Here is a 288,358-nt window from a genome sequence, read left to right on the forward strand (position 1 = left end):
ATTAGGTACTGCTTTTTAAAAAACTTTTTTATGTCACCAATTTATAATAAAACAAGTAACAATACAATATATTGCCTATCTTAAAAACAAGTCCTAACACTTCAGCACAGTTTCAATAACTCATATTGCACAACTATTCACTAAGCAACAACATACAACAAAAAACAACTAATTATTAATCACACAGACAAAACCTAATGCGTTTACCAGTGCTTGTTCATAGCCCCCTTTTTAATTAATATATTATAAGATTCATTTAGACATTAATAGCTTTTATTTGATTTTTCTGTGAGTAGAGGACCACCATTCCTTGATTCATCAAGATTGCTAGGCATCCTGCAGCAAAACACCTACAAGAAGTTCAAAGGCATCAAACATAGATTCACTTAATGGAGGAGGAGGGTGGTCAGAACAGTGTAAAGACAAATTGGTTCCCAATTTTAGGTTGATGAAAGCATTTTTAAATGTATGTTTGTGTATGGGACGAGACTGTCATGTTTTCTGTCTCTGCAAAAAAATCTCATATTTAACCTCTAGCCTACTGACTTAGAAAAGTGTAAATGTAAAGTGCATGCAGAAATGTAAAAGGTGTTTCTGTGTGTATGAGGGTAGACAAAGGTAAGGACCTGTAGTATTTTATTAGGATGAACCTGTGCTGGACTTGGAGGTACATAGCATGATCCTTCAATATTAAATAGTATGCTTCTCTCTACTTTCCAGCCGTTCGAAAGTATGCAGATTCAGCCTTTTGGAACTGAAATGTTCGATGCAGAATGAAGGGAGGCATGGGGTTTTGCCTATAAAGCCACCAACCACAGTCTATTTTATTGAGCCGATGGTACTTGAAAAGGCCCATATAGTAATTAAGTTAATGCACACTTTAATAATGGCAACATTTCGAAAAGAAGGGTATGCTGGTGATTTTTGTGTGTGCGTGTGCGCAGTTGTGTGTGAGTGTTTTTGTGTGTGTGTCTCTCTCTCTCTTCACATGGACATCTAAAAGAGAGATTTTAGCTGTATAGAGTCATCAATGTTTGCCCTCACCACAAACATCAATACAATTTCTAACCGACTTACGAATGTCTTCACTGGGGCATCATTAAAGTTTGAAGATGTTTCAAAATGTGTGTGTGGTGTGTGTATTTGTGAAAGTGCATATTATGCACACGTGTAGGGGACACATTTGTATGGAGACATCAAGTTCATGTCCTTTAACAACTGTTTAATTGATATCCTTTCTAACCTACTTAATAGTACCTAGAGTAAAGGATGTGACTCCTAACAGGTGACAAAGGAAACCCTAATGCTCTCAAAACTCCAGTGGGCTTGAGGCATTTAGGGATCCTGCATTTATTTATCTTTTTCTTGGCCTATTCTCCTTTACTGTGAATCTGTGATTCTTTGACTCTCACTTAACAAGTACAAAATATCTCGAAGACTGCAGCTACACATCACTATCCAAAGGTTCTAGGACTGCACAATTGGGATTCAGCAATGCAGACAGAAATGGTAGGAAAGTGCAGCAACACACCCTGACGGTAGATTTCTCACATGTTCAAACGTCCCCACCAAAAAGTGTAGTGACAATTTTCCTAATAAAACTTTCTAGGGAGATTCCCCTACAAAAATTTACTTCACAGGAGAAAACATCTTGTAATAGTGAATTTTTCAGAGATTTTCTTTCACCAAAATCTACCTTATGTCAATTTTTCACTTGCATGTTTTAAACGTCAAGAAGTTCAACAAGTTGGTGAAATTAAAAAAAATACCTCACTGAACAGGCATAGGCAAACTTGCAAACCTTTCAAAGCCACTAGTGACTGGCTTGCCAAAGTGAATGCCGAGAACCCTTGAGTGGCTTCTGTTCATCTCACTAGTCCGTGACATGGATGTGGACTGGGAGAGACAATGCAGGTGGTTTCTTGAGAAAGCTTCCTGGGTTAAAGGGGAATGCTGGGGTACTGTAAGAGACTGAAGTAGAATGTGTTTGTCAGCTGGAGATATTTGAGCCCCTCACTACAATGAACAGTTGACTTAGATGCCATCGAGTTGGGAGTATGTTATGGATCCACATGTTGTTTTTCAGTTGAATGAATTCAAAATTTACATTGGCTTGAGCTTGGAACCCATCCTTTGCACAACATGAGTGACCCTGGCCTTACAGAAATGGATTTTGGGCATTGCAATAGTATCATGTGTATTTTACAGGGACTAATATGGTCCCACTGTGGGCCTGTTTTGTGGGCGCGATTGAGTCTTATTTGTAATTACCAATCATACAAAAGGAGGTGTGTTGTAGGAATTTAGATGGCCCTTTAGTACTTGAGACTATTTATCTTTGGTGCTTCTATGCAAAGTCAAATATTGCTGATCTGTTTATCAACTCGGTCTTATTTACCAAAAGGTTAAAGGGGTTTATGGTATGGAAGACATTCTTTCCTATACCTTTTATATTCTTTGTTGTTTCTTTAGGCAATGCATTCAAACATTTAACAAAAGCACACACTTTTTGAAGAGCATAAAGACTTTTAAGACCAAAGGCCTGATTTGTATTCTGGCAGACGGCCCATTGTTCTGCCAGGACAACAGACTAAATTAATCTGTTGCCCTGGTGAAGGGCCCACCCGCCAGATTTATATATGACTGCCAAGCTCGCAGTTTCTATAAAGCATTGCCAGGAACCACCATCACAGTGTTTCCTGTCAATGCATTTCTCTGTTTGGTGCAGGGTTCCGTCTCCCATGTAGAAGGGAGCATTTAGTAGTTTTCACTTTCCCTTACCACCAGGTTTTTCCTGGCGGTGATTGGAAGTTTAAACTGACCTCTAATTCCACCCATCTAAATGGTTGAAATTACAGGCCTGCCTCCAATGGCCCTTACTGTACAGGGCCGCCGGAGGGGTTTAATCAGAACTGAGACTGAGTAATCTCCAACGTGTATAAACCTATGGTCCATCTGCATCTAAATCAGGTGGGCGGACCATTATCTTGGCGGTAAGCATACTCATTCACCTTTGCGACAGAGTATGCCAACTACCGAGATATAAATCAGGCCCAAAATTATATAAACACACTTTGCAAATTTTAACACGTACTCATAGCTTCACATTTGAATGACAATAAATGACAAGACAGCCATCCAACGCCAGTACCATAAAAAAATGATATGAACATTATAGTTTAAAAAAACAGGACACATATAAAAGTTTCTTGCATTAAACATTATCATTGTAAAAAACACATTTTATTTTAGTTTGTTGATGGTATATTTTCTGAGGTATTTTCTTAGTTATGGAGTTCTTTCGGAAGGATGACTCCAATGTGAGGGTGGGGTGCACCTATTTTGCTGATGAGTGCATGGAACACTGTTGGCAAATGCATTTGCGAAGCTCTCCCTGCTTCTGCCTGATGGCTGTTGAGATAGATCGGTTCTAAGGACAGCCATAGGGACCCCTAAAGGACATAATTTTGGCAGTGAGCGGCCCATAATAGGAGGCTCTGAAATCACCCGTTGCTATTTGGTTTCAACTTTCATTGTTGAAAATGATGCTCTCCATTTGCCATCCCTCCCTGTTTTTGTTTTACTGTGGTCAGGACTCTTGGAGAAGACGGCATGGTCACCTGCTATGTTTCAGCACAGAAAATGGTACTTTATGTGGAACATGCACTTCTCAGCATCGAAGCAAGCGGCACGCATGCGCACACACTCACACTCACACACACACACAAGTAGATCCTACCGATGCCTTGGTCAGCAGCAAAAAGAGGTAATAAAATGGTTAACTAGACCTACTGTAAGTCAGGTGACTGAAGAGCGCTTCCACTGGAAATATACAGCTAGATGCATCAAACAAAAATCCGCTCTCAAAGGGGCAGATTCTCAGAATCTGCCCCTTTGCAACCGGTATTTTTGCATTTGGGATGCATCATCCCAAATGCAAAAATCGCTAATTGAGAAATCGCTAAATTGCGATTATTTTCATTTAAGGAATCTCAAATTGAGATTCCTTAAATGCAATGCATGAAAGTTTTAAAAATAGCAAATTCGCTAATAGGGCACGCAAATTACCATAAAGTACAACTTCATGGTAATTTGCAAAAACTTTGAAAAATTCACTAAAGTACATTTTTCAAAGTTTCATGTTTGCTATTTCCTTAATTTGCGAGTCGCAATTAAGGAATTCTAAGAAATTGCTATTTTTTTAGTGATTTCTTGATGCATTCCATTTTGCTTTTCCGTAATAGTGAATCGGTATTTTTCGCTATTAAGGAATCGCTAAATGGGTTGTTGATGCATCTGGGGGATAGTTCAGAAAGAAGCTTTTTCAAATGTTTAGCTGGAAGGAAGAAACAAAATTACCACATTGTTCATGTGCACTAATATTAATCAGATGTGGTGTAGGAAGTACAACTCAATGAACAACAGAGGGTGCCTGAGCTCTGAGATGCCGGGAGAGGAAGGCAGAGAACAAACTGTCAGAGGAGAGTGCAGTATCCTAAAGTCATGACTGTTTTTGTCTTTACAGGAGTTATGTCTTTTGTGATTTCGTTTCCATTGAACCTCATTCAATGTGCGGGTGGAGTCTTTAAACATCTTCCTGTTAAGCCGATAACACGCCTGCTGGTCGTTTGCACAGGCTGCGTTTCGGAAGCCGGCATTGGCTGTCATTCCATCCACTTGAGTTGTAGAACACAGTAAAGAATTCCACACAGTTCTCCATTCCACCATTATTGTTAGGCTCACCATACTGCCAAAAACTGCAAAAAAAGACAAAGGTAGTTGTAGACAACAATCCACGGGAGCATCCGCTCGTCTCACTATACTGGCAATAGCTTGGCATCAGGAACAGCTTTTGGCATGTCTTGCTGGGTCCAGACCAAGGTGGGCAATCTCCAGAGGAGCGCACAGAGCTCTCTGCATTTATATAATGCAAACAGCAGCGCCCCTCTCACTTAGGTTCCAGTAATTCAGTGAAAGGGCTTTGAATTATTATCATGCTGCAGACATTTCTAACACCCCATCTACTCGATTCCTTGCTCTCCCATTGCCTTCTCACCCCCTGCCACCAAACACCAACAACTCATCAACAATAATTTGGCCCCAGTGTGACAGTGGCTGGATGAGTGAATCAGATGAGTTGGGGAAGGTGTGGAGAGGTTCCTGTTCAGAGGCCAGTCACTGCTCTAATGCAATCAACCAGGGACTCACCTGAGAACATAAAAGTCTCCCCCCAGATCCCCCGCGCTGCTTCATAGAAATGTAGGAGCCACTATAATCTCAAGTCAGATGCCTGGCTCTGGCTCAGCTTGAGGTCCTCATGGACCCTTGAGTCCAAAACAAGCTTGGCGTTCATGTGGCTTATGCTTGCCACCACACACTAGCCTCATGCACCTAGAACTGAAGACAATGCACTAACATTTGATGTAAAACAGGAAACAGAAAATGATGCCCATATGGTGGCTGATTGTACAATGTGAAAAAAACACTTTTGATCAATCTTAGCTGACATGCACACAAATTGTGTGATCCTATGCAAATATCCTATTTCAGAGTCACCTTTTTTGTTATTATTACTAATGAGAGCAGCTTCAGACATTCGTGTTCAGGACGTCTGCTGAACAAAAACACTTTGGTTTGATTTCATAGACTGCTCCATTTAAATATGAATCTAGGTCACATTTAGGGTATATGGCCACCAACTTGTCTCTTTCACTAAGGCATTCTCATCAGAGTGGTGGAGGCAAAAATATTCAAAGGTCACGTCTAACAAAGTATGACTTTTAAACAACACTGCCAATTGAGGGGATATAATCAGATGTACTATGGTGAAATGATTCTGTGTGTTAAATAAAAATAATAATAATAAAAAAGACTTTATTACATTATAACATGTTTACCTGATGTTTGTTGCTTGATTTACATGAAAATATTTTCTAGACAGAACTCATGCACAAGCTCTTGGAGTTAAAACAGTCCATTGGCTGGGGCAGCTCTGGCTCAGCTTTCATTGTTAATTCTTTGGCTCGCCCATGTCTACTGTCTCATTTCGAGCTTGAGTTTTTTATTCACTATAATAAATCACTGTCTTATAGTATGGCCTGTTATGTTATGTTAGTACATCTTGTATAGCGCGCAGCTGCCCCAGCAAAGGGGCGTCCCGGCGCTGTGGCTAAGGAGTGTGAAGAAACGCACAGAAATCACAGATCATAAAAGCTGTGATCTGTCTAATTAGGCTGGAGGAAAAAGGAAAGTTTTAACAGCTTTCCTGAAAGCAAGTAAACAGTCCATACCCTGGATCTGTTCCGGCAGAGAGTTCCATAGCCTCGCAGCCAAGAAGCCAAAGGAGCGACCTCCCGCGCGACTGCGCTTAACCCACGGGACAGTGACCAGCTGCTGCCCTGCCGACCGCAGCCTGCGCATAGGAAAATATACAGTAAGCAAGTTGCACAACAGGTTGGGATTAGCAAAATTTAAGATCTTAAAAGATAGGCACATGGCCTTGAACTGAATCCGTTTTTCAATGGGAAGCCAATGCAGCATCCGAATGGTGTTAGCAGATGAGAAAAATCGCGGCAGGCCTACCAAGACTCGGGCAGCAGCATTTTGAACACGCTGCAGCCAACAGATCTCAGCCTTGTTAGCCACAAGTAAAAGAGAACTAGCATAGTCAAGGCGAGAGAGGATGGTGGCCGGTATGACTAGCTGACGTGTAGTAGGATCGAAGAATTTCAGGAGGGGTTTAAGTCCCCGCAGCAGGCCAAAACACGTACCTGCAATTTTCCTAGTGTGGTCTCGGAAACTAAGGAATGAGTCTATCCACACCCCAAGATTTTTAACCAACGTCTTGGATGTAGGGGGTGCACCCAGAACAGTGGGCCACTCCATAGGTTGGTGTTCTTCCCAACCAACAAAACCTCGGTTTTCTTGGCATTAAGTTGTAAACGATTGGAAGCCATCCATTGAGCAACAGCCGCCATCCCATCTCTAATCCTAGAGGCATTAGGGGAGGATCCTTCGGCCAAAGTAACAACCAGCTGCATGTCGTCGGCATATGAGACCATCACCAGATCCCATTGCCTGGCGACCGTTGCCAATGGTATAGATTTAATAATTCCGGGCTTAAAGCTGAGCCCTGGGGTACCCCCTGATCAATAGAATGGGCCTGAGAGAGAAACGGAGGTGCGGATACTCTTAATGATCTTTCGGTCAGAAAGGATCTGAATAATTTCAGAGCAGACCCCATCACCCCTGCTTTCTCCAGCCGTTGTAGCAAGATATCATGCAAAACCGTGTCAAAGGCGGCACTAAGATCTAACAAAATAAGTGCCGCACTTTGACCGGCATCAAGAATGTACCGCAGGTGGTCAGTAGTGGCCAGAAGAGCGGTCTCCGTACTATGTCCTGAGCGAAACCCATTTTGGGAACTATCCAAGATATCATTGGAAACTAGAAATTGGGTGAGCACGTTGGTAACGTGTGCCTCTGCTACCTTAGCCACCCCAGGGAGCAGGGAAATAGGCCTGAAGTTTTCCAGTTTGGCCGGGTCCAGTGTGGGTTTCATGAGAATGGGAGACACCCAAGCCTGTTTCCAAAGTGCAGGTAAAGTGCCGGTAAAAAAGGAAGTGTTAATAATGTGACAAAGGGGGGTCCTGAAATATGGAGAAAGATTCTCTGAACTGTGAAGGCCTCAAGGGGTCAGCAGGGGAGCCTGATTTATTTGCCCCATTCAAACGAGTGAGCTCCTCCAGAGACACAAGAGGAATAGCTGACAGCACTTGCTGAGGTCTGAGGTCTGGGGGCACAGAAGTGGGATGAGAAGGGACAGGAAGAAAAGATAGATAGATGGCACAGACTTTTTCTACAAAGTAAGAAGTCAAATCATCGCACTGTTGTGCCGAAGATATGACAGATTCAGTGGCCTTATGAGACCTAAGGTCTCTAAAAATCTTAAAAATAAATTTTGCTGGATTTGAGTTAAGCTTGATTTTGCTAGCATAATATGCAGCACGAGCTTGACAGATGGCTTTATGATACTGCTTGATGGTGGCCAGATAGCAAAGTTTTCATCGGGGTCTGCCTGAGCACACTCCCCAACGAGCCACAGACCTGATGGAACACCTTCACTTCAAGATACTGGCCAGCCCCACCTCCACCCTCCAAGGAACCCTCATCTACCGACCCCACGGATTTTTCGTCAACTCCATTACGGACATCATCTCCTCGTATGCTATCGAGTCCACCAACTACACCCTACTGGGAGACCTCAACTTCCACCTTGACAACCAACTGGACCCCAGCGCACATCCTTCCTGGACAACCTCCACAACATTGGACTCTGCCAGATCGTGACTAAGCCCACGCATTCAGCAGGACACACCCTCGACCCTCTCTTAACAACAGGAAACTCCATCACCTTCAGCCACACCACCGAACTCCCATGTCTGACCATCGATGCGTCCACTTCACCTTCAGAACACCCACCATCCACAGACACCAGCACCTGATCCCACAAAGAAACTGGACAAGAATCACAGACGACCAGCTAACCTCATCACTCAGCAACTCCACCCCAAGCATCATGGAAAACGACGACCCCAACACCGTAGCCCAAACCCTGCATAGATGGATCTCTGACAGCGCCAACACCATAGACCCCTCAAGAAAAACAACATCACCCACGCCAAGAAAGCTAGATAGTTTACCAACAAACTCCGAGAGACCAGACACACTTGCTGCCGTTTGGAAAAGGCCTGGAGGAACACCAAATCCACAGAAGCCCACAATAACTTCAGAGCTGCCACCTCCCGCACAAGACCTCTGCGACAAACTCTGCACCTTTTTCCACCCCAAAATCAAGAGCATCTACGACAACTTCAACAAAGACAACCAACACACTGAACCCTCACCAAACACCCCGACACCCTGAAGCCAGTGATCTACAACTGGGCAGCCCTCACCACTGAAGACACACTGAAGACGATGAAGTCAATCCACTCCGGGGCACCAACGGACCCCTGCCCCCACCACATTTTCAACAGAGCCGCCGACACCATCGTACCCATGCTCTGCCGCACCATCAACCACTCCCTGGCAACCGCCTCATTTCCTGATGACTGGAAACACGCCCAGATCAACCCCCTCCTGAAGAAACCCTCGGCGGACCCAACTGACATAAAAAACTACAGACCCATCTGCCTGCTCGCGTTCTCAGTGAAAGTCATTGAGAAAGCCATCAACAGCCAACTTGCCACATTCATCAAAGAGCACAACAGCCTCTACACCTCTCAATCCGGCTTCATAAAAAATACACAGTACGGAAACCGCCTTCCCCGCCGCAACAGACGACATCCGCACCCTACTGGACAAAGGAGAAACAGCAGCCCTTATCGACCTCGACCTCTCAGCACCCTAATACGCAGTCTCTATGATGCTGGGATCCAAGACGAGGCCCTCGACTAGCTCCGCTCTTACCTCTCTGGCAGAAGGCAGCGGGCAGACTCCCTCCTTTCCTCTCAGACTCCACATCAACCACCTGCGGAGTTCCCAAGGGATCCTCCCTCAGCCCTACGCTCTTCAACGTCTACATGGCTCTGCTCGCTCCCATCATCAGTACCTATGGACTCAACATTGTGTCATACACAGACAACACACAACTCATCCTCTCCCTATCCAACGAACCCAACACCGCCAGACAGAACTTTTGAAAAGGCATGGATGCTGTCGCCAAATGGATGAAAAACAGCTGCCTACAACTAAACACCAACAAAAAGGAAGTACTCCTCATGGGCCCAAACCCTAATGCTTGGAATGACACCTGAAGCCCCCCACCCTCGGAAGCCCGCCCACCCCCATGGACCACGCACGCAACCTGGGAATCATCCTGGACTCAGAGCTCAAAATGGACCACCAGATCAAATCCGTCTCGTCCTCCTGCTTCCACACCCTCCACCTCCTACGTAAGACCTTCAAATGGGTCCCCCTTGAACACAGAAAGACTGTCACTCATGCCCGGGTCACCAGCAGACTCGACTACGGCAACGCACTCTATGCCGGAATAAATGAAGACATCACCGGCAAGCTACAGTACATCCAGAACACCACCGCAAGACTGGTCCTAAACCTGCCAAGACACTGCCACATCTCCCAGCACCTGCGCACACTCCACTGGCTCCCCATCGAAGGTAGAGGCACCTTCAAGATGCTCACCCACGCTGACAAGGCCCTCCACGACACTGGACCAGCATACCTGAACAGCCTACTCCAATTCCATGCACCCCAAAGGACCCTACGATCAGCCCAGCTCTCCTACGCCGTGGTTCCCCGCACCAGAAAGACCAGATAGGGAGGCTGCTCCTTCTACTTCCTCGCGGCCAGAGCCTGGAACGACATACCACTCCACCTTATTTGGTACCAGTGCACAGACATCTGCCACTCCAAGCAAGGTACCAATTTGGCACCCCTTTGCCCTGCCTCCCTAAACCAATAAAGCGGGCCCGTGCATTCCTTCCAAACAAAAGGGAAATGAGAAAAAAGAAAAGTTCGAGCCCATTATGTCTAGTTCTTAGAAAATTTCACGAAGGGACTCTTTAAACACAAAAAACAGGAAAATTTAGGGAGTGGGGCACCAATGCCTTTTATATTGTAAGGGGTGTGTCTTAAGTTGTGAATAGAAACGAAAGAGGGGTGATTTTGGAGAGCAGCACCTCCTTGCTAGGAATAGGATGAAGAATGCTGAATGAGGAGGTAATGAAAAAATATTTGCCGCTTCTCAAAGCAGTCTGGTTTCCCAGTCTGCTGGTGCCCTTGGAAACTGCTTTGAAATATTTTAGTATACAAAGTTCTCCATGTGTCACTTAAGTTTAGTTTTATTTGTGTTTTATGCCTTTATTTTGCATTCGGTATGCAATTTTGTTTTGATAATTATAAAATATTGTTACCATATAGCATAATAATGCGTTTTGAAATATAATATGCACGTTCCTTTTTCAAAAGGAGACAGACTGTTCTCAAGGGTATTGCTACTTTATTTACCAATCTGCTGATTAATCTCCATATGGGACTGCAATCAGCTCTAATTTTTAATAATTCCTCATATATTTCTAGAACACCCGTCTATCTGTCGTTCAGTTCCTTTATTTATTCCGTGCCTCTAGTGATGGGTCTTTTGAATATACATATTTTGGGTTAGGCACGATTAGATCCCGACTCCACGTTGCCCCAACAGCACTCTGGGTACCGCATTCTACCATGACCATTGTGCTTTGGGCAAAGGGCATGGCTTTGGTCCCAGCCCTGTGCCAACCACCTCTGACACCCAAGCCTTCAATTTATGGCCTGGGGCGAAATCCAGTGTACTCGAAGCACATTGGGTTCTTTAACAGTGCTTCTTTTGCGAAAAAAAAAGATATGTGCTGTGGCCCAAAGTTTTGCTCAGAAGCCCGTGGCATGTCAGCCACTAATAATGGTCATAGTATCAAATACAAAGACTGAATAGTCTTGATTCCACCACATCTCTCCCTCATTCACATCCAGCAACTCCCTGCTCCTTTTTCTCGCACCTGCAGGTTCCTGAGTTCCACCTTTGCTACTGTTTTTTTTCTTATTTCTCTTCCTGCCTCTTTCCCCCTTTTGTGTTTTTCTCTCTCTTGTTCTGGGTCAAAGTCTGACGAGGAAAGCTAAGTGCCAATTCCAACAATGAGTGTTGGTGGCCCCGCCGCAACCACCGGCTCAAATTAAGTACTGTTCTTTATCTACCTCTGTTCCCACATCATCAAAGCTTCTAGGAAACAAGTGGCTCCCGGGGCAGGGGATACCTCCTGGCCACCTCCTGCCTCCACTTTGCAGACTGAAGGCCACAAACATCAGCAACTAGGCACAGTGGGCTCTTGATGCATGGTGTGGTCCTCACCCAGTCCACTGTTCCCCGAAGCACACTGGCCATTCCAATGGCTGTTTAGCGTAACCCTCAAGCCACTCCTATTCCCAACAGCTTGTTGGGCGTAGTCTTCATCTAGCTCACTCCTTACATACCTGTCACCTAACAAGGTCCCATCCTCCCAGATCCACGAACCATTCTGTGCCTTGGACAGACCGATCCAAGTTGGCCCCTGGCCTGTGAGGTCTATAAATGTCTGAAAATGAAACAGGAAATTATCAGTTTAAATCATCACATGTTTATAAACATCAGTTGAAAAAATGCTTGTTTGGAAAACAGTAGCTTCCCCTAAGAGACAGCTTATCCCTAACAGAACATCACTTACAACCGGTCTTTGAAGAACTTACAATCAAAAGTGAATCTGGTGCTGGTCGCACCCCCTGACTAATGTCATAGCTCACGAGGAGATCTCATTTACTAGACAGAATCCCGGTCTGGCAGCTACATTTGCTACCCAGCTTGTACTACAAACACTAGGGTACAAACTGAACGGTTACACTCAGATTCTCTAGGTACACACACTGTGAGACACCTGCGTTTTTTGGGGGAATAATTAGAAAAAAATGCTGAAGATAAAAGCATTTGTTTTTTCCCCTGCAAATGGTATCAACAAAGGGATTGTGGTGCTGAAATCACAATCTTCCCAGATTTCAGGGACAGACTGACTTTTGTAAGAAAAACTAACTTTTTTACACTGTTTTGGCATTTTACTGGGACATAGCCTATTTTTGATATTTTTTGTGCTTTGACCTTTCTTCCAGTTAATGGTAGAAAGGGGTATTAGAGCAATAATGGATCCTGGAATGTTATACATTAACGAAATTTCTGAACTCAGCAAGGGGTCATTTGTGCAGATCCTTCAATTATTTTTTATAGAAACTAACAGTTGAATATAGGGAAAAATGAAAATGAGTTAAAAAAAAAGCCATTTGTGCCAACATTTTCACCTGTAACAACTTCTAAGTATTACAGATGTTTAAAGAAAGATACTGTTACATCCACTGGACCCTTCTGGTTATGATGATATATCAAAGTCAAAGTCAAAGTCAAAGATGCTTTATTCGAGTTTTTCTCATAAAAGCACATACAATTACAAATATAAAAAAAGCACCAATACCTTCAGAAAACATTAATACATATATAAAATTTTCATGAAATATACAGATAAAATCAGATACAGACGATCCCTGAGAACAATAAAAATAATCAGCTGCCTAAAACCCTCTGTCTGGTAGTCCATGCCCATCCAAGATATTTAGCTGTAGCTATAACTAAAGGCAAAAAAGTGCTAGTGCAAATAATTCTTAAGGCTACATCACTTCTAATGGTACCTAGGTTTTTGCACACTGGTGTTAACCAAATGCGCCTGGGTTCAGCATAGGATTTACAAGCAAATAGGAAGTGACCAATTGTTTCCTTGTGTGCTCCACAGGCTGGGCAGTTACTATTGGATGAACCCCCCACCTGTCTGTGAAAGAAGAGCTTCCTGTCCCTGGGCGAGGTTATAGTATCCCAATAAAGTTCTAGGCTTGGGTACAATTTAGCTTCTAAAAAACCCTCTGTCATAGAACCAGCCTTGGTGACTCTCCAATTCTGGGTAGCCACATATTCCCAATAAATTTCCTTTAGGGCTTTTTTACTTGGGAATGGGACACCTGCCGGGTCATCCCAGAGTGGTTGGAGACCAAGATCACCCAGCATGGTTCTAAGGACATTTATGGTTAAATCAAAAAGAGACTAGATCAAATTACTTTTAGGGGAGGGGGAAGACTCTGGTATGTTTTGTCACGGAGTGTGAACACCCGGCAGGTGTGTTCATAAAGCCCTCACCCACCAACCTAGTTGGTGGCATGCTTCATCATCGGGCCCACCCAGTGGCACCTAGCGTGCCCCGGGTGTGCTTCAACGCCTGACTACAGCGGAGCTGGTATATTGCTGAGTGTGCGGTGAAGATAGTTAAGGAAGTGATGTTAAAACGGCTGAACGGTGGTCCCAGTACCCGAGGGTAAAATTAGACTTTAATACCTGGGCCTCCGTCAGCGGTTAAAAATAAGGCAAGGGGATGTAAGGGGCGAGTTACGACCTCTCACATCCAATGGGTCAACATGTTTCAGCCAGTGCCTTATGACTAAGCTGGCTTTCTTCAGGACCTAAATAAAAGTAAACTAGTGGGGGTGTAGGAGAGACTATGTGTCTACACGCCCTAAAGTGTATCTATGTGTGAGAGGGGGGGATTCCCTTCTCAAGACCACGCTAGTTTTTGCTCAGTCTGACCTCAAGGTTGGGAGGTGGCAAAGGCTTGACCAGCATTTCTGGGTAGAGCCTGCTCTGGACCTGTAGTGCCTCCTTCGCATACCTTTATACACTTTAGGGCGTGTAGACACATAGTCTCTCCTACACCCCCACTAGTTTACTTTTATTTAGGTCCTGAAGAAAGCCAGCTTAGTCATAAGGCACTGGCTGAAACATGTTGACCCATTGGATGTGAGAGGTCGTAACTCGCCCCTTACATCCCCTTGCCTTATTTTTAACCGCTGACGGAGGCCCAGGTATTAAAGTCTAATTTTACCCTCGGGTACTGGGACCACCGTTCAGCCGTTTTAACATCACTTCCTTAACTATCTTCACCGCACACTCAGCAATATACCAGCTCCGCTGTAGTCAGGCGTTGAAGCACACCCGGGGCACGCTAGGTGCCACTGGGTGGGCCCGATGATGAAGCATGCCACCAACTAGGTTGGTGGGTGAGGGCTTTATGAACACACCTGCCGGGTGTTCACACTCCGTGACAAAACATACCAGAGTCTTCCCCCTCCCCTAAAAGTAATTTGAGCTAGTCTCTTTTTGATTTAACCATATATTAACCGGGGACATGGACTAGCTTTCTGGTCCTACCTCTCTCTCTTGATTACGCATCTAAGGACATTTAGCCAGCCTATTTTATGGAACACATCCGCTTTAATTATAGCTTGAAATCCCTCGGCATAATGGTGGAGCTCGGGAGTGGTCCAGAGCCTCGTCCAGTATAGAATTGGACGAAGCCTCGCAAGATCGACTACTGCCTTTCTCCCCAGATCGTACCTAAGTGGGAGTAAAGGAGTACTTTTGGGGAGACCTGTGATTGCCCTGAGAAACTTTTTTTCTGATATTTGTAACGGCTCAAGCTTCTCGAAGCCCCACAACTCGGCACCATATAGTGCAGAGCCGAGGACCTTGGCCTCGTAGAACTCCAGAGCTGGCTTAATTGGTTTAGTCCTAGATTTTCTGTGCTCCGAGCCAAGAGCACCGGCCAATTGTCTATGCCTTAGGGCTGCAATGTTTATGTGCTGGGACCATCTAAAATCATCTGTTATATAAATACCTAGATACATAAAAGCTTTGACTATCTCTAGAGGGCGATCATTCATACTCAGCTTTGATCTAAATCTTTGGTGGGGATTGAAGGCCATTAGCTTAGTTTTCGCCACATTGACTTCTAAGCCATGCTCCTCACAAAAGTTATCAAAGATAAGTAATGCATGCTGCAGGCCACTCGGAGTCTTAGATAAAATCAGGGTATCATCTGCAAACATTAAAATCGGTATCTTAGTACCAGCCAAAGAGGGGGCATCCACGTTAGCAGATAACATGTGAGTCACTACACCGTTAATAAACAGGGAGAAATGTGTGGGGGCCATTGAGCATCCTTGCCGGACTCCCCGCTCTACCGGGAAGTCTGTGGTGACTACTCCTTGCCCCCCCACTGGATCTTGGCAAAATTAGCTTCAGGCAGTCGTATTATCATTGTCAATAGATCTTTTGGTAGACCCAGGTTCCTCAGTACCGACCACAGCTTAGTTCTTGGCACCAGGTCAAAGGCAGCCCGCAAGTCGACAAAAGCCGCGTACAGGCTGCCCTCGCCCATCAACACAGTCCGCCACTGCAGTAAGGTAAATCGGAATACCTGGTCCATCGTACTAGTGTACTTCCGAAACCCGGCTTGGAACAGAGACAGGGCATTGTTCTCCTCCACCCAAGTCAAAAGATTGTTGACAACCATCCTCTACACCACCTTTTGGATGGTGTCAATTAAGCTTATGGGTCTATAATTCCCGGGTTTGGATCGATCTCCCTTCTTGAATACAGGTATTATGATTGCACCTTGCCAGGATGTCGGTACAGGAGCACCCTGCGCCACTGCAATAACAAGAAGAAAAATATATTTACACCACAGCTCTTTATCATTGGTGAAGAGATCCGCCGGGACCCAGTACAAGCCTGGGGCTCTGCCACTAGTCACTGAGCTGAGGGCCAACATTACTTCGTTATTACTAAAGGAGATATCTTTAAAGTAAACTGGCCTAAACCCAGCCATCTCCCTACCGACTTACGTTTCAGCGTACTGGGGCTTAAAGTAGTTGACCCAGTCCTCCTCCGAAACATTTTTATCGGGAGGTTCAGGAACTCCCCCCTGCCCCATTTTACAATGTTCCAAAAAAGTCTGGAGTCTTTCTTCTCACTCGCATCCTTTAGCTCACTCCATTGGAGCTCGTCCCACGTTTTCTTGGCTGTAAATATGCTATCCTTATAAGCCTTTCTAGCAATGCGAATAGCCATCAAATCTCTCCTCTTAATTGCGGAGCCTAAAGCCAGCTACACTGGGAATTATACCACTTTGCTGGCTTAATAGGTACCCTACTGGTCCCCTTAGCTGATTTCAGAAAGTGGTTCCTAATTTCGGAAAAACAATTTTCATGGATTTCCGTTACTGTATTTAAACATGGAATGCTTGGATTGACCTGCTCCATGGCCGTTATCGCTTTAGCCGCCTCAGCCTTGATGATATCCATAGACCGTTGGTTGGTAACAACATTAGGCCATTTTAGTCTACGCATATCATTTGAAGGGACAACCGAGGGGGCGCTATCCCTCCCTGGAGTCAAGGTTTCATTGTCGGATGTCCACCATTTGTGCTCAACGCACAGCGGGTTATGGTCGCTTTCAATCCTCCATTTGACTTCCATGTCGCACACCAGTTTCCAGAGTCTCAGGCTACACAGGATGTAGTCTATTCTACTCCTGTGTCGCCCATTGTCAAAGGTGCATGCCCCCGCTCTGTCACTCTTGGTCCTCCCGTTTAGTGCCTAAGCCCCTTTCGAGGCGAATGGCATTTAAACAGACGATGTCTACAGACCATCGGGTGACAGGGTTCAGTTCTAATTTGGGGACCCCCCATTGCCTATCCTCTTCCTCCCCTGCAAAGTCCTCGCAAATGGCCAAAGGTTCAAAAGTGCGGTTCAGGTCACCAGCTATGATAATGTTATTGTCCGGCGAATGGGTTTCAAGGAAGAGGGCCAAGGCCGCTAAAACCTCTGACCTCCTCCCCTTGTTGCCCCTGGCATAGACATTATAAATGTCAAGCCGTCCTAAAAAGCCCAAATCCACTTTAATGTGTTGGATATCTTTACTTCCAACTTCGACCACCTTGATAGTTAGCCACATGCTTTGCCTGACCCAGATAGTCATACCACCCATAGGGCGACCCTTAGGGCCTTTCGTTGCTGGGACAGAGTAATTCAGATACCCCAGGGCGAAGGAGGGTTCACACAGCCACGTCTCCTGGAAAATACACACGTCAAAGGTGTTAATGAATTTTAACCAATCCTGCGATTCCTGAATAAGGCGCATGCCAGCTTTGTTCCACAAAACTAGTTTTCCCACACCATCCCTCTCACCATAGGAAAGTCCTGATGGGATACCTACTGGGGGCGTAGGGAAAGCAGTATTGTTACCAGTGACTGCAACAGGATAGCTGTTTTCATTTATCGTATCAGCCCGATGTGAAGAGTGAGCAGGAAGAGGATTGAAGTCTTCCTGCGAGTGACAGCTGGCTTGGTTATTACACAGTCAGTCGCAGTCATTGAGGCCTGAGAGGATGTTAAATCTATTTGTAACCTCAACCTCTGAGATATATCCTGGGTCTCCACTATGCCAAGCTCTATTTATTTTCATGGGTATTGTATTCCACTCTCCTGTTCCCAAAGGAAAGCGAAAATTATTTGCAGACATCTTATTCATGGGGTTCCAGTGATTACATTTACCCGGATTTCCGGGTCTGTAAAAAAAACCCAAAGGCAAGATTTCTATCCCCTGTCCATTTGTACTTCGCTCTGGCTCCCTAAAGATCCTAGCTACTAGTTTTGGGCTATTGAAATTTATAACTATGCAGTCACCCTCTCGGTTTTTCCTGGAGCTTCCCAGCCATGCAACTCGGCAGGCCATAATTATATTTTGGCCGATCATATGCCCGCCTCCATATTTTGTGAGAACCAGTGGGTAACCTTATTCTTTAGTTGAAAATAGTCCTCTATTTCCCCTTGGCGGAGGGGGGGGGGACTTTAGCCAAAACCACCACTAAAGGAGTGCTTTGGGGAGGTAGATCTAAAATAGGTAGGTTGCCTATAGCATTAGCCGACTTATTAGAGTAAATACGGCCCGAGGTTGGTTTAGTTGGCTGAGCACCGACTACCTGTTGGGACTGGAGACCCCCTGTGAGGCACTGGCCTGCCTCAATGCCCAGATCTCTACCCCTCTGGTCAGTTACTCTGTTTACACTTTTTATCGTAGGGCCCATTTGCTATATGGGATGCAGTTTCGCAAAGAGATGTTAGTTGGGAATCGTTGTGAACTTCCTGTTCGACTGCTTGTAGAGAGTCAGCTCCCACCTTCTTATTAGCAGATAAAGAGTGTAACATATTTGAATTGTTTATGGTAACTTGTTCCAACTTGCCCAAACTAGCAGTGATTATTTTCAATCTCTCTATTAAGGGGAGTATCAGGGATCTAATTGTGTGTTCTAACTGCCCCAACAAAGCCCCGTCCCCTTGTACAGCAACTATTGGCTTAAACATTAGGTGAGGTTGCACCGAAGTAACAGGCTAAATATGAGTCGGGGAGCCCTGAGATTTAGCCCCTTTACCCAATAACGTTGGGATTTTTGCTCTTTTACCTTACTGTCCACCCCCCGCTTTTTTTGCCTGTAGATAGGTTGCATGGAAGTGGAGAATCAACTATGTGGCAAACAGGAATAATCGGGGGAGGAGTTGCAGTGGAGACAGTTAACACCTGAATAGCGCTACCTGTCTGTGAGTTTTGAGAGCTATTTCCCAAGGAAATATTACTGAGCGAATCTAACTCTATACTAGTCTGTGGAAGTCCCAGGTCACTTAAACGTTGGCTTATTCGATTCTCTGGGGTAGTGCAGTGCTGGATTAGACCCAAAGATGACCTTTTAGAAAAGATTTCGGTCAACAGTCTTTTTTCAGCATCAACTATTTCTTGATCCAGAACAGCTGCTACCCGAGTAATATAATTATTTAAAGTTGCCATTAGACTTCCACTGGTTGATTTCAGCCGAGTCTTACCCCCTTTATCCAACTGAGCAGCCATGTTGGTATAACAAGACTCAGGTGAATGGATTGACGTATAGGCAAATTATACACACAACAATAGATTAGCCCGTAATAGTTGTCGAAACGGCTACTACACCTGTATATGAAACAATGTATTGGGCAAAGTCTTAGGGGGGTGGCCCAGCCCGGCCTCGTCCGGCCCCGGACGGCCACAGACGGCCCGCCCTTTGCCCGGGCTTTGCCCGGTGCCTGCCCGCGCGCGTCACGTGATGCGGGAGGGTAGGACTGAAGTTAAACCTCCCAGGCGGTGGGCGTGGCCACTGAGGAAAGGGGCTGCAGGTGTGGCTCGCTAGGTCTGCTGGACCGCGCAGTCCCTCAGTGGTTTGTCCGTGTCCTTAGCAGCGGCGCCCGTGCAGCGGGGGCCGTAGAAAGCAGCAGAGTCCATGATTTAAAGCCCAGCAAGAGTCCTTTCGGTCAGGTTCTGGTCCGGAGAAAAGTTCAACCGTGAGTGGCACCCGCATAGCGGGTGCCACGAAAAGTTATTCGGCAACCAGGCGGGGGCGTCGCCACTGAGAGAAGAGGATGCAGGTGTGGCTAGCTAGGCCTGCTGGACCTCGCAGTCCCTCAGTGGTTTGTCCGTGTCCTTAGCAGCGGCGCCCATGCAGCGGGGGCCGTAGAAAGCAGCAGAGTCAGTGATTTAAAGCCCAGCAAGAGTCCTTTCGGTCAGGTTCTGGTCCGGGGAAAAGTTTAACCGTGAGTGGCCACGTTGAAACTTCCGTGTTTCCTGCTTCATGTACCCGGGTTTTCTCCTTCAAAGATCCCTGCTCGAAAGCAATTGGGAAAAGAAAAAAAAAAAGAAACTGAAAGAGTACTTCCTCATTCCATCTCGTAGGTGGGAACGAGGTCATATGAGGATATATAGGACTTGTAGGTTCACCAATAACCCGTCTAAGCCAGACCCAATAACTGAGCAACAAATTGCAATGTTTCTTTTATTGTGTACCGGGTATATAGCAATTCATTTGAAAAAATATGAACAGTGAAAAATTGGTATGAAAAACGCCTATGTATTTCTGAAATGGGAACAAAACAGTTGCTCTACAATTATGTGATCCTCTAAGTCTCCCGATAAAAATGGTTGCTCACTTTTGTCTGTAGTCCTAGTGCACACACCACATTTTTACAATGAAAACTGACACTTTTTTTGCAGAGAGCCTGGCTGTGGATTTTGAACCCTAGCTCTGCCGGCACTTAGGAAAACCTAGCAAACCTTTACATTTTGAAAATTAGATACTTCAAACTTTGTAAAAAAAAAATTATACCTCATTTGTGTCAGTAAGCCTAGTGCCGGCAGCAGAAAATGGCGCAGAACGCAATAGGGACGTACCAGATTTTTCTAGTAAAAACTGACCCTTTTTTTGCAAAGTGGCTAGGTGTAGATTTTGAACCCTAGCTCTGCCGGCACCTAGGGAAACCTAGCAAGCCTATACATTTGTGAAAACTAGACACCCAGGGTAATCCAGGATGGGGTTTTGCTGGTGTTGCTCTCACCAGATTCTCGTACCCAGAATCGCTTGCAAAACTCAAAGTTTGTAAAAAAAAAACATTTTCTTCACATTTCTGTGATGGAAAGTTCTGGAATCTGCGAGGATCCACAAAATTCCACACACCCTGCATTACCTAAAGTCTTCCTGATAAAAATGATACCTCATTGGAGCTTCCTCCCGTGGTGGCAGATGTGGGGCTATTGCCCCAGATGTCTCCTGGGGGGGGCGGAAAGACTGTAGCATTTCTGGGGGGGCACTGACATGCCCATTCTGGGCAGTCCCCACCCCTACCTATATAAAAAAAATCCCTGGCGTCTAGGGGGCTTTCTGCCCCCCCACCGGGGGGGGCCAAAAGAATGGAATTTTGTGGGGGGAGGGCTGGGGGCATTGGCATGCCCATCTTGGGCAGCCCTCTACCCTAAATTAATAGTGAAAAAAAACTGCCGCCTAGGGGGCTTTCTGCTCCCCCGTGAGGGAGGGGGGGGGGGGCAGATTGTGGGCTGTTGCCTCCCAAGGTGGGCAGAAAGACTGAAAGGTTTCTGGGGTGGGGGCATTGGCATGCCCATATTGGGCAACCCCACCCCTAATTTACACAATAAAATAAATCCCTGGTTTCTAGTGGGCTTTCTGCCCCGTGCGCTTCCCTTGTCTCTCGTAACACTAACCACTAACACACATTCAAGGTCTGGTCCACTATAAAGGAACTGAAGCATCATCTGCAAACATTATTTCAGGAAGTTCTGGAGCTAGGAAGGCCATTCTCATAAATGAACAAGTGTGACCTGTACCATTTATTCAAGAAATGCCAACACATTCCCAGTCAGCTCTTCCTGATTAGAGTGCGGGACCCTTGGTGGCATGGTGCTTAGGTTTCCGTTAGGAAGGCTGTCAAGAGATGTGATATTATATATTCTCTTACGCAAACGGGTTAAAATGTTGCGAAATGGATTTAGCTAAATTATACACCACATTAGTACACTTTATTTGAATTAAGCACGCAATATGCCGTATCTCAAATTTCACAAAACTAGAATGTGAACCGCAAACTTGATCACAGATTTGTAAGTTTCTATCCAAATTATATTTAGTATATGATTTTGGTAATGACTGCATATACCAAACCCAGAACCAGGAAGCAGGCAATGAGTCCCCTCCACATCTTGATCAGACTCCATCGGAGGTTTGTAAGTAAAAAACATTAGTCTATCCCTACACTACCTGTAAAGTCACATCCCTACTTCCCAAGGCAAGTTCAGGAAAAGGTGTCAGCGCATGAACACTTCCTAAGAAGTGCCCTCATGTTGTATGGGTCAAGTAGCATTAAGCTACAGAGCTCATGCTAGGATGCTCCTTCTCATTCAGGTCTTGACTCATTCCACTGGACATCTTCTCCTAGGTGAATTTCCCTTTAGTTTCGATACTCCCAGCTCCTGGCTCGATGACCTTGATTCCCAGGCCTTCTTCATTGAGAAAGAACACCGTCTCAGGTTATCTGCTTTTCTCCCACTCATTGTATCCTCTCTTCCCTAAAGCCTTACTCCTAAAACAAAAGTGTTATTCTAACTAACAATGATGAATTCTCCACCGGCAACAGAACGTGAGAAAGAAGAAAATCCAACATGCACATGAAATTCGAACTAATACATTTAAGCCCCCTAAGGGAGCTCCCAGGGAGTAAAGCTTTTCAGGCCTACAGAAATCGGCCAACATAAGTCAATGGCATACAAACGTCATGAAATTACATATAAATGAACACTTTACTGAGCATCTTTCAATCAAAATGGTACATGAGCACATCAAATACAACAATACTTGTAAGTGGGATACACAGATTCTGCACAATAATGTTTTCAGCTAGACACAAATTGCTCTGCAACATTCATTTCTTCACGCTTCTGTAAATGCAACTCTAACACATAATTTTCATGTTATTACAGTAAACGTTCTAACACTCCCATGTTAATACGACAAACAAATAAATGCAGGTCCGAACTACCCATGATTATGATACAACCATACAAATGAAAAGAGCACAATTGCGCTCTAACGCCCTTGAGCAGAGCCCTCTGGGAAGACTGAAGGTTTATCTTTAGTTAACGTACAGCCAGTGTAAAACTGTAGTAGTGCTTCCTCTCACTCTGCCTTTTGCTTGTAGTTGGACGGAAAGCAGCATTTTTATAGCCTAGCTTCACAGCATAGCTGTCACCAGACAATTATATGAGCATCACTAGAGAGGAGCATTGGCTCCGCCCCCATGTTGCGAGCCAGGAGTACATTTTGATTGAGCAGAAGTTGTGAGCTTCCACAAAAAGTGCTTACCCGCCACACAAATATGCTCATTTTGTGTATTTATCCAGCTGCCTAAGCTTGAACTTACAGGGGCACACAACATTGGAATGCTATTTAAATATCTTAAATAACTAGATAATTGATGTTGTTTTTCTCTGACACCAGCACAGATGTGTGGAGAGCGGTCATTAACCTACATGGATTTGTAGGTCTGGCAAAGTACCCAGTATGAAAGCCTACCAAGGGAATCTGTCTTAGATGCAAATGGTGCAGCCTAGCACAATCAGACTGGGCACACAAAGAAACTGACAACCATCCCAAACTGAACTGCATTTACTTCAATGCCAGATCTGTACCTAAGCACTTCCTAGAGATCTGGGACACAATAAAGGAGTATGTTTCAAAAGGAGGGGGGATGGATCTATTCAAGATCCTCGGGCTCGAATTACCATTCAGGAGGAACCTCAGAATGGAAGGTCCAGCCGCAGTTAGAGCCCAAAAGGACAAGAGTTTATGCAAAAGCAAACCAGGCTGTTCCTATAAAAAGATAAGAAAAGTTAAGCGTAGGACGGTGGTCACAAGGAGGGGTAAGGTAGTGCTCAATGGAGTGCTACCCTGGGTATCCAATATGTTGGTAATAATGGCCTCACACACCCTTGCGAGTGTCATGCTTCATCATTGGCGGTTGCTCCTCGTCGGGCAGGCGGTGCAATGCCCAATGGGCTCACCTCGTAGAGGGGCTCTTTAGCGGAGATCTTTTTACCAACTGCCTATGGGTGAAGTGCGAGTGAGGGGCCAAAGGAAAGCGGATAGTGTAAATAAGTGGGTTAAAACGTGACACAAGGTACCGGAGAGCAATTTATTCTGGTGGTCCCTTGTCACAAGTAAAAACAGTGGGTAGCCTATGATCGCCTGGAAAAATTTAGGATTCCACGTGATGATTAGGAACTACAGTATATATTGTGTGGTCAACATGTTTCTCGCCAATGCACATTGGCGGCGATTCTTCAGGACCTAGTGTTTACATCTATCTAATATAAGACATGACCTAATTAAGTATCAGTTCAAAAAAGGTTGTACTACCTGTATGGGACAGTTCTTGCCTATAGGTCAAGGTGTCAGGGTGTGAACAGTGCCCGGTAGGAATTACGTCAAGGGAAAGAACCATAGGGGTTTAAGGTTCTTAAAGCCTTGGTGAGCGCATGGTCTGCCTACCCATCTCTACCGGGCTCCGGATAGTGACACTCGCAAGGGTGTGTGAGGCCATTAATACCAACATATTGGATACCCAGGGTAGCACTCCATTGAGCACTACCTTACCCCTCCTTGTGACCAGCGTCCTACGCTTAACTTTTCTTATCTTTTTATAGGAACAGCCTGGTTTGCTTTTGCATAAACACAATAAAGGAGACAAACCCAGACTTAGTTTTCATTACTGAAACCTGGCTGGACAACAACAATTCTCCTGATATCGCTAATGCTTTACCTACAGAATATAAACTATTAAAATAAGAGAGGCAGGATTGGAAGGGAGGGGGACTTGCCATTCTGTTCAAGGACTGCTTCTTCTGTCTCCTTGTTACAGTAGCCTAACTAGGAGAACATGAAATATCATCATTCCAGGTATCTAGGGGTGGCCATATAACAGTTGGCGGAGCAGTAATGTACAATCCACCAGGATATCAATCAGACTTCAGTGCTCAATTATGTAATGTTATGTTATTTGGGATTTTTAAAGCGTGCGGCTACTCCGGAGAGTGTCCCGCGCTAGCAATGGGAGGCAGGGCTAGGTGTCGTGACAGAGGGCTCACAGAAGTCAACTATTGTGGAAAAAGAAAAGTTTTCAGTGATTTCCTAAAGGGAAGGAGGTCCTGTGTCTGTCTCAGCTCCAAAAGGAGACTGTTCCATATCTTTGCTGCCTGGAATTGAAATGACCGACCACCAATTCGGGCAAAGGAAAAATTAGGGACACAGGCTAAGTGCAACATTGCAGATCTCAAGGTGCGACGTGGGTGATAAAATTGGACTCTCCTCCTGAGATACGGGCCCCCAGCCTGTGAAGAGACTGAAGGGTCAGGAATATAGACTTAAATATAATCCTCTTTCAGATTGGGAGCCAATGCAAAGATTTCAAATGACTAGACATCTGCGTTCTAGGACAGAGCATGAAGATAGCCCTAGCCGCAGAGTTCTGCACAACCTGCAGGCGCGTCAGTAGATAGTCCGGGATTCGCAGGTAAAGTCTATTGTCATAGTCCAACCAGGAAAGAACCAATGCCTGGACTACAGTTTTCCTGTGCATTACAGTAAGGAGGGGCAGAAATTGCCTAAGCATTTTCAGCACTCCAAAGCAGGAGCCAGCAACTTATTGTACTTGGGAGTTCATGGAAAGATTGTCATCCATTCTTACTCCCAGAGTCTTAACTGACTTCACCGAGGCTGGGGGGAGACATAACCTGGGGCCACCAATTATTCCATATAGTGTCTGGGGGAAGACTAAAAAGGACAATTTCAGACTTGTTGGGGTTACACTTTAGTTGGTGAAGTTGAAACCAAGAAAATACTTGTGAAAGACAAGCCTTTATCGTTTCACCATTTAGATCTGACTTTAACGTAATTTAATGTAAAGAGCAATTGAGTATCATCCGCGTACTAAACGATTTTGGCTCCATAAGCTTCAGCCAGATCTGCTAGTGGAGACATATAAAGGGTAAACAATGTGGGACTGAGAATCGATCCCTGCCGAACCCCCACCTTAAGTGATGGAATAGATGCAAAAAAGGAGGTGGACCAAACTCATTCCCTCCTATTTTCTAGAAACAAAGCAAACCACTGAAGTACCATAATCCGATACCCGCACTCCATCAGTTTGCTTTGGAGCTGTTCATGGGGTATTGTATCGAAGGCCGCAGAAAGATCTGACAATATCAATGTGGCCTTCCCTCCCTGATCTAGTGTCTCCTTGATGACTTTAGAGACCTATAGCACTGTGGTCTCGGTACTAAAGTTGGAACTAAACCCTGATTGTCTTTGATGGAAGATGAAATTGTATTCCACGTAGGTGGTAATCACTTCATTCACGTATTTTCCCAAAACCTTGAAAAAAAAGGAAGCAGGGATATTGGGCTATAGTTGGAGGCTTGCTCAGGGTCTGTTCTAGGTTTTTTTAATAGGGGCAATATTTTTGCCTTCTTCCAACTGTCAGGAACCTTACCGGTCTTTAGCGATAAATTCAAAACCTGATTGAGCGCAGGGTTGTTAATCTGCGTAAAAGCCACCATTATCTTGGCCGGCCACGGATCAGATGGAGATCCTTATTTTAGGGTCATCATTATTTCCAGGGACTTATCCAGGGATATAGGAGGGAAATGCATAAGTCGTGGACCCTTTGGCTGAAAGAGAGAGATGAAAGACGCTTGACTTTCACCTTCTGGCCTAGGCGTCTCTAAAAAGTTTCCTGTATCAGTTTTATTTTCTCAAGAAAGAAAGAGGCTAGATGATTAGTCCAGACTTCCACGTGGGTAAATATACTAGCTGTTACACAGGGGGCTAAAAACTCTTTAACTGTTTTAAAAATGTCCTTACTCTGGTTAGCAGACTGAGCTATTTTAAAGGAGAGGAAGAGTTTTTTCCCTTCAATTATTTCCTTATAATATTATTTTAATGCTAATTCCTATATGATTTTAGCCATGGGATCAAAGTATTTTCCGCCAAACCTGCTCCAAACGTTTACACTCCCTCTTACTATTTCTTAATGCGGCAGTAAACCAAGGTGCTGAAGCCCGTAAAGCTTTGCCAGGACGCTCCGTGAGAGGGGCAAGCTCGTCAGCTCGTAGTTGGAGCCAGTTTTCAAGTTCATCTGCATCCTCCTACACATTTTTTGGAAGGGGATAGGGTGCGTAGTAAAAATCATGGAGCGAGCGTCAACAATTATATGGCTAAATGGCCTATCTTCCCTAAGTTTTACTGGGGTTAGATACTGTTAGACCTGGCAGCATTGGCGTGGGTCTCCCTTCCATTTTTGCTGTTGCCTCATGTGTTTTTCTGGTGTTAGATGCTTTGGGAACTGTGTCACTGCTATTCAGTGCCACAGTGCAAGTGCTCCCTACTGTAAATTGATGTATTGATTAGTGGTTCCATGATTGGATATTTGGTTTACTTATCAGACCCTAGTACAGTGCACTGAGTGGTATTTGCTTGGCTAACCATTTGAGCCCGCCTCTGCTAGGTTGTGTATTCCTTGTCTGGGTTTGTGTGTGACAGGACTGGGGAATTCCAGGAGACAAGCTGGGGCAGCCCGGTGACGAATAGGGAGATCTGCATCTAAGATGGGAGGGAGGAGTTGCACTTGGGACCGGAATAGGGCTGGCCTTCCCTCCACAATGCCGTCTCCACCCCCTGTGGTGTGTCTGATGTCTCTGCCCTGCACACTGAAAGAAGAGAAGGAAGACTGTCAACTAAGTGCTCCTAGACTGTACTTGCCTTCTACAATGCTGGCTCCACCTCCTGTCGGGCGTCTGATGTGCCTGCCCTGTGCTGTGAAAGGAAAGGAGAAGTCTGGTAAACAGAGTCTTCAGACTGGCTTGAACTGGGCACAGAACCCTCTCCCCTCAGAGAACAAATGTTTTTTTTCTGAGCCCACGAAATTAGATCACTCCTGGAACTGACTAGAAGAAAACCTCTGCTGAAGAGAAGGAACCTGAAGAAACTGAGGAGAGACTATTCCCAAGCCGAAGTGCTGCTTGGGGATTGGCCTGCAGTGGTTGCCTGGCTGCCTAGAGAGGAAAAAGGACTTTGTGCATTTTACCTTTGCTTTTCAACTTGTGCTAAAAAGATCTCCAAGGGCTTGGAAGAGACCTTTTCCCCTGACTGAAGTCCCTGGACCAGTGGACTTCACCAGCCTTTGTGAATTGCTACTAATCCAGTGGCTACAAAGGCAGGGAGCTGTGACCGACTCTCAGGACCGGCCTGGGGTCCTGTTTGCATGGCACTGAGCAACTTCCGCCTCGAACAACGCAAGTTCTGTGCTCACCGACTCCGTCTCGTCGCCGTCAACGAGTAGTAGCCTGCACCGTGACTGGAAGGACACCGCAATGTGCAACGCCTCGCTACATCGACTCAAACTGATCTGACCAACGCGCCACTGCTGCTGACTTCGAGTCCTGTGACGCACCGGAGTTAGGCACCGCCTCACACACTTCACGACGCACCACCCGACTCGCACCGCTGCCCGGACTGACCGACGCCATCTCCCGAACTCCGGCTCGAACGCCGCACCGTAAAGCTGGAAGCACCGCAATGAGCAACGTCCGCCATGAACAACGCAAGCTCTGAGCTCACCGACGCCGTAAATGAGCTGTAGCCTGCACCGCAACAGAAGGGACACCGTGACCTGCAACGCTTTCTTTTCCTCTGTCGACATTTGCGTGGGTCTGGACTGCCGCGATCCGCTGGATTTGTTAGACTCTGTTTTCTTTGAGCACGCTGTAGCCGGACAAGGCTACCGACTCGCACATAACTTTGATTTACACCTTTTTAACCAGAACTCTTGAAATTTGATAGTACTGTGGATTCTTTTTGTCGTTTATTGGCCTTGTGGTAACTCAATATAATGTATAACTTATTTTTGATACAAAACCTTGTGTGGTGTCCATTTGTATTGTTGTCACTGGGTTACTGTATGTAGTCACAAATGCTTAACTTACATCGCCTCTGAACTAGCCTTGATTGCTCGCGCCACGCCGCCGAGAGGGTGAGCAGGGGTTATTTTAAGAGGGTAATTCCCTTGCCCTGACTAGAGGAGAGGGTCCCTGCTTGGCACAAGTACCTACCTGCGCCAACCAGAGACCCCCAATTCTAACAGATACCTTCCTAAACATAAACTCCAACCATGCATGATTGGTCCATACTAGCGGGACGGGGGCTAAAAATAAAATGTTATCAGTGGAAAAGACCTGTTCCAGAGTATGGCCTTTCTAGTGAGTTTTTGGAAAAATTACTCACTCAGTTATTACCCTCATGCTTAAAATACAAACAATATGTAGTAATAGGGGGTTTCAATGTTCATTTTGATGAAGAAAACAATTCTAAGGCAAAACAACTGGAAAAAGACATGCAGATTCTGCAATTAAGACCGTGAGTCAAGGGGCCCACACATATCACGGGTCACACACTGGATTTACTGTTTTCTAATATAGAATCCACCCTTGTCCAAGAGGTCAGACCTCTCATCTGGACAGACCATTAATTAATTTCATTCTCGTTCAGCCTAATGGCATCCCTAGTAAACACTCACACACCCTTGTCAGTGGCTAATTGAACCTGGTGGTTGGTCACTCCTGACTCATTTCAACTCCACTCCTCCCTTAATGATCCTAAGACAGTAGGTGCACTCCCCGTCAACATGGGAGTGGTAAGCTTTTAAACTGAGATCTTACACATACTGGACTAGTGCGCACCTAGGGTAAAACACAAACCTAATAGGAGAACACCATCTGAGAAATGGTATTTGCCTGAACTCAGGACACTGAAAAGAAGTTGTTAAATGCTGGAACACAAATGGAGATTGTCTAAACAGGATTTGGACTGGCTGGTATATAAGGTAGAGTTGGAAAGCTACAACAATGCCATTACGAATGCTAAGAAAATCTACTTCGCAAAGCAAATAAATGAGAACAGCAACTCGCCCAAAGAATTGTATAAAATAGTAAAAGAACTATGCATACCAGTAGGTCCCAAAACTTGCCTCCTTCAGAAGACTGTTGTGAGAAGATTAGCAATTTCGAGCGATATATGTGTTTCATTCAGTATTAAACCCTAAACAGAAACAATAGATTGGGATTACATGGTTCCCCACCCTGATGCTCTAGTTCGACTGGAACGGTTTTCCCCTTTTACAGAGGAACAGGTTGCAAAGGCAATGGGGGAAGTCAAATAAGGGTCCTCACTCGATCCATGCCCGCATTTTATTTTTTCTAGGATTATACTGGCATTATGCCCATATGAGCAATAGAATGCATATTCTGCACGTTTTCCTCAAGCCCAAAACCTATCGCTAGTGTGTCCCGCAGGGAGCCTCCCTGAGCCCCACACTCTTTAATGCCTGTGTATCATCTTTGGCTAAAATCAGTGAGAAATGGGGATTCAGCATCTGCTCCTATGTGGATGACACACAACTGGTCATTGCCCTTGAAGAAAGGCATGAGGACACCAGGATCAAGTTGAACAGCTGCCTCTCAGAGATGGCGACCTGGATGTCTGCTCACTGCCTGAAGTTGAACGCCAACAAATCAGAGATCCTGCTCTTTGGAGGAGCCCACCTAATCTGGAATGCATGTTGGTGGCCCCAGTCATTGGGAGCCGCTCCTGCACCCAAGCAGGTTGCAAAAAACCTGGGTATCCTTATTGATAACACTCTGACCTTGCAGGACCATGTCCGGGCTTTGTGCGGAAGAAGCTTCACCGCTCAATAGCTCCTAAAAATACTTTTCCCTTGGATTCCTATGGAATGCAGAAGAACAATCACACAAGCCCTACTTATTAGCAAGCTGGATTATGGTAAAGCACTGTTCGTGGGCATGGCTGATTATCTCTTAACACACCTGCAGGTGATACAGAATGCAACCAATTAGTGTGCAATAAAAATAGATATAGTTCAGCATCTGAATGCATGAGGCAGCTCCATTGGCTGCCCGTACATCAAAGAGCCAGATTCAAGCATCTGCGCCATGCACATAAGGCCCTACACCAATACGGTCTCAGAATTCTCCAAAACAAAGTACAATTCTATGCCCCTACAAGGTGTCTAGGTCATGTTATCTGGCACTGGCCAAGACAAAACGTATCAAGAAAGCAAGAGCTGGAGGCCAAACTTTTTCCCACCTGGTTGCAACATAATGGAATGAGCTACAGCTTGATCTATATCTCACTGATGACTAAATGGCATTCAGAAAGAAGTTGAAAACCCATTTGTTCCCTAAAGCCTAAATGCTGGATATAGTGGCAGTAACCATCATCCCACCTCTTCCCTACCTTAGGATCTTACCTCGCTAGCACTGTGATATTCTTTTTGGATGAATGTTGCGCTCTATAAATAAATAAACAAATAAATAAGTAGCTGGTAGTGCTTGTTCCAGGCTGTGAAGTAATGCCTTTCTTGTTTAGCACCCTTGAGTTTGCCCAACTTTTAGAGTCATGAACTGTGCATCCACAGACATTCCCACTGTGCCTTAACACTTTCATGCACAACCACAAGCAGGGTAAATTTGAGGGCAATCATGATTGTTCCTATCAGGCCGCTGTTTAATACAGATCTGCTGGGATGGCCAGTTGTGTAATAATGAAAATGTCTATATACTATAGGACTTCACTGTAATAACAGATGTTAGCATTTAACAATTTAATATATATGGAATGATGGAAGGCTGGGGCACATTTGTTTTAGTTAGTCCAAGTGGGGTTTGAGAGGCACTGTGGTGCCCGTGTTTTCACTGCTGATCCCAGCTGCCCTGCAAAAGCACAGACAGCTGCACAAAGGGGGCACTTTTCGTTGTTGGAGAGTCACAGAGAGGGGCTCAGGTGGCACAGTGGTGTCAGTGCTGATTTATTTTCACAGCTGCACCGCAATTAGGGGCAGCTGCAATGTTTAGGCCAAAGCCTTTGTTAGGAGTTGTTAGGATTAGGTCCCCAGTCCTCTTTTGTTGACCATGTCCAATGCCATCACATGACACGCCAGTAGCATAAAAAGGAGTCCTACCCTTATGTCCATGCTTGTTATTGCTATCTGTGGGTTCCTGTTTCCTGGCTCCAAGCTTCCTGTTGATTGCAGCAGTCTCTGCACGGGCTCGTGCAGAGACGTGGTTATTCCCCCTTTTTCTTATACCTTTTTTTTCATCCCCGTCCTTGGTTAGTTCCTGTTTCTGAAGCCTTGGTTCATGTAAATACCTCGTTCCTGCCCGCCCCGTTTATTCTTGCATTACCCCTTCAGTTAGGGTCCTTTTGAAGACTTCCAGCCCTTCCCGCTCCCCCCTTCACTTCCCCTTCTTGTTATTGATTTACTTCCCTCGTCCGTTTTGGGCGATCTTAGCCGGCATTCAGGGGCTCCTGTTTGTTAGAACCGCTCTCCTGTCACGGAGACGCGGTGAAAGTATCGGAGATTCGTGCGCATTGTGCTTTGGAGCGCGATCTGTCCGCATCGTTGTATGCGGAAGTGACGTTATCGTCCATTCCGCGAGGAAACCCGGCTGGGTTTTTCCTCTGTTTCAGACGTTAAGGAGCGGAATTGCTAAAGCGTCTGTGGAGCATTTTACCCCCCCTTTTCCCGTGGTCACACAATACAGGGGTTTTTCATGCCTGACGCATAGGTGTGTTTTTTACCCTGTAAGTGCCTATTTTTTGTCCCAAACCAAACACCCTTCCAAGACGGACAGTCTTGCACATCAGTCACCTGAGAGAGGTTATCTTGGGTAAGACTTTGACTGACTACTCCTTGAGGCGAAGCCTGCTCACACTATCGGTAAGTGTATGTGAAATGGTAATAATTGGATTATGGTCATATGCTCAGAGGTAGGAGTGGGGACTGAGAAACTATCATAGGACCTGTTTTGTGTTTCCCTTTGTATGCAGGTGCAGAAGAAGGAGGTGGGTGTACCTTGTACAGTACGTTCCCAGGGTGGAAGGTTTGGTTACCTTTTGATTTCCACCCTCTTTTCTGGGTCAGCAGCTTCCTCATTGTAACATTCAGTGAGTGGCTGGTGAGTCGGGGAAGTGGACTGGATTGATCCTCGTTCTGCAGTGTGTGGGTTGGGCAGGAGCCCAACAGGAGTCCCAGTCGGGACCCAGGAGGCACAGGGGTGCCAGCACATTGGTACCCTTGGTTTCTGCTGCAGTGGCAGCCTGCCCTGACATTTGGAACATAGGACATTTTGAGCCCTCTGAGAAGGCCAGTTGGCCAGAGGGTCAGTTGGGTTGGTAGAGTGCCAGGCCCTAATGTGATTTATGTGATGCCTAGGATAAATGTGAGTTATGAACCATGATTTATGCCTCTGATGTTTATGTGTAGGAGTTTATTGCAGAATGTGGTTTATGCTTGTGAGGTCAGTGCCTAATGTGGTTATGCCTAATGTCATGCTATGATATTTTAGGATAATGTGATAATGCTTAGGTCATTATGGTACCAGTAGTTACTGGTTGTGTGTTATGTTTACTACCTGCATTCTGATGGTTCTGACCATGGCCCGATTGGCCATATCATGTGTATATATACCCTGTGAATATTGCCTAGTGCCATTTGGCACAGTGGAAATGTGTGATTATGTTTCTAATGTGTTAATCATAATACAAAGGCTATTTTCAAATAACTTTGTGTAGAGTTTCTTTTGTAGTGTGCCTAGCGTGTTGCTGCTGTGTGTGTGTGTCGTGCAAATGCTTTAAACATTGCCTCTGGGATAAGCCTGACTGCTCGTGCCAAGCTACAAAGGGAGTGAGCAGGGGTTATCTTCAGCGTGTAACTCCCTTGCCCTGACTAGAGTGGTGGTTTCTGCCTAGCTTAGGCACAAGCCCTAGCCAACCAGAAAGCCCATGTCTAGTAGGCCTCTTTTTTCACAATTTTGGTAAAATGTTCGGAGGAGATAGCAGCATCGAAGATGCCATTGCAATATAATAAAACTATTACGAAAAACAAGTTAAATGGTATAGTAATCGTAATATTGACACAAACTAAACAGGCATATCAACAAAGATGAACGGCATTTTTATAAACAAAATAATTAAGATATGGATGTATGACGTTACAACGCATACTTTTACATCGCATGCCTTTACAACGCGGTTTTTACATCGCATACCATTACAACGCATAGTGCTTTTAGGCGCTGGATAGTGATTTATTTAATTTACTATTCCAACTCCAGTCCCCGTGGATAGTAGGGAAGGTGTTGGATAGTATATTAAATACATTCCCTATCCTAGAGCGCCCCCCAGCGCTATGCGTTGTAATGGTTTGCGTTGTAAAAGTTGCGTCGTAATGGTAGTGCGTTGTAAAAGTTTCGTTGTAAAGGATGTTTCCCTTAAGATATACATGATAAAGACAATCTGGCTATTAATACAAATTAAGCTAAAAACGAAATAACATATAAAAAAGAATAGGATGAAAGTGATAAGCAGAAAAGAAAAGCAGAAGAAAAAATAGGATCTGATATAAAACATCTTAATTATGACGTTTATTTAATTGATATAATCAAAAGATTGATCATATACTTCTGAGGTGATTTACTGAAGTAATTGAACTAAAGAAATCTACTATTTTCTCATTGTCAGTACTTTTCATATAGTCCGAAAAGTTTAAAAGAACCCATAAATCTTTTAAGGAAGGTGAGGGAGATTTACATTTAAGACTACAATTCACTTTATACCATAAGCCTAATTTCAATCCATATAAATTGTGAGTGTATTTTTAAATTTGTAGGTATAATGGTTTTTCCCGGTGACTATACATGACATCAGCAAATCGTGGGTGAGTTGACTAGCCTTGTGAGAAGATTCCACCACCTGTAGATCACTAACATAAAATATAATCTTTTGGAATTACCTCTGAACTGTCATTAGCATCTATGATGTTCAAGATATTACAGGTGAAACAGATTCTGCTTCAAGCACATTCCCACAAATCTGTTCAAATATATTGGGTTAATCTGTGTGGTCTCAGCCTCATCTCTTCTGAAACTGGAATTGCAGTAAATAAGCAGAGAAGAGGTCCCATCTTTGAATGCCACATCTTTAAATGATATTTGTAGTTATTTCAGCACAGCGTAAATTAACATAGCAGTTAACGGCGTACGTTTCATGGTTATGCAAATTTGGTGTTCCTGCATTACAATTTCATTGCTAAATCTTTTGCTGCACTGTGACCCATGCAGGTAAGAGCGGTGGGGCCGGGGGTGTGGGATTTCGATAAATGACCACGGGGGGAAAATAATTATTTATTTAATTTTTGCCTCTTGGACTTCTGTCGGAACCCCAAACCGCCCCACCGTTCTTACCTACACTGTCCGCAGCTGGACACGACAAGTATGGCCCTTGCCTACAAAATAAGATGAAGATGTTCAACAAGTCTCCATACACTGTGCATTGACTTTAATATACATGCTACATTTGATCTTCAATTTAAGAGTTTCTTTACCTCTTCATCTCTGTTTTTAATTACTGCAAGCTGAGAATCCATACGTCTGCAGTTATCTCTGCTGGCTGTCCAGTCGAGTGAGTCAATGGAAAAGAAATAACAATTTCCAGAGTGGTAGATCCAGTTACTGGGACAGTAAGTGCAGGATGGTGCTGTCAATGCAGAAAATAATAACATGTTAACGGGCATAGTATATTAATTGAACTCATTTTAAAAATCAAAAGCACTATTCATTTATTTCTGCAGAACACATATGCATTTTAATTTCAATTATTCACAGTTTCATAGATCTCAGAAGGATGATATATTTGCCATTGTTTCTGAGCCATCTAATCCTGACAGAGTAACAGTAAAAAATACCTGCAACTCAATCTTCTTGTGATGTGCTTAATTCTTTCTTTATTGACAAAAGTATTGCTATTAAAGCTGCCATTTCTCCAAGTCCCTCTCCTGGTAACCAACCAGGCACGGCCAGAACTTTTACTCTTTGACCGAATACCTATTATCAGCAAGGAACTCTTCTTTAACCTGATGACTAAAATAAAATCTCGCTCTCCCTCTGATAGTTGTCCCCCTCAAGTCCTAAAGGAAGCATTTCTTGCACTCTCTGACCCTGCTCTATCTTTACATAATGACTCCCTAACACACCGCCTCATATCAATAGCCTTTAAAGAAGCAATTGTATTCCCACTTCTTAAGAAAACCGGTGCAGACCCATTTGTTCTGACATATTATTGTCACATCTGCTTCCTTTTTGGCCAAAGTGCTGGAAGCCCATGTCGCCAACTGCCTCTGTTTTTTCATCGACCAATCTCATTTTCTCGATCCACACCAGGCTGGCTTCTGCCCTTCGTGCTCTACTGAGACAGTAATTCTGACCATGCTGGATGAAATATGGGAAGAGGCTGACAAAGGCACCACACAGGCACTAATTTATCTTGATCTATCCGCTGCCTTTGACACTGTCAACCATGAACTTCTTGTGGATCGTGTTGAGGCCCTGGGTGTTCAGGTAACTTGAATAGTTAGCGGACTTTTGGGATTCATGCTTCCAATTGTTCTGTATCTCCCAATACAGATCTCCTAAAGTCAAACTGACCTGCGGTGGGCCTCAGGGATCATCCCGGTACCACCACCTGTTTAACCTGTATTTTCTTCCACTGATACAGTCTTTGAGGAAAATAAATGTGGGCACCTTTAACTATGCTGATGATATGCAACTTATTTTTGTAATCAACAAAACTCCGGATTCAACTTCGAATCTCCCAAAAATCATGTTGTTCATCCGTAACTGGAAGAATAGCAATCATTTAAAATTAAATCCAGACAAGACAGAACTTATTCTGGTTGGAGGTTCTCAAAACCCATGGAACTCAAACTTTTGGCCTGCTGAGCTAGGCACCCCTGTCGTATAGTTCCCAGGAATCCCCAGGACCTGCGCATTTGGACGACCTACACTGGGGGCTTGGTGTCCGAACCGACTCCAGACACCCCCACAGAATACATCAGCCATTAGACCAGCTAGCTCTATAGTGCCACTACCACTCCCCTGTAACCTACAGTGCCATAGGTAGTTTCTGAGAACCACTGAACATGCCAACCCTGATTCCTCAGGGTTCTTGGAAAACAGTAAAGTACCTTTCGATCAGTCACTCGTGCTTACTTGTTCTCAAGAAATTCCCAGTCTGACAATTGGGACATATTCAATAAGTATTGATTGGTCAAGCATCAGTCTCGTGTGAAACATATTTGCTGCGACAATCAAAAGACGAAGCATACGAAAGTGATTGCAAATACCAATATGGAAAACAGTAGATACATTTCTACCATAGCGCTAAAAAGATGAACATGGGTAGCTCATATAAAACAGTAGCAGTTGCATACTCCTTCAATGCGCACCTTACCTAAATTAGTTTAATGTACCTAACCTAGATATGTAGGTGTAGCAAATATATGTGCATATATGTGTGCTAAGATGTAGCCAAGAATCCCCATTGGAAGTACCAACCCCTCCATATTATACTAGGCTAAGGTAGAAGAGCCCTTCACCTGAGCCGGAAGGGTAGGGAGGTATTCCCAGGTGTGGATATGACCTCCCGAATCCAATACTAATCATCAAAGGTATCCCATCCAATGTAATGAAAGCTCCGCACTAAACACTTGTGGCGTCAACTGCTCAAGCAGGTGGAAGGAAGCAATTCCTTTTTGTTAAATAACCCTCACAGTTTCTATTAGTGTTATGTTTCATCATTGGGTTCACCCTGACTCCTAAAGTTCAGGGTGAGCTCTACCATATTTCAGGGAGCACTTGAGAGAGATAGGCCATGGGGTCCAAAGATTAAAACTCCTCCTCCGTCTCCAGGTATCCCTTTAATAATGGAGTTGCAGAGTATATTAAAACGAAGTCAAAAGGGGGTCATTAGGAGGTAATGGTCCAATGACCCTAATGCCGTGCCAACATGTTTCAGCCCTAATAGATGGCCCATATGGGTCCTGGGCTTTTCTTCTTGGGTATTCAGTGGGGGTGTTTGCCTATCTTGTTCTCAATTGAGGGGGCAAAAAGCTGCACTCTTGTGAAAATGTGGAAGGGATATTTATCTCCCAACCATTTCTGTAGTGTTTTTTGTCTGCTTGTAAGAGAGAAATATAGTGAGAATAATCATATTGTACGTTTTGCCCTGCACACAGTACACCCAAGTAGTTCCAGCATACTGGGTGCTGCAATGTGCTCTCATTCCCTTAAATGTTTGTGATCTGTGATCAAACAAGCTTTCTTGGGATCGTGTTGTCCCATAGAGTGGCAATTAGCGGCATGCGACATTTAGTCGCATCTATATATGCAAGTCAATGACACTATACTGTTAAAAACTCCTTGGTAATACTTTCACTGTAGCATCACAAAACATCCCGCAACTTCAATTTCACATGTACACTTCAGGGCATGAAATTAATCTCCTTTTCACTCGTGATTATTCTTACATGCAGAACATCTTACCTATTCAGGAGGATTTAATGTGTCTCAAGGGACTGCGGTTAGTGTGGGTAGCCTTGTAGTCAAACTCTGGGTAATTGCAAGTTTGAAGTAGAACCGGAGAAAAAGACAAGAAGAGACTTGCTCTGTTAAGATCATGTGGCCCCTTCGCAATCAGAAGAAGCCTCATATCCCCAATTACTTCCTCAAAGGTCCTACCCCTCCGCCACACCTACTTGGTCCTCGGTTCTCCCGGCATTTGCAGTTCCACCTGCTGGGGACGCTGCTTATAAAAGCTTCTTGTCTGCACATCTCCTCCCTGTACGGGATGCGGAGCCCTGCCCCCGGCGGGTCTGTATGACATCATTTCCATGTGTCCCAGTTGGGACTACAGAAAATAGGGTGCCTCATGGGGGATGAAGCCCCTAGCACTGGGTAACCATGGTTATAGGCAGACACCTGAATGTTCAGTTTGTGTAGACACATTTATTTCACTTCTCAACAGAATGGGCAGTAGGTTTGGTGGCTATGATTGCGCGTCTGACTGTGCTCTTATGCTCACTTATTTGTTCCTTCACCTTCCTAGTCATGCCAATGTATTTGGCCTGGCAGGGGCACGTGATCATATATACTGTGTTCTCTGTATTACAATTTGTATGGTCCCTTTGTTCCCATAGACGAGCCAGACCCAACTCTACCCTAGTGGTGTGAGAGGGGATGTATGTATGTCATTACATCGCATACTAATACCACGCATGCCATTACAACGCGGGTATTACTACGCAATGTCAATGACATCGCATTCCAATACATCGCATACTTTTACCACGAGTATGCCATTACAACACAAAGGCATGCGTGGTAAAGCTATACTCGTGGCAAAAGTATGCAAGGTAAGTGACAACCCAACCCCTACACCTACACAACACACTACTTAGTTGCTCCTGAGGCTCAGCCGGGAGCTAGGACGCAGTAGTGTTGGTTTTAAACTTTTGTACTGTTTTACTCTGTTTCATTGCACTCGTGTCATTTTAAAATACTAATGTAGCTGCTCCTGAGGCGGAAAGCCTAGAGCCAGGTCTCACACGCTGCTACAAGTTTTTAATTGCTCTCTGTTTTGTTGGCCGCTCATCGACCGAGAGGTAGTGTGCTGAACAAAAAACTCCTACCAGACGTTGGGAAGCTTTTGCCTGTTCCACCGATTAGGTGCGGAATTGACATCTCCCGCGCAGAGTGGCCGCCGGTAACCTCTATGCCCACCTCGGAGGTGGGATGCGGCGGGCGCGGCCTAGATTGGTGACACGACCTGCAGCTGCTTAAAATAATATGGGCTTGCTACCGCGCAGTGGTCGCGAGCAGCGGGCGCGCCATGTGCGCACCGGAGATGTGCCAGAGGTAAGCCCGTCTGTGCCCGTCCGGGCCAGTCTGAGCCCTGAGGCCAAAACTCCTGGTCCGTCTCCTGATAATTCTTCCCCTAGGATAGTCTTCTCAGATCGGTTGAACATTCGAAAGACAACGAGGGAACCGGGAGGTGGCATGTTAAACTGTTCTCATCACTACCCTCCCCAACTAGAAGGCCCTGTGGCATGTAAACACGGCGCGTTTCAAGGGGCTATGCAGATTAACCTGATGGGTCTTACCGGCCAGGAATCCGTCTCTCCTCCGCGAGAGCGCACCTTCATTTTGTGCAATGTACGCTCCTTGGCTGGACACTCCTTTGAGATATGGGACATGATCAGTTCATATTTGCCAGAAATCTGTTTTCTGACGGAAACGTGGGTGAACACTTACAATTTCCCTTTGATTAATATAGCCATTCTTGAGAACTATAAAATTATCCATCTGGACAGGACGAGGAAATCAGGGGGAGGGATAGCGATTGTTTGTAAAAGCCATATAAATATTGCTTGGGTCAATATGCTAATGGACGACAGTATGGAAGTAGGGATTTTTAAAGCTAATTTTTCGCCGTCAGAGAGCTGGACGGGGGCCCTAGTTTATCGGCCCCCGGGTCCTAAGGCCGACTTTGTAAACAATCTTGTGGATCTGATTGCCACACATGTCCTTGCTGTAAATCAATTCCTACTCTTGGGTGATTTTAACTTTCACGGTGAGCTACTCTCCTCTCCGGAATTGAGTAAGCTCTTTTCAGACTTGGAACAGCTGGGGCTCTCACAGAGAGTCCAGGGAGCTACACACAATGGTGGTCACACATTGGACTTAGTCTTTACTAACATCGACTCTCTTAGCTGTGATCCCCGGCTCCCCTCACGTGGACAGACCACGCGATGATCAAGTTCACGCTGGCCCTTAGTGGGCCGAGCCCCTTAGGTCACCCTTTGGAGAGGGGGAAACACCTCCCGCGTCAGTGGAATAAGCTATCGCTACAGAGTTTTGAAGCCGAATTCCTGGCGTTGCCCCCGCCGAAGGATCAAGATGCATCAAGGGCCCTGAAGGGCTTTAGGGAGAGCCTGGAACATGTTTTAGATACCATTTTACCTGTAAATAGGCAGACCAGAGACCCAGTCGAAGCCGTCGCTCAGCCAAATGGTACTCGCCCGAACTCAAGCAGGAAAAAGCTGCCTGTAAGAAGCTGGAAAGAATATGGCGACGAAACAAGTATTTACAGTCAAAGGTGTCATTTAAAGCTGCACTGGTGATTAACATCATAATCTCAAGGCAGCTAGATGTCAGTTTATTGTAAGTCAGATCGAAAGGGCAGATAATTCATCGAAAGCCCTCTTTGACATCGTAAAGGGTTTCACTACCCCGGATGCTTGTAAATCGTCATCCATCGAATCCCAAGAGTTATGTGACTCTTTGGCTGACTTTTTTCAACAAAAAATTGATAAAATCTATGCCAATTTCCCTACTTAAGCTCAGGGCTCCCCACTACTGGATCGCAGGCCAGGACACCGCCTTGGGCAACGAGACTGCTCACTGGAATCTTTTTCCCCGATCTCCCTCCTAGAGACACAAAGAGCCTTGGAGGTGGAGAAATCAGGCTCACCTGCAGATCTCTGCCCCCCTAAGGTCATGTCATTGCTCTCTACCATTGTGGCCCCCACCATTCAAAGGATCTTTAATCTTTCAATCCTGGAAGGTGTGGACCCACTATCCTGGAAGGAAGCCTTTGTCCGCCCCATACTCTAAAAGCCCACGGCAAACCCTCAGGATTTAGGTAACTATCGCCCTATCTCCCTGTTACCATTATTGGGGAAAATATTGGAGAGCTTCATAAACCAGCAATTAAATAGGTATCTAGAGTCAAACACAATCTTGCACCATTCTCAATCTGGGTTTCGGCGGGGTTTTAGCACCGAAACAGCCTTACTGATGGTAACAGACTCCCTAAGGATGACCATAGACGTTGGGGGCTCGGCAATCCTGGTCCTGCTTGACCTCTCCCATGTTAAGCTCGCGGAGAGGTTGAGAGCGGCAGGCATACAGGGCTTAGCCCTCAAGTGGCTGTAGAGTTTTTTGCAGGACAGATACCAAACGGTCACCATGGGCCCGTATAAATCCAAAAAAAACTCAGCTGGACAAGGGTGTCCCCAGGGCTTCTGCCTTAGCCCCACCCTTTTTAATATTTATCTGGCTCCACTGGCGAGTGTGGTGGAAGCCCTGGGGTTTGAGACGGTGTCTTACGCCGATGACACCCAGCTGGTGTGCAGCTGCGGGCCAGACGTGGCAGCCGATAGACTCCGTTTTCGCACTGGTATGATGGAGATCGCAAATTGGATGGCCAATAACTGCCTCCAATTGAACCCGAGCAAGACAGAAATCATGCTGTTGGTTAAAGCCGAGGAATCCTGGTCCCCGGATTGGTGGCCAGCACAACTAGGCTCGCCCCCTTCGCCATCTCAGAGTGTGAATAATCTGGGCATCAAATTAAACCACACCCTTACAATGCAAGATCACATTTCCTCGGTAGCTGGGGCGTGTTTCTATAGATTAAAATTATTACGGAAGATCCTTCCTTTTATCCCCATGACACATCGCAGAACGCTGACTCAGGCAACAATTATTAGCCGGCTGGATTACGGAAACGCGCTGCTTGCTGAAGTAGGTGCAACACACATAAGGAAACTGCAGGTCATTCAGAATACGGCTGCTAGGCTGGTTCTGAACCAACCGGCGGGCACTCTTTCTTTGCCTCTACTGAGAATCCTACATTGGCTTCCAGTGAAGCAAAGATCCTTTTTTAAAGTTTGCTGCCTGATCTTCACGGCTCTCCAGGGCCGCGGACCACGGTATCTCCAACTAAAGCTGAAAAAATACACACCCAACCGCCCACTGATGTCTAGTTCGCGGCATCTTCTGCATGTCCCTCGCATCAAACGAAGTAGGACTGGGGGTAGGGCCTTCTCTTACCTGGCCCCTAAGTATTGGAATAGTCTCCCTGTGACCCTTCGAGACATCCCCTCCTACCAATCTTTCAGGAAATATCTTAAAGCCCACTTGTACCAGTTCTAGTTGTCCTGCTATGCCTCTTGTGACTGCGACCGAGAAAAAAGCGCCGAGATGCCCCTCGGTGATTCACGCGCTATACAAGCAAGAATAACATAACATAACATAACATAACTACTCCCACCCCTACACTACCCTAAACCCTAAAACACTACTACGCTACCCACACTACTCCCACCCCTACACTATCCCAACCCCAAAACACTACCAAACTACTACACTACCCACACTACTCCCACCCCTACACTACCTTAAATCCTAAAACACTACTACGCTACCCACACTACTCCCACCCCTACACTACCCTAAACCCTAAAACACTACTACGCTACCTACACTACTCCCACCCCTACACTACCCTAACCCAAAAACACTACCACACTACTACACTACCCACACTACTCCCACACCTACACTACCCTAAACCCTAAACCCTAAAACACTACTACGCTACCCACACCACACCCACCCCTACACTACCCTAAACCCTAAAACACAACTACGCTACCTACACTACTCCCACCCCTACACTACCCTAACCCAAAAACACTACCACACTACTACACTACCCACACTACTCCCACCCCTACACTACCCTAAACCACTACTACCCTACCCACACTACTCCCACCCCTACACTACCCTAAACCCTAAAACACTACTACACTACCCACACTACTTCCACCCCTACACTATGCTAAACCCTAAAACACTACTACGCTACCCACACTACTCCCACCCCTACACTAACCCAACCCAAAAACACTACCACACTACTACACTACCCACACTACTCCCACCCCCTACACTACCTTAAACCCTAAGACACTACTACGCTACCCACACTACTCACACCCCTACACTACCCTGAACCCTAAAACACTACTACGCTACCCACACTACTACCACCCCTACACTACCCTTAACCCTAAAACACTACTACGCTACCCACACTACTCCCACCCCTACACCACCCGAGCCCCAAAACACTACCACACTACTACACTACCCACACTACTCCCACCCCTACGGATGTATGACGTTACAACACATGCTTTTACCACGCATGCTGTTACAACGCAGTTTTTACAACGCATACCATTACAACGCATAGCGCTTTGGGGTGCTGGATAGTGAATAGTTTAATTTACTATTCAAACTCCAGTCCCCGTGGACACTAGGGAAAGTGTTGGATAGTAAATTAAATCTACTCCCTATCCTAGAGCGCCCCCCCCAGCGCAATGCGTTGTAATGGTTTTCGTTGTAAAACCTGCGTTGTAAAGGCACTGCGTGGTAAAAGTTGCGTTGTAAAGGATGTTTCTCACCCCGACACTACCCTAAACCCTAAAACACTACTACGCTACCCACACTACTCCCACCCCTACACTACCCTAAACCCTAAAACACTACTACGCTATCCACACTACTCCCACCTCTACACTACCCCAACCCAAGAACACTACCACACTACTACACTACCCACACTACTCCCACCTCCTACACTACCCTAAACCCTAAAACACTACTATGCTATCCACACTACTCCCACCCCTACACTACCCCAACCCAAAAACCCTAAACCACTACCACGCTACCCACACTACTCCCACCCCTACGCCTACCCTAAACCCTAAAACACTACTACACTACCCACACTACTCCCACCCCTACACTACCCTAAACCCTACAACACTACTACGCTACCCACACTACTCCCACCCATACACTACCCTAAACCCTACAACACTACTGCGCTACCCACACTACTCCCACCCCTACACTACCCTAAACCCTAAAACACTACTATGCTACCCACACTACTCCCACCCCTACACTACCCCAACTCAAAAACACTACCACACTACTACACTACCCACACTACTCCCACCCCCGACACTACCTTAAACCCTAAAACACTACTACACTACCCACACTACTCCCACCCCAACACTACCCTAAACCCTAAAACACTACTACGCTACCCACACTACTCCCACCCCTACACTACCCTAAACCCTAAAACACTACTACACTACCCACACTACTGCCACCCCTACACTACCCTGAACCCTAAAACACGACTACACTACCCACACTACTCCCACCCCTACACTACCCTAAACCTTAAAACACTACTACGCTACCCACACTACTCCCACCCCTACACTACCATAAAACACTACTACGCTACCAACACTACTCCCACCCCTACACTACCCTAATACACTACAATAAACAAACACTACACTACCCTAAAACCTAAATCACTACACTACATAAACATTACATTACCCTCCCTAATACACTACACTAAACAAACACAACACCACAACACACACTAAAACGTTTTAAAAAAACACTACATTTAAACTACCCTAAACCCTACGAAAGTAACCCCCACCCCATGCACAACCCCCCTTACCTCTCTCCTCTCCAGCGTCGCCGTCGGATCCTGCTTCCTCCTTCCTGCTTGCTTCACGTCGTTGTGAAGAAACAGCCTAAGTTTCCCCACAACGACGTGGGTAGCCGCCCCTGCCGCCGCCATTACACATTAAATCGCATGCGTTGTAAAAGGACATGCGATGTAATGGTATGCGTGGTTTTACCACGCGTTGTAACTTCGCATGCGTTGTAATGCATGCGATGTAAAAGCAACGTGTGGTAAAACCCGCGTTGTAATGGTTGTTCCCCGTGAGAGGTGAACCAGCAAACCACACACGAGCCACAGGGGTAATGGACCTTCACCTATGGTTGGTTCCACAGCATAAGTTGGGTATTTTGTTTCTGTTACTAACTGTCAGTGTGAATCAGAGTGTTCCTAAGGCTTTTGTTACATCTAAATGAGAACATGGGTTTTTCAAATGTCAGTTTGTTTGAAGTGAGTATATGCCATTTGTTGTTAAATATTTTCTTTATGGCATTGGATGCCGAATTGGAAGTGGTGACACATATTAGTACTTCATTTTCTCTCTTTGTATTTGTTTCTAACAGGTCTGCACGTGGTGTGTTGCGAGAGCTTTTTCGTGCCTGCTCAATCACCTTATTATGGTATGATTTCTCCTGTAGTTTCACAGTGAGTCTATCAGCCTTCTTGCTGTAATTTGCTAGGTCCGAGCAGCTCCTGCGTATTCTTAGGTACTGTCCGAATGGGAGGTTTTCCCTCAGTGAACATGGGTGAGCACTGTTAAAGTGTAGTAGGCTATTGCGATCTGTTGGTTTTGTATATAGCTTATTCTTCAATTTCCCAGTCCAGAAATGACACCCTCATGTTGTTAGTTGACATTGTGAAGCGCAAAGAAGGATTGAGGCTATTTATCCAATCACAGAAGGATGCTGTACTGTCTTGATCTCCATGCCGTATGATTACTAAATCTTCTATTTATCATAACAGGCTGCGGATTCCACCTTCATATGGGTTATTTGACCAAATGTGTTCCTCCTCCAGCTGGCTCATGTAAGACATACTAGGGGCAAAAGTGCTGCCCATTGAAGTCCCATGTACTTGTTGGTAGGGTTGGTCAAACCTAAAGAAGTTCTCCATAAGGGCCATAGGCATGTGTTCCATGATCCACTCTACAGGGGCCTCTCAGGGCCAATCTTGTGCATGCAGTATATTCTCAATAACACGTAAGCTTTCCTCTAGTGGAATACTGGTTGTTAGAATCCTCAAGATCCCTCATTGGCTGAGGTAGGTACAACAGGCCAAGCAGGGACCCGTGAGCCCCAACTTTAGAGAAAAGATAGGTTGCCTCCAGAGATAGTTCTGCTCCAACCCCTTGGTACCTTGGCATGAGCAGCCAGGCTTATCTTCTAGGCTTAATGTGTAAAGTATTTGCAATTAAGCTAACAGCATTCCAAAAATGACACCACAAATAGACTTCACACGAGTTTCACAGAAAACAAGTATATATTTATAAAACGATATACGATGCTACCACACAATACTAAACTAACTGGCCTATTATTATTGAGCTAATCTAAACAATCTTACATAATCCTTATGTCGTAATATGCAGTTTGGTATGCAACAGTCAGCTACTTCACAACATAAGAATAATGCATATCGTAATACGGGTATCTGGCGATTTGTCCTGTCACTGTAATGCACTGCGTAAAGCAACAACGTGGTTAACTGTTATGCCCCCATAATGCAATGCATGCGGTCCCCCTTCAGGTACTCTGGTGAGAAAAAGCAATGCAACGTGTAATACAGTTAACAGGCAATTTGTTATGGGAAACTAATGCAATGTGGAACTCGTATATCTGGCAGTTCGGTATGCAACACTAATGCAATGTGGGTGTGAGAAAAGGAGGTATCCCCAACTAGAGTTCCTAAATTGGGATAACTAAATATTTGAAAGGACCTAAATTGTATATACACTAATGCAATGTGTCATACTACAATCCGACAGATCGCGGTGCAGGATTCAGACAAAGCATAACACATCTCTCAGGCAGTTCGTTATGCAAACCTAGTGCAATGCGTAACACACCTATCAGGCAGTTTGTTAGGCAAACTAATACAATGGGCAATACGACAAAACAGGCAGTCCGTTGTGCAGAAATAAAGCAATGCGTTATACAATCATCAGATACTCTGCTACACAGAAGTTATGCAATACGTAAGTTACCCCAGCACCGCTCACGGTGCCTCCAGCGGTCTCTCCACCACTTGTGCTGGCTTGCGGTTAGTCTCCGGCCACAGCTACCCCCCCACACGGGTAAGATAGAACACATTAACTGCATCTTCGCACTCAGGCCCGGTGCTGCCACTCCCTTGGCACACAGGCCTCAATCTGAGCCGAAGCAGAGGCTTGCACTGCAGAACAGAGAGAGAGGCCGAGAGCATCTCCCTCCGAACCCACGCCCCGCCCCAGGAGTCGACACACGTTATCTGGTGGGGTGCGAACCCACTCTCCTCTCCTCGTCTAGCGACTTGGGCCTTCGACTTTCCAGGCAATGGGAAGATCCCAGGCTGCACACTACACCCGCACTCAGAGTCACTAAGACTCACGGGAACTCTGGGTGCACGTTAACCAGACAACTCCTCACAAGGGTCTCAAGCTACGCATGGCCCATCGCGCAGCGTTGCTGAGACACACTTGATCTTCTTGTGCACACGATCACAAGGCACAACTTGCGCAGGTCTCAGCACATGCACCCTGCATCGCTGAGACACACTTTGTCCTCTGGTGCCCCCGCTCACACAGCACCTCTTGCACAGGTATCAAGCAGTAGAAGGTACACGCACACAGCATCGCTTGAGACAGCCTTTATCTCCTGGTGCCCTCGATCACAGGGTACCTCCAGAGAGGGTCTCAGGCTGCGAACAGCACACGCACAGCGTCGCTGAGGCACACTTGCTCTTCTGGTGGTCACAATCATGGGCCAATCCACACGAAAGTTTCAGGCTGCCCCCAAGCATACGCACACACCTCGGTACACACATTCACAGGGCGATCCTCTCAAAGGACTCAAGCTAGACAGAGCACACGCACACCGTATCTTGAGTCTCGTTTGTAACTCCCAGTGCTCAAGATCACAGGGCACAACCTGCAAAGGTCTCAAGCTAGACAGAGCACACACACCCACAGCGTATCTGAGAGTCTTCTCTGGAAACCTTTGTGTTCCTGCATTTCTAAACAGGGAGCCAGCTCACATCAGACCCTTGGGAATACTTACTTCAGGACACAGCACACAGCAAAGTCCTTCAAGCAGGGGCACACAGCACACAGCAAAGTTCCTACAGGCTTTCCTTGGTTCAAACAGCAACCTGCAGGCCAGCCCCAGATCACACAGTAAGAGCAATCGTATCCAGCAGTCCTATCCAGCAGGGCTGATCCCGACGGAGGCAGAGACCCCCCTTTGTATGCGGCCCAGAAAGCTATATAAGTCACTACCATAAAGTGCTTAAGACTTCCATAGTGTCGAGCATCTAGGCCTTCTGCATTGTGAATTGCATCTCTTCCCCTACATATCTCATTGATTTTAGATTCTCCAGCAATCATAAGAACTTTAAGAACTTTCCATTTTTTATCCTGTAGTCAAGTTGTTCAGTTGCTCCCTCGTCTCATAGCGTTTAAACCCTGGGACTGCTAGGTTATTTATTGACAGATCTCCCGCCTTGACGGATTCTATCACGATACCCTGACCACATTGGCGTTTAAGCTTCCATATCGTTGCATCAATTTAGTAGGTTCATGATCATGTGTATACACTTGAATGTAATTTGATACAGAGCCCCTCTCACCACATTATATAAATTGCCTATTATCTACAAAGGAAATTATGACTTCAAAGTGAATTGTTTCAGCTGCACCCTGATGAAGGAACTGTTGGCAAAGGTTCCACTCCGAAACGCGCGTTGGTGCTGTTCTCTGTCTTGAAATTATCTTTGTATTCTGTGTGTGATAACTGTTTTTTTGTTATTTATTTAGTGTGCTTTTGTACAATGATTGATGTTTGTGTGCCGTGTGGTATTGCATTGTTTTTGTATATTCTCTGTATTGTTTTTGCTTTTGGGTTTCTCTATTTTTGAATTCTGTATAGTAATGATTTTTATATCAATGAATTTACACATAATTTTCTTTTAAAAACTAGACTTTTTGATACAATAAAAAAAGTATGAATAATGTGTATCTCTACTTTGTGGGACAATTTTGATTATTCTTATATAGGATATGTTACCTATGCATTAACTAATGGTCAGGGAGAGGGTTTCGTTTTTGTTTATAGTTTCTTCCCTGCCCTCCTCTCTCAACATGTAGAATCCCAGGGACTCTCTGTAGTTTTTGAGTTTTTGAATATTCAGCAGTCTATTCAGTTGTTTTTTCCTTGGCAAAGGTTCCTCTTGATCCACGAAGTAGCACCAGTCTTGTTCACACTTGATCAAGCCATTCTCTAAAGTTCAGGGGCTTCAGCTTGCATAGTTAAATCCCTCAATGGCTTTGAAGTCTTTGTGTTACAGGGGGCATTGACCCCTGCTCAAACCAGTTCTGGGTGCCTCCTTACCAGTGACACCTTCTACCTTTGATTAGCGGTGTCTGGATTCTCAATCACTCAGCAGGAGATTGAACAATTGTTTTTTAGCACCAGCCCAGGCCTCTTCACCTCTAGGCCTACTCCTCATCCTACATACCAGATGCAGGTCAACCTGTGCTGTCTCACCTCCTCCCCTGGGTTAAGACATTCCCCAGATCCTATTACTTTTAAATACAGCCAGTCAATCCACAACCAGGCAGAGACACACAGAAATGTTTAAATACAAAAACCCAGCCCCTTCTAAAAGAGTGGCTTTCAAACACACAATGCAAAAACCATCTTCATAAAAAGATGTGTTATTGCAGGGTGAGTTCAGGCATACTAAACTTCACCTTTCCATCTTAAGCCCTTGGGGACATAGGATGGAAAACATATTACACAGCCTCCCCGTTGTATTCTAGTGGGCAAGATGGCCTTTCAGCAGTGAAAACGAAATGGAGATTATTTTACTGCCACGACATGGCACACACCGTGGTAGATGTCCCACCTTTCACATGCACTGCACCCTGTCCAGGGGTTACCCTAGACCTACCATAGGGGAGCCTGATGTGTATGGAAAGGGAAGGGCAGGGTCTGGTAAGTGCACGCACTTACCAGAACAACATGGCAACTGCGCGCAGGCACTGTAATGGCAGGCCAGAGTTCCCTTTGCAAGGCTACTTGAGTGGTGGCACAATAAGTGCTGCAGGCCCACCGGTAGCATTTGCATTACAAGCCCTGACACACATAGTGGACTTCACTCGGGACTTTACTAGTAAAGCAAACATACCAAAAATGGACAACCAATCACGATTACACTTTACACAGGGAACATTTGCACTTTGACATTGTTTAGCTGGGGCAAAGTGTCTAGAGCATCTAAGTTGGCAACACGTGTCAGAAAAAGGTCTAGGGGAAAAGCAAAAAGTTTAGGGAACTTTAGCAAAAAAGGGCCCAGTCCCACACTGATGTTTTGGGCCTCCACGTCCAAACAAATCATATTTTCATTTAGGTCATTGTCAAACTCCTCTAGGATATTGAGCAGATGTTTTGTGTCCCCTATATATGATCTGATTTTAGTCACGAGGGTCGTAAGAACCAGTCTATATATTTTGAGAGAGGTTGCAAATTAGATCTGATGCCGGAGACAATGGGCCTGCCTGGTGGTGGGGCTCTGCCCTTGTGAACAAAGGTGATCTGGGTTCTTCCATGTTTAGGAAGTCTCTGTAATTTTTTGTGATCCAATTTCTCTCTAATGCTTCAGCAGTGATTGTGGATATGGTTTTCTGTAGACTTGCTGTGGGGTCCCTGTGTAGTTACCTTTAATGTCTCTCTTCTGAGAGGAGGGATAGACATGCTGTCCTATAGGAGTTAACGTCCTGTATCACAATCGCTCCAACTTTATCAGCTGGTTTAATTACTAGGTTGTTTTGGTTGCCTAATGTATCCAGCGCCTTTTATTGTAAACGTTCCATCCAGTTTGTGATGACTCTATCTCCTTGGTGACTGCTTCCTCAAATGCAATGACCTCGGAGGCATTATAAATAGGGGTGGACAGAACGTAGACTTTTGTCGTACGGGTGTATACCCAGTATCATTTTCTTGTTTAGGTTTCCCTTCAAAGAATGTCTTCACACGGATCTTCCTGAAGAACTCCCTTAATTCACAATGGGTTTTAAATTTGTCGATTTGGGTGGTGAGGACAAAGCCAAGGCCCTTATTGAAAACCCCTAGTTCTTCTGCGGTGAAATCCTTGTCCGTAAGGACGACAACTAGGTCTACTTTGAGCTCAGGCCTGCATGTTGGTCCTACATCTGGCTTCTTGTGTTCATTCCTCTTGTTTCGTCATTATATTGAATTCTCCTGTTGTCTCATCTTCTGCGTCTGCCTCTTCTCCCACCCGGCCTAAAAAATATTGCTGGTTTTTGTTAAGCTGGAAGTATTGCATATTCTGGTATTTAGTGGGTCCTTGGAACTGTTGTGGGCCGTATGGTCCTGGCCACGGATACATCTGTGATGTAGGGTCTGTTTGATTACAACCCCCTCTTCTCTGTCTTCTAGGTTTGTCTCTCCGGTTCTTGGACGAATTGTCACTTGACTAATCCTTCTGGTCTGAGTATGTGGATCCTGAGTGACTTCTGTGTGATGAGCCGGTATCTGTGTCCAGCTGTTTGTTATAGTTGTCCCTAATACATGGGTAGACTCTTTCATGGGAAAACTTTTTCAGGTCCTTTTTTGCAACTTGTTGATTTTGCTTTGCATGAGGTAGTTTTTGTGTTTACTGATTTTCTTGTTGACCACCTCCAGTTTCTTCTTAAATACTGATATCTTGATTTTTATGTTCAATGAGTCCTCACTCGTTTTGATGTTGACGAGTAGGGCTTCAGACAGGTGTTAAGCAGTATTAATAATTAAAATCAACCAATCTTACATGTATCTCTACGTAATAAGTTACCATTCCTTCTTGAAAACAGGGTCTTCTATGAAAATTCTAGGTTCATTGGTGACTACTAGGTCTGTAGGGGTAACATTTCCCCGTAAATATTCTGCCATAATTGCTCCATGCAATGGGATCTTCATTTGATTTCTTTTCAGCTCCTTAAGTTCATCCCAACTGTGGGATTGGTTTAAGAATTGGGTGATATTTGTATCTGGCTAAAGAGATGGTGCCACTCGAATTGCTGATGCCATGTCATCAGAGTACCCAATACCTAGTAGTTTGGCCATGTTGAGAGTAGAGTGTTGATTCCCAAAGGAACTAGTGAGGTGCGTGTACGAATGAAGTTTGTGGTGTATTTTATAAAGCTTGTGGAGTATTTTGTATATAAAAGGGTATGTGTTCCAGAGACTTAAACTTGGAAATTTTCCATCTACTTACAGCTGTCCACTGGACAGTCTATATTGTACTAGGCTAAGGTATAAGAGCCCTTTACCTAAGTCGGAAGGGAAGAGAGGTATTCCCGGATGAGGATACGTCCTCCCAAATCCAATACTAATCACCAAAGGTATCCCATCCAGTTTAATGAAAGCTCAGCACTAAACTCTTGTGGCGTCAACCACTCAAGCACGGGGAAGGAAGCAATTCCTTTGTGTTAAATAACCCTCACGCACTCTAGTAGTGTCATGCTTCATCATCAGGTTCACCCTCGACCATAGTTCAGGGAGTACTTAAGAGAGATAGGCCAGGGGTCTAAACATTAAAAATCCTCCTCCATCTCCAGGTATCCCTTTAATAATGGAGTCACAGGGGATAATAAAAAGAAGTAAGAAGGGGTTCGCCCTAATAGGTGGCCCAAATAGGTCCTGGGATTTCTTCAGGGCGAAATGAGGTTCTCTCCCTGGGTCTTCAGTGAGGGTGTTTTCCTATTTTGTTCTCAATGGAAGTCGCAGAAAGCTGCACTCTCATGAAAAGGTGGAAGGTATACTTATCTCCCATTCAGTTCTGTAGTGTTTTTTATCCGCTTGTAAGAGAGGAATATAGTGAGAATTATCATATTTGTACGTTCTGCCCTGCACACAATTCACTCATGTAGTTCCAGCATACTGGGTGCTTTAACGTGCTCTCATTCCATTAACTTATTGTGATCTCTGATAAAACAAGCTTTCTTAGGATCATATTGCCCCATATAGTTGCAATTAGCGGTATGCAACGTTTAGTTGCATCTATATATGCAAGTCCATGAACACAATACTATTAAAAACTCCATGATAATACTTTCGCTGTTGCATCACAAAACATCCTGCAACTTCAATCTCACATTTACACTTCAGGACATGAAATTAATCCTTTTTTCACTTGTGATTGTTCTTACATGCCAAACATCTTACCCTATTCAGGAGGATTTAGTGTGTCTCAAGGGACAGCAGTTAGTGTGGGTAGCCTTGTAATCAAACTCAGTGTAATTTCGGGTTTGATGTAGAACAGGGAAAAAGACAAGTAGAGACTCACTCTGTTAAGATCATGTAAACCCAGCCTCAAATATGTCATTCTAATAAGGCCCCTTTGCAATCAGAAGAAGCCTCATATCCCCACTTACTTCCTCAATGGTCCTGCCTCTCTGTCACACGTACTTGGCTCCTGTGTTTCCCGCCATTTGCAGTTTCATCTGCCGGGGACGTGGCTTATAAAACCATCTCATCCACACATCTACTCGCTGTCCTGGATGCGGGCCCGACCCCGGCAGGTCTGTATAAATAATTTCCGTGTGCTCCAGTCGGGACTAGAGAAAATAGGTTGCCTCATGTGGGATGAAGTCCCTAACACTGGGTAACCATGGTTATTGGCATACACCTGAATTTTCAATTCGTATAGACAACTTTATTGGTTTGTAATTTCATTTTCATCGATCGTGTTTAGGTTCCGGATATGAAAATCCCATACTTGGCCAGATACTGTGTGATGTGACACCCGTAGTTTGTGTAAAATGCTGGTGCGAGCCAAGAACATGTAAACGAGTTACATTATAGGAAGGGCACACCTAAATCATTATTAATGTGCTTGTTCCAGCCAAAACACCTTAAAACATCAGAAGGACGTTACCTAATTTCTTCAGAGAGGTCGTCTATTCTTACACCTGGAATGTGATATGCCACATTTGTTCAACCATACAGTGTATTGTGTATCTATGTCTCGTAGGCCCCTAGTGTTTCAAAGCATGAATGGGGGGTGGTTATCATGATCCCTTGGGTACCAACTAGATTTGGGCAGTGAACTTCGCTTCGTTTGTGGAGTTTGCAGAGCTTTCTGCACTCCACGGAGCTTGCGGAGGGCAGAAAACTCTGCTTCGCGAAGTGCAGCGGAGTTTTTTCCCTGCTCGAGATCAGGAATGGTAAGTTCACGAATGGTAAGTTCGCGAGCGCGAGCTGGCGCTCGGTAGAATTCTGAAGGGAAGGAATACCAGCACAAACTGCAGTTTGCACCACACTCCGCCACTCATGGAACTTCACAGAGTTTTTTTGTAACTTCGAGGAGTTCCGTGTAGCAAAACTCTGAGAACTATGCCCAGACCTAGTCCCAACCCCTCACCTGATGGTAAAGAACGAAGCACCTTGTCTCTGCCCCAAGGAAGACACCCCATGAGGGATGTCAGACTGCTGCATGTCGAAGATTCAGTATTCAGGACCCCGTGTCAGCTTGGTAGAAATTCTACTCCAATTTATAGGGTGAGCATGGGTCTTATATACTACTTATATATATATATTTATATACACTCCAGGGTTTCTTCTAGGATCAAAACGTTTTATAACTAATGTGAATGTTTTTTAAAACAAATGTGATCATGTACAGCGGGCCTGTTGTCCAGAATGATGAAAAAGTGGTGACCCTTGTACAGAATAACTATGCAGTGCCTGAGGGCTTGTTTGTATGGTAAACAGACATAATATCGACTACAAAATATCGAATGGACATAATATCGAGTACAAAATATAGGCTGGACAAAATATTGAATGGACAGAATATAGACATAAAAAATATCGTTTTGAATTTTAAAATATAGATAGTCAAAATATCGAAGTACATAATATAGGTTAATAAAAATATCCAAAATGTAATAATATCGAATTTTTGATAGTGTATTTTATGTGTTAAAAGTGTTTATTTATGTTATAATGTAGTTTAATTAATGAATTTAAAGTTATTTAAATTTTGCGTGATTTAATTCTGTAGCGGGTTGTGGGTTTATAGGGGAATAGGGTGGGAAGTAATTTAATTATAATTAATTAAATGTGTAAATTTATTTATTGGTATTTGTTTTTAATTAATTGTTAATTAATTTTTATTTTGTAATTATTTAAATTTTAATTGCCAATTATTTTATTTAATTGATTAATTGATAATTATGTTAATTTATTTATTTGTATTTGTTTAAAATTAATTGTTAAATAATATTTTTATTTTGTAATTATTTACATTTTAATTGCCAAATAATTTTATTTAATTAAATAATTGATAATTATGTTCATTTAACTAATTTTATGTCTATAGCGGATTGTGGGTTTCTAGGGGAATAGGGTGGGAAGTAATTTAATTATAATTAATTAAATATGTTAATTTATGTAGTGTTATTTATTTGTAATTAATAGTTAAATAATTGTTAATTGGTAATTAATTAACTTTTAATTGAGAATTAATTTAATTAAATTGATTAATTGATAATTATGTTAATTTGACTAATTTATTTTCTGTAGTGGGTTGTGGGTTTATATGGGAATAGGGTGGGAAGTAATTTAATTATAACTAATTACATATGTTAATTTTGTTTTGGTATTTATTAGATTTTAATTGTTAAGTAACTTTTAAATTACTAATTAATTAATTGTTAATTTGTATTTTATTAGCATTAATAGATAACTAATTGTAATGATTAAATTAAATTAGTATTTGTAATTAATTAATTATTATATTATATTAAATTGGTAATTACTTTTAAATAATTTTTTAAAGATATTAATATATAATTTTTTAATAATAATATATGAAGTATCTACTTTCCCTACTGTTGCACTCACTTGAGTGGGAATAGTAATTTTTACCCCTACGCTATCCAACGCTTTCCCTACTGTTGCACTCACTGGAGTGGGAATAGTAATTGTTACCCCTACGTTATCCAACGCTTTCCCTTCTGTTGCACTCTCTGGAGTGGGAATAGTAATTTTTACCCCTACGCTATCCAACGCTTTCCCTACTGTTGCACTCTCTGGAGTGGGAATAGTACTTTTTACCCCTACGCTATCCAACGCTTTCCCTACTGTTGCACTCTCTGGAGTGGGAATAGTAATTTGTATCCCTACGCTATCCAACGCTTTCCCTACTGTTGCACTCTCTGGAGTGGGAATAGTAATTTTTCCCTATACGCTATCCAATGCCTTACCTACTGTTGCACTTTCTGGAGTGGGAATAGTTATTTTTACTCCTACGCTATCCAACGCTTTCCCTACTTTTGCACTCTTTGGAGTGGGAATAGTAATTTGTACCCCTACGCTATCCAACGCTTTTCCTACTGTTGCACTCTCTGGAGTGGGAATAGTAATTTTTACCCCTACGCTATCCAACACTTTCCCTACTGTTGCACTCTCTGGAGTGGGAATAGTAATTTGTACCCCTACGCTATCCAAAGCTTTCCCTACTGTTGCACTCTCTGGAGTGGGAATAGTAATTTTTACCCCTACGCTATCCAACGCTTTCCCTACTGTTGCACTCTCTGGAGTGGGAATAGCAATTTTTACCCCTATGCTATCCAACGCTTTCCCTACTGTTGCACTCTCTGGAGTGGGAATAGTAATTTTTACCTCTACGCTATCCAACGCCTTACCTACTGTTGCACTTCCTGAAGAGGGAATAGTCATTTTTACCCCTACGCTATCCAACGCTTTCCCTACTGTTGCACTCTCTGGAGTGGGAATAGTAATTTGTACCCCTACGCTATCCAACGCTTTCCCTACTGTTGCACTCTCTGGAGTGGGAATAGTAATTTTTCCCTCTACGCTATCCAACGCCTTACCTACTGTTGCACTTTCTGGAGTTTGAATAGTAATTTTTACTCCTACGCTATCCAACACTTTCCCTACTGTTGCACTCTTTGGAGTGGGAATAGTAATTTTTACCCCTACGCTATCCAACGCTTTCCCTACTGTTGCACTCTCAGGAGTGGGAATAGTAATTTTTATACTTCTGCTATCGTACGGTAATAATATTGGATATTATTTAATTATATTATGTTACTATATATATATATGTTTTAACAAATATGATTTTTAAAAATATTTTTTTATAACTTTAATTAATTATTTAATTATTATAAGGTAATTTAAGTATTTTTAAGTATATTTTAGTAATTAATTATTAATATTAATTTAATTTAACATTGTTTTTAATAAAGTCGATATTTTTATGAACTATATTTTTGTAAACAATATTTTTTACTCGATATTTTTGTACTTACCTGTTTGCAGATACAAAGTCGATATTCTGTCTGTCGATATTTTGTCGCCGATATTTTTGCTAGTCGATATTATGTCCCTCAATATTATGTCAGTGATCCGTTTGTATACATCGGGTACAGTTATTATAATAATACTAAGAAGCAATATACAAAATAGAAGAACCTTGTCTCAAAGAGACAGGGACCAAACTCCTGGGTAAAAGGTCACTAGTCAGAACCGTTATTGTCGTGTGGATAGGACAATGTATGTAAAAGAGGGCATACACGGCAGGACTAGCCAAGAGAACATGACAACCCCCCAGCCCTCTACCTCAGCGAAGAGCATGGAAGTCCATATTGATAATAATCTTTCAATGAAGCCTCAAGTGGGGTCTGTAGTTTTGTTCTACTTCTTCCAGCTTTGGCAGATTAGAAAAATTGGAAGATACCTTACCTTTGAAGCTCTTCTTCAGGTTGTTCTCTCACTAGTCATTTCTCATATCAACCATGCGAACTCCCTTTATTTCAGTCTTCCAGAATACCTAATAAAGAGACTACAGCTGGTACAAAACCAGGCAGCCAGACTGATCTACCAACAGCTAAAAAGATGCCTCATCACTCCCCTGATAAGGATATGCCACTAGTTAAAAGTGACATAGCACACTGCATCTAAGGTCGGGTGTATTATCTTCAAAACTTTTGCAGCACCTGCCCGGAATTTTGTCTCTTCACTCATCCACAGCTATACCCCTGCTCATAACCTGAGGTCCTCACACCTCGACATCTTGGTCATTTCCTCCTTTAAAAAGAAGAAGCTAGGCCGAGCCAGATTTTCTGTTCTGGCTCCTCGTTTCTGGAACGCATTTCCACTTAACATCAGATCATCCTCGTGCTATCTTAGATTTAGACTACTCTTAAAATCAAGTCTGTTGGCCCAGGCATATGAATGGAATGATGAGTTGCAAGCCCTTTCCTGTATCCAGTGCCATGAAACAGCCCGGTGTATGTGCTCTCTATAAATAATGTTAGCATAACCTACCATAACATGACATTGACCAGAGAACTGAATCATTGTCTGTGATTCTATGACCATATTGCACCCATATTAAAGGACCTTCAAAGGCTGCCGATCAAAGAACATTCACAGTTGCATAGTACTAAAGATTCTGCATGGTGGCACCCCAGGCTACCTCGCCATAGGTCTCCCAGCTCTACTGTCTGGCACATCATGTATGGTCTGTCTCTGTCAACCTACTGCTCATCTGCAAGAGGGACACCCTCCTTTACGTAACGCCAAGACACTACCAATGATAGCCCGGTTCAAAATCTATTTACCTCTGACCCCTGCTGAGCACTGCAAGATGAGCCAATCTTAGATAATTTTATAGTGTACCACAGAGTACCGGACGCATGGTAGTGACTTGTGGATATATTTCACCATCTGATTAGCTGACATAATTCAAAAGGCATGTAGGGGTAAAGTTACAAACAATGCATCGGTAAGAACAGCAGTTATTGGACAACAAACGTTTGGACAAAATAAAGAACAGGTGGCCACCCCAGCATTGAAATGCAATTCAAATGCAGTAATTCTACTATGGACTGCAGCAACAAGCTACTTTATTATTGCAGGCGTATTGGAGTCAAAGTGCCTAATACATTAAGTAATACAAGAAACTGAAAAGAGATGCTTGCCAACCAGCCCGGAACTGAGTGCACTATTGAAAATGGGGACTTGCACATGTGCAATGTCAAAATGTTGTCATTCAGAGTAAGAGGAGCCAATGGCTGAAGTGTGTCTACCGGTTATATACTGTGGAGGGCGGAACCAAATTGTGAATAACTCTTTAACAAGCCAATCAGTGGTGTAACACAGGCCCCTGTAACGGGGGGGGGTGCAAGCTCCAGGGGACCCCCTCAGCACATTACTCTGGCCGGAGAGCTCATGATTGAGTCCTACGGGGACCCCTCCATGCGCCTTGCAGTGTCTCCAGTTTTATTACGCCAGTGAGGCCAATCGATGAAGACTTTAAACCAACAGCCCCATATGTATGTACATTGTGTATATTTATTTTACACTAGCAGTCTGGTGAAACATCTAAATCTGTTTCAAAGATCAGACCTAAAAACATTATCTCAATAAATTACAGTATGGTTATCATGAGTAGTTTGCTTAGGATTAAGCCATAAACAATACAATTTACTTTGTTTTATTCCTATTAGTAGGAGTATACGTGGTCGTGGTGCTTGTAGCACCGAATAAATTACCATTGTTCACACAGATATCCGTCTTCAACATTTGTAGTGTTGAATTGTCGATCCCTTTTTTAACTGTAAGAAAGAAATATGGATGTAAATTGACAAGTATATGGTGACAGTGAGCATTATTTCCTTAACTGTCCTTAAACAAAGTTGCTTCTGTTATGGTTTGGTCTTCATTCAGACTATCAAGTGGCACTTTATTATGTAGGAGTGATCCTGGTGCAGAGAGACAAAGGAATGTGTATTTGCCCACATTAGGTAGTTGTTGTGTTGAGGTTTTGCCAGTTCTGGCCAGCTCAAATGTTCCAGCTGATGATGGTGGCCACAATAAAGAGGTTAGAAGGTAGCCCAGCTCATTCTACTCTTGGGCCACTGACTAGGAAAAGACTGAGTCAACCACAGGTATTACATACTTATGCATCGAATGACTATACTTCATGGAACACCTGTTGGCCATTGCTACCACTATGTATGGAGATGTAAAGGTTTTTTTTTTTTAGAAGAGTCTGCAATGTGTGAGATGTTCTTACGAATCATAAAAAACAAGAAAGTTCCCTTGCTTGTGTTCTCTAAGTGTAAATCAGATAGCTACCTATTCTGCACTTTTCCTGCAATGATCAGGAGAGCTCTATTTAAAATTGTCGTCATACAGTCTTTCATTCACTCTAAACCCCACAAAACAAGTGAAACCGCAAACGCACTTACAGGCTAAAAATATATATTACGTTACCAAGGCGTATGAATCATCAAAAAAAAAATATATATATATATATATATATATATATATATATATTTTTTTTTTTTAAATATATATATATATATATATTTTAAATATATTAAAAACATTTACAAATACCCCTCAAATATGCACGTATTTCTTGTCAAGGTATCAGCTTTACAGTTCATGTATCATGGAACAAAATGCTGCAACACATTAAAAACAATCAAATTAATCCAAGTCGACACGTTTCGGTGGATCCTGCTGTACGCACCACCTTCCTCAGGACAATTAAAACACACAATTCTTGATATCCAGCATCATTCACCCTAGTTGTTACTGTGAAGGTGATTATAGGCAGCTTTTGCTCATTATCTTTCAAGTTAAAAGTTGTACATAGGGTAGTTCTCTCTTCCCACTACTGCACACTATTTATTTCGCACAGTGGACTGCCCTTTATGATTTCTTAGTATCCGTCGTCGCACCAGTCAATGTTTTGATGTTGATTCTTAATATTATCGCATTAACACTAAAGGTTCTTCATTCCTTCTTATCTTTGTAAGGGATTTGTTCAATTTTCCCAATCCGAGGGTTCTGATACGTCCTCGTCAAAAATGCTGTGACCGGACCGGAGCAAGAAAAAAAAAAGAAAAAAAAATCATAGGAATCATAACACTGTTACCAGTTGCAATGAGGATTTCAGCAGCACCATTCAGCATTTTTGTTTTGTATTCAGGTACACGCATATGAAAGGCACTTACATTGTGTAAAGAAGATGGCGACTACAAGTATGATTATGAAAATGATGAGTAGGGACAAAGAGCCAGCTATTATCCTCCAGAAGCGAAGCTTTTTCTCAAGGTCCTTCGCTACTGTAAAAAAAAAAAAGAATTGGCAGTTATCAATCTCCGATCAACAGCTTTCAGCTCATTCAGTGGCACCCTTCATTCAAAGAATTACTCAGACCCAACAATTCCCTCTCACTTTTCATTTCTAGAGGTATATTAGTGCGATTCTATAGCCTACATAGGTTGGCGCACATTAACCACAACCTGGTAATGAAGTCGGTAATTCCTGCCCCAGCAGATACCACTGGCCTAAATGGTGTCTCTGGGGGTTGTGATTAGCCCATTAATCATCACTATGATGTGTGTTTTAGCTGTTACCGGGCACATCATTCATTGCAAGTAACATGGAATGATAGCCTCATTGCCAGATTTACCCCTGCACTCTGCCTTCAGTATGATGCAGCATTTGCCTCATCCTTACAGGTGAACCTTTGCCGCAGAGGTCTCGGTTACAGTGCCCAGTCACTTGTAGTAAGTGCTACATATTCCCAGTGGTCAGCCAAGCACCCCATTCTTTCTGCTCGAGGGGCAAAAATTAGGTGTGGATAGGAGAGGCTACTCCCCTGGGCTGCTAGTTGCAATCTCTTTGGGTGGCATGGCACACGATGCGAATTGAACAATCAGAATAATGATAATTTAGAAGCAGGTATGGCTTTAGCCTTCGGCATCTGGCTTTATATGTCTTTTATTAGCTATTGTTTCATAACATGCAGCATCCTCCAGTTTCCTATAGAGATTGAGCCCCCACCTTGGATCAATGGGTAGGTAATACCTCTTTCTCTGCCCATATTGTTTCACTCAAACCATGCAACTGTTCTCTGGTAAGTTGAAATGCTGGGAGCAGCATCTTAACTGGTAGTTTCAAAGCACCGTAAAGCCTTCTCTTAGAACACTATATCCAAAAGTTTTCATCGAATCCAACCCTCTCCTATGGCATGCTCTGTCCCAGATAAATAACAGGGACCCTTCCTATCCTTGAGCAACGCCAAAGTCATCTGTTCTCTGCATCTTCCTAGCCAAGAAGAGAAGAAGGTGCCAAAGAGGTGCCCAGATCTGAACAAGTCCTGGTTTATTCTATTCTTGAAACACAGCTATGGGGAGATTGTTGCAAGAAGGATGCAGCTATGCATGTTAGCTATAGAATTCCCATGTTTAAAGTCAATTATGCACAAAGCAGCAAGTGGCCCTGTGCCCTGCAGTAAACCTGCTGCTCTGCTGATAAAGATCTGTTTCCTTCCCTTCAACACTAATGAGATTTTTCCCTGTGTGTAAACTTGGGCATGTTGTAAAACGTTGTGACAATTTATGATTACAGATCTTTAACCACATAGAGGCTCATTACGATGCCGGGCGTAATAACTCTGCCCGACACCGTCTCGGTCATGGGATAGACTGACACCCGGTCATCCGTCCCAACCGCCCCATTAGGATGCGACCAAACACTGATCGGTTACATTACTATATTTTTCAATGGGACTGTGCATTCTGGCCGTAAACCGGGCGGAATGCATGTTCCCATTGTAAAATGGCAGGCCCGGTTCATCCCTGCACCCGGTGGCAGGCACCTCAAGGTGCCTGCCACAAGGTGCAGGGATCAACAGGGGGCACCATAGATGCCCCCTTGGCCTCCAACCAGAGGCCGTGCCCCCATAGGGACCCTGCTGGGGGCCCCCAAAGAAGATTTCCATATCAAACATGTCATTGTAATCTCAAGGGTGGAAAGGTCTGCCGGTGGGATTACTTGATGCATTCCGACTGGCGGATGGGATCTCTGAGCCTGTTGGAAGCCTGCCAAATTGACCGGTCGGATTTCTTTCCGACCGCCTTCATTGTAATGAGGCAGTTGGAAAGCAATGAAACTGGAACATTACAATGCAGTTCGCAAGGCTCGGACCAACGGTCGGTGCCTTCGGAATCGCATCGCAATTATCCTCCTAATGATTTTTAAACTTGCCAAATAAATTAATGTAGAATACCTCGTTTTTGTTTTGAAACTCCTAATTTTATATTATACAAGTCTGGCTTTATATGGCCTCATTCTCTAGCACATATTTAGAGCAGTCACTCAACCAATTCTCTCGTTCGACATCTGTCTAGTGTTTCTTAGCCTAAGGTTCCAAAACCCTAAATTGGGCACCAGAAAACAATCTACATAAAGCCACCAATAATCTTGTGATGAAACAGACCAGGTTTGTCCTTGTTTGCTAAACACTTAATTTAAGGTGGCAGCTGTGCGGATCACAGAAGCAAAACTGGATGCCCATCTTTGGCAAAGGTTGTCACTCAACTGTGCAGTCAGGTTGTATGATGGAACGACTCTCTAAACCACGCATGCCTGAACAAACACGGTCTTAACAACGACTTTGTCTTAACCACGTATGCCCTTCCTACGCATGCCTTTACAATGAATTTCCTTGTAAAGGCCTGATTGATTAAGGTATATGTATGGAAATCTCACCCCCTGGGTCTCCTGCCCTGAGCCCTAAATTTCAGCCCCAGCCTAACAATCTACCCGTCCCAGCCCTAAAAACTACCAACCCCCCACCCTGAGCCCTAAAACCCAGTCCTAGCCCTGACCCCAAAAGCTGGCCTCCCAGCCCTACAAACACCCCTGCTCCCTACCCTGAGCTCTAAAACGACTCACCCGCGTCCGTGCACTAGAAGGCAGCAGGCAAAAAAGCTTCATAGCTTCTCCATGGGCACCACACAGGCAAAAAGTAGGAAATTATTCCAAGTATCTCCAACACCTCCTACCCATTTGCTCAGGGCTTAGAGCGCTGACTACCTTTGCCATGCATATGCCTTTTTATCACCATTACAACGATTTTCGCTGTAAAGGCAGCATTGTAAAGCATAGGTTAAACCTTGTGTGATACAGGCTATGCGTGGTTAAGGTAGACACGATGTAAAGTGCCCGTTGTTAAGGTAACACGTGGTAACAACTGTAAGGTAAGGGTTGTTTCCCAAATAATGACAAAAATAAAATAATATATGATAGAAGCCAACCTAGTAATAACAAATACTAATTGATACTTAATGAAAAGTATGTAACAAATGAAGTAGTACTTCTCAAGTATTGTATCTTTTATAGATTCAGAGGATTGAATCTTCCCCGTCATAGTGGTGGGAGTCCCACAGTAACAGTAAAATAGCACTATTAAAACTCAACATTCAAATGCCTATAGGAATTCACTTGCGTTTAGCAGCATATTACCATTGTTTTAAAACATCCAAACTCAAGTCAATCAGAGCATAGACCTCTATGGTCTCCTTCCCCTGCATGGCCTTCATACCTCAGATTTCTTTCCGCACATCGTGTGTTAGGGAGTCTCCCTAAGCACTGCTCAGTCGCAGTGTTTCTACTGTTGCTATTTTGAACTTCCAGCTAGCAGTTCTTTTCTTCACTTCATATCTTCTTCTGAGGTTTAGTCTAGGAGTGTGAGTACCTATTTTTCTTCATTATGTCAGAGTCTAAAAAAGGGTTGTTTAGGCAATGTAAGACTTGTGTAAAGTCCAGACTATATTCTGAGGACCCACATAGGGAGTGTCTTTATTGCCTGTATCCAGATCATAAGCCCAGAGGATGCAAGTACTATCATAATTTCTCCACAAAAACTCCCAAAGAACTTTATTTTAAAGGATTTATATAGCGCTGGCTAGACCCGGAGGTATCAGAGCGCTTTACATGACTATCATACCATAGTTGCAGGTTACATCGTTACAAAAGTTACACAGTTATTAGAGCCTGGCACCATAGTTACATATACGGTCGAGACAAACAAAAAGGACATATGAAAGGGAAACAGCAGGCTAGGAGAGAGATTCAGGGGAGAGGGGTAGAAGCAGGGGAAGTAGACAGAATGAAGGAGGGAAAGAGGAGGGGAGGGTGAGTGACCTTGAGGGTAGGCTGCTTCTCAGGTTGTAAAGGAAAAAAGAGGCAAAAGGTTCTGAGGCTGAGGAGAAGCAACATACCTCCTCCAGAAAAAGAAGGGAAGAAGGGTCTTCCTTTTCACTTAAAGGCCATAAAAAACTACAGGTCTCAGAGGAAAGAGAAGGGTTATGAATAAAAGGGCATAAGAAGACCAGCCCGGTCCCTCATTTTCTCACCAGAGGTCTGGTACTGCTCCACAGTTGATGCCTCATACTGTTGCAGGGATCCTGCTCTCACACAGAACTGTGCATAGAGACTTGGAACCTCAGTGAATTAGGGGGTGCCAAAACTCACCTTAGTACCCAAAATCCCCTACCAGACTAGCAACCAGTGTCTCATTGGTTCTTACAAACTCCCAATGTTTAGACAACCCAGAACATGGACTTAGAACACCTCAGGTAACCTGGAACACATGAACACTCTTTCGTTATACCAACATATCAATCCAGAACGAGAAGTAAATGAAGACACGTGCACGTTTGAAATGTTTATTTCTAATGCAGTGTTCTCAAGCTCTGTATCTTAGCTAGTACAAGCAAACATATTATAAGAAACAAAGTAATCAGCATAGTTACTAGTCCATAAAATACAAAGGGAGAAAGCATGTTAAAATGCTAGAGGGAAGAATGCTAAATAGCACCTAAGTCTTACCCTCCCATGCTAGTATATTATTTTATATCTAAGAAGGTCTCTTTGGGTTTTAGAAGGGCGACCCCATACCTCTGATCCTAGTGGAAAGGGATCACATCATCTTGCATGCGAAGCATCATCAAGTGTGTGGCATGCTCTGTGTAGTGCAATATTAAACGCGCCTAAAGCCAGAGTTGGCCGCAGCTGCATATATGTTATGTCTAGAACGTGCGAAGATCAGACCTCACAACAACCACTGTGTTGAAATAACCTTGAAGGCCTCGGCACTCACTGTACAGACATAGCTTACCAAGCAAAGCTGATACAATAGCAAAACATATTATTCTCGTGTGAAGCAAAATATTCTACTAGGCTCAAAGCTCTAATAACAATATGCGCCGTGTGCAGAAGCAGCAGAAAGGTAAAATGGCGTTTAAACTCCTAATAAGCTCATGCTAACTTAACACAGTGCGAAGGCAAAGCATATCTATATGACAATACTCCTTCCAGGGAATCATCATCTGAGAAAACACGCTCGACGATGTTCCTGTCGATGAAGAAATTGGCATCTACAGTGTCCATCTCCACTGGAGCTGGCACTCCATCTGCCGTTTCGTCAGCGACTACGACTACGCCGACGGTCAAGATGAGGACGGCAACTTCCTCGACGACAGCAGTGGTGGTGTCACCATTGTTGGCTGCGGCTAGACCATCTCCATCGATGAGGCCTTCACCGTTTGCTTATAAAGCCGATTCCTCCCCTTCTGCAGGATTTTTCAGAGATTTCTCCGTTACCTCTTACTCGTGTCCTGGATTTCCAGGAATCTGAAGATGATGGTCCTTATGGCCCTGCATAATGTCCCTCATAACTCAGGGTTAAATATCACGACTCAGAGGAAGAAGAGGAAATGAATGGCTTATCTACTTATTTGGAGGGGGATTATTCTTTTTCTGATACAGGGCATCCCAGTGCTCAATGTTTCGATGCATTTCAGGAGCACAACCCTTACGAGGAAAAGGGAGAACAAGCTCAGAAACACTCCATCAATATCCACGTTTCATTACTCCCTGACATTAGGTTGATGCTAAATGATTCTTACAAAAAATTTCCTGAGGCGAACTCTGCTCCGCAGCCACCTCCTGTTCAGGAGGCTCCCCTTTCTGTGTCGCTCGCTGTGCCCCCATTGCCAAAAAACAAGACCATTTCTCCACCTGTGGAAATTCCTACCCAATTTCAGGATGATGATGACCAGCAACTAGAGGAAGGGGAATTGCAGTTGGACACGGATGTCCATGATGAGTGGGAGGGCTACGTGGCTCCTACTTCACCTTCTCTACCTCTAGCCGACTTCCCACCTGCAGATATCAGCGGGTTCCAGGATCTGTTGGAACGTGCTTTAGGCACTTTGTCCTCCTAAGCCTGCCAAGCAGAAGGAGTGTTTCTTGTATCATTTTAAGCCTACAATGCAGAGTTCCAATAGATCCATTCCCATTGTGAACTTCTCATAGCAAGAGGGCCTGAAGTTGATGAAGATCCTAGCCATTATACCTATGGTGGTACTGAAATTGGACAAGAAATATAGGGCGCCTGAGGACTCTCCAGCGTGCTTGATTGGACACCCTTGGCCTGATACAGTTATTATGAAAGATGCTCAGAGGTGACCTAAAAATCCTTCTTCTCCGTGTGCGGCTCTACCTGACAGGGAAGGGTGCAGACTAGATAAAATCGGGAAAAGGTTCTCTGCTCTGGAAGCCGCTGCTATGAGGGCCTCCAACATCATGGCTATCCTTGGGCAGTATGACCACCAGATGTGGTCCGACATCTCTGCCTTGCTGGAGTTTCTTCCAGAGGACAAGAAAAAAGGAGCAAATGACGTGCTATCAGAAGGAGAGAGAGCCTCTTCCGAGCTGATTGCTGTGGCTCTAGATGTTTCACCGACCACCTTCAAGCAGATGTCAGGAGCGGTGGTGTTGACTGTGGGACTGAGCCTATGAGGAAGGAGGTTTCCGAAACGCATCAGGCTGCTCCTTCTTCGTGTGTCTGCCGTGCATTGGTGCGGCCCGGGTGCTTCCTCAACCTGTGGGTAACTTTGTAGCAAAATATTTTTGTGGCTGCCTAGCCGTGAAGGGAGCACCAACTCTAGGATTGGCAAAGCGGGCTAGGGGCTGGAAATACGTCTAGGTCCACATGGGGCAAGCAGCGCCAGGAATTCAGACTGGGCGCACAGTGAGGCCAATTGGAGGGCTATGCATTAAGGAACCAGAGGACACAGGACCCATCAGGGTGATATTGCCACACTACATGTCCCAGAATTACAGAGGGGCCTGTCAACCAATCATGTTTTGGATTTTGAAGCAGCCTATCAGAAGACAGTTTAGGCAATGAATGTAATGTAGCCCAAATGCTGTTTTAATCTGTGGGACTGAGCCTATAAGGAAGGAGGTTTCCGAAACGCGTCCGGCTGCTCCTGCCCCGTGTGTGGTCTGCCGTGCATTGCTGCTGACCGAGTGCTTCCTCAAACTGCGGGTAACTTTGTAGCAATATATTTTCATGGCTGCCCAGCCGTGGAGAGAGCACCAGTGGTAGGATTGGCAAAGTGGGCTAGGGGCTGCCCGAGTGCTTCCTCAACCTGTGGGTAACTTTGTAACTATATATATATATCAAAAAGCAATGTGCCAAGCACTTTGGGAGGGCTACCCATGACACATCTACCATCCGGCTTTTCCAATTGTCCCGATGTCCTCTCAGCCCCTCTCCCTGTTAAAAAGAAGTCCGACGCGTTTCGGGGCAGACACGCCCCTTCTTCATGGACGTTTGTTCAAACACATTGCACGGCAGCTCACCAACTAGACTGAAACGCATTTTATTTCAATCTGTGCCGCCCTAAGTGGGTGTGGCTGAAAATGTTTCTGCAGCCAGGCTTGCTGGTTGCTGTAGTTCCATTGTCGGTGAGTGTAGTTTTCCTTGAGTAGGTGCGCAATCCGGTGTTCATTCATCTCAAATTCATTGTTTGCCTTGAGTTGCAGGTTGGAGGGTGGGTTGGGAGGTCATAATTGTTATAACGATGTGTCACGCTACAAGTGCGGGGATTCGTATCTCTGCAGCAGTCTTCACCGGCTCCTGCATTCCAGATGGACGGCGAAGTGGAGCCCCTCCCCCGGTTATGGCTAACCGTAGGTAATGTCAAAAAGCAATGTGCCAAGCACTTTGGGAGGGCTACCCATGACACATCTACCATCCGGCTTTCCCAATTGTCCCGATGTCCTCTCAGCCCCTCTCCCTGTTAAAAAGAAGTCCGACGCGTTTCGGGGCAGACACGCCCCTTCTTCATGGACGTTTGTTCAAACACATTGCACGGCAGCTCACCAACTATAATTTCGCAAAGATTCGTCAATATATATATATATATATATATTCTCGCTCTCTGTCCCACTTAGTAATCAGGGCACTCGCGGGTGGGTGCGGTATGCGGTAATGGGCCACCGCAATAACACAGCGCTCAACTCCAGAATCGTTATTTTCCAAAGAACCGCACTCGTGGAGTCAAAGTTTCTCGTGCTCACACCATCAAAATTTAATCACACAGATTAACAGACGCGTTTCAGGTATTCCTTGGATAACTCTAATATTGCCGTGTATCGGCCTGGCTCCCCATGATAATCGTGGGGAGATAAAAAAAGGGGGGGGGGAATTGTGAAGCCTCGCAATCCCCAATCTCAAGGTTCATACTTGTCCATCATGCCATGTATTGGCAATAATATAGTTGTGCACAGCAGCTCATTATCACCCGGTGCAAGATCACCCTCCACCCGTGCAAACTTATAAATTCAAAGTTCTTGATCAGCCAAAGTACGTCCAATGAATATGGGGAGCCAGGCCGATACACGGCAATATTAGAGTTATCCAAGGAATACCTGAGGTAATATAGACCGCGCAGCGTATTATAATGCATTAATGTATTAAACACACTTCAAGATGGCGCGACCTAGAAAACAGAAAGTCCGTCACCCATGTCTATGAATGTTTTGCTACAATACCCATGCTAACCCTCGCAATGTAATTGACACTGACGAAGGCTTTACGCTGAAACGCGTCTGTTAATCTGTGTGATTAAATTTTGATGGTGTGAGCACGAGAAACTTTGACTCCACGAGTGCGGTTCTTTGGAAAATAACGATTCTGGAGTTGAGCGCTGTGTATATATATATATATATATATATATATATTGACGAATCTTTGCGAAATTCTCCCCCCCAAAAAAAAAAAGGTCTATCCAGGTCATCTCCTATCCTGAAAGTTTGGGGGTGATTCGTCAAGCGTGGGCTGAGAAAAAAAGGGGGTCCCAAAAAACCTTTTTATAAACGGTGTAATTCAGTTTAGTAGCTGCTGAGAAATTCGAAAAATAAAAATCAAAAAATCAATTTCCCATAGGAAACATTAGCTAAGGCTACAGCCAGACGTGCTGAATGGTTTTACACCAATATTGGTAAAAAGGTAGTTCTTGGTTCAGAAAGCTACCCTTTTTAAAATGGTGTAAATCCCTTCAGTAGTTGCTGAGAAAATCACACAATAAAAATATCGATATCTAGGGGAGCGGTGGGTTCGTGAGCCCTCCCGACCACAAGCTTCATTTTAATTGGCTGCCAACACTCCAAACCAGGAAGTGTTGGCAGCCATCTTGGTAGAACCAAGTGACAAGACCACAGTGAAACAAAGATAAAAAAACAAGAAAAGGGGGCAGGGTAGAAACACTCTGACCCCCTAGGCCTGCTCAGGAGGTCCCACAACGACCCCCAGGGCCAAAAAAAAGCATTTTTTGTCAAACAAAAATCAGCCGAATTCTAACTGGGTGCGCGATTCCGAATGAAAAATATTTCAAAACTGCTGCGCTTCGCTTTTTTTAAGCCCCAGGGTGGGCCAGGTCCTAGGAGCATGCAAAAAATGTACAGCGGGGCCCACGGGGGCCCCTGCAGCCCCGGGGACTGCCTCCTCTCTGGGGCTTCAGTTATGTTTTGCAGGGGACACACAGCCCCCTGCATTCCCAGCGACCGCCACCTCCCCGGGGCTCTCATTTTTGAAAAAATAACCTGTGTGGGGGGGCTCAAGTACCCGCATAAGCCCGGGGACCCCCAGCTCCCCGGGGCATTAACTACGCAATTGTGAGGGTCCTTTACGGACCCCTGAGCCCGGGGAACACCACCTCATGGGGCTTTGAAATGGTTGGGAAGGGGGCCGCGTGGTCCCCCTCCTGGAGCCCTTGATGGCCCTGGGGACCGCCAACCCCCAGGGCCGGCTCCTGCAGTGTCCTGGGGTGCCCACCCCGGGACACTGCTGTTTGCTATGACAGGGAAGGAGCACGGCTCCTCCCCTGTCATAGCATACTTGCTTTGGATTTTGGAAGCGAGAGCAGGTTTCCTTTTCTATCTTCCAAAATCCAAAGCAGATTGCTTTTCCACACGGGGAGCTGCAAGACACGCGGCCCCCTCCCAAAATAATTTTTCAAAAAGGATGGCCATGCCCCCGGGAGATGGGTTCCCCAGGGCTAGAAGTAGCCCGGGAGGGGGGCCACACGCCCCCCTCCCCTTTAAAAATTGAATTAAAAAGAACACGGCAGGCCGGCCCCAGGGGATGGGGTCCCCTGGGGCCATAATTGGCCTCTGGAAGGGAGCCACGTGGCTGCCCTCCAATTTGTTAAGTTTTTTTTAAAAGGAGTCTGGACCTGGGGGATGGGGTCCAGTCCAGCCATTTGCTTGTCACTACCCATGCACTCCTCCAATCACCCAGCCAGTTCCATGTCCTTATCTAATCACTGCGCCAAAACACAAGCACTTATAAATTCACCATGCACTCTCCTTGCAGTACTCTAATCATCCAGTCACTACCTATGTACTCATGCAATGACCCAGGCACTAACACCTGCACTGCTACAATCCCCTGAGCACTACTGATGCAGTCCAGCCATCTCCTTGTCACTACCCATGCACTCCTCCAATCAACCAGCCAGTTCGATGTCCTTATCTAATCACTGCGCCAAAACACAAGCACTTATAAATTCACCATGCACTCTCCTTGCAGCACTCTAATCATCCAGTCCCTACCCATGTCCTCAGGCAATGACCCAGGCACTAACACATGCACTGCTACAATCCCCTGAGCACTACTAATGCAGTCCAGTCATCTCCTTGTCACTACCCATGCGCTGCTCCAATCACCCAGCCAGTACCATGTCCTTATCTAATCACTGCACCAAAACACAAGCACTTATAAATTCACCATTCACTCTCCTTGCAGTACTCTAATCATCCAGTCACTACCTATGTACTCAGGCAATGACACAGGCACTTAACACATGCACTGCTACAATCCCCTGAGCACTACTGATGCAGTCCAGCTATCTCCTTGTCACTACCCATGCACTCTTCCAATCACCCAGCCAGTTCCATGTCCTTATCTAATCACTGCACCAAAACACAAGCACTTATAAATTCACCATGCACTCTCCTTGCAGCACTCTAATCATCCAGTCCCTACCCATGTCCTCAGGCAATGACCCAGGCACTAACACATGCACTGCTACAATCCCCTGAGCACTACTAATGCAGTCCAGCCATCTCATCTCCTTGTCACTACCCATGCGCTGCTCCAATCAACCAGCCAGTTCGATGTCCTTATCTAATCACTGCGCCAAAACACAAGCACTTATAAATTCACCATGCACTCTCCTTGCAGTACTCTAATCATCCAGTCACTACCTATGTACTCATGCAATGACCCAGACACTAACACATGCACTGCTACAATCCCCTGAGCACTACTGATGCAGTCCAGCCATCTCCTTGTCACTACCCATGCACTCCTCCAATCAACCAGCCAGTTCGATGTCCTTATCTAATCACTGCGCCAAAACACAAGCACTTATAAATTCACCATGCACTCTCCTTGCAGCACTCTAATCATCCAGTCCCTACCCATGTCCTCAGGCAATGACCCAGGCACTAACACATGCACTGCTACAATCCCCTGAGCACTACTAATGCAGTCCAGTCATCTCCTTGTCACTACCCATGCGCTGCTCCAATCACCCAGCCAGTTCCATGTCCTTATCTAATCACTGCACCAAAACACAAGCACTTATAAATTCACCATTCACTCTCCTTGCAGTACTCTAATCATCCAGTCACTACCTATGTACTCAGGCAATGACATAGGCACTTAACACATGCACTGCTACAATCCCCTGAGCACTACTGATGCAGTCCAGCTATCTCCGTGTCACTACCCATGCACTCCTCCAATCACCCAGCCAGTTCCATGTCCTTATCTAATCACTGCGCCAAAACACAAGCACTTATAAATTCACCATGCACTCTCTTTGCAGTACTCTAATCATCCAGTCACTACCAATGTTCTTATGGCATGGCCCAGGCACTAACACATCCACTGCTGCAATCCCTGAGCACTACTGATGCAGTCCAGCCATCTATTTGTCACTACCCATGCACTCCTCCAATCATTCAGCCAGTTCCATGGACTTATCCAATCACTACACCAAAACGTGAGCACTTATCAATTCACTCTTGCAGTACTCTAGTCAGCCAGTCACTTCCCATGTACTCATGCAATGACCCGGGCACTGACAAATGTACTGCCTCAACCCCCTGAGCACTACTGATGCATTCCAGCCATCTCCTTGTCACTACCCATGCACTTCTCCCATCACCCAGCCAGTTCCATGTCCTTATCTAATCACTGCACCAAAACACAAGCACTTATTAATTCACCATGCACTCTACTTGCAGTACTCTAATCATCCAGTCACTACTCATGTACTCATGCAATGACCCAGGCACTAACTTGTGGCCAATACAAAGGAGGCCATGCTAATCACAGAGTACCCTAACGCATAGTGTTCGCTAGTGTATGTAGTTGTTGTCACTGTTTTCTCAGTGTCTTTTAGCATAGCACTGGCTCTAGGTCTTGTTAGTCAGAGTCAGTTACTACCAGTACCCATCAGCAAAAGGTTGGGGGCACAGGAGGACTTTCTGCTCCTCTGTTGGTTCTTTCTGCACATCTCTTGCATCTTCCTGCACCTTTCTTCATCTTTCTGGACTTCTGATGCTTCTTTCTGCATTTCTCTTGCTTCTTTCTGCGCTTTTCTTCCTCTTTCTTCCTACCTTTGTAGGCATAGTTAGAAATTAGCATTGAAAAAACCTTTGAAGGGGGAACCTTTAGACTTCTGCAAGCCTCTTGCCGCCACTGTGCCCAGACGCCTACCTGCCTTGCCTGCTCACATCGCCCTCGGTAGAGTGCACTCCCGCCTCCCGCTGCCTGACTCCCCTGCCATCTAGGAGTCCCGGCAGCCGAGTGGAGCGTGGGACGGGGGGGAACGAAAACTACAACCCCCAGCATCCCGAGTGGCGCACTCCGCATCACCAGCGCGCCAGGAGGCGCTGAAATAGCGCGTCACCCCGGTCGAGGGGGGGGAACCTTTAGACTTCTGCAAGCCTCTTGCCGCCACTGTGCCCAGACGGCTACCTGCCTTGCCTGCTCACATCGCCCTCGGTAGAGTGCACTCCCGCCTCCCGCTGCCTGACTCCCCTGCTATCTAGGAGTCCCGGCAGCCGAGTGGAGCGTGGGACGGGGGGGAACGGAAACTACAACCCCCAGCATCCCGAGCGGCGCACTCCGCATCACCAGCGCGCCAGGAGGCGCTGAAATAGCGCGTCACCCCGGTCGAGGGGGGGGAACCTTTAGACTTCTGCAAGCCTCTTGCCGCCACTGTGCCCAGACGCCTACCTGCCTTGCCTGCTCACATCGCCCTCGGTAGAGTGCACTCCCGCCTCCCGCTGCCTGACTCCCCTGCCATCTAGGAGTCCCGGCAGCCGAGTGGAGCGTGGGACGGGGGGGAACGAAAACTACAACCCCCAGCATCCCGAGCGGCGCACTCCGCATCACCAGCGCGCCAGGAGGCGCTGAAATAGCGCGTCACCCCCGTCTCGCGGGACGCCGGGCGAAGCCCGGGCCAAGGGCGGGCCCGTTCTAGCCCGTTACAGACCGGGTAAGACTGGACTGGGCCACCCCACTAACATTTCACCACATTTGTCACTGCCCATTCAGGACTTCTTGATTTCCACTTACTATTTCTGGTTGTGTATTTGTCTATATTGTATTGTATAACCATGTCACCTAGAATCACCAGAAATAGCAAAGCTGCGCATGCTGCCCAGATCATAGGTCCCATAGACCAATTCATTTCAAAAGCTAATGATGCTATTAACCAAGGTGTGTTATTATTAGAGAGAAGGGTTTCTCAAGATCTAGCTATGGCCAGGCGCTCTTCATTGGGCCTACTGGCCTCTGCCTTAACACCACAACGTCCCTTGGTGCCTGACTCTCAATATGAAACTCCGTCAGTACCAGGGACAGTGGACTTATCAGTATCTATTGACCTTTCTGTAACACAAATATCCCAGCTTTCTGCACCTCACCCCTCAAGATCGATCGAGAGAACTCCTATACTTTTTACCAACTTGGAGGAGAACCCTCTATCCCCGAATACTAGGGGTCAACGGGAAGGTGCAATCCCGAAAAACAGAAAGGGGCAAAAAGATAATAAAAACCCTCCCCCGAATACCACTGACTCGCAACAGGTTCTTCAGCCCCAATTTAACGATGAATCACTCCTATTAACTCAGCCTTTACCTTCACCGGAAACTTTAAATCAGCCGAACATCTTAACACTGACAGAAATAATTGATCTTTCATCTGACAATCGTAGCACTGTCCCGGAAGGTATCACAGACAATGGGCGAACCTCTCCGCTGCAAGATACGCCTATTTTAGCCTCCATAGAGGCTCTAATTAAATTTCATCTTAATCCCATTAAATCGGCGCTATCTAAGATTGAGAAATCACTAGCTACATTGACAATTGAATTAAAAACTAACAACAGTACGACCACCATGTCTGCAGCTCCATTGACCTGGCAACCTAATCCAATACCCATTCCTAAACCGACAAAGTCTGGGGTCACTCTCCCCAATCAAATTCTACAAGTTCCCAAAGTGGTGACTACCACAGCGGTGGTTCACCAAAAACCGGTTCACCAAAAATCTGCTCACACAACCAGCCTCAACCCACAGCAAACTCCATCTAATCTAGTTACAAAACAACCTGTTATCCCTTCCTTGCCCGGCCCCCCTGTACAAAAGGCCACTCTTACCGGTCTACCACCAGCACGCCCCGCAGCTAAAACACCAGTCAATAAAAACGCGGCTTACAACATAAGGCGCAATGCCCCCCGCTCAGCTCACCTCCCTCCAGAAGCAACACCGTACGTAGTTATTATGACCGGGGTTCCAGCGTTGCATGTCAACTCTGAGGAACCTGGTTGGTCCTTAAAAAATAAGGTTCTCCATTGGTTGTCGTTGAATCGACCACTTCCCCCGTTTGTCAACAACGGCGTTGTCTCAGTTCGTAGAGTTCCCTGGGTAGGGAAGGAGCAAAAAACCATCCCAGGTGATTGTATCATAATAACTTTCGAAGACCCCCAAACCGTAGAACATATCTGCCCATGGGGTGCCCAAACATCTTCCGAAGGAATTGGCACGAAAAGGTTAGCTTTCTTCTATCCCCCAGCCAATTTCCTTCCACCGGCCCCTGAGTGGAACTGGACTCAGGTAGGGAACCGGCATAGAAATCCGGACTGGATAAACTGGCAAGGACAAGGAGGCAGAAACACCATGCCTTCTTCGGACTGGAGAGGAGTCCCTACGTTTAACAGGTTTGACTGTTTAGAGATGGTGGACTGACCACCAACAGTCAATGTCCTGGCCGATGGAAACTCCTCCACTTTAGAGTCCCCACCCCCGATGCCAGCAATTTCCTCTGCCACCCAAAAATCGCCGCCCATAATTATGCCCCTACCATCATCAGTTATGTTAACTGTTTCAGAGGGTGTTCGTACCTCCCAACATGTTGGCTCTCAGCCTCACCCTCATTCCAACAACCTGTGTGTTAACCATCATGAAAGCTTGCCCCTGCCTCCTAGCACTGTCTTGAGTTCAGCACAAGGCAAACTACTCCATAATGGACGGGTAGCATTTACCAACGGACCACCAGTGACTACCTCACTGCCGATATTATTCTGGAACGTAGCTGGTCTGCGACCCAGGATGCTATCGGCATCATGGTTGGCTTTTGCTACTTCTCATACGATAATGTGCTTTCAGGAGACATGGATAACTGATCCACTGCACATACAAGGTTATGTAACATTCCACTCTCCCGCTAGTCCCTCAATACACGGCAGACCAAAGGGGGGTCTTGCGGTGTATGTATCCAATAAGCTTGTAGTTAAGAAAATTTCCCTTCAGTGTACTTCTTTGTATTACCAAATTCTTTTGATTACTTTTAAAAATGGTATGTCATATTGTTTTATTAATTTTTATAACAATCTTTCACCTGCAGAATGTGTTAAAATTGTGTCTGAAATTTCACTTTATGCAGGCGATCTATGTGCAAGGTTTGCATCAACTACATGTAATGTAATCTGGGGAGGGGATTTCAACGCACAATTGTGTTCCCATTATATGAAATCTGACTGTGGCCTCCTAGACGAAAACGATTGCCCTATGACACATTTTACTCACTCCTCTGTAGGAGATTCCTTTAATGGTAGCCTAATGTCATTGGAACTGACTTTCGCTAATGAACTTACCGACCCCCCCGTGGAATTTAATCCCACTTTTCATGGTAGGGGTTGTTTTAGCACCATAGATTTTATATTATGCTCTTATTCATTAAAGGGTACTGTTTCCCGGTTTAGTACAGGATCAGAAATTTCCGGAGACCATTTCCCTAACACGATAGTGCTAGCTCTACCTATGAGTGCACCTCAACCCCTTAAGAAAAGCCTTCTGGCCCAAGAAACATTGTCCATGGCCAAAAATAACGGGTACTGTGTGAAATGGTCAAGAATTGAACCAGTTGAAACATCAACTACTGTGATCTCAAATGCACTCCCTTGGATTAATACATGTTTAAACGAGGCATCCTCCCCAGCGCAAATTATCACCAGTTTTGGGGAAATTCTGAAAGTCATCCAGAAGGTACTTTCTCGAACCCGTAAACCAGGCTGTCCCAAGGAGCCAGGCTGGTTCAATACGGCTTGCAGAAAAGCTTTAAACGCCTTAAAAAAAGAGCTACATAATCCAATCAGAGACCAAGTAAAAATAGCTAAACTAAGACTTGAATACAAGCAGGCTCAACATAGCTGTAGGAGAGACCATAAGAACGATTTATGGGCCCAATTACACGAGAGTTGTAACAGAAAAGACAGCATTCTATTTTGGAAAACGGTAAAGTCTCCCTTCCTGAGCGGATGAGTGGGTGTCCCACTATTGTAAAATCTTTAGTGACCCCCCCGCAGAATGTGCCGCTCATCCCAACTTTGTACCCGAGCCCATTGAGAAAGGGGACTATCCTATTGACCTTAACTTCTCTCTTGATGAAGTTATAAGCGCACTATCTTCCTCAAAAGCCGGAAAAGCCCCTGGCCCTGATGGCGCACCACTAGATATATTTCTTTTAAACATCGAGTTGTGGTCTCCCATAATCACCCAGCTAATCGCTGCAGTATTAAAAGATGGACTTTTGGACTCTTGGTCCTCCTCCATACTGCTCCCAATCTTCAAAAAAGGTGAGAGAAACAACCCTGCGTGTTACAGGCCCATCTCCCTCCTGGATTCACTGGGTAAAGTCGTGGGCCGTTTAATCCTGGACCGCCTTCAGGACTGGGCGACAGAAAAGAACATCTTAACGGACCTACAGTATGGATTCCGGGAGGACTGGGCACTGTCGAACAAGCACTAAACCTAACACTTCTAATAGGGAAATATGCTGGAGTTAAACGGGGAAACCTTTTTATGGTCTACGTCGACCTTAGCGCGGCGTTTGATTGTGTAATCCATGCCAAGCTGTGGTCCATTTTGGACGAGTTGGGGGTTGACCCACCTCTTATCAAAATCTTGCGCGAGCTTTATACTGGCGCCTCGGCCCGCGTAAGATTTGGTACTGGTGGAGAGTTGACACCATCTTTTCCAATAAACCGCGGAGTAAGACAAGGCTGCGTCCTCGCCCCTTTTCTATTTAATTTATATACCAACGGCCTGGAAGCGGCCATGCTGGAGGGGAGCCGGGATCTACCTACCATCAATAAGCGCCCGATACCAGCACTCCTCTATGCGGACGACTCCGTAATTTTCGCTAGGACCCTAGTGCAGCTTCAGAAACATTGCACTTTTATGCTTTCACTTGGGCTAAAGGTCAATAAGACCAAGACCTTTGTCATGCAATCAGGGCCCAAGGTAAAAAGCTCGAAACATCTTTGCATAGACCAATCAAAACTGGAACGCGTTACGGAATACCCCTACTAGGGCATCCTTGTAGACGATAAATTATCATGGAAAAGGGCGATGGTAAATAGAAGATTGCTCTACCAACGTGCAACTTCTGCCCTCGTCTCCTTTTCCAGAAAAATGGGTAAACCATCTCCCTCAGTACTGCTTAAAATCCATCAAGCTAAATGCCTGAGCATCGCCACATACGGAGCCGGGGTTTGGGGCTACGTAAAAACAGATGAACTACAAAAAATTCAAAATGGCTTCGTAAAATATCTCCTGGCTCTCCCGCGGAGCGCCCCCTCTTTTGGATGCCATATAGAGCTTGGGATAGACTATTTAACAGATTATGTTAGGTGTCAACCAATGCTCTTATGGCACCGCATATGGACAAAGCCCCAGTGTCATCTTACGCGTGCCCTGATCTCAGACTGTCTCGAGATGTCGGCCTGGAAAAACATCCCATGGCTGTCTTATGTGGTCAATTTCCTGAAAGACCTTGACCTCACCCAGTACATCATCGAGCCTTCAGCCATCACTGAGATGAGTAGAAAAACCCTGAAAGATCATTGTCTTACTCACCTAAGGGAACTCCGTATGTCCGGCGAAATATCTAAACAATCTAATGCCCATATTTTGATGGTTCAGATGTCTCCAGGTATACAACCATATTTATCGTATCATATATCCAACTATGAAAAGTACCTATTAACTAGGTTTCGCTTTAATTTGTTTGTTCGTTTGGTTACCTTTCCCAAAATGCTAATCTGGTCACACGATTTGGATAAATGTCCATGCGACAAGGTCTCCCCCCAAACAACAATGCACGTAGTACTGTTTTGTCACTACTATGCGGTACCACGCAGGCGCTGGGTTCTACCTTTGTTGCGCCAAACGGGGTTGAGGACATGTCGCCCGGCATTTTTAGCCTTGCAGCAGCTCGATTCGCAATATGTGGCAAAGAATTTAGCCGTGTTCTTGAAAACTTGTATAGCCATTCGTAAAACTCTGGAAATGAATTTCGCCTGAATATCAGTACTAACGCTGTAAATGAACAAAAACTGTATTCCTGCACATTTTATTTTTTATTCCCCTTTTTAATAATTTTTGTATATTACCTAAAATGTACTAATAACAATCGTGATTTTATGATGTATTGTTTAACTATGATGTACTTTTTATGATTGACAAAACGGTTAATCGAATAAATGAATTGAATTGAATTGAACCTTTGAAATTCACTGGGAAAAAAACATGGGTTTCAGGGATGTTATAGTTAGAACTTAGCATTTAAAAAACCTTAGAAATTCACTGAAAAAACACAGATTTCAGGGACGTTATAGTTAGTTGATCATTTCAATCGTACAAAACCAGAGAAATTCGGATGTAATAGTTAGTTTAGCTAACTACAACTCGCGCCTCCGCAAGCACTGCTAATGACAACACATATTACATCATTTATGACACGGTCAGTGACATCACTGATGACATCCTAAATGAAATCACTGATGACATCGTCCACGTGATACTCTGATGCACATCCTCATACCCTAATATAACCTTTGAAACACCCACTCTCAAATACAGACTACCATTTTCGAAACCATAGACACACCAATACCAGTTAGTACATACCCACTCACAAATTCCTAGGTCTACACACACATCCACTCATTCACCCATACAGTCACTCATACATGCATCAGCCATCAATATGTCATTATCATATGCACTCACATATCTATCCAGACACTCACACACCACCACTCATCCATAGAGTTACCTACACACCTAGTCAGTCACACCACCATTTACTCACCTATACAGTTATACACACACCACCTCACTTATTCAAAAATATATTAACACATACTAACGCTCTTATACAATAACTAATACAAGCACACACACCATACAGTCACTGTCACAATCACTTACTCTCACATATAGTCATTTAAACACTCCAATACTCACATACACTGCCTTTCACATATGCAGATACTCACACATGTAAGACTGAGGCATCCATTCACTCACCAACACACCCATACACACACTCACCCACCCATACAGCCCTTCACAGATGCACTCTTGAACCCATACATCCGGTGAATCATCCACTCACACATTTATGCACAGAGTCACTACACACCCCCACCCACCCACACAGACACTCAGGCACCCTTACAGATACTCAGACAACCAATCAATGACCCATATAGATCCTCATTTAGCTACTCACCAACCAATGCAACCGCTTACACAACAACTGACAAACTAAGCTGTATGAATGTCTGTATCAGTCACTAACCTATGCATTCAGAAAGACACATTCAATAACTCACTTTTACAGTCATTCACGCACCTACTAAATCATCCATCCAGACACTTATACGCCCACTCATTCTTCAATACACCTTGGCATATATATAAAACATATGTAAATGTTATACAAACACACAGTTACTGGATGATGTCATCAGTGATGTCATGTGAGATGTCATCAGTGATGTCTCTGACCATGTCATGAATGATGTAAATTGTGACAACATCAGCAGTGCATTGTAGGGGTACGAGTTATAGTTAGCTGAACTAACTATAACGGCTGAATTTCTCTGGTTTTGTACAATTGAAATGTCCAACAAACTATAATGTCCCTGAAACCTGTGGATTTTTCAGTGAATTTCTAAGGTTTTGTAAATGCTAATTTCTAACTATAACGTGCCTGAAACCTATGTTTTTATATATATATATATATATATTTTTTTTTCACTGAAAAAAACATAGGTTTTACAGACGTTATAGTTAGGAATTAGCATTTAACAAACCTTTGAAATTCACAAAAAAAACATAGGTTTCAGGGACGTTATAGTTAGTTGGACATTTGACGCATATAAAACCAGAGAAATTCGCCTGTTATAGTTAGTTGAGCTAACTAAAACTTGCGCGCCCACACTGCATTGCTGATGATGTCACATATTACATAACTCATGACATGGTCAGTGACATCACTGATGACATCACTCATGACATCATCCACATGATAATCTGATGCACATACTGATGCCCTAATATAAACTTTACTACACCCATTCTAAAATGCAGACTTCTTTTTTGAAACCATACACATAAGAATGCCAGATACTACATACCACTCACCATTTCCTAGGTCTACACACACATCCAGTCACTTATACATGTAGTTTATAATCAATACAGGACTATAATATGCACTCATACATCTATACATGCAGGTCACACTCTGCCACTCATCCATAGAGTTACTCACACATCTAGCCAGTAATGCAAAGAATCAATCACATACACATTTACTCATGTATACAGTTATACACACCAACTCCATTATTTATATACATACCACATCCCTTTTTTATACAGATACTAACACATATTTACTGTCTTATACAATCACTGATAGAAGCAGACACTTATTTATACACCCACTCTTCAAATAACTTAGTCTCACGTATAGTCATTTATATACTCCAACACTCACATATAATGCCTTAAAACATATCTAATTAGTCACAGATATACCACTGAGACATTCATTCACTCACCAACATACCCATACACACACTAACTCACCCATACAGACATTTCCAGATTCACTTTTTAACCCATACAACCAGTGAATCACCCACTCAGATATCTATGCACAAACTCATATACCCACATACCCCCCACCTACCCACACACTCAGTGACCTATACAGATACTCAGACAACAAATCCATAACCTATATAGACACTCATGTAGCTATTCAGCAACTAATGCAGTTGCTTACACACCAACAAAGAGACTAATACAGAGTTTCACACAGTTTAGTCAGTAACCCATGCATTCAGTAAGACACGTTCAATCACTCACTTATACAGTCAGTCACACACTTATGAAATAATCCCTTTAGGCACTTGTAAATGCATTCATTCTTCAATACACCTTGGCATATATATAAAACATATTTAAACTTTACAGAAACACACATTCACAGGATGATGTCATGAGTGACATAATTTGAGATGTCATCAGTGATGTCATCAGTGATGTCACTGACCATGTCATGAGTGATGTAATATGTGATGTCATCAGAAGTGCATTGCGGGCGTGTGAGTTATAGTTAGCTCAACTAACTATAACAGGCGAATTTCTCTGGTTTTATGTGAGCCAATTGTCCAACTAACTATAACGTCCCTGGAACCTATGTTTTTTTTGTGGATTTCAAAGGTTTTTTAAATGCTAATTCCTAAGTATAATATCTGTAAAACCTATGGTATTTTCAGTGAATTTCAATGTTTTTTTAAATGCTAATTTCATATTTTAATATTTATAAAACCTATATTTGTTCTTTTTTTTGTAATATTTTGGAACTCTATTATACTTCTTTTTTAACTTTAAAAATGATGCAATGTTTTATATCTTCCCCCAAAAATATGTATATATATTTTTTTAAACTGCACTCCCACACCTGTAGTTTACCAAGCTCCATCACCACGTGAATCCTATCTGCATTATTGCTAAACTCGTAAATGATGTGCATTTTGTATCCAACGGGTTTGTGGCACCGCGTCCCGCGTAACATTATATATGTATGAGGTCATGCCAGCTGCTACTTTGGTATCCGACGGGTGCGCAGTACCAAGCCATGCAATACGTCATATACGTATGGGTTTACGCCAGCTGCGCATTGCGTATGCGATGAGTGCACGCTGCTAGGCCCTATGTGATGTCATAGATGTATGATGTAGCATAGGGTAAGCTATTCCCTCGTTTTTTTTAATGTCTCGAAACTAAATCTGAAAAACTTTAAACTGTATATGAGAGTGAGGGATAATCTAAAATATTATAAACATTTATATATTTCTAACTGTAATAACCTTATAATATGATGAATATATTTTCTCAAAATCGCGTCCGGTGCGGCCTCCTTCCGCCCTCAATATGTGATTGTCACGTGACCTTAAAAAAAGCATTTGATTAGTTCATAACATTTCCCATTGTAACTGTTGGAGGACCCACCCATTTTAGTCATTTTCTTTACAGCATTTGATGAGACACACCCCTTCAGCTTAAAGACACTTTTTGAAAAGTTTTTTTGCTGTGTGCACATATCTTATACTACACAAAACATGCAACGATCACCTTGATCAATATTCATGGTCTGTACATTAACCTTCCACGTGTGATGGCCATGCATCTCAAACGTTACATCAAAAAACAAATGTGTGTTACATGATGCCCCTGGTGTGTCGGTGTGTGCACATTATTGTGCTGCCTTTCGGCCTGGGTATTGTTGGCTCGAAGGGGTATCATCAGCCACGGGCAGAATGCACATCCTAGATCACATGTGACAAACAGTAAACAGTAATGTGTAGATTTGTATTGCTGTATCCTCTGTTGTCAGGCTTTACCGGTATAGTAGTGTGTAATACGTGAGACTTTGAGATTCACGTTTGACATGCATTGCTTCACTGTAATGAACGTTATCACTATGTATGACGTAGCCTCTCTGCTGATCCTCCTTCCATCCGAGCACATTCACATGTGTGCGCTTCGCGATAGCAACACTTTCAATAATACCGCAAACCACTTACATGCGTGCCTGCGCATATCAACAACCTTGACAACGACATGTGATGTTGGCCATTCAATGTTTTTGAACAGCATCTCATAAGTAATAGTTGGCGCTCTCCCGGTACGTGCTACTTTAATGTAAACTGCACATTATGCGAATTCAAAACTGCAACAGAAACACACATAAGTACACTTCCTGGCCAGGCAGGAACTGAACAATGCCCAGGTCCCCGGAACAAATATTCACACCCCTACGCTGGCCTGGTGTACACAAGCCCAGACCACTTTGTGTACGTATAAATAAGATAACGATGACGCCACATGTCCCAGTTCTTTCACACTGCCTAAGGTGATATGGCTGCATCCACCTCGCATATCACAATGTGCAATAAAAAAAGGGATCCATAAGGAGTACGCCATCCTGGCAATCAACACTGGACATCCATTGTGAACCCTACTGAACATCTTGTTTCGAAAGGGATCCTTGAGGTGTACACCATCCTGCAATCAACACTGCATCCGAATTGTGAACACTGCTGCCCGTAGTGTTTGGACACGGAACAATGACAGCAGGTGAGCAGTGGGGCCTTGGTGCACACGGGCTGCAGTTGAGCACGGTGCTGCGGGAGGGGTGGGGTGAATCAGCCTGGGTGCGCAGGTGCGAACAAGCGATATTGCCTTCCGTAATGATGTGATCTCTGACTTCATTCAGTTACATATCTGTCTCATTTTAAGGACCTGCTGCACCATACTGTAGGCCTGAGCCAGCGGGCAGTGCTGCCCTACAGACACGTGTTGAGTGCAGTGCTGCAAGAGGGGCTGGGTGCATCAGCCTGAGTGTGCAGCTGCGAACAAGCAATGTTGCAGTGCTTAATGATGTGATCTCTGACCTCATTCAGTCACATCTCTCTCTCATATTAAGGACCTGCTGGACCGTACTGTAGGCCTTAGCCAGCGGGCCGCGCTGCCTACAGACACCTGGCTTTGCCTTTTAGGGCACTGTAGTGAGCTGATTACTAAGTGTACATACACACAGGCTTGCACCACTGCATTACACATTATGCTTCTAGCATGCGCTCTGTTCATTTGTATGTAAACGTTGGCATAACATATCATTATCTAACCTTGTGTATTCTTGTGCACTCCAACTCCTCTTTGAACCACGATTACCACTAACAGTTGGTAGATCATACTTCAAGAAGGAAGGATGCACTCAACTGGTGTTCTCTATTAAGCTTCAAATAAACCTTCATTTACCTTCAGACGTTTCCAACTTTCCACCATTATATTTTTTCTCCTTTTTCAGACACTGAATTCGTTGTGCTGAAATGGGCAGAGCCAGTGCTCCCCCCATGATGATGCCCTGGGCATTCTGACACCTTCCATCATGGTATCAAGACACCGTCCCTGACCGGAGACCTGCTGTGCCACCCTACAGAGGCAGCCCAGAGTCGGAGCTTGCACCGGCACATTGTTGGACACACCGATGATGGTAGGTGAGCAGGGAAGCCTCGGTGCGCAGGAACTACAATTGAGTACAGTGCGGGGGGGAAGGGCTGGCGTGTATCAGCCTGGGTGCACAGGTACAGGCAAGCGATGTTCCCGTAGCTAATAATGTACTCTCTGGCCTCATTCATACCTGTTTCATTTTAAAGACTTGCTGGACTGCACTCGTTCTCGCGGACCCCAGCGTCCTAGACACACGGGTGACAGGAGGTAAACAGTGAGGGTTGGGTGCACTAGACCGGCACTCTGTCTCCTCCTCGCTGTGTTCTTTTGACTCTCCCTCCCCATCTCCCTTCTACCCACTCCATATCTGTCCCACTCTCACTATCTACATTTCATTCTGACTACCTTTCTTTTTCTCTTGGACATAGCACACATACTTATGTTTCCTTTTTGTCTTGTAGGTTTTGTGTGCTGCTTCCAGAGGAGTCCAAGACACTTATTTCATGTTATACTGTTGTTTCTTCGAATAAAGTTGCGTTTCCATTTATTTGTGTTGTTTTAACTCTTTGCATGCTGCCGTCGGCCATTGGCTGACGGGAGCACTACCTCGCTAGTGCTGCCGTCGGCCAACGGCCGACGCAGCCCCACCCACCTAATAGAACGCCCACACCACGGCGGAAAAAACGCCGTGGTTAAGGCGTTAATAAAGTTGTTTTTTTTTACCAATAAATAGGTGAGAGTATACGTCTTCTTTTTCTGACAACACTTGTCTGAAGTTTATTGTGAAAATCGTCTGTTTATATGAGGGAAAACATTTGTAATTTTGTAGTGCACATACCAAATATAAACCAACAGACTATTACATAAATGAAGCCTTTGGAATTCTACAACTGAAAGGGTTCTATGCGTGTATCACTTTATTAGAACACCATGAGTACTGCCCGTGTGATTACAAACCAATACGGCACTGCCTAGGACCACGGAGGCTTCTAGGACTGGCGAGGCCCACCCAGCATATTTAAGTAAAGCCCCGGAGGGTGGCGATCCCCGGACTTCAGTTGGTCTTGAAGCCCCCTGAACAATTAGTAAACAATACCCGGGGAGGTGGCGATCCCCTAGGCTGCGAAACGTCTCTGTGCCCTCCTGCGCCTAATTTACATGTAAGATTAAGGTCCCCGGACCTGCACAGGCCCCGCTATATAATAATAGGATTGGCCCCAGAACATTACCCACCAGGGGGCTCATTTAAATGAACGGGTGAGACCCCGCTTAATTTTTTTCCCTCCATATTTACCATCCAGGTCCGTTGTATTAAAGCGATACGAGGTTTTCCTCCTCTCGCTTCAATGAGCCAAACAAGGATTTGCTATTACAGGATGGAAGCCATGCTCCCGCCCTGTAATAGCAAACATAAATGTCCAGCGGATGCACACCCCGGGACATTGTATGAGCTTCGCCTGTGATGTGCCGCTCCCTAGGGCCATGATGCATTGGTTATTGCGTAACTAAAGAATTAGTATAAACGCATACTAACACTACTTGCACAAGTGTAGTACAGCAGAGTGTACTGAAGAGGCAGAGGAAGCCCAAAATCAAAAAATATAAATCCTACCAGAGGTCGGATGACATAGTTTAATGAGCCGATGACCCTGGGATGAGTAAAAACAGCTTCACGAAGAAAACGGATCTACAGCACAACACAAGCAAGCTCGAAATATTGGTGAGTGCTGCCTTCTTTCTACCTTCTCCCGCTCGTCGCCAAATTTATGTACTGAAGAGGCAGACAACAGTGGTTCCGAGAAGTAGATTTATTGCAGGAAAACAGACAGCATAAACAGCCACCAACAGGACCAGACAGCAAGGCAACCATCTTCTCCAGCACCGTGTACAAACTCCCCAAGATTCCCCTCATGACAGCCCTATATTCTAACATCACATACTTATATTCTAGTAGCATTACATATAACATTCTACTATGACTTACATTGCAATACTACACAGAGCACATGACTTTTCAGCAATGAGCTCATGGTTTCAGCCGCGAGACTTGAGACTGGTAGGGGTGAGTAGTTTGCTTCCCACTCCCTGTATTGTGTAAAGGCAAACTAACACTACATCCACAGGTATGCTGCACCACCCAGAACACATCACTTTACAGCAATGAACTCACAATTTAGGCCCACGATTTAATACCTGAGTCTTTAGATCAGTAGGGGTGATTAGTTCATTCCCACTACCTTTATACTATAAACACATACTAACACTAATTACACAGTTATACTACAGCAGCCAGTATGCTACAGTGCCCAGAGCCCATCAGTTTATACAAATCCGCTTGGTTTGATCCCTGAGCCTTCACACCGGTAGGCGTGAGTACTTCACTTCCGGTATAGTATAAACGCACAGTAGAGGTCAGTAGTTCCCACTCCCTGTATGGTATCAACCCCTACTAACACTACTTCCACACATTTGCTACAAAGACCAGACCTCATCACTTTACGGCAATGAGCTCACAGTTTAGGATCTCGGTTTCATACCCGAGTGTAGCAGCATCTCATCTCAGCACCATGTCACTCTGAGCAACACCGCACTTTCAGACCGGTAGGAGTAACTACTTCGCTTCGTACTCGCCCACAGAGGTTACAGTGCTCCTAAACTCCTCTTTCCTACTCTTTTTGCCCTTTTTTCCCCTTACTCACTTCAACAGAATCAAAAAAAGGAGGCCAACACTTCCTAGTTGCAACCGCTTGCACCGCTCGCAGCCAATAAGCACAAAGGGCATGCTCGTAACGCCCCAGCCAATAAGATGGCATAATTCCCCAATATTGATATCTGTAAATTTCGATATGTCTCCAAAACTACTTAATGGATTTACACCAAATAAACAAAAGCGTGCTATCTAGACCAAGACCCTTCTCCCTGCCAAATTTGGGGTAAATGTGTTCACCCGTTCGACCTGTAGCCTTGTCTAAAGTTTCCTATGGAAATTAACGTGAAGAAAACACGTTTTGGGACCCACCTTTTATCTCGGCCCCCCTTAATGAATCACCCCCAAACTTTCAACAAAGGAGCTGATATCAACAAAAAATTTGCTTTTAACATTTCATGATGATTGATCAAACAAGGCCAAATTTATAAGCAAAACAAAAAATGCTCTTCCTATGGAAACTTGGTCCTAACTATAACTACCTATATATATAATAATCCCCAGCAAAAAAGGAGGAGATTTTGAGAAACAATTGAGGCAATTAGAATCACGCTATATAGTGTTGCTCAACAGCAAGACCCCAGGAGGCCTTAATATGGGAGAAGACCTGAACAATTTCTTATGAATGTATTAATTAGAGGGGTCAGTGAGTAATGTCAGGTAGAACACAATTATCACATCTAATGTACATACATGAGCTACATCTTTCAAAACCACAAAGGAAGACATCAGTATCATCTATAGTTAAATATATAAGTAATGAGTTGGCCTTAGAGCGTCTAAACAGAAGTTTTTTCGTTCTTGTGTTTTCTCCCCACTACCGTTTGTCAGAAAATCACACAACACACAAGCACTTTAGCACTTTTGCACTATGTGTATTGAAAATAATTTTTTCTGATTTTTTCCTTATTAGCACTATTTTTTCACCTCTAAAGCACCCGATTAAGCGATGCACAACATTTATAACTAGGCCAGGTTTAAAGAAGAATATAGGCTGAAAGGAAAGTAGTATGGAATTTATCTCTGAATAAAAAGCGGAATGCATTTTATGTGTATTTTGAATATGAGATCACAATCATTGAGTTGAACCCAATAGGAAACCCATATACATTATGTATTCCATGATACAGTGGGTAGTTATATTGGAGTACCTTAATATGTATATACATCTGTTCAGATATAGTAGGCAAATAATTGTGCTGATGAAGCCCCGCTCATTTTCTATGATTTGTTTCACACTTCCCACTTAGATACTAGGTGCAAACGCTTTTTGTCAAAATGTATAATGAAGGCCAGATTGAAAGATGATCAATACACACAGCATATATACACATTTAGGCATTTGTGCCTTTAGAATAAATGTACATTAATGTAAATACGTGTAATATAATATGTATATTGTATATAATTCATATAATGTCTGGCATTACATATACGAGATAATAATTAGTTTATCCATGTTTCATGAAGGTTATAAAATGGTGTCCATTTTTGTGGTCCATACGAGCCCTTGTACCATTGATAGTCTTTTCTTCATGTTTACGATCAGTGTGTCGAAATGTATAAATGAAGGCCAGATCGAATGATGACCAATACATAATGCATATATACACAATTTAGGCATTTGTGCCTTTATAACAAATGTACATAAATGTAAATACATGTAAAATAATATGTTCATTGTTAATAATCCAAATAACGTCTGGCTTTACATAGATGAGATAAGTAAAAGTTTATCCATGTATTATAAACGTTACAAAATGGCGCCCATATTAGTTGGTCCATATGAGCACTTGTACCTATGACAGCCTTTTCTTTATGTTTACTATCAGTGAGCCTTGGCGCCAAATGACAAAATTTAAGTGTTTGTGCTTCGTTTGCCGAATTATCAGTGAGCAAGGGCACGGACGTGCCCGAAACGCGTCTGATGGCATTTTTTACCCACCAAATGAAATAAAGAACAGCAATCGACATCAACTGCCTCGGAGTGCTGATTTAGCTGTCTGCGTGCTTTTCGTGCAGCAAGCACATTTTGGGAAGCTGGATTCGCATATATATATATATATATATATATATATATTCACTGAAAAAAGCATAGGTTTCAAGTATGTTATAGTTAGGAATTAGCATTTAAAAAACCTTAGATATTCACTGAAAAAACATATGTTTCAGGGGAGTTATAGTTAGCTGGACATTTCACTCGTACAAAACCATTAAAATTCCTCCGTTATAGTTAGTTGTACTAACTGTAACTCGCGCATGTGCAATCCACTACTGATGATGTCACATTACATCATTGGGGGGGTATTTCTGTTTTTGGGTGTCTTAAATAAATGCCTTTGGTATGTGTGTCTGGTGTGTTGGTGTACATGCAGTGCACCCTGCAGACCTTTTTTTGGCCTGTGTATTTTCGTTTATGCATTTTATTGCATCAAAAAGGCAAAGCAGTGTACTTTAGCATGCATCCTTTTCCAGGCTTTTATAGGCCTTTTGTCAGTTCATTGTGTTTCCAGGGCCTCCTGCTTATTGCTTGTTATTTGTGAGTGCCCATGTGGCTGGTGGCCTTTTGTGGTGGGAGTTATTAGTGTGCTGCTTTGGCATATAGGACTGCATGCTCTTTCTTTGTGGCCTAGGCTTCTTGTTGTGGGTAGGCCTGACCTTGAGGCTAGCGGCCATTTTGAAGGCTGGCAGTGTGCTTTTTGCAATAGGCCTGCATTGTCTGTCTTCTGTTTCTTGTAGTTGGGTGGGCCTGGCCATGTGGCTAGTGGCCATTTTGAAGCCTAGACCTGCAAGCTTGTGTGGCCTTGTCTGCCAACAAGCCTGCTTTCATCCAGTAGGCTCAGAGCAGGTAGCCACAGGTGCATTAAACAAGTGTTTCTGTGTGTTCTGTTGAATTTAAACATCCTTTAGGGCATGGATGGCATTGGATTGAGTAGGGAAATGTGTGTTTGGGGGTGTATTTCTGTTTTTGGGTGTCTTAAAGAAATGCCTTTGTTGTGTGTGTCTGGTGTTAATGCCAAACAGGGTCCACCCCACTTCCATTACATTTGTATTTTGGTTGTTGTTCTTATTCTCTTCCTTATTCTTCCTGAGAGTGTAGCGTGTGTACACAGTAGTATACCATAGCCCTTGTTGACAGAGTTTCTGAAATGGCTGGACTATATCTTTTATTTGTTTGTTTGTTTGTACTAGTACAGTAGTAATTGAACCACAACAACAAGTGCAACATTTCACTGATGTTCTTCTCCTGGCTTATTTGATTTTAGGTGCACAAAAAGACAGAGGAGGAGGTGTCATCATCATCACCCGTTGTACTGCCGGACAGAAGTCCTGCGGCGCACCACATCACGTCCACGTGTGACCACAGACATCTCTGCAACTTGTGCACCTGCGTCCTGCCTGACATCTGAAGAAGATGGCCCCAAAGAAAGGTACTCGGTCCTCCAGTACCAAGAAAGTTGCAGTTGAGAAGAAGGAACAGAAAAAGGAAGTGCCACTAACCACGACTGGTGTGCCGGCCAACATGTTTTTTGGGACCAAAATAATTACGCGTTGTCTGGGACCCAAGCTGGGAGCAGCACCTCCGCACCAGCAGGCCAACCCCACCAACCTAGGCCCAAGCCCTTGAGTGTTGCAGAGGTAGCCAGTCTACTAACGAGCAGCGATGTTGAAATGTCATTATCGCAAAGTAGTACACAGTCAACACAGGCGGAAACTCAGCAGATAAGTGTGCAGCAGCAGCCGCAAGAACAGCTGCAGCCACAAGAACAGCAGCAGGCGCAAGAACAGGAGCAGCCGCAAGAACAGCCCACAATAGTAGTTGTTGCTCCTGAAGTAGGGGCATTTCAGGAAATCGAGCTGCAGACAAAGTGGAGCAAACCACTGTTTCAGAAGATCTATTGTCTTCCAGACCACCAGCAAGGAAAAGGAGGGTTAGTGCATCATCTTCATCTTCAAGCCCCGATCTGATGACCGTGATACCACTTGGAAGCCACCAGCTCAGCCTGAGAGTGATGCACGCCACAAGACAAGGCTAGTGAAAAGGCAGGCTCCAGAAAGACTTAGAGTTATGGAGGTAGATGTACAAGCGGGGGATGATGATGACCAGCCAGTCATCACGGACATCACTCCCGCCCCAAAGGGGATGGAGACCAACATTATTACTCTATCCAAAAAGGCTGCTGAGTGGGATGTAGCACGAATACCACAAACATAGGTTACACCACCACGACCTTCAGCTTCCAAATTTGCGAAGGCCCTGCAGGGACCTACATCCAGCTCAACCACCTTCTCAGTAGGTAGTGGTAGAAGTCACAGAGTAGCTGCACAGAGTCACATTCCAAGCACACCCTCCAGTTCATCTGGTGTTGAAAGTGGCACATCCAGCAGCACCAGAAAGTTCTCCTCCCCAGTTTGGGACTTCTTTTCGGTTAGCAGTAAGGAGGAGAACGTTGCTATATGCTCAATTTGTCGACATAATGTTCGGCGGGGTAAGCTTGGCACAAACTATGGTACTGGAGGCCAAACCAGTCATCTCAAAATACCCCACACTATCGTGTTGGAGGCTCACCTACTTCACTTAGAACAAAGTAAAACTCAACCCATTGATGTTAGGCATGAAGAATCAGGGGACGATATTGTCGTGGTGGAAGGTGAACAAGATGGAGGCATTTTGAGCCCTGTCCCCAGTAGTGTAGTGGTACCGCCCACATCCTCCTCAGCAACCTATCAGTGGCACCACACTAAGAGCCATATTCAGTCATGCTGAGATACCAAGGCGACCGAGTACTGCATTGAAACAAAGTGCGTTGTTGAGCCTAAATGGGTTAAAGAAAACAACAGCACCACAAAGGAAAGTAATCTAGCCTACCATTGAGAGCATGCTTAGGTTGGAGGGGCAGTACCAACGCAACCACCAAACGGCACTGTTGTACAATGCGAAGCTGGCTAAAATGTTAGCGCTGGACCGTCTCCCTTTTTCATTTGTGGAAAGGGTGGGTTTCCTTGAATTTGTGTCAGCCATCTGCCCTAAATGGAAGGTTCCCAGTCGGTCCTATTTCGTAAGAATTGTTGTTCCGGCACTACATCATGATGTGCTGGAATTGGTTGGACAAGCTTTGCAGCAGAGTGCTGTTCACAATATCCACCTGATAACAGACTTGTGGACCAGTTGCCAAGCCACTGATTACATGTGCATCACTGCACACTGGGTCTCTTTTGTGGGGGTTAGAGATAAGCTATCTGAAGTAGTTGCTGGTGTTGACACAGCTGGGATTTTTAAAGCTACTCGGAAACAAGTAACTGTAGTCATGTGCGCCATGGAGAAATCTCATACTGCTGTAATCATTTTCGAAGAGTTTCGCAGCAAGGTTTTTGAATGGCTGCACCCAAGAGGGCCTAATATTGGTTTTGTGTCCACAGATAATGGCAGTAATGTACTTAAGGCCATGGAGCTTGGTTCCTATTTCAGGGTTCCAGGTTTGGCGCACTGCATTAACATTATAGTTCAAGACTTTCTGAAAAAAGAAGCCATAGTCAGCAACTTACTGACCACCTGCCGAAGAATTTGCACTCATTTCAGCCATTCTTTTAAAGCTCGGAAGCAGCGGAGGATCATTCAACGTGACTATAGAATGCCAGTCAAAGCACTCATCCACGAGGTGGCAACACGTTGGAACTCAACCTATTACATGCTTGACCGTCTGTTTGAGCAGTACAGGCTACTCAATGAATATGTCATACGAAGAGGGGAAGCTACTGTGAAAGGCATCACCCTTCAGATGGACAAATGGCGCCTAGTTAAATGCCTGACTGAGATGCTTCTTCCTTTTGAGGTTTTCACACGTGAAGTCAGCAAGGAGGACTGTACTATGGGCCTAGCTATCCCATTATTGCAAATGCTGGAGCATCAGCTGAAGGCGGTGTCTGAATCATACAAAGGTGTAGAGGAAAAAAAGAAGCCTATGCGTTGGTGGAGAGCTTAGCCCATCGCTTAACTGACAATAGAAGGGTGCAAAATTAGATTTTGTCACAAGAGCATTACATTTGTGCCACAATTCTGGATTCATGGGCAAAATTGGCACTGAAGACTTTAATTCCTTTTTCAGAGATGGATGTTGCCCGCTACAAAACTTGGATAGCTGAGTCAGCGAGTAAGCTGGAAAATGAACGGCTGCTAATTAAAAGGCCGCTAGATCAACCCACAACAAGTACTGCAGCAGGGCATCCGGCATCAAGTGCAACTTTGGAGGCTGAGGGGAATGTGTTTGGCTTAGAACACTCACCATCACTATCGACAACAGCAATAACTGGATCATTAGGCCCAGTAACATCGTTACAGGATTGGTATTTACATTTAGGCATTGGTAAAAGAAATGCTGATGCAAAGAGAAAAGAGCCCGAAAAAAGTTTAGCACCCCTGAACATTGAGTGGATAGCCCAGGCCTATCTGGACGACCCAACAGAGGTATACATTGATCAAAACCCATTGCGGTATTGGTATAGGAAAAGGGCCCAATGGCCAGTGCTCAGCAAGCTGGCTATAAGCTATCTGGCTTGCACTGTCACAAATGTCGCTTTTGAATGTGTTTTCAGTGCTGCTGGTTCCATTGTTACAGTGACAAGGACCAGTCTCTCGCATAAAAACGTGTAGAGGTTAACAATGATCAAAATGAATTAGCACTTCATACCACCGAATAACATAATACATGAATCAAGGGAGGAAGATGAAGACAGCGGCTCAGGTGACAGAAGTAGTGTGTTACATGATGATTACCTACTTCTGGTTGAACCCCCAGAGTTTGAGTACGAGCTATACTTCCCTGACAATTAGGCTTGGACTTACTGTCTTCCTCCCTTATTTTCCTTTATTTGTATGTCTGTCTTTCCGGTTACAAACTTTAAATCACAACAAATCCATCACCACCATCTTCTACTCTTTTTATTTCAATATACGAGTTTCAGCTGTCTGCATTTTCACAGTACAGTCCTCCGAATCCTGCTCCTCCATCCTCCTGAATCTCCCTTTATCCATTGCCCTGAAGACAGATGATAATTGGATGATGCAAAATGGAAGAAAAAATAACATCTTTCCTAGTCCCTCCAAAAGAAGTGGAACATGATGATGATGATGACTACTATAGCTATCCTCCTTTCTGATCAGAGAGAGACTGCCCATTAACTGAGTGAAGATGAGATGGAACAGGTAATGAATGATGCCATGCATTGGACGCAGAATGAGTGATTTTGCTGTTGTTTGTTGTGCATGAAGTTATTACATTGTGTACTATATGTAATAATCATTCTACACACTAAAAGTAACTCAAGGCAATGTTTCCCTTCTTGCAACTATTTTTAATAAGAAATTGGTACTTCTACTGCAGCCTGATACATTGCTTTTGAATACAGGAAGGGGACTCAATCTGTATACTGCACACTGAGTAGGACAACAGCACCATGATGATGACAGTGAGAGAGACGGCCCCTTAACTTAAGATGAGAAGGAACAGGTAATGAAAATGAATGGCATGCATTGGACACCTGAGTGATTGGTGTTTTTTTTGTTTGTTGTGCATGAAGTGAAGTGTGCTAGTATTACTCTGCACACTAAAGAGTGACTCAAGTCAATATTATTTCCACTCTTGTTGTTTAATAACACAATTGTACTTCTACTGCAGGCCGATCTTCACAGTCACTCAGTACAAGTATCGGAGATGATTGATGGAATAATAAGTCAGGACGTTTCATGAGTGGCATACAAGGTACACAAGTCAACAACAACCACAGCAGACCTAAATGTCTGTGTAGCAGTGGAGTCGAGTGTAGCGGTGGTATGACTGCGGTGCATTGATTTAGTCACTTAAATTGTAAAATGCTATGTTGCTGGATATGTGCTTTTCCCAACTTGGTCTAAAAATGTACACTAAACGGATGATATGCTAAGCATGCAGTCACTGTGGGTCTGCTCTGTCCTGTTGTTGTTGTAGGTCAATGCTGAAAACAGACTAGAGTAGAGATGATGCATAAACTCCGCCTTAGAAAGTGTTCTTGTAGCACTACACCAGAACTTTGTTTCTCAATATCCCTTTTGTTTTTCCACCTACAATTACACGCCGGGCCTTACACTGTGCTATACTTGGGAAAACAATGCACACTTACCTTACCAATGAATCTACATCTGCCAGGCAGGCAGTGGCGACACCCAAGATTGATGGACAAGAGGACCAAGAGCAATGCCGAAATGCAAATTCACATTTTTGACCAGAATAACACAGTAACAGTATCAACTTTCATCATCTTTTAAATAATTTGATTCATTTTTTGTTTACAATCTACAACAGTGTGTTCTTCTTGTTGTTATTATTATCATTAGGTTTGCTCTCTGTTTATAATTCATCCCTACAGATATTTAAAAACTTTCCTTGCTATCTGTAAAAGTAAGCCCGGAACAACTGAACACAAACTGTATGTAATACGGATCTTCTTATCACATCATCATGCATGCATTTCCTTTTTTTCCCTTAACATATTGATATGGATATGGTAGTCTACAGTTTGTTGTTTGTCCATGCGTACTGTTTTTCATTTTCAAACCTTTCCCCAAACCCCGCTTCCTATCCATTCAACAAACCCTAACCCTCTTCCCCCGGGCTGTGTGACTTATTGAGGTGTGACTAAATTAAATGTACACCAATAATTTAGCACACGCTTCCTGGGGCAGGTGTGGCAAAAGCAACAGTACTTCAATTTCAAGGCAGGGCAAGAATCTTCTTCTGCTTGCCCACCCATGAATAGTATATTTGTCAGGTGATTTTTTTTTACCAAAGGAACCTATACATCCGCATTAATTGCCGGCATCAATGGATTTGTTCTCATCCTCCTACACAGCACTAACGGTTACGCTTGTGTCCAGTGTACTGTAGGCCTAGTCAAGTGACTCGACACAACTATAGTTTGTAACTCGGTGTTCTAGGCTATCCCCACCCCCATTATGTTTTGTTGTAAAATATTTTTGCATATTATTGTTTCAGAGTAAGTTCTGTACTGAACTTCATTCTACTACTCCTCGAACAGTCTCTCTCAGGCGACTGACTGTCTCATTTTCTTTTTTTGCAAATGCTGCTGCCAGTGTCTACTACTACTAGTACCACCACAACCATGGCATGTTAGGAAAGGAAACCATCATCACCAACCATGCAGCCATCGCTGTGCCTAAGTTAAACATCATGCAAAAACAACAGTTGATGGACAGAATGCAGAACAATGGCATACATTCACCCCAGTACAGAGATCTGGACCTAAAGCTGTTGTTTTTTTGCACTCCACACCACCCCAGTTCAGACATAGCCATATGCAAATCAGCCTTGACCCTGTGCCGAATGGGAACAGTCCAGCCCGAACTGCCAAGACAAGTCTTCCCTGGACCGGAATCAAGCATCCTAGGACCGGTTTCTGGCTGTCAGCCGTCATCAGCCAGGATAGCTTGACTCCAGTGGCATGGAGAGCACGGGACTCACGTCTGAGCATACCCGTCCCACTCGGCGCGACAAATGCAAAAACAACAGTTGATGGACAGATGTGCGCCAGACACCAGAGCAGCGAAAAACTGCCCGGTGCACCTTTCCCCACCGCTCCCGACGATCCCAGAGCCCGTAACCGGACCCAGGCCTGCCGCCTGCTGCCAGGGTTAAGGGGAGGTGGCGCTGCACTAAGAAAACCAGTGCAGCCAACTCCACCTCCCCAAATAAGGCCCGTGCCTGCACCCCTTGTGGGCGCAGCCTTCTGCAAGGAAGGCGGCCGCGGCTCTGGCTATGGCTTCGAGCCCTGTGGCCTTTTGACATGGTTCTGGGGTAGGTGGGGGGCAGGAAAGAAAAGTTAAAAATTAAAAACGTAAGTAAAAGAAATGAAAAAAGAAGGCAATAGAAAAAGATTGAAAAAGTAGTTAAAAACACACAAAAAGTAGACAAAAACAAAAAATATAGGGGCATATTATCAAGGGGGTTTATCTCCACTTTTTTGGCTTTAAAAGCCAAGAAAGCGGAGATAAAATGATCTCCCTATTACCTAGCTGTCGCTAACACCAGTTAGCGACAGCTAGTAGGAGATAGCGACCATCTTAGGCCCCACTTTGCATGTCAGAGAAATTTATCACTAATGACATGCGAAGTGGGCGTGCCAAGATGTTAGCGACTGGAAACAGTCGCTAACATCGCTATCTCCTATTACCAACTTTTAGAGATATTCGCGCTAAGCGCGAATATCCCCAAAAGCTAACACCTGCCCTGAGGAGTTCTTAGCCATGTTATCCAATGGGAGGTGGATAACATGGCTAAGAGCATTAGCTCGGTAATGCCTGAATATCGCTGACTTTTCAGTGATATTCACGCATTGCGGCCGATTTCTATCGCATTTTTGATAAACCTTGGTAATACCAAGGTTTATCTGCGATAAAAATCGCCGCAGGTCGGCGATACATTTTTGTCTCTAACCAAGCAATAGCGATAATTATCGCTATTGCTTGGTAATATGCCCCATAGAATTAGGAAAATAGTCTTAGAGATAATAAATAAAAAAGATCAAAAAAAAGTTTCCACAAACAAAGGATTGAAAAGATACAGAGAGGATTGAAAAGAAGGCCCCGGAACAATAGCAATAGAGTGAAAAACAAGATGGCCATGCCCATTGCAAACGCATGGGCAAGTTTGTACGATATTATCCCCCCGAGCACGCAAAAAGCATTGCGAACACGTAATAGCATTCCCGAACAGGAAATACGTATCGCGAACGGGCGCGAGCATGCATTGCACGACCCCGGACTGGAAATAAGCATCGCGAGCGGGTGGGACAAGTGAAAATAAGATGGCTCCGCCCATAAGCGACTGCATGGGTAAGTTGGCGAGACATTTCCAACGCGATCACGAAAAAAAATATTGCGTGTTTGCTGAGATTTTTTACATTTTTGCGAAGAGTTGCGTAGCGCGATTACGCAAATTATGCCCACCCCTACTAACTATAACAGAGGAATTTCAATGGTTTTGTATGAGTGAAATGTACAGCTAACAATAACTCCCCTGAAACCTATGGTTCAGTGAATTTCTAAGGTTTTCTAAATGCTAATTCCTAAGTATAACATACTTGAAACCTATGGTTTTTTCAGTGAATTTCAAAGGTTTTTCAAATGCTTATTTCTAATTATAATGTTCATTAAGCATATCTGTTTTTTTCTTTCTTTTATAATTATCATCCCAATCTCAACCTAGTAAAAACTGCAAATATCACCACTCTTCAATTGATTCTTTCCACCAACAAAATCGCCACAAACCACTAAAAAAACAGGTGATAGCTCCACTTAACAGTAACAAATTAACATCAGCATTTAACTGGTGTAAGGAGGTCGACTATCTACTGCGTGAATTACACCCAACTACACCCATATTTAAAGACAAATATGTGCTAGAGGTACCAATCATGAACCTCCAACACCGAACAAAATCACAACACCCAGTGCCACTAACACCACAACCACCCCCGGACCCCTCCACCCTACTACCTCAGAGGCAGCGCAAAACAGGACAACGGACCATCCCAAGAAACAATATCCTCTCAACTCTACAATAGGTGAATGTTCAGAGATGTGGCAACCAACTATGTATAAGGGAGTAAATTCGCACATCAACAATAATTTACAGAATCCCAAGTGTACTGGTGATATGCTATACACAACTCACTATAGAAACAAAAAACTTTTCTATGTGTAGATATAGTATTGATACATGTAGTGCACTGCACAGTGGACGTAACCATATTATCTCAGACACTGGGAAATATCTCAGTCATGTAACTGTGTTGTCCCCCCCCCTTGAAGCAGAACCAGAGTGGGCTGGTCCAATGTACGAAACTCCAGTGTAAGAGTATAAATACATAGGCTACGCCTTTGGCGTGGTTCACTTGTGCGAAGACAAAAGACTCTGGCACAGCAAAGGTTCTCACCCTGCCACGTGGCTGCCGCCATGACCACGTGCCTCCTCGATACAGGCCCATTCCAAACTCAACGCCACTGCACCGCAGACTTATGTCTGTATCCACTACTACCTTTGATCTACACTGCGGCAGCAGGGTTCACAACTTGAATTCAGCTTTGGATCTACACTACGGACAACATTGAATCAAGCCTTGCTTTATTTAATGCAGAGACAATTGTACTATATTTCTTCCGATTTTGTAAAATGATGTGACAAAAAGCATTTGTCTATAACTGTGCTGACTACTGCCTTTGATCTACACTGAGGACAGCAGGGTTCACAACATGAATTCAGGTTTGGATCTACACTACGGACAGCATTGAATCAAGCCTTGCTTTATTTAAAGTAGAGACAATTGTACTCTATGTCTTCAGATTTTGTTAAAGGATGTGACAAAAAGCATTCCTCAATGTCTGTCCTGACTACTGCCTTAGATATACACTGTGGACAGCAGGGTTCACAACTTGAATTCAGCTTTGCATCTACACTACGGACAGCATTGAATTAAGCCTTTCTTTATCTAATGCAGAGACAATTGTACTATATGTCTTCAGATTTTGTTAAAGGATGTGACAAAAAGCATTCCTCAATGTCTGTCCGGACTACTGCCTTCGATCTACACTGTGGACAGCAGGGTTCACAACTTGAATTCAGCTTTCCATCTACGGTACAGACAGCATTGAAGTTAGCCTTGATTTATTTAAGGCTGAAACAATTTTGTTACAGGATGCGACAAAAAACATTCCTCAATGTCTGTACTGAGTACTGTCTTCAAATGTACACTGCGATTAACAGAGTTCACCACTTGATACCAAGAGCGCATCAGCACTACAGACAACATTGAGTTCAGTCTGTTAAAGTATCTGACAAAAAACATTCCTCGATGTTTGTGTCGACTACTGCCTTTGATCTACACTGCAACAGCAGGGTTCACAACTTGAAATCAGCTTTGCATCTACACTACGGACAGCATTGAGTTTAGCATTGATTTATTTAAAGCAGAGAAAATTGTACTCTATGTCCTCAGATTTTGTTAAATGATGCAACAAAAAACTTTCCTCAATGCCTGTGCTGACTGCCTTTGATCTACATTGTGAGGGCTCATGATTCAGGTGGAATGGTGATTGCACATGAGTATTCCACTAGGCAAGGGGCATTGTACAAGTGCGACCCGCCCGAACCACGAATCATCGCAGGGTGCGCACAAGCTGAGTTCTTCAGGTACCACTAACTCATTGCACCACAAGTCATCTCCCCGTGGCCTTATTAAGACAGAATTCACTAGGGAAAAAACATTGCTCCCAGTGCGGCTGGCCCACACCACGCATCATCGCTGGCTGCGCAGACGCTGAGAGCCACACCTACCACTAACTCTATACAGCTTAAGTCAATGACACATGGCTGTGGGCCCTTCCTGACGACTACCTCCGGTCTATACTGCGAACAGTAAGGCTCACAATTCAAGATTAGCATCGATGCAAATTGTGTAAGAGACTATAATCAGTTAAGAAAACCAAATGCTCCCAATCTGCAACATCACCACTAGACATACATACCCATTTTGAGAAATTTAGAATGCACTGCGTGAAGTGCAATCATTTAATTTGTTATGGGGAGCAAGCAGTAGACCTAGTTTGCAGAACTATTGATGACCATCGATGGTAGATTTTTTCCCCTCAAAGTACATGTAATCCAGTATGCAACATTCAAAGATTTGAGTGCACCCCGTTCAGACCACGCATCATCGCAGGGTGAGCACAAGAGTAAAACACCAGATGTACCACTAACTCAGTACACCATAAATAATCGCCGCATGGCTTTATTAAGGCAAAATTCAGTAGTCAAAAAACATTACCCCCCATGCGGCCTGTCCGGACCACGCATCATCGCAGGTTACGTACACGCTCAGTCCCAAAGGTACTACTAACTCAGTGCACCATAATTCATCGCCACGTGGCCGTATTCAGGCAGAATTCAATGGACTCTTCATTCATTGGAGTAGTGTGGCTCACTGGTTAGAGGCGGCAGGCCCGAGAGCAGACGTCGGCCCGGGACCAGGGTTCAATTCCCGACGCGGCAGGGTCGTGGACCTTGGTCAGCGGACTCGATAATTCTCGCTTCGGTGCTTACTCTAATCAGGGGTTCCACTCGGCAACTCTGGGCATTAGCTTGCCTAATCTCCACAACGGCCCCACCAATTCCGGGGATGCCTGGCTCCACCTTGGGGACTCCCAGCAAGGGACCCACAGGGAAAGCCAGGACGGGTTCCCCAGAGTTATACAGCGCCGGGACGCCCCGTTGCTGGGGCAGCTGTGCGCTTTACAAGTATACTACATTTACATTTACATTTACATTATTTGCCGAAGTCGCAGTCCCAAACTATGTAAAACGGTTACCAAACCCTATACAATATCCCTTTAGTAGCCTTCCTTCAAAAACGTCTTTTATATCAGTTCTAGGTTTAGTTGAAAAACAAAATTCATGCCGCAAGTGCAAAGGCACACTCAATTACAGCCTACACTGCGGACAGCACAGGTCACAACTTGAACTATAATGTCCCTGAAACATACACATTTCGACAATGTATTCCATACATGTTTCATCCTTTATTTCAATCGTGATTACAGATAATGCAGTCCAGCCTAAGATCTACACTGCGGACAGCAGGGTTTACAACTTGAATTCAGCTTTGGATCTATAGTACAGACAATAGGGAATTCAGCCTTGCTTTATTTAAGGCAGAGACAAAAAATACTCCTGTGGCACTGCTAGTATGCGCAATCACCTAATCCCTGCATCCTGTGAACTATGCTCACAACTAATGTAGAACACTGCGCCAAAATGTACCTCCACCACCGGCAAAACCAAGTACTTCTGGGGCATCACCTTTAACATCGCCACCAGACATACGTCCCCTTTTTGAGAAAGTTAGAATGCACTCATTTAATTTGTTATGGTGAGCAATCAGTAGACCTAGTTTGCAGAGCAATTGATAACCACCAATGGTATTTTTTTGTCCCCTCAAATGTCCAGGATGCAACACTCAATGCTTTGAGTACAGACCGCTCGAACCACGCATCATCGCAGTGTGAGCACCCGCTGAGCACCAGACGTACCACTAACTCAGTGCACCATTAATAATCACCATGTGGCCTTATTAAGGCAAAATTCAGTAGCCAAAAGACATTCTTACCAGTGGGTTCTGCCTGTACCACGCATCATAACAGGCTCCACACAAACCGACCCGACCTTAGTGCACCACAACTCATGAACCCTTTACGATATCTCTGTGTATTATTTTACATATAGTGCTCCTATCTTTGTACAGCAGAAATCATAAATTGTTTATGATTGAATATCTGTGTATGATATCATGATTACTATCATGATTACTATTCTACTTGTTACCAACAGCTACCTAATAAAATGGAGTCAAGCACACGTGCCCGTACCCACTTCGACTATATCTGTGTCTGTGTACTTATTATGTTTGTAAAATGCTGCTCCTGCACCCTACCACTTTATATCGTGCTGTAAACACCGTATGCAACCATCTTACCTCTGCCAGTAACACAAACTTCGATTATTTAACTTTCTCTTGCTCATTCTACAAATACGAACGTACAAAGGGATGAAAGAAGTAGCCGAGTGGATGAAGAACACCGCTTGAAACTGAATTCAGACAAGACGGAAGTCCTCATCCTTGGATCATCACCGTCTGCCTGGGACGACTCCTGGTGGCCCCCGGCCCTAGGCAGCGCACCCAAACCAACGGACCACGCTCGCAACCTGGGCTTCAGCCTGGACTCCTCCCTATCAATGACCAGACAAGTCAACGCCGTCTCGTCATCGTGTTTCAACATCCTACGCATGACTGGATTACGGAAACACCCTCTACACCGGAACCACAGCCAAACTGCAGAAAAGACTCCAACGCATCCAGAACGCCTCCGCACGACGCATCCTGGACATCCCCCGTCACAACCACATCTCCGGACACCTGAAAGACCTGCACTGGCTCCCCGTCGGCAAAAGAATCACGTTCCGCCTCCTCACCCATGTACACAAAGCCCTCCACGACCTAGGCCCTAGGTACCTCAACAGCCGCCTGACCTACACTCCCACCCGCCAACTACGATCGACCAGCCACGCCCTTGCCGCCGTTCCATGCATTCGAAGAGCCACCATGGGAGGAAGATCCTTCTCCTACCTGGCAGCCAAGACCAGGAATTCCCTCCCCATCCACCTCCGTCTTACCCAAGACCACCTCTCCTTCAGGAAGCAACTCAAGACCTGGCTGTTCAAGCAGTAGCAGACCCCCCCCCCCCCCAAAGCGCCTTGAGACCCTCCGGGTGAGTAGCGCGCTATACAAATTTCTTGATTGATTGATTGATTGAAAGTGGATCATTACAATACTGCAAAGAAAGTGTATCGTTAATTTATAAGTGTGTGCTATTTCTTTTTTTTTTAGCATATTTATTATAGCGCAACCCAAAACTAAATCAGCAATTTACATGAGCACCATATTTACAGTACATTTTCAGGCACGCGTGGATTACGTCATTTCTCTACAATAACAGGATGTTGTCGCACCTCGAACACTGATTTCCAGCACCAAATTTGACAGTACACCTGAATGACCACATACGTATATAAATATTAACTGCCCTTCATGCACCAAAAACTGCAACCTAAAGCTTTCACAGCCCTGTATTACTACAGCTACAACACTCCACTGAATGTACAACAAACATTCATATTCGCAGAAATGCGTTATGTCCACCATCTTTTATGTGTGCAACTTTGGATGAATATAAGGTTAGTGATATCCCATACCTTCCATGTTGCCATGTTGTGGGACTTTACAGACATAATTACACATTTGCGTTTAAGACCTGGGTGATGGCAGCACTACAACACGGACACCCGAATCAGTTGATTTCTCATATAGCTCACGACGGAACCACGCCCATAGCTCCGGAGTCATCATTCACAGCCTCGCGCAGTACTGGCATATGTCTGTCCAGCCCACTCCACTTACGCCACCAGGAAAACACAACAATGCTACATGGCCCAGATTTTGATTATAGTGAATTCTTACTTCCAGGTCTAGTTGTCAGAATGGCACACACACACTCCCTCATGCCTGGTATACACCCACACTACACTCATCCAGCACATGCATCACTACACATGTGACCCAAGCAATAAAAAAGACGGGACGCACGTGCTCTACACCATTTTAGAGTTGCTCCCATTGCAAGCTCTGTGATGGCCTGTCCTAGTGGTTCGAACGCCTCATGTAAGCCTGAACTACCGAACAGGGGGGCCTACTACCACGTGCATGGCCTCTTTGGTCACTGAGTTAGTGGTACCTCAAGGACTGAGCGGGTGAGGACCCTGCGATGATAATGGGTGCCCGAGTATGTCCTTTGCCATAGTGATATCAAGACTCAGCACCAAATGTGAGACTTCTTGGTGGCACAGCGGGACTGCATGATGTAGAACATACCCTGTCCGCGAAAAGGTGAGCAGTGAGGTCTGGGTGCACAGCGGAGGGAGTAGATTGGGTGCAGCAGACTGGATACAAAAAGGCGATTTAGGTGTACGCAGTCGTATATACCGTATCTTATTGCATTTGTATTTTTCTTTCCTATTGCAGGAAAGTTTTTATAGTCGGTCAAAAGTCCATCGCTCATGATGATTGAAACCACGTGAATCACTGCGCACCACTTATTTTCACAACCGGATGGAAAGCATTACTACTCTACTAATTCTTCATAAATAGAAGCCCATTAAACAAGTTAGAACTGTACAAATAGTTGTATTTTGAATGCGGGAGGGAAGCTGTGTGAAAGGGCGATGTTATTCTACTCCACAATAAGATAGTGACAATTACCAATCATAACATCTTTCTTTTACTATATTTTAGATATATAGCTTCACGTGGTGGAAGACACACCGGTGACAGAAAGGTGAGCTGAGAATATTTTCATTCACTCTCTCACTTCATCTCTCCTTTGATTACCAAATGACACACAATCTTAGCTTCCTTTTTATCTAACAGGTTGTGTTTCACAAATTGGCATCCCCCCAACACCTCCAAAGCTCAACGTTTGAGGATTCTGCGATGATGCCTGGCCTTCGTAACAATGCCTGAGAAGGTTGCTTTGACACGTGGTGGACCATCTTTGAATCATGCCAATGGCACAAGGTGAGCAAAGAAGCTTGTTTCTGAAGCAACAAGGAGTCACCTGTGGGCGGAGAGAGTGGATAGTGTACAGCAGCTTGACTGCGTAGGAATGTACAATTACCTCCAGGCAGTGAGAATGGATAGGTTGGAACAGTCAAGAAAGGGCACTCACCTCCGGACACTGAGAGTGGATGGGGTGTAACAGTCTGGGTAAGCAGTAATGAGAACTCACCACTATGCAGTGGAAGTGCATGGGGTATAGTACTCTGGGAGAAGAAGAGCGCACAGACACCACCTTGCAGTGGAAGTTGACTTAATATAGTATCCTGAGTGTCCAAAGGCATAAAGCAGAAATATACTTGTGTAGTTGTATGTACTCTGCTATTACTAACTCTATACTATCTTTCAGATCACTAAACTTGAGGGTTCACTATGAACCGGCACGTGCTTGGTCACACAACGGAGGCAAAAAGGTGAGTTACAAAGATTTCTTCAGTATTAACACTACCTCTCCTGCTCCATCTATTTCTTTCTTCCTCTCACACTTTCAATGCCGGTTTTTCTCTCTTTCTGTTTCTCCCTCTCTCTCACGTTGTTTCTCTTTCCCTTTTCAAGTAATGGATGCTGCTGTCCACTCTACAGATAAATTAATGAAGGCTGAATTTAATACAGCCTGCCGTGTAGAAACAAAGCAGACTTCAAGTGGTGAACTCTGTTCAACACAGTGTTTGCAAAAGGTAATCAGAGCGGCTTAGATACACAATGCCTCCAATTAAATGTTTTGGAAATAAACTATATTGTCCTGCATAATGACGTACTCTCTCACCTATTTCTGTCTCATCTCTGAATCATTTTAAAGACCTGCTGGTCCGTACTGTAGATCTGACGCAGTAGGCACTTCCCTACAGACACCTCTTCAACGCAGGCCTATGAGAGGGGTGGGATGTATCAGGTACACTGCAGACATGCAAATAACCAAATATTGCCAATTGTTATGTTAATTTGTGATCTTTGACCTCATTCAGTCACATCGATCTAATTTTAAACACTTATTTTCATTTTTGTTTTGCAGGTTACCTACCCTCCTACCATTGGAGTCTATATCGCATTTTGTTTATTATATTGTTATGTTAAAGTTACGTTTCTAGTTATTTATTTATTATATTGTTATGTTAAAGTTAAATTTCTAGTTATTTATTTTTGTTGCAATAAAAGTTAATTTAAAAAAGTGTATACGTCTTCGTTTTCTGTCATTTCACTATTATTTAGTGTGATAATCATATGCTTAGAAAACATTAAACAATAAAAAGTACAAATGATGGTATAATACTGAGGCTAACTATTTACCAGCTCTTTACCAGAGTCTGTAGCTGTGATTAACGGTTCCTATGGAAAAAATGTAAAACTCCAGGACAGTTACTGTTTGGATTAGCAACATTGTGGGGTGAACTTGTGACCTGTGTGCTCACTTAAGTGTTCCATGAACTGTTACTATGGAAAGAGGCAGTAAGCAGTTTGGGGGTAGGTTTAAAAAGGTACTGGCTGTACAGAAACCGTTATAGTTACCCAGGATCCTCTACATGACAGAGGGGAAAGCAAACTGAGACGACAGAACACTGTGGAGCAGATTTACAAGCCCCTTGTGCCACTTTCGCGTCACTTTTCCCTTGTTAAAAGTGATGCAATAGTGGTGCAAGGGGCTTGTAAATCTGCCCCTATGTACATTACAAGCAAAAGAAGTACACAACTCTTTGAATTCTTTATCGATCACAATTAGACAGTGTTGCTACACGATTCACAGTGCACTTCACTAAATACTTTGTGCCTATTTAAGTGGGAGACAGGATTGTCGACTTTACAAAACTTAGGGGCATATTTACAAGGAGGACGTTAAAATTATCGCCGCTTTAACGGCAGCAAACTACAACTAAAACAGCGATAATGGACTTCAAAATCCTTTGTTGTCTTACCGAAAGATTTTTTCAACACTGTTGTTTGCTATAGCAGGGTGAGAGCCGTGGCACACGCCCTGCCATAGCAAACTTGGTTTGCATTTTGAAAGAAAGGACACAAACACCTACTCTCTCTTTATGGGGGCCTCTTCCATGTTATATTGTCATAGGAACACCTACCTTGCCACTGGGAACGCCTACATTGCAACTCATTGGAGATACGAGGCGAGCCCTCGATCAAACCGGCTGCTAACATGCGTTAATGCCTCTTAACGTTGTCTAGTAAATAGGGCGACATCATTTTCACTGCATTTTTGGCTTTTTTTTAAATAATTGCGGCACAATGGCACTTGTTCATATGCCCTCAAGTTTGCATATAGCCAGTGTCTAACCCAGGGTGGTATGGAGTGCAAAAAAATGATGGATTTAGGCCCAGATCCTTGTACTGGGGTGAATGTATGACATTGTTCTACATTCTGTCCATCAACTGTGTTTTTTGCAATTTTCACCCCGAGTGGCCCTGGTATGCTCAGACGTGAGTCCCAGACTCTCCACACCACTGGAGTCAAGCTATCCAGGCTGATGAAGGCTGATAGCCAGAAACCGGTCCTTGGATGCTTATTTCCGGTCAGGGAAAGACATGGCTTGGTAGTTCGGACTTGACTGTTCCCATGAGGCACAGGGTCAGAGCTGATTTGCATATAGCCAGTGTCTAACCCAGGGTGGTGTGGAGTGCAACAAAACGATGGATTTAGGCCCAGATCCTTGTACTGGGGTGAATGTATGACATTGTTCTACATTCTGTCCATCAACTGTGTTTTTTGCAATTTTCACCCCGAGTGGGCTGGGTATGCTCAGACGTGAGTCCCAGGCTCTCCACACCACTGGAGTCAAGCTATCCAGGCTGATGAAGGCTGATAGCCTGAAACCGTTCCTTGGATGCTTGATTCCGGTCTGGGAAAGACATGCCTTGGTAGTTCGGACTGGACTGTTCCCATGAGGCACAGGGTCAGAGCTGATTTGCATATAGCCAGTGTCTAACCCAGGGTAGTGTGGAGTGCAAAAAAACGATGGATTTAGACCCAGATCTTTGTACTGGGGTGAATGTATGACATTGTTCTACATTCTGTCCATCAACTGTGTTTTTTGCAATTTTCACCCCGAGTGGGCTGGGTATGCTCAGATGTGAGTCCCAGGCTCTCCACACCACTGGAGTCAAGCTATCCAGGCTGATGAAGGCTGATAGCCAGAAGCCGGTCCTTGGATGCTTGATTCCGGTCTGGGAAAGACATGGCTTGTTAGTTCGGACTGGACTGTTCCCATGAGGCACAGGGTCAGAGCTGATTTGCATAGAGCCAGTGTCTAACCCAGGGTGGTGTGGAGTTCAAAAAAACGATGGATTTAGGCCCAGATCCTTGTACTGGGGTGAATGTATGACATTGTTCTACATTCTGTCCATCAACTGTGTTTTTTGCAATTCTCAAGTTTGCTATGACACAGCTGGAACCTCGGCTACCGCCCTGCCATAGCAAACAGCAGTATCCCGGGGATAGACACCCCAAGACACAGCAGGAGCTACTCCTGAGGTGAGGTGTTCCCCAAGGGTTTTGACTGCTCCATAATGGAGCTCATGACGGAACCAGGCCCATAGCTCCGGAGTCATCGTTCACAGCCTCGCGCAGCACTGGCATACGTAAGGCCAGCCCACTCCTCTTACGCTACCAGGAAAACACAATAACGCTACATGGCCCAGATTTCCATTGTAGTGATTTCTTACTTCCAGGTCTAGTTATCAGAATGGCACACACACACGCCTTCATGGCTTGTATACACCCACACCACACCCATCAAGCGCATGCGTCACTACACACGTGACCCTACCAATAAAAAAGACATGGCACACGTGCTGTACGCAATAGTAGCGTTACTCCCATCGCAAGCGCTGTAAGGGCCCGTCCTACTGGTTTGGACGCCTCATGTAGGCCCGCACCACCGTGTACAAGGGCCCACCACTACGTGCATGGCCTATTTGGTCACTGACTTAGTGGTACCGGAAGGATTGAGCGGGTGAGGAACCTGTGATGATGATGGGAGCACGAGTATGTCGTAAGCCATTCCGATATCAAGATTTGGCACCATATGTCAGACATCTTGGTGGCAGAGCGGGATGCATGATGTAGAAGGGGTCCTGTCCATAAAAAGGTGAGCAGTGAGGCCTGGGTGCGCCTCGGAGGGAGTCGATGGGCTGCAGCAGACTGGATACAAAAAACTGATGCAGCGATTTAGACGAACGCAGTTGTATATACCGAATCTTATTCCCTTAATATATATATTTTTCCAATAGAAGGAACGTTTTTATGATCGGTCAAACGTCCGGAATATAAACATTATGTCCTGGCACGTGGTGAAAAACACACCGGTGACAGAAAGGTGAGCTGCGAATATTCTTTTCAGTTACTCTCTCACTCCCTCTCTCCTTTCATAAAGAAATGACACACAATAGTAACTTCCTTTTTATTTTACAGGTTGTGTTTCACAAATTGGCGTCAACCCCCCAAAACATACAGAGCTCTCCGTTCGTGTATTCTGCGATGATGCTTGGCCATCGTAACAACGTCTGAGAAGCCTGCTTCGACATGTGGTGCACTCTCTTTGAATCACGCCAATAGCACAAGGTGAACAAAGAAACTTGTTTCCGAAACAACAACAAGTTATCTGTGAAAGGAAAGAGTGGGTAGTGTGCAGCAGCTTCACTGCGTAGGAATGTACAATTACCTCCGAGCAGTGAGGATAGGTTACAACATCTGAGGGGCAGATCTACAAGCCCCTTGCGTCACTTTTGCATCACTTTTAACATGAGAAAAGTGGCGCAAGGAGCTTCTAAATCTGCCTCTGACTTCCCAAGAAAAACACTCACCTCTGGACTCTGCGAGTCAATGGGGTGCAACAGTCTAGGTATGCAATATTGAGAACTCACCGCTATGCAGTGGGAGTGCATGGGATATACTACTTTGGAAGAAAAACAGCGCATAGACACCTCCTTACAGTGGAACTTGATGAAATACATTATCCTGAGTGTACAAATAAATAAAGCAAAGATATACGTGTGCAGTTGTATGTACTATGCTATTTCTAACTCTATACTATCTTTCAGATCACTAAACTGGAGGGTGCACTATGAACCAGCACGTGCTTGGACACACAACGGAGGCAAAAGGTGAGCTACGAGTATTTTCTCCAGTATTAACTGCTCCATCTATAACTTTCTCTCTCTCGCAGTTTTAATGTTGTTTTCTCTCTCTTTCTCCCTCTCACACTCTCTCACATAGTTTTTCTTTAAAGTTATGGATGCTGCTGTCCACTCTGCCGTGTCCACCCAAAGCTGCGTTCAAGTTGGGAACTATGTTGGTCACAGTGTTTACACAAGGTAAGCAGATCGGCCTCCGATTAAATGCATTATAAAAAAAGAGCTTATTTACAAGCCCCTTGAGCCACTTTTGCGTCACTTTCAACATGGGAAAAGTAACACAAAAGTGGCGCAAGAGTCTTTTTTAATAAGCCGTAAAGAATATTATCTTGCATAATGACTTGATTTCTCACCTAATTCTGTCTCATCTCTGAATCATTTTAAAGACCTGTTAGTCCATAGTGTAAATCTGACGCATTAGGCACTTCCATACAGACACTTTTTGAACGCGGGCCAATAAGACAGGTGAAATGTATCAGGCACACTGCAGACATGCAAATAACCAAATTTCGCCATGTGTTCCCTTAACTTGTAATGTTTGACCTCATTTAGTCACATCGATCTAATTTTGAACACTTATTTTCATTTTTGTTTTGCAGATTACCTACCCTACTTCTATTGGAGTCCAAATCACATTTTGTTGAATTGTTTATTTAAACACATGTTTCTAGTTATTTATTACATTGTTATCTTTGTTACGTTACCAGTTATCTATTATTGTTTTAATAAAAGTTAATTTTAAAAAAGCATATACGTCTTCTTTTTCACTATTTAGTGTGAAAATGATATAGTTAGAAAACATTTAAAAAATAGAAATGATATTTATAACTTGAAGTATAATACTGAGGCTAACTCTTTACCAGATCTTTACCAGAGTCTGTAGCTACGACTAACGGTTCCTATGGAAAAGTTTTAAAACTCCAGAACAGTAACTGTTTCGATTAGCAACATAGTGTGGTGAACTTCTAACCTCTGTGCTCATTTAAGTGTGCCATGAAATGTTACTATGGTAACAGGCAGAAAACCGTTTGGGGGTAGGTTTGAAAGGTACTGGCTGTACAGAAACCATTATATTTACCCAGGTTCCTCTACATTAAAGAAAGAAAAGCAAAGTAAAACAGAACACTGTGTACCACATTTAAAACCCCCTTGCACCACTTATGCGTCACTTTTCCCATCTCAAAAGTGATGAAATAGTAACGCAACGAACTTGTAAATCTGCCCCTATGCACATTACGAGCAAAACAAGTACACAACTCATTCAATTCTTTACTGATCACAATTAGACAGTGTTGCTTCACGATTCACAATGAACTTCAATAAATACTTTGTGCCTATTTAAATGGAAGACGAGATTGTCGATATTACAGAACTTACAGGCACATGCATTAAGCGTTTAGGAAGTCTGTAAAATAGCGAATCGCAAAAATATGGCATTTGCGATCGCAATTTGAAGTGTAGAAATGCATGGACCTTAATTTTGCGAAAATTTATACATTTTCGCAAAATTAAGGAATGGCAAACAAATTCTGCGAAAACCATTGCGATTTCCCGTTAGCGATTCGCAAGCAAAGAATCGCAAATAAGGAATCGCAATCCAAATGCATAAAAATTCGCTATTAGCGATTTACTGAAAAATCGCTAAATTGCAATCGCAATTTAAGAAGGGACACAACCAGGTGGTAAAAATGAGTGCAAATCAGAAACAGCTGAAGACCAACAGAAACATATATAAACACACCCACAATGAGGTCCCAGTTTCCAAAATGGCTGCTCTGTACCTGATGGCGAGGAGGATGAGGCTGAAAGCTGCTCAACAGAGAGGGAGGCAAATTAATGAGCGCATCTTCAGAATCCGCATAACTTTGCTTGGTCAGGAGGATGATGAAATATATGATAAGTATAGGCTGAATGGCCAAATGATACATGATTTAATCCATGAATTGGACCCTATCCTGCAACGACAGACTCATAGGACCAATGCAATCCCAACGCATGTTCAGGTATTATGTTGCCTACATCTACTGGCGACAGGCACTTTTCAGGGAGTCATAGCAGTAGCAGGAAGTGTGTCTCAAAGTGCAATGTAACGAATATTGGCAGATTTCCTTGATGCTATGATGGTACATATACACAACCACATAAGTTTTCCTACCACAGCCCATGAAATAGCTAGGACCAAGCAGGAGTTTTATCAAATTGCTGGCTTCCCCCAAGTACTGGGTTGTATTGATTGCACCCTTGTGGCGATATGTCCCCCTGCAGCTCATGAATATATGTATCGCAATAGGAAAAGTTATCATTCCCTGAATATTCAGGTGGTGTGTAACGCAAAGAACATTATAACGGACATTGTGTCACAATTCCCTGGAAGTGCACATGATTCGTATATCTTCAGGCAAAGTGCCATTCAGACCCATCTAGCAAGGGGAGATTTTGGAGAGGGACATTTGCTGGGTAATTATGTGCAATACATCTTTCCATTCCCTGTACAAATGTAAAACTCAAACAACCACTGACAGCCTTTCTTCCCTCACATGTAGGTGACAGCGCATACGCCTTGCAAAATTACCTGCTGACACCATATCTAAATCCAGCCACAGCCGCACAAAGGAGATACAGTGCAGCACATATCTCTACAAGGAACGTGATTGAGCGCACATTTGGTCTACTCAAGAGCCGATTCAGACTCCTGCATAAGACCGGAGGCGCAATGAAATACAGTCCTGTCAAATGCTGCAAGATAGTGGCAGCATGTGCCATGCTGCACAACATAGCGACAAAGGGAGGTTTGGAACTGGAGCTGTCTGACAGTGACTCGGATGATGGAAACCAACAAGTGCCACACCACCCTGCCCAACAAGGCACAGGCGCAGCAGAAGGCCGCAGGCGCAGATTGGCGATTACACAGAATTACTTCTGAGGTGAGTAATGAAGACACAAACACATTAAATGAAATTCAAAGTATACTTTATGTAAATACATTGTGACCAGGGAACAGAAGCAAATAGCCAAAGTGACTAATGTCACATTACTCATTGGAATTAGAAAAATAATATAAAAAGTGAAATCAAATGTACTTGAGAGTCAGTGATTAGGTCACAGTGTGTCAATGGTTAAATCACCATTTTAAGCAAAATGCCTGGATGGGAGACTAGCGTTTTTTTCCTCGAACACCCAGACGTCTGTCTGCCGCAGCATCTTCTTGCCTTTCGTTGGCAGTGGATGGGGTAGCGCTGCGAGTAGTGCGTCTCACTGCACTTGCAACAGGCACTGTTGTACTGCTCATGCTTGAGGCACACTCACTGCTGTCATCCTGTGCAGTCATGTGCACTTGACTACCGGATGCATTCATCATGTCTACTGCATTTGTCACTTGATGTAGTGCTTTGGCAACATCTCCACTCCAGTGACACATTTCCGTCTGCATAGTCACTGATCTACGCGCCAGCAGTGTCGTGGCTGTGGCCAGCCTATTGTTGGTCTTTCCTTGGTGTTTGAGTTGCTGCATCTGTTGGCGGTGCTGTCTGTTGTGCGATGCATGCCCCTTTTGCATGACCTTTGTGAGTTCCTGGACACTACTGGCCAGTACTGCAATGTTGCCTGACATCTTAGCAATTTCCTCCTTCACTAACTGAGTGTTCTTGCTCTGCAGGCGACGTGAACGGAGCATCTGTCCCTCCAAGCCACCCCAGACTGGATTTGTCGCCACCACCTGCTGTGGTATGCGTGCTTTGCGTCTTTTCCTTTGCGATCTACAATTGCCTCTCCGGATCTGTGTTGGTGTGGGTATGGCAATGACTGTTTGCCGTACACTGACTGCAGGTGCAGCATTGCCCTCATCATCGGAAGCCATGGGACGCAGTTTTGGCACAGGTGACCTACGGGAATGAGGCACACGTGACTGGGTAGTTGGCAGAGCTGGTGTGTCCTCATGTTCTGATGCGCTGCTGTGGTGCATTTCCAGACCATCACTGTCCCCGGCCTCATGAAGTTCTGCATCTGTGAGGTTAAACAGTGCAAAACTGCATCAATGTATGCTTGTGAGGTCATGTCACAGTTCACAATTAATACATTTCATTTACTTTTGGACATCTGCTACACTATTTCAAACAGTTTTTGGCATATCTGTGTGTGTGTCATTGTCAGTACTTAGCCTGACTACAACTCCCATGATGCACTTCCCTCAGTAATGTAATAGTATACAGGCTTTACAGTGTGTGCTTATGCTATGCTCTGCTGACATCCTGACTTATGTACTTGGGGCAATTTAAAAATGCATTTCTCTTACCTTCAGACGTGTGTGCAGCTCCAGAGGTGTCCAGCTGCGTGACTCCAACCACTGCTTCAGGCTGGATAGTTGACTCCACCAATTCCTCCATGGGAGTGTTTCCTGTGTCTGGTGGTGTGCCCCCTCCTGTCTTCTGTGCCTCCTTCATACGGTCTGCAATGCGCGCCTTGGTACGACTACGTAAATCGTACCATCTCTTTTTTAGTTCCTCTGTTGAACGGTGAGTGACCCCAATGGCATTTACTTGGTTCTGAATCTGGATCCATATTTTTTGTTTTTCCTGCTCAGGAACCTTCAGTGAGGCTTTCCCAAACAGCTTGTCATTGCTGTGCACTACACCCTCAATTAGAGTCTCTAATTCTTTTTCAGAGAATTTAAGTTTTCTCTTCCTTGAACTTTGGCTGTCCTGTGCTTGATTGTCAGCTTCCATTTTGCTGTTCTTTCCAGGTGTACACAGTCTCTCTCCGTCTCACTCTCCTCTGCTCCCAGAGCCAGCTCCCTCCTCCCCCTGAGCCTCAGCAATGAAAATGAGGCTTGGATAGCACATTTCCTGGTTGTGATGTCATCAACATGCATCAATGCGCGACCTCGCAATTTGCGAGTTCGCAAAAAAAGATATCGCAATTTTTTTTGCGAATTTTACCGATTCCTTAAAAAATCGCTATTTTTATCATGCATTCCGTTTTGCGATTCCTTATTTGCGATTCCTTAAAAATCGCTAATAAGGAATCGCAAAGCCATTCAATGATGCATATACCTGTTAGTGGCATATTTACAAAGACGGAGTTAAAATTGTCATCGCTTTAACGCCTGCAAACTACAACCAAATCCTTTGTTATCTTACCGGAGATTTTCTCAACATTGCTGTTTCCTATACAAGACTGAGAGCCACACCCCGGGGCTATAAAATAAGTGGTTGTGGGGGCTACAAGCCCCCCCCTGCAAAATTAGAAGTGTGGGGACCTCAACGACCCCCCTCAAGCCCCGGGAACCACCACCCACAGGGATTTGTGTATTGTGCGAGGCAGACAGCGTGGCCCTCCGCCTGGACCCCTCGAGGGCCCTGGGGACTCCCAGGGCCGGCTCCTGCAGTGTCCTGGGGTACCTACCCCAGGACACTGCTGTTTGCTATGAGAAGGCGGGAGTCTCGTGGCTCCCGCCCTCCCATATACATATCTCCACTCCACTTTTCCCTAGTGCCTCCTAGCACAAACAGGATCACGGACACAGGAATAGCTGATGCCAGATTCAATTTTATTATTTTTGCTGTGAAAGGAACGGTGCTTGCCTCAGACGCGTTTCCGACACTGGGCTGTGTCCGTGCTCACTTAACAAATGGGAAGCTAAAACATGCAATTCAAAAGCACACATTTGGCGCCAAACAGAAACGTCAATCAACGTAATAGACATAGGCAAAATACTGTGAGTAAATAGATTTCTTCTCTCTGGTGTGTCTAAAACATTGTGAATCCGTATTAGTTAGGGTCTGACACCAATAACATAAATATAAATGTGCCTATGAGAATACATGTTAGATAATACATCCCATCGCTTAACAAGAAATCGGTATACGATAACTGATATACAACGATCGAATGCATATGCATCTATGTGTATCTCAAATGCGATGTCTAAAAAAATGCGTATATAAAGTGCAAGGTGCAATATCATAAAACATTATAAATACATCATTGCAATAATAAAATAATAGATATTAAAACACATAAAAGACATTCATAAGTTGATGCAAGATGATGTGCAAAGAACGCTATGTGCATAGAGACGCAGAGAAATATGTAAATTGAGAGAGAATCATAGGGACAAATCCCAATTACAAATAATGTGCAAACATAGTCATATTCAATAGTGCAAATATAGCTGTGCAAATATTCTGTAATTGGTGTCATGTGAGTGCAATCCTGTGCAAATACCTGTCCATACTAATTATGAATATAGCTTACTTCTGATAGCATACTCCATACGTCATAACTTACAATGTATTATCTAAGAAACCTTAGAAATAATGTCTAAAATCATGCCAGTGACGCTCAACATGTGCTTATAGTTCAAAAAAGTGCAATAATAGTGCTAAAAGGGCTGAAAAATAGATACAGAAATATGTACACTAAAAAGTGCGAATATGGGATTAGTGGCAGCAATACAACCTATAGAAAAATACACATAGGGGTATCTATAAACCAATGCTCCCTAAGATCAAATGGCTAATAACTCAGTAATGGCTCGGTGAATCCATATATTGTCTACACTTGACCGGGAGCTTTTCACGAAAAATCCGCCATTTAATCCCACTAGAAGGCCAGATATCCACAAGCCACATAGTATTACTGGAAAAATAGAATAGAATAGACTAGAAGAAACAGGTACATATGAAAAGGTCAACCTTATGGGTAGTGCAAAATCAATAGCCCAAAGATCGGACTACAATAGCTCACGTGGATATAGACATATCCTGTTCAAAAATTGCTAGCTGAAAAAATAACCTCTCAGAAAGAAAAAATATCAAAGGAGTTGTAAACAAAAATATTCAGTTGGGAAATGGCGAAAAAACGATAAATCAAGTATATCCTAGCTAGGACAAAGGCCTGCATCTATAAAAAGTTATAAAGGTCTTCTCCTAAATTCAGCCCCATCGGGGACTTGCAGTCGAGCTCCACTATATAACGTGACTCTAGCTGACGTAGGGTTCTCTCCCTATTGCCACTCCTATTATTGAGTGCCCCGGCATCGATAACAAAATACTGTAAACAGTTGAGATTGTTGTCATGTGTGGTTTTAAAATGCAGAGCCACTGGGTAGGCAGGGTCGGAGTTCACTATTGCTCTCAGATGTTGGAGGATCCGTACATGCACTTGTAGTTTAGTGCTGCCCACGTAGTACAGATTACAACTGCATTGAAGGACGTAGACAGCAAATTATGTACGACAAGTGTAGTGAGCTTTCAGAGCGATAGGATCATCTGAGAAAGGAGTCAAGTAAGTATTAGTGTTTATGCCAAACTTACAAGCTCGGCAGGAGCTATATTTAAAAAAAACCTTTACATGGTGACAATCAGTTACATTAGTTTCCGGGCTGTTCTTCACTAGCTCATTGCGCATTGGAATATGCGCGTCTAAACGTTACTGTGGGAGTGGTGGGAACAATCTCTTTGAGAGTTAAATTAGTAAGGACATATGTTGTGTCCTATGTAGAAAGACACCCGGAGCCAGGATGTATATTTAGGTCTTCTTTATTAAGTCTTCAGTTCAGGTTACATCTGTCTTCAGTTCAGCCAGCCTAGTGTGGTACCAGCCCCACCAGGAGCAGCCTGCCTAGCTGCTCAGCCCATCTCTAACTGCCACATTCATCCCACTCAGACACCCAGGCATTCCACGCCTCACAGGCACACCAACATTCTAAGACCAACTCACACTCTGGCTGAGCAGCTAGAGGCAGCAGGGCTGGATTACATGTTATACATTTAAGTAGGGTTTAACATTATCCCTTTTTCCTTAAACAAAAGCAAAAAGGAAACATGAGAACTAAGCATGGGTAAAATAATGCAACGAATCTCAAAGATGCAGCAAATGGACAAAGCGTCAAAGAAGATAGAACCATAAAAATAAGAAAAATCAATAATAGTACAAATCTCTAGGATGCAGCAATGAAGACAAAACATGACAGGAGACAGAACCATTAGTTAAAGAAAGGATGGTTGAGATACATACATCTGAATAGCAATATCCCCCATCCCCCTTAAAGAGAGATGTTTTAAACATATTTCAGTACGTAGCATTTTGTATCATATACTGTAACCTAAAGCACTATAACGCAAAGGCTGAAAGATCCCACAACACAAATGCCCAAAGGCATAACATAGAATAGTGCTAAAGGTAGAATACCCTGCAACTTCAATCCCAAGAGTAAGGGAAACAAAAATAAAAATGGGTCGTCACCCAAAGAACCAACCATAAAGTTATGTATTATTGTACTGCGCGCAACAGTAAAAGGGATTAAAACCCACATCCAACCCCGCATAGGAGTTTACCTAGGTACATACGTATGGGAACTAACCCATGTCCAACACCCTAAAAGGGGTTACATACCCCGTGTAGGAGTAACAAACCAAGAAACGTAGGGGGAAACTAGCCCACAACCATCCCTCGTGTATGGGAACAAAGTGATGACCACCAACAACAAATCAAGGAAGACTCATCCTCAGAAAAGTGTAAACATGTGGCTTCATGACATCAACAGTACTGATGAAGATTACAAACACTAACCTCTAAGAGATAAGGATTATATAGACCTAAACATAGCACTCTAGGCCAAGTTGCAAAAATAATGACATATTGCAACAAAACGTTTACATAGATAAGCAGTACAAAGCCTTGTTCATAAGTTATAAACCACACTGTAAAGGCTGTCTATAATGAGAAAAAGGAGGTAAAAAGTCCCATTGTCAAAACGGAATAGTGAGATTTTGAACATGGAGCTGCAAAGTACAGATATGACAACTTTGAACTCCATGTACAATAACAGACCACCAATACAAGCAATAGGAATTAATTAACCACCAACAGACTGAGAGTATGAGAATGTGTCACTAGATGGCAGCGTAACACCGAGTGAATGAAGAAATGCATTAAAGAAACGATTTCACAATTTTTAACAATCCTTCACTGCACTCGAGAAATGCTATGTACCACCCGAAGAAAAATAAAATACAGTACGTGTAATAGACCAAAGCTCCGACAAACCTCTCAGCCATTGTTCTATCGGTCTCTAAGCATCAATAAAATTTATTGAAACCACTTATTGCAGAATGGACGTGGTTGGCAAAAAGTGCTGGAAACAGAGTTGGCAAAAATAAGCTGGATGCAGGATCAGAATGCCCCTTAGAAATAAACACAAAATGGTGGCACTCTTATCACGTGGCGCCGGGAGGCTCCCAGCACGCCAGTGCGCAAAATACATCATTGAGCAGGACTGTTAATCATGGTTTTTCTCTGTTAATCATCGACGTCAGGAAGATATCCAGTGTAAATCCTCGCATCCGTCACAAACAGGTAAGCCTCACGCGCGTTACGTGGCTCGTGTACAACTTTTTTAAAGTTCAAGGTTACAGTTAAAAAGGGCTTGTAGTGTGTGGAGAATAACCGGAATAACAAAGTGGAAAAAAAAAACTAAAATAGCCTCACCATACACGTCCAGCTTCATCAGCATATAGATAGTCTAAATTCCAGAGTCTGTTGAAAACGTACTGATTATAACCAAAAACTGTCCAAATTGTGTGCATTTAAAATGCAACTGTGCCAAGTGGACCACAGGTAACACAATCACTGGTAAAACGATTTCAACATACACCATTTTTGAATACTAAACAGCAGTTGGGGGCTGCAGACGTGAGGTCTCAACCTAGGCCAACAATGTGGGACAAAAGATGTCCTACTCACACAAAACAACATAACTCAATGGGCAAAGTTCACTTTCAGACTTGTCCTCAGTCTGAATTGTGCAAACACGTTCTGTCACTTGTAACCACTCCACCAATAAGGCTTGTCAAGGCGTACTGTTAAGTTTCAGGTGCAAACATGACAAAATAGAACATCAAGAGTTGACCATATGAGTAGGCGATGCACGCAGTGTGTTGTGACTGCTGCACTCACGTTGGTTCAGGTTGAAGTATGACAAAATTAGGCATCAGGAATTGTCGATTAGTGCAGGCACAGCACGCAGACTGTTGTGACTTCTGAGGACGATGAGACAACAAGACAAAAGTTACATTGTAGTCACTGTAGTATTAGAGTTACTGTAAATAGATGTAATCTACTTCTGTGCAGCAACTGTACACTGTTAGATTTACCATCTTTGAAATGTAAATTGTCTTTTCCATATGGACTTTTTCTTTCATTTTGTGGCTGGAACACCAAATGTGGTTGTAGTTGTACTACTCCTCCAACTCACTGTGATCCTTTTGTGGCTGGAACACCAACTGCGGTTGTAGTTGAACTACTCCTCCAACTCACTAAAATCCTTTTGTGGCTGGAACACCAATCCGGTTGTAGTCGATCTACTCCTCCATCTCACTGTTGCTGTAGTATTCCCAGGCTGTAGTGTCATTAGGGGGTGACACTGTTCGTTGGGGCTGTCCGTTGGGAGGACACTGGAGGGGCTGGCGGTGGCTTGCCTGGAAATACAATCTTTGTAGTAGTAGTAGCTTATAGGATCTATTGGTTACTCTTGTAGTTGCTTAGTTCCTTTGTTTCTTTGCTGTACCAAGAGTCTCTAGGGTTCAAGTCCGCTCGTCTCCAAAAATATGTTGTGTCCTATGTAGAAAGACACCAGGAGCCAGGATGTATATTTAGGTCATCTTTATTAAGTCTTCAGTTCAGGTTACATTTGTCTTGACTCCAGCCAGCCTAGTGTGGTACCAGCACCCCAACAGGAGCAGCCTGCCTAGCTGCTCAGCCCATCTCTAACTGCCACATTCATCCCACTCAGACACCCAGGCATTCCACACATCACAGGCACACCAACATTGTAAGACCAACTCACACTCTGGCTGAGCAGCTAGAGGCAGCAGGGCTAGAGTACATGTTATACATTTAAGTAGGGTATAACAGTTTCCAGGCTGTTCTTCACTATCTCATTGCGCATGGAATATGCACGTCTGATAGTAACTGTGGGAGTGGTGGGAACAATCTCTTTGAGAGTTAAATCAGCAAGGACAATGGACTATTCTTTTTTAATGATCTTCTTAATGTGCTTGGCCTGTCTGCTATATCCTGTTACTAATCTGATTTCCACTTTGCCAACAGCCTCTTTGTTATTTAGGCAGTCATCCTCTTGTTGAACATTTCTACATGCCCTGTGTATCCGCAAAAACTCACCATACGGAATGTTGGCTATTGTGTGTTGGGGATGAAAACTCCCTGCATGTAACATAGTGTTTCCTGATGTAGGCTTCCTGTACAAACAAGTTTTGATCCTACCATCAATTATTTGTACTTGAATGTAAAGGAAATTGATGGAAGTGAAATCTATTCTGGCTGTGAAATTAAGATTGAACTCATTATCATTGATGTTATCAACAAAACTTTTTACCTGATCCTTAGTTCCTCACCATACAATGAACACACCATCTATGTAATGCTAGTATATGACAATGTGAGCAGACCATGCTGTGGCATGTTGTACCTTGAGGACATGCTCCTACCACCAGCCAACGTGGAGCGCCGGGTAGCTGGGGGAGAAGCATGCCCCCATAGCCACACCTCTTAACTGTTGAAAGACCGCATTCTCAAACATAAAAACATTATTATGGAGACACCAATGAATCATCTTAATCAACACATTTCAATTGACCTTTTGCCCAAATAAAACTCCACAGCTTGTATACCATCTGGGCAATGCTCGTATACAAAGCAGATATGTCCATAGTTAAAAACAGATACTCATTAGACCACTCACAGTTACTTAATTGGTACAAAAAGTCAGTAGTATCCTTGACATATGCCAGCAAACACGTCACAAACTCCTGGAGATAAAACTCAATGTATTGGATGTGTTCTCAAAGGTCCTGTTAATTGATGACACAATAGGGCTCCCTGGGACCGGTGTTTCCTTTTTGTGTACCTTTGGTATGAAATAAATGTACGGCAGAGTTGGAAACTCCTTGTTGAGAAATTTAAATTCATCTTTGGAGATTAAACCCTCCCTTCTCCATTCATTCAGATTGTCTTTGTAGTTTTTCTGGATCATTTTTACCGATGCTATATTGATCCTCATATAACATACCTCATCATTTAGGTGCCGATAAGCCTCTTTCACGTATTCTTTTTTGTCCCAAAGAACAACGTTCCCCCCTTTGTCTGATTTATTAATCACGATGGTGTTATTGTTCTTGAGTCTGTTCATCAAGGTAGAATATTGTTTCATTAGTTCATTGGGTGGCCTTTGCTGTGCTTTTGTTTTGTGCTGTAATGTTTTCAATTCCTCAATGACACAGTCATAATAAATATTTGGAACAATCGTGGAAGCTGGTTTGAAAGGGCTTTGTCCGGTTTTAGATATATTCAGTCCTTAGCCCTCGGCTGCTTCTTGTGTGTTACTAGTGTCAACGCCATCGTCCCTAAGATCATGAAGAGTGCGAACCAGAGATAAATCTTTAGATTGTAGCCTACATTGGGTAATACTATTCCTGCTTTCTTTGTTATTTTTTTGCTGAAGATTATTCTTAATGGTGAAATATTTTCTTAATTTGATCTTTCTAATGAACTTAAAGACATCGATGCGAGTACTGCAATAACCAAAGTTGCTCTCAGGGCGAAAGGACAGTCCTAAAGATAGAAGCTGTTTCTCAGCATGATCCAAAACAATATCAGTGAGGTTGACAATGGAGTTATCCTCACTGTAATCAATTAGTTTTTCTTTTTCCAATATTGGTTTTGCTGGCTCCTTCCCCTTGTTGCGGAAGCATTTCCGTCGTTCCCGCCTTCTTGCGTTTTGCCTTTGCTTATTGAGGTCTTTTGATTGCGCGGGCTTAGCGATTGTTTGCGCGGCATCCAGATGTACTCCAATTCCTCTGTGTAGTAATCAAGTCCTCAGACAGGTGGTGTTGATAAATGGTTTATTAGAAGTTAGGTAGATAAGATGGTATAAACCATAAAGACCCCAACAGGAACATCCTGCAAGATGCTCAGCCCCAAGCCAACTGCCAGCCTAAGCCCACAGACTGCCAACATTCCACAGTGCATCATAGCCAGAACATTCTATAATTAAAGGGGATAGTGCAAGGATACTACATTATCCTCTCCCTTTACTAACGGAACACAATAAAGTTAAAGGGAAAGAAACAAAGAACAGAAATATAATACAAATATAAAGAAATCTGTAACCCAGGGATGTAATTAAAATTAACATCTCGAGAGGGAAAACAGAAATACAAAAATTGTAAAAGAAGAAGGAAAGTGAATAGATAGAATTAACCTCACCATCCTTCTCCTCCTCTAATTTAGAACAATGTTAGAATATGTAAATATTTAGTACTTTTAATCAATGAGCTCACCCAAATCCAAGAAAATGCTACAGACAAGAAGACACTTATGTAGTAAAAGACACTATGGGACTACAAACCCACGTGTATAATAACGAAACAATAAGGTAAGACTAATAAAGTAATCCCTCTGATAGGAATAAATTGTTTTCTAAAATGGATAAAGACTACAGAGAATTAAGAAGATAAGAACAAAAAAACAAATTCCTACCTATATGTGTAAAATAGACGATGAAGAGAATGAGACCCATAACTAGCCCTAAAAAAAAATTAAGGACCGTTTAAACCAATGGGACTCAAAACCCAAGACCTAAATCTGTCCCAAAAACTAGAGACTATGAATGTGAAACAGGAAAATTAAAACCAAAGACTATGGTAATGTGCTCCTCTAAAGAGAAGACACTGACGTAACCAAGAAAAACGCCACCCCTGTCTTAAGGGACACTAAAAGGACTCATACCCAAGTGTAACGTTAGCTAGGTGGGACTGACACCCCCTAAAAAAATTTGGCATGTACCAGAGTAATGGGACTAAAACCCATTCTAAAGTGCTTCTCACATAAGAAGACTGTGACGTAGTCAAAAACGCCAATTCTCTTTTAAGAGACACTATGGGACTCAAACCCTAGTGTTAAACTATTTAGGTGGGACTGACACCCCCTAAAAACACAAAGGTGGGACTAACACCCCCTCAAACAAAACTAATAATTTAAATTTTTAAAAGCTAGCGTGTTACAGGGTAATGGGACTAAAACCCATTCCTAAGGATCACGGGACTGAAACCCGCTCCTACACTAAGATAACAGCCAGTCAGACTCACACGAAACAAACTGTAAAGAAACACAAACACGCTACAACCCAAAGCGCTACTATTTAAGATCACAGCCAGTCACACACACGATACCGCAACATAATACTTTCTCCATTATAAAATGGCCAGCAAAATACAATAAGAGTAAGTCTATGCTCCGGTGAGCGGTCTCTCACCCGAGGTCTCCAAAGCAGATCGTCGATCTCAAGTAGGTTGTAGCTGTAATATTTCCGACTTGTACTGTAAGTTTTCTTCTTTATTTTTTTTTTAAACTCACTGCCAGACTGTATAAACATTTCGCCGTACGAAAAAACACAAGACTTTTGCTGTCCTGGTTGAAGGATTTAGTCAAAATGACGTGCTTCTCCGTGGTGACAAAGGATAATTAACCCAGTGCGCAAAATGGTGGCACGTTTCCTACGTTGCACCGAGTGGCTCTGCGCACAGCGTTGCTTACAAACGTGAAGATGACGAATATTCCCAAAACGTCATAAAGTGCTCAGGATGAAAGGTAAGCCTCGTGTGTTTGTTGCGCACATTAACAAGATTTGAAGTGACAGTTGAAATCTCGAGCATATTGCATGACGCAGTCGAAAATAATGTTTTAGTTGACAATTGGTGTTTCCATTAAAAATAAACATGACGATGTGAAAATTATACTTCCAATTCCTCAAGTCCCCGCTATGTTCTTTTTCTTGTGGCAGTTTAAGGAAAAACATCACACACCTTTTAAACACTATGAAGGTGACATGGCTGAACGGTTTGAAAGATTAATTGATCGTTTCTCTGCCAGTCCCAAGTTGAATGTTATTCAATGTAAACTATGCTTCTAATACAAACTCAAGAAGTAAACAGTGCTTCCGCTTGTTGTAAACAAGTGATTAATGTCTTCAGAGCCAATAAAAACATAGGATGAGTTGCAACACGTCTATGTTAATGTTGCGCTCGCGAAAGTACCAGTTTTTCCATTGCACAAGTGACTAAAAATATAAATTCTGTGTAGACAGTGTATTGTATGCTCTAACCGGTACAATGTTCAAATGTCTCATCACAGGTCGCACTGATTTTCAAAACGCCAAAAACAAGTAAAAATAACATTATGCTTACTTCTGATGCATCAGATGACCATATATACAAGGAAACCACTAACAGCACATTTTGGCAAAGGCCGTCCGATGTGAAGGACACTGGTGGGGTCGTTTTTTCTTACTGCGCTGATGTTTCTTTAGTGGCTCCTCACTCTGAAGATGGTATCTCTCTTGGTATATCTCTTGTCTTGTACTGTAACTTTTGGTTCTTGTTCCTTTAATCTTTATCTTCATGTTGGCGCTTGTCATTGTTGCTCTACTGAAGGATTTTCATTTGAAGACTACTTCTGGGTTATTTTTGTTGAATTTTGCTTCGCCCAGCACGTGGGAAGGTCAGCTCATCGTCGCCATAAATATTGTAGTAATCAAGTCCTCAGACAGGTGGTGTTGATAAATGGTTTATTAGAAGTTAGGTAGATAAGATGGTATAAACCATAAAGACCCCAACAGGAACATCCTGCAAGATGCTCAGCCCCAAGCCAACTGCCAGCCTAAGCCCACAGACTGCCAACATTCCACAGTGCATCATAGCCAGAACATTCTATAATTAAAGAGGATAGTCAAAGGATACTACACTCTGCCAGTGTAAGCTGCCCTAAATCCCCTCGCTTTGCACCAGGTTTACCATCCTCTAATTCTTCTTCTCTTGGAGCTAAGCTGGCATCTGATGTTGATATGTTAGAGTCACTGGTTGCCAGTTCTTGATTCCTGGGAGTTGTCGCATTTTTGTTAAAATCGCTGCCCTTCTGTTTGCCCAAATTATCATATTTACGTGCAAATGTAAAAATTTGCCCGAGCTCATAGTCCTGCTTGTCGCGGGCAAACTTGAACGCTTTTCGGGCTTTGATGACTTCTTCCTGTTTCCTCAAACGGTCATTCATTTCTTACGTACTTTTTTCAATATACTCCTTGCTGTTTAAATGTTCTGATTTGCTCAGCTCATTGTTAATCTGTGCAATTTCCTCCATATTCTTATCACTGTCGATTTTTGCATATTAACTAGCAGGCACACCAAGCGCATGGACGCCTCCAAATTGCTCTCAGCCCACTCCTTCAATAGGAGTGGGTTGGGGCTGTCAAAGCTAGGCGCCAACATTATCCTAAGACCTCGTGGTATTCTACCGACTTCGTGATATTTTTCTAATGATTTTATCTCCCACCATTTGGTGAGCTTGCTACGTCTGTTTTTTTCCAGTGCCTTCATGAGATTCTTAACATCATTGCTGTTACTTGTATCAATGGGCTTGCTTGTTCCCTCTCCATGTGGAGATTAAGAAAAAGTTCTTCTGCTGCCCTCTCCCATTCCCGTTCATCAGACATAGCATCACAATCAAAGTTCCAAAATTATAAGCGATGGGCTGTTTAGTCACTAAACTGAAGCCCGTACTGGCATATTCAGCACCTCCCCACCTGCGTTTGTATCGCACTTTCGCTTACCGCATTCAGATGGCACTTGTGCAAGTCCTCTGACTTTTACTAATACCTCCGATATCGCGTTGCTGTAGTCTTTGATTACGTTCGCCGGCCGCTGTTGTCTTCACTGAACATGAAACTCCAGCTTGTTTGAAGAGCGGTCAGCCTGCTTTCGGGTGAGGGGTGTGAATTCAGGAACAAACCAACTTCCTGTGACGAATCCACTCCACTCTTCCCTAGTGCCTCCTGGGACAAACAGGATCATGGACACAGAAATATATATATATTACCTACTGGCGGTCGCCAGTAGGTATATATAGTTAGGATTTTTTTGAATAGGGATTTCTGAAAATTCTATGTTGAATAACTTTGGCGTTGATGGACGGAATTGGCTGAAATTTTCAGGAAAATGGCACATTTTGTTTCTGAGCGTCCCCTAAAAGTTTGGGGGCGTTTCGTCAAGCGGGGGCCGAGAAAAAAAAGGGGGGTCCCAAAAGGTGTTTTTAACATTGAGATTTCCATAGGGCGGTTGGACTCACTTTTAGCTCGAACGGCTGAATGGATTTCCATGAAACTTGGCAAAATTGTAGAGACTGTTTGCCCGATGTGCCTTTGCTAGGTCTCAAGATATGTGCTCCAGTGGATTTTGAGAAATTAACGTTCAAAAATATATATATATCTGTGACAGCGTCCCGGTTAGCGCCCCGGTTCGCGTACCTGACGCGTAACGGAACTTTGCGAGGAGAAGCGGATTGGCTCTCCGGTGACTGTCAACATTCTAAACAGTCCGGTGCGGCCGCCATCTTGTCTCTCGGTAGGATCGAGAGACAAGAGGTGGAAATAAACGAAGGGGGAAATTAATAAAAGGGGGCAAGGTAGACCCCTCCTGACCCCTTAGGATTGATGTGGGGCCTATGGAAGGGCCCCGCGGGGCAAAAAATTAAAAAAAAGAAATGTTTTCGATTTTTCGCGGTGGAAGCGCTACCCGGTACGCGAACCGGGTAGCTTACCGGTAGCGTAACTCGAGTCCGCCATCTTGCGTTAAGGTCTAATTTGGACACAAGAGGGATGCTAAACAATGCTGGGATTGTGTAAAAGGGGGCAAGGGAGACATATCCTGACCCCCTAGGTTTTGTGAGGGTGGATGAGGAGACCCATATATGTCCAAAAAAAAATAAAACATTTCAAATTTTCGCGAGGTTAGCGTCCGGTGCGCGAACCGCGTAGCGCTCCGGAAAGCGTAAATCGTGAAAATTAGTAAAAAAAAGTTACATTTAAAATTTATTTAGAGTGATCATATTTAGGGTAGCTCTGAAAAGAGCTTTTGGGTCTGTGGTAGATTTAGGTACTTATAAGTAGGTACCAATACATAGTCTTAAATTCAGGATGAAAATTCTGTTCCCCTCATCTGAGAAGTGCACTCCATCTCCTCTGTAGATATCTTGCATGTAGTAACGCAAGTTATTGTTGTAGATGGAGCCCGTTCCATGGTCTCTCATGTAAGCTGAAACAGACTTATTTACATGCTTCCTCGATTTCTCAATTTGTGGACAAAATTGGTTGGACCACCTCCATTTCTGTCTTTGGCATATATTTGAATATACCAAGGCAGTTTGAGGAAAAAGTGCCATCAATTGCTCAAAGGTGTCCTTTAAAAGCATTTCCAGACCTACCCCAGTCAAAGTGCCCAAATCATTTCCTCCACAGTGCACAATTAACAGGTCAGGGTGTGGCAAATGCAAAAAGGTTTTCACCAATGGTATCAATTGGTGACATCTCAATCCTCTGTGGCCAGTCCAGTTGATTTCCACATTTGGTAAATTGAGGTTGTGTACATTTCTGTTATCAGCACACCTTTGAGCCCAGTGGATGTAACTATGTCCAATTATCCAGACAGAAAACATGGTGAGAGGATGTTCTGCTGCAGTCAGATGAAGTGTGGGAATGAAATGGCAGTTGAAACAGTAGGAGTTTGTAATGAAAAAAACTGTGGAGTTTCAGTGCTAATGATTCAGTAGCAGTGATTGGTGGATTTTGATTGCTGAAAACAGAACGTTAGGGTGCATGGATGAGTTCTTTGAAAGATGTAATTTGAATGGTTAAGAAAAAATCATTTTAAGAAAGATTGCACTGGATACGCAGGTGTCCTGAGAGTTCAGAGTTCAGTTGAAACATTGTTGTGTGAGAGGTCTTTCAGGAGGTAGTTGCTATGGAAAAAAGGCACAAAGGGCAGAGGGGGGAAGGGTGTTGATTTGAAAAAAGTGAGGGAAGAGTTTTGATTGGGTGACATGAGAGATATGTGTGATGAATTACAGCATTTCTGTGCCTTTGTTGGTTGCAGCCTCTGGAGTGCATACCCTGGTGTTTGTCTGAGACTGTTTTGAAACTCAAAAAGTATTTGCTAAGGTGAGAAAAGATTCATTTAATTTAGATAGAGAATAGTATGCTTTAGGGAGAAAATTATGAAGAAAGTTGTGTATTTAAAATGTTGTTTTGTGTCAAGAGTTTTACAAATAGATTTTGTTTCTTTGAGAAATTGTAATTGGAGATAATGTGAAGTATTAGTACTGAAAGGGTGTGATTGTACATAGGAGCTGTGCTGTGTTTTCAAATTATGACTTGAAAATCGTTTTTAAGGAAAAGGAATGCTTTTTAAATTTATGACAAGGAAAAAATGGTGTCTGCTTCTTTAAACAAATATTTCACTTGCCCCATGATTTAGGAAGAATAATTTCCTTACTTGATGTGTTTAAAAACGTTTCTTGAAGTCATTTAGGTTTCTTGATATGTACTGCTAGAGTTTCATAGCCAGCATGGGGCATATTTAGAAGGACTTTGAGCCACTTTCACGTTATTTTCCCCATGTTAAAGGTGACGCTAAAGTGGTGCAAGGGCCTTGTAAATACGCTCTCATGTTTGAGCCACTTTCACTTTATTTTCCCCATGTTAAAAGTGACGCAAAAGTTGTGCAAGAGCCTTGTATATACGCTCTCATGTGTGTTAGGGCATTTTAAGTCACTTCCCCATGAATCTGGGTGAATAATTTGCTTAGTTGATGTGTTTGAAAACGTTTCTTGAAGTCATTTAGGTTTCTTGATATGTACTGCTGTCTGGACTTAAACCCCACAGTGCCCTAACTCTACTGATATAGTTATTTTTTATGCAATTTACAGCAAAAAATGGAAGGGGAGCAAGAAAATATCAATGTTTCCTTCGACATTACATCTGAAGAGATTTTAAATGAAGAATTCTTGGATGAAGATTTTATGGATCAGTCTTTGGATGAACAATTTATTGAATGCTTACAAGACATAGAAACATGCATGTTTGAGGAGATTCCAGATGATGAATGCTTACAAGACATAGAAACATGCATGTTTGAGGAGATTCCAGATGATGTAATGCTGGAAGTTTTATTGAACTATGAAATTTCTGATCAATAAATTGTTATTTAATAACTAAAAATTGTTTGAGACATTATTCATTTTTATAACTAATTCATGAATTACTACCAAAATATTTTTATTTATATTACAGTATAAAGTGAAACATACAGTATACTGTGAAATTTTAAAACATCATAAGGGAGCAGAGTAGACTACCCATGATCCCGTAGGTCTTCTCAGGGAGTACTTAAAGGATCTGTTTCTGCTTTCCTGACAGACTATAATATGGATTCCATATACCACAATAACTTCTATAACAACATCCTAGTTATCTACATAAAAAAAGATGTACATTCAATTTAAAACTCTACATTTGGTACCTACACATTCTCCAAGTAACTCTTGTTTATTATTCTTCTACACTCTTTTTTTCTTTCACTTCCTTTTCTATTTTTTTTTCCAATTTTCCCTCTTATAACTTTTCTTTGTATAATTATCTATTATACAGTATCTCTGTGTTACTCCCTCTAGCTGTCTTTCTTTTAACATTATTCTCTCTGTCTCCTTCCCTTATATTCACTCTTGATTTTTTTTTCCATTTTTTGTTTGGTTCGCTTCCGGTTCGCGTACCGGCGCGCGAACCAGGAAGCGAACCAAAAAAAAAAAATTGCAAGAGTGCTAAACATTTTAGCAATTTTTTATAAATGGGAGGTAGTCATGAAAAGAACTTTTTTTATTATTGTTTTTGTTGTTTTATATTTTTTTTATGATTTTTCTGAACATTTTTTTTTTGTTGTATTTTTGGAACAATTTTAAATTTTTTGGGTTTTTTTTGAGGGGGAACAAAGAGAAAAAGGCATTAGAAATGGCTCAACAGGAGCAAAAAAAAAATCAATTTTTGGGGCGTTTAGAGCACTTGTGATTTTCAAATGCTCTGTTCATTAAAATGACACTCATCTCCCTGTGGCAAAGTAGTCCCCCACAATAAATACACACCAGCTTGATGTGCTGAAAATTGCTTTGAATATTGAGGACCGTCTCCCTCGCCTCTAGTCCCGAAAAACTTTCCTGTGTTGAGGTGGTGGCTACAGGAGTTCGCGAGTTTTCACGCAAGTCACGCACCTCAGCCACGCTGTAATTTATTGGATGCCACCTTTGCATGTGGCGATGCATGGTATAGTTCCCAAAGCTATATTTCTTATCTGTGCCTCGGGACAGAACTTCTTTACATATCAGGCATGTGACATGACGGGCATTGACTTTTTTTTGCCCTGCTGGAAAGGTAAAAAATTGCCATATGAAATGGTTCTTATGGTGGGATTTCCGGGGCTGTTCAGGCTAGAATACTCTTTCCTGTATCTCCTCTTCCTCTTCTTCTTCCTCTTCCTCAGGGTTGGGAAGAAACTGGGTAGGTGGTCCTTCCTTCCTAGGAGGTGGTGGTGGTGGTGGGGGTGCACCAGCTGCAGCTACTAATGCAGCCATCTCTTATTAATCAAAATAGGTCTTCCTCTCACAAAGTTGAAAGTCAGAGTGAGAAAAAAGGTGGGGGCTTTCATCATTTGAGAAAAAAAAATGTTCTAAACCAATGAAAAGTGTTATTTTTAGGTCACATGACCTAGCCTTACATCATTAGGAAACCAAAAGTGAAATGAACTAATGAAAAGTTTTATTAACAAGTCACATGACCTGTTACGCTTACGTTACGCGCTCCGCACCGCGCCCCGGATCGCTTCCGGGGAGCTGCGCTTCGTGCCTCGGTTCGCGCTGCGGAGCACTTCCGGGTGCGCTAACGCGGCGCGTCATAAGACGCATTACGCGGCAACGCGATACGTCGCGCTTACGCGACGCGCCCCGGATCGCTTCCGGGGAGCTCCGCTTCGCGCCTCGGTTCGCGCTCCGGAGCACTTCCGGGTGCGCTAACGCGGCGCGTCATAAGACACATTACGCGACAACGCGATACGTCGCGCTTACGTGACACGTCACAATGTTGTTTTCTAACGCGCCAGTTGCGCTAACGGAACATTTACCGGATCGCGGACCGGGTCGTGGCAACAAATTGAGCTAACGGGAAGCTACCCGGTGCGCGGACCGGTAGCGAAACCCAAAAAAATATATATATATATACATAAAAAAATTATATTAAAAACATATAAAATATATTTTTTGATTTAAAGAAGAATACATTTTAAAACTTTTAATATTTGCTATTAAAAAACCATTGAAATTCACTGAAAAAACCATAGGTTATAGACCATATATAGTTAGGAATTAGCATTTACAAAAACCTTGAAAATTCACTGAAAAAACCATAGGTTATACACCATATATAGTTAGGAATTAGCATTTACAAAACCTTATTTTACTCACACAAAACCATTGAAATTCGCATATATAGTTAGTTGCACTAACTATATATCGCGCACCCGCAAACTATATATGGTGTATAACCTATGGTTTTTTCAGTGAATTTTCAAGGTTTTGTAAATGCTAATTCCTAACTATATATGGTCTATAACCTATGTTTTTTTCAGTGAATATATATATATATACATACATATATATATATATATTACCTACTGGTGGTCGCCAGTAGGTAGTTATAGTTAGGATTGATTTCCATAGGGAAATCGCAACATTCTATTTGGAATACCTTTGGCGCCGGTTGAGGAATCAGCCTGAATTTTTCAGCACCTTTGCCTCGCGGCTCTCCGCTCCTTCCCTGAAACGTGTTTTCCCAAAACGTGTTTTCCCCATGTTAATTTGCATAGGGCGGTCTGTCGCACTTTTAGCTCGAACGGCTGAATGGATTTTCACCAAACTTGGCAAAATTGTAGGGACTGGTAGCCCGATGTGCCTTTGCTATGTCTCAAGATATGTGGTCCAGAGGATTTTGAGTAATTTAGGTTAAAAAAATTTATATATCTGTAAGCGCGCCCCGGTGCGCGTACCGGGGAGCGCTCCAGGCTGATTGGCTCTCGGGTGTCTGTAAACATTCGAAACAGTTCGCAGCGGCCGCCATCTTGTGTCTCGGTAGGATCGAGACACAAGAGGTGGTAAAAACAAAAGGGAAAATAATGAAAAGGGGGCAGGGAACACCACCCCTGACCCTCTAGGTTTGATGTGGGGGCCATAAAAGGGTCCCTCGGGTAAAAAAAAAATGTAGGTTTTTTTCGATTTTCGCGGGGGGAGCGCCCGGTACGCGCACCGGGGAGCGTACCGGGGAGCGAATAAAAATAAAAAGAGATTGCCAGAGTGTTAAACATTTTAGCAATTTTTTATAAATTGGAGGTAGTTCTGAAAAGAACTTTTTTTTTTATTGTTTTTGTTGTTTTATATTTTTATTTTTATTTTTCTGAAAATTTTTTTTTGTATTTTTTGAACAATTGTATATTTTTTCAGGTTTTTTTTGGGGCGGAACAACGAAAAACAGGCATTAGAAAGGGCTCAACAGGAGCAAAAAAAAAAAAAATACTTCTTGGAGTGTTTTGAGCACTTGTGGTTTTTAAATGCTCTATTAATTAAAATGATACTCCTCTCCTCATAAGAAATTAGTGCACCGCAATAAATGCACACTAGCTTCAGGTGCAAAAAATACTTTTGAATACTTGGGACCGTCTCCCTCGCCTCTGGTCCTGATAGAGTTTCCTGTGACAATATACTGGCCACAGGAGTTGGTGGGTTATCCTGGAGGTGACGCCCCTCAGCAACGCTATAATTGATTGGATGCCACCTCTGCATGTGGCGGTGCATAGTATAGTTTCCAAAACTATACTTTTTGTCTGTGCCTCGGGACAGAACTGCATTGCAAATGAGGCATGTCACGTACCGGGCATTGACCTTTCTTTGCTCTCGAGGGTAAGAAAAAAATTGCCATATAAAATGGTCTATGTGGTGGGATTGCCGGGGCTCTTCACGCAAGAACTGCCTCGGCTCTACCTCCTCTTCCTCTTCTTCTTCCTCTTCCTCTGGGTTTGGAAGGAACTGTGCAGGTGATCCTTCCTTCCTAGGTGGTTGTGGTGGTGGTGGGGGTCCACTAGCTGCAGCTACTACAGATGCCGTGACTGAACAAGCAGAAACAGGTCTTCCTCTCACAAAGATGAAAGTCAGAGTGAGGAAAAAGGTGGGGTTTTCATCATTTGGGAAAAAAAAGTGTTCTGGACCCATGAAAAGTGTTATTTTCAAGTCACATGATCCAAGCTTTCATCAATTGGAAACCAAAACTGATCTGCACCAATAAAAAGTGTTATTTTCAGATCACATGACCCGATGCGCTTACGCTACGCGCCCCGGGGCGCGTCGCGTAAGCGCGTCATGACGTTGCGCGATCGTATGCGATCGCATGATTCCGGGTGCGCTTACGCAGTGCGTCATATGACGCATCACGCGACTACGCGAAACGTCATGATGTTGTTTTCGTTCACGGGAATAGCGCTCTCGGGACGCTCCCCGGTACGCGCCCCGGGGCGCGCCGTAACATTGCGCTTACCCATGCTTTCACCGGTAAGCGCCCCGGGAGCGCTCCGGGGCGCGTACCAGGGCAAACAATAAAAAATACATATATTTACACAATTTAAAATTCGTTATAAAAATTATTACTTTTTATACCCATAGAGATTTGCTATTAAAAAGCCTATGAAATTCACTGAAAAAACCATAGGTTTTACACACGTTATAGTTAGGAATTAGCATTTAAAAAACCTATTAAATTCACAGAAAAAACCATAGGTTTCACACCAGTTATAGTTAGCTGGAAATTTTACTCGCATAAAACCATTGAAATTCCCACGTTATAGTTAGTTGGACTCACTATAACTTGCGCGTGCAATGCACTGCTGATGACGTCACATATTACATCACTCATGACATGGTCAGTGACATCACTCATGACATCACTGATGACACCATCATTGTGACAGAGTGACAGACCTCCTTTCACTGTAATGTAACCCTTGAAACACATATTCAAAAATAGAAACTAAAATTTTCAAACAAAATGGAGATACCCATACCAGTTACAACAACCAATTCAATAATTCCACCATCTTTATATACATCCACTCATTCACCAACAGTTCTATATAGTCACTCATACATATACTCACTCATCATATGTAGTGATACACCTATACATCCTGTTACACACTGACAGGCATCCAAAAGTTACTCACACACATACTCACACATGCAAATAAACTATTGAACATCTATTCATTTGCATATATAGCTATACACACACTACCACTTTACTTCTAAGGAAACTTACACATACTTACTCTCTTAAACAATCACTTATAGAAACACATACCTATTTAAACAGGAACTCTTAGAATCCCTCACTCTCACATATACTCAATATTCACATATACTAGATTAAAACATATGTAGTTACTGATAAAGACACTAGTGAGACCGTCATTCACTCACTAACACACACATATACACACTCATCCACCCATACAGTCCTGCACATATGCTGTCTTCAAAACACATACAAAGAGAGAGTCAGTCCTTCATGCATCTATGTGCTAAGTAATACCCCCACCAAACCATACAAACACTCATACTAATACTAATAAAAACATCTAATAACCCATATACATACACATGTAGCTACTCACCAACCGATGCAGCCATTTATACACAAAGTGAAACAATAACATATATATTTAAATATTTAAACATTACTCACTATTATTTATTTTTCAGAAAGACACACATTCACTGGATGGTGTCATCAGTGATGTCATGAGTGATGTTACTGACCATGTCATGAGTGATGTAATATGTGACGTCATCAGCAGTGCATTGCACGCGCAAGTTATAGTGAGTCCAACTAACTATAACGTGGGAATTTCAATGGTTTTATGCGAGTAAAATTTCCAGCTAACTATAACCGGTGTGAAACCTATGGTTTTTTCTGTGAATTTAATAGGTTTTTTAAATGCTAATTCCTAACTATAACGTGTGTAAAACCTATGGTTTTTTCAGTGAATATATATATATATATATATATATATATATATATATATATATATATATATATATATATATATATATATATATATATATATTCATTTATATATATTCTAATAATTGCATTGTGTTCCGGATATTTTATTTGTTAATATTGTTGCACTTTCCCTACTGTTGCACCGACTGGATCGGAATAGTAAATTGCAACCCTCCATAATCCAGCATGTTCCCTACTGTTGCACTGACTGGAGTTGGAATAGTAAATGTTACTCATCCACAATCCAACACTTTCCCTATTGTTGCACTGACTTGAGTGGCAATAGTGAATTATACCCTTCCACAATCCAACACGTTCCCTACTGCTGCAGTGACTGGAGTGAGAATAGTAAACTTTACCCCTCCGCAATCCAACAGTTACACTGACTGGAGTGGGATTTCTTTTTTGTTTTTTTATATTATTTATAATATTATTGTTGTGTTAAATGTAGTGGGAATAGTAAATTGTTGTACTTTGCAATGTTATATTTTATGTAATTTTATATTTATTGTAGTTAGAATAGTAAATCCTATTTTAGTGTGCTGTAAAAAATGTTGGTGATGTTGTGTTAGGTGGAGGTAAATGTTATATTTATTTAGTATAAATTGTTTTCTTTTTAATGTAGTGGAAAATGTATATGTATTTATGTCACTTTGTAATAATTAATTTTATATTGTAGTTTATATAAATATGTGTTTGATTTATTATAATACTTATAATTTAGAATATTTTTTGTTTGTAGCTCATTTTTAATTACATTGTACAATATGTGTGTTGTTTAATTTTATTTTAAATTAAATTAATTCCCGTTCTTAATATTTTATGTTTTTGTTATAGTTAAATATGTTTACATGAATTTTTGATAATATTATGTTATTTTTGATTTTTCAAATTATATTATATTATTAAAATATTAGCTTATTTCTATTTTTTATACATGCACGCACACACACACACACACATATATATGTGTATGTGTTTAGATTTCAAAAGGAAGTTTGTTGTATTTGTTAAAATATACTTTTGATTATATTTTATTTTCTATAAATTAATATTAGTATTTAATATATGTCTATTTTAATATTTTAAATTATATAGATTTTTCATTGATATTTAATGCAACAATATTATTGTAAACAATTTTTGTTTTCAATATTTCTGCACTTACCTTTTCAAGTATAGGGAGTGGATATTTTTGTATCCTATATTTTTCCCTTGATTTTATTTTACATCTATATTTTTGTCGTCAATATTCTGTCAAAGAACCCACATCAGCCCCACGAGAACCAGAAGAACAGTAACCCAGGCCCTCGTCACCAGCAGGATGGACTACGGCAATGCCCTCTACGCAGGAACCACGGCCAAACTTCAGAAGAGACTCCAAAGCATACAGAACACCTACGCATGCCTCATCCTCGACATCCCCCACCACAGCCACATCACCACCCACCTGAGGGATCGCCACTGGCTCCCTGTCAACAAGAGGATCACCTTCAAGCTCCTCACCCACCCTCATAAAGCACTCCACGATGACGGACCAGCATACCTCAACAAACGACGCACCTTCTACACTCCCAACCGCCAGCTCCGCTCCGCGGAGCTCGCCCTTGCCACCATTCCACGCATCCACCGCACAACCACCGATGGCAGATCCTTCTCCAATCTTGCCGCCAAGATATGGAACACCCTCCCCATCCACCTGCGAGAGACTCAGGACCTGCTGACCTTCAGGGAACTTCTCAAGACCTGGCTGTTCGAGCAGTAGCAGTTCCTCCCCCTCAGCGCCTTGAGACCCTCACAGGTGAGTAGTGCGCTCTACAAATGTTTGATTGATTGAATGAGTCCCTATGAGCCCCAATCCATCCTTGCTCATAGTGCTGTACCTGCCTTCCTAACCTTCATAGAGTGAGTAGGTAATTTGCACCCCAGAACACCTCACTCTGGTCCCCTCAAGTAAACCATTGAAACAGATTGTCAACCTTTTGTTTTCTCACTCATGCATGTCATAAATAAACAAAAAAGACACATAGAACAGTTTACACTGTTTATTGAAATCAATCATGCTCTATTGTAAAATATCTGCGCTGCAACTAGAAAACATATGCATTCCAACAAAGTGAGGAGCGTTACAAGCAAACTATAACCAAAAGGAAGTCCTACCATGGTGAATTATTTATCTGCCTCAGCCTACTCCCACTAGGGATAAACATTGTTATATTATAGGTCTCTGGGTTAAGTGATGAACCTCATACCTGCTATGCATAGGTAGTTGTTCTCAGGCAGTGGATCGCTCTTTCCTCTGGACCTTTGCAGTTCTAGAATGTTTTCAAAATGGCAGGTCTTGAATGTGTATGTTACGAGGTTGCTTCTTCAAAAACAGCAGGCATGAATGTTTGTTGTGTCTAAGTGCCAAGCTACGTTTGCTAACCGATCACATGAAGATAGGTACAGTGTTGTTTGACCTTGTATAAGATTTTCATACAGCCTGATACTATAACACAAACACGTGCAGTGCTTTTCTAAAATAATGTCATAGTACACAAATAAAGGTGCCAATCGTAACGTGTACAAGGCAAAGCAGCCTAAATGTGCAAACAAACTAAAATACAAGCAAACTAAGAGGGCCCTAAGAAAACGAAATGACAGAGGGTTCATGATTCACTCACGTTGGGTCAAGGTGCAGGTTTGTGATGGTGGGAGCTTATTGTGCCCCTATGGCTCTGAACAGGAGGTCAGCGAACTAGCCAATGGAGCAACTCTGGCAGTCCTGGGTTCAGGTGAAAACACAGGGATCAAAAGCAGGGCTAAGCTATGAGGGTTCAAGGCAGGCTCAAGCAGGTAAGCAGTCCATCCAAGTACAGCAAAGCAGTCTTGCAAAGTGCATAGGAGGGCAGGGCACCAGGCAGTCCTCTAAGAGTTCCTCCGCAGGTCCAGGACTCAACTGAAGTGAGGGTCTGATGATTTATCGTTATACCTGGTGCCTTCTTTGAAGATGGTAGAAGTTTCTTTGCAGTGGTTGGAAGTTCCTAACTTCCCTTCCTTGGTTCCAAGCTGGCTGCAGTGAAAACATGGAGGTGTTGATCCCTTTGTTTGAAGGCAGTGTCCAGCCTCTTCAGTTGCAAATGGCGCTGGGCCCAGCTCCACCCCTCACCCCATCCTTCCAGTAGATGGCCCATTCCGGCACACCTAATTAATCCCTCTATTGTGTGACTGTCTTGGAGGAATTCACAAAGTCTGTCAGCTACACCTATTCATGTGACCCAGGTGGGCTGATGGCACCAAATGGCTAAGTGCAGGAAAATGAAAATAAAAAAGGAAAATAATATTATAGTAAAATACATTTTTGGGCTCCATGCTAATCTTAAATGGGTTGTTTACAATGAGGCACAAATATACATATTACAAAGTGGCCAATTGCATAAAAGGTATTTTCTAGAGGTGGCAAAAAAGTTCTTTTCTGCATTTTCTGAGATGTAAAATTACTCAGTGTCAGAAGATCTTTCAGACTGTGTAGATTTCCCAAAGTCACAATGGGTGTAAATAACATGTCAGTAGCACAATTGCCACCCACCCTGAAATTAAAGAATATCAATAAATCAAAAATCTCTTTATTCGATTCAAAGAATCATTAGAGCATATAAAACACCTCCTTAAAACATTTCAGTTTTAGCCCATCTAATACAAATGTATACAAACAGATTTTCAAAGATAGAATACTTAAAAACAAAGCATCTAATAATTATACATTTTCCTTAGCTAAGACTGAGATCATGAGTTCTTTAGAAACTGTTATAAATACAGTACCTAAATCACTATTGAGTGGACACAAAAAACATTTGAGTATTTAAAAGATTTAAAATGTTGGCCCTTTCTTATTCCTTATGTAACTGGCAGCCAACAAACATTTACCAACGCCCAGAACCACAAATTGAGAGCTATCAGATTTGAATATTCTTATTACCTCTAGATAGCTCCTACTATTCAGTCGCACACAGGGGCTTAATCCACTTTTAGGTGTTACAAAAGCTATGCAGAAAAACAAGAAATGCGCAATATCCTCGTTCGCGCCTGATAGGCACAACGTGCATCTAGAGGCCCTTTCGATCAAGTCACACTTTACCCATTTAGTTGTGAAGGTGTTGACTTGGATTACCCATACCTAAATTTCAGGTAGAGTGCTTTTGCCAATTGCGGTTCGATCTTGTCTAAGAAAGACTCAAAACTCGGAGTCATTTTAAAAGACAGAAATTGTGACGTCAGTCTCCCTGGCTCGGGATTTAAGATAATTCTGTGCAAAATGAATTCCCAGGTATGTTCCTGATTTCTCTCTTTGAGTCAGGAATCAACAGGTTCGGGTTTACCCAATAACGGGTGAGAGCCATTTATGAACATGGGCCAGCCAGGGCAGAGTAACACATAAATCCAATTGCAGGAGCTCCCTCAGAGTCTGTCTATAAGTCTCTAATTTCTCTAATTCTACTGTTGCCCATACTCTAATCCAGTAGACCAGAAGTCTCCAAACTGCAAAATGGTCTAGCCTTTTTATCCCAATATCGGATGTGGGTGGGGTCATTGGTGTATTTTTTGGTAAGCACGTGAACATTCTAGAGGGAGGCAGATTGCGCTCTGGCTTTATAAAATTCTAGAGCAGGAGTAATAGCCTTGAATATGGTGGAATTCTGCTTCTTCACAATAGGAATAGAATTCTGCATTAGCATGGTATTGGATTCATTTATTTGTGTCTTCCATGTGAGTTTTGAATCTATTGTGACGCCTAAATAGACAAAGTTTGGGCTACAAGAACGCAACTATCCTACACCTCATGGAGATGAATAAAAGAACAACAGATGGATTAAAAATGTTTGCAATAGACTGAGCCCAGCCACCAGAATAAGAAGAGAGTGACATAATTTCTGAAGCAAAGAGAACCCAAATGATGTATGCATTGTCCTTTCTCTATGTTTGATGAATTAGTAAAGATACAATGCCACTTTTTATTTATTAAAATTTTTTAATCCGACTGCTTACCCATATGAATACACAAGTAACAATACTTTTGTTTTTTATTTCCACACTGTACATGAAGGATGATTTCTATTGGTAGTACAGAATGCCAATTAAAACTATTAGAACTATTGAAACAAACTGGTTAAAACTTAACTAATTCTCTTTTTAGGATAATTCACTATTATAAATAATACACTGCAATACTGAAATACCTTGTGAACTTTGATTCTGGTGGTTTCAAGGTAGGAATCTCCCAGGACACAATATCGAATTCAAAATGTGAAATGCATTTATGTGATCACAGCTTGATGTAATGTGCAGCCCTCTGTTTCTTCCTAGTTAGATTCACACTATATAAATACCAATACATACATATATCTGTGACTCGGAGCCCCATGCCTATGTATTGTCGGCAAACTGGAAATGCCGATGTATGGGGTTAATGTGGTATTGCAAATTTATTTTTTCTTCACATGGAGTAATTTTTTACATTTGAAGAAATCTGGTCCCATAAATCCATAATAATGAAGATGTTTGGGGCGGTACGCAGTTTTTACCCTGTAGTCTTTAGCCCACAGGGCAATACAGTACAGGTAACTTCCATACAGGTAAATACTACACATGCCCAATCTGGGACTTTATCTCACTGTATGTTATCACACAGGTGAGTCATTTTTTGTTATACATGACATAAAGATTGCGTAATAAACAAATTGAATTTAAGGAATAAGGGGTGGGTAAGGATTAAGGGATGGCTAAGTTTAATGGAGAATAGAGATAACGCTTTTTAATTTATGCTTTTGTTTTGTGGATTTGTGCCTAGCTTTCTCAATCTGTGGACAGAATTGATTTGACCGCTTTCATTTCTGTCTTTGGTGTAAGAGTGTACAAAGACAGTTTCTTTTGTTTTTGGGACCGACAGGGAATTGCACTCCAGACCTCGAAGTTCTGGAATAAGTCTTCTTGACCATTCCTTCTTGTCCAACCAGGCCAAGAGTTTCCCGGTCTTATCGCCCACCTCGTATATTAGCCCCTCAACTGCTCTTCTCATGGCCATCGCCTGGCTGTCGCTAACGCTCTGTATTCCTGTTGCTTAAGTTTAAGAAGATGGAGTCTGCCGGGTGTGACGTCAATTTCCAAACCTGCCTCCAGCCTCCCCACCTCCGCCTCCAGAGCCACCAGCTCGTTGCGCTGTTCCTTCTTCTTCCCCAAGATGAGAGAGAGGGCCTGACCCCATATCACTGTCTTGAATGCCTCCCAGAGCACCTGGGGGAACTCAACCACGCCCTCATTCACATTAAAGTAATTCTCAATGGCTTTAAGAACCTCCCGCCGGATATGGGGATCGCGCAGATACCATAAATTGTTGCGGGCTACACGACCCACCTGCTTTTAACTGAGCATCAAATGGAGCCATATTGGCGAGTGATCTGAGATGCCTCTTGGTAGGTGTTTTATCTCCCGGATATGGAAAAGTTGGGAAGCAGGTAAAAGAAAATATTCAATTCTGGATAGACTCCCGTGAGCTGGTAAGGGTAAGGGTTAATATCTGTAACCAATAGAATTGTGTTTTACAATTCCAAATAATGTAGGAAGCAATGTGATTTGTTACTTACACTTATTTGTGTGGAGAAAGAGAGGGAAACTTTTCCATTACTGGTTTTTATATTCTAAAAATCAATTTGGAAGGTGAGTTATACATTTGTGAGGTGTATTATGTGTTTGTTTTGTTTTTCAAGTTAAATAACTAATCAAGAACTTTGATATTTGATATATATATATATATATATATATATATATATATATATTATTTTTTTTAAATGTAGAGACATTTATTGTAGTATGTTGTATATTAGTTAAATGTTATTTGAAATATATTCTTTATAGTATTATGTGTTTATTGGAATATGGATTAGTGATTATGGTTGTTTGTTATAGTGTGTAGATATGTACATTTGTAGTAAACAACATAATTTTAGTTGTTAAATTTGGAGGTGGAGTCTGTGAAGTTTTAAGGTGTGCATGGAGTTCTGTCTCAAGTATGTACTTTGTATATGTATTTTCATAAGTCTTATACATTTGAAGGTGCATGATGTATAACAAAGAGGCATTGTTACTTTTTAAGTGGTAGGCTGAAGACTGTGAGTACTAGTAGAATGGTGAAGATGCAGCACAAAGTGTGGTGTAAAAGATACTGACAAGGTGTTAATTATTAGGCTTCTTTCTTTAAATTTCTAGAGAGGTACAGTTGAAGTATGCCAAATAATTTTTGATGTTTGCTTGAAATTGGAAATTTGCTCTGTGATTGTTTAAGGTTTGGATAGTGTTATGGTACATACATATTCATGTATGGTTTTAGTAATGAGGTGAGAGTTTTACTAAAGATGGTGAAGGGTTCCTACTTTGTATTTGGGTAGGTTTGATACTATAAGTAGTTGTAGAATGGTTAAGCAGTAGCTTGAAAGTGATGTTTGAGGTATTTCTAGAGATGCTATTTATTAGAGTAATTTGTATGATGTGAAGAAAGTTATATTTCATAATTTTTGGTTTCTATTTAAATATTAAAGTGTACTCTGTGAGGTTTTGAGCTGTGCATGTTGTTGTGGCTGAGATATGTGTCTACTTGCTCAAACATTTATACACTTTACCCCTATACTCATGCAGTCAAAAAAGCATTAGCTATACAGTGCTTCAATCATCCAGACACTATCCTTGCACTCTTTCAATCATGCATGCACTTTTCTGGTTCATATTTAATCACTCAGCCAGTACTCATATACTTTTAAAATCACCCAGTCACTACCCTTGCACTCCTGTAATCATGCAGGCAGTATCTTAGTAGTGCAGCAATCACTCAGGCGGTATTCATGAACTTATAAAATCATCCAGTCACTTGCAATGTATTCCGGTAAACCCCCAGATTTTACCCCTGCAGTCATGCGATCATCTGGGCACTAGTAATATACTACCCCTGCAGTCGTGTAATCATGCAGGGTGTATCTATGCACTCATGTAATAACCCACACACTGCTCTTGCAGTCATAGAATCATGTAGGCCCTACTGTTGCACTTATCTATTCACCTGGGTACTACTTAATGACTCATCTATGCCTTCAGGTGCTATTTACACACGTATCCCTGCATTCAACGTCTATGTCTGCAATCAAGCAATTAGCCAGTTGCTTTTCATCTTCTCCTGCAATTACCCAGTGATTACCTATGCAATTATACCATCCCCCTAGTACTACCCATGGAGTTATGCAATCACTCAAAAAAGACCTATTATATGTCTCAGTTTCTAAGTTTCACTATATTCCAGAGATATTGTATACATATTTATTTTAGATATCATATTGATTTGAAAAGGTAGAGACATATGTATGCGTGCTTGTAACAATATGGAGATACTCATAGTTGAGTAATGTAATAGTCTGCTGCTATATATTTGTCTAGGCCGAACTCTCATGCAGTTTTAAAGACACCCAAGTCCTCACCATGCTGTCTTCCAATGGTGCAGGCAGTACTATACAGTGTTGTAATCACTCAGGCATTACTGCTACACTGATGCAATCATCTTCGCACTATCTACGCACTCTTGCAATCACCAAGGTATTACTCATGCACTCTTTTGATCATGTAGGCGCTACTTGTGCACTTATATAATCACCCAGGGACTACCGTTGCAGTCCTTCAATCACAGACACACTACCTGTATATCCCACACATTACTTCTGCACTTTTGCATTCATACACACACAGTACTCATACACTCCGCCAATATCCCAGACATTACCCCTGCAGTGATGCAATCACCCAGGCATTACCAATGCACTCTTTCATTTAATTAGGTAGTCCGCATGGACTCTGCACCTCTGTTCCTTCTTTTAGAACATTTTTTGTGTCTTTCTGCATCTGTTGCTTCTTTCTGCACTCATTTTATGTCTTTCTGCACTTCTCTTCCCTTTTTCTGTATCACTGTTACCTCTTTCTGCACCTCTGTTCCTTTCTTCTGCAGTTGTTTTGTTACTTGCTGCACATTTTTCGGTTTGTTCTATATTTCACTTGCCTCTTTTTTTACCCCTCTTGACTCACCTCTGTTGGTTCTTTTTTGTACTGCTTTGGCTTCTTCCTCCTTTTCTGTTCCAATGAAAATAAAAAAGAAAATAATATTATAGTAAAATACCTTTTCAGGCTCCATGCTAATCTAAATGGGTTTTTTACAATGAGACACACATATACATATTATAAACTGGGCAACTGCTTAGAAGCTATTTGCTAGAGGCGGCAAAAAAGTTATTTTCTACATTTTCTGAGAAGTAAAATGACTCAGTGTCAGAAGATCTTTCAGACTGTGTAATTTTCCCAAAGTCACAATGGGTGTAAATAACTTGCCAGTAGCACAATTCCCACCCACCCTGAAATTAAAGACTATCAATCAATCAGAAATCTCTTTATTCGATTCAAAGAATCATTAGAACATACAGAACACATCCTTAAATCATTTCAGGTTTAGCCCATCTAATACAAATGTATAAAAACAGATTTTCAAAGATAGAATACTTAAAAACAAAGAATATAAAAATTATACATTTTCCTTAGCTAAAGCGTTACACTGAGATAATGAGTTCTTTAGAAATTGTTATAAATACAGTACCTAAATAACTATTCAGTGGACACAAAAAACTTTTGAGTATTTAAAAGGTTTGACATTTTTGCCCTTTCTTATTCCTTATGTAACTGTCAGCCAACAGAAATTTACTAACGCCCAGAACCACAAATTGAGAGCTATCAGATTTGAATATTCTTATTACCTCTAGATAGCTCCTGCTATTCAGTCTTCTGCACAGGGGCTTAATCCATTTTTAGGTGTTACACAAGCTGTGCAGAAAAACAAGACATGCGCAATATCCTCGTTCCCGCCGAAAGGCACAACGTGCATCTAGAGTCCCTTTCGATCAAGTCAGACTTTACCCATTTGGTTGTGAAGGTGTTGACTTGGATTATCCCATACCTAAATTTGAGGTAGAGTGCTTTTGCCAATTGTGGTTCGATCTTGTCTAAGAAAGACTCAAAACTCTGAGTCATTTTAAAAGACCTAAATTGTGATGTCAGTCTCCCTGGCTCGGGATTTAACATAATTTTGTGCAAAATGAATTCCCAGTATACCTTCCTAATCTCTCTCTTTGAGTCAGGAATCAACATGTTCGGGTTTACCCAATAACGGCTGAGGCATCGATCTGAGAGCCATTTACGAACATGGGCCAGCCAGGGCAGAGTGACATATAAATCTAATTGCAGGAGCTCCCTCAGAGTCTTTCTATAAGTCTCTAATTCTACTGTTGTCCATACTCTAATCCAGTAAACCAGAAATCTCCAAACAGCAATATGGTCTAGCCTTTTTATCCCAATATAGGATGTGAGTGGGGTCATTGGGGTATTTTTTGGTAAGCACGTGAACATTCTCAGGATTTTATTTTCCCCAATAATCAATGGCTGCGAATTGTCGCCTACCCATCAATCGGTTCCATAGACTGAGGCAGATTGCGCTCTAGATTTATAAACTTCTAGCGCAGGATTAATAGCCTTGGATACGGTCGAATGCTGCTTCTTCGCGATAGGAATAGATTTCTGCATTAGCATGGTATTGGATTTATTTAGTTTGTGTCTTCCATGTGAGTTTTGAATCTATTGTGACGCCTAAATAGACAAAGTTTGGACTACAAGAACGCAACTATCCTACACCTCATGGAGATGAATAAAAGAAAAACAGATGGATTGAAATTGTTTGCAATAGACTGAGCCCAGCCACCAGAATAAGAAGAGAGTGACATTATTTCTGGAGCAAAGAGAACTCAAATGGATATATGCGTTGTCCTTTCTCCTTGTTTGATGAATTAGTAAATATATGATGCCACTTTTTATTTAATACCATTTCCATATCAGTTTGTGTGAAGGAACATTTTTTAATCCAACTTCTTACCCATATGAATACACAAGTAACAATACTTTTGTTTTTTATTTCCACACTGTACATGAAGGATGATTTCTATTGGTAGTACAGAATGCCAATTAAAACTATTAGAACTATTGAAACAAACTGGTTTAAACTTAACTTAATCTCTTAGGATAATTCACTATTATAAATAATCCACTGCAATACTGAAAGACCTTTTGAACTTTGATTCTAGTGGTTTCAAGGTAGGAATCTCCCAGGACACAATATCAAAGGCCAAATGTGAAATGTATGTATGTGATCGCAGCTTGATGTAATGTGCAGCCCTCTGTTTCTTCTTAGTTAGGTTCACACTATATAAATACCAATACATACATATATCTGTCACTCGGAGCCCCATGCCTATGTATTGTCGGCAAACTGGAAACGCATTTGTATGGAGTTAGTGTGGAATTGCAGATTTATTTTTCCTTCACATGGAGTAATTTTTATTTGAAGAAATCTGGTCCCATAAATCCATAATAATGGAGATGTTTGGGGCGGTCTGGGTATTTTCTCTCACTCTATGTTATCACAAAGGTGAGTCATTTTTTGTTATACATGACATAACGATTGTGTAATAAACAAATTGAATTGAAGGATAAAGGGATGGGTAAGAATTAAGGGATCCTTAAGGTTAATGGAGAATAGAGATAACGCTTTTTAATTTATGCTTTAGTTTAGTGGATTCATGCCTAGCTTTCTCAATCTGTGGACAGAATTGATTTGACTGCTTCCATTTCTGTCTTTGGCATATGTTAGAATATACAAAGACATTTTCTTTTTTTTTTGGGCCCGACAGGAAGTGTCCCTCCAGACCTTGAAGTTCTGGAACAAGTCTACTTGACCATTCCTTCTTGTCCAACCAGGCCAAGAGTTTCCCGGCCTTATCGCCCACCTCATATATTCGCCCCTGAACTGCTCTGCCCATGGCCCTCTCCTGGTCTGTCGCTAGCGCCCTGTGTTCCTGTTGCTTAAGTTTAAGAAGATGGAGTCTGCCGGATGTGACGTTCATTTCCAAACCTGCCTCCAGCCTCCCCACCTCCGCCTCCTGCGCCACCAGCTCTTTGCACTGTATCTTCTTCTTCCCAAAGATGACAGAGAGGGCTTGACCCCGTATCACTGTCTTGAATGCCTCTCAGAGCACCTGGGGGACTCAACCGAACCTTCATTCTCATTAAAGTAAATGTCAATTGCTTTAAGAACCTCCCGGCGGATATGGTGATCGCTCAGATACCATAAATTGATGCGGGCTACATGACCCACCTGCTGTTAACTGAGTGTCAAATGGAGCCATATTGGCGAGTGATCTGAGATGACTCTGGGTAGGTGTTTTATCTCCCGGATATGGGAAAGTTGGGAAGCAGGTAAAAGAAAATATTAAATTCTGGATAGACTCCCGTGAGCCCCTGAGTGGAAAGTATATTGGGAGGTGTCAGGATGAAAAGCCCTCCATGCACCCATCTGCCAAACCCAAAGAATCTAAAAATTCAGACAACCAGCTGTGCGAATGGGGGCGATCACTTGGGGGGTGCCGGTCCAACTCTCCAGTGATCACCGCGTTAAGGTCCCCTCCCAGCACCAAGAGGCCTTCTGGGATTTCTAGCAACAGCATAACCAGGTCCCTAAATGTGGAGGCCTGAAGGCCAGGAGGCACATAAATCGAAAGGAAGGTGACAGGACGCCCCTCCCACATACCCGAGACTCCGACATATCGCCCTCTCGTATCTGACCAGGTATCCTGCACTACAAGGGGGAAGATTTTTTTCATTAGAATGCCAAATCCCCTGGAACCCGTGGTAAAGCCTGTGTGGGCCATCAAGACGTAGCTCCCCCTATGCAATGCTTTACATGTGTTTCCGACCAAATGAGTTTCCTGCAGCTGGACAATGTCGGGTGCCTGGCGTTTAATGCACTGTAGAACCACGCTACGTTTGATCTTGTCCCCCAACCCATTGACATTCCAACTCATGATTTTAAACCCACTGTCTCCAACCGATGCCATCTCTAAGTTTACTGAAAATCACAAAAAGCAATGCTGCTCCCCTAATCAATGTACCCCTAGCCACTACTGATGCAATCCAAATTACAGCAAAAGAACTAAACAAACCCCCAATACTCCTCACCACCCCACTCCCCTGCCCTCTGGGCTTAAACTGCCCATGAAAAAACTTGCAGAGTGCAAGTCACCCCGGAAAACTTCAAGGAAGAAAAGAGAAAAACCCTGTAAGGGGGGAGGCAGGGTCCGTCCCACCTAAGCCCAAAAGGTCTACATCTTACCCCTACTATACATATACCCCAGGCCCTTTCGAAATCGCGTACCACTCGACCTGAAGTCTAAGAGGAGTCCCTCACCCACTCCCAACGCCCACCACACACTGCAAACAATAAAAGTCTAGCCACCGGCAGGGTGCCAAGTCACTGCAAACAGTGCGGGCCCAACTGCTGGCGGGCATCTTCTCAGGCCGGTTGACTATTGTCAGTGCCACACCTGCTTTGATCAGCGGGCTCCTTACATCCCTGCTTTCGACCCAGTCTGCTGCTTCCCTGGGATGGTCGATAAACCACGTTCGCCCATCCGCCTCGACCCGGTGACGGGCTGGGTACAACATGGAATACTTCATGCCCTGATCTCTGAGAACACACTTAATTGACATAAACGATCGTCGTTGTCACTTTGTCCGTTGGGTGAAGTCCGGAAGAAAGTAAATATCCAAGGTCTCATAACGCAGGGGGGCACCAACTCTAAAGTTCTTCAGGATAACGTCCTGGTCGCTGAAGTTCAGGACCCACGCCAACATGGGCCGCGGGGGAGTGCCCGGTTTGGGACGGCCGCCCGGGATCCTGTGGGCGTGCTCTACGACAAAGAACTTACTAAGGCCTTTTGGTTGCAAATGTTTTAAGATGAGGTCTTCCACAAAAAGGTTTGGTGCTTGCCTCTCTGACTTCTCCGGAACCCCAAGAATTCATAGGTTGTTTTGACGCAGGCGGCCTACGTAGTCGTCCAACTTCAGGTCAGTAAACTTGCGGAAGTCCTAGAGCTCCCTAACCGCTCCTTGGAGCAGGGAAACATCATCCACCAGGCTGGCCGCCATGAGTTCCACTTGCTTGACCTTATCATTGAGCTTGCCCATGTCAGCCCGAATGAGGTTAACCTCGATAGCCACGGTGCGTAGGGAAGTCTTGCCTCCCGTGATGGCAGCCATGGCATCTTTGAGCGAGATTTCCTGCGCCTCCTTGCCCAGTCTCCCAGTGCCAGAGTCCCTGGGCGCCCTGCCCTGCTGCGCCTCCATGGGTACGGTGTACCGGTCCAGTTTGTTGGTCTGCTTTGTCTTGGAACCACGGGCCCCATGGTCATAGAGCAGTCCATCATGTCCATCTCTGAGCCGCGTTAGATGGAAGCTGCACTGGTCAGGACGTCGAGGAACCCTCCAGTGATCGGGCAAGGAAGGCAGAGACAGGAACTGCGCAGGATAGCCTTCACAGTCGGGGATGCGCCGGAGTCGTCAATCACCTTACGGCCGATGTCACTGTAGGGGAGTGGGAACCTACTACACGTGGGGGCTACAGGTACTCAGCAACACATAGGCATGCAGTAATAATCAGACACCAGACAGGCTTGGTTGCTGGGTCGGACCGGAAGCCTCGAGCGACCTCCGTCCCTTTATTTATAGGCTTCTGGCCACGCCTGGCCAGAAGGTGTTACATTGTGCGTGAGTGTTTCCGGGTTTCGGCCAAGACCCGCAAAACACTAGACTGTCACATCCCATCCCAAGTTGGTATAAGTTTTTCTTTTCTTCATGCTAGTCTTTTCCAGTCAACATGCAAAGTCAGCCAACATCCGACTAGGTCTGGGATTCGGTCGAAGGTTGTGAGCCCCTCGCCCTCTGGAGAGCATCGGTTCAGGTCCTCTCCTCATCGGAGAGGATGACGTGGTGGTAATGTCATTGTTCTCACCAGGTTCGCCCCATTGTCGGGTTGGCTCTCAACTTCAGCGACGGGCCCGTCGCATGTCTCCTGGGCCTCATGTCTGGATGGAATGCGTTTAAACCATGAAACATTTCTGGTAATTTCTTCGCCATTCTTTTGAGCCGTGACCGCCGTACCTTTGGTGGCCTTGATTGTCCAGGGTTCAATTTCGTATGGAGTCTTGAATTTTCCTCCCGGCCTGCGTGTTCTCACCAGCACTGCGTCACCAGGGACTAACACTCTGTCCCGCGCCCGCCTCTTGTGGCTCGCCTTCTCGTTCGTTCTTCTCCTTCTTTCTTGGGCGGCAGCCGGTGAATACAGTTCAGGTCTCCAGTGCTCGGCCGTTGGTAGTAGGTCATGCCGTGGTCCTGCAAACATCAGCGACCAGGGGGACCTTTGAGTGGTACTGTGGGGGGGTGCTCCTATACTCCCTCAGAAAAAGTTGCAACGCTGCCTCAGGATCGGCCCCCTCTACTAGTGCTATCCTCAGGACTTTATTGACAGTTCTCATAAAGCGTTCTGCCTCCCCATTCGCCTGGGGCCATTGGGGTGTGATTCGCTGATGTTTTATTCCTAGTCCCTGCAGGAATTCTTTGAATTCGTGTCCCTGAAACGGGGGCCCATTGTCCGTTTTCATCACCCTGGGGATACCAAACATCGCAAATACTTTACTGAGAATCGGCTGGACATTTGCGAAACTGGTGGATGGAGCCACTTCTACGACTGGATATTTCGTCTAGCTGTCTACCAGTACTACGGTTACCCTCCCATCTGGAAAGCTCCCAAAGTCTAAACTGACCCAGGTTCAGGACGCCGGGGGTGGCTCTTCTGTGATGATGGAGGCAGGCGTTTCTGGGAGACTGGTTAACTGGCAAGCTCGGCAGTTTCTTACCAGCATATCCACCTTTTCATCCATGTGAGGAAACCACACCTTTTCCCTCATTCTCGCTTTCAACCGCTTCGTGCCTTGGTGCCCTTCATGAGCCAGAGAAGTTGCACGATCTTGGAGAGTGTGGGGAATCACTACTCTTGACCCCCGAAGTATGAGTCCATTGTTCGCCCTACTGAGCTCATTGTGTATCTTCCAGAACTGAGACAGACGAATCCGGTCAGTTTCGTCCCAATCACTCACATTGCGCAGGAAGTTTTCCCAAGACCCAGTGTCTATCGCCACCTTGACCCTCGTGATAACGGCATCGTCACCGTACTGGGCCACAATGTCTTCCGGTGCTAGGGCTTGTGGACATGACAGCAGGGACACCATGTCTACGAACTCCTCAGTCTGTGTCTCTTGTTCCGGTGTTGTAATCGTCTCCACCTGGGGGTGACGCGACCGAAAGTCCGCCGGGTTTTTCGCCCCGGGTCTGTAGACTAGATCCATCTGGTAGTGTTGGACCTGAATGGCCCACCTTTCGATCCTCGGCGGGGGGTGCGGAGCTGTGCCTTTGAACAAAGGTACTAGAGGCTGGTGATCTCTGATCATTCTGAACGGATGGCCAGTGATGTATAAGTGGAAATGATCACAGGCCCACTTCACAGCCAAGGCTTCTCTCTCAATTTGTGAATACCTGGCTTCTGGTGCAGTAAGTGCCTTACTGCCAAACGCCAGAGGCACCCACACCCCAGGTTCCGCTTCTTGTGTCAGCAATGCGCCTAGCCAAACTGGACTGGCATCCACTAGTATCTCTGTCTGCCGTGCCGTATCAAAGTAGGCCATCGTCGTGCTGTCCAGCAGTGCTGCTTTTATCTTGTCAAAGGCCTCCGCTTCTGCCCGGGACCACTTCCATGGGTTCTCCTTCTTGGTTAGGTTCCTCAGTGGCTCGGCTATGGTGGCGAGCTGCGGAATGAACCGGGCACAGTATTGCGCCATGCCCATGAAGCTTCTCACTTCTGATGCGGTGGTCGGGGCTGGGGCATTCTTAATGGCGGTTGACTTCCGTGGGTCCACCTTGACTCCTTCTGATCCGAACACATATCCAAAGAATTCTATGGACTGTTTGAAAAACTGACATTTCTCTTTATGTAGCGTGACACCAAATTCCGCCAACCTCCTGAGTTTTGCTTTCAGTCTCCTGTGATGTTCCTCGCTGGTTTTTGCATGGATGAGGATATCATCGCTGACATTCAACACTCCGCTCAGTCCCGACAGAATCTCTTCAATAGTGTTCTGAAAGATTTCAGCTGCCGACGTGATGCCAAAGTTGAGCCTTTTATATCTCCTCAGGCCTAAATGGGTAGAAAATGTCGTAATGTATTGGCTCTCTTCCGCTAACTTCAATTGATGGTAGCCGGCATTTAAGTCTAATTTGGAGAACCATTGTGCTCCATTTAAGTCAGTTAGTATATCATCCACTGTGGGCGTGAGATGCCTCTCCCTCTTGATCGCTTTGTTGGGCATTCTCATGTCTATACAAATCCGAATCTGGCCAGGTTGCCTAGGCTTCTCAGCGATCACCATCGGTGACAACCACGGTGTCGGTCCTGTCACTTTTTCCATTACTGCCTGCTCTTCCAGCTTGACTAATTCTCGCTCCACTGCTGATCTAAGATGAAAAGGTATCCTCCGATGTCGTAACGCAAAGGGTTGTATTGCTTTGTCAATGTGTAACTTGACAGGTGGCCTCTTAATAGTACCCAACCCTTGGAATAACGAAGGAAATAGTTGAAGGATCTCCTCCGTGTGTAGTGCCTTGACGGCATTCGCAAATGCAATTAATTTTAAGTCCTCCGCAGTATGACTGCCGACTAGCAAGTCTGCTTCTTTGTCAATTACGTGAAATGTTGTTGTCAGCTCTTGGTCTTCGGCTTTCACCTGCACCGTCATCTTTCCTGTCAGTGGTAATGGAGTTTTGCTACCATAGGTGAGGATACGAGCCTTTGATGGCACGAGTTGGGGTCTTGGTCGTAGCGCCTTGTAATGCTGGATGCCCATGACATTGATGGTGGCTCCAGTGTCTATGACCCCGGTGACTGTTGATCCATCAATTTGGATCTGACACTTTGGTTGTGGCCTTCTCCGCCTTTTGAGCTCGCTTACAAAGGAGACAAAATAGCACTCGTCTTCATCTTCCGTCGACGAGTCCTCCAGTCTCTGTGGGTGGCGAGATGGTGTCCTGTTCCCTTTCGACGAGTACGCTTCTCGTGTGTCTTCTAGAGCCAGTTGCCGCACCGCTTTCGTGGTTGTTCTTCTTCCTGCCGAACCTTGTCCTCGTGAGTTTCCTCTCGCACCTCCTCTGCATACGCTGGAAAAGTGATTAGCTCCCCCGCATTTGTCACATGTCTTGCCACGTGCAGGGCAGTTGTCTCTGTTGTGTTCTTCATATCCACACGATCCACACTGGGCACGCCGCTGTGTCCTGGTCGGCCCTCTTCCTCTACTCCCGCGGTTGCTGTTCCGCACGGCGTCCACTCTCTCCATCTTCACCGTGACTTCAGTGCTCGACGATGGTTTGATGGCTGATTCCATAGCTGTGGCTCATGCATCGGACAACTCATGGGACCTTGCTAGCATCAATATTTAATCCAGCGTTATGCGGGGCTGTCTCAAAATGAGTGTTCTGAGATGTTTGTTCTTGCACCCTTGAATCAATTGCGCTGTTACTTCTTTCTCTTGATCATCATCCGGGCATGTGCTTATCAGCTCCCTCAGCCGTGCATGAAAAGCATCAATTGACTCTTCGTCCCTTTGCCGGGATTGTCTGAACTTGAACCTCTCATAATGTGGATTTAGCTGTGGGTCAAAGTGTGCGTTCAGCGCTTGTACCGCGGCATTGTAGTCTGTAGCTGCTCCGGTATTTGGCAGGTGTAGGAATAACTTGTAGAGTTCATCACCACCAAAGTGTAGTAGCAAGGACCGTTTCACCTCATTGCCTTTTTCCCTCGTAGCTGTGAAGTAGTTGTTCAGGCAACTCAGCCACACTGCCCAGCGAGGCGTCGCCGTGCCTGGGTCAGCCAGCGCGCTGAATGGTGGGATTGGATTGATCTGGGAGTGTGGCGATTGCTGGATCACTGCGCCCACTACTTGTATTCCTGCCGGCCCTGCCCCTTGTTGCACGGCTGCTGCTTGTGGCGCCCCTCCCGCGCCTGTGGCGTCTTGTACTGACATCACTGCGGCTCCCTTCTACCACGTGGTCAGCGTGGTGTGTAATGCGTGGCACAACTGTTTATGTATTGTGCTTGGTCTTTGGAGAGTGACCTTCCTGTTATCACCCTTTTCACCAAGCAATCACCCTGCTCATGTTTCCTTTTCGTATAAGCACTTATTCCCAAAGCAATGTCTTTACTTCATTTGCTTTTTTTTCTCGTTGGTGTTGCAGGTAGCAAAGCTTGTTTATTTTGTGACCATCGGGGCCTCACCTTCCGATCTCCGTCGCAGGGCAGGCCTCGCACGCAGAGCGCATGCGCGCCACTTCACACGCCGAACGGGGCCTCCGCACAGCTTGGATGGAGATCGCCTGATTTCCACCCCACGGCACCACCGTCTGCCGTCTCCTCCACAGCTCACCTCACGCTGCTCTCCGGCTGGGACACACAGCGGACACTGCTCCTCCAGCGGGCGGTCCACCACTGCCATGCCACACCGGACCGGATCACCTCTGCTGACAGGGGGACCTCCACTCCACCGCCAGGGTCCTGAAATGATCGCCCACCGCCAGGGTCCTGAAGCGATCGCCGTCACCGCCCTCGTCGCCAGTGTAGGGGAGTGGGAACCTACTACACGTGGGGGCTACAGGTACTCAGCAACACATAGGCATGCAGTAATAATCAGACACCAGACAGGCTTGGTTGCTGGGTCGGACCGGAAGCCTCGAGCGACCTCCTTCCCTTTATTTATAGGCTTCTGGCCACGCCTGGCCAGAAGGTGTTACATTGTGCGTGAGTGTTTCTGGGTCTCGGCCGAGACCCGCGAAACACTAGACTGTCACAGTCACCACCTGACACGCCACCATGCGCCCTACTGCCTCCCCGACATGCCACAACAGGACTTCGCCTCCACCAATGGCTCCACCGCTCCTTCCCAGGTGTAGTGGGCGAGGGCCACTCAAGTATTCCTGCAGAGATGATTGCTCGGGACTGTTCCATAAAGCCACTATCCAAACCCCTAGTGCAGGCAACATCACTGTCTCTGATGGCCCCATGGGACCAGGCACCGCGGGCAGTACCAGGCCAAACCAGTCTCCGAAATCTCCACAGGGTCCTACAGGCCTGAGCGGGGCGGAGCTCAATTGCGGAAATCCGGATTTGCAGGGAGGGTTCCCTGCGGATCGCGATGGCGCGATGAACTAGGGCACCACTGCCACGCAACAATGGTCTGCCAAGGGCGTCACTTTGGTGGTCACATTCAGCAGGTGGTTATGGGCTACAGGTTCTAATACGAGCCCCGGTTTCACTGGGAAGGGTCAAGGTACTGCGCAGTATGGGAGGCGCAGAGAGCGTCCAATATCAGGGACGAGCCACTGCCATCTTGCTGCTCGCGGCCGGCTCGCCTCACCTAGTCCCAGTCCGTCTGTTCTCCTACCACGACGGAGCCCCCTCACGGCTTCCCAGGCTCCGTGGCTGCCCCGGCTGTACCGCGGTGTCTTCTCCGCCTGGGCTGCATGATTCTGCAGGTCCTAGCTGACGGCTACCCGGGCAGCGGCTCTACCGCCATGTATTCAGGAGCCGGTCTAAGCTCCTCCTCCAGGCAGGCTCGACACCGAACGTCCCGACTTTGGGCACAGCTGCAGGCCTAGTTTTTTGATCACGGTATCCCCACTGCTGGGCACTCTCCGGACCTCGGAACCTGCGGGATGGGCTCCGCTAACGTTCCGTTCTCATAAACTGCGGGGTATATACCAGATTTATGGCCAGGATAGATGCGGGCTAGGTCAGATGACGGAGCCCTCTCCATGCACAGCCATCTTCTCTGGACTGCACTCTTGACCCCCTACATAGAGAGTTTGAGGTAAAAGCAACATTAAGTGTGCAAAGGTGTCCTTCATTAGCATTTACAGATGAACCCCAGTCAATGTGCCTAGGTCATTGCCACCACAGTGCACAATCATGAGATCAAGGGGTTGGAGATGCAAAAAGGTTTTCCCCAAAGACATCAGTTGGTACCATTTTAATCCTCTCTGTGAAATCCATTTAATATACGCATTTTACGAAGATAGTTCTTTGTCAATACCTCTGAGTTCAGCATACCTTTTGCACTGAAACCCACTTTACTGTCCTGCCACCACATTCTCCCGAGGCTCTCCGTGGGTCTCCAGGCTGTTGTTGTTATACCGGTAATACTGAGCCCATAATATCGGACAATGCCGATGCTAAAACTTCTACTATGCCTATCACAAATCGGGAGGGGAGCTTTCTCATTAATGCCAGATCACTGGTAAAGAATCGCGTTCAGTGACTTTGTCTCTGTCAGGAAGCCCACATGGGTCTTCTTCACAGAAACATGGGCCTCTGATTTTTCAGGCCCTGAAATTGTGAACGCTCTGCCAGATGGCTATGCGTTAGCCAGGATGGACAGAGTGGGATGTAGGGGAGGAGGACTGGGTATCCTGCACAGGTTTCTTCCATCTGTCGCGTTAAACCTCTCACCTCATTTTTCAATATCTTCCTCCCCCTCAGTCTCCTTTTCTGGTCTCCTGATTTACAGACCACCGGGTCCAAAATCGGACTTTAGCCGCGATCTCCTCAAAATTTTAGAACCCTACTTCGGTTGTGCCCATCTGACTGTTATGGGAGATCTTAACTTCCATTTAGAGGCTCTAGGCTCCAGTGAAACTCTCACCTTGGTGGACTCCCTGGCTGCATGTGGTCTCCGGCAATTGCTAGACAGCCCCACCCATCGGGCTGGTCACACACTGGATGGGGATTTTCCAACGACCCCAGACTTGCGATAGGTCCCCCATTCCCCTTGTGTGGTCTGATCATCTAGCTGTCCCTTTGGAATTTAAATCCCCCTCTCCTTCTATGTTTCCGCGCGACCTTAGGAAAAGGGAACTAAAACGGAACTATAGGAGAATTTCCAATGATACCCTGGCCCCCATTATGGCCAATGCCAGGACTACCCCCTTGGGGGACGTCAGTGCCACTGCTCTGGAGCTTTCTAACTCCATTCCTAGTGCAGTGGATCTCCTGGCCCCTGCCTTATACCGCTACTCAGCTAGGAAGAGACCCTCGGCCCCCTGGTTTTCGGAAACACTTAGGCTCTTAAGGCAGGGCTGTAGGAAACAGGAAAGACTCTGGCGAATGAGCTGGGATCTTAGGGAAAGGGAAAAGCACAAACTCCACCTTAGAGAATACAAAGCAAAAGTAATTAAAGAAAAACAGGCCCATTTTTCCAACTTAACGGCCTCCCTCACTTCCCCTAGGGAATAGTTCAAAATTGTTGACTCCTTGTGCACTCTGCAAACCCCTGATCCTATTGTAGGTTCCCATGAGTTGTGCGATTAAATCTCTCTATTTTTTTCACTCTAAAATAGTGGACATTTATGCCACTCTTGAATCGCAAAGGTCTCAGCTGGGTTATCCTCTCCGGCTGGGCCCATCCCTCACAGAGTGTCGCACAAAGGATCCCCAAATGAGCCTGTCCAATTTCCCTCCTCTTACCTACCAGCAGTTAGGCCTGCTTTTGAATAAAACCAAATCTGGATCTCCTTTGGACCCATGCCCTCTTAAGACCCTGAAGGATTGTAGGGAAGTTTTGCTGCCCCTCTTCCTCGAGGTGATGAACCACGCTATGGGGGAAGGCACCTTTCCATATTCTTGGAAAAAGGCAGTGGTCAAGCCTTTGCTGAAAAAGCCGACATTAGATCCAGAGATTTTAAAGATCCAATATCCCTGCTTCCGGCCCCAGCAAAGATGCTTGAGACACACCTTAACCAACATTTGATGGCCTTTCTGGACACCTCTGGTCATCTGGACCTGTCACAACACGGTTTCCGGAAGTTCCATAGCACCGAGTCAGCTCTCACGGTGGTCGTAAACAACATCCGCGCAAAGGTCGACCAGGGCCAGACTACTCTTTTGGTCCTGCTCGACCTGACAGCAGCCTTTGACACCCTGTCTCCTTCTATTTTAACAACTCGTCTCAGGGAGATAGGGGTGGAGGGCCCAGCGCTGAGGCTTTTGACCTCCTTCCTCAATCAGAGGGAGCAGAAGGTCAAGCTGGGAGAGTATCTGTCCCCTGCTACACCTGTGCAATGTGGGGTCCCGCAGGGGTCGGCCTTGAGCCCCACGCTTTTTAATATCTATGTGGCCCCACTTGCCAGGTTGGTAAGATCTTTTGGGATGGAGGTGGTGTCATACGCCGAGGACACCCAAATCATGGTGTCCCTCTCCCACTCGGTGAGTACCTCCGCCTTCAGCTTCAGGAACTGCATGGAGGCAGTCTCACAGTGGATGATCCTGAACTCACTGAAGCTGAACGGAGAGAAAACCGAGGTCCTGATCTTTGGCGGAGACCAGGACATCTGGTCAAGCGACTGGCGACTCCCATCCCTCGGAGCCTGCCCACTGCCCATGAAATCAGCTCGGAATCTGGGCGTGATGATGGATGCCTCCCTTGCTATGGTCCAGCAGGTGAATAGAACAGTCTCCACTTGCTGGGGGGTTATCAGGATCCTGAGGAAAATCACCCATTATCTTTCCCTGCAAGCACGTAAACAGGTCGTGGTTGCCTTAGTCGCCTCACGGCTAGACTATTGCAACGCGCTCTACTTGGGCATCAATAAAGGCCTGATACAACGCTTGCAGACTGTCCAAAATGCGGCAGCTAGGTTTGTCCTGGCCGCCCCAGCCTTTCTTCTGCCACTTCAGCTAGGAAGAGCCTGCATTGGCTCCCGATTTAGGCCAGGATCACTTTTAAGATCCTGTGCCTTGTCTATGGGGCCTTGTTCGGCGAAAGCTCTGAAGGCATAAGATCTCTGCTGGTTCCATACATTCCCAGCAGAAACCTTCGCTCCTCCAGCAAGAATCTCTTGTCCGTCCTTCGGGTGCGTAGAGTCAGATGGGGAGGAAGGGCGTTCTCCTCTCTGGCCCCTAAACTCTGGAACACACTCCCCTCTGAATTAAAAGCACAACCCTCTATCGTGCTCTTCAGGAAAGCATTAAGGACGTGGCTCTTCGCCGAGGCATATCTGTAATCTGGCACTCTGCTTCGATATTATGGTTTTCTGTTAGGCGCCTTGATGCCCATTGGGCTAAGTCGCGCATTATAAGACTGTTTTCATTCATTCATTCATTCACCAGAAAACATAGCTGTGTCCAACAATCCACACTGTCAGCATCTTGAAGGGATGTCTGGAAGTAGTGAAAAGATGTCTGTAGCTGAGGTAGTCAGTTGGTAGAATGAGAGGTATGTAAAATGCTGGACAAGATGCAGTTTTTTAAAAAGTAGAGAATTGATTGGCGGTTTAAGAACCTTGTACATTAAAAAATAGGGTGCGTGTTACTTTCTTTAAAAAGCATGTCTTTTATTGGTAAGTAAAAAATGTTTAAATGGTATAGTGGATAGGATAAGCTCATATTTTTTGAAATGTCAGCCACACCTGCTGTTTGCATTTGTAACATTGTGTGCTGAACTTGAAAATATGGTGAACATATGACCTGTGAGTGCAGTTGCATGTTCCATGAACTGTTACTATGGAAACTGGCTTTAAGCAGAATGGGGGAAGGGTTGAAACTTAACTGTGGACTTAAAATGTGAAATTGTAATTTATAAATAAGTGAAATCTTATTAAAGTAAAATTTCCCAAGTAGTATCGTCAGAAGTGGTGTATTCTTAAAAAATAGTGGTATTTTTATTTGTGATGTATTTTTCCACTCCCCAATGTAGGTGCAGTTCTATCGATTCGGTTCACCGTGGAGTCGCGACTTTAAAAATTCCAGAATAGTTTGGGCACTTTTAAGAGTCGTTGGTAAGGGTTAATATCTGTAACCAATAGAAATGTGTTTTACAATTCGAAATAATGTAGGAAGCAATGTGCCAATGTGCCAAAAGCAAGCCCGTCTGCGCCCGTCCGCGACCGGTCGGGGCCTGGGGCCAGACCCGTTGTCCAGTGTACGGCCGGCGTGGTAGGTAGAATTCTATACACTAGAGACCAACTCCTAGGCCTCCGCCCGGAGATTAAGACGATTTGTGGCCACAGTCTGCAGGCAGATAAACTTCCTTTACGCTGTGTGAACTGTGCCTTTAACTCACGGGCCCTAATGGACATGGGTCCGGAGGTGGGTAATACAAGAATGTTGCTGCTTAACTGCCGCTCAATGAAGAAACATAAGCTCGAAATTTTCGAGCTGTTAAGGGACTGTAAGCCTGATATACTTGTTGAAAATTAGTACGGTTTGGTGAACATTATCTGCGCCATCTTGCCTCTTCCCCTGATGCCACACTTTTGTCGTGCGCACCCGCCATTTTAAGATGCCCTGATCAGAACGAACCCTTTTGCATGCCGCTGGCCCCTGACATAGCCCTTCGCCCTCACTAAGCCTGCACGCTGACCAACCCCCTGCTTGCACCTGCCTTGAATCATAAACCCCTCTTCGGCGCTGCTCTGCCCCAGGCCCTCATCCTGTTCCCAGCGCGACACCTCCCTTCTTCCCTTTCATGATCCCCGGCCCTTGGATGCAAACCCCCTTTTTCCCCGTGTGCCCGTTTGTCTTCCCCGTTCCCAGGCCGACACCCAGCTCTGCCGATACTATTCCTTGCCCCTCCCCGCACAATAGAAAGCTTCCCCCATCAAAGGATCCCCGGGTTGATCAAAGCCCCCTCCCCATGAGATCCGATCGACCCCCACATTCCATGAATCGGCGGAATATCCAGCTGCGCGATACTCATCACCTGTTGTGACTAGGGTGGGGACTTCAACTGTAAATGTGTGTGGGAACGGGCCCGAAGGGGGGATTCCGGGAATGTCTTTCCGTACATCAAAGCTTTATCATCTGTAATAAAAACCGCAAACACTGTATATAAGGGGCCAGGCCTCAAACATAAGTTAGAGCACCTCAGAACGATACCTGCTGTCCGTTTTGCTGTGTTCTCCTCCGGAGAGAATAAAAACCTTGTTTCCTGCTTTCCAGTCTCCAGCGCCTGCCTCTTCATTGATTAAATGACTAGAGGGTCACAGAGGCAATACCGCCGGGCAAATATCGATTGTCCCCGACCCGACTAATTTATTTTAACAATTGGCGTCCCAAGCGTGGGGCCCATCAGCGACTCGTGGATCCAGTGGGAGAGGTCCCGACGACAGAGTGAACGACTGCAACGATCGGGAGAGCTCTTGCCCAATAGACCCTCGTCTGGCAGCCGAACATCCGAACTTCACTAGTTCCGAACAGACCTCTCTCGAGTGATCTACGGTCCTGACTGGGGACCATTAGGAGTGCCGTGAGAAATACGAGAAAAAGAGGACGAACGGGCGCTGGATTCGGAAGACAAGAAACTGTCCATACGGTCCGGGTAAGGTCGTGTAAACACGACGGAGTGCGAAAATAATTGATTGCTTGATTGTTTACAATATATACTAGTATTACTCTTTGTTAACTTATTTTGGAGAATCACTGTCTGCACACGGAGAAACAGTAGGCTCCTTCTCTTTTGCAAACAGTGAAGGATAGGTAACGTAACCGTCGCGCCTATCTTTCTTCCCCACTGACTCTATTATTTCCTAACGGTTTTTGGGAGACTCCCCTCTCCCTCACTGATTAACTGGGTTCTTTAACCCCGAACTACTGTTCGCAGATTGTCTTCTGGAGATTCTCTGTCTGCAAACCGGAAACAACAGATTCCTCTTTGCGGTTAGTGAAAGGGTAGAGGACGCAGACTTTTGCGCCCTACTTACTCTCCCCATTGTCCTTTCTCTATCTTATTTATTTATTTGATTGTTTGATTGTTCCTCGTTATTGGTTACTCTTTTTTATTTTTGTTCATGAGGTATTCACTGCCTGCAAACAACGAAGAATAGGAATATTCTGTCTAGTCTTTGCACCTAGTGATAAGATAGGCAGTGCTGACTTTTTAGTCCCTCGTTACGAGCCGTCATGTCTGTCTTCTCCCCATTGATTGATAATTGGTTCAGCCCGGACCGTGTATTAGAGGTGGACCATATAGCTCCACTAGAAGGCACCCCTAATAAGGACATGTTCATAAACTATGGATTAGTTACCATAGCCTATAATAAATTGTGGCACAGGTATACCAAAGAAAGTCAAGACAAACAGTGGCCACTGGCAGGATCCTTTGACCTTGATAAAATAGAAACGTTGGAAATAGCCCTTCGCAATAATAAGACAACGCCTATTATGCTCGACAGTCTCGGTATGTGGCGCAGAGAGGCTATGCAACGACAGAGAAAAGACGAGGACAAACCAGGTAGAGAAATATACCGACAGGACAACCCCGGGACACCGCTACCCAAAAGTTATCCCCCGACACTACGCAAAAGACGGCCAGACTTAGGGCCAGACCAATGCGCTTTTTGTAGATATGTCGGACACTGGAAAGCCCAATGCCCGACTCTACTGAGCATGAGTAAAGGCAAAGGGCCGACAGGAATGACAGGCCAGCAGAATGAGAAAAAGCGCGAGACAAAGAAAAATCCGACTCGCACGGACAAACCAGATAGAACCACCACGTTTGATTATGCCCGATGGCACAGGTTCCGCCAGAACGATTTCAGCGGCATGTTCGAGTTTTCCTAGGTCGGACAATATAAAAACGGGAACCCAGCCTAGCTCTAAATTGACAGACGGAAAAAGATAATTTTGGCCAAATAATCACTGTTTAATGTTCGTCTTCGGATCTTGCGTGTCATACTTTTCTACTACCCCCCGTCTGAGTTTGTGTGTACGTAATATATGAATCTGCGTCATCCCCCTGCACGTGCTTCCATGTTACATAAACTATGTTAATAGAAATTTTAGCATGAAACAACCTGGAAAGAAAGAAATGGGAAACGAAATCAGTAAGCCACTGATAAACACGAACTTTTATTTTAACATAACAGGCAAGGGAAAACACAATAACGCTAGAAAAACAAGAACGGTAAACTGTAGAACATGAAAAGTCAATAGAACATTCGCCCCCCCCCACATTCTGGAACCTTCCAAAGTAGGGTAGGGTTACGGCTACGCCCAACCGGCGGCAACCCATATAAGGCGGGCCCTGCTGCCAACTCTTGGTCAGGAAATCTTAACGTATGGGGGAGCCGGAGGAGAGGCAGGAGCCAGCAGCCGGGGCAGTTGTAGGTAGTCCCGCCACATGTCTCCTCGGCCAGCCGCAACGGGCCTGGATAGTCTTAAGTAGTCCCGCCACATGACCAGAGAAGAACGAGGCACCTCTTTCTTTTCCCTTCCGTAACAACCGCAGCAGCTCTGGGCGGCGGGATGCCCTGTCCATACCTCTGCAGGAATGCGTCCAGGTCGGGCTGGGAGGGAGAGGCGACGCGGACGAGCCTCTCCCACCTCCACCGATAGGAGGTCTCCCAGCCCCCGGCCCAACACCGAACACCCCCAGTCAGGCGATGGTGCCCCAATACTTGCGCAGCACCGAACGTGCAATGGTGCCCATATTTTCGGAGCACCGAATATGCAATGACTGCACCGATACTTGCGCAGCACCGAGTGTGCGCCACAGATGGCCATACTCCCACAGCACTGAGCACGAGACTTGGGGAGCACCGGATGGGGAGAGACCTTCGTGCGGGCCGATGAAAAAGAGCAGCATGGGGTACACCGGAAGAAGGAGACGGCGCGAACGAGTCTCCCTCGCCCCCAGGTGGGGGCATCACAGCTGCACCCCTGCCGAACGTCCTGCTTTCACAAAACAGAGCCCTCTTCCTTTCACTCCGAAGGATCTCTTCCACTCTTGCAAACTCGACGAGAGTGGCCCCTGTAGGGCCTCAAAATGGCGTCTGGGTCCGCTGGAAGGCGGGCCCCGGCCGCTAGAGTAACTTTGACCAGCAATATGACTCGGACACTTGCCCACTGGGGCACGAGCCCCCATCTCCGACAGCATCTCCGCAGCCTTGAAGATTGTACAAAGGTCCCCGGCGGAGCCTTCGGCCCCTGCAGGCTTCCGGTAAGGGACGGCTGCCTTGATCACTAACGAAACAAGCATGACATTGCCACTCCCTCTGTTAGCATGAATACTAGAACTGCCGAAAAGGACTCTGGTCCAACTGCCGGTTGTAGGAAACATTTTTCCCTGATGCTACTTCCGGACTGAGCCGGCCCCGCCCAAAATAGGCGCTGGTATCAATAGGAACTTACGAACACCTCGTGGTGTTCCTTCGCACTAATACAAACTTGATGTTCTGAGACTTATATGATCCTTCGTACACTTGGCTAGAAAAGACAAGGAGAGTTCACTCGACGAACATTGTGAAAGGGTCCCGTTAAAAATGTTGATTACAAATGTGCGGTGTATTATATTTTCGTTGCTGATGTATAACCCCATTTATGACGCACACATACGGTATGCATATAGGAAATCTGATTGCGACTATTATGATTATGCTTCTAAATTATGAAATAAATGCCCCCGAACCCCCAGCCAATTAATAGACGTTTTAGTTTCTTACAAATGAATGAATAAAACTTTCCAATGTATTTATTGCTGCAAGACGACACCCCCACTGTACGCACTTTAGCCATTGCCACGTCCGGCCAAATACGACCGCACCCTCATAATCCACGTGCTGAAATGATTTTGCAAAATAAAGGTTTTCGAAACTATGGACGGGTATTGCATGTTTTATTTTAAAAATGTGGGATCGGTGGGAAAGTTCTTTTCTGTGCACCCTACTCTGCTCTCTCTTTAAGGTTGAAAGAAGATGGTTGCCCAGCCCTGGAGGTCGGATCGGATCGACAACACGACACTCTGCCTTCAAAGTACGCGACTGAGTCATGAACTCTCGCATGGAGGAAGACCTCGACTTCCAAGGATGGGTAAAACGAACGGTGTAAATGGGGAATGTAAAAAAGAAGGGTGAAATGAAATGATGTAAATATTATGAAGTACAACGCTCGAAGGTACTAGGGAACAGAGTTGACCAAAGAACTAATGAACCGCAGAATGTCACAGCGTTGAAGGAGATTTAAGGACCCCGATAGCTAGATGCACCTACCAACTGGATACCTCACACTAGGTATCTTTGGTTTTCTTCTTTACGTTTTCCTACACCCGACCTATAAGGGCACACTGCCCCTCTCCCCTCCCGACCCCAGAACCATACCCCCGGGACTCTGCCCCGAGGAGGAAGGACGAGTAAGAGGTAAGTAAAGGACTTATGAATCCATGTATTTGAATATGCGCGAATGCTGTCTCCCCCCCACCCCTTTTTCCCTCCCTCTGCAGGTTACATCAGAGATTACAGCCGAGGTGTGGCGAAGACCTGAAGCCTTGCCGTGTCTAATGTACGAAGCAGACTAGCGCTGCAAGGTGGTGCCTAAGCACGCCTACTAACTACTCATGTATCGAACAAACCCGTAAAATTAGTATGACCTGATAAAAAGTGATCACCCTTAAACCAGACCACACGAATGAACCTGTGTCACGTATGATGCGAAACTATGAGAGAATGTGTGTGTGTGACTGAGGTGTTGACCCAACTGGTCGAAGGACCGAGAATGCGAGAAAGTGCGACAAAATGGTACCTCCTTTCTTCTTTCCTTTTTCTCAAGGCACGTCCCCTCTACCCTGTCTAATGCTCAAACTGCATGATTACAAGATTCTAACGCAGACCCGTGAATGCCCTTTACTGTGTAATGCACTAAATAGCCTTTCTTGAATACACTGCCACCCTCTCTGTTGCACGTGTACTATTTAGCCTGCCGTTGCACTCTCTCTCTCTCTCTCTCTCTCTCTCTCTCTCTCTCTCTCTCTCTCCCTCTCTCTCTCTCTCTCTCTCTCTCCCTCTATTTTTGCACTCTCACTCTTCCGAGCGATTAGCCCCGAAATTGGCAGACTGCCACCCCTAGCACACCACCTAATTGGCTTCAAATACCGTCAGTATTTGCACAAAAACTTGTCTTTAATACAATCACCCTGAGACCGTGTCATTACCTCTCCTTTTCCGCCAGAAGTCAATGAACCGAGGTTGGGCCGTAAGGGAAAGGACAGGTAAGACGACAGAGGTTCCCTAATCTGGCCCGTAATAAGGGAACTACATGTCAACGGCTCCTATGGTATAAAAAAGGACCTCAGAATACGCGACCCTCCCCGCCCCGAATTGTCGCAATACCCAAACAGGAAAAATGATCACCCCTGTTACATCCCCTGTATCAGCCGCTCCAAACTGGAGTTATGAAACTACCCCTCATTCCCGGTTGTGAGAGATGGGTCGATTTACGCCCTTACCATAAGTTTTCTATGTCCCTAGTTGTTTCCCATAAAACCCCTGTCTTTTCTGATTAAGTAATCAGGCCGTAGGAAGCTACGTAGGAACCAGAATGATGTTTTACAAGGTTAAAAGACTAGACCAAAGTGAAGAAATTGTTGAAATGAACCCTGCCGAAAGTGAAAAATGTTTAGTTGAAAAACAGGACGCATTGATAAAAAGAAATGTTTAGCCTATGTTCGTCCCTCAGCAAAATACCTGTTTAGTACCATGTCGATAGCACACAGTACCCTTGGTATATATAAAACCCTAGAGAACGGCTTATCTTTGTCAAGCTCGTCTTACGAAGGTAGGTCTCCATCAGATGAACTGTCGAAACTGTAATAAATAATTATGAAAGAAAGTCATAGTACATCCAACAGCCCGTCATCGGTCATTTATATGTTAGTTGTGAACCCTAAAATAACGGACGTTTTCATTTCTGTCTGAAGCTGGGAGAGAAATAGACTTTTGTGATTACCTTCCTCTGCAAATTCTCTAAAGACTGTCTTTTCAAACTCGTTTAAGGGTACGGCTGTCAGGAGAGAGAAGGACCGGATGTGGGAGCACGAGGCCTGACTGCAGACTATGGAACACCTGCGACATGGGCCAAGGCGAGACCGCGACAGAACAGAGCTACAGGACGAGGCACTACCTCCAGCAAAGTGAGAAGAAAGGGCTAACCTGATGCCCCCGCTCTATGTTCGAATGTGTGCCGAAAGGTCCCCGCTCTCTAGACTCGGTCATGAGCCCGCCCATCTGAAGTCTCTCGTTCCCCTAGTTTGTTCCTAATTTGGCCTTGCTCCATCCCCCTTTTTCTCCGACCTACCCTATGGACTGTTTTGTACGCTCTTCTTCCATCTGAACTTTCTGACAATCACCTCAAAGGACACAGGGCGAAAAGGACCTTTCCGACCAGGAATACGAGGGAAAGGTCGTGCCCTGCAACGCGAGACCTAGAATAGAGCTGGACCCGTAGCTCCATCGCCGGTGCTCCACAGCGCCAACGAAAGACAACAAAGAATACTGAGAACTCGTTAACTACGAACATTTTGACGTCCTCAATCACCGTTTCTGCTGCGCCTCATTTCTCTCCCAGCCGCCATTGTATTGATCATGCTCCAATCCGAATCTGATATATGTAATAACCTACCAGTCCACGTTATGAAATGTACTTGCTGCTCTCGCTACAGAATCGTTTTTGTATTGCATTTCTATGACTTTCCTGCTGAACAAGTTTATCAAAGTTTATCAAATAGGTCCACCTCCTAAAAACTAGAAATCTCAAAATGTATTGTTTACAACTCTTTCATCTAGGGTTCCTACCGTTTTCTTTCTCATGCCCACCACAATAGAACCGAGTAGAAAATGAACCAGCAAGATGTCTTGAATATGTTAAAGGGAGGACTGTTGAAAATTAGTACGGTTTGGTGAACATTATCTGCGCCATCTTGCCTCTTCCCCTGATGCCACACTTTTGTCGTGCGCACCCGCCATTTTAAGATGCCCTGATCAGAACGAACCCTTTTGCATGCCGCTGGCCCCTGACATAGCCCTTCGCCCTCACTAAGCCTGCACGCTGACCAACCCCCTGCTTGCACCTGCCTTGAATCATAAACCCCTCTTCGGCGCTGCTCTGCCCCAGGCCCTCATCCTGTTCCCAGCGCGACACCTCCCTTCTTCCCTTTCATGATCCCCGGCCCTTGGATGCAAACCCCCTTTTTCCCCGTGTGCCCGTTTGTCTTCCCCGTTCCCAGGCCGACACCCAGCTCTGCCGATACTATTCCTTGCCCCTCCCCGCACAATAGAAAGCTTCCCCCATCAAAGGATCCCCGGGTTGATCAAAGCCCCCTCCCCATGAGATCCGATCGACCCCCACATTCCATGAATCGGCGGAATATCCAGCTGCGCGATACTCATCACCTGTTGTGACTAGGGTGGGGACTTCAACTGTAAATGTGTGTGGGAACGGGCCCGAAGGGGGGATTCCGGGAATGTCTTTCCGTACATCAAAGCTTTATCATCTGTAATAAAAACCGCAAACACTGTATATAAGGGGCCAGGCCTCAAACATAAGTTAGAGCACCTCAGAACGATACCTGCTGTCCGTTTTGCTGTGTTCTCCTCCGGAGAGAATAAAAACCTTGTTTCCTGCTTTCCAGTCTCCAGCGCCTGCCTCTTCATTGATTAAACGACTAGAGGGTCACAGAGGCAATACCGCCGGGCAAATATCGATTGTCCCCGACCCGACTAATTTATTTTAACATACTCTTCTTAACCGAAACATGGTTGGACGAAGAATCATCCCCAGAAATCCTTGAGGCCATTCCTCCAGGATATTGTTTACTGAGAATTGACCGAGGGCGTCAGAGAGGAGGTGGTCTGGCGTTGATTCACAAAAATGAGTTGACTTGTACTCTGGACCAAGTTAAACTGTTGAACGCTGAGGCAGGATTTTTTATGTTAAAAATTTCCCCCACAAGCTTCATAAATGGCTTTTTGATCTATCGCCCACCGGGCACAACGGCGCAGTTCTGCGACAACCTCGCGGAACTGGTCACCCAGTCGGCGATCCGCTACAATAAGCTCCTCATTTTGGGAGATTTAAATCTCCACCTTGAGGATGCTGATTGTGCGGAGGCGGAGGTAGTTGCGGACACACTGAAGTCTTTGAGGCTTAATTTACAGTCGCTTTTACCCATACATCAACTAGGCAATCTCCTTGACCCTATTTTTGCAAACTGGGAAGGAATAAAAGTTACCTCCCCGACTAGAATCCCCTGGTCGGATCATTATTTGATTCCGTTTGAGGTGGAAGTGAATCTTCGGAAAGCCTAGAGAGAAAAACCAATGCCCCAAAAGCGAAGGGACTGGAAAAAATTCAGTCAGGAAGCATTTAGGTTTGCCCTGCTGAACAAACTGCTGCCTCGGTGTGACACTCTGTTGGAGGCAGGGAAGGTATATGATGATTGGCTGTCAAATCCCTTAGATACAGTGGCACCCTGGACAAATAAGCCTCCAGTCAGGAGAACCAAAACGGCCCCTTGGTTTAATAAAGAGCTTATGGAGATCAAAGCCAAATGCAAAAAATTAGAACGCCTATGGCGAAAAAATTACAACTCAGAGTGCAAACTGCTCTATAAAATGGAATTGAATAAATATCATAAGCTTATTGGAGCAGCAAAGGGAGTATTCCTTAAAGAAAGAATAGAAATGGCAGACAACCCTACCAAAGAATTGTTTGCCATATATAAAGAACTTACTGTCCCCACTAGAGTAATGGCGCAAGATATCTGCTCTAATGAATTATGTGAGTCAATAGCTGACCACTTTGTTGACAAAGTGGAAAAAATCTACTCCTCTTTCACGTGCGGGTTGGAGGTGAAGCAAAACCCGACCACAAAGGACAAGAGCATGACCACAAACTCTCATCTGAAGTGCTTCAAACTACCAGACAGACGGACCATGTTGAGTATTTCTAACAGTACTCAGTCAGGCTCCCCTAATGATGCAGCTCCGCCCAACTGTCTTAAGGGAGTTCTAGAGGACGTAATAGACTACATCAGTCACATGGCAACCCTATCATTTCAGTGGTGCCATGTGCCAGAAGTATGGAAGAGGGCCCAGGTAATCGCCTTGAAAAAGAAGTCCAACTTACACATTTCTCAGCTACAGAACCTACGACCCATCTCTCTACTCCCATTTTGTATGAAAGTGGTGGAGAAAATAGTCAATGCACAGCTTATGGAATATCTTGAGGAGAGCCATCTCTTACACCCCACTCAGTCGGGGTTCAGGGCTGGCCACTCCACAGAACCAGCTGTTATTTTCTCCACAGAACTTTTGAGACAGAAAGTAGATGAGGGGCAGACAGCAGCATTGATATTATTAGACCTTAGTGCGGCATTTGACACCGTATCGCACACCTTGCTGCTGTCTCGCCTCGCCGAAAAGGGAGAAAGGGAGTGGAAGGAGCAGCCCTCGAATGGATTAGATCTTTCCTCGAGAACAGAAGTTTCCAAGTGCACTGTCCCCCATTTAAATCCTCCCCCCGGGGGTTGAGGTATGGGGTTCCACAGGGCTCTAGTTTGAGCCCGACATTATTTAATCTATATATGGAACCCCTAGCTCATATTTGGAGTAGACATCGTCACATACGCCGATGATACTCAACTAATGATTACACTTACCCAGGAACAGAGTGATGAAGCTGTGATCAATTTCTCCACTTGTCTTAGGACATTAGCGACCTGGATGAATGATAACTGTTTACGTCTTAATGGTGATAAGACAGAGTTGTTGATAATAGGAAAAACTTCAACCATATGGTCGCCCGTATGGTGGCCAATCGAACTAGGCCCGTCACCCTCTGCTTCGGAGACGGTGAAGAACTTGGGGGTACTACTGGATGCAAATTTATCCTTTAAACAACAGGTTGGAAAAGTGACCGGAAAATGTTACGGCATCCTTAAAGCACTACGTAAAGTATTAGACCTTCTGCCTTTCAGTGCTAGGAAAACTTTAGTCCATGCCTTAGTCACGCCCCATCTTGACTATGGCAACTCCCTGCTTATAGGCCTAAGCAAGAAAGGGCTTAATCAGCTGCAGCGGGTTGAGAACGCCGCTGCACGTCTAGTGCTAAGTCTCCCTCGTAGAGCTTCAGGGAAGCAAGCCCTATCAACACTTCACTGGCTTCCTCTAAAGGAACACATTACGTTTAAAGTGTTGTGCATTGCGCATCGCATTGCCCAAGGGAAAGGCCCAGTGTATCTACGAAAGCTACTAACTATTCACTGTCCCAGACGCAATCTACGGTCACTTGGCACTATGCTGTTCACGGTACCCCGCCTCTGAAAGGCCAGAATGGGAGGCAGTTCTTTCAGGTACTTGGCGGAGAAGTACTGGAATGAGTTTCCCATCGAACTCCGCATGGAGCCATCTGAAGCAAGATTTCGCCTTAAACTCAAAACGTATCTTTTTTCACATATTTAATTTTTGTTGATTTTGACAAGTCTCTTGGCCCGGGGAGTGGTAACAACTTTTTAGGGGGCCGACTGCAAGCATAGCGCGGGGACACACTGTGTTGAGTGTAACCAGGCGCTTTAGAAATGGTTTTATTATTATTATTATTATTATTATTATTATTATTATTTGTTACTTACATTTATTTGTGTGGAAAAAGAGAGGGAAACTTTTCCATTACTGGTTTTACCTTGCTGAGAGCAGTTCATTACATTTATTGTGTGCATAAGAAAATATTTTCAGAGTTTCTGATATTTTATATTCTACAAATCAATTTGGAAGGTGAGTTATACATTTGCGACGTGTATTATGTGTTAGTTTTGTTTTTCAATTAAATAATTAATCCAGAACTTTGATGTTCGATATATATATAATATACACATTTTTAAATGTAGACACATTTATTGTAGTATGTTTTATATTAGTTGAATGTTATTTGAAGTAGATTCTTTATAGTATTATGCGTATATTGGAATATGGATTAGTGATAATGGTTGTATGTTATAGTGTGTAGATATGCGAATTTGTAGTATACCACATAATTTTTGTTGTTAAATTTGGAGGTGGAGTCTGTGAAGTTTTAAGGTGTGCATGGACTTCTGTCTTAAGTATGTTCTTTGTATATGTATTTTCATAAGTCTTATACATTTGAAGGTGCATGATGTATAACAAAGAGGCATTGTTGCTTTTCATCTGGTAGGCTAAAGACTGTGAGTACTAGTAGAACGGTGAAGATGCAGCACAAACGTGTGGTGTAAAAGATGCTGACAAGGTGTTAATTATTAGGCTTCTTTCTTTAAATATCTAGAGAGGTACAGTTGAAGTATGCCGCATCATGTATGATGTTTGCTTGAAATTTGCTCTGTGATTGTTTAAGGTTTGGATAGTGTTATGGTTAGGCCTGGGCAGTCAATTCCGTTCCGCTTGCGGAATTTGCGGAATTTGGGTAATATCGCGTTCCACGGAGAACGTGAAATTGCCCCTATTGGCTCTTTGTGCACCTCTGATGCGTTTTAATTTACTTTTTTTTTCTTTGTGTACATCTTATGCTTTTTTTCTGCACTCCTCTTCTCAGCTTCTGCACCCCCTTCCCTTATTTTTCTGCTGTGGTCCTTCTTTTTACACTTCTTTTGTTTGTGCAGTCTTCTTTCCTTTTTTGCATCCCTCTTGCCTCTTTCTGCAGTTCTATTGTCACTTTTTGCACCTCTCTTGCTTCTTTCTGCACCTCACTTACCTTTTAAGAACTTGTTTTGCTTCTTTCTATAGTTCTGTTGCCTCTTTCTGCAACCTTATTTCCTCTTTCAGCAATTCACTTGACTCTTTCTGTACTTTTTTCCCCTTTTTGTGCACATTTCATGCCTCATTCAACACATTTGTTGCTTCATTCTGCACAACTCTTAGGGGCTGATCACAATGGCGGGTGGATTGTAGCGGAGTTTGGGACTGCCCGCCAGACATGCGGCAGTCCCACCACTGTGATTAAGATGTGACTGCCATACTGGCGGGTACATCCTGGGATTTCACATTGTGGTCGGAGCTGCTGGCTGTAGCACCGTAAGCAATGTGAAAAGTGCGTGCACAGCATTTCCTTGTACTACGTGGCAGGCACCACACAGTGCCTGCCACTTGGTGCAGGGAAATGAGGGGGGTAAGTGCAGTGATACCCCAAGGGGGGCCCGCAACGGGCCCCCAAACCGATTACCCACCAGCCTTTCCATGGTGGCCATGCCTTCCTGAACCCATATCCTGATCTGGTGGATGGCCATTTCAGGGGCCCTGCAGCGTCCGCCAGGCAATCGGTACGATTGCCTCTGGCAGAAAAGCGGTGGATGGACTCTTCGTCCGCCGCAATACCCACGCCATCCTAATTTGGCGGTAGGTAATGAGTTTGGTGATGGCGGAAGGACCGCCACCCCCAGCCCAGCTGTGTTGGTCCTTCGGCCATCATAATGAGCCCCTTCATTCTTTCTGCAGTTGTCTATAACATATCTCAGGTGTAAGTCTCACCATATTCCGAAAACCATGTATGTATTTGTTTGTACCATTTAAATAGAAGGTGTTTCTTTAGTCATCGATAAGAATATTTGTATAAAATTATTTAAAAAAATGTTTTTGAGATATTCTCCATTAATATTATGAGAGATTCAAAATGACGAGAAAAGTGCAAAAGAAAAGAGAACAAAAAAACAGTACTATTTAAAGGAGAGAGAAAAGCAGAAATTAGATGAAGTACAACATGTGACATTGAAGAAAAAGTCTTCTGGTAAGAGACATAAAAAATGTGTTAAAAGATGTTTAAGGACAGGAATACATTTTTGAAAATGTGAAAAATAGAAAGAAAAGTTGTAGAACCAAGAAGAATTAAATGAAAAAAGGAAAAATTAATGGAAAATCAGGTTATGAGAAACCAAGCAATGTTGAAAGAAGGATGAAACAATATAAGGGCATTAGGAAACAAATGCATAAAAGTAGAGTACTACAACATTTTGAAAGCTTGCAAGAAATATAGAAAAATCAGTATTTCACAAGAAGAAACAACAGATTGAAAGTATAGTCAAAAAGCCTTTTGAATTGAAAATAAGATTGTTTAAATTAGTATTAAAAAGAATTAATACGTTGACTAAAACAATGCAGTATATGAAGGAGAAAAGTAAAAGAAAAAGACTGGTCAATAGAACTAACTTTTGCAAAAGAATTTGAGGTTAATCGAAGCACACTTATAGTTCAGAACATTTTTTTAATGAAGGTAGCAATTTTCAACAAAATACATTAGTTCACGCAGTTGATACCAGTGGTCGTTCTTTTGAGGTAAAATTCCAATTGAAAAAGAAAAGATGGTTGCTAGAAATGGGGAAGAAGTAATAGCAGACGAAATTCAAGGGAGATGTTCTCAAGCTCCAGTGTATACATGGGATTGTAGTAGTATTTGTAGTATACGTAAGGAATCTATTGATGTTTTGCAATTTTTTTACGGGAGTATAATAAAAAAAAGTGTTAAACAGAAGATTAAGATGTTGCAAGGACTAGATACTTGTAAAGTGAGAAAAAATACTGGGTTGCAGGGTCTCTGGCTTGTCTTTCTAGAAAAATGTGTCGAAGTACTTTTCATCATTTGAGAATGTGAGCAGTATATCACTCTTCAATGCGGAAGTTAGTAAGAAGATTGTACTATGTAAAAAGTCCTGCATTATTTTTAAGTGAAATAAACACTGCTTTTTTGCATGGTTCACTATCGGATGTAAAAACAAATTGTGATGACATACAGTTTTGTTTCTTTGGTCCTAAAGAGGAGTGTAGAGAAAGTGAAAGTTTAGTGTAGGCGATGAAGAAAAAGTGGAAGAAACAATTACTGAGAAGTTTGTAGAAGAAATTACAAAGCTTAAGGTAATTTGTTGTGAAAAACCAAACAGTGTTTGTATTTGTTGATGTGTTTTTAAAAAGTGAAAAGGAAAACAATGATAAGTGGAAGCAATTTGGTGCCTATTTGTTGGTCGGAGGTCGTTTTGAGTTGGGTAGTGATCAACGTATTTGTAAATATTGTTACAGCTAACTAGAAGAGAACAAAATGCCAGCTAGAGCTGTACATAAATACATAGAGTTGGTAGTCATTCCGACAGAACTGGTAGATTTAAATATGTATGAGTCTATTCTTATTCAATCTGTGCACCAGTTTAGGCTACAGTTAGTATGGAGCCTAAGATAGTTAAGCTGCCTCCAAAAGATTTACAAAGAGGTTTAAAAGGAAGAGTTGTGTATTTACCTTTAGAGTTTAAAAAAAATAGTGAAACTGTTGGTATAGAAAGAGAGGAAAGTAAACTTGTAGTTATTCTAGTTAATGGTGTACCTACAAAGAGTAGGAAAAAATGGCAAGAGTTAGTAGATGTCCTCGAAGTTAAAAAGGCTACGTTCTATCTCATAGAAAACTATATTTATTATAAAAATGTATATCTTGAAGAACCAGAAATATCTTTAGAAGATGATAGAGAAATTTCAACTGGCCAAATCGAATAAGTGGACAACTACAGGAGTGAAGAAATTTATGAACATTATAGTATTCATCCTTTACATTCAAAAGAAGTGATTGGAAATACTATTGAATTATTACAAATGAAGAAAGCGATGGGAACTACTATGAGTGTTTGGGAAAGAAGTTCAGAAGCCCGTGGTTTTCCACAGCTCTTCCCCACTGGAAAAGGTGGACAATATGATGAATGAACAGTACAGATTCCAGCTTCAGAATATCGTTCAACAACCACAGCACCGAGACCGCCCTCATCGCCGCCACCGACGACATCAGGACCCTGCTGGACAACGGTGAGACCTCAGTACTCATCCTCCTAGACCTCTCCGCCACCTTCGACACAGTCTGCCACCGCACACTAAGCGCACGCCTCCACGCCGCAGGGATCCGAGACAAGGCACCAGAAAGGACCACCTCCTTCCTCTCCGGCAGAACCCAGAGCGTCTGCCTCCCCCCATTCTGATCTGAAGCCTCCGAGATCATCTGCGGTGTACCCCATCGATCCTCCCTCAGCCCGACACTGTTCAACATTTACATGGCCCCGCTCGCACACATAGCCCGACAGCACAACCTCAACATAATCTCCTACGCCGACGACACTCAACTGATCCTCTCTCACCAAGGATCCCATCACCGCCAAAGCCAACCTCCATGAAGGAGTGAAGGCCGTCGCCGACTGGATGAAGATCAGCCGTCTGAAGCTGAACTCAGACAAGATGGAGGTCCTCATCCTCGGTGCCAACCCTTCAGCCTGGGATGACTCCTCGTGGCCAACGGCACTGGGGGCAGCCCCGAAACCCACCGACCAAGCACGCTACCTGAGAATCATCCTCGACTCAACGCTCTCAATGAACAAGCAAGTCAATGCCGTCTCCTCCTCCTGCTTCAACACCCTCTGCATGCTCCGCAAAACCTACAGATGGATCCCGACAGATATAAGAAAAACAGACACCCAGGCCCTCGTCAGCAGCAGGCTTGACTACGGAAAGGCCCTCTACACGGGAGCCCCAACCAAGTTCTTTACATGTCTGCAACGCATCCAAAACGCCTCGGCACGACTGATCCTTGATTTACCACGCCATGACCACATCACCCCCCACCTGAGAAACCTGCACTGGCTCCCCGTCAACAAGAGGATATCCTTCAAGCTCCTCATCCATGCACACAAGGCACTCCACAAGACCGGCCCAGCCAACCTCAACAGATGACTTTCCTTCTACATCCCCAACCACCAGCTACGCTCCACCGCCCTCTCACTCGCCACCATCCGGCGCATCCGAAGAACAACCACCGGCTGTAGATCCTTCTCCCACCTCGCCACCAAGACATGGAACACCCTCCCACTTAGCCTACGACAGACTCAAGATCTGCTGACCTTCAGGAGGATACTCAAGACCTGGCTGTTCGATCAGTAGCGCCCCCCCACCCCAGCACCTTGAGACCCTCGCGGGTATGTAGTGCGCTCTACAATTGACTGATTGATTGAACAAGATTGTATACAGAAGATTTTGACAGTGTTTTTCATATTTATTTCATCTTCTGTTTGAAAGTGACTCGTCTGGACTTTCATAAGCAGTGAACCACATATTAAAAACAGGAGTTCATCATAGACATCTTTCTGCCAAGGAATTTTTGGACAGAGTTCAAGAAAGAGACGATCATTTAGAATCTCAGCGAATTAATTTGATGGCATGTCAATGTGGTACTAATCAGTATTGGTATCATTGTCACAGAAAATTTAAATATATGTTAAGGAACTTAGGAACCCCTACATGGTTTGTTACTCTTACCTGTGCTGAGTACGCATGGGGCGATTTCCTTGAATTTCTTTGAGAAGCAAATTCAAATGTAAAAAGAACATTGAATTGAAAACACCTAGAAAACTATATTCCTCGGATCCTGTAAATGTGTGCAGATATTTTAATCATAGGTTTCAAGCTATGATGTCTTTCATCTGCAATAAAAATAATCCACCTCTTGGAGAAGCTATTGATTTCTTTTGGAGAAAGGAGTACCAATCCAGAGGTGCACCTCATGATCAAGAATGCACCAAAGCTTGGAACTGATACTGATGATGGTGTTTTGTCTTTCATTGAAGAATATGTTACCTGTGCCTTACCAAAAGAAGGAGGAGAAAACCCCTTGAGACAACAAGTTTTATGGTTTCAAAGTCATCAATGTAGTAAATATTGTCTACGAAAATACAAGTCAAATGGAATATTTTATACAAAATGTCGTTTTGGATTTCCAAGTCCAGTAATTTCAAAAGGTTTTTGTTGTCATTAAGACATACTATAACTCGGAAATCTCCAAAGAATACTTACAACATAAAAAGAACTGAAGATTCAAAATATATTAATGACTACAATCCAGTGATTTTGATGATATGGAATGCAAATATGGATATCCAGTATGTTGCAGATAATTTGATTGCTGTTGCTTGTTATGTTACCTCATATATAACCAAATCTGAGAAAATGGAGTTGAAAGAAATGTGGCAAGAAATTTCACGGAGACGACTCTTAGTGACAAATTGTACAGCTTTAGTTTGAAGATGCTTTCCCATAGAGAGATTGGATCCTACGAATGTTCGAATCGGTTGACCTCTGCAAGTTTATATTCAAAGTCAATAGGAATCATTTGAGTAAGTCTAGGTCGTGCTGAAACACGAAATCGAGTATTAAAATCTGTACAAGAAATTGAATGCTTAGGGGGTTCTTATAATCGCGGGCGGATCACCAGTGGTGATCCGCCTGTGATAACTCCCCGTCTGCCATGGAAAAGGCCCTCTACCAGGGACAGGTATGCTCAGACGTGAGTCCCGTGCTCTCCATGCCACTGGAATCAAGCTATCCTGGCTGATGACGGCTGATAGCCAGAAACCGGTCCTAGGATGCTTGATTCTGGTTCAGTGACGACATGGCTTGGCAGTTCGGGCTGGACTGTTCCTATGAGGCACAGGGTCAAGACTGATTTGCATATGGCCATGTCTGAACTGGGGTGGTGTGGTGAGCAAAATAACGATGGATTAAACCCAGCTCTGTGACTGGGGGTGAATGTTTTGCCATTGTGCTACTTTCCGTCCAACATTTGTTGTTTTTGCATTTGTCACCCCGAGTGGGACGGGTATGCTCAGATGTGAGTCCCGTGCTCCCATGCCACTGGAATCAAGCTATCCTGGCTGATGACGGCTGATAGCCAGAAACCGGTCCTAGGATGCTTGATTCTGGTTCAGGGAAGACATGGCTTGGCAGTTCGGGCTGGACTGTTCCTATGAGGCACATGGTCAAGACTGATTTGCATATGGCCATGTCTGAGCTGGGGTTTTGTGGTGAGCAAAATAACGATGGATTAAACCCAGATCTGTGACTGGGGGTGAATGTTTTGCCATTGTGCAAGATTTCGTCCATCAATTGTTGTGTTTGCATTTGTCACCCCGTTTGGGATGGGTATGCTCAGACGTGAGTCCCGTGCTCTCCATGCCACTGGAATCAATCTCTCGATCCTGAATCGTTCTCAGAGTCGGTTATATGCCCAGACTGTGGAAGATGGTGGGATATGGCCGACCCTCCACAAGAGGCCATAGCGAAGGCATATATAGATCAGCCGGGCAAAGGTCTCAGAGCGGGACTTCTGAACTGTAGATCGATGCCCAAGCATAGCACTGATATTTGGCTACTCCTAGAGAGCCAGGAATGGGATGCCCTGTTCCTAACTGAGACTTAGTTGAACGAGCAGAATTTGACAGCCATTGCTCTAGCAGTACCAGAAGGCTTTTCTATGTGTTTTTCTAACCGCGAGGATGGTAGGAGAGGAGGAGGCGTGGCCTTAATCTGCAAGGACTGCTATACCTTGTCATCCGCCTCGCCAGTTCTAATCCCCGGGGTGGAATGTCTATACTTATGCCTCCTTCTCAATCCTCAATTGGCTATTGCCGGGATGGTGGTTTATCGCCCCCCAGATTGCTCAGACAGTAGCACTTTGCGACTTATTGATGCTATTGCCCAAAGCTCGCTGAAGCACGACCACTTCTTAGTTGTAGGAGATTTTAATATCCACATTGATAGCCAGGAAAGTTCACAGACAGAACAATTCGTGGCCTCATTAAGTGCGGCGAATCTGATTCTTCAGAATAAAGGTCCCACACACAGAGCAGGGCACACACTTGACCTGATCTTTGCCACATTTAAGGATATATTGATGGAAGAAGCACAGCCATTGGTCTGGTCAGATCACTGGCTTATTCCCTTCTCAATAGTGGTAGAAGGCGCAGTGACCATTAAGGGCAAACGCTCGTATCTCAAGAGGCAATGGAAAAACCTTACACCGGATAATATGGGCCCTATTCTGGCGCAAGCTCCGCCCAAATTTACTAATAATGTAAGCGCTGATGCGCTGGCTCTAAATAAATGGATTGGAGATATGGTGGAACAAGTGGCACCAGCTAAGAGGATGATCGCCCACAGCCCCGTGGTTTTCCGCCTAATTACGGCAGGAAAAAACAGCCTGTAAAAAGTTGGAGAGACTCTGGAGGTTGGGTTATTGCCCCTTAGCTAAAATACAATATAAAGATGCTATTAGATCTTTCCATAAATTGATTAAAAAGGCAAAAAAAAGCTACTTTGCGGCTTCTGTCCAACAGGCAAGCAAGGAAGTCTTCAAAATTGTTCGGTCCTTTTTTAAACCACGCTGCGTTGAGAGAGAGATCCCTCCATCCATAACACTCTGTGACAAAATCTCTCTCTTCTTTGCTAATCAAATACAGAAAGTCTACGATTCTTTTGGGCTGCCCAAACCTACGGCCAAAGAGGAAATAGGGAGCGAGGGCCCGCCGACAGCCCCCCTTGGGAAATTTCAGCTAATCCCATTGGATATGGTGAGGCAAGAAATAATACGCTGTAAATCAGGCTCGCCCGAAGATCCGTGCCCTCCCAAATTATGGGGACTGTTGGTAGATTTGATCGCGCCAATTCTGCAGCACATCTGGAATACCTCCATATGCACTGGGGAGTTTCCAGAGGGCTGGAAACATGCCACCCTTTTACCCTTAAAAAAGAAGCCAAATGGAGACCCGGAGGATTTGAATAATCTTCGTCCTATTTCCCTGCTGACAGCCCCCGGAAAAATGCTGGAGAAGCTAATTCAGCGTCAGCGAAATGCCCATATTGAGGCAAACAATATACTACATGAAACCCAGTCAGGGTTCAGGCCCGGTTTCAGTACTGAGACGGCGCTGATTGAAGTGGCCGAGTCACTAAGATGGTCATTGGATTCAGGATTGTCGGCTATGCTGATGCTCCTGGATCTATCGGCCGCATTTGATACCGTGGATCATGATAGGCTGGTACATCGGCTTACAGCAATTGGGCTGCGTGATCAAGCACTTGGCTGGTTGCAGTCCTATTTATCGAATAGAACACAGAAGGTTGCACTAGGCCAATGCTCCTCGAGGCGCAGGGCGTTGAGTTGTGGGGTCCCACAGGGGTCGGCTTTAAGCCCCCTACTATTCAATATCTCTCTTGCCCCACTTTTTACACTCATTGCCAACTGGGGAGTCACCGCTATATCCAGTGCTTAATTTGTAAAATATGAAGTCCAGGTGCTCAATTTTTTTTAGGATGCCACACCCACTTCCCCTGGCTCCACCCACTTCCTGCACTGGCTCCACCCACTTGCGCTAGTGGCTCCACCCGCACTTATTCTCGCAGCCTACCGCAGTTCTCACAGTTGAGCCGCAGGCTCACAACAGTGAGTGATTCATCTGCCACCAGCGCCCGGGCTCAGGTGAACCTCAAGGGTGCAGGCTGCCCGGGGGATCCGTTATGCTGCTACAACGTGGTGCAAGCAGCATCATGCATGCTCAGCTGGCAGCACTACCAAAATCCTACTCACATAGCTGCCAAGGTTTCAGATTGCTATGTGTGAGATTTTTCATAATTTTATTGTAATTATGAGTGACATTTCAACGACTATGAGTGACACTTTATTGCGAGCAAAAATCAATTTGATTTGATGTACAAGAAACTCTAAGAAGTAACTGAACTAAAGTGCACTAACAGGGGCCCACCTGCGAAGAGCACTAGCGAGCTGCTCTGCCAATCAATGCGGCCCGTGCGGAGTGGTGGCCTGAATAAAAGCAACAACAGAAAACTAAAAAAAACATAAGCAAAACGCTCACGGTATGTGTAGAGATAAGATCCAGTGTGGAACCCAGCATATTCACACCATGTGCCAATGTTGGCAGCTTAGCGCCCCATTACACCATCCTCCAGGCAAACTGATAGCAAACTCCAGTACTGGCAAACTCGTAATAAACAATCCTTTTAAACATGCGGCGGAGTTCATTTACAAACATGTGACCGCAAGTTGTGTCAAGAAATATAAGAAATATGTGACCCTCTGCACTCACCATGCCTAATACGTTAAAATTATACTAATCACTCGACTCCTCAGTCAATTCACATGAATAGTGATAATCACAATAATTGTTAAAAGCACAAATGTAGTGATTGCTGCTTAGATAAACAATATATTAACTATGACCTTAAACCCGATAATAAAGTGCAGATACAAAAGTTTACATGCACCCCGTCATTGAAAACAAAACGAAAAAGAAAAATGAATCAATGCTCCATGAACAATTATTAACCATTTGCGGTTGTATAAAGATGAGCAACAGCATTTCACAGCGTGTGGCACTAATGTGCTCTTATTAGAAAATACACCACATTCTCGTTACATGATGACTTACATATTCGTCTCTCCTCATTCTCTGCTCCCTTCGCAGTCGCTGGGTACCATCATTGAAGTATGCGCCGTGGGGCTGGGTGCTGCGTTATGACTCCATAATCTATCATTAACTCCGCTGCGATTAGGGGGTGGGGGGGTCAGCTGGTCGCAGGTCCCGCAGCCAAGGGCCTCTGCCATGCCGAGGAACGTCTCACCTCAGTCTCCATTCATTCTCCCTCGCATTCGCTGGGTGTTGGTGCCTCTGGGTGTTCCCTGGGTTAGATGCCCTGACCGGCCTACTTAGCTGCTGAGGTCGGCCACAGTACGATGTGGAGCCATGTGGGCTCCTGGGAATGCCCATCCTTCTCCAATGCCACCCACGGCAGCTCGGGGGTCCCGGGGTGTGTAACAGCTGTTTTCAGGCTTAGGTGCCAGGGGGTGGTGAGGCTATGTGACGGCGTGGGCAGAGAGGGAATGTAGTTATCTAAAAAATTAAATAATTTAACTTAGCATTTCAGTTTTCTCACAGTTGAGCCGAAGACTCACAACACACAGTGAATGCTTCATCTGCCACCAGCGCCCGGGCTCAGGTGAACCTGAAGGGTGCAGGCTGCCCATCCGTTATGCTGCTACAACGTGGTGCAAGCAGCATGCTCAGCTGGCAGCACTACCAATATCCCACTCACAGTGTCCCGACTGGAGAGTGCACCTGTCTTGAACCCTAGAAGTGCCTCATTAACACAGCTCCCACAATGCACCTCTGTTTAAAGGAGCAGTGCATAGGCTGACATCTGAGGACGGAGACTAGTCTGAAAGCACTCCTGACAGCTCACGCGGGCCAATATGGTTGAAAAAACACGTCTCTCTTTGAGGTAGTTCGGGGGTTTACAACACATACGATTAAGGGGGACCCAAGGGCAATTTAATGACCAGCTCTGAATACAAGCCCTAATTACATTTACCACAAAAGAGTATCAGAGGGTCAGATTCCTATAGGTGATTACTATGAACAGAGGTGGTTACCAGTAGCCAAACAATGAAAATTATGACAGCCAGGTCAGGTTTGTGTCCGGTCTCTGGCATCCATCAGTCACCACTCGGAACCGCCCTTCATCATTTGGGGCTCCGAGGACAAACAACGCACCTGTTCTTTTCTCTAACAGGGAAGGACTGGCCCTCCTGTTGGTCAGGGCATGGTCGTTGAAAGTTAGAAAGATATGTACTAACAATGTGGCTGACGGGGTAAAAAAGAGTGCAGTGCTAAGAAAAAAGTGATACCAAATAATATTAAGAAAGGTGAGTAAAATTGGTTTAAGGAGCAAAAATGTTTTATTGAGGTATAGCTCCCGACACCAATGTTAAAAAATAGCCAAGACAGGGAAAATTTATAAACTGTCTAGCAGTGGAACGTGGTCGACATGTTTCAGCAATAAGTGGCCCTCTGGCCTTGCTTTCTTCAGGACCTAGAAATGACGCTACTGCAAACAAAAAAAAACCCACAGTGTAAAGAAGTGTTTTCTTAAAGAAGAATAAGAATACGCGGAACGGCTTAGTTATTGTTTTAAATGTCACCTGAACCTTCTAGGTGTACTCGTTCCGATTCTTCTTACAAATTCAGTAATTGACTGAAAAAGAAATGCATGGCATAAGTACATCACCCACCACCTGTCCACAATAAACTTCCTTGTCCACCATTGATCATTCTCAACATTGGTGAGGTCTATATCCAAGACATAAAACCACAACACACTGTATTATACTAGTGTCTACCAGTTCTATTAGAATTTGAAACTTTTTCAAATTTCACAGACGACTTCTTACCTGATTTGTAAGAAGTAAAGACCTCACCCCACCTGGCTGCGGCTCAGGACATAGGTGAAGCACCGCTCTGAAAAAGGCGAATAAATTCAACAGCTGAATCACTCACCAAAATGTCAACAAAAGATTCATTCATAGCCGAGACATTCTGTCTTAGTATAAGGCTGGTGCACACAAGAAAATGATTGTGTGCTCGTGTGACAAAACAGAACGGTACAGTTGGTGTTATAACCGTTCTAAGCCTGTTCAGTCATTGTGCCCATCTGGATCTCAGGTTGTAAAAACCCTGTTGTGGGACACAGGATTATTCCACAATGCTTAACCTGTTCCCACGGGGCATATTCATGGCATTCTGTATGTTATAAGGGGCCCATGGTCCCGGTCTATAGTATTAGTAACGAACATATGCCCTCTGAAGGTGCTACCACCTACATACATACTTGTGGTAGCTGTAGTCCCCTTCGTTTCTTAAAAGACCCCCAAGACAAACTTCATCAGTTTAGCGGTATGGCGTGAGGTAAAACCATTTCGCCACACCACCGCACAGTGTATGCTTCTAAAGGGATTTAGAGAGGCTGCGCCCTGTAGTAATACGGGTACAAAAAAGAATGCATGCTCACTGCATTCACGGAGACCTTACCTCTCCGTCGGTACTTCAGCGCGGCATCTGTGCCGTCTGGGGAGGTGCCGGCAGTCTGTTTCCACACTATTTTGTCTAGTTGGTTCCGATTGGACAGCCTAACCACGTGACGCGCAAAAAGAGCCGCTTCACGCGTTATTGATGCCAACAGCGCTGTGATTGGTTCAGCGCTAGAGGGATTTGGCCAATAGCGTGCAGCCCCCGTGTTGTTATGGTGACAGTTAGTAAATAAACGGCAATACCGCCGATCTTCAGTGTTTGCCAGGGTAATACCTGCGCGCTTTTGACAATAAAGTTACCCTTTGCACCTCTACGAATTCAAATGGTAACAGATGCCTAATAGATGTTTATTGGTCACCAAAGGCTGGGTAGCATTCTACTTGGTGATATCGCATGCTGGATTAACCACTGAAAAGAGAATTTTCAGAATTCGATTTTTTAGCACACTTTGTTTATCTTGGTCATAAAAATGAATATTAATCAGGTGGTTATATCAGAACGAAGACCAGGGTATGTCATCGTTCAACCCTGTTCGATCAGTGCCAAGGGTCAAAACCCATTTTTGCTCTTTCTTAAGCAGGAAGTTGCTCACATTTGTGACGTGGGATGGAATGAACGGTTTCTCTAGGACCGTCCATTTAAATGACGTGGGTGAGTGATTCAAGGTGATGAAATGAGTGGTAAGTCTGGTGGCCTGCCTCTTACAGTTGATGGTACTTCTGTGTTCAGACAGCCTCACCTTGATCTTACGAGTAGTCATCCCTACGTATCTAAGGCCGCAGGGGCAGGTGATCAAATAAATTAATTTATCACTGTTGCAATTAGTAAACCTCAATTGCCTCCAGGGTCTTGATGTGCCGATGTCAATTTCTGTAGTTTTTGACGTTTGAGCACATGATTGACACGTGCCACATGGATGATGGCCGGACACTGGAGGCAGGTCCCACAAAGTACCCACTGCTCTGGGGGTCTCATCTCGTGGTCTAGTATGGACCATTCGGTCTCTCAAATTGGGTCCTCTCTTGAAGGAGAACAGCGGCTCTTGGATAGGATGGGGTCCTGAATTCAAAATCGACCAACGTTTCTTTACTGCTTTTTTGATACTGTTCGATAAAGTACCAAAAGTGTGTACAAAAGTGAGTCTTTCCAGTGGTGTTTTGGGGGGAGTTGGTTCCAGTAATGCTGCTCGGCTGTTATTACTAGCCCGTTTCATGGCTCGATGTACCAGGCGAGAAGGGTATTTTCTGTTGATAAGTTGAGTCTTAAGTGCAGTGGAGTGCATCTTGAAGGCTGTGCCAGTGGAGCAATTCCTTTGGACTCGCAGAAATTGCCCAAATGGCAGATTGTCCCGTAAGGACTTAGGGTGATGACTGTCATATGCCAAGAGGGAATTCCTGGACATGGGCTTCCTGTATAGTTCTGATTGTAAACCAGTTGGAGTGGCATTGATCATGAGGTCGAGAAAGGCCAGATTGTTACCGCCAATTTCTATGGTGAAACGTAAGAAGGCATTTCTGCTGTTTAACCAACCTAGGAAATCCTGACAACTGGCCTTTGTGCCACGCCAGACCACCAATATATCGTCGATATATCGTTTCCATGTTTTTATATGGTCAAGGTATGGATTAGACTCAGTCAGGATATGTCGTTGTTCGAAGTAGTGTACATAAAGATTCGCCAGGCTGGGGGCATAAACGCTCCCCATACTGGTACCAGACACTTGTAGGTATATATTATCTTCGAATTTGAAAAAGTTCTTCTTCATCGCCAGGGTTGCGCAGGCCATAATGAAGTGCACCGGAGTGATGGTGTCTAACTCCTTAGATTCGAGTAGAGAATGGATCACTTCAAGAGTTTCGTCCTGAGGTATGGAGGTGTATAAAGCCTCTACATCGAACGAGACCAGCAGGTCAGTAGTGACATCAAAGTTCAACTCCGGTAAAAGACGTAAGACGTCCGTGGTGTCCTTCAGGTATGAAGGCATTGTTTGGACCATTGGGCGTAAAAAATGGTCAACAAACGTCAACAGGGGTTCCAGAATCGACCCAATGCCTGAGATGATCGGTCTCCCTGGTGGCGGGCGTTGCTCCTTGTGCACCTTTGGTAAGATGTAGAAGTAGGGAGTAATTGGATGTTCTGTGTTGAGGAATTTGGCCTCGGATTCGGTCACCCAACCTTCAACAAGTGCCTCCTCCGTCATGTTCCGAATCGTTCTTTGTAGATCCACCGTAGGATCCTGATCCAGAAGGCGGTAGGATCTAACGTCGCTCAGCTGCCGGAGACATTCAGCTCGATATGTCTCAGTATCAAGGATGACGATAGCCCCGCCTTTGTCGGCTGGTTTGACAATTATTGACTTGTCAGCCGACAAAGTTTTAAGGGCTTGATGCTCCGCTTTCGGGAGATTGTGGAAAGTTCTTTCATCTCGTTTGAACAACTCTTCAATATCTCTTTCAAGGGCCTGTTCAAAAGCCAACACATGGGCTGGCATAAGATGAGTTGGTGGGTTGAAAGTCGATTTCGGTCTAAGCCCTGTATTCGTCATTACTTCCTCTTGTGGTGATCTTTCCTTGCCCATGAAAAAGAAATGTAGTCTCACCTTTCTGATAAATCTAGCCAATTCTAATCTAATCGGGTTTCAAAATGTTCATTCCGATAAGTGGGAACAAAACCCAGGCCTCTATCAAGGGCAGTCTGTTCAATCTCGGTCAAGGTACGACTGCTCAGATTTATTACGATGCTGTCTCCGGTTATAACACCAACTGTACCGTTCTGTTTTGTCACACGAGCACACAATCATTTTCTTGTGTGCACCAGCCTTATACTAAGACAGAATGTCTCGGCTATGAATGAATCTTTTGTTGACATTTTGGTGAGTGATTCAGCTGTTGAATTTATTCGCCTTTTTCAGAGCGGTGCTTCACCTATGTCCTGAGCCGCAGCCAGGTGGGGTGAGGTCTTTACTTCTTACAAATCAGGTAAGAAGTCGTCTGTGAAATTTGAAAAAGTTTCAAATTCTAATAGAACTGGTAGACACTAGTATAATACAGTGTGTTGTGGTTTTATGTCTTGGATATAGACCTCACCAATGTTGAGAATTATCAATGGTGGACAAGGAAGTTTATTGTGGACAGGTGGTGGGTGATGTACTTATGCCATGCATTTCTTTTTCAGTCAATTACTGAATTTGTAAGAAGAATCGGAACGAGTACACCTAGAAGGTTCAGGTGACATTTAAAACAATAACTAAGCCGTTCCGCGTATTCTTATTCTTCTTTAAGAAAACACTTCTTTACACTGTGGGGTTTTTTTTGTTTGCAGTAGCGTCATTTCTAGGTCCTGAAGAAAGCAAGGCCAGAGGGCCACTTATTGCTGAAACATGTCGACCACGTTCCACTGCTAGACAGTTTATAAATTTTCCCTGTCTTGGCTATTTTTTAACATTGGTGTCGGGAGCTATACCTCAATAAAACATTTTTGCTCCTTAAACCAATTTTACTCACCTTTCTTAATATTATTTGGTATCACTTTTTTCTTAGCACTGCACTCTTTTTTACCCCGTCAGCCACATTGTTAGTACATATCTTTCTAACTTTCAACGACCATGCCCTGACCAACAGGAGGGCCAGTCCTTCCCTGTTGGAGAAAAGAACAGGTGCGTTGTTTGTCCTCGGAGCCCCAAATGATGAAGGGCGGTTCCGAGTGGTGACTGATGGGTGCCAGAGACCGGACACAAACCTGACCTGGCTGTCATAATTTTCATTGTTTGGCTACTGGTAACCACCTCTGTTCATAGTAATAACCTGTAGGAATCTGACCCTCTGATACTCTTTTGTGGTAAATGTAATTAGGGCTTGTATTCAGAGCTGGTCATTAAATTGCCCTTGGGTCCCCCTTAATCGTATGTGTTGTAAATGTATTTGAGCAGTCGCTGGACTGCGGACCCGTTGTTTTCTGTGTATTGATCTTCTATAGACTATACCTCTATTCACCCGCATTGGGGTGGATTCATCCGTTGTGGATGGTGTCAACATACGGTTTTTAATTGCCGAGCATACTTTCATTTCCAGTCACCATGGGAGAGAATCACGGCCTCTCATTTGAGGATGAGGACCTACAGTTAGTCTTAGCCGACTTTCCAGACTTACGGGATGTTACACCCGTACTGGTTGCGACCAGTGAAGAGGAATGGGGCAAGCTACTGGGTCTCAAAAAATCTATGACTAGAACAGCCATGCACGGTTCCATTATGGCTCAATACATACGTAATGACTGTGCCCCCACTGGGCTCATTGTCACCAATGCCCCCAGACTCTTCTTAAAAGACAAGGATTTTCTTAAAAGTTGGGCGATGATTGCCTGGCGTTGTACTAGGGACTGGTTGATCGTGATCATCAAGACCTCCAAACTGGCGGCTGATGCCATTTTGGTTGAGATTCAGATCACCGAATCTAAAATCAAAGCTACTCTTTCTGAAAAGATCTTCCCCAAGAAAAAGGAGGAATCTGATAAGACTAATAGTGAATACAAAGATCACATCTTATTCACCAAGATGGAGAAGTTTAAGAAAGACCTAGACAAATTTCAATTTGACCGGGTCTATCCTTACACTAGTGAGTCATATGCTCCACCTGTCTTTAATTCCAACAATCGCAAAACCAGTTCCAACTATGGTACTTCTGATTCAGATAGTAACACCTCAGGGAGTGACTCTAGCGGCGATAACCAGACTAGACCAAGCAGGGGCAGAGGCAAGAAAAACTTCAACCAATCCTGGCGGGGGAACCAACACAATCAAGGACCACAGCAATGGTGGCCACCCAACCCCTGGCAGTGTGGAGGCCCTGGATTTTTTCCTAATCAACAGAATCCCTTTCAAGCCCCAATGGGTCCTTTTCCACCGAATTACCCACCGGCTTTCCCAACAAATTTCAACGGACAGCCTTTTTTAGGGTATGGCCACGGCAGATCACGTGGCAGAAGGAGAAGCCAAGCCCTAGTTCAAACACCAGCACAACCCCAAGTACAGTTCAACTCACCACCGACGACGAGCTCGACCAGGAACTTACGGAGCAACACGGCCAAGAACAAGGAACAAACTCACACGGAGACAGCATCGTAATAAATCTGAGCAGTCGTACCTTGACCGAGATTGAACAGACTGCCCTTGATAGAGGCCTGGGTTTTGTTCCCACTTATCGGAATGAACATTTTGAAACCCGATTAGAATTGGCTAGATTTATCAGAAAGGTGAGACTACATTTCTTTTTCATGGGCAAGGAAAGATCACCACAAGAGGAAGTAATGACGAATACAGGGCTTAGACCGAAATCGACTTTCAACCCACCAACTCATCTTATGCCAGCCCATGTGTTGGCTTTTGAACAGGCCCTTGAAAGAGATATTGAAGAGTTGTTCAAACGAGATGAAAGAACTTTCCACAATCTCCCGAAAGCGGAGCATCAAGCCCTTAAAACTTTGTCGGCTGACAAGTCAATAATTGTCAAACCAACCGACAAAGGCGGGGCTATCGTCATCCTTGATACTGAGACATATCGAGCTGAATGTCTCCGGCAGCTGAGCGACGTTAGATCCTACCGCCTTCTGGATCAGGATCCTACGGTGGATCTACAAAGAACGATTCGGAACATGACGGAGGAGGCACTTGTTGAAGGTTGGGTGACCGAATCCGAGGCCAAATTCCTCAACACAGAACATCCAATTACTCCCTACTTCTACATCTTACCAAAGGTGCACAAGGAGCAACGCCCGCCACCAGGGAGACCGATCATCTCAGGCATTGGGTCGATTCTGGAACCCCTGTCGACGTTTGTTGACCTTTTTTTACGCCCAATGGTCCAAACAATGCCTTCATACCTGAAGGACACCACGGACGTCTTACGTCTTTTACCGGAGTTGAACTTTGATGTCACTACTGACCTGCTGGTCTCGTTCGATGTAGAGGCTTTATACACCTCCATACCTCAGGACGAAACTCTTGAAGTGATCCATTCTCTACTCGAATCTAAGGAGTTAGACACCATCACTCCGGTGCACTTCATTATGGCCTGCGCAACCCTGGCGATGAAGAAGAACTTTTTCAAGTTCGAAGATAATATATACCTACAAGTGTCTGGTACCAGTATGGGGAGCGTTTATGCCCCCAGCCTGGCGAATCTTTATGTACACTACTTCGAACAACGACATATCCTGACTGAGTCTAATCCATACCTTGACCATATAAAAACATGGAAACGATATATCGACGATATATTGGTGGTCTGGCGTGGCACAAAGGCCAGTTGTCAGGATTTCCTAGGTTGGTTAAACAGCAGAAATGCCTTCTTACGTTTCACCATAGAAATTGGCGGTAACAATCTGGCCTTTCTCGACCTCATGATCAATGCCACTCCAACTGGTTTACAATCAGAACTATACAGGAAGCCCATGTCCAGGAATTCCCTCTTGGCATATGACAGTCATCACCCTAAGTCCTTACGGGACAATCTGCCATTTGGGCAATTTCTGCGAGTCCAAAGGAATTGCTCCACTGGCACAGCCTTCAAGATGCACTCCACTGCACTTAAGACTCAACTTATCAACAGTAAATACCCTTCTCGCCTGGTACATTGAGCCATGAAACGGGCTAGTAATAACAGCCGAGCAGCATTACTGGAACCAACTCCCCCCAAAACACCACTGGAAAGACTCACTTTTGTACACACTTTTGGTACTTTATCGAACAGTATCAAAAAAGCAGTAAAGAAACGTTGGTCGATTTTGAATTCAGGACCCCATCCTATCCAAGAGCCGCTGTTCTCCTTCAAGAGAGGACCCAATTTGAGAGACCGAATGGTCCATACTAGACCACGAGATGAGACCCCCAGAGCAGTGGGTACTTTGTGGGACCTGCCTCCAGTGTCCGGCCATCATCCATGTGGCACGTGTCAATCATGTGCTCAAACGTCAAAAACTACAGAAATTGACATCGGCACATCAAGACCCTGGAGGCAATTGAGGTTTACTAATTGCAACAGCGATAAATTAATTTATTTGATCACCTGCCCCTGCGGCCTTAGATACGTAGGGATGACTACTCGTAAGATCAAGGTGAGGCTGTCTGAACACAGAAGTACCATCAACTGTAAGAGGCAGGCCACCAGACTTACCACTCATTTCATCACCTTGAATCACTCACCCACGTCATTTAAATGGACGGTCCTAGAGAAACCGTTCATTCCATCCCACGTCACAAATGTGAGCAACTTCCTGCTTAAGAAAGAGCAAAAATGGGTTTTGACCCTTGGCACTGATCGAACAGGGTTGAACGATGACATACCCTGGTCTTCGTTCTGATATAACCACCTGATTAATATTCATTTTTATGACCAAGATAAACAAAGTGTGCTAAAAAATCGAATTCTGAAAATTCTCTTTTCAGTGGTTAATCCAGCATGCGATATCACCAAGTAGAATGCTACCCAGCCTTTGGTGACCAATAAACATCTATTAGGCATCTGTTACCATTTGAATTCGTAGAGGTGCAAAGGGTAACTTTATTGTCAAAAGCGCGCAGGTATTACCCTGGCAAACACTGAAGATCGGCGGTATTGCCGTTTATTTACTAACTGTCACCATAACAACACGGGGGCTGCACGCTATTGGCCAAATCCCTCTAGCGCTGAACCAATCACAGCGCTGTTGGCATCAATAACGCGTGACGCGGCTCTTTTTGCGCGTCACGTGGTTAGGCTGTCCAATCGGAACCAACTAGACAAAATAGTGTGGAAACAGACTGCCGGCACCTCCCCAGACGGCACAGATGCCGCGCTGAAGTACCGACGGAGAGGTAAGGTCTCCGTGAATGCAGTGAGCATGCATTCTTTTTTGTACCCGTATTACTACAGGGCACAGCCTCTCTAAATCCCTTTAGAAGCATACACTGTGCGGTGGTGTGGCGAAATGGTTTTACCTCACGCCATACCGCTAAACTGATGAAGTTTGTCTTTGGGGTCTTTTAAGAAACGAAGGGGACTACAGCTACCACAAGTATGTATGTAGGTGGTAGCACCTTCAGAGGGCATATGTTCGTTACTAATACTATAGACCGGGACCATGGGCCCCTTATAACATACAGAATGCCATGAATATGCCCCGTGGGAACAGGTTAAGCATTGTGGAATAATCCTGTGTCCCACAACAGGGTTTTTACAACCTGAGATCCAGATGGGCACAATGACTGAACAGGCTTAGAACGGTTATAACACCAACTGTACCGTTCTGTTTTGTCACACGAGCACACAATCATTTTCTTGTGTGCACCAGCCTTATACTAAGACAGAATGTCTCGGCTATGAATGAATCTTTTGTTGACATTTTGGTGAGTGATTCAGCTGTTGAATTTATTCGCCTTTTTCAGAGCGGTGCTTCACCTATGTCCTGAGCCGCAGCCAGGTGGGGTGAGGTCTTTACTTCTTACAAATCAGGTAAGAAGTCGTCTGTGAAATTTGAAAAAGTTTCAAATTCTAATAGAACTGGTAGACACTAGTATAATACAGTGTGTTGTGGTTTTATGTCTTGGATATAGACCTCACCAATGTTGAGAATGATCAATGGTGGACAAGGAAGTTTATTGTGGACAGGTGGTGGGTGATGTACTTATGCCATGCATTTCTTTTTCAGTCAATTACTGAATTTGTAAGAAGAATCGGAACGAGTACACCTAGAAGGTTCAGGTGACATTTAAAACAATAACTAAGCTGTTCCGCGTATTCTTATTCTTCTTTAAGAAAACACTTCTTTACACTGTGTTTTTTTTTTAGTTTGCAGTAGCGTCATTTCTAGGTCCTGAAGAAAGCAAGGCCAGAGGGCCACTTATTGCTGAAACATGTCGACCACGTTCCACTGCTAGACAGTTTATAAATTTTCCCTGTCTTGGCTATTTTTTAACATTGGTGTCGGGACCTATACCTCAATAAAACATTTTTGCTCCTTAAACCAATTTTACTCACCCTTCTTAATATTATTTGGTATCACTTTTTTCTTAGCACTGCACTCTTTTTTACCCCGTCAGCCACATTGTTAGTACATATCTTTCTAACTTTCAACGACCATGCCCTGACCAACAGGAGGGCCAGTCCTTCCCTGTTAGAGAAAAGAACAGGTGCGTTGTTTGTCCTCGGAGCCCCAAATGATGAAGGGCGGTTCCGAGTGGTGACTGATGGGTGCCAGAGACCGGACACAAACCTGACCTGGCTGTCATAATTTTCATTGTTTGGCTACTGGTAACCACCTCTGTTCATAGTAATCACCTATAGGAATCTGACCCTCTGATACTCTTTTGTGGTAAATGTAGTTCGGGGGTTAACACGCCTGCTGCAGAGATCTGCTTGGGTGGAGTCTCACGCTGCTGTTTACCCTTCTTTGCTCTCCAATACCGCGAGACCAGTGTTTCCTTAGGGCAGTCAGTGTGCACAGTATTTTGAGTTGAAGTGCTCCAAACGAGGCATTTCCTGTGAAATAAATGTTCAACGGAACAGAAACCGAATCCATCCTGGCGCCGCAATAAATCAGTGTGTGTGACAGACAGTAATTAACCAAGGGCTGCCGCCCCATGATCGCAAGCAGCTGCAATATACATCATTTTATTCTCTCAGACCGGACGAATGGATGTCACTGCAGGCAGGCAGGTAGCCTCAGGGCAGGCAGGGCAGCCGATTGTTAACCACTCGCTGTGACCTGCATGATTGAACATGCTGAGCACAGAGTATTATTACGGTCAGACTAGGTACATTTTAAAAAATATCAATATGCATGTGTGACGCGCGTGGGAGATGCGTAGACCCGGCCCTGCCAATTAAGTGCCGGTGCTAAGCACCGAAAAGCTCCGGCACAAATTAAGCCCTGCCTATATCATATGTGGATGACACCCAGTTGGTTTTCCCCTACTCAGAAGTGTCAGAGGTGGCCTTTGCGCGGTTTAAGGGCTGCCTCCAATATGTGGCAACTTGGATGAATACAAATAAGTTGAAATTGAATCCGGGAAAAACGGAAGTGATCTTCTTTGGCAAAAGCACCCCCCCCGGCAGAATTATGGTGGCTGGCTGAGATGGGGACCCCCCCACCCCCAGCCACTGGGCAAAGAACCTTGGGGTAAAATGGGACGATAATCTTTCTTTCGCGCCTCAAATCCAGCAGGTGACCGGATGCTGCTTGAGTAAAATGAGGAACCTCCGACAAATTTTGAAACTACTGCCTGAGTCCTGTCGGAAAACGGTGATCCATGCCACAATTACATCGAGGCTGGACTATGCCAATGGCCTGTATATGGGTCTTCCTAAATATCTGACCCAACGGCTGCAAACTGTACAGAATGCGGCGGCTAGGCTGCTGAAGCATATACAGTTTAAAGAGCACGTCTCCCCCCATCTTCGTTCTCTGCATTGGCTGCCGATATCCAGCAGGATTAAATTTAAAGCTCTTACACTGGCCTTTAGGGCTCTGCACGGTTCATGCCCTAACTATCTGAGATCACGACTCCCTAGATACACTCAGACCCGCTCTCTTCGCTCGAATGATCGGGTTTTACTGAGTGTGCCACGAGTCAAAAGGGCAAGACTGGGCGGTCGGACTTTTTCAGCTAACACGGCTCGACTGTGGAACACCCTACCACTTGATTTGCAAAGGGCCCCGTCAGAACAGAGCTTTAGGAAACAGCTCAAGTTCTGGTTATTTTCACTGGATCATTAACTTTGCTCGCTTACCGGGCAGTCTGGTTTTGTTTTGCTCTCACAGCGCCGGGACACCTCCTAGTTGAGGTAGCTGTTCGCGCTATAGAAAATACAGTATTATTATTATTATTATTATTAATCAAGCTATCCTGGCTCATGACGGCTGATAGCCAGAAACCGGTCCTAGGATGCTTGATTCCGGTCCAGGGAAGACATGGCTTGGCAGTTCGGGCTGGACTGTTCCCATGAGGCAGAGGGTCAAGACTGATTTGCATATGGCCATGTCTGAACTGGGGTGGTGTGGTGAGCAAAATAACGATGGATTAAACCCAGATGTGTGACTGGGGGTGAATGTTTTGCCATTGTGCAATATTACGTCCATCAATTATTGTTTTTGCATTAGTCACCCCGAGTGGGACGGGTATGCTCAGACGTGAGTCCAGTGCTCTCCATGCCACTAGAATCAAGCTATCCTGGCTGATGACCGCTGATAGCCAGAAACCATTCCTAGGATGCTTGATTCCGGTCTAGGCAAGACATGGCTTGGCAGTTCGGGCTGGACTGTTCCCATGAGGCACAGGGTCAAGACTGATTTGCATATGGCCATGTCTGAACTGGGGTGGTGTGGTGAGCAAAATAACGATGGATTAACCCAGATCTGTGACTGGGGGTGAATGTTTTGCCATTCTGCAACATTTCATCCATCAATTGTTGTTTTTGCATTTCCCATGGAATGGCCAGCGGAGATTGCTTTGGGGCCCGTTATGGGCCCCGGGGGGAAGTGGGGGCTGCACTTGTGGGGTACCTAGGGTACCCCCTTTCATTGGCATACACAAGTTGTGCCTGTTATGTTGTGCATGCCGATGCAAAATATGTAATTTTAACATTGTGGCGGGTGCTGCTTACAGCACCGCCCTCCATAATGTTAAACATGTGGGATGCGGACATTGTAATGGGCCCCTACGCATTGAATGAACCAGAAAGTACAGATATTGTTAAAACAAATATGTTGGATATGCACTATCCCAAAAGGAATCCACATCTGGAAAACATATGTCTCTATGAAGAACTGCAACATTACAGTTTTAAGAGAAATGTCATAGAAAGTATAAATGAAGAAAAGTATGCAGTAATTTGATATGATCAATCAATCAATCATTTGTAAAGCACACTACATACCCGCGAGGGTCTCAAGGCGCTGGGGGGGGGGGCGCTACTGATCGAACAGCCAGGTCTTGAGTATCCTCCTGAAGGTCAGCCGGTCTTGGGTCTGTCGTAGGTGCAGTGGGAGGGTGTTCCATGTCTTGGCAGCGAGGTGGGAGAAGGATCTCCCACCGGTGGTTGTTCTTCGGATACGTGGGACGGTGGCAAGTGAGAGGTTGGCGGAACGTAGCTGGCGGTTTGGGATGTAGAAGGAGAGCCGTCTGTTGAGGTAGGTTGGTCTGGTCTTGTGGAGTGCCTTATGTGCGTGGGTGAGGAGCTTGAAGAATATCCTCTTGTTGACAGGGAGCCAGTGCAGGTTTCTCAGGTGAGGGGTGATGTGGCCGTGGCATGGTACGTTGAGGATCAATCATGCCTAGGCGTTTTGGATGCGTTGTTGTCGTTTGATGAGCTTGGTTGGGGCTCCCGCGTAGAGGGCGTGTCCATAGTCAAGTCTGCTGCTGACGAAGTCCTGGGTGACTGTCTTTCTTTTATTTGTCGGGATCCATCTGTAGATCTTGTGGAGCATGTGGAGGGTGTTAAAGCAGGAGGAGACGGCATTCACTTGATTGGTCATTGAGACCGTTGAGTCGAGGATGATTCCCAGGTTGCTTGCGTGGACGGTGGGTGTCGGGTCTGCCCCCAGTGCCGTCGGCCACCAGGAGTCATCCCAGGCTGAAGGGTTGGAGCCGAGGATGAGGACCTCCGTCTTGTCCGAGTTTAGCTTCAGACGGCTGGTCTTCATCCAGGCGGTGATGGCCTTCATTCCTTCGTGGAGGTTGGCTTTGGCGGTGATGGGGTCCTTGGTGAGGAAGAGGATCAGCTGAGTGTTGTTGGTGTAGGAGATTATGCTGAGGTCATGCTGTCAGGCTACGTGTGCTAGCGGGGCCATGTAAATGTTGAACAGCGTTGTGCTGAGGGAGGATCTCTGCGGTATGCCGCAGATCATCTCGGAGGCTTTAGAACAGAATGGGGGGAGGCGGACGCTCTGGGTTCTGCCGGAGAGGAAGGAGGTGGTCCAATCCAGAGTCTTGTCTCGGATCCCTGCGGCGTCGAGGCGTGCCCGTAGTGTACGGTGGCAGACGGTGTGGAAGGCGGCAGAGAGGTCTAGGAGGATGAGTGCTGCTGTCTCACCATTGTCCAGCAGGGTCCTGATGTCATCGGTGGCGGCGATAAGGGCAGTCTCGGAAGTGTCCAGGATTTTGTTTTCTTCGAGGTATCGGGTTAGCTGTCTGTCGATGGTTTTCTCGATGACCTTGACCGGGAAGGGGAGCAGAGAGATGGGCCGAAAGTTCTTGAGGTCTCGGGGGTCTGCCTTAAGTGTTCTGAGTAGGGCGTTGATCTCGGCGTGTTTCCAGATCTCTGGGAAGGTCGCGGTCTCGAGGGAGAGATTGATGACGTTGCGCAGGTGGGGTGCGATGGAGCTGCTTGCTCTGTTGAAGATGTGGTGCTGCAATGGGTCTGACTGAGAGCCAGAGTGGATTGTGCGCATGGTCTTGATGCTGTCATTGATGCTCACGCTGGCCCAGGCTAGCATGTGGTCCTGGTCGATGGTGTGCAGACGGTCTGTTGTGTTGCTGTCTGTTGGGGCTGTCTGGGTGTTGAAGCTGTCATGGATGTCTGCTATCTTGCAGTGGAAGAAGGTGGCGAGGGAGTCGCACAGGGCTTGCGACGGCGGGATGTCATTTATGTTGGAGCTTGGGTTGGAGAGTTCTTCACAATGTTGAAGAGCTCCTTGCTATTGAGTGCATTGTTGTCAAGGCAGTCTTTGAAGGAGGTCCTCTTGGCCGCCCTGATGAGGTGGTGGTGGTTGCGGATGGCGCCCTTGTGTGCTGCGTGGCTGTCCGGAGTTTGTTCACTGTGCCATTTCTTCTCTTGTTTCTGGCAGGCTTGCTTGGAGGCTAGGAGTTCTGGGGTTAACCAGTTGGCCCTCTCTCTTGTGTCTCTGTGGGGGGGTTTCTTCAGTGGGGCGAGGGTGTTGGTGCAGCCCTCGATCCAGCGTCTGAGGCTGTGGGCAGGGTCGTCGGTGTTGGAGGGTTCGGTGGGTGGGCTGGTAGCGAGGTTTGCGTGTAGTTGGTCTTCAGTGATTTTGCTCCAGCAGAGGCGGTAGATCTGGTGGTGTGTGGTGGGCTTCTGGAAGGCGAAGTGTATGCAGCGGTGGTCAGTCCAGAGGAGTTCGGTGGTGTGGCTGGCGGAGACATGCGGGCTTGAGTGTCGTGTATTTCTATAGGTTCTGAATCGATCCCCCTATTCCTGACCCTATTCTGGTTAAACTACCTAGCTAGTTAACTAACAGTCAGCCCATGAGGCAAGAAAACCCCCATGATGCAGATACCGTTATCTGACGCAGTCACACTACGGCACAGGAACATGTTATCTGATTAGGTCATAACGCTTGAGATCTAATTAGACAAGCGACATTCCTCCAGCCCCTGATAAGGCATACGACGTTCTCATAACAAATCAAACCTATGACAACCTGGATAATCCGTGCGGCCATTGTTTTGATTTCACAGAGAACTTTAGTAAACAATGTGCTAACGAGCAAGTCGTATGACATCTTTATTGACGTACCTATGTCCATCCTTACGTCAATCCCGGCACCTTTAAGGTATAAATATTGCCGACCTTGCCCTATGCAAACACACGCGTGGTGACAAGACGGAGCAGCCATACTTGCCGAAGCCGAGAGCAGAAGCAGACCCCGCTGGCAGCAGCCCCGCCTTCCTGACGCGCTGAGAGACGCGCTGCTATCTCAAGCCGAGAGACCCAGCACCGGCGCTTCCGGGTAGCCCTCGCAGGCAGCCTGGAATATCGAGAGCAGAGAAAGAGATACCATTCCTCATTCATCCTAACTTCCAGGTACAGAACTGAATAACCCCTCACAGAGAATTCTTTAGTTATTCACTTGGCAAAAACAAACTTAACTTAAACTGTAACTTTCTATTCCCGCCCACGCATTAGACTTAGGTCAGGTACACGGGGTAGGCGTATTTAGAAACACCAGTTGAGTATGTTTAGTCAAATGTATATGTGTATGTAAATATATTTTAATCATTTTAAACATCATATGGCTCAGAAACCATATCAATGTTTTTACAGTATTATTTTATACTATTGCTTCTAATGTATGCACTTTACTTAACTATAAGTATTGCAATAATATCGATCCATTTCTCTTGTACGAGAAAAGAGACTGATCAATAAATAACATCTTTTATTGAACACGCCCGTCTCTTCCTTTTCTCTACATTCTGATGAGACTAAGAATGCACGTACTGACTGAGTAAAATAATTGCCTTGTGCTCACACGACTCTCGAGATTGACTCTTGATTAGGGGAGAGCAAAGTTGTCATGTTCTATGGTTGTCAGAAACTAAATCCCTTCTTGTCTAATCAGGGAAGTTAATCCTTCCTTGAACATTCGAGAAAGTTTCTAGCGAACTCTGAGCTTAGCTGGCAAACCCAAAAATTAAGTCTAGTATCGACAGTAGTAGACCTAGTTAACGTCTGGCCTAGGCCTTTACTGCTGTAGGTACTATTCCAATGCGCAGAGCCTATTGGGAAAATAGGAGCTACACTACATGGCGCCCAACGTGTTTGGAAAGGGCGATAAAACTAACGTAAGACATTTAGAGTAACTCAGTCGTGCTTTCTCACTCAGACCCCTTTTCCCAAATACTCCAAAGACGTCTGGAGTGGGTGAAAGGTTATTATATCCTCCAAAACCTCGCAGGAGGGAACTCCTATGTATGGTTTTTGGTCTAGTCAACGTTGAAGGATAAAACAGTTCCAGAATATTGTGCATCTAATCTCTGTTTCCATAAGAAACCTGATCTGCAAATAAAAATAATACCATCCTGTCTGTAAAATGGCAGAGAGTGATGATGAAAGAGAGGCAATTAGATTAGCTACTGAAATAGCAGATGCTGATGCTACCATGCAAACAGCAGACCCGGATATAATACTCATCCAGGTCGCCAAAAGGAGATCTATAACCTTAAAACTTATAGAAAATGGACTGACACCTAGAGGTGGCACAGTCATATTCGTAATTGAGGCACACGAATATCGGCAGACAGAGGTATACTATACATGGATACATTTTCCAGCAGCAAATGCTGTAACAAAGTACTTCCACTATTACAAAGTAGAGGAACCTCCTGAAACGTACACTCCTTTCGAGGAGGTGGAAGTACCACTCAAATTCCAAGAGCATTTGCTCTTATTTGATGGCGCCCTAATACATAACAATCACATTACAAGGCTCGGTCCTTTAGGAAGACCAGGAGCAACGTGGCCGGTCTTAGTCGGATACACACCACATCCAGACATCGAAAGAATGCCTGCAGCAGAGCTGTTAATACAGCTAAAACAACTACTAAAAATTCACAGACAATTAGTTCAGTATGTAATGCGGACTTCAACAATTCAGCCAGCGATTAAACTTCCACAGCTGACCCCTCACCAGGGGAACACAAATAAAATTACACCACAGAACATCCAATCCTGCCTAGGTAAAGTTCCAGCTAAACGGGAACAGATACCATTCTGGTTGGCACAGAAAATTACCCAAATAGAGGCGGTGTTTCCTGACACCACCCCGCTGGAAAAACACAGGATTCTGACTATATGTCTCCCAATGGGAATCGCACCACACATTGAGGACTGTGACACTTGGGGTACAGTCTTTGCTTCCATCTACACAAAAACGTACGGTGTTCCATCCATTTCGGTAATACCAGATGTGCTAAAACAAATTCAAGATGAATACGGTCCAGAACCTGCTTTAACTCTTGGTATGAAATTACTAAAAGACTTCAAACAGGTTTCGGCTATATTACTAGCCAACATAAAGGGTGAAGCAGCAAACGTGGCGATCCACCAGAGGTTAAAAGAGACAGATATAGCAGACCAACCAGCTGAAATTGCCAGAATCATAGAAAAATCCTATGAAGAACTAGGCAGAGATAGTCTAGGTGGAATACCAGTAAAACCGCAACTGACTACAAGTCCAGAAAAAATGTTTTTTAATAATAATAATAATTCACCAAAAAAGAACTGGGATAGAAATAAACAATCCAATCCTAAAGAAAAGAAATTCCAGTCCAGAGGAAGGTCTCCTAGGCGAAGAGAGAAATCTCCAAACCCGAGACAAAGGTCACCCCAGAGTGACCCCTCTGGGAATAGATATAACATTAGAAATAGGGATAATATTAAAAAACCTGATAGATATCAAGACATTGATACACGTCCCTCTCAATCTTTTCAGAATTCCTCGCAGAAATCGGAAAGAAGAGGACGATCAGAAGAGCACGCCAAGTCCAAAGACAAGGAACCTGCTCAACTGAAAAAGAAATCACAATTTCCAAAAAAGAAGGTAGCCAGTATCAAGGTAGTTAACAATGCCGAGAATACTGAGGACACAACTGAAAAACGGAGAGTGGGCTCAGACAATGCTAGACAGCGCAGCAGAGGTGAGCATAGCTCGCAAAGTCCTTATGAATCATCTGGAGACAGTGGACACGAATGAATACCTTCAAGTGGAAACTGCAGATACCAGAGTTAGCAAGCCCCACAAAATATACGAGATAACATTACGTATAGAGGGAGATAAGACTAGGAAAATTAGGGGACTATTTTGGGATAACCTCTCCAACGGCTATGACATCCTTCTAGCTGAAAAAGACTGGCCACCAGAGTTTGTCAGGGAGTGCCCTCATGGCGAAGAAGTAATTATGCCTGCCTTCTCGAATCAAATACCGATTCATAAAAAATATACACTTGCTAGAAAGTGGGCAGTGGCCTTAGCACCTGCTTTATATAAAAATCATGTAGGATGGGATGAGGATTCTCCTCCTCACAAAGTCCAGTTAAAATCACAACCAACTGCACAAAGGCAGTACCCAATTAAGCAAGAAGCTAAAAAACAAGTAAATGAAATACTAGATCAGCTAGAATACCAGGGGGTGATTGAAACTTGCACCTCACAAATGAACAATCCTTTGTTTCCGGTCGCCAAACCAGACAACTCATATCGTCTAGTTTTGGATTACCGACACCTTAACACATGTTGCAAAACCTTTGCAGTGCAAAACTCACACAGTGCTGCACTAATGAATAACATAGTGCGCAAAAAATACAAAACAACCTTGGACATCTCCAATGGATTCTTTTGTCAAAACATAGCACCAGAGAGCAGATATTTAACAGCTTTCTCAGTAAATGGCACTCAAAAACAATTCTGTCGGTTAGCCCAGGGGTACAAGAACAGCCCGGGGGTATTCTCAGCGAGAGTAACAGAATTACTACAACTATATGATGATGAAGCATTATCTTATGTCGATGACATTTACTTAACAGATGATGACTTGGAGACTCACTTGAAAAGAGTGAACACCATAATACTTGGTTTCGCTGCAGAGGGTTACAAATTCAACTTCAAAAAGTCCAGAATTGCCCATCTGACAGTCTTATACGTAGGATATGAATTATCAAGTATAGCCTGGTTGACAATTTTCTAATTAACTAGAAGAATTAAAAAATCTAAAATATGAAAAGACGTATCCTCTGCCAATCGACATTCTGCCTCTATGACATTACGCCTGTGTAATCTATACAGACGGACATGCTCAACCCTCCGTTTGGGGAGAACAAGCATACAACAACACATGTGAGATTACAAAAGAAGTGTGGCGCGGAGGTAAACTAAGACCTCTATTAACAAAGACACACTCAGTAGAAACCAATTCAGAACAACAAACTGAAATATTAGCTTTGAAAATGGCGCTAGATAATGCGGATCGCGAATTCCCGACACTTATAGTGTCAGATTCATATTACTGCGTCAAATCATATAACAGCGATTTGCAGACATGGATTCAGAACGGTTACAAAGATGACACAGATGCACCAATAAAGCAGAGACTGCTCTGGGAACAAGTAGCTCTTTTGAAAAAAGAACTACCAAAGACTCACGTGACTCACTCACTGAGTCATCAACGTGATGGCGTTCACGTTGTAGGGAATTCATTGGCTGAAGCAGCCGCAGCGGCAGCCACTAAACCGGCTCCCGTAGATCGAAAAAAGCGTACATTAAAATACATTGACGGTGAAACATTGCTGGCGGTGAAAACGTCATCAAAAGGCGACTGCTCAGCGTTACCGATCAACTATCCACTCAATTATACATACATAATCGATGCAAACTCCGTCCCTTTTGCTCGAATCCCTGGAGTGGGGGATAGAGTGATTCCAAACATGGACAGGAGAAACTTGTTAATCGCAGACGCACATATGGGCGAGGGTCACAGACACCTTAAATTAAAAGATTCTCTGGAAGAATTACAATCACGGTACTGGTGGCCAGGCATGAGCCTGCACTACACCATGTTTGTAAAAAACTGCCCAAACTGCAACAGAGATCGCAGTGGGGAGAGAAGCAGTTTAATACCTCGTCGTATCAAGGCAGATAATATTACCAGCAAAAAGAATGGCTTGCGATTAACATATACAGGCTAGTTTCCACTTATAATGTAGATCACCAGCACTCGGCTGACGTCCGGACTATTATACAAGATTTGCGAGTCTAAATGGCATATACGCTAAGAGCATGCTACGTTCGACCATTTCTTTCACTCAGGCAAACCAGCCTGGGGGGGAAACATGGCCAAATGAGCACAGCCCAGCGGGAATCTTCTCACTTCCTTCCTGAGGGTATGGGACGGTGTAAAGAAAAAACCAAGGCAGAAAGCAATCTATAATAGAAAGGATATTAGGTTCGGGAGCTGGGTGGGTCAAACATCTAATAAGTGTCCAACGTAGTCTAAATAACTTGCCAAGAAATTCTCTGAAGGGATTCAGTCCGTACGAATTATTATTCGGAACTAGGATGTTGATCTCTGACCTTGATAGTCAGACTTCAGTGGTAATAGAAAAAACCTTTGATGTCAAAGACCGTTTGGCTATTTTGCAGGACTTAAACAAAACAAGAAAAGACCTGAGCAACATACAGTTGAAACAACAGCCAACGACCACTGAAGATTCACCACCTGTCCCAGCAAGACCTGTCTGGATTCCAAAAGTCGGGGATCTAGTCAGGGAGAAGATCGCGGTAAAGAAGGAATTTGGGCCTTCTTACAGAAAAGCAGTTCCTGTCTTGTCTGTCAACGGGACAAGATCAGTTGTACTACCGCCACTTGCTGGAAAAAAGGAGAACCGAGTTGTATCCATCGACCTGGTAAAACCACAACATGTGGCCGATAACAAACAGTAGGCCAAGTGGACTCCCAATAAGTAGCAGAACACCAAGGTTTGCTACCAGTACAGAGGTCCTAACAAAGAGGCTCATCACATTCGAAACGCCTAAAGAAGAACAACAAGGACTATGCAACAATGCAATAGAACTCAGACCTCTGAAAACCCAAATAAAGACATTTAGCAGAGACACACCAATCTACAATGAAGTTCCAAGTGAAAATGCAAGAAACAAAAATCCTGAACCAATTGGAACAATTGACAGAACTGCATCTGGTTACTTCATCAACTTCGATGATTCCTCTGAAGGTTTCAGCGAACAAAAGACACAGCCATCATCAAAATCCTTTAAAGACAAAGCTAAGGAACTTTTGAAACAACTGAAAGAAACATATCTGGTTACTCCATGGATTGAATTTTGGGTGGGTTTTGGTGCATTTATCCTCATACTTTGGCTCATCATGGTATTTACCTTGGGACGCTTCATTGACGGAAAATATGCTAAAATGGACACAGCAAGTCAGAACATCAACTTGGTCCTCAAACCACACACATCTTCACACGTCGAGAAACGAGAACTTTCTTCAGAACTTTCTTCAGCCAACTTCACAGCAATTCCAATACCTGGTGGGGTAGCCTGGGACAACACTGACTATGAAATTTATGGTCCGGTCGAGATCCTGAAATATCCACACCAAATCAAGATCTCCTTGAGTGATTTTGCAAAACCAAACTCATTTGCTGATGATTGGGACTTTGAAAGTATAAACAATATGATGTCTGACTTAGTAATGTCTGCTAAATTTACAAAACATGATTATTTGCAAGGTTCTACAAATTATGATAGTATGTATTGCTATAACCATTATGGTAACAGTTTTTTGCATAAATCTGCACAACCAAGAAATGTTTTAAATTATAATCAATGGGAACATTGTGCTACACCTCCAAAAGGGAGCTCTAGAACCGTTTATGACAAATATTCATACTTTCAAGGTTTTAACACTAGTAATGCTGAAACATTTTATTACAAATTGTCGAACAAGACAGGGATGAAAACCATGATAACCAACACAAAATTGATTTATTCTGATTCGTTCTTTGAAAAAATGAATACTTTTGGATTTGATTATTGGGACAAAAATGTTGATTTGAAAAGTGTTTGGGGTACAAAAGAATGGCAAGTACAGGGTTTAGAAGCTTTGTTTAGAGCCTGCATGATCCCAGAACAAATGATATTTTTAAATGACACTGTTCAACAAACCACCTGTCTTGGCTTAGCCAAAATCAAAGATTTAAATAACCTGTCTATTCCAAAGCCAACAATGTTTAGCAATAGCTCTGAAACAGATGAAGAAATAGACATAAACCATATACTTAACCAAAACAGAACACATCCTGATTGGAAACAATGGTTGATCTGGCCCACAGATACAAATAACTGTCAAGATAGATTCCTGAATAAAACACAGGGTTTCAAAATGACCAGGCCAGACCCTAGATATCCCCAAAGACATCACCTAGGGATAATAACAACCTACAGTGTGGGCAAATTATGCCTTCAATGGCTACAAACTTCCACACTGCCTGAAATTAAGCAACACCTAACTTTACTTACTGATGGTGCTGACTTGCGTGATTTCATACTGGGACCACGCAAACAGCGTCAAAAGCGTTTCATAGCAGCCTCTGTATATGCAGCATACAATGAGGCCTGGAAGGTTACTCAAATTGAAACAGCAGAAAAAATACGGGAAATTGACCGTATTAATTTGGAAAAATCACTTTCTGTAGTGGACAATGGGTTAATGACTCTGTCCTCCAGAATTTTTTCATTGGACAGCATTGTGTCTTCAGCAATCGATATATTATCGCAAGACTTACTGTTATTACAACATGGACAGTCACAATTGCGTTCCATTGTACAGCTTGGCTGGACGTTACAAAATCTGCGTTCAGGCTATGTGCCTTGGCGTTTAATCAACACAACGTCACTATTCCAAATCTTTAACCTTATTGATAGACAAATCGGTATGGCGCAGAAGGGTGCTGATTATACAATCTTGAGCATTGAAAAACTAGAAAGATTACCAATGACAATGTCAGAACGACCTGTCAGTGAATGGATAATCCACGGAATCATAAATATTCCAATCTCAACCTTCAGGTTTCAATACTGCCAAAAATATATACAGGCTGGCATGTACGAGAAATTGGGAAAGGGGTACCTTAAAACAACTTGGAACCTGCCCTATTCACATGCATGTGTCAGTAACAAAGGACAGAAAGTGTTTCTTAGTGGCAACAATTGTGCTATGTCACTAAGCGGCACGCTTCTGTGTAACGGTATTAGTTTGCACGGAGCCTGTGAAGGGAATTCATACAACCTTTCATGTCACCAGCAAGGCGCACCTGCAACTGAAATAGAACCATTCTTTCAAAGACTCTATAATGGGAGTTACATTCTTATTGTAGACCGCAGATGTTGTAGTCTTATGCCCGGGACTCCTTATCTCGTCACTACGACGGCGAAGGTCAAGTGCTGTGGACGTTCTTTGTTCCCCAGCTCCTTTCCAGACAGGGAGGCAAGGGCATGGCCCGGTTTGAAAATTACTTCTATTCGAATAGATACTTTAAGCAGAATGAAAACAGTGCTTCTTCAGACGCCTACAAGGCTCACGTCATCTAAAGAAACGTATGATCTACAAGTCGCAAGGACAACTGCAGAGATACATACATTATTATCAACTAATTCCCCCGTACATTTCGCGGAAATCCTGAGCGAAATCTTAAATATTTCTGATACCACTGGGGTCTCAAAGGTATTTAAGACAGTATTTTCGATGGCATTAACACCATTCAAAGCCATACTGGGTATTTTTCCAGATTTCGTCCATTCGATTTTTGGCGGACTTCCCCTGATCCTGGGACTAATTGCAGGAATCCTATTCCTAGTCCTTATTTTCCGTTATGGCAACCCATGTCACAGATCAAACTCTCGCGACAATGGAAGATACGATCCTAGCCATTGGATACCGGGACCGGATATCAAAAATCCTGGGACTCTCCCGGCTTAGAGACCTAAACATGACTTGGTTTCTATCATTTCGACCAATGTGGCAAAGGTGTGTTTTACCTGTACTAAGGTGTCTGCTATGCGGAGAAGAATGCGTGTTAGACACCTGTCTGACGCTACAATCGGATGCGCCGGTGGATGCAGATACACTGTTGGTTCCTACCAAGGTTCACGCACTGTGCTGCCCTCAAAGGCTGCCAATTCTGATGACGGCATTCCTGGAATCTTCACCACTACGATTGAAGGGTAGTGAAGTTCGAGATGAAAGCAGCATCGAACAGGTACGACCTTCTGTCAGCAATGCAAATCAGAATGTCAATGGAGACAATCATGCACACGAATGCATGGTTACCCCTATTTCCGACTTAGTGGAACTTTCCCATGAAGCTGTTGACAGTTTTTTCGAAAGCCTGAATGATATGATGTTCTCTCCGGAACAGAAATAGAGACTTTTGAGTAAACTCGCACACGGCGTTCCCTGAATTCGGCCTTCAACTTTAAAAATAAAGTCACATGAACAATTACAATCCAGTTCACGGACAGCAACTTTTTTCAGCAAGCCCTTAAAAAAAAATTCTATATATTTTTTCCCCGGGACACTGATCTTCTGCTTAAAGTAAGAAACTATTCCTAGAGAACTAAGATTTCTATTTTAGATACTTTATATAGACTTTAGCTGCCCGCTGGTATGTTCACAAATATTTTATTATGTGATGAAATGGTCTCGACCTTCCTTTCTGTATAGCTATATTAAGAGCCATTTCATGTGTATTTCTCATATACCAAAAAGCAATAATGCATAACAATGCGTGTTTAATTTTGCATTTAATTCATAGCTTAAGTGCATACAATATATATGACTGCAATTTTTCAGTATATTTGAAAATTTCAAAATGCATTTATGTATTTTGGGGTGGTAAGGTATACACTATACTCTATAGTATGTTGTACTATGTTATACTATGCATAGATTAGTAGATATGACCATAGTTAGCGTGGAGTGGGTGTCGTGTATTTCTATAGGTTCTGAATCGATCCCCCTATTCCTGACCCTATTCTGGTTAAACTACCTAGCTAGTTAACTAACAGTCAGCCCATGAGGCAAGAAAACCCCCATGATGCAGATACCGTTATCTGACGCAGTCACACTACGGCACAGGAACATGTTATCTGATTAGGTCATAACGCTTGAGATCTAATTAGACAAGCGACATTCCTCCAGCTCCTGATAAGGCATACGACGTTCTCATAACAAATCAAACCTATGACAACCTGGATAATCCGTGCGGCCATTGTTTTGATTTCACAGAGAACTTTAGTAAAGAATGTGCTAACGAGCAAGTCGTATGACATCTTTATTGACGTACCTATGTCCATCCTTACGTCAATCCCGGCACCTTTAAGGTATAAATATTGCCGACCTTGCCCTATGCAAACACACGCGTGGTGACAAGACAGAGCAGCCATACTTGCCGAAGCCGAGAGCAGAAGCAGACCCCGCTGGCAGCAGCCCCGCCTTCCTGACGCGCTGAGAGACGCGCTGCTATCTCAAGCCGAGAGACCCAGCACCGGCGCTTCCGGGTAGCCCTCGCAGGCAGCCTGGAATATCGAGAGCAGAGAAAGAGATACCATTCCTCATTCATCCTAACTTCCAGGTACAGAACTGAATAACCCCTCACAGAGAATTCTTTAGTTATTCACTTGGCAAAAACAAACTTAACTTAAACTGTAACTTTCTATTCCCGCCCACGCATTAGACTTAGGTCAGGTACACGGGGTAGGCGTATTTAGAAACACCAGTTGAGTACGTTTAGTCAAATGTATATGTGTATGTAAATATATTTTAATCATTTTAAACATCATATGGCTCAGAAACCATATCAATGTTTTTACAGTATTATTTTATACTATTGCTTCTAATGTATGCACTTTACTTAACTATAAGTATTGCAATAATATCGATCCATTTCTCTTGTACGAGAAAAGAGACTGATCAATAAATAACATCTTTTATTGAACACGCCCGTCTCTTCCTTTTCTCTACATTCTGATGAGACTAAGAATGCACGTACTGACTGAGTAAAATAATTGCCTTGTGCTCACACGACTCTCGAGATTGACTCTTGATTAGGGGAGAGCAAAGTTGTCATGTTCTATGGTTGTCAGAAACTAAATCCCTTCTTGTCTAATCAGGGAAGTTAATCCTTCCTTGAACATTCGAGAAAGTTTCTAGCGAACTCTGAGCTTAGCTGGCAAACCCAAAAATTAAGTCTAGTATTGACAGTAGTAGACCTAGTTAACGTCTGGCCTAGGCCTTTACTGCTGTAGGTACTATTCCAATGCGCAGAGCCTATTGGGAAAATAGGAGCTACACTACATGAGAAGACGGGGTGGAGCGTGTGGCCGGCGGAGTGGATGAACGTTGTGACGAGTTGCTTCAGTACGAGGTCAGCGAGGTTATCGATCGAGGTTGTGGAGTTGTTGCAGTTGTTGTTCTCAAGGTGAAAGTTCAGGTCTCCGAAGAGGATGTAGTCGGTGGAGGTCAGGGCGTGCGTGCTGATCAAGTCGGCGATGGAGTCGCTGAACTGGTTGTGGGGTCCGGGGGTCGGTAGACGAGGGCGCCTCTGAGGATGGAGTTAGGGTCTGTGTGGATCTGGAAATGCATGTGTTCGGGGGTGCTGAGCGTGTCGTCGATGCTAGTTGAGACCCTGATGCTGTTCTTGTGGACGATGGCGATTCCTCCTCGACTCTGTTGGTGCGGTCTCAGCGGGTGATCTTGTAGCCATCTGGGATGGCTATGACGATGTCGGGTGCGGAGGAGTCTTTAAACCAGGTCTCTGTCAGGAAGGCGACGTCCGGGGATGCTGTGTCAAGCAGGTCCCAGAGCTCGACGGCATGCTTGCGTGCGGAGCAGGTGTTCAATAGTATGCATCGGAGGTCGTTGGGGTCTTTCTTGGTGGGTGGTTCGTCGTTTTTGAGGCTTGTGTAGCTGCAGTTCCGGAGAAGGGGCCATGTGTGCATTTTGGGGCGGCCTTGAAGCAGGTGTGGCTCAGTCCGGAGTTGAGAGCATGCAGAGTGCTGGCGTCAAAGTGGCGTTGGTCATCGTGGCAGGTGCCGGGGCCAGGGGTTCTGGTGCGGGGCGTGGAAGGGCACAGATGGGCTTGCCTTAGGTGCGCCTTTGGCACCCCAGCGGCGCGACCGCGGCCGGCATATATGGGGAGGTGGGTGGGAGGAGCCGCTGGGAGATGGGAGGCGGGGGCAGGGAATGGGCAGTGGGCCATCAGGGGGCGGGGCCGCAGGGGACGCAGCAGCGACGGCAGTGAGGGACAACAAAGGTAACAGAAGGAAAAAGAGGCACAAAAGCGAGGGGAAAACGAGTGGCACAGAAGGCAAAAGGGCACATAAATGAGTGGAACAGAAGGTAAAAGGGGCACAGAAATGAGGGAAAAATGAGTGGCACAGAGGGCAGAAGGGCACAAAAAAACGAGTGGAACAGAGGGCAGAAGGGCACAAAAAATGAGTGGAACAGAAGGCAAAAGGGGCACAAAAACAAGGGTAAAACAAGTGGCACAGATGGCAGAAGGGCACAAAAAAACAAGTGGAACATAGGGCAGAAGGGCACGAAAAACGAGTGGAACAGAAGGCAAAAGGGGCACAAAAACAAGGGAAAACGAGTGGCACAGAAGGCAAAAGGGCAAAAACAACGAGTGGAACAGAAAGCAAAAGGGGCACAAAAGCGAGGGAAAAACAAGTGGCACAGAGGGCAGAAGGGCACAAAAAAACGAGTGCAACAGAGGGCAGAAGGGCACAAAAAACGAGGGGGAAATGAGTGGCATAGAAGGCAAAAGGGCACAAAAATACCGGAATAACAAGTGGCACAGAGGCAAAATACAGAACACAGAAATACAGGGACAGCTAAGAACTGAAGGCAGAACGGGCAGAGAGGCACGGGGGCAGCGAGGGGAACAGAAGGGAAAACAGGGCAGAGACCCGGGGCCGTGAGGGGAACAGAAGTGAAAACCGGGCTGAGACACGGGGGCAGCAAGGGGTGTAAAAGGAAAGACCAGGCATAGAGAGCATGGGGACAGCGAGGTGAACAGAGGGAAGAAAAAGGGGCACAGACCACATACAGGCAGCGGGGGAAGACAGACCACAGCAGTCACAGACACAACAAAGAAAATACAGGCAATACAATAAAAGCAATAAAGCGGAGGATGAACAAACCTACCTACGGCTTACCACTGGCCACCAGGGATGAGGCGCAGGTGGTAGCCTGCGGGTGGTGGAGGGCCTCGAACTTCTTCAGCAGCGGCAGCTGGGGCAGAGAGACACAGGCGGTGCCGTGGGGAGTGGGAGCGACCTACCTGGTGGGGTCAAGGGTCGCTCCCCCATATGATGGATGTTTGGTAGAACATGCCAATGGAAATCTTTTTAATCGCAGGAAAGTCAGTTGTGATTCTCCAGATAAAAGGGAATTTTTCTATTTAGCACTTCTGCAACTCTGCAAGCCTTGGCGAACTGAAATGGAATTACTTGGAGATTTTGACTGCTATGATGATTCTTTTAATGCATGTAAAGATAGCATTGAATGTACAATTTTTCCAAATTATCTGCAAATGTTGAATGAAGAGATTGAAAAAGAAACTACTATTGCAGCTCAAATAGCCAGAGTCAAGATTCACTAGGACAATTACTTCTTGAAAATGAAGCAGCAATAGCCATGAGTGAAGTAGAAACGGCAAAGCAACAAGCACAATAGGATATTATTGAGTTGGAAAAGTTAGAAGACCAACTAAATATTGAACATAATGAAATATATCAACAAGAGTCAACCGATATCTTCATCTATGGTGATATGAAGCCGTTCCTGCCATTTATCACGGAGAGTAGCAAGAAGTGGCTGCGAATATAAATGGTTAATCAGAGATCTATATAAACCTGACATGACACCTTTATGTCGGCCCCAAGTGCAAAGAAAAGTCAAAATCGGTGAAGTTTGCAGTGTCCAAGGGGGGAGGCCAAGACATCTCTTCAGAGAATGTTGAAGTTGTAAATATCTCGAAGCCTGATGTAAAGGAAGATCAAATTCTTCACAGAGAATCTCAAAAGATTTCAGTTCACCACCTACTATAAGTTGATCTAAGATTAAGATTCCTCTTGATCTCCATTCAGGCCAAGAAAGTGCTTGGCGATTAATTCGAATGCTTTCATATTGGAAGCCCTGTATAAGGGCACTCGTGAAGCACGAATGAAGTTCTGTGTTTTTAAAACTTTACATGATTGGCATTGGACTCCCTTAAAGTTGCAACAAGCTGGATTATCATCGCATTCTAGGTGTTGGAGATGCTCTGAAGCTAATTGTGACCTCCTGCATATAATTTTTGAATGTCCTTTTATAAAACAATGTTGGCAGCAAATAGGATCTACACTACTAGAAACTATTCCTCTTTCACTCCCTTTCACACCTGCCACTATTTTGCTACATGACTTTAGAAGTTTTCCTTCTATTTCACAACCTCAAAGTCGACTCTTACACACTGCACTTACTGCTGCTAAACTTTGTGTTTTAAGGCTGTGGCAATCACCTAGCCCTCCCTCCAAAGAGGACTGGATGGTTGCGATGATACAGACAGCATCCTATGAAAAGGTAATTTATAGGATACAAGACCAAGAACAAATATTCCAGCAGGTGTGGACCCCCTTTCTTTGCGATTCCTGAAATTCGAATTCTCTTTTCTTTCCCTCCCTAAATATAGCTTTTTCCCTTCTCCTTTTTCCCCTTTCCCTCCTTTTTTCCTCTTCCTTAATATATTACAGGTGTATATAATTTGTCACATACTGATTTATATTTATTATATTGTTTTGTAACCTATGAAATTGCCTATCTTTGAACTCCAATAAAAAATTATGACACAAAAAAAAGAGTCAACCGATACAGCATGGTTTATTGCATGGAAAAAAGATTGCCAATGCACATCATTTAAACCTATTTGAATGTATATTAGTGGTTAAGCTGGAACAGGAAAAAGTTTCTTAATTAAAGTTTTGACCAGTTATCTACGTGAAACCACTGAATAACATTTCTCTTGTGTTGTAACCGCTCTAACTGGGTTAGCAGCACATAACATTAAAGAGATTACATTACATCAATTACTCATGCTACTAGTTGAACATGAAAATAAGTTGGAATATCACAAGCTATCTGGAGAAGTTTGTAATGAAGTTGCAAAAGTACTCAAGAAAATGAAACTTCTGATCATTGATGAGGTGAGCATGGTCTCAAATGTAATGCTTGCATTTGTACATTTAAGAATGCAACAGATTTTAAAAACAGATTATGATGTTTTGTTTGGAGGAAAACTTGTAATTGTATTTGGCGATCTGTGAAACTTACTGTGAACTTACTCCTTTGAAAGAACAACCAGTTTTTAAAACACTTGTCCATGAAGACACTAAAAAATCTTTAGGAAGTATTAGAAACGTGAAATTTTGGTCTCTTTTTGAATATAAAGTACTTATTAAGAATATGCGACAAGCAAGTGATGAACATGATGGAGACATTCTTCAAGATATTAGAATTAGTGTTTTGACAAAACATGGTAAAGAAGCTTTACAAAGACAAATACTAACAAACTGGTTTTCAACTGAAAATATTGTACCGGAAATAATGTACAAAAAAATTGGAGAAAAGAAGTCTATAGTGGCCTTATGCCAACACTGCGAGAGTGTTTAACATTCAATCAAGAACTTTTGAAGTTGCAAAAACAACCAATAGTGAAAATGGAAGCCATTGATAAAATGGGACACAAAGGAGTTACTATACTTCTCTCAGAGAAGTTACAGTCAAAATTAGATTCTTTGGAAAAGTTGTATCTAAGACTGCTGGTTTAGAAAAGACTGTATATGTATGTGTAAACTGTCAAGTAATATTATGGCGTAATTTGGATGTAGAAAAAGGTTTAGTAAATGGAGCAAGGGAAAAGTTGTTGATTTTGTTAATTATGAGAAGAGAGATGGAATTGAATTTTTTAAGATTATATTTGATCAGATTGGAGAGGTAAAACAGATTGGACGTTGCGCTGTTCGTTTTTTGCATGTAAAAGACTTGTATGTTCATAGAAAACAGTTTCCTCTTTCTATAGCATATGCTGTAACCATTCATACATCTCAAGCTTTGAGTGTAGATAATTCTTTGATAAATATTGGAAGTACAGTGTTTAAAGAGGGCATGGCATACGTTCCATTGTCTTGGGTAAGAACATTATCTGGTTTGTAAATGATTGATTTTGATGAGAAAAAGGTTAGTGCTGATGCAAACTGTGTGAGAGAGTATAATAGGTTAAGAAGACTGTATGCTCCTAGCTAAGGTGAATATCCTGTATATGAAAAATGTGTAGTCTGCCCACAATGAAAATATGACAAACATTTTAGTGAGGTTGGCAAAAAGAAAAAAATTCAAGAGAATGATGAGGCTCCAAAGAAATGAAAAATGGACAGTGTTGATGATATTGTAGGATTGTAGGATACCAGTTAGAAAATAGTTTGAGTATCAAATACTATGCTAATATAATTGTGAAAGTTGTGTTTTATCTGGAAGATCTTCATCTTCAAATTATGGACAATTGAGAAAAAATATTTTGTTCTTTATTGCATTATATTTTCCAAAAGTTGGTACCCGATAGAACCAAAATCCATACTGCTTCTGGCATTCGGCATAGTTTGGATATATGTACTGGTTCTTTGCAATTTACACTTAATGTACAACAAGGTGCACAAGAATTTCTTATGCTTGCAGTATTGGAAGATGAAGGAATAGAAATTGAAAATGTGTTTGGACTAAGTTACAGTGGGGATCATAAATGTGAAGAGTTTTCATTTTCTTCTACCACTGAAATACTTATTGAACAATTTATATATTTGACGATACCAGATTACAAATCAGTGTCTTTTAACTAATTAGTAAAAACAGCTAATGAAAATATTACATGCTCTCATTGTAAATCAGAAATATTGTCAATATTAAATATAGAAAGAGTTGAAAAATATGTCATTTTAATGCTACAACGTTGTAGAGCAGATGGAAGAAAATTGGAAACTAAAATTAAAAATGTTGTGACAAGTTAACTATCAATTTCAGGAAGAACTTTTAAAGCTGTGGCTATTATTTTTTCATGATGGACCTACTACAACATCTCAACACTATACTGTGTACTTAAAGTGTAATAAAGGATGGACACATTGCAATGATGCACATTTGGAATTTAAATGTAGGTTGCCTTTATGAGTACAAGATTGTTATCTGTTTTGAAAACACCATTCCGCCTATTGGGAAGATGTGAACACGAAAACATGAGTTTATTTTGGATATTTTCAATACAAATAGATTTGGAAACATCATCAACCTATTTGGAAGATGTGAACAATTATTATTTCAATTATTGTTTCTACTATTTATTATTCTGTTTGCAAAATTGTGTTTGAAGGAACTAGTTGATATATTTGACCTCTATATTTTTACACAATGTATATGAGAGATTATATTATAAAAATTGTACTTTAGAGTAATAAATGATTTAATGTAGTTGAATAATATGATTTAGAAACGGTATATAGGTAAACATATACTTGAATTTGTTGTAAATATTTTTTTTACAATCTTATTGATTATATTTTTCCCCCCACTGGTATATGATGTTAAACATTGAAACCACTGTGTATGGTGAAATTCAATAGAATCTAAAAACAGCAAAAAAGAGAACCTGAATATGTTATGTCAATTCAATACAAATAAGGTTTATTCGGTTGAAACATACAACCATAAAAGCACAATATAATCACATTACATAAAAGAACAATTAAAAAAGTCGACATCCATAATAAAAATGGGATACAAATACTGATTCCATTAAACATCATAAACTGCGTCAATTCTACTAATGTAAACAATAGACTCATAGCAGCATTACATAATTTTAGTAATGGAGATCCAGGACAAGTAGGCTTCAGAAAGTGCAAAGTTAAAAGTGCATAAACTGCGTCAGTTCTCCTAATGTAAACAGTAACTCAAAGCAGCATTACATGGTTTTAATAACAGAGATCCTGAATATGTTATGTAATTCTAAAATTATGTTGTGTTCTTAAAACTATAATATTATTTGCAATACCATTATTTTTTCTTCTCTTTTACGGAAAGTAATTCTAAAGTTTGAAAATATTTTAAAGTTAATTCAATATGAAACAACTGTAAAATAATTTCAAAGAGTCTGATATCTACTTCAATAAAAAAGGTAAGAGGAATTAATGTAATAAGCATAATAATATGAAGTAATGTTTACAGTCACTTTTATTGCAGTCATTCATTTTTTCAAACCCAATCATCTCACTCCTCAAATCACCTCAGCAGGACTCATGCACTCCTTCAATCACTGTAGCATAACCTATGTACTTACAAGATCACTCAGGCATTACTAAGCCACACCTTTAATCACTCTAGCAGTACCCATACACTCCTGCAATTACCTAGACATTACTTGTACAGTCTTGCAATAACCCAAGTATTACCTATGCACTCATTCAATAATCCATACATTACTTCTCCACTTATAGTATCACCTAAGCAGTAACCATGCAGTCTTGCAATCACCCAGGCATTACCTATGCACTTACAAAATCACCCAAAGAATACCCATGCACTTACAAAATCACCCAGACATTTTCAATGCACTCCTCCGGTCACTCAGGCACTACTTATCCACTCATGTAATAACCCAGGCACTATCCATGCCCTGCTCCAATCACCTGTGCACAACCTATGTACTCCTCTAATCACCCAGACACTACTCATTCACTCCTTCAATTACCCAGCGAGTAGCCATGCATTCCTCCAATCACCCATTCACTACCCATGCACTTATAAATCACCATGCAGTATCTTTGCACTCCTCCAATTACCCATGCATTACCTCTGCACTCATGCAATCACCCAGACATTAACCAAGCACTCACAAAATCACCCAGGCACTCACTACCCATGCATTCCCCCAATCACCCAGACACTGCTCATCCACACATGCAATAACGCAGGCACTACCCATTCACTCATCCAACCATGCATGCACTACCCATGCACTCCTCTAATCACCCAGACACTACTCATTCACTCCTTCCATTACCCGGACAGTACTCCTCCAAACACCCAGCCACTACTCATACACTACATTATCCATGCACTCCTCCAATCACCCAGGCACTACTCATGCAGTCATGCAATCACCCAGGCACTTTCCATACAATCATCCAGGTATTACCCATGCATTTACAAAATCACCCAAGCAATACCCATGCACTTACAAAATCACCTAGGCAATATCCATGCACTCCTCCAATCACCCACGCAGTGCTCATCTGCTCATGCAATAACCCAGCCACTATTCATGAATTGCTCCCATCACCCATGCACTACCCATGCACTCTTCTAATCACTCAGCCCTACTCATTCACTCCTTCGATTACCCAGCCAGTAGCCATGCACTCCTCTAATCACCCAGGCACTACTCATATACTTATAAAATCACCATGCACTATAATTGCACTCTTCCAATCGCGCAGGTACTACTCATGAGGTCATGCAATCAGCCAGGCACTACCCATGCACTCATGCAATCACCCAGGCATTACCCATGCACTTACAAAATCACCAAAGTGATACCCATGCATTTACAAAACCACCCAGGCACTATCTATGCACTCCTACAATCACCCAGGCAGTGCTCTTCCGCTCATGCAATAACCCATGCACTACCCAAGCACTGCTCCAATCAATCATGCACTACCCATGCACTCCTCTAATCACCCAGAGGCTACTTATTCACTCCTCCGATTACCCAGCCATTAGCCATGCACTCCTCCAATCACTCAGTCACTACCCATGCACTTATAAAATCACCATGCACTTTTCTTGCACTCCTCCAATCATCCAGGCACTACACATACATCCATGCAATCAACCATGTACTTCTTATGCAGTCTTCCAATCCACAGAACGTACCCATGCAGTCCTCCATGCACCAAGGCACTACCAATGCGCTCTTCCATGATCCCAAGCATCGCCCATGTACTCCTTCAATCACCCAGATATTACCCCTGCATTGATACAATCACACAGACAATATCTATGCACTCCTGCAATCACCCAGATACTACCCATGTACTTTTCCATGCACCCTGGCATTACTCATGCACTCCTTCAATCACTCAGACACTACCACTGCAGTCATGCAATCAATTATGCACCCACTACCCATGCACTCTTACAATCTCCCAATATTAGCCACATAATCATGGAATCACTCAGGTAGTACACTTGCACATCTCCAATCACCGGGGCACTATACATGCATTCATGCAATCGCACATGCAGTACCCACTCACTTCTCCATATATTACACTTACCACAATTCATACAGCAATTACACATTTTTCTATTGTTAAACCAAATAGACAATTCTGAAAAGAACCATTTTTTTCTTTTATATTTTTTGTGTTTTTTCAACTCCTTTTGGTATTTTTTGGGTGTTTTTTTTTAAATAATAAAAAAATAACAGAACCAACAGTGCAAGGTTAAAAAACAATATGCAATTTCAAAGTCATTGCAGAAAACAAAAAAACAAAAATTAACAATGGTGGTTATTAATTGCATCCACTATGGCATCCAATGACTGCTCACCATGGCACAAGATTGCTTTACATTTTATGCAAGTCTACTGAACTCTGGTACAATCTGCAATGTTGCGTTGCAGACGAACCAGATGAAGTGCTTGCTTGTCCACTTTTGTCCTGTCCTGCTTTCTTTTCAAGGTCACGTCTGTGCTGTTCTCTAGCAAGAATTCTGCTACTCACGCTCCCTCCCCCCTCATTCTGTCTATCAGCGCCAGGAAGCTTCGGCGTCAGTGCGCTCTACAAATTGCACCTAAGATAAGATAAGATAAGATAAGATGACGTGGATGAGTGGTCTGTACATGCTTATGCATTGAGGAGGTGCCACAGGAGTACTTCTAGCCAGATCCTTGTGACAAGACATTGTTACATAACGTGCACGTAACCTTACAGGCATTAACTTTTTTCTTGCCAGGTGGAAATGTGAAGAAAGCCCACACAATACTTTCGTATCTCACCATCACTGGTTCTTCCAACCAATCTTCATCTTCAGGTGGCAGCGGCCCTGCAGGATTTAAAGCAGACATTTTTTGATGAAGAAAAAACCACCAAAAAAAACTAAAGAAGAAGAGCAAAACAGGAGACCTGTCACTCCTGAGATGCAGTTGAAAGAATAAAAAAAAAGGGTGGGGTCCTTCAAGTTTTAGAATCAAGAGCTTCCTGGCCAATAAAATACTTTCTTTTGAAGTCACATGGGTTTCACACAAAGGGCGTGCACCCGGCGTGAATTCCCAAAAATATATTTAGCAATAATATATCACAACTACAATTACATTATATTTACAGTTATATTAAGTAATCTCTTTGTATAATATATATAATAAAGTAATATACTTATCTGTATATACTTTTTAAAACTTAAAAATATGCGATGAATTTGTGCACCCAGCGTGACGTCCTCAGAACTACGTACGTTATGTTACGCGAGGTCAAGATTCGCGTAGCTGGAGCGCAACCGGCACGCACCCAACGCGATTTACGAAATATATATTTAACAACAATATATCTTTTTTACAATTACAAATTAATGATATTGACAGGTATATTAAGTAATCTCTTGGTATAATATATATAATAAAGTTATATTCCAATACTTTTAAAACTTAAAGATTTGCGATGGATCCGTGCACTCGGGCGGCCTCCGGAACTGCATACGTGAGGTTACACAACTTAACCGATATGGCAGCTTGATTTCCCACACCCACCGAGACAGGTACATGATTGGTACACAGATCCACTTATTTATTTTTAAAAAAAATTATATTTATATTTTAGAAAACAGAAAATATGACATTATTTTTATAATATTTTGAAAACTAAGAAAAATTATTTTGGGGATATTATACTTAGAATTTAGCGTTGAAAAAACCTTTTGAAATTCATTGAAAAAAACGTAGGTTTAAAATACCATAGGTTTCAGGGACTTTATAGTTAGAAATTAGCAAATAAAAAACCTTTGAAATTCACTGAAAAAAACATAGGATTCAGAGACGTTAGAGTTAGAAATTAGCATTTGAAAAACCTTTGAAATTTACTGAAAAAAACACAGGTTTCAGGACGTTACAGTTAGTTGGATATTTCACTTTTACAAACCAGAGAAATTCGGCCATTTTAGTTAGTTGAGCTATCTATAACTCGCGCCCCCGCAATGCACTGCTGATGACGTCACATATTACATCATTCATGACATGGGCAGTGACATCACTGATGACATCTCAAATGACATCATTGATGAAATCACTGAATGCATCATCCACATGATAATCTGATGCACCTCCTCATACTAAAATATAACATTTGATACACTCACTCTAAAATACAGACTACCATTTTTGAAACCATAGACACACCAATACCAGTTACCACATACCCACTCACTGATTCCTAGGTCTACACACACATCCACTCATTCACCTGTACAGTCACTCATACATGCAGTCACTCATCAGTACAGCGCTATCATATGCACTCATACACTTATACAGATACTCACATACCACCACTCATCCATAGAGTTACTCCCACATCTAGTCAGTCATGCAAAGAATCAATCACACTCCCATTCCTTACCTATACAGTTATACACGCACAACCTCACTTATTTATAAGAATACTTAATGTCTTATACAATCACTGATACAAGCAGACACTCATCCATACAGCCGCTCTCACAATCACTCACTCTCACATATAGTCATGTATATACTCCAACACTTATGTATGCTGCCTTTCACATATGTAGTTACTCATACATGTACCTCTGAGAGATCCATTCACTCACCAACACACCCATGCACTCTTAAACTCATAAACCCAGTGAATGACCCACGCACACATCTATGCAGAGTCACTCACTCCACCCACACAAACACTGAAGCACCCAGATACTCAGACAACCAATCAATAAGCCATGTAGCTACTCACCAAACCATGCAACTGCTTACACACCAACTGACAGACTGATACAGACATTCACACAGTTTAGTCACTAACCCATGCATTCAGTAAGGCACGTTTAATCACTCACTTATACAGTCAGTCACATACCTACTAAATCATCCATTTAGACACTTAGGGCCTTGTCAGTCGGGACCGCCCACCATAAGGGTGGGGGTCCCGGGGGTGCCATTAGGATGTGCCCGCCACAATGGCGGGCACATCCTGTATTTTCAGCATTGTGGCGGGCGGTGCTCTCTGCACCGCCTGCCACAATGCTGAATATGCACTTTCACATTGTCATTTACAAAGCGGCAGGCACCGCGCGGTGCCTGCCGCTTTGTAAATAACAATGAAGGGGGGTACCACAGGTATCCCCCCATGTGCAACCCCCACCTGTACTTCACTCTGGGGGCCCGCAGGGGGCTGGCAGAGTGAAGACCGCATGGAAAGGCACTGAAAACCACACATCGTAATATGTCTGGCGGTGTCTACAAGTGAATTCAATATGCCAATTCGGGATGAGCCAATATTGCCATGTTTTAGGGGAGAGAGCACAAGCACTGTAGCCCTGGCAAAGTGTGCAGAGTCCTAACCAGCTAATACAATATCAGACAAATTGGAGGAGGGAGGCAAAAAATTGAGTGAAAGGCCACCAGACCAGGGACGTTTTAAGTGTTTTAAGAACCAGCACTGGTAACAATACGAAGAGCCTTGGAATCACGACCACAACCAGCAGAAGTCCCCACGGATTTTCTCATTGACCTCTTGGAGATCGCGATGACAAAGAATTTCTTCATATTTCAAGACAACTTCTTTGTGCAGATGAAAGGCGTAGCCATGGGGGCGGCCTTTGCCCCGGATCTGGCCATCCTGTATATGAATGAGTACGAGCATCATCGGATTCTCTCTCCTATTAATCCTTATCATGACAAGATCTTAGAATACCGTCGCTACATAGACGACATTCTCATCATATGGGCAGGAGACAAGCAAGAATTGGAAGCATTTACCCACTGGCTCAATACTCAATCATGTGACATCCAATTCACCAGTAGTTGCAGCAATGAAACAATCGATTTTCTGGATATCAGCATCAAAGAAAGGGAAGGGCTGTTGTATACCACTCTATACAGAAAACCAACCGAAAGAAATACGTTGCTTCAATATTCTAGCCACCACACACGGGCACTCCGTGACAACCTACCATTCGGACAGTTCCTCAGGATCCGCAGGAACTGTACCCTAAAGGATGATTACTTTCGCGAATCAGATGAACTCATTTTCCGACTCTTAGAAAGAGGATACCCGAAAAGACTTGTTAAAAGAGCACGCAAGAGGGCATGGTTCAGCAATAGAGAATCCTTACTGGTGCCCAGGGACCGTCAACCCTTGGAGGATAGGATGATCTGTGTGACTACATACTGCAGCAAAAGCAATGAAATACGCAAGATTGTGAATAAACATTGGAACATAGTGGCAGACGCTATCGAAATGCATCATCCACCCATGCATGCTTTCAAAAAAGCAAAGAGTGTTAGAGATTTTGTAGTGTGTTCTTTGCTGGAAAGCCCAGCGGCTCCCACCATCCAATCAATGTGGAACCTACCAATCACACTCGGGAACCACAAATGCGGCAACTGTAAAGCATGCTCACTATGTTTGGAAACTAAAACGATAACACACAACAATTTGACTGTGACTCTGACGTCCTTCACGAACTGTAACAGCCATGGAGTCATTTATGCAATCTTCTGCCCCTGCGGATTGATCTATATAGGCCAAACCAAACAGAAAATTAAGAACCGGGTGCTACAGCACTGCAGCAGGATAAGATGTAATACACCAGGAGCCCCCCTGGTAGAACATTTTCAAGCACACACACACACACCAGAATCTTTGAAGTGGGTGGTTATTGAAAAAATTACATTAGGCCCACGTGGCGGCAATCTGAATTCCATCTTGAATGTAAGGGAGTGTAAATGGATGCAGTCCTTCAACTCTGTCCAACATGGCTTAAATGAACTGGAAGCCACATTCACCCAGATGGCACTTTTAGATCCTGATTGATGTGTGATGTTTGGACCCACACTCTAAGCACATTACTAGAGCCTATCCTGGCTATAACGAACTGGAGGCTACCCCGGCTTCTTTGGTGTAGAGAGACTTTGAGCTATCCGCAACACTACTCTCTACTGCAGATTCGTACATTCTTAGTAATCAAATTGTCAGGCTTGACACATAGGTTACTGTGTATAAATGTTCTCAATCTGCATGGCAACTATGAATTGATGTTTATGTTCAATGACTTTGTATTATTACAACTAGATTCGTCAATCTACAAACTTATACAATGTACAGCAATTCTGAACCATATATTATATCTTTACTCAGTAAACCACCAACTGTAATGTACACGGGAACACATATCCCTTGTGATAGGTGCCGAATATGAGCCTTTTTCAACCCTCCCAACATAGAGTTATTCCCCATTCCCAGATCGCCACGTTACTCCAAATGGAATGATAAAGGGATCTTTTCCTTCATCCAGCATGCTAGTCTAGGCATGACTATTTGACTAAAATAGACGCATTTATTATTTTTTGTTTAGGCGTCTTTGTATGTTTCCTCATGTCGGTCTGGCCCAAGGAGTGGTATACGATACTCTTTTACCATGCTCCCTTACACAACTTTGCATTGATTGGCTGCGCACTGCCGAGCCCCCGAGCAGCACTTAGCGTCTGTACCTCGAGGCGGCTCAGACCTTCGCCGGCAGCCGTATGAGAATGGTGTTACATGCGTGTCCTTTGGAAGAATAGGTAAGACATGGATGCTTTTCCCATGCCATTTGCGCATTTGTCAGAGTCATACCTAGTAGCGCTTTAATATCCTGAATTTAACGAAGGCACGATCTATTAAGCATTTGTGCCTCGCTTCTTTGACACGGTCGGGACTTATACATAGTCCCAATCTTTCCCCAGGAGATGTGCCCTACCTAATATAATCTATGTTACCCTTTATGCAAATAGTGATTCTGTACATCGGTTTTACCGGTCAACCGCCTGTGATGCATGTCTGCTACCGCGGACATGCCCGGCGCGCTATTGGCTTTTTATCCAATAGAATTTTCAGCCATTACACTGACCTTTGTATATTACCTCATTTTTTAGAAAATAACGGATCTTACTACGGACCGGCACATCCAGCTGGCCACAGACCTCAACTACATCAAGTTGGAAAGCGATGACTTCCCAGTAAGTGCTCCCCTGGCTTCATTTGACTTTCTTTTACACGGGAGACCTGTCCCCACTTTGGACAGCCCATTGTAATTATGATTCCTTTATACAATTACAGGCCACACTCTACAACATAGGAACCTAGGAAGGTCCCAATCTCAAGGCCCACAACGGGCCCTACACAAAGTATGTAACTTTTAATTTCAGTCCTAGTGCACTAATTGTATTCGGCAGTGACAGATACATTCATTGCTATTATATTGCTTATAGGCGCTCCAGCTTCTTTCTCCGTGTCCTGATGAAGACCCCAGCCTGAGGTTATGAACAACCCTTCTCTTCAGGGGTCGAAACGTTGACAACCAACCTACTGTACTTCTCTAAGCATAGGAATAAATAATGGATTATCACAGATCTTGTGCTTAAGAGCGTTTTGGAACTTACCGATCTATACATAGACTGTAAAGGCTGCATTTTGATTCTCACTGTGATTATAACATAGTCACACCACCTTTACCCGGTCCTCACTTCTACCCCAACACACCCATCCCTTCTAAATACTTCCTTTTCTGTGCACCGTGAGCGCGTTGTTACATTCAAATGTATTTGCTTTATTTCAATGTATTTTTTCACCATTGAATTCTGTTGCCAATGAAGTAATTGCGATGTTTTCAATTCCAATCTTTCGAATTTGACATTGATTAAATAATACTGAATACGCTTCTTAAAATGTGCTAAAATAAAAATATGCACTGGATATATGAACTGCCTTTGTTTTAAGTGACATTCATGGATCATATACGAGTTAAGGTACCTCTTAAAGAATTGTGATTTTGGTGATATTTGTTACTCTGGAAAATAATAGACTCCGACCACTTTTCACATGTACCTCAGGGACGTTTTAAGGCATTGGCAAAGTTGGCTCTGGCCCATGGGCCTAGACTTTCAGGGGGACCCCTGAAAGATCTGGCTCTGATTTCCACACAGACCTGCCCTGATGACCTTGAATAATTTGCAAACATGGATCATTTTAAATACCATCATCATCAATAAATCTTTATTCGGCTTAAGCAGCCATAAAAGAATACAAATAAGAAAAATATTTAGCACATTAAAAATATCACATGAGGGATCCATAAGTCTTGTCAATACATAGGATAAAGTGCATTTCTAGTGGGTTTTACAGCAACTAAGTAGCATCCAAGGTTTCCGGATTACTTAAAAACTATAGCCTTCAAATGAGCACACTTCATAAAATTCAGCACCTGGCGACAATTCATTGCACCAATTCAGATTTGCAAAGATATTATCACAATATATATAAGCCATCTAGCCGATATATTAAAAACAAATCTTAAAAGACCAGGGTCATACGAGTTCTTTACGTACAACAGTTTCACTGGGACAGCTCAATGTGTTCTAATTCATATCTTTTCTTAATGGCTATACTTTTATATAACTGGATATTGCACTTCAAATGTCGGGGTGGCCAATGATTGCAAATATTTAAAACCATCAACATATGTTCAAGGGCGAATTTTCTTTAACAATGAAATTATAAATCTACTCCTTGCAGTTTTATAGAAAGTGCAAAATAACGTGGAAAAAGAGAGATATCATACACCCCACCACACTGGCATGGAAACACCAGCAAAAAATGCACAGTACTTAAATGGATTCTAGTTAGGTAAGATCTAGTCTGCAAGATAGTGGTGAATGTTAGATAACATTGCAGTGGTGCAGGGGACAAATAAATCTGGCTGATTTAATCTTGATGAAGATCACGTGTGTTTCCTCTTGAATGCAATGCCTCTTCAATGATAACTTTGGCATTCAATGGAATACTTTTAGGGCTATCATTGAAGTGCCCAAGTCCTGATATTTGTCTTTCAAGAAACGATGCAATGGTATTTTGGAGAGAGTTGGCCAAGTTTTGACAGTATTTTATTATTTCTCATGAGAACATTTGTTGTTTGGAAAGCCACATTTTCGAACACAATAGTAGAGTTGCACACGCTATACGATCTTCCAACTGTTTTAGACCTAATTCATCATGACATAGGCGGTTAGGGGCACTATTAGGCGTCATCATAAGCCTTTTTGTGAATTTATTTTTCACTACTTGTTACTGGTGTGTATTGTGATGCCCCCATACCCCTGCACCATATGTTGCAATCAAAGTGCATTTGGCTTTATAAAGAGTAAGTATTTCCCTCACAGGCTTAGGACCTAATTTGCAGGCAAAATGAAAAAGCCCATCCACTGCCCTGGTTGTATAGTGAGCTCTTGCTGTCACAAGTGGGTCCGAGCTTAGTTTATTGTTAATAAATTACCCAAGTACATAAAATTCTCAACCTTTTCTATTCTCTTGTCCTATGCTACTAAGATCTTAGTCTTTGTTCTCTTTGGACTGCAAACCTTGATGTATGATTTAATAAAATTAACATTAAGATCAAGTGATGACATAAAATCAATAAAAGTATCCAGGGCATTCTGAAGGCCATTTGCTGTCGTGGCCATTAGCACCGTGTCATCAGCGTAAGATAACAAGGGGAAAGATTTGCTACCAATCTTGGGAAAATCCAAATTTCTATTTAATAGGGAAGCCTCCAGAACATTAGAGTAAATTTTAAAAAGAGGGGGCTAGGATGCACCCTTGCAGGATGCCCTCTGTTGAAGCTATCTGTTCAGTTTTTTCCCATTGAGTTCCATATCTTATGGAAACGGTTGTGTTAAAATGTAGCCTACAGATAAGCGACACCAGGGTTTGTTCCACTCCTAAACTTGCCAGTATATCCCACAGTTTCTCTCTATTAACAGCGTCAAAGGCACTAGACAAATCCATGAAGGACAGGTGAATCGACCCCTTCCTGACCTTCACGTATTTGCATTCTAAATACCATTGCATTTATGTTTTTCACCACCATGTAACTTCTATAAAAAAAGTTCCTTTTAGATCAAAACAGGAGCTAACATATGCTAAATAGCAGTAGATTGTAGCGATTATGTAAAATAATATTAATGAGCTGCTGCTATATTACAATAATAAAAACACACATCACTATCCCTCAATATTACATGGAAACACAAGAGAATTTGGACCAGTCTGCCTGTGTAGGGTCAGTAACCTTATAAAAGAGGTTATGAGAAAGCTGAAAGTGGATCATAAATTTAAAGCTGTTCTGAACAGGGGCCCCCAAAATATGTTGGGCCCAGGGCCCCCAAAATCCACCAAACGCTATCGGGACCTATCAATTAATCTCAGTGTTCCTAGTACTAATAATTGATCGAGTTCTTTTTTGCTTCATGGTGCTGCCATCTAGTCCTGATGAAGACCCCTTTAAAATATTTTACAAATCGAAGCTATGTGTGGAGATGTCATGGTGATTGTTGCCCAATGCGTGGAATTCTCTTGTGAGAGTTCTTGGGAAAGCCAGTTATCGAAAAGTTCTGAAGGCTACTAGAGGCTGGGTTCGTGCTGGGGATGCTGAGAGAAATAAAGCTACTTATGAAGAAACCTGTGAAAGGCTCTTCTTTACACTATGACATGTAGAGTGGTATTGCCATTCACTCAAACTCTGCTCTAAAAGAGTCATGATTTAAAATCGTATTGGAAATATGTCTACAGTGTTTCTGTTTTATTTTTTGATAGGTACACCTAGTGCACCATCACTCACATGACACGTTCTCTGTGTCATTCACTGTAGCACCCAAAGTACAATCATTGAGATAACTATTTTGGATTTGGTTCATTATACTACGTAATACATTCATATATTTGTGTTTGTGATGATTGTTTAGGCCAAGGTAGCTTAGGCTTCAGGCTTTCTCCGAGGGAACCCTTTTTATTTCAGAATATTGATTACCCAGGTTCCCAGGAATTCCGGGTTGCCCCATATTTAGTTCTGGATCCGCAGTAATCATGGAGGGCAATGTTAAATCCTGTCTAAATATTGAGCCCTCTCAGGTCCTTGATAGACTTATAAATTCTACTGGTTCCTGCAGGAAGGGGTTTCAAGTTTCAGTCAGAAGTTGCATCTCCCCTCAAGAAGAGGAGATGTGCAACGGCAATAGCAGGGTAATATGTGTCTGCACAGCTCCACACCCTTCATTCCTTGCATGGTCACAGGACTACCCCCAACACGAGGGTGCAGTCTAGGACCTTGGGTCCTCATGAACCCTTCGAACCTTCCTAGACAAGCCAGGTACCGCTTCTCTTCTCTGAGTCGCAGGCACTGCTCAGAGAGCTGGCCCGCTGGCACAGACGCGGGGGCACCGCGTGCATTTGACGCTTGCTTTTTACACACCAACACGCACTTGGCGGTTTTGTGGGTGGCGCTGTTCCACTTGAACCGCATTTGGCATAACACCACCCAATACACATTTGTACTATGTATGTGTATAATACATGTTTCTGATTACACTGGCTATTTGCAAACAGTAAATTAGTATCAAGCAAACAATTAACTTTCTCTGAAAATAGGCGTCTCGGTAGCAGAAAAGACTGTATTGCTTGAGCCCACCTTACAGAAGATATGTCAAAACTGTTTTGGCAGAATGACAGGTGTTTTGGATTGTTGAATTGGGGTGGTTGAAAAATCGATGCGAAGACCCACGGATGGTTAAACTAGAAGCAGGGCAGGATTTGATCATTGAGGCTTCCTTAATTATTTCGCGCTGTACAATTCACCTTAAAGGGACCGAAGAAAAAAATGGATTTCAAAAGGGCTCATTTGCAGTTAAAATCGATTAATAACACTGAAATTTGCTTTAAGGAGCAGCTGGTCCAGAAAAGGCCTGTTACCTAGAGAATAATGTGCAAAGGTTAGACAATATTAATATGTCTCAGATATATTGCTTCGTGTACTAACTGATTTATTGGCAAGGGTATCCTCTCTCATATGTCCAACTCTAACCGAATCAAAGCCTCCAGGAAGCTCAATATTGAGTGAAACGTGTTAGACTCCGCTCCATCCGACATCGGAATCAGGCCCCAAGTTGTACATTTCTGACTGTGAGCATGCCCACTTTCTTCCATCCATTAAAAAGGCGCACATGGTTCTGGGTTGAAGTTGACTAACTATTAAACTGCCCATGACCCTTTACTCACTACTTTTCTGCGGTTTCCCATTCCTTTCCCCTTCAAGATTATTCATTTCCTAGTTTATTTAATATAGAAAAAAAACATTCAGGTGAAATGTGTCTACATTCAACACGTGCTTCAGAAAATGTGTGCTCCAGGAGTTCTGCTTTCAATTAATTTACAAATTGTTTAATGCCATCAAAATGTTCCCAATATTCAGAATTGAGATAGAAATGAAAAATGAAAAAATTAAGACGCAGATATACTAAGAGTTTGCACTGGCGCCCAGCAATAGAAAGCATCCAAAAAACAACATCACATGTTTATTTGTAAATCACACGTTCACCCAGAAGGGTATCTTGGCGCTGAATAACAGTACGGTACTCATTTTATTGGTTTCAGAAGGATGAAAGGCTAAGTGAAACTACTGGAATTTGAACATCTGAAGATGAGGTCAAACACTGGCTCCTACAATGGATGCATTAGTCCACTAAGCCACCGGAGGCAGCAAAGATTTAGCTTTCAAGCTCAAAAGTTATTTTGTTCTGTAAGTTGGCCATTGCGCTAAAACTGCTTTGTGCTAACCACTCGCTAACGTTTGCAATGGGGCTTTGTCTGCGGTGAGAGAGGGCAAAAACCTTAGGTTAGAGGGCAAAGGTAAATTTACTAAAATAGCGTGATCTGTCGTTGCACTAAATTCTCAGAAGGCACAAGTGTGGGGTAAAGTCGGATATCACCCGATATATGAACATGTAACATGCAAAACACATAGCTTACATATTTGTTCCTGAGCTTGTGCCTACACTAGGAATTTGTGATGAAAGGTGCACATCCTGTTTAAAAGTTAGACAAACATGGAACTTTAACCTAAAGCACATATCACACTTATGTGATCGCTGAGCTTGTGCCTAAACTAAGGGCCTCATTTACAATGATTTGGAGTAGGGCAGCACTGCGTGTTTTTGATACGCTGCCCTACATCAAAACAAAAGGGCAGGATACATTACATTCCTGTCCTTTTAGCCAGTGCACAATTAGCAGCCGTGCTCCAACGCAGGCGTCAACATTGTAGGCAGGATTATTTTTGTGCAGGAAGGGACACCTTCCTTGTAAAAAAAAAATCAGTGGAAGCGCTTTCCTCTTTCTATGTGTGTTGCGGAATGCAGCACACATAAAAAGAGGAAATAACTAGATTTCTCCTCGTTTTGCCTGCCCTGGGGAGGTGTACAGTTTTTACGCATTCCTAGGTTTACAATTCCTTGTAAAACTGGAAATGTGTGCAAACCCATGGGTGTTGCGTGGGAACACCAACTGCAATGCCTCCCTGATGCAGTGTAAGGCAAGGTAGTCACTTGTGCTGCATTGCCTTACACCATATCTAGGAGGCCATGAAAAGCCACGGGTCTGCACTCTGCTCTGGCGGAGCATCATAAAAAGTGACTCATCAGCAGTGCAAGGGGCCTGTAACTAAGCCCATAGGAGTTTATGCTGAATTATGTACCTCCTGTCCGCAGTCTACATAGGACAGCACAGTATCTCATATGTGCCACAGCACGAGGCTCTGTGTTCCGTGTTACATCCAGACATGGCCGGACTGGCAGTACTGGGCATCGGGCGTTGCCCGGGAGACAGGAAGAGTAAGGTTTTGATGTAGTGGGGGCCGGTTTTGCTGCAGTGCTGCCATGTCGGCCCACAGTAACAAAAGCAGCAAGCAAGCGCTTCCAGGCTCCCGGGGCCAGGCAGGGGCCGATCCAAGACAATTGCCAGGACTGCTTTGGTGTCCCAGTCCGACCCTGCATCCAGATTTAGCGCAAACCCGGCAGCAGCTGCCATCGACAGGTACTCCTATGAATCTGCTGCTGCGCTATATGCTGCCCGTCTCACAACACAGCGCTTCAATTTTTCATGCAGCGCTTCCGTGCCTGAAGTGCAGGACATCTGCACAAGTGTCTTACCTTGTAAGGTTGGCACATTCCTGGAAGGCTGCTGCTGCTTTCGCGGTACGTCTTCCAGCACGGAGTAGACGTTGCTGTCTTGGTAGTTTAAGTCCTGGTAAATGGAGGGAGCCGACATCTTTCAACTCTTGGGCAGCAATGCAGGGAAAGAGGATAATTCAAAAGCAATGCACCGACTGCCTCTGTGCCGACTCCAAAGCGGAGCACGACTTAAGTTCAAATGCTCTCGCGTAAGACAGTCAGGTTAAATGTCCATGTCTCAGCGGCAATAGGCGCTTCTCAGTCGACCTGTCACAATCTGGCACAGATAGGCAAACCCAAAGCCCCAAACCTCGGTTAAATAGCAGGGTGTGTGCTTGCTGGAAAATGACACAACCACCCTAACGAGGAAGGATGCCGGAAACCACCGGGTAACGAGATGCAGCGCGGTAAACATCTCGAAATTTGGAACCACGGCCTCATGCAACAGCAAGTTTTCCCTCTTTCCAGGAAGCACCAGCTGTGGAGCCAGAATTACCGGTCGGGGTTGCTCCGGTCTAAACCCTAGGACAGAAGATTCGCAAAGTAAAGAATGTTTTTGGGAGTCCTAGGTAGAACGTTTTGAGTACCAATTGGAAAATAAAGGAGGGGCTGTGTCGTCGCCTAAATATGTGAACACGATGAACAATATATTGCATTTTACCTTTTGTCTTCTTTAATACAAAACATATTTTCAAGGGACGATTACAAAGGCACAGAGAAGCAAGCATACAGACACCCGTGCACAGAAAGACATACCATACATAAAAACACAAACGACAACATTGAAAGAGCCACTGACAATATATTTCCACATTGCTGGCCAGGTCGATGGATGCTGGACGGGCGGATTGATGTAGGTTCATACAAGGATATATGGATAGGTAAATAGGTCGTTCGTGTAAATGAATGAATCTGTGGATGTGAGTGAATGACTATCGGGTTTAGGTGAATGGAATGATTGATGAATGAATGTGTGTGGGTCGATAGATGCATCGGTGGGTGGAATGAAAGTATGCATTTTGTGATTAGATGCATATTTTTGATCAGATAGGTCAATATATATTTGTGGGTATGTGAATGTATTAATGGGTGGGTAGTGAAATGAATTCCTCCGTGGGGCTGTTGCACCAATGGTAGATGGGTGAATAGATGAACGATTGCATGGGTATGTGGGTAGAAAAATACATTGATGCTTGATGAAAAGTTGAATATTTGATTGTGTGCACATAGTTGCATGGATGAATGCATGGTTTGTCCGGTTTCAAGTTGTTAGATGGATTCGGGTAGGGGCGTAGTTGATGAATGAATGTGGAAAGGATGCTGCTGAGTAAATAAATGCGTGGTTTTCACTGGATAGAAGAATGCCTCCATGTCTGTGGATCCATGAATGATGATTGATGAGTTTCTCAGTGGCTGGAAGGATCAGGGCACAAGTCTTATAAAAAGAAGTGGGGGGGCTGACCCAGTCAGACAGTATGCAAATTACATCATTGCTTTACGACCTAGTGCTATAAAATAAATAAAATAGTGCTATTTAACTTATTTGTGTAAATGCTGGAACAGACCAACCCATCTCACAGTCTTACAGTGTCTGCATTTATATACAGGGACATGCCTATCTTAAGTTCTTGTGAAGAGAAGGCAAGCCGTGTGCCTTTGTTTACGTCTGTTGCATTTACATTTAAGTGCGAGGCTTCAAGCGGCCCCCAGTCAGCTCAGACAACAAAAGGAGGCTAGATGGCCCCTAAATTTGGCCCAGCTGTAGGTGAAAAAAAAGGCTCCATCGCTGCCTGCACGTTGCTGCTAGGAATGGAAAGCAGACAACGTGCAGGCGCTGTTGAACGAGTCTGGTGTCCCCTCCTGCCCCCAGAAACCATCTGCGATGGTACTACCCTCTGTGAGCTCTGCTGGTAAGAGGATCATTTAAAGGTGTTGCAGTCCTGCCTCTTCTGGGCCTGTGGTGGATTTTGTATGTAGGAGATGATATTATGTTTCATAAATAACCAACTTACACATCATGCTTCAGGTTAGTTTGTAAAATGTCTTTGCGAACAAGCCCTGCTTTGGCTTCATATTACTTGAGGATTTCAGGAGAGCTTAGTTTTTTTAGGTTGCGCGTGGGCAGCCCATGCGCTACTCTGCGAGCCATGCTGTATTGGAGTATGTACTTGAATCCTCTCCCACTCTATGCCAATATTGGTCATTGGCTTGTGTCATTGTCCTTTGTAAATATTGGCTTCTGATTTGTTATTAGGCTTGTTAGTCCCTCCTTAGTATAACCTAATCTTCATTTTAAACCTTCCATGAGGATTGTCCCTTTTACTACAGTTGTTACACGGTACGTCTTCTTTAGTCTGTAAGCATTATTTTTCTTGCATGAGTTTCTCTTACTGCAGTTGTGACGACCAGCTTGTTTAACTCGTAGCAAATGGGGAGCTCTTCAGGGGAGGTCGAGGGTCTGTGATGAAAATTCCGCAAGATCTGGCATGTTTATTTTTTGAACGAACATCTATGTGAAACATGAATATGCTTTAGGTTTATTTATTTATTTATTTATGCATTTTTATATAGCGCAGACTTTACCTGAAGGTGTCAGAGCGCTTCACAATAGGAACAGAACTGATACATGAGAACATTACAAGTGAGCAAATTACAAAAGCAAACGTTACATTACATGAGGCAAAAGTGACAATCGTGAGCCAACAAAATACAAGAGGTAGCAAACGGTGCATTACAGGAGAAAAAAGTGACGTGTGCAGGTTACAAAAACAAACATTACGTAGGCAATGGTGGCACTTGTGCAAGAATCGAAAGCAAACAATGTAAGAGGTAGCAAATAGTGTGATACAAGAGAAAAGTGACGTGTGCATGTTATAAACGAGTGCCAAACATAGGTAGAATGATAATACTGCAATAAATGGCAGACTCAAACCACAAGAACACACTGGGAAGGCACTTCCATAGTCATGGAAAGAAGAATTTTCTATAATGGAAGGTCTTCCTTCAGGTAAAAGAGAGGGCGTGAATTAAGTTTGGAAGTGTCTTTGAAGGAGGAGAACTTTGAGGTCAGTTTTGAAGGCCTGGGAGGAGGTGGTGGTCCGGAGCTGGGGCGGAAGTGAGTTCCAGATTTTCACTGCACTGCCTGAAAAGGATTGGGCCATCGATCTTTCCTTCTTGAAAGTGGGAGGTTCAAGCAGTAGATTTTCCGCATTTCGTGATGGTCTAGAGCCTCTCGAGAGTTTCAGTTTATTGACCAGGTAGCGAGGAGAGGAGGAGTGCAAGGCTTTGTGGGTAATGCAGGCAGTCTTGTAGATAGATCTTGCCTCGATGGGAAGCCAGCGGAGGGTGGATAACATGGGTGTGATGTGGTCCCTTCTTTTGGCCCCATAAATAAAATGAGCTGCTGAATGGAGAACAGACTTGAGGGGGGACAAGTGGGATTTGGGGAGGCCAGTAAGAAGAGAATTGCAGTAGTCCAGTCTGGAAAGGACCAGCAATAGGACCAGAGTTTTAAGGTCATGCTCCGGGAAGAAGCGACAAATTCCCCAAAGAAGGCGCAGTTGGTATCCAGCAGACTTTGCAATTGAATTAATGTGGGAGAGTAGATTTGTGTCGAGGATGACACCAAGGGATTTTGCGCTGTCGACAATGATGGGTTTATTGTTCAGTAGATTCATCTGGTCCATACATGATTGAACCGGGGGAGGAGAAAGTGAGGAGGAGAGGAGGAGGAATTCAGTTTTGGAGGGATTCAGAATCAGTTGATGTGTTGACATCCAGTTTTGAATGGAGTCCAAAGTAGAGCTTAGGACGGAGAGATCATGAGTGGAGGCAACCTTGAGGTAGATTTGAGTGTCGTCTGCGTAGAGATGATAGTGTACCCCAGATGTACTGAGGAGATTTCCCAGTGGTTCCAAATAGAGATTGAACAATGTGGGTGCAAGTATAGAGCCTTGAGGAACACCTTGACCCACCGCCAAAGGAGATGAAAGACTGTCCGCTATTTTGATCATTTGGGATCTATCAGAGAGGAAGGAAGCAAACCATTTAAGCACAGTGCCCTCCATGCCCATTCTCTGTTGAAGAGTGTTGAGGAGGGTGTTGTGATTGACAGTGTCAAAGGCTGCAGAAAGGTCAAGGAGAATTAGAAGACAAGACCCCCCTGAATCGAGTATCCGCAGCGCGTCATCAATCACTTGCAGCAGGGCTGTTTCAGTGCTGCAGTTCAGGATGACGCCAGACTGAAAATTGTCAAGAAGATCATTGTCCTTGATATGACGAGAGAGTTGTTTTGCAACACATCTTTCTGTGATCTTCGCAAGAAAGGGTAGGTTAGTGATGGGGCGAAAGTTGTTGAGGTCATTTGCATCCGCAGTGGGTTTTTCAAGCAGAGGGGTGACCTGCCCAGTTTTGAAGGGAACAGGAAGGGAGCCTTAACAGAGGGAGAGGTTGACCAGAGTGGTCCAATAGGGAAGAGAATGGGTATAGAAGTTAATGGCAATGGCTCTAGGGATGGGGTCAAGAGAATGGTTGGAGGGCTTTGTTTCAAGGATGCACTTGAGGAGGACATCTTCTGAAATGGGGTCAGAGTTCTGCCAAATGGCTAGTGATTTGCGCTCCTCTGGAGGCGTAGGATGAGCGACCTAATCCACAAGTAGGTTTGCTCCTCTGCTCACTTGCTAAAAACCATTACTTTAACAAAGGGCTCTTTTCTCAGTTCCTCTGTAAAAAGGATCAAAAAAAGAAAGAAACTCTTTGGCTGCAAATGTTTCTTTTGACACACTCTCCTGCAAACCGAACCACAAACCCAACCAACAGAAGTTATTGGAGCGCTTTTCTGAGCTGTTCTCCAGTTCCAAAGTGGCAGCTCACTGTGCTTCGCTCCTTGGCTCAGATTACCTGTAAAGGGTGTGCTTTTGCCCTCAGCTTAACGTTGCTCTTGCTCATTTGCTTTTCTCCCCCTGCCTGCCGCATTGCTTTGTCTATTGTTTGCTTCCCTATGCCTTCTGTGCCACTTCCCCCATCACGTCATCATTTTTGCTTTCCCACTCCACACCCTCAGTTTTGCTTCCTTTTAGAAATGGGGGTCTCTAATTGGCAGTGGTAGGTACCTTTTTCCAAATAGGGACCCTTGCTTCTAGTCAGTGTAAGGGAAATACACAGTTTAGATAACCCCTGCTCACCCCCTTGGTAGCTTGGCATGAGCAGCGAGGCCTATCCCACAGGCAATGTAAAGTATTTGTACCAACTCTCACATTAACAATTCTTGCATTCTTGCTCTCCTCAGCCTTGGCCCAGCGCCTCATGAACTCCATTTATATACAAAGAATAGGTGGATTTGCTATATTAATTCGCACATCAATGTTAGTTTTCATCAGTCAAATCATAATTCCATTCTTACACATAACATACAATGCGGAGTGCTACTTAGGCGTTGGATGCACATCCACCTAGAACATCAAAAAGTGACCACCTTTCCCTAACGTCCGTCAGGGCAGTGAGTCACCACAATGTAAAGTCAAACACCAGTGCACTTCCAAGATAGTCACTTTGATCCATACGCTATTGTAGCGTTTCAAACACTGTCCATATCCTTGGTCAGAAGCCAAATCCAACACAGATAGATGATGTAGAAAATTCAAGCCTTTATTATGCACATGCTATAATCCACAGCCGACGCGCGTTTCACCCGCTTCGGGCAATCTCAAGGCTTTTCTCGTACAAAACGATTCTTGTATCTAGTTAATGTTGTGGCAACAGCTGAATTCTTGTCCAATAATTCTTAGCCTGAACGGTCCTTGTATTGTTGCAGGTTCCTATGTTCCTTCCAATAGCGTAATTAATGAAATGATTGTCCCATATAGGCTTTTAATGTGGAACCATGATACGTTACACAACCTCTCTAAGCACAAAATTCCGCGTTCAAACACCGTCCCTGCAACCTGGCGGCAGGTTAAGAATTATTGGACAAGAATTCAGCTGTTGCCACAACATTAACTGGATACAAGAATCGTTTTGAATTTTCTACTGTCGTGTATTTCTATAGGTTCTGAATCAGTCCCCCTATTCCTGACCCTATTCTGGTTAAACTAACTATCAAGTTAACTAACAGTCAGCCCATGAGGCATGAAAACCCCCATGATGCAGATACCGTTATCTGACGCAGTCACACTACGGCACAGGAACGTGTTATCTGATTAGGTCATAACGCTTGAGATCTAATTAGACAAGCGACATTCCTCCAGCCCCTGATAAGGCATACGACGTTCTCATAACAAATCAAACCTATGACAACCTGGATAATCCGTGCGGCCATTGTTTTGATTTCACAGAGAATTTTAGTAAAGAATGTGCTAACGAGCAAGTCGTATGACATCTTTATTGACGTATCTATGTCCATCCTTACGTCAATCTCGGCACCTTTAAGGTATAAATATTGCCGACCTTGCCCTATGCAAACACACGCGTGGTGACAAGACGGAGCAGCCATACTTGCCGAAGCCGAGAGCAGAAGCAGACCCCGCTGGCAGCAGCCCCGCCTTCCTGACGCGCTGAGAGACGCGCTGCTATCTCAAGCCGAGAGACCCAGCACCGGCGCTTCTGGGCAGCCCTCGCAGGCAGCCTGGAATATCGAGAGCAGAGAAAGAGATACCATTCCCCATTCATCCTAAATTCCAGGTACAGAACTGAATAACCCCTCACAGAGAATTCTTTAGTTATTCACTTGGCAAAAACAAACTTAACTTAAACTGTAACTTTCTATTCCCGCCCACGCATTAGACTTAGGTCAGGTACACGGGGTAGGCGTATTTAGAAACACCAGTTGAGTACGTTTAGTCAAATGTATATGTGTATGTAAATATATTTTAATCATTCTAAAACATCATATGGCTCAGAAACCATATCAATGTTTTTACAGTATTATTTTATACTATTGCTTTTAATGTATGGACTTTACTTAACTATAAGTATTGCAATAATATCGATCCATTTCTCATGTATGAGAAAAGAGACTGATCAATAAATAACACCTTTTATTGAACACGCCCGTCTCTTCCTTTTCTCTACATTCTGATGAGACTAAGAATGCACGTACTGACTGAGTAAAATAATTGCCTTGTGCTCACACGACTCTCGAGATTGACTCTTGATTAGGGGAGAGCAAAGTTGTCATGTTCTATGGTTGTCAGAAACTAAATCCCTTCTTGTCTAATCAGGGGAGGTAATTCTTTCCTGAACATTCGAGAAAGTTTCTAGCGAACTCTGAGCTTAGCTGGCAAACCCAAAAATTAAGTCTAGTATCGACAGTAGTAGACCTAGTTAACGTCTGGTCTAGGCCTTTACTGCTGTAGGTATTATTCCAATGCGCAGAGCCTATTGGGAAAATAGGAACTACACTACATGGCGCCCAACGCGTTTGGAAGGGCGATAAAACTAACGTAAGACATTTAGAGTAACTCAGTCGTGCTTTCTCACTCAGACCCCTTTTCCCATTATACTCCAAAGACGTCTGGAGTGGGTGAAAGGTAATATCCTCCAAAACCTCGCAGGAGGGAACTCCTATGTATGGTTCTTGGTCAAGTCAACGTTGAAGGATAAAAACAGTTCCAAAATATTGTGCATCTAATCTTTGTTCCATAAGAAACCTGATCTGCAAATAAACATAATACCATCCTGTCTGTAAAATGGGAGACAGTGATGAAGAAAGAGAGGCAGTTAGATTAGCTACTGAACTCGCAGATGCTGATGCTACCATGCAAGCAGCAGACCCGAATATAACACTCATTCCGGTCATTAAAAGGAGATCTATAACCTTAAAACTTATAGAAAATGGACTGACACCTAGAGGTGGCACAGTCATATTCGTAATTGAGGCACACGAATATCGGCAGACAGAGGTATACTATACATGGATACATTTTCCAGCAGCAAATGCTGTAACAAAGTACTATTACAAAGTAGAGGAACCTCCTGAAACATACACTCCTTTCGAGGAGGTGGAAGTACCACTCAAATTCCAAGAGCATTTGCTCTTATTTGATGGCGCCCTAAAACATAATAATCACATTACAAGGCTCGGTCCTTTAGGAAGACCAGGAGCAACGTGGCCGGTCTTAGCCGGATACACACCACATCCAGACATCGATAGAATGCCTGCAGCAGAGCTGTTAATACAGCTAAAACAACTACTAAAAATTCATAGACAATTAGTTCAGTATGTAATGCGGACTTCAACAATTCAGCCAGCGATTAAACTTCCACAGCTGACCCCTCACCAGGGGAACACAAATAAAATTACACCACAGAACATCCAATCCTGCCTAGGTAAAGTTCCAGCTAAACGGGAACAAATACCATTCTGGTTGGCACAGAAAATCACCCAAATAGAGGCGGTGTTTCCTGACACCACCCCGCTGGAAAAACACAGGATTCTGACTATATGTCTCCCAATGGGAATCGCACCACACATTGAGGACTGTGACACTTGGGGTACAGTCTTTGCTTCCATCTACACAAAAACACACGGTGTCCCATCCATTTCGGTGATACCAGATGTGCTAAAACAAATTCAAGATGAATACGGTCCAGAACCTGCTTTAACTCTTGGTATGAAATTACTGAAAGACTTCAAACAGGTCTCGGCTATATTACTAGCCAACATAAAAGGTGAAGCAGCAAACGTGGCGATCCGCCAGAGGTTAAAAGAGACAGATATAGCAGACCAACCAGCTGAAATTGCCAGAATCATAGAAAAATCCTATGAAGAACTAGGCAGAGATAGTCTAGGTGGAATACCAGTAAAACCGCAACTGACTACAAGTCCAGAAAAAATATTTTTTAATAATAATAATTCACCGAAAAAGAACTGGGATGGAAACAAACAATCCAATACTAAAGAAAAGAAATTCCAGTCCCGAGGAAGGTCTCCTAGGCGAAGAGAGAAATCTCCAAACCAAAGACAGAGGTCACCGCAGAGTGACCCCTCTGGGAATAGATATAACCTTAGAAATAGGGATAATATTAAAAAACCTGATAGATATCAAGACATTGATACACGTCCCTCTCAATCTTTTCAGAATTCCTCGCAGAAATCGGAAAGAAGAGGACGATCAGAACAAAGAGAAGAGCACGCCAAGTCCAAAGACAAGGAACCTGCTCAACTAAAAAAGAAATTACAATTTCCAAAAAAGAAGGTAGCCAGTATCAAGGTAGTTAACAATGCCGAGAATACTGAGGACACAACTGAAAAACGGAGAGTGGGCTCAGACAATGCTAGACAGCGCAGCAGAGGTGAGCATAGCTCGCAAAGTCCTTATGAATCATCTGGAGACAGTGGACACGAATGAATATCTTCAAGTGGAAACTGCAGACACCAGAATTAGCAAGCCCCACAAGATATACGAGATAACATTACGTATAGAGGGAGATAAGACTAGGAAAATAAGGGGACTATTTTGGGATAACCTCTCCAAAGGCTATGACATCCTTCTAGCTGAAAAAGACTGGCCACCAGAGTTTGTCAGGGAGTGCCCTCATGGCGAAGAAGTAATTATGCCTGCCTTCTCGAATCAAATCCCGATTCATAAAAAATATACACTTGCTAGAAAGTGGGCAGTGGCCTTAGCACCTGCTTTATATAAAAATCATGTAGGATGGGATGAGGATTCTCCTCCTCACAAAATCCAGTTAAAATCACAACCTACTGCACAAAGGCAGTACCCAATTAAGCAAGAAGCTAAAAAACAAGTAAATGAAATACTAGATCAGCTAGAATACCAGGGGGTGATTGAAACTTGCACCTCACAAATGAACAATCCTTTGTTTCCGGTCTCCAAACCAGACAATTCATATCGTCTAGTTTTGGATTACCGACACCTTAACACATGTTGGAAAACTTTTGCAGTGCAAAACTCACACAGTGCTGCACTAATGAATAACATAGTGCGCAAAAAATACAAAACAACCTTGGACATCTCCAATGGATTCTTTTGTCAAAACATAGCACCAGAAAGCAGATATTTAACTGCATTCTCAGTAAATGGCACTCAAAAACAATTCTGTCGGTTAGCCCAGGGGTACAAGAACAGCCCGGGGGTATTCTCAGCGAGAGTAACAGAATTACTACAACTATATGATGATGAAGCATTATCTTATGTCGATGACATTTACTTAACAGATGATGACTTGGAGACTCACTTGAAAAGGGTGAACACCATAATACTTGGGTTCGCTGCAGAGGGTTACAAATTCAACTTTAAAAAATCCAGAATTGCCCATCTAAAAGTTCTATACGAAGGATATGAATTATCAAGTATAGCCTGGTTGACAATTTTTTGAGAACTAGAAGAATTGAAAAATCTAAAATATGAAAAGACGTATCCTCTGCCAATCGACATTCTGCCTCTACGACATTACGCCTGTGTAATCTATACAGACGGACATGCTCAACCATCCGTTTGGGGAGAACAAGCATACAACCCCACATGTGAGATTACAAAAGAAGTGTGGCGCGGAGGTAAATTAAAACCTCTATTAACAAAATCACACTCAGTAGAAACTAATTCAGAAAAACAAACTGAAATAATCGCATTGAAAATGGCGCTAGATAATGCGGATCGCGAATTCCCGACACTTATAGTGTCAGATTCATATTACTGCGTCAAATCATATAACAGCGATTTGCAGACATGGATTCAGAACGGTTACAAAGATGACACAGATGCACCAATAAAGCAGAGACTGCTCTGGGAACAAGTAGCTCTTTTGAAAAAAGAACTACCAAAGACTCACGTGACTCACTCACTGAGTCATCAGCGTGATGGCGTTCACGTTGTGGGGAATTCATTGGCTGAAACAGCCACAGCGGCAGCCACTAAATCGGCTCCCGTAGATCGAAAAAAGCGTACATTAAAATACATTGACGGCGAAACATTGCTGGCAGTGAAAACGTCATCAAAAGGCGACTGCTCAGCGTTACCGATCAACTATCCACTCAATTATACATACATAATCGATGCAAACTCTGTCCCTTTTGCTCGAATCCCTGGAGTGGGGGATAGAGTGATTCCAAACATGGACAGGAGAAACTTGTTAATCGCAGACGCACACATGGGCGAGGGTCTCAGACACCTTAAATTAAAAGATTCTCTGGAAGAATTACAATCACGGTACTGGTGGCCAGGCATGAGCCTGCACTACACCATGTTTGTAAAAAACTGCCCAAACTGCAACAGAGATCGCAGTGGGGAGAGAAGCAGTTTAATACCTCGTCGCATCAAGGCAGATAATATTACCAGCAAAAAGAATGGCTTGCGATTAACATATACAGGCTAGTTTCCACTTATAATGTAGATCCACAGCACTCGGCTGACGTCCGGACTGTTATACAAAGATTCGCGAGTCTAAATGGCATATACGCTAAGAGCATGTTACGTTCGACCATGGTTTTCACTCAGGCACACCAGCCTGGGGGGAAACATGGCCAAATGAGCACAGCCCAGCGGGAATCTTCTCACTTCCTTCCTGAGGGTACGGGATGGTGTAAAGAAAAAACCAAGGCAGAAAGCAATCTATAATAGAAAGGATATTAGGTTCGGGAGCTGGGTGGGTCAAACATCTAATAAGTGTCCAACGTAGTCTAAATAACTTGCCAAGAAATTCTCTGAGGGGATTCAGTCCGTACGAATTATTATTCGGAACTAGGATGTTGATCTCTGACCTTGATAGTCAGACTTCAGTGGTAATAGAAAAAACCTTTGATGTCAAAGACCGTTTGGCTATTTTGCAGGACTTAAACAAAACAAGAAAAGACCTGAGCAACATACAGTTGAAACAACAGCCAACAACCACTGAAGAATCACCACCTGTCCCAGCAAGACCTGTCTGGATTCCAAAAGTCGGGGATCTAGTCAGGGAGAAGATCGCGGTAAAGAAGGAATTTGGGCCTTCTTACAGAAAAGCAGTTCCTGTCTTGTCTGTCAACGGGACAAGATCAGTTGTACTACCGCCACTTGCTGGAAAAAAGGAGAACCGAGTTGTATCCATCGACCTGGTAAAACCACAACATGTGGCCGATAACAAACAGTAGGCCAAGTGGACTCCCAATAAGTAGCAGAACACCAAGGTTTGCTACCAGTACAGAGGTCCTAACAAAGAGGCTCATCACATTCGAAACGCCTACAGAAGAACAACAAGGACTATGCAACAATGCAATAGAACTCAGACCTCTGAAAACCCAAATAAAAACATTTAGCAGAGACACACCAATCTATACTGAAGTACCAAGTGAAAATGCAAGAAACAAAAATCCTGAACCAATTGGAACAATTGACAGAACTGCATCCGGTTACTTCATCAACTTCGATGATTCCTCTGAAGGTTTCAGTGAATCAAAGACACAGCCATCATCCAAATCCTTTAAAGACAAAGCTAAGGAACTTTTGAAACAACTGAAAGAAACATATCTGATTTCTCCATGGATTGAATTTTGGGTGGGTTTTGGTACATTTATCCTCATACTTTGGCTCATCATGGTATTTACTTTGGGACGCTTCATTGAGGGAAAATATGCTAAAATGGACACAGCAAGTCAGAACATCAACTTGGTCCTCAAACCACACACATCTTCACACGTCGAGAAAAGAGAACTTTCTTCAGAACTTTCTTCAGCCAACTTCACAGCAATTCCGATACCTGGTGGGGTAGCCTGGGACAACACTGACTATGAAATTTATCGTCCGGTCGAGATCCTGAAATATCCACACCAAATCAAGATCTCCTTGAGTGACTTTGTAAAACCAAACTCATTTGCTGATGATTGGGACTTCGAAAGTATTAACAACATGATGTCTGATTTAGTAATGTCTGCTAAATTTACAAAACATGATTATTTGCAAGGTTCTACAAATTATGATAGTATGTATTGCTATAACCATTATGGTAACCATTTCTTGCATAAATCTGCACAACCTAGAAATGTTTTAAATTATAATCAATGGGAACATTGTGCTACACCTCCAAAAGGGAGCTCTAGAACCGTTTATGACAAATATTCATATTTCTCAGGTTTTAACACAAATAATGCTGAAACATTTTATTATAAATTGTCAAACAAGACAGGGATGAAAACCATGATAACCAACACAAAATTGATTTATTCAGACTCATTCTTTGAACAAATGAATACTTTTGGATTTGATTATTGGGACAAAAATGTTGATTTGAAAAGTGTTTGGGGTACAAAAGAATGGCAAGTACAGGGTATAGAAGCTTTGTTTAGATATTTTTAAATGACACTGTTCAACAAACCACCTGTCTTGGCTTAGCCAAAATCAAAGATTTAAATAACCCGTCTATTCCAAAGCCAACAATGTTTAGCAATAACTCTGATACAGATGAAGAAATAGACGTAGACCATATACTTAACCAAAACAGAACACATCCTGATTGGAAACAATGGTTGATCTGGCCCACAGATACAAATAACTGTCAAGATAGATTCCTGAATAAAACACAGGGTTTCAAAATGACCAGGCCAGACCCTAGATATCCCCAAAGACATCACCCAGGGATAATAACAACCTACAGTGTGGGCAAATTATGCCTTCAATGGCTACAGACTTCCACACTGCCTGAAATTAAGCAACACCTAACTTTACTTACTGATGGTGCTGACTTGCGTGATTTCATACTGGGACCACGCAAACAGCGTCAAAAGCGTTTCATAGCAGCCTCTGTATATGCAGCATACAATGAGGCCTGGAAGGTTACTCAAATTGAAACAGCAGAAAAAATACGGGAAATTGACCGTATCAATTTGGAAAAATCACTTTCTGTAGTGGACAATGGGTTAATGACTCTGTCCTCCAGAATTTTTTCATTGGACATCATTGTGTCTTCAGCAATCGATATATTATCGCAAGACTTACTGTTATTACAACATGGTCAGTCACAATTGCGTTCCATTGTACAGCTTGGCTGGACGTTACAAAATCTGCGTTCAGGCTATGTGCCTTGGCTTTTAATCAACACAACGTCACTATTCCAAATCTTTAACCTTACTGATAGACAAATCGGTATGGCGCAAAAGGGTGCTGATTATACAATCTTGAGCATTGAGAAACTAGAAAGATTACCAATGACAATGTCAGAACGACCTGTCAGTGAATGGATAATCCACGGAATCATAAATATTCCAATCTCAACCTTCAGGTTTCAATACTGCCAAAAATATATACAGGCTGGCATGTACGAGAAATTGGGAAAGGGGTACCTTAAAACAACTTGGAACCTGCCCTATTCACATGCATGTGTCAGTAATAAAGGACAGAAAGTGTTTCTTAGTGGCAACAATTGTGCTATGTCACTAAGCGGCACGCTTCTGTGTAACGGTATTAGTTTGCACGGAGCCTGTGAAGGGAATTCATACAACCTTTCATGTCACCAGCAAGGCGCACCTGCAACTGAAATAGAACCATTCTTTCAAAGACTCTATAATGGGAGTTACATTCTTATTGTAGACCGCAGATGTTGTAGTCTTATGCCCGGGACTCCTTATCTAGTCACTACGACGGCCAAGGTCAAGTGCTGTGGACGTTCTTTGTTCCCCAGCTCCTTTCCAGACAGGGAGGCAAGGGCATGGCCCAGTTTGAAAATTACTTCTATTCGAATAGACACTTTAAGCAGAATGAAAACAGTGCTTCTTCAGACGCCTACAAGGCTCACGTCATCAAAAGAAACGTATGATCTACAAGTCGCAAGGACGACTGCAGAGATACATACATTATTATCAACTAATTCCCCCGTACATTTCGCGGAAATCCTGAGCGAAATCTTAAATATTTCTGATACCACTGGGGTCTCAAAGGTATTTAAGACAGCATTTTCGATGGCATTAACACCATTCAAAGCCATACTGGGTATTTTTCCAGATTTCGTCCATTCGATTTTTGGCGGACTTCCCTTGATCCTGGGACTAATTGCAGGAATCCTATTCCTAGTCCTTATTTTTCGTTATGGCAACCCATGTCACAGATCAAACTCTCGCGACAATGGAAGATACGATCCTAGCCATTGGATACCGGGACCGGATATCAAAAATCCTGGGACTCTCCCGGCTTAGAGACCTAAATATGACTTGGTTTCTATCATTTCGACCAATGTGGCAAAGGTGTGTTTTACCTGTACTAAGGTGTCTGCTATGCGGAGAAGAATGCGTGTTAGACACCTGTCTGACGCTACAATCGGATGCGCCAGTGGATGCAGATACACTGTTGGTTCCTACCAAGGTTCACGCTTTGTGCTGCCCTCAAAGGCTGCCAATCCTGATGACGGCATTCCTGGAATCTTCACCACTACGATTGAAGAGTAGTGAAGTTCAAGATGAAAGCAGCATCGAACAGGTACGACCTTCTGTCAGCAATGCGAATCAGAATGTCAATGGAGACAATCATGCGCACGAATGCATGGTTACACCTATTTCCGACTTAGTGGAACTTTCCCATGAAGCTGTTGACAGTTTTTTCGAAAGCCTGAATGATATGATGTTCTCTCCGGAACAGAAATAGAGACTTTTGAGTAAACTCGCACACGGCGTTCCCTGAATTCGGCCTTCAACTTTAAAAATAAAGTCACATGAACAATTACAATCCAGTTCACGGACAGCAATTTTTTCAGCAAGCCCCTAAAATATTTTTCTACATATTTTTTCCTGGGACACTGATCTTCTGCTTAAAGTAAGAAACTATTCCTAGAGAACTAAGATTTCTATTTTTAGATACTTTATAGACTTTAGCTGCCCGCTGGTATGTTCACAAATATATTTTATTATGTGATGAAATGGTCTCGAACTTCCTTTCTGTATAGCCATATTAAGAGCCATTTCATGTGTATTTCTCATATACCAATAAGCAATAATGCATAAAAATGCGTGTTTACTTTTGCATTTAATTCATAGCTTAAGTGCATACAATATATATGACTGCAATTTTTCAGTATATTTGAAAAATTTCAAAATGCATTTATGTATTTTGGGGTGGTAAGGTATACACTATACTCTATAGTATGTTGTACTATGTTATACTATGCATAGATTAGTAGATATGACCATAGTTAGCGTGGAGTGGGTGTCGTGTATTTCTATAGGTTCTGAATCAGTCCCCCTATTCCTGACCCTATTCTGGTTAAACTAACTATCAAGTTAACTAACAGTCAGCCCATGAGGCATGAAAACCCCCATGATGCAGATACCGTTATCTGACGCAGTCACACTACGGCATAGGAACGTGTTATCTGATTAGGTCATAACGCTTGAGATCTAATTAGACAAGCGACATTCCTCCAGCCCCTGATAAGGCATACGACGTTCTCATAACAAATCAAACCTAAATCCGTGCGGCCATTGTTTTAATTTCACAGAGAATTTTAGTAAAGAATGTGCTAACGAGCAAGTCGTATGACATCTTTATTGACGTATCTATGTCCATCCTTACGTCAATCTCGGCACCTTTAAGGTATAAATATTGCCGACCTTGCCCTATGCAAACACACGCGTGGTGACAAGACGGAGCAGCCATACTTGCCGAAGCCGAGAGCAGAAGCAGACCCCGCTGGCAGCAGCCCCGCCTTCCTGACGCGCTGAGAGACGCGCTGCTATCTCAAGCCGAGAGACCCAGCACCGGCGCTTCTGGGCAGCCCTCGCAGGCAGCCTGGAATATCGAGAGCAGAGAAAGAGATACCATTCCTCATTCATCCTAAATTCCAGGTACAGAACTGAATAACCCCTCACAGAGAATTCTTTAGTTATTCACTTGGCAAAAACAAACTTAACTTAAACTGTAACTTTCTATTCCCGCCCACGCATTAGACTTAGGTCAGGTACACGGGGTAGGCGTATTTAGAAACACCAGTTGAGTACGTTTAGTCAAATGTATATGTGTATGTAAATATATTTTAATCATTCTAAAACATCATATGGCTCAGAAACCATATCAATGTTTTTACAGTATTATTTTATACTATTGCTTTTAATGTATGCACTTTACTTAACTATAAGTATTGCAATAATATCGATCCATTTCTCATGTATGAGAAAAGAGACTGATCAATAAATAACACCTTTTATTGAACACGCCCGTCTCTTCCTTTTCTCTACATTCTGATGAGACTAAGAATGCACGTACTGACTGAGTAAAATAATTGCCTTGTGCTCACACGACTCTCGAGATTGACTCTTGATTAGGGGAGAGCAAAGTTGTCATGTTCTATGGTTGTCAGAAACTAAATCCCTTCTTGTCTAATCAGGGGAGGTAATTCTTTCCTGAACATTCGAGAAAGTTTCTAGCGAACTCTGAGCTTAGCTGGCAAACCCAAAAATTAAGTCTAGTATCGACAGTAGTAGACCTAGTTAACGTCTGGTCTAGGCCTTTACTGCTGTAGGTATTATTCCAATGCGCAGAGCCTATTGGGAAAATAGGAACTACACTACACTACATCATCTATCTGTGTTGGATTTGGCTTCTGACCAAGGATATGGACAGTGTTTGAAACGCTACAATAGCGTATGGATCCAAGTGACTATCTTGGAAGTGCACTGGTGTTTGACTTTACATTGCCTCATGAACTCCAGCTCATGCTCTCTGACCCTTTGGTTCTCCTCCCGCTCCTCTGGGGAAAGACTTTCAGCAGAATGGACGCTGCCAGCCCTGGAGCCTGCTACTGTCACAGGCAGAACCTGTGACTTGAAACCATCCCTTTGTGCATCCTCATCGATATTGGCATCACCTGTCTCTCCACCCTTTTTGGCTTCCCACCAGTCCCTTAAGGCCTTCTGCAGCTCATCTTTCCTGGAGCTGCTCTTCATGGGACATCAAAAATCCTTGCAAAATTGTTTGAGATGATCTACTGTGTAGGAATGCAACATTTCAATATCAAGCTCCAATTCTGCCATCCCACTTACTGGTTTACCCTTCTGAGACATGATGCGTGGATACTTTAAGGGTCACTCAAGAATAGAACCAAAAATAAAACACAGTATATGGTTGCGTAGTGGTCTGCACAAAACTAGTGATGTACACCAATCACTGTGGGTCAAGTACAAATACAGGTACAACTCCTCACGGCTGACCACCAATGTTAGAAATGGGGGTCTTTAGATGGCAGAGGTAGGTACCTTTGTCCAAATAAGGACCTTTGCTTCTAGTCAGGGTAAGGCGGATACATACAGATGGTGTATAGCAAGACTATTAATGGGGAAATATCGAGAAGCAGAAATATCGAGGTAAGAATGATGTCTGTGTTAAATATCGACATCTTAAATATCGATGTTGGAAATATCGTTTTTTAGTAGTGCAGAAATATCGACCTTGTAAAATATCGTTGTAGTAAATAGAGTTGAAATAAATATCGATGTCATTTATATCGATATTATGGTTATAATGGATTCATTTTTTTAGTTGTTTAATAGTTATGTTATGTTTTTCATATGTTTAATGTTTTGATGTAAATAGTAAATGTTATTTTCTATTTTTTTGTTAAATTTAAGTCTAATTTTTAGGAGCGGGATGTTTATTTTATAGGGGACAAGGGTGGGTAGTAATTTAAAAATATAAATTTAAATTATTTAATAATTTTGAATATTAGTAAATATTTTAGGAACGGGTTGTTGGGTTTATAGGGGATAAGGGTGAGTAGTAATTTAAAAATGTGTGAAAATTTATAGAAATTCATAAAATTATAAGGAAATAATTTTTAAATTTTGAAATGTTAAGTTTGAAATTAGAAATTTCTTATTTAATGAAATAATGTTATATATTATTACATTTGTAAATATTTTAGGAGCGGTTTGTTGGGTTTATAAGGGATAAGGGTGGGTAGTAATTTAAAAATGTGTTAAACTTTATAGAAATGTAAAAATTTAGAAGTAAAAAAATGTAATATTTCAAAATTTTACATTTGATATTTGAAATTTTTTATTTCATGAAATTATGTTATATATTATTAAAATGTGTATATATTTTAGGTGCGGGTAGTTGTATTTATAGGGGAACAGAGTGGGTAGTACTTTGAAAATGTTCTTTTAGAATTTATTGAAATTTTGAAAATTTGAAGTAAAAAAATTTTACTTTTCGAATTTTTTTATTTGAAATTAGAAATGTAATATTTAATGAAATTATGTTATATATTATTAACATTTGTCTATAATTTAGTGTTGGGATGTTGTATTTATAGGTGATAAGGGTGTGTAGTACTTTAAAAATGTTGTGTAACAACATTTTGAAATTAATATAAGTAGAATTAAACAAATTATTAAATGTTGAAATTTTAATTGTGAATTTTAAAATTAAATTTTGTTATTGTTTGATGTCTAGCACTTTCCATGACTTATATTGGACTTGGAGTTAGAATATTAAATTATTATGGTTTACTGTCCAGCACTTTGCCTGACATATTGGTTTTGGAGTTAGAATAGTAAATTATTATGGTTTAATGTCCAGCAGATTCCCTGAATTATATTGTGGTTGGAGTTAGAATAGTAAATTATTATGGTTTACTGTCCAGCACTTTCCCTGTGTCATATTTGTTTTGGCGTTAGAATAGTAAATTATTATGGTTTAATGTCCAGCACTTTCCTTAAGTTATATTGGTCTTGGAGTTAAAAAAGTACATTATTATGGTTAACTGTCCAGCACTTTCCCTGAGTTATGTTGGATTTGGAGTTAGAATAGTAAATTATTATGGTTTACTGTCCAGCATTTTCCCTGAGTTACATTGGTCTTGGAGTTAGAATAGTAAATTATTCTTGTTTACTGTCTAGCACTTTCCCTGAGTTATGTTGGATTTGGAGTTAGAATAGTACATTATTATTGTTTACTGTCCAGCACTTTCCCTGAGTTATGTTGGACTTGGAGTTAGAATAGTAAATTATTATTGTTTACTGTCCAGCCTTTCCCTGACTTATGTTGTGTTTGGAGTTAGAATAGTAAATTATTATAGTTTACTATCCAGCATTTTCAATGATTTATATTGGATTTTGATTTAGAATAGTAATTTATTATATTTTACTATGCAATATTTTCTTTTACTTTAATTGTATTTTTGGAGTTATAATAGTGAATTATGATTATTGAATTATTTTTTATTACAATATTGTAAATAAACACAACTTGTTATTGTTTGAAATATTTTATTTGAATATTGTGTAATATATGTTGAACTTTTAAACAAATTATATTTAATAACATATATTTGCAAATGAATTACACATTTTTGTAACATTTTATTATTTATTTGTAATGCTTGTATAGTTATAAAGTAACATAGTATACGTTTGTCATGAATATACAGTCTTTATTGCGTTGTTTATATTAATAAATGAAAACATTTGTACATTTTTCATGAACTTTTTTTATATTTGTATTTAATGATGTACAAAATTGCAGTAGTTGTAATATATATACACTGTACATTTTTTAATATAAGGTTTTATTACTTAGCACATTAAATTTTATTTAATTTTAATAAAATGTAATATGTTAAATAATTTACAAATTGTTTTTATTTGCAAAAGTACATATATACATTTTTTTAACATTTCTATATTATAAGTAAATAAAAAGTTAATGTTATAAACATATTTTTTATATACATTAATTTTTGTATTATATATTTTTTCACATATAATAATTAATGTATATTTTAGAATATTAATATGTTTATTTTCCACATTTAAAAAAAATACTTTTTTAAAGACATTTTTCAACAATTTTTTATTTGTTCCCATTCATTTCTATAGGGAATTAGTCCTATTTTTGTTTAAATTTGCAGCAATTTTGTTTTCCTTAGTACAGGTTTTAGACTATCTGCATCTTTGTTTGGGTAATTTGGGAAGACGGAACCTTCGCGGTTGGAAGCTGTTTCATCTTTTTTTTCTGTAAGTTTGATTTTAATGACTTTTAAGTTAGTTTTAAGGTATTGTTTAGTTAGTGGTAGTGTATATGTGTTAGTAATAGTGTTATTTAACTGTTTTTGTGAAATTTACGTGTTATTTACGTAGGTTAGTGATTGCGTAGTTTATGTACTATTTAATGTTAATGTTTTGCACTTACAATTTTACTATGTGTGGTTATAAGTTTTATATGTTGTTATTTCTATTTGTGGGTTTATTATTTGTTAAGGGTGGGTGTTGTTTGTATTTTATTTACAGGTGCCGGATTTGGTGAACGGACTGAATTGTTCTCGTTTTTTTTGGTTTTTTTTTAAAGGAAATTGTTGTTTCCTGTTTAACAACAAGTTTATATACATTTTCTTGTTTGTCGGGATTTTGGTGCGTTTTTTTATAGTGAAATATTTTCGGGTTTTTATGGTTTTGTTATCGAGAGGATTGCTACGTTAGATTTTTTTATACAGTTGTATTTTTCCATTTTTTCGGGGTTTGTCATTACTATGTGGATTGTTTTTCCCTTGGATTGGTTTTTACATCGTCTATTTTGAGGATATTCTACAGCTACACAACCGTATGTTCTCTTTTATTCTGTTTTTTGGGTGGGTAATGTTTATTTGTGATTTTCTTTATTACTTATATTATGTCATATAATATTAATTTATATCTGACATTTCATGACACAATTTAACTAATATAAAAAATTTACAAAAAAAATTCTGTGTTTTATATGTTTTTACTGTTTGCTATTTGTCGTTAATTAAAGAATGGATTTTGCTATTAGGTCTATGTATTCTAGACCTTGGATACTTGGATACATTCTTGCTTTTTAATGGAGGTATTAATACATATTTATTGTTTGTTTGCTTAGTTTTGGTCCTATTTTTGATAAAGATTGTTCCATTTTTAGCTCTTTGTAACTTTGCTATTTTTTTATTGATTGGATACGTTTGTGTAGTGTTGGTTGTCCTCTCCCTATTGTGGCTTGGAAGGCATTATGCCATCCTTCTACCGCGTTATTTGTTTTGGCTTTTTGCGCAATAGTGCTTGCGTAGACATTCAACCAGGGTATTTGGAATTTTGGTTGTGTACGGTGACCTGAACGGTGCAATCTTCCTACCCAGGTGTCTTCGAAATAATCTAACAAGGGAGTTGATTTTTTTTCATTAGTGCGGTAGAAAGGACTGTCAATTAATATATTGTAGTAATTTGCCACTTCTGTTGTTGGTACGTATGCTAGTGCAATTAATTTTTTTATCTGGTAAGCAAAGTTGCTGTTGGTAGAGTAGTCTATACTTAAGGTAGATTTTTGGAGGTGTCTCCATATACTTTGATTAAAGTGGTAATAACACCCTTGTATGGCAGTGTATGGGTATTCTTTTAGTATAGCTTGTATCATAGCTATTTCAAAGTCTATTATTATTCTTTGAGGGTAGTAATCATCTGTCAATTCTTTCATTGTTGTTAATAGTCCTATGTAGGTGAGGTTTGTTTTATTTGGCAGTAATGTATTAATTAAGGGAATATTAGTTTCTTGATATTCACCATGAATGGTATAAAGTTGGTAAAGCGGTTTTGGACACACTTTTAAAGTTCCGTCCATCATCCATGTTTCACAATTTTTTAATTTTTGCAAGTTGTTATTTGTTGCAAAAATCAGAATTATTTTATCATGGCTTTTGTTGTCATGCATCAAGAATTTGTCTTCTTTATGGGTAATAGTATTTTCTGGTATTATTTCTATTTCTTGGAAGGTTTGGGGTAGGGGTGGAGTTGGATTGGATGCTCTTTTAGTTTTAGCTATAAATTGTTTGAGGTTGGGAACTGAGGGCAATTGTCCTGTTACGTGTTCAGGTACTTTTGTTAATACATTATTCAAAATTTCAGTGCTTGTTTGTTGGGAGCCTGTGCTTGTTTCTCTAAGTGTTTCTTTTTTTTTTTTCAATTATGCAATATACCACAATACAAATCAACAACAGCTTTAACCAGCGTCCCCCCCTCCCCTGACACCATTAGGAAAAATAAATTAAATCAAATCAAATCAAAACCCGTCCATCAATTTAGACATTGAGGTAGGGCAAAAAGTTACTTAATAATAGTCATAGTCATAATAGTCATAAACACATACACATAAACACATAACTGCCAACCCCCACTCCGGCAACTTTATACAGTACTAATCGAGGATACTTTGAAAATAAAAAAGAAGGAGAGAAAGAAAGACGGAGTTCAGCGCGAAAGAAAAGAAAGAAGACCTAACATAATGAAAAGTGAGAGAAGAGAGAAGCGAGGAAGGGAAGAAGATAATCACAGGCAGTGACAGTTCTAGTAGACATCCCGTCACATTTTCGTTTGGTTACCACCATAGGCTACTTAGATTAAATGCATGCCAACTAGCCGTTTCCAGCGTTTCATTATATCCTGCCTGGAAGTTGTCCTAAATCCGAGCCCCGAAATGAATTACTCCTGTGCTCCCTTGATCCATTTACCTAGGGATTCCAGGACTATCAACCCAGTTTTTTTGCCACGTTTCCCCTTTTTAGAATAGATCGCCATTTCTAGCTTGCAGGTTACCAACAATCTTGCCTGCCATTGTGAAATGACGGGGGGGTCGGGTCCTTCCAATGCGCGGCTATGCAGACCGGTACACAGTCATAGCAACAAAGATTAAGGGTTCCCCGGCCTGAGTGGTGTCATCCTGCCCTAGTAGAACTAGTGATGGGTTTAGTTGAATATTTTGTCCCACTATCACACCCAAAAAGATCTGTATTTGGTTTATCAGTGGTGCAAGATTTGGGCATGTGGCAAACATGTGGATCTGGTCTGCAGCAAACTCCCCACATCTAGGACAGAGGGTTCCATTACCGGTTCTCCACTTCGCTATTTTGTCTGGTGTAATATATAGGAAAAATCCTGTTTTATAAAACTGAGCCTGTAGCTTCGTGGATAGTAGATATTTGTGGGCGGATTTCAGGGCCCTCCTGAGGAGATTTTGGTCAGTGTTTAACTTGGTTTGCCATTTGGTGTCTATCTTTGCCATATCGTCGGGCATTTTATCGTTCAGGGTAGTATAGATCGCCCCAATCCGTATAGGTTTTACTCCCTTGATTTTATCCAGCATTTCAATTTTGTCAAAGCCCACTAGGCCACCAGTTTTATGATCCAGGAAGCTTTTTACTGCCATATAATGGAAGACCTGATTTCCCTCAAGCGAGAATTGATTTTTAAGCTCAGAAAAGGGCCGAATCCCATTTGGGGTTACCAGATCCCCCAGTTTCACCACCCCCGCATTATGCCATTTCTGAAAGTATGCTTTATCAAATAATGCAGGTAGTATTGGATTATTCTTGGTCGGGGTGTAGTAATTTAGTCTACCAAGGCAAGGAGTTTCCACAAATTCGAGAAAACACGATACGCATTTATTAAGGACTTAAACCGGACACGCTTGTAGTAGCTATATTCAAGCTGTCTCCAGAGGCGGCCCTTGCTGTTTTCTCCCAGTAAGACTTTGTAGGGGGATGGTAATCGTACCTGGTCTTGGTCCCTATCCTCAAGGAGTAAAAAAGAGCTATACTGCAACCATGTAGCCCAACAATATAACTTAAGATTTGGCAGCGCCCATCCTCCTCTCTCTTTAGGTAGCGAGAGCAGTTTATATTACCTTCTTGTGTTTGAATAAGCCCAAATAAATTGGCAAAAGATTTGTTCAAATAAGTGGAGTATTTTACTAATAAATTCCAATGGGATCATTCTAAAAAAGTATAGGAGCTTCGGGAAATATGTAATTTTCACTACATTGCACCGCCCTACAATGGTCAAATGTAGATTGTTCATTTTTTTAAGTGCCTTCTTAGTATCTATAGACAAAGGAATCAGATTATCTTCCACTATTGCGTCAATGTTGGCCCCGATGGTTACACCCAAATATTTGGCTTTCGTGGTAACTCGACTATCTGCCCAGGTTATACTATCATTCAGAATAATCTGTGTTTTATTTTTGTTCAGAGCGTACCCTTAGAGTTTCCCAAACTCCTGGGCCTCCCACTCCAAAGCTTTTATGGCCTTTTTGGGGTCAGGAGTTATAATGGCCAAGTCATCTGCATATGCCATATTTTTCGTACTTATGCCATGTCTAACGTCTGCGGGGATTTCAAGATTCAGTTCTATTCTTGTGATAAGTGGGTTTATAAAAAGGGCGAACCGCAAAGGGGAGCATGGGCATCCCTGCCTGGCTCCACGGGAAATTTCTATAGACTCGGTTAACTTCCCATTCACCATGATTTTGGCTCTTGGAGTTTTGTACAGTGCCTGGATTGCCTGTAGCATGGTGGGGCCGAATCCAGCCCGTTTTAGTACTTCCCAGAGAAAGGACCAGGAGACCCGATCAAAAGCCTTTTCAGCGTCCAACAATATTAGGGCTATCGGGTCTCCTGTTACTTTTGCTGCATCAAGAAGCATGATCGTTCTTCGTAAGTGCTCAGTTGTTCCTTTTTTTGGGATGAACCCATGTTGCCACTGGGAAACTAAGCTCTGTATTCTTTGGGATATTCTACTGGCCAGGATTTTGTAAAAAATCTTGGAATCCGTGTTTATAAGAGTAATTGGCCTGTAGGATGACATTTCGAGTGGGGATTTGTCTTTTTTGGGAAAAATTACAATTTTAGCCAGTGACCATGAAGGAGGAGGATCAGTGCTTCCAAAAATTGAAGTGATAACTAAAGAAAAAACTTCCTTGTTCTGTGGCTCAAATACCTTATAAAATTCTGCTAGTATGCCATCTAGGCCCATAGCTTTACCATCCGCCAGGGCCTTGATTGCGCCTGAAATTTCCTCCCAATTTGGGAGGTGCTCAAGCTGTTCTTGCTCTTGTTGTGAAAGTTCGGACATGGGTATAGGATCAAGATAGTTTGCTAAGTCCATTTTTTTATCCTCAATTGTTCTCATATCCTCTTCAGTATATAGATCCCTATAAAATCCTTCAAAGGCTTCCTGTATCTTCCCCTGATCTTTAGTGGGCTTTTCCAAATTGGTGTTAATTGCGGTGATTGTGTTCATAGTAGACTGTTGTCTGATTGAAAGTGCCAGCTGATGTCCTATCTGTTCCCCACACTCATAAATTCTTCCTCGTGTTGCGGCCCATCTAGAAGCTATCCTTTCTGAGAACATCGAGCCTATCTCTGCCTTCGTTGCTGCGATTTTATGCTTGATCGCCTCTATATCTCCACCTATTTTAATTGCTTGAGTGAGTATTGTTTCTTTAGCTGTCAGTTTGCTTTGTAGTTTCTGCACCTGTTCCTTTTCCTTTTTATTTCTACTGATAGAATAGCCAGGAGTCTGACCCCGAATACCGACCTTAAACGTGTCCAATACTATCATGATTGGGGCGGAGTCCAGGTTTATTTTAAGGAATTCCACTATCCACTTCTGCATATACTTTAGGTATTCAACATCATATAGCAACGCTTTTTCAAATGTCCAACTTGTGCTTGTGTCTCTTTTCCCTATACCTTTGATAGTCAATGATAGTGGACTGTGGTCTGACAGGAACCTGGGTGATATCTCGATATGGGAAAGGTTAATCAATGAGGAAGAAATAAGAAAATAATCAATTCTTGTCAGTGATTTGTGTGGTGCTGAGAAGAACGTAAAAACGTCTTCTTTAGGTCTTAATTCGGCCCAGACGTCTACTAACCCATGAGTTTCAATCAAGTTTAGCATAGCATAGAACACTTTTGGTTTTCTTCCAGTATATCTCCAGTTTTTGTCTGTTCGCCAATTGCTAGGAAGGTTCAGATTCAGATCCCCACACAGTATAATCGGTGTTTCCCAATGTGCTAGCTCCCCTGTGATCCAGTCTATTACTCCTGGATCATCCAGGTTGCTCCCGTATATGGAGCATAGTGTAAATGAGCTATTTGCTGTCAATGAACATCCTACTATCACCCATCTATCGAGGCTGGCAGATTTGGCCCTATCTATTTGTAAGGCCAGTCTATGATTGACTAACACCCCTACCCCTTTTACTTTCGCCCCTTGTGTTGTAGCCCCTATGACCTTATACCCAAGTGAGTTCAAAATTGTTTCTGAGACCCTTCAACGTGTGTCTCTTGCAGACAGATCAAATCTGGGCTCAGTGTTTGCAGACCTTGTGCTATCTTCTGTCTTTTTGCCACATCGTTGAGGCCACAGATGTTTACAGTCAATATTTTAATTTTAGTTGTGTCAGACATCCCTTACTAATACATTTTCCTCCCCGGGTTTCCATCTTCTCTCTCTCTTCTTTTCTTCATTTCTTCTTTTTTTATTACCTTTAACCCCACTCCCGCTTTTTCCCTCCTCTTTCCAGTGATTGAATTCGAGCTGCCCCTTTGTGCCCCTTGTGCCCCTAGTTCCCGTGTCAGTGCCCCCTTTTGGTGCCCCCCATTTTTACCCCTGCCCACCCCCCACCCTTATTGAGCAGTCAAGATGACCTTGGATGATGGTGGTCAAGTGTGAGTTCCAGCCATCGAGCCACCCTTATAATAACAGTGATTAAGTGTCCAAGTCTCTGGACTCTCAAATGCAACTGTTCAGACCAAAGGTATTTATATTCATCGCCTTTGTTCGGTGATTTCTTTTAGGTATTCACCGACCTTAACTTCAGATATGAAGACTCGAGTCTTCCCTTCGTGCAGCACCTTCAGTTTGGCTGGGTTCATCAAGAAAACCTGTGCCCCTCTCTGTTGGAATGGTGAAATTAGTTGACGCAGCCGCCATCTGCGCTCTACGGTTGCATGGCAAAAGTCAGGTTTTGAGAAAAATTTGACTCCATTCACCTCCCTCTGTGCATTTGGTCTCATTTTATCATAAATCATTTGTCTCAGTAGGAAGTTTCCAAAGAAAACCAGAAAGACTCTGGGTTTACCATTAGGATCAGCCTCTCCTTGTGTAGGTTTGATGTTGAAGGAAAATCGATGGGCCCTTTGGATTTCCAAGTCCCAATTCCAGTTGGTCTCGGCGGGGAAAGCTGTTCTCAATAGTTTGACAATATATCCTCTCGGATCCTCCCCTTCAACTCCTTCTGGGATTCCCAAAAGACGGAGGTTATTACGGCGTTGCCTGTTTTCTTGCTCCTCCATCTTTGTCATTAAGTCCACTAGACATGCCTCATGTGAGCTCACTTGTTCTTTCACTTTTGCTGCCTCTGTTTCCAGTGTCTCGGTTCTGGGCTCTACCATAACTACACAATCCCCAATGTCTGTGCAAACTTTACTAAGCTTCCTCATTCCATTTTGCAGTTTTTTTGCCGCTGTTTTAGCAGAGAGACTGTCTGAGCGTACCTCTTCATGGAACTGTTTAATGGAATTAAAGATTGAAGCTAGAGGGGGAGTTTCTGGTGCAGACCTGTTCATTTCCGATGCTGGTGAGCCGATTCCATGCTGAGGTGCACCAGGTGTATTACAGGGCAATCCCCCGGACGGGAGTAATACTGGGGAGTCTGAATAGTCCCATTTCAGTTGGCCCCTTCTCCGCCTGGATTGCCGCTTCCTCAAAACCGGTTCAGCGATTTTCTTGGGGGGAAGCTCTTCCTCACTATGCTCCCCGCCTGAGCCAGAGTCTTCCGATGTAGTAGGGTCTTCTCCAGTACCTGAGCCTGAGCCTGAGCCTGTCAATGAACCATCCGAGACTCAGTAGAATTTCTCAGCATTGGGGTCAGGTGATTGTAGCTGCGAGGGTCTGCAAGTGTTATCCCCTTGTAGGTTTATGTCCCGTTCCTGTTCCTCTAATTCCCCCAACATAGCGGCACTGTCAAGGGTCTGTGGCACCCTGTTGCCTACCATAGAGCTTTCAGCTGCAACTTGCCCATCCTGGCTCTGACCCTGGCCCGTCTGCTCGATCTGCCCATTCAGTTCGTTAGATCCTATCTCTGGGTCTATGTCTGTGTCCTGCCGGTTCTGCTCGGCTAACTCCGTCTCTACTACAACCGTTGCCGTTACAGTCGTTGGGGTCCCTTGGGGGCTAAAGTTAGGATGTAGGCTGGGACTTAGATTATCGCCACTTACGATTGCTGAGCCCGTTTTCCCCCCTGATTTTAGGACTGGAAAGTGTTTACTGATAGAGGGAGAATCACCAGGGTTCACTAAGGCTGCCTCCCGGGTGGTGTTTGTTTTACCAGTGTTCTTTTTTATAGCCCCCAAGTCCCTTTTACCGTTTGCAGGTGCTTCGGGTCTTACTCCTGCCTTGTTGCCATCTGTCTGGGCCGGGGGTGCCTTTGTCTTTATCTTCTGGCCCCTCGTTGTCATTTTCGGGGTACACAGACGGCTCTCCGAGGTAAATGAAGACGGTGATGCCTGTCATTTTTCCAGCCGTTTCCTTGCTCCTGAGAGCGAGTCCGTTTTGATTGACAGTGCACCAAATGCACCAAGCGCTCGATCAATGAGCCCCGAGTGCTCCGCCAGACGAAGCACAGCAAAAATCGGCGTCTGATGTAAGCTCCGTGTACGTTTCAGAAAGCCGGCTCCTCAGGCCCCTGCTCCCGTTCTTGCTCTCACCCCCAGAGAGATAGCGATCTTGACGAGAACGCCTTTGCTTGCGAGTCCTGTACCAGCTCGTGCGTCCGTGGCCGGCTCTCCCGCTGTCAGGCTGGTAAAGCGATGATCGCCGATCATCGAGATTCTCCCATCATGCATCAGTGGCGCGGTGACTGGATCGCGGCTTCCTCACACAAGCCCCATCACTGCTCAGAAAAACTCTAATTGTTTCTAAAGCTTCCCTTACTTCTACTTCGGTCACATTGGGTGGATGGTTATGCTCTCTTACATTCACGAAAGGGGGGTTTTACCTATGCCTCTTGTGAGAACGATTTTGCACACATTAATGAACCATGCAGAGAAAACCACATTAATTAGTGAACTCTGACAAAAATGTCATTTGCATTTAGGCTTTTATGCATTTGGGTCTTTAAGAAAAACAAAGAAGGATACATAGTCAACTGTACATTGAGCAAACATCAATTTTGCCAGGGAAAAGCTTGACGAAACATTGTGTTACACAAATTAAACTCAAAAGAATTGGTGCAAACAAATTTACAAATGGTGAAACGCTATTTACAAACTTACAAGTAACAGTATCATACAGTCATATGGAGTAGTACAAGAGGAAATTGCAACTTATACTTTCAATCACACTTCCTGTCGCTGTCTAGTTATCAAAAAACCAATTTTTCATAAGCGCAGGAATGAACATCAAAATTAATTAAGACAAAAATGGTGACTTATTGTCACAAATGACTTTATGCCGACGCGTTTCGAAATCCAATGTAAGAATCATCGGATTCTCATCAGGGCGTGGGAATGTATCCGCTGATACTGTTTAGGGAAAAGAGAGGAGAGTCGAGTTTAGAAGGCTACTCCTTGCATGAATATTAAAAAAGCTTGTACCCAATGAATGCACCAAAGGGTGCAACATACCTCATGTGACCAGTGGTAGTTGGTCACTAATATTATTTCCAAAATCAGTTTTGATCATCAAACAATGCGGTCGTCAACCTGCAAGGGAGTGACATAGCTACAATCAATGAATGCTGTATGGCTTTCAGATGGTGCAACTGGTTGGACACAGGGGCGGTGTGTGTGACACCAAAGATTACCTTCGAATCCGGGGTGTTCAGGACTCGAGGAGTGAGGAGTTCATTGTGAATATTCTGTCCCTCGAATTATACTGTAAACCAAAAATGGATGTTTGAATTTTAGAAAAACGGGTCGCGTTTTGAAAAAGAAATTATCAAAAGCCCAAAATGTTTGGAAGGAGAGCTTACTTTATGCGCGATTGGACTGGTGCTGAATTCCTTCCAGTTTACAATCTTTTCAAACCTCCTGGCGTTTTGACTTGCTTCAGGAAGGACAAGAATGGCTCTATTTAGGCTTTAAACCTGAATCAGAAACGGAACAAGTATTACTATTGAGCCCACCGTGTAGAGCCAAGCATGTCTGTGCGCCCAAGAAGGGGGAGCGGGACTCACCGTGCGTGCTTGATTTGCCGCGGTGTATTCCAAACAGGAGGGCAGTGAAGGCGGAACGCTACCGCGCTAGCAATGGAGAAAAACCACCCAGTGGTCACGTGCAGTAACCAGCAAATCAGGTGGATGGATTCCTGTGAATCATGCCGCTAGGGATTGTGGGACATGTAGTTCTCTTTGGCGAGGGACGATATGGAATGATGAAACCAATCATATTCTTGTTACCTCACTTAGCACGTTTAGCCCATTATTAACACTGTTGAACTTCATAATGAGGTACGCCTCTTTGCGTAACAGTACAGCCTCAATATCTTGCGAAGAATGTTTGGGGTCCACCCATGTGAGGACTGTCCATCTGAAATAGTTTTCCCCATGGTTTTTATTCATGAAATGTTCCACCATGGGTGCAGATGTTACCTTTTTCTTCAACCTTGAACGGTGTTGTGTGATACGTGCATTGACTGCTTGACTTGTTTTGCCTATGTACACTTTGTTGCAGGGGCATACCACAGCGTAGATGACATTCTTAGTCCTGCAATTCGTGAACATTTCATGTTTCCATCTGACCCCATCGTGGTCGAATATGTTACCTTCCAGAGTGGTCGAACACGATACACAGTTACCACATTTGTGGTGCCCGCTTATTGGTTTGAGGTTCCACTGTGATATCAAGTCACTTTTTTGTTTTGGAATGTAACTGTCTGCCCTGATCAGATGTTGTCCAATGCTCTTATTTTTGCGCATGGCGAAAATGGGTTTCTTTAGAGGATGTTCCAAATCCTCCAACAAATGCCAATTCTTGAGAATTATACGTTTGAACTGATTCGTGTGTGAACCAAAAGTCGTGACACACACCAACTCATTTGTTTCATTTTTATCTTTTTTCTGAAGCAGATTCTCCCTAGGAATGAATCTGGCACGTTTTTTCGAATGATTGAGGAGTTTTTTGGGGTAACCTCTTTTGGCCAAGATTTACCTTTCTTTCCTTTGTACTTTTTTCTTTTTTCTTTTTAAATGTATGGGTGACTTTTCTTGCACCCTTAAGTTTGGGTGACTTTTTGCACCCTACTTTAGGAACTGTGTCCTTTCATTGGTATACACGTATGCATTAGGAGCATGGACACTGGACCTTTATTAGCTCCTAGGTCCCCCCCTCTTTTGTGTGATAGATATTGTACGGCGGTTCAGCCGAGGGACCTTACTATTCTATAATTTCCCTTAATTTCCTCCCAGGCACACGAGCACCAGTCACATCGACACAGGGAGTCCTCAATTCTGAACAGTTGCATATGTATAATTTACTAGTGCTGAACGTTAGCACCTTGTATTTATATTTGGCACCCCCCACACTAGTATTACAGTGTGTAAACACGCTCCCCCCCCTTTTTTGACCAACTTTTCAAGTGATGGGAGAGGTGTGGAGGAGATAACTATAGATAATTATTCATTATTGGCGCTAAGCGATCCGGAATGTTAAACGCGCATGGCAAGGGGATTAGTGGTCCCGATGCCTGCACGTGTGCACTTCGCCACTGTTACAGCGCATGCGCTGTGGCTCAGACATCCGATGGGCAGGCGGGGAACCGGGAGCCGGAAAAGGACGCCGCCCTGTTCCCTTCTATCCTACTTGAATTAATGCCGGCAGATCATTTACCGGTACACGCTTTGAAGGGTGATACACGGCGGTGGCAGTCCATGCATTAACTCTCCGGCCACCGGCGGGCGTATATTACGCTTGCATCTTTATGAACTGCCTCAGCATGGCTAGGTAAGCAAACCCCGGGCTTTACTAATCGTGTGCGTTTCCAGCCTTCATCATGGTGGGAATCCAAGCAGGCAGCAGGGGGCTGTTAACTACAGAGTAGCACGCCAATAAAAGATAGGACCCCATTAATGTGATGGACAGGGCTCGTGTGCTTGGTTACTTCTTTCCTTTGTTACTTAACCAATATGCACATAGTTGTGGCATATTTTGTGGCATCAAGTTGAACTGGTGTCCAATTTTGTGGTTCATCTTGTTTTTTCTTTTCTAGGTATTCAATCACGAGTGGTCTCCAACATACAGCCGTTGCCACATTGAGGGTAAACATATTGCTGTTCCACCCTGATTGAGACAGAGGGTATTTTATTTTATTTTATAGACATTATTCACGTGCACTTCACTTATTTGAATCACTTTGGTCCTGAAGAAGCGCAAACGACCCTATATGGGCGAGACAAGCGCGAAACATGTCGACCTATGACCTTTTGTCACCCGGGCATAGTGTGCCTTTGGGGCAATTTTATTTCTGCGGTTTTCGGACTGCCTAGGGTACAACAGTTACAATGCCGCTGCATGTTGACCCTTTTTATCCCATTTTTGCACGCACTTCCTTTTATTCTTTACCCTCATTGAACCCACTCCCCGCACACCCCCATGCACCATCCGGCAGTCCTATAAAAGATCTCCGACAAAGTGTCCCTTCGGGGGCCCGTAGGGAATTGCAGCGCCGGCCCTACGAGGAGCAACTGCCCGATGATGAAGCATGACATCCCTTGGGGTGTGTGAGGGCAACAGAGGACAAAGGTTTCTTTCCCCTCACCAGTGGGTATCCTTACCTAAGATTTACCTTTCTTTCCTTTGTACTTTTTTCTTTTTTCTTTTTAAATGTATGGGTGACTTTTCTTGCACCCTTAAGTTTGGGTGACTTTTTGCACCCTACTTTAGGAACTGTGTCCTTTCATTGGTATACACGTATGCATTAGGAGCATGGACACTGGACCTTTATTAGCTCCTAGGTCCCCCCCTCTTTTGTGTGATATATAAAAATTGATGTTTGCTCAATGTACAGTTGACTATGTATCCTTCTTTGTTTTTCTTAAAGACCCAAATGCATAAAAGCCTAAATGCAAATGACATTTTTGTCAGAGTTCACTAATTAATGTGGTTTTCTCTGCATGGTTCATTAATGTGTGCAAAATCGTTCTCATAAGAGGCATAGGTAAAACCCCCCTTTCGTGGCATTTCAATAGGCCCTACCTACCCTCTTTCCCACAGGGCCACACCCCTCCTTTTCTTGTACTCTTACATTCACAACATTGTTATCTACAGTTGTAGCTCTACCATACCATGTTGTTGAATAGTATTTGCTACATTTCCAATGTGTTTTGTTATCTTTTACTTTTTCTTGGGTGTAGGTATAACCCATGTTGCTGAGCAATAATTCCTTTTTGTCATGTGATAAAATTAGCTCCTTCAGCCATTTCTAGGGTGTATCTGTGAAGACATATATGTGTGTTTTTAGTAAATATGTAATAGTTATATAAACAATTCTTTGTTTAATTAGTAATTTAAAAATAATACTTACAATATTGTTCTTTCTGTTTTGTTGATGGCTTTATTTCTTTTTATTGAAGTTTCACTGTTGTAATTCCTGAAGTTGTGAGAAAATAGTTTTAAATAATAATATTGTTTGATACTTTGTTATTTCTCTTTTGTTATTATTTATTTAAACTATAAATATACTTACTTTTTCTAGTAGAAGATTTTAATTTGGTGGATGTTCTTTGATAGATGAAGTTTGTTGAAACTGTAATGAAAAATATGTGTATTAGTTATCTGTTAAATTTGTATTTTGTAAAAATATTAGACAATGTTACTTCATTTTTAGTTATAGTTTGCTACTTTATTATTTATTAGTTACTTTTCTATGTAGGAATGGATAAGGTAGCAAATAGTTTTTGTAGATTATTCTTTCTGCTGTTGCTGATAGGAAGTTTTGTTTTAATTAAAAAAAAGAGAACATTTATATACTTTAGGGAGTTACATTAAGGATGTTGAGGATTTAATAGTTAATAAAATACGCTTTTTCTTACTTGTGTTGTTGTATAATCGGTTGTAGTAGTTGTTGTAGAATTTCTTTGTCTCTCTCTTCAGGAAAGTAACAATCTTCCTCCGTGTTTGGCCAAAAAATGGTAATTTTAGTTAGTTAGGTAATTGTTTTTATAGGTGTTATTTAAGTAGTTCTGCATTTTAATTGGTTAATTGTGTTGTATTTTAAATTTATTGGTTGAGAAAATTATTTTGAATTTGGTAGCCGTTACTTTTTAATTAGGGTATTTTATTTGTTTTTTGTTAGTGGTATATAATTACTTTTGTTTTGTATGTGTTTAAAGAATACATTTATATATTTGTTTTATAATTTAAAAAATGTTTGTATATGCAATGTTTGTTAATAAATATGTTTTATTGAGTATATTCTAATTATTAAGTATGTTTATATTTATTGGTGTATAAATAATGTATTTATATATATTTTAAGTATGTACTATATTTATATTTGTTTGTTTAGTATTTATTTAAATGTTTTTATTAATTAAATTGTTCCGTAGTTGAGAGGATTGTTTATTTAAGGCTGAATAATATTGTCGATATTTTTTGTATAAGTTATTAGGCTGTTTGTAAGTCGATAATAGTGTTGTCGATATTTTTTTATCTTTCTTTTTATTGTATGTATTTTCGATATTTTTGTGGTCGATATGTTTGTAGTCGATATAATTGTTAACGATATTTTTTTGACGACAAGTAAATATCGATATTTGTGTAAATTCTTGTTTAAGTATATGATGACGATATTTTTGTATACGATATTTTTGCAGCGATGTTTTTGTTGGTCTGTGTTTTTGTGATCGATATTTGATCAGGGATCCCACACAGATAACCCCTGATCAATCACTTGGTAGCTTGACACGAGCAGACAGGCTTATCCCATAGGCAATGTGTAAAGTATTTGAACCAACACTCACAGTAACACAGTGAAAACACCACAAAAGGACACCACACCAGTTTGGAAAAATAAAGTATCTTTATCTAAACTAAACAAGAACAAAATGACAAATATTCAACATACACAGTTAAAAATATGACTTTCAAAAGGTTTCAAGGACTTGTACCATAAAAAACTATGGATGTGTGTCTTTTCACCAAAGTACCTGTAGTTGCGTCAAAGTTCACCGAGCCAAACAGCCGCAGCATCAGAAAACAAGGAGATGTGACACTCCTGAGACCCTGAGGATGCGCTGCGACAGTCATGCTGCACGCAGAGGAAGAGTTGCGTTGATTCTGGTCTGTAGGGAGATTGATGCATCGATTCTTCGTGATTGTTCCAGTGCGCAGGTGATGCATCGAGGAAGCGTGTCGCATAGGTGTGATGCCTGGATCTTCGGGATGCGTCGGTGATCAATGCAGCGGCCTTGCGTGGCGCTGCGTCGGTCCTCTTCACCTCGATCCGTCGATGAGTTGATTCTTGCTGTGATGACAGGCATTGCGACAGCTTTTGCAGCGGCACAGCGATGCGTGGAAATTCTTCTTGCACTGTGAAGATCCGTCGGAAAAACAGCCGCAAGAAGAGGGATGTGTCTGCTTCTGTAGTTCTTTGAGTTTTTTCCCTCTTCCAGCTCCCAAACAGTAGCAACAACCTCCAGAGGCCCAAAACTGGCACAGGCACCTCAGGGCAGGTAGAACTCACAACAGCAGAGTTCAGGGGAGCTGGGGGTGAAGTGTTTGTGTCCCTAAGACTTCTTAACAGGAGGCCAGCTTACGTCAGACCCTTGGAGATCTCCTTCAAGCAGGGGACACAGCACACAGAAAAGTCCTTCTTCTTTCCTTTGCAGAAACAGCAACTGCAGGCCAACCCCAGATACACAGCAAGGGCAGTACTTCTCCTCAGTCTCTTCAGCTCTTCTCCATGGCAAAAGTTCCTATTGAATTTCAGGAATGATATAAAGTTCAGGGGTTTTAGGTCTGATAGGTATACACCAAAATGTCTTTTTTTATTGTGCAAGGGGCTCTGAGCCCAGTTCAAACCAGTTCTTAGGGCACTCTGCCAGTGCACTACAACTTCCTTTGTTAGTTTGGGCCTTGGTCCCAGACACAGCACAGGAGGGTAGAGCCAGCATTGTGGAAGGCAGGAACAGGCCTATTCAGGTACAAGTGCTACTTCTTCCACCACTCCAAATGCAGATCAGGCCTATTCAGCCTAGTGATGACTCATCCATACTCCTGGAGCCACTGCAACTCCCCAGCCCCTGTCACTCCAAAGCCAGACAATCAATCCACAAACAGGCAGAGACACACAGAAAGGTTGAACAAGAAAATAGCCACTTTCTAAAAGTGGTATTTTCAAACACACAATTTAAAATCCATCTTTACTAAAAGATGTGTTATATAATTCTGAGTTCAGGGGTATCAAACTCCATTTTCCATTTTATCCCTATGGGAAGATATGCTTGTAAAATGTCACAAAGCATTCCCCATTCTGTCCTATGGGCATGATAGTCTTTCAATAGTGAAACACTAAATTGGCAGTATTTCACTATCAGGACATATTACACACACCAGTACATGTCCTACCTTTCACATGCACTGCACCCTGCCCAGGGGGTACCTTGGGCCTACCATTGGGGTCCTATGTGTAAGAAAAGGAACGGGTAAGGCCTGGCAAGTGGGTGCACTGGCCAGGTCGACATGGTAGTTAGCAAACTGCATGCAGGCACTGCACTGGCAGGCCTTATACACCTTTTCAGGGCTACTCATGTGGGTGGCACAATCAGTGTTGCTGGCCCACATGTAGCATTTGAATTACCCGCCCTGGCACACTTGGTGCACTTTACTAGGGACCTACTGGTAAAACAAATATGCCAATCAGGAAGGACCAATCACAATATCAATTTACACAGTGAGCACTTGCACTTTGACACTGATCAGCAGTGGTAAAGTGCCCAAAGCATCTAATCCAGCAAAAATGAAATCCAGCACAGCATCAAAAACACAGGAGGTGGAGGCAAAAAGTCTGGGGAAACCACACCAAGGATGCCAGGTCTAACACTTCCCCACACCCTCTGTTTTCCATCCGTCTGTGTTCCACCTGAAACCTTCTTTTTGCACTCCCCCCACAAACAAGCATTTGGAATGCAATATGTCTTGCATTTGCAAGAGTTTAAGCTATTGGCATTGTAAATACAATGCCTTTTATTAATGTTTTGAAAACATAAATAAAAGGCATTGTCATTTACAATGCCAATAGCTCAATTTTGCGTAAATGTGAGACCTATTGCATTGCAGATGCATGTTAAAGGGATGATTTTCTTGAATTAAGTATGACTGATACATGCTAATACATTAAAATGACTCATAATGCATAAAGCTATTTTGTATATTTAAGAAATGCACCCAGTTATTAGTATATGCTCCACTCAATTGAGCACGTGCCTAGAACAAGAAAACAAAAGTAGAATAAGTGGCAATGTTTGTCTGTACTAGACTAGTAACAGTGGAGGTCAATGAAACCTAAAAATTGTGAGGCATAGTAACCAGCCTTGACCAGCATATTTGTGGCAGCAAATATGAATCTTGATGGCCCGTAGTGCGACAGCCTGACTAGGGAGTGGTCCATACTTAGCAGTGAGTGAGCCAGCTACTCTATTGAACGAGGCAGAGTAGTCTGTGCGGGAGTTAGGGGAAAAGTGAATGAGGTCAGGGTATCATTTGAGGAAGCAAGGTGACCCGTGACTGATGCAGGGTGATCAATTAAAGAAGGCGACCCCGGCTCATAACAATGGTTCTTTTTGTTCAGTATGTACAGAATGAGTGCCATTTTTTTTCTGATGAGAAAGCTGTTTGCTTGCCAATGCCTACTTCTCACACTGCCCTCCACTGTCAGCTCCTCACTGCACATTCCTGCCTACTCCTCATTGCCCACCACTGTCTATTTCTGACTCAGCTGACCATGTCTACTCCTCACACTATTCATTATTTTTCAACCAAACAGCTTCAAAATTTGTCCTCATCTTCTCACACCCCCAATGGTGAGTAAATTACTTTACCAGACACTGTGTCGTTTTGAATTTCTACAAATTATGCAGACTTCTAAATGTTGAGACCCACCTGTCCATGACCTAGCACTGATCTCTTTATACATGTGTATAGTTGTGGTACATCCACAGAGAAGAAATTAAATTACTCCATGGATGAATGCAGCAAAATGCACATCTTCAAGTTGTAAATTAGGTGTAGATTACTAGAAAGTGCATTTACTTAGACAATAATGCCAAGTCCAGTGTGGCAAGCAGCCAGTTTTGGCTTCTTAGCACTGCGCATGGTGAGATTTAAGTCTATCTTGGTAGGAATTGCATATGCACAGGGTAAAATGGCTGTACTGTAGTGAATTGCCAGGAGCATCACTGAAAGATGTGCAGGCCAGGTACCCTCACATGCCATGAACTCCTGAAGAAGGTCAGAAGCTATCTGCCATATGACAAATTTTCCTAGGAAAGGCCTGCTATGCTGGTTCTGATTACACCACGTTAGACTGAAACTCAAGAAAATTAATTGTAGCAGGCACAATTAGCCACATGAAACAAAACCCACTTATTTCCCAATCTTCACATATATTTAATGGATTCACCTTTTTAAGTCCAGTCTTTTTATCTGGCTAACTATGAAAATATATCCGGTAAGGTGTCCCCTCACAGAGCCCATGGGGCATTGCACTGCCATGCCGACATGCTGCAAAGCCCGATGATGAAGCCTTTCACCCTAGGGTGAGTGACGGTAATCGTTCCTAAGAGAACTTCCTCCCAGTGACCTGTTAGAAGCTAGATAGACTGTTTCTCTAGAATGACTCACAGAACTGTGTTGTTTAGTTTTTAGGTCGAGCATTCGAGACCTCTTGTATATTCTTTAGTATATACTTAAATGTGTTTGTACTTTATGGGCTCCTGAGATCAGCCCTTGGACTTGTCTGATTTCGCTTGAGGATTTTTTTTTCTGTTCAACTGCCTCTATTTAACTGTCTTGAGAGAAAACGACCAGCAGAGGTCAGTAAAACACCAGAATTGCTTTCTGCTTGTTCAACTACCTCTATTTAACTGTCTTGATGGAAAAGGACCAGTAGAGGTCATTAAAATACCAGATTTGCTTTCTGCTCAGGGACTTTCTTTTTTTTTTCCGGCAACTGCCTCTATTTAACTTACTTGATAGAAAACAACCAGCAGAGGACATTAAAATACTAGCATTCTCTAGATTCCAGTCCATAGAAATTGACTTCCACAATCACCCGTAGACAATAATACTTTTTGAAAATCTTGTATTTTCAGTGATTTTGCTTTCGAAGGCCCTGATTTTATATTAAAAACAGAGCTTTGGACTATACCATTTCCCACAGAAAGGCAACATTTCTCTCCATGTGTTCGCATACCTGGCATGCCAAGCAGTTTAGTGCTTACTTTCCCTCCATGTTAAAGAACAGTAGATGTTTCAGCACCCAGGCAAATGTGCTGCATAGCTAAATACATATAAGGTCCCAAAGACGAGACCAATTGCATTGCAAATGCTTGCTTGTTTCATGCATTAGGAGAGTGTATACTGGACCTCAAATCTCCCTGTCCTTCTTTTTGATACAATATTAGTAGCACGTCAGGTTTCAGGACTTCATTAGTACAAGTGTGAGTGCTGGTGCCCAAAACTCCGCTCAGAAGCCTGCAGCCAGTGCAATTACATGGTGCTCGGTCTTAAATCCACTCCATGCCTTTTAATTCACTCCCAGACACTTCATGTCCCTTTGTCTTACTCTTGCAGTTTCATGCTTTCTCCCTGAGTGTCGGTTTTTCTGTCTTTCTGCTGTGTGTATTTTCCTCTCGCTTGTCTTGTAAGTGTCTGATGCGGTAAAATAGGTGCAGAATATGAGTGCAAAAACATTAGTGCTGGTGGCCTGCTCCGGCAACCTCTGGGTCAAATTAAGCAATGTCATAATCACCTCTAAAAGCCCAACTTAGCTGGGGCAGGATCCATCAAATGTTAGCACTGAATCTGAAAGGACAAAAGAGTTATGTCAGTAATGTCCCAAGCACCCCCTACATCTCACTGACTCCATTTTAGCACCACTACACCACACAATGAAAGTTAAGTCTGCAATACCTTTGGTGAATTAAAAATTATACTTAAGATATATGGTTTACTCCTACTCAAAAAAACAATGTTAATTTGAAACCTTGTGGGTATAGAAACGTTATTAAGTAACTCAACCTGAATGTATACTCACAATGTGGTGATTTCTGAAGCCCTCCAAAGCCCACACCTGAGACTGTCAACATATAACAGTTCTTTGACTGGCAACCGGACCTAGAGTCGCACAGTGCCCACAGGCCTCAATTCTACTCACACTGCCCTGAACAGATCAGGAGCCTGAGCTTGCACCTACCGTTTCGCAAGCAACTTACTTTTTTTTTTAAACTTTATTTAGCATTTTGGCAAGAAAAAAGGCATAGTAGGAATATATGGTCACCGTCAATTGCATAGTATCAAAATAATAAGACTCAAAGGATAAAACAATTTGAAAGTACGTCATATCAGTATCACCAAACATACATGACATAGGCTATGTAATCTCAGCATTAGAATGAGTTATTAAAATGAAAGCATAGTCCCACATGCCAGCCCCTTCCAGCGTGTCATGGTTGCTAGCGATGGGCAGCCAAATCTTAGTCCCATTTAAGCGTCCGCGCTCCCACTTAGACATATAGATAGAAAGACCATTATACCGAGAAGATCAAGAGTAACATATAGTACAGCTACTGTGAGAGGATGATCCCCTTACCCCACGCCTACCAGTACTATGCCGTGCTGTACTTGAGAGTCAGAGGCTTACCGCAGTGTTGTAGTATACGCTCTGTAGTAACCCCAAATGTCTTTAGGACGGGATGAAACAGGCAGTTAGTCGGCATAAACCTCACAATTGGTATTACAATAGGCCAGGCTGCGCAACCAGCCTGCCAAGGTAGGAGCAGACTTGTGGCCCCATAACAGTGCAATTTCACGTTTAGATCACAATAAATTGAGGGATGCAAAAGTCTGACATATTTGGGTAAGTTCACCGTGTATCCCAGGAATGCTACTTCCGGAATGGGGGTTAGGGTCAGCTTCGTTATGGCTCCTAGTGTGCTGTGTATTTCTTCCCAGTAGGTGTGCGTCTGGTCGGGTCTAGTCTGTGTGCTTTGATGGGGGTAATATAAATTCTACGCAGTAACTTAAAATACATCAGTTTGTGTCTGCTATTTAGAGAGACTTCCTTTGACACTGTGCAGCATTTAGCCCACTGATTGTCCGTGATGGGGTGGCCAAGGTCCACCTCCCAGTCTGCGCAAACTTTGTCACTATGAACAGGCCTCAATGACGTGCATGCTTTGTATAGTTTAGAAATGAGATGTGTCCCACTAGATCTTTCAATTATTAGTGTAAGTGGCAGAAACAAGTCAGGCTCCAGGGGAAAAACCGGGCAGCACAGCGCACAGCGCAGAGCGGATACGACTCAGCACAAAGCTGTCATGAAGGTGATTGCTTGAAAACGAGTATCTTCTGACGGGGTGAAAATATGCCCCTCTGGGTAGAGGTCTCCTAGAGTTGTGATGGAAAATTTGGTTAAGGTGTTCTAGATCAACTTTTCACTAGTGATTGGGAGCCAACGGGCGTTTGGGTCAGGCAGGGCTGGCGAGTACAGTATAGGGGCAGCGGTGACCCTCCTCAGTTTCTCCCAGGCCCAGCTGGTTGAGGAGACTCTCTGTATGTCAGAGGGGTCTCTGGGCACTCCCCTGGGCAGTACGGTTGACAACCGTTCAGGAAGGACCAAATCTGCCTCTGGGCGGAGATTGGGGACCCATGCATCTGGGTGGAACCATGCATAGGCATAGCAGCATTGAGCAAGTAAGTAATAGAGTTGGAAATCTGGTACGCCATATCCACCTCTATCGTATGGTAAGGTGAGAATTTGCCAACGGAAGCACGCCTACTTACCCCCCACACCAACCTTATAAGGTGCTTACGCAATTGCAAAAAAAAAAAAATTCAGGGGGGGAAATAGGGATATTATTGAATGGATTCGGAAATTTGGGCAGCACTATCATCTTAAGAATCGCAACCCGGCCAGCAATGGACAAGGGCATATGCAGCCATCTCTCAACTTGAGATTCAAGGGCGGTGCTCCATTCAAGGGGGAATTTGCACTCCCAGGGGGGTCTTACTGGGAGTTAATAGGAAGATCACAGATTTACACCAGTTAATGCCTAGGCCGGAGAAGAGGCCGAACCGCAATATTTCTCTGATGAGAGGCTCTAAGTAAATCTGGGGATCTCTAATGTAGAGGATGTTGTCATCAGCGCATTGCGAAAATAGGAGGGGGCCAGTGTTTAAAATGTAAGCCCCTTTGTAGATGCCGTTCCTGAAAGTGGTGGATTAGGGGGGTCCATGTCTAAAATAAATAGTAAGGTAGATAAGAGGCAGCCCTGACGTGTGCCGCAAGAAAGAGAAAAGGGACAGGATAACGTTCTGTTGATGCTGAGCCGCACTGTGGGTCGGCTGTGTAGTAAGGTGGTGGTGGAATTTTTTTTCCCTTTAATTGTTATTCTTACTGTCTTGTGTGTGGTCATGCTTTATCATATTTATTGATATATCAAATGGGGGGAAAAAAACTTTTTTCCCTAAATCAATTTTATTGTTCTTTGATTATATGTATTGTTATTTAAAAAACAAAAAAGAAATTGTGATAATAACTATCAGCCAAAGAAACAAAAAGAGAAAAAAATATATAGGATTAATAAACTGAATATATTTTTGTAAACTATGTGTGTCTAGATTAGTATTTTGTTTTGCACATCTATGATATAGTTGTCAGCACTTATGTATTTGTAGCACTTTTGCCCAGTGTCAAACTTTATTCAAACCAGGTGGTGGTAATGACGCCCATGGCATGCCCATGCGGCGCTTTACCGAAAGGATGAAGGGCCATTCTAGAAAATCAAAGGCCTTCTCGGTGTTCAACAGAATTGCGGTGGCCGGAACCGCAGGATTGATTCAATGGAGGACAGAGAAGAGTGTCCGGAGATTTAATGAGGTGGATCGATGAGGGATAATGCCGGATTGGGCTGGAGATATGATGAATTCCATCAACTGGGAGAGGCGATTTACGATGATCTTAGCCAGTATTTTATAGTCTAAGTTCAGGAGGGACAATGGTCTATAGGAGCCACATGATGTCGGAACTTTCCTGGGTTTGGGGAGAAGGATCACAACTGCTTCCCTAAGCATGGGGGGCATTATTTTTTTCTCGAGGGCCTCGGCATACACTTCAATGTACTGTGGGGTCCAGCATATCTTTGTGTGCCTTGCAAAAGTCCCCTGTGAAGCAATTCAGTCCCGGGGGGGAGGAACTACGGAGAGTATCAATGGCACCGAGAACCTCGATTTCAGCTACTCGTTCCGCGGGAAAGTCTTGCATGTCTTTCTCTAGGTAAACCAAGGCAATTTCTGACAAATAAGCTTCCTGCGTCAAAGGATCATGCCCTGTCCTGGTGGAGTACAGGTAGTGAAGTATTCTAGGAATTCCTCACGAATCTCCGAAGTGCAGGTGAGTGTCTGATCTGTGGAAGAACGTATCTCGGTGATGCAGGCTTAACTGTAAGGGGGCCGTAACATTTGCGCCAGTACCCTGCAAGGACGTTCAGCCTCCACGTGTCTGATATTTGCCTGAGTATTGTATCACGCAGTCCACGGCCTTGCGGAATTCCAGCAGGAGGGCCAAACCGCGACCTGCTTTGTCCGGGATCGAGGAGTGTAATGTAGTGTCATCCAAGTCAACAAGTTCATGCTTGGCTATGCACACGCCACTGATGTATGCCTTAAAGCCCTCCCACAGAAACATCCAGGAGTCCACTGAACCAGTGTTTATAGTAAAGCAGTCCTCAATGGCTTTGAGCACTTCTTCTTTAAAAAGATCATTGTAAAGTGCACGCCATGGGAAGCGCCAATGGCGTTTGAATCCCTCTGGGCGAGGGGTCCTCAGACAGGACTGAACCGGAGAATGGTCCAAGTATGTTCTCGGGAGCATCCCAAGTGCCTGAAACCAGTTAGAAATAGCGGGGGGAAATAGCCAACAAACAATTCTCGTACAAGTGTTATGTTGGCCAGCATAATGTATGTATTCGGTGACGGTAGGATTGCGCAGGTGCCTAATATCTAGTAGGAAAAGTTGCTCGCATATGGCCATAAGAGTGCATCTAGAGCATGGCTTGGTGTCAGGGGTTGAGGCTGTGCTGTACAATATGGGATTGAGGAGCAGATTAAAATCCCCTCCCACCAAAAGCAGGCAGGGTTCCAGTTTTAGTAGCTGGGCATGTAAGGAGTGAAACAATTCAGGCAAATCGGTGTTTGGAGAATATACACACACCAGAGCCACCCTGTGACCCATGAGCGATCCCGAAACAATAATGTATCTACCCTCCCTATCCCTGACAGCAGAGCCTAAGCTAAAGGGGACCCGCTTGTAAATGAGAATGGCCATTCCCCTGGCATAGTTACTGAAATTGGCAAAATATCGGTGTGCCTCCCAACAAGCTGCAAAATGAAGTGAGTCAGTTTTAGGTAAGTGCGTTTCCTGCAAATAAGCAATATCAACACTAAGCCTGAGGAGGTAATGAATAACATGCCTTCTTTTACGGTTATCGTTGAGGCCCCTGATGTTCCAAGACATAAGGGACAGGCCCGAAGGACCATCTATATTACCCAGTTGAGACATTGTGAGTGTGTGTCAAACATGTTGTGTACATACAACAAAAAAAGCAGAGGAGCCGTGTCAGTGAACATACCTGTATCCCAGTGTAAACGTCTGAGCTAAAATCCTGTGAGTTACCATGCAACCAAACAACTGAACCCAGCCTCTTTCAAAAGGGAGAGAGGCATACCCCGATACTAAAAGCGTATCCCGATATAACAATAAACTTTAAGCTGTAATGTAGTAAACCCCAACAAGGTATATACGAATTCCAAGAAAGTAAACCAAAGGTGTACACCACGAGGGGTGGCAACGCAACACCAGTTGATCAGTCTTTCAGAAACATACTGATGAGCTGTACATTAATATCCCAATTTATTTTTTTGTTTGTCCTTTCTGCCCTATTAATAGTGTGGTTTCTACTGTGACATTGCCCTTTTACTGTAATTGACTCCTCTCATGCCCATCCCATTTGCTGACGCCGTGGAACCTACTCAGATTCTTGGACTTTCCCCTTGGTCCCTTTGGGTGGCTTTCATCAAGGTCTTCTTCAACCTACGTGTGATCTTTTACGCTCCTTCACCTATTCCATTTGAGAACTCGAGGATAGTCGTTGCGTTCTTCCTCTCTCTTCTTCTCTTATTTGAGCTCCCTCCTCACAAGCTGCCCTGCTTAAAATGGAGGTATATCCCGATCCTAACGGTAATAACACCTTCATCATCAACTACCCAGCCAACCTTCTCAAGAACGCTGCAAAAAATTCAAATATCGAATCCTCAAGGCGAGCCCTGAAACTCTAGTTTCTGACCCCTATTTCTGTACTAACAAGGGTTACCTGGTGAACGACCTTTTATTCTATACTAGTAAAAGGTCCTACTTGCGCACAGTGCTCTGCTCTAAGCTGCAAATATCAGGATCTAAAAAACTCCCCACAGTCTCAAGCTTACAACGTCTCCCTCACCCTTCCTCAAGGCCACCACCACTATCACCCTCTACAATACTGGGATCATTCTTATTCAAGCCTCCAATGACAACCTTGCTAAGTTGGCCATGATCTACCCCACCCTTAAGAAACTAGTATACTGTAATTCCACTGACCCCTACACAGCCACCACCTCTCCGTTAGGATTAGCTCACTTCCCCCCCCATTAGCAATTACGAGTCCCTCTCCCTCACTAAATCCTTCCCTGTCTGGTAATGTTAGAAACACTTCACCCTCGGTTGGCCAGCGACATCCTCCCAGTTCACCACCTCCGCTATCTGACGATCATGTGGTCTCTTTCGCCCCATTGACTGTCTGCCCAAATCTGGGTGACTATCTCGAGGAGTTGATTTTTCAACCCATTTTATCTCAGCGCTCTTCAGTTGATAGCCTTTCCTCCACCCCTATAACACTGCCCCCAGCTAATCCCGTTTCTGGGCAACATTCCCCTTTAGTCTCTTCTCAAGCCAACCCTCTGATCAATGACCGCCCCCATCTGCAATATTTAATATCTCACCTCTGAATGGCCCTCTAGTACTCTCCGACCAAACACTGAGTCATGATTCTCCCTCCGTCATAGTGGACCCCACAGTTCTTCTCCATGACTCGCTGACACCCTCAGTCTCTCCTGCACTCCCTTCCTCCCCCGACCATTACTTAATTCTGGCGGCTCGCCTTGATGATATATCTATACAACTGTTAAATCTCTCCGCAGAGCTACATGACGTTAAGGCCCTCTCGAAAGATCTTCACACCATGCTCAGTAGTACTAATTGGCCCAGAGTCTCTACAGGTCATGGTGAGCACATTGAACAATTTTTAGCCCCCACCATATCGAGATCTATTCCCGCCCCAAATTCACCACCCCCTCCCAGAAGCCCTAAGCCCGACTTAGTGGGTTCTGATCTTCAAAACCATCTCTCTTCCGGCTCCCCTAGGTCAAATGCTAACCTGACCCCGCCGAGGCAAATACACTCCATCATTCCTAACCTGAATAGAGACCCTTCCCGCAACCTGAGATGTAGCAACTCTGACAACCTCAATAGGGTGACCATCAACCAGACTTCCTCCCCCACAAATCCGCCTTGTCTCAAGTGTGTGCTATTAAATTGCAGATCAGCTAATAAACACGCCTCTGATATCTTTGACCTCATCCAGCACAACAATTTAGATATTATCATCCTCACCGAAACTTGGCTAAATCCAGCTTCTACTCCTATTTTGGAGCTTCTAGTACCTCCCACTCATGATATAGTCAGGCTTGACAGAATTCTGAAACGGGGCGGTGGTCTAGCCTGTATTTATTGGAATACTCTCTCGATCCCTCTGGTGGAGTTCTCTTCCACCTCCTCCTGCAAATATCTCTGTCTCAACATCTCAAGTAAGAACCTATCAATCTGTAAACTTCACACCTTTTACCACCCACCGGGAGATAATCTCCCTGTCATTGAGCACTTAATGGATATCATATCGAGCAATGTTGATTCTGCAGTACCACAAATCTTCCTAAGGGATTTCAACCTGCACTGGTCCAATCACAATGACCCAGCGGTATCCTGCCTCAAATCATTTCTACATGATAACGATTTATCACAGCTTTGTGACCAATCAACCCACATGAAAGGGGAAATCCTTCATCTTATCTCCAAGGATCAGACCATCTCCTTAGATTCCATAAATCCTTATGATTGGTCGGACCGTCACAGCCTCCTTTTCTACATTAACAGGGAGGTGATATTAAGGAAGTCTCAAACTGGTAAATCTGAGATTCTGAAACGAGATCTCAGATCAATTAACCATGACAAACTAACTACTCATTGTAAATCCGTCCTTGTCCACCATGTTGATCTGGTTGAGGTTCAATCTCCCACAGACCACTACTATTCGAGCATCGCCAAGATCATGGATGACGTTGCCCCACTCAAGCTTAAAAATACCTCATCAAAAATTTCCAAACCATGGTACAACGAAAACTTAAACTCTGAACGTCGCAATCTTAGAGCAGCTGAAAGATCCTGGCATTCCAATCCTCTATCCAATCAATTAAAACTTCTGAGAGATGTCAGAGGCCTTTACAACAAACAGATCAAGAAAGCTAAGGTTGACTACTTCAGATTACAACTAGACCAAGCGGCAAATCGCCCCAAGAAACTATTCGAACTGGTCAAACAGCAATATTTTACTGCTCCAAGCCTCTCTCATTCAAATGGCATCTTACCTTCTTGTAATGACTTTGACGCGTTCTTCATGGAGAAATCACGACTTATCTCCATTGACCTCGCCTCTAAAAAGGCCCTATTGCCCCCTTTATTAGCTGCCTTGCCTTCTGACTTCCGTTAAAAGCGTTTCCCGACCATCGTCAATGTTAAGAATAATGCCTCTTGGGGCTCCTTTTCCCCTTTTAGTGAAAAAGACATTGGAAAAATTCTCCAGACTATTAATCCGTCTAAACACTTCGAGGACCCGCTGCCTCGGTCATCTTCAAGGAAATCAAGCTCGCTCTCATCCCCACCTGGACCAGGATTGTAAACGCCTCCTTATCTCAAGGCTTGATCCCCGACTGCCTAAAAGCAGCCCAGGTCTCACCTATTCTAAAAAAAAACAACGCTGACAAATCGGATCTCAATAACTTCCGACCTATCTCCAACATCTCCACCCTTGTGAAAGTTCTTGAAAAATGTGTCCAATTCCAGCTCTGTCCTCACATTGAGAATTACCAACTTTTAGACCATCATCAATCAGGTTTCCGGAGGGGTCACAGCACTGAATCGGCCCTTGTACACATTTTTGATGACATTCTGAAAATGCTTGAAAAAAACAAATCCTGCCTCCTGATGCTCCTTGACCTTTCTTCTGCATTCGATACAGTCAATCATGAAATCCTCCTATCCATCTTACAAAACAGAATGGGCTTCTCGGATCAGGTGCTCCTCTGGTTCTCATCCTTCCTTCTACACAGATCTCAAAGATTCAAGTCAAACCACTCTCTCTCATCCCTTCCCAGTACTTATGGGGGTCCCCCAAGTATCTGCCCTTTCACCTATCCTCTTCAACCTTTTTTTGGCATCTCTCTCTAATCTACTTAACTCAATGAACATTCTCTTCCACTTGTATGCTGACGACACTGAACTCTATTTAAAACTCTCATCCCCTGATAACATCATCGCGCTAAATTCTATCCTCATGTTGACTCAAAACTGGTTAACGGAGAACCATCTCCTGCTCAATGCCTCCAAACCGGAATTCTTGCTCATCTCCCCGCCGAACCACACCCCCAATATCGACCTCTGGATGCCTCACCTCACGGCTTTCAACTGTACTCCGTGACTCGTAGACTCAGCCAAATCGCTCGGAGTCACAGTGGACAGTCACCTGAATATGAAGACTCATATCAGCAACATTTGTAAGGGAGCGAACCACTGGATGAGGACTCTCTGATTGATCAAACCCTTCTTGCCACAAAAGGATTTCAAGCAGATTGTACACGCTCTTGTCTAACCAAGGTTAGACTATGGCTGTGCAACTCCTTGTGGCGTTCCTAAATTTGCCCTGGCTCCACTTAGGGCCTCGCTGAACTCTGCAGCAAGACTGATTACAGGCTCAAAACGAAATGAGCACAAATCCCCAGTCCTTAAATCTCTAAACTGGCTACCCTGTGAAGCACAAATTCAGCTAAAGATTGCAATCCTGACGCATAAAGCCCTCAACTACAATACTCCCACGTATCTAGTGCAAAAACTTGAATTATCATGTGGGGGAGGGTATCTAGAAACGCCTCCACTCTCCTTCTGAAACCTATCATCCTCAGTAGAAAGAGAACGTGTCTCCGAGCCTTCTCTGGTGCTGCCACTCAAATATGCAACTCTCTTCCTCCGGATGTATGTATGTATACTCTCCTCGACGACAGCCGTCAAAGTTGAAGCCAAAAGATTCTTAATGAGCACATTCTTGCCATAAGGTGAAGGTGCACCTATAAGTCATCTATCTCTTTGTTCTCCGCTCCATGGCACAACCTACAGTCACCGATGTACCCTCTGCATAATATTATACCTTATATTTGTTCCTTTGTTTACTGTTTCAGCTTTTTTTTTTCTTTTTATCAATTACAATGTTTATTTCATGTTGTCCTCTACCAATTTATTGTAAAGCGCTCTGATATCCTTCGGGATCTAGTTCGAGCTATATAAAACTTTATAAATAAATAAATACATAAATAAATAACCTATGAATGCCATTAGTCAATTGCCTGTAGGTTCTGCTGAACAGCCTGTGCCTGCACTGGAAAACAGTTCCATGCTTGCGTTAGAGCCACTACCCAAGGGTGATGATCTGTCCCCGTCTGCTCCTGACCGGTTGTTGTTGTGCTTGTAGGTGCTGCAAAATTCCTGCACCTCCATGGGGGTGTCAAAATTGCATATTCGGCTGTTTACATCAACTTGCAGCCTTGGAGGGTAGAGCACGCCATATTTCACGCCCACGTTCCTGAGTGTTGCCTTGACCCCTTTGTACTTGCGGCGAGCTTCCTGTACCATGAGCATGAAGTCTGGACAAAGCGCCATTTTGGAGCCTTGTCAATCTGTGCCCCTTTTTCTCTGGTGAGGCGCAACCCTGTATCACGGTCGCAGAAGTTCATAATACGGGCGATGATAGGCCGCGGGGGCAGGCCCGGATTAGGCCTAGGGCCCAGTGAGCAGTGAGCGCGTTCCACCACAAATCCTGGAGTGAAGGACTCCCTGCCAAACATGTCAGCCAGCACAGTATCGACGAAGAGGTCCAGACAGCCCATTGAAGTGGTCTCTGGGACCCCTAATATGCGGATGTTGTTGCGCCGACTGCCCGCCTTTAGGTCTTCGTTTTTCATTGTCACATCCTTAAGGATGCGCTCCATATGTTCCAGCCGCTTGAGGGATGGCGCTGTTTTGTCCTCGATGTCGTACATGCCTCTGCAACATCCAGGCGCCGATCATGCAGTTGAATTTTAGCCCCCATATCTTCCAAGCGTTTATCCAGCGTGTCGAAGCAACCATCAAGCGCATAGAAACCCATCCTCATTTCTAGGAGCAACGTGGATGTCTGTGCGGAGAGAGCGCCAGTGCTATCCGAGCCCAGTCTACTCTCCGCCATGGTAGGGTCATCGTCACGGCTTTGCTCCACAATTTTTTCAAATGGCAGGGCCTTTTGATTAGCGTCTTTGCGTCCCATGCCGCTGTAGGGTTGAACTGTAGGAGCTGTGGCGATGCTGGGCCATGCTGTGTGCAATGGGTAGGCCTGAGAGCAGGCTGACGGTGTATGAAGACCTTTTAGGCAGAGGGACAGGTGTTGGGACCCCAGATGACAGCAGGTCGAAAACCCCCACATGAGCAGATGGCAGAAGGGGGAGATCGCCCACACAATGCATCAGGAGTGGCAGTTGTTCCGCTGGTATGCCCTGCGTGGAAGTGCAGTGTGGAATCAGGAACTCGCCCCTTTTGCGTGCACTTAATGTGGGAGCCAAGGAGAGAGGCAGGCAGGCTGGATGTGATGTCAGCACAGCGGGCGAGCTGCAGCGATGTTGCTGGACTGCATGCCACAAGGACGGGCCAGATGCTGAATTTCAGGGCCCTCCCAGGGTGACCTGGAGTTAAGCGGTCCCGATAGCCGTTGGTCCAGGCGGTGGAGCATGCTGCAGAAGTGGTATCTCCCCCGTGCTTGTCAATGCCCCAGAAGAGGCCAAGAGGGGATACAAGTAGCGCGCTGAAACGGGTGCCAACGATGGATCCTAATGCTGGCACTGGGCAGAAGTTAGCAGCTCCAGGCCGCCCCAGGGATGTCAGGGCTTTGGGTCGGCTGTCACTAGGCAGCAGGCATGGCGGCCCAACCCCCACAC

The 288,358-nt window shown here is 43.6% G+C and overlaps 1 protein-coding gene across 2 annotated transcripts; it reads right to left on the reverse strand.

Annotated features, from left to right (window-relative positions):
• Positions 1-3,221: 3,221 nt before the first annotated feature.
• Positions 3,222-236,292, reverse strand: LOC144770368 (CD209 antigen-like protein C). 2 transcript variants are annotated; one of them, XM_078654834.1, is made up of 7 exons: positions 235,976-236,292; positions 147,829-147,873; positions 61,465-61,575; positions 59,992-60,054; positions 35,341-35,492; positions 12,031-12,131; positions 3,222-4,757 (listed from the first exon to the last, which is right to left on the reverse strand). In XM_078654834.1, the coding sequence occupies exons 1-7, from the start codon at positions 236,091-236,093 to the stop codon at positions 4,601-4,603; spliced, it is 747 nt and encodes a 248-aa protein (XP_078510960.1). In that variant the 5' UTR covers positions 236,094-236,292; the 3' UTR covers positions 3,222-4,600. The 2 variants fall into 2 exon arrangements, with proteins under 2 accessions (XP_078510960.1, XP_078510961.1); XM_078654835.1 differs by lacking the exon at positions 59,992-60,054.
• Positions 236,293-288,358: the final 52,066 nt, after the last annotated feature.

The sequence above is a fragment of the Lissotriton helveticus genome, chromosome 7 (genome assembly GCF_964261635.1).
Source record: "Lissotriton helveticus chromosome 7, aLisHel1.1, whole genome shotgun sequence".
NCBI classification, from domain to species: domain Eukaryota; kingdom Metazoa; phylum Chordata; class Amphibia; order Caudata; family Salamandridae; genus Lissotriton; species Lissotriton helveticus.

Excerpts from the sequence above, each read along its gene's own strand:
- LOC144770368 (XM_078654834.1), bottom strand. The coding sequence starts at position 236,093 with ATGTCGGCTCCCTCCATTTACCAGGACTTAAACTACCAAGACAGCAAC. Across the intron at positions 12,132-35,340 it reads TTAAAAACAGAGATGAAGAG|ACATTTATAGACCTCACAGG; the intron begins GTAAAGAAACTC and ends TTTCATTTTCAG. Across the intron at positions 4,758-12,030 it reads GGGACCTTGTTAGGTGACAG|TTTTTGGCAGTATGGTGAGC; the intron begins GTATGTAAGGAG and ends CTTTTTTTGCAG.